Source organism: Notothenia rossii (genome assembly GCF_949606895.1).
Source record: "Notothenia rossii genome assembly, chromosome: 1".
In the NCBI taxonomy this organism is placed as follows: Eukaryota; Metazoa; Chordata; class Actinopteri; order Perciformes; family Nototheniidae; genus Notothenia; species Notothenia rossii.
Genome location: NC_136912.1, coordinates 83,089,633 through 83,377,990, shown reverse-complemented (window position 1 = coordinate 83,377,990; position 288,358 = coordinate 83,089,633). Strand labels below are relative to the sequence as shown.

The window sequence follows — 288,358 nt, the reverse complement described above, 5'->3', positions numbered from 1 at the left end:
CAGTGTCAGAAATGGCCACAGTTAACAATATGGATTTGCTTTGTTCTGTTGGTCAAGTAATGCTGCCACATTTCCTAATAATGGTGAATTGAGTCAGGCTAGACAATTATGACATAACCACAGGGTTCACACTTTCCTGTTGCATGCAGGCCTTTAGGGCCTTCTCATAATTTGCTCCAATCTGTCAGTAAAGATAACATATTTCAGCACTGGATGCTTATTGAATTATTCCTGGTTTTGCCTACCAGTTAATATTACAGAGGAAAACTGGGTGTGCAACACAGGAATTCCTGACAAAAAAATCATGATGTAAATCATCCTGCACATCAAGCGTGTTAAATATGCTGACAGGTTACATTGTATATCTTGACAGAATGAGGGAAGACTGCTCATTTTCAGAGACATCCTAGTGTGCAGGACAGAATTGTGAAACTATGCATATCCCCCTCAAACAACTATTTTTCATGGTTAGATATAGAGCTTCTCTGTATAACAATTAGGCCTTATTTACATTCAAGTCTGTGCCTTCTGTTTATCTTTTCTTCATTTACTCCATCAAAGGAGCATACAGCATGCTGACATAATTAGTTAATAAGAAGTGTGTACCATTAATTAATTTAGAAAAAAATAAAAAACACCTATTTAAATATATTTCACCAGCACACATTTTCTCTCCCTTTGCCACTTTACACAATAAACAATGACATACAATAGTTTAACACTGAACATAATAACATTCCTATTATGTACATGAAACCTGTGATACTGTTACTCATTTCTCACCATTCCTGCAAAGTCTGAACTCATGCAGTTCTTTTTAAAGCCGATATAATTGAACAAAAATACAAATTGTTATTGCAATAAATTGTAAATACCCTCAAACATTTTCAGCAATTTACTGATTAAAAAAGTTTATTAAATTAAAAATGTTCTATGATAATGGAACATGCATACCTTTATAGTGTACAATTATGTAACATCTTTCATTCACTTGTAAGAAAACCAGGCACAGAGTATTTCTAAAAATAAATGAACACCAAGTAACGAACAGACCATCCAATAGGCAAACCCATTCAGTAATGGCATAATTGTTTTTTCTTTTGCAGGGTCTCCTTGTCAAAGTCCAGGCCCATTTTAATTTCCTGTCAATCACCCATATTATTAATAAAATCTAAATTGCTTTTTCTATGTGTAGCCTCAAACCTTTGTGAACACACAAGGATTTATCTCCAAAGTCCTGTGGCTGCATTGAATGTCAAAATAGTTGATTTCTTTTTTAGAGCTGGATATCCTGCTTAATGTTCATTGAAGCAGGATTTATTTTAAAGACAAAGCCCACTGGTGGACACAATCATTTCCTAATCTTGGATACTGACCTGCTGGAAGGCCACAGATCAAAACATTCCATGTACAATATTATTGTATCATGCTAGTGATCATCATTTCCATTTCGACTGTGGGAGACAATGTTCTTTTTTATTACTAAGTCTAGTCTACAAAGGCTTTGGACTTTTGTGAAAAGTCTGTATTTTCCTGAGGCGGGATGAAGCTGGGAGTGCTGAAAGACTGTCCGGTAAAGCTGAGCTGCAGGAGGCAACATCTTCTCCACAGTCTCAGGCAAGCTGGATACATGTCGCCATTCTGAATGAATAATTTAATCCTCAAAGTGTACTTCAAAGCTGCTCACCAGGTGGTGAGTCTCCCAACAGCTGCCTCGCAGCCCAGCAGACAGTCAAAGATCGAGCAAAATGATTTTCTCCAAATGTTCAGCAAAACTGTGTCCGGATGATAACATTGTGTTGCACTACAATCATACCTGCCAGCAGACATTCCTTTTCCCAGTCTTTTTCAGCTTCTGTTCAAGGGGACAACGGTGAAACAGTAGTTATCCTGATGAAAGGGACATCTTAAATTGAAGGGGAAGCTACCCACCTGGAAGATGATTCCACCTCTATTTGGAAAAAAGCTGCTTCATGGCTTCTCAAGATCAGCAGCATATTGTGTTGCTCCAACCTGATATTTTTCTGATGCCATCACTGAGGATAAGGACACTTGATACAACTCCAGCGGTGGTTGTTTGCCATCCGGACATTATTTTGAATTACAAAATAAAGGAAAGCTGCTTTGATTTCATCTGTTTTAAATGCAAGCTTCTGAGATTTCTTTTCAGTAAAACACAATCCAAATTGGAAGTGTTCTTGCCTTGGAATTGGTCATTATTGGCATTAGACAGGCACAGTTGGCAAAAACCTACTCAATGTTGATCTCCCTGACATGACCAGAACCAAAAATCCTGCAGGAATGAATCATTTGTATTGAGAAGGTGTATTTGGAAAAAAATTACTTTCTTTTCTTTGACAGACTGTACTTGCATTCAAACCTTCGGTAAGGCTGTACACAGAAAAGAGCTAAATATAAACCTCATTATACTCCAAGCCATCGTAGCTTCATTGACACATGAGGCATAAAGTAATGGCAGAGGTGCAGAGATGGAGGTTGCAACGGAACAAAAATCTGTCATGAATGAATGTGATGGTATCAACAGCATGCTGTAAATCAAACTATTCGCTGTATTCCCGAAAGATGACATTCTGAGCCTGACAACTTTTCTTTTGCAGAACACAACGCAGTGCATTTACAGAAATTTGAAATTATTTTCACTGGCTGTATTAATTACAGCCAGTGAAAATGTTTTGTTTACACAGCAATAATATAGTTTTTATAGATGCTTTTGGGGTTACAATGGTTCATTTTTAATTGATATAGATAAAGTAATATGGAATATATATTTATTAAGGCAAAGTGATGCTTATGGAGGGTGAAAAGATGACTGCCCTGATGCAACACTTAACTAAGCTTATTTAAGACTTGGATATATAGAAAGCCCAGAGAAATAGCATTTGGCCACGAGGCGTGAGTACAAAAACGATGAATTGAATTAAAACTGAGTAAGGGTGATATGTAGAAACAAATTCATGATGCATTGAGCCATCTTTCAATTCCATTGACTTATTAAACAGAGTTACTCTGGGAGGCAAATGATGGAGCTCCCTTGGAACTCACTACATCTTCCCACTTAACAGGGAGGCAAGAGCACGCCAAACCCTGCAGGCTGACAACGCTCACCAAACAAATCATGGCAACACATCCACAGGCAGTCCAGAGTAAATTGTTGTATTAACCCCCAGGCAAGGGTCCCCTCTCAACAATTCAATAAGCAGAGAGGCATTCCTACACATCCTAACGGAAAGCAAAGGATTGGACAGCCCACGGAGCACGTCGGTGGCAAGCTGGGAAGGCTGTCAGTGTTGTGGGTCAGACAGTGTGTTAATTGTTTTCTGTTTCAGGACGTTTATCTTTCTATTGCTTCTTCAGCTGCAGCCATCTTGCTACACTTTTGTAAGAAAAAATTAATTGAACTAAATGACTGTCACTGGTCAGAACAAATCACATCATTTTGACCACATGCAAACAGAGGAGCTCCTCAAGCTGGAATAACATTGAACCTGACATTTTGGTTTCAATTTGTATTAATTGTAATTTTCTAATATTAAGACACATCTTTTATATAATAGTAATGTTAACATTATTTATTTTATAAATTCTGTCTGTATTAATATCCAATAAATGTTATTTCCATTGTAATAATCTTTTCAAAAGTTGTTCCAAATCAACTTGTCAGTTCACAACTTTTAAATCAAAAGCTACATAATCTTAAGTAAATGTTGCCCATTTAGGTCTGACTGCATGACTCATGTTTTCGGGAGAAATCTGATGGGTCAGGGGTGAAGGACACTGTAAGGAAGCGGGCGCCATTATTTTTGGCTTACTATAATCTCCAAATCAGATTAACTTCAATTCAAATTAATCTAAAGTCTTATGTGATCTTCAAGGCACGCCTCCCTGCCAACAGTATGTCTGAGCTATCTGATGCGGGGTACACGTTGTCTTCCTGTCTGCTCGTGTACAAATGTTTCCGAAGCAGGCTTTGTTAATTAGATGAAATGCATTTGTCCGTGTAACCTGGGCAGAGATCTGAATACAAATGAAGCTGAATGCCTCCATTTAAAATGAATTCAGCCAGATGTCACCACCACACCTATTTACTAATTCTGACAACAACCCAGAAAATATTTGGAAGATATTTGCATTTAATATAATACTCCTACTGACTAAAACTAACAATGTATTATGAGAAAAACCCCAGTTTTTAAAACTGGAGATGAAGCATCCAATTAGCAATGTATGGTAATGTTGACATTTTACTGTTGCATTAAGTAATGTTATTCTGCGATGAGGTAGCTTTCTAAACTCTGTCTTTGCTCCTTGCCTATAGAGAATACTTCAATTATCCAAAGATAAAAACTGAGAGTAACCACAGAAAACCAACATGTTTGCACACAATGAGTCCCGTAATTGATATTTGTGTGTTGCATCATTTACATAACAGGATGCAATTAAATATTTAGAAATCAGAAAAGCCCATCATAATGGGCTTAAGGTCAGTGTTGTCAGCATCTCTTGCTACCAAATGAGGGCATTTTGTAAACATGTCTTATTGCAGGAACCAGTGTAATAGGAAGAATAAACAAGCGAAAGACAATATTTGTTTTGATATGTGCAAATAAACAGATGCTCTATATGGAGAAGTGAAGCTTGGATATAGGCAGGGGGTAGACACTTCATTGGCCTAAAGACAGCCTGCTTCGATTGCTGCTCCCTGTGTGTGCGTCAGTTAAAAGCACCCTCTCATTGTGTTGATATTTTTAGACAGCAGTAAAATCTTTTTTAGGATGCATTGCCACATCTTCCAAATGACTAACAGCGTCTTTCATTTTTAAATTGCAAACACACTGTGTTTGTAAAATAACACAATAAAGAAATCATTCAAGCAGATAATCTTACATTATGATAATATGTTAATAAACCCAAACAACCTCTGTATAAGTATTTAGCACTCAACTTTAAACACGCACCATTTTGTGTAACTAAAGTTGAAAATAATTTTGACAAAATGAGGTTACTCACTTTTGTAAAGCAATGAACATTTCTCAGATTTATGACAGAATGCCTGCACTCAGTAACTGATTATAATTTCCATCCCATTTTGTGCCTAATGAAGATATGAAAGCTGTGGAAATTATTCTATTCAGATACATTTTATTCAACTTGTGCCAATGGCCAGAAGGTTAAACCCATCAACAGCTGCATCTTATCACGTTAATCCCAAATATCATAATGCTCTTGTAATTAATTGCTTTGACATCCTCAGCTTATCTGCCCTTTTGAATTTAAATGTGTCAAATATGAAGCACATGCGTCTTATCAAGCCAAACTTTAGAACTCCATTCAGGCTGCTCAATTCTCATGACAGCACACGGTTTTTCCAGGTGCGTTCTTTTTTCTCCTTCATCCTTTTTGCTCTCCTTGCTATTGAGAACCTCTTCCCCTCTTATAGACATGATCTGACAGGAAATCTTTGAGAAGCAGCGCTGTGCTAACTGCCCAGAGATTTCAACTGTCTGTTCTTGCTGGAGGAGAAACTGAACGCTGGCCTCCTATTAGTCTAAAACACATGGAGCCCCCCAATCCCCTCTATCTCCTTTCTCTCTCTCTCTATTCCTCTCTCTCTATCACTTCGTCACCCTCTCTCTCTCACTACTCATCCCCGTCCTGGCGAGGGGGCTGACAGCTCTCAGCGTCCCGGCCTGTCAAAAAGGGCCTGTTATTCAGCACCCTCCCTCTGGGACAGGAGGAAAACTCTCTCTCTCTCTCTCTCTCTCTCTCTCTCACTCTCTCTCTCACTCTCTCTCTCTCTCCTTCTCACACACACACACACACACACACACACACACACACACACACACACACACACACACACACACACACACACACACACACACACACACACACACACACACACACACACAGACACACACACACACACACTCACACACACACACACACACACACACACACACACACACACACACACACACACACACACACACACACACTCACACACATGCACACTCACACAACATGCTTTCACAAAGGCCTTGTACATAACACACACCCACGCTCTCTGTCTCCCTTACACACAAATATTTTTTCCTATGCCCACGAAATACTTGCACATACAAAAACTTTTGACTGCTCTTAGATGATGTTCTGCTTGTTGTCAGCATTTCTCAAAATATGCTGACATTTTGCATTCACTAATCAGGATCAAATGTATTATCCATACAGACACTAATTTAGTGAGCTTTCGCCTTTTCCACAGCAGCGCTGACACAAATTCCTCTCCTTATGAAGTTTTCTTGTCAATCCATGTGATTGGCTGAAATGTACCAATCATTAGCTACAATTTAATAATGTGTGAGGAATCGGAAGAGCTGACAGGTGTCCAATCAGGAGTTTGAAATGATTCCTCAGAGATTTTGAATGTTAGCTTGCAAATGAACCTGCAGGTGCCTCCACAGCTGTATTCCCAAGTCCATCACAATACCATGTGCATACTAAGGAGCAGAGATTGCTCATTGCTCAGCCTACTGTCTTTTCCTGACAATTTGTTGGATTTTTCAGATTTAAATAGTAGAGATATGAAATGAATATGAATATAATGACGAAGAAAAAAACTAAAATAACTAAACTAAACTTTACCCACAAAACAATCAAATACAGCACCGAATGATTAATACAATGTATTAAAGGAGAGGTACAGTTGTTAAATGCTGTTCATTTTTAGAATCAGTTATCAAGATTAATTAGGAAAATGTATGATGCATTAAAAAAACGTGTTAGTTATAAAGATATTGTTTCAAATTTTTTAACAAATGGCAACACAAGATCACCCATTTATTGTTGTATTTAACAATCCATTTTCAGTCATGTGGGTCTAATAAATAAAAATGTTTGTGTTTGTCACAGTATACATTATTATTTTCAAGGAGTAAGAAGTTAACAAATGATAATGGAATTTCTATTATTATTATTCTCCGGTAATTGGGAAAACAATTTTAGATAATTATCAAAGGAAATATAAGTGATTTATTGAAATGTATTTATTTATTTTGGTTGAGATTATCTATGGTATAACTGATATATTATTGGTTTTCTTCACGCTTCGTTTCCCATTCTTTGTGAATTCCACCTATCTCAGTCATGGTGTACTGTATTATAATTATGTACACACACACATTTCCAAGTGTCAACATCTAACCTCATTTGGGTAATCACATGTGCAGCATGCTGTTGCTGTGTACATTTCTCTTTTGATTTTTATTATTTAAACCCTCAGCCCTAGAGTTGCCGTGGGGTAATCCCAGTTCGACCCCAAGTAACAAGTAATGATTGCAGCTGATCGCGTGTGGTGCCACTGGAGAGCTGAATCTCCGTGCTCAAGAAGCTTTAAAAAAACTGAATCGGGGCTATTTATGACTTGATTAGCCTCACAAAGGTCTCTTGCCCATGTACGCAGAATGTTGGAAATAATAACAACAACAAAATGCCTTTTGTATTCAACCTTCACTAAATAAAACTTATCAAAGTGAGAACAAAACAAGGAAGAATAAACTTTTCTGAAATGCCAGCAAAGCATGAACATAGTTCCCATTCTTCCCATGTGGCCCCTTTGTGAATAATCTCCCTAAAATCTGAGTAATCACAGTGTTAGTGCCCTTTTTCAAAAGACTTCTCTATCTGCTAAATAAGGAGCTCTCTTAATTTCTCTTCTCGAAGCCGGCTTAATTGCGTTAAGAATTAATGGTGCGTTTTCACGGCCAAGCTTACCACCAGACAACGGTTACACTGCTCTTCCTGCTGGGCCCAATGCCACACAGCGGGCCCAGAAGTGCCTGTCGAGCGCTAACCCCGCTCTCACTCCTGCTCGGGGGTGAGAAACTTTGCGCTATACATATGCAGGAATATCCCTCATATCTCCCCAAAGGCAGCTATATCTCACCATTAGTCGCTCTCAAAAGTATTCTGCGGCGCACAGTATTGACTTCTGGAATAATTTCAGGCAATCTCAGACTTGATTTATGATGATGCACATTATCGATCACTTAAGGAGATATTTAGATATTCAGAATAAAAAGTTATGTTCTCATTATGGTGATGGCGTGAGGCGCCAGGCCAAGGGGAGAGGGGGGAAGTCACTGTACACTTTACCGGAGAGGTAATTAGCACGTCTGAGTAACAGCAGAGCCCCTCCTCTCTGCTCTCCTGCTGCTGGAGCTGGGCTGACTTGCCTTAGCGTTAGCACAAATTGTTACTGTCGCCCCACAGGTGGGAAACTAGCTCTCATCACCTCATCACCCCAGAGGATGTGAGACACAGCAACATATATTAAACCGCTATCCTCCCAGCATGCGGCCAGTGTCTTCATGAGATATTTTACTCTTTATGGAGCCCATGGGGGACACACAAATCCAATACAGCTCCCTTTTAGAGGGGCACAGGCGAAGACATGCATACAAACAACTAAGATTTAGAGTGGTTCCTCTGCCAGAGGCAAGAAAAGTGACAAGCCATTGGAGTGCTTTGGGCAAATGCATCAGTGGTGGCAATGCCACGGGCTCTGAGACAATAAGAGATGAAGGAATTTACCTAATGTGCGATCCTGCATGGATGAAGTCTTGCTGCAATTTTACGGCAGACATAGCAGAGAGGGGAAGATATTTAATGAACCACAAGGTTTATAAGACCTGCTGTTTGCTTTAATGCTTAAGATGACTGTGATTGTAACAGTTGCTGTAGTTTTTCAATATTACAAATCACAACTTTACACTTCAAAAAGTGTTTCGACAAATTATTTTCAAAGTGTTAAAAACTTCTTCTTTTTGTTTCGTATATCTTATTGCACCAGGCAATTGGCCTCAAACCAAGGATGCCATTACCCTCTTTGGGGCCTGCTGATAAGAGACACCAGACTTTGTTCGTGGCTGGGAAAAAAGAAACACGCGCAACACTTTTAAAGCTGTTAATGTTTTATCCCATAATTCACAGGCCCGGGACTTGGGAGTACGTCTTTGTGGGAAAGCCTTGGCTGGACATGGTGGAACCAGCATCATTAGTGCCTGTCTCCCTAGGGTGGCATGTGTGGAAATTACTGCCCCAATCAATAAGCAAAGTCCAAGTGTTGAAATATTTATCCAGACAGAGCTTCATCCTTGCGGTGGACTGTCTGAGCACTCTTCCTGCACCTTAAAGGGTTATTCAGAAAGCCATATATGGGCAAGAGTACACCTTGAAATCAATGGGGTGCCACTCACTGGCTGAGTGCTGAGTGCTACAGGAGTCCATTAATTTATTGTCGATACATGGGGCGGAAACAGCGTAGGAAGCGAAACTCCCCTTAAGGTGTACTCAAAATAGTGTTGTCACGATACTGGCATTTCTAACTTTGGAACAATAACTCAAAGAATATCAATATTTATTGGGTTCCATTAAAATCAAACTATTTTCAAGTAAAGCAAACTTGTATGTGTGTGTTAGCGTGAGAGCGAGAAGAGACTGCAGGCTATTTCTTAACACTGGAGATAGTTAAGGACCATGATGTTGTTTGCTGCTGTTGTTAAAAGTTTGACAAATCAGTACGCATTTGCTAAATGTATGTACTTGCCAAAAAATAATATTTATAGAAACAATAAATGTTTAAAAATAATTTACTAACACTAAAGAAATAGATGCGGCCATATGTTACTGAAAATATGCTGATATTTTAAAGGGCTTAGTCACTGCCTGTTTACATCATAAGCATTGCAGATTAGTTCTACAAGGGCCAACGCATACCCGACATCACAGTGTGATTCTCTCGGCAAGACTTCCTTTGAACTCCAACACTTAGCTTGTTATCTCACTTTATCTTCCCACAGAGCATGTTACGGACGATTAAAAGCTCTATGTGATACTTGGGCTAACATCTCATTATAAGAGAGAGCCCATTTGTATTGCTAACCTCCATAGTAAGAGTCCACAAAGGATGACAGCTGACTTCCCCTCCTCAGCTTGAAGTACTTTGCTGAAACATATGCTCATTATGGAACCATAAAAAATTGCTCTCATTCCTGAAAATAACATTGTCAGGACATGGCGATTGGCTCAGGACATTGTCTGGATGCACTATAATGTGGCCCTTTGAGATGAAGCAAATGTAAACAATTATTTTGTCTCCTTTTATGTTATTAATGTTTGTTTTCAAATGTTAACTTGGCAATTTCTCTACATAATTGTTGGGAGATAATTGCTCAGATCACTTCTCAACACCTCTCAATAACCCCTGATCCCTTTACCACCCTTGAATTTCATTAGACCCCTATAAATAAATTCTACAAAACACAATTCTTCCCTGTAGCAAAAAAGGAATCCCCAATTATCACTTTTAATTGGTCCATCCTTCTATGATGTAGAAAGTCATAGAAATATATATTCCCCATACAAACCCTAAAGAATGAGCTTTTCTGTTCTGCAGCGAGGCCTGCCGTGTAAAACTGCAGCAGTTGCACAACCACTGCATCATTCCCCTAATGATGATCGGATCATGTTGATAAGCTAGAGGGGAAACAGTAGACACTCTTGGCTACCATAAATCTCAATACTGGCATCAGTGTTAACAACCACCAAGGGGATATAAAATGCTGATGACAATGCTGGAGTGTTTCCGCAAATATCACTGACAAGTGATCAGAAGACTGCTTGTGTCTGTCCATTAATTTAAAGGCCTTCATTAGCCGGTGCATTGCCGTGGTCCTATAGACTGAATGTTTAATTAATTTATCAATGTACATAATTGTGGTTTGTTTGCCTTGTTGTTAATCCTTTTTTCTTTGTTTGTCTAAGAAACTGTCTCCATGTGCTTCTATTTATATGAGCTAAGATGTCTTTTGGATACCGAGGGTTCATCAAGGATGAAATCCACAGAAGGCCACATTGTTCATGCCGCTCTCATGACCCAGGTCACATTTTGAATGAAGATGCGACTGGCATGTGGAAAAGATTTCAGAGCATGACGTCCACCTATTATGCTCTGAATCGTAAAGAGAAGCAATGTTACTGAGAGCATGAATGGAAAAAGGGTTTCTGTGGGAGGCCAGAAAAATGTGCCGCACAGAATGCATGAAAGAGATATGGCATCTGCAACCAATTCTGTCCGCAGCATTGGACCCCCGACAGTAAATCTGCAGTGTATCACTGATTGTACATTCACACACACAGGTACACATGCACATGTGTGTCCATGTCAGATTATGTCGTTAGGCATGTGAGTTTGTAATTAAGTGTGTATATCTACATGCACATAATTGAATATGTGGTTTTGTGCATCAATGTTTATATTTTCATTAGTTCTGTGCTTGCAAGTGAGGTGTGTATTTGTGTGATCCAGTGTGTGTGGCCTGTTGCGGCGGGTATACTGTATGTGTCTGCGACCGTTCTACAATCTGTCTTTCATAGTTTAGTGTGGACGCAGTCCAAGGCGCCCAGCTGCTTTAGATCAACACTCAATCACGGTTCACCTCATCGTAGCTTAATTCTTTCTGATTCACATGGGCCTGATCTGACCACCTCATCGTGTCCCTGCTCACAGTAACTGGCACTGTCTGCTGGAATTGGTTCCACATCCCTCCTGTATTACAAACCTTGGAAATCCTGTACATAGTGTTTTAGCTGGGATGCAGATGGCAAATCAGGACTGACTGCAAAACCTAATGTCATATGATAAGGCATGATAATCTATTTTTATATTAATCTACACAGACACCTGGAGAAATTCATCTGGAAACACTAGATTATTTCTGAATAATCACAGATACAAATATGAAGACGAAAACAAATGTGAACTAAACTTGTTCTTAAAATATGATTGTGGTGCCTTTTTAGTCCAATGAAGCACATTGACTTAATAACACAACATAACAAATAACAAACAAGTCATTTAGAATCTACCTCCATTTAATCATGCAAAACTTCACACTCTACAGGTGCCAGGTTGCACCTGTCTCAGTGACAAAGATGTTTGATTTAGTGCATTTCACATTTGGCAAGAATTGGTTGAAACTCAAATGTGTGGCAGTGTGAGAAACATGAAAGCTGCACATAAATAAAATGGATCGTCTAAAGTGAGATCCAAAAGAGGCGTTTTTCTCCAAGATGAGACGCACTCAGTGTCACATAATACGCCGGGGCTATGAATATTGAAGCAAAATAGGCTGAAAGCATGCTTCTTGTAAAAGACTTGAAAATGAAAACAAAAGGCAACACTCTGTGTTTCTGTTACCATGGTGTGTTTCGCTGTGCATTTGGGACTTGCTTTTGCAATATGAGGTAGAACTACAAACTTTACTCTCTCTGTAATAAGCTGACAAAGTGAGCCCTTGCCAAGGTGGTGTTACCCCCAACCACCACCACCAATTCCAGATGCTGAAATCCCAGTGTGACAGTGTGAGAAATGGCAATAACCTGCATAAGATTTATTCACGGCTGAGATCCCTTTTTGGCATTACATCAAAAATATTTGTGTTCACCTTCTCCCATTGTTGAAACAAATACCATTTTTTACACCAGCACACCAATTCCCCACCTCCTCAAACCCAAAGAGATGCCTTTTTTCCACTGCTGTTTTTCGTAAGCTTTTTGGTGCATGAAAGGATGACATAAAACTAGAAAAAAAAATTCAAAGGGAAAGAGAGAGCCCGGTGAGCGTTCAGGCATTAGCTTAAATACTGCTGAATTGATTTCAAATTGTTTCCAGGGTATAAGCCAAGCCAGGCACAGCAATTTGATCTGAATGTGTGTAAAGCCAGTCTCCTGTGTGCACTAGTTCTCTTAATTTGAATGTTCATTATTGGTTCATTAGTGACTTCCTGACTTTATAGCACCAATTCTTTACAACATCACTCCTCTTCTGACAATAATTGGTAACATAACATAGACTCAGTTAGCTTTGCTCTGCATGACTTCATGCATCAGACATCGGTAGCCTGCCCATTAAGTCTTTCAAACTCAATGTGTAGCCACATTTGTGTGAACGCAAGAAGTTAACAACGCAGGCACTCAAACAAACAAAACGCACGAGCACAGACACACACAATAAAGCATGAATGTTTTCTTCTTTATATTCATACTTGCTTCTAAAATGAACAAATTAAATACGTGAATAAAAAGCCAGACCATCATATGCATAGTTAGCCCTAACTGTGCAAAACAGCAACTTCATTCATGACCGAACAATGGAGGGCAAATCCCAGGTTGTTTTTCTCACAAACTGCTTTGGTTTCCCGTCTGCCTCCGGGGTTAATTATGTCAGTTTCAAATATGTTGTGCCTGCTGAATATTCTCCTTAAAGTGGGGTCTACTGTGTTGAAATCCAACACCCACCACGATGTACACATGTGCGTCTGATTATCCCTCCAGTTTGGTAAGACAAGTGAAAAGGAAAAGTCAAGTCCAAATAGTACGTGTCCCATCCCAAAAATGCCTCATCTCATAACAGACCTCCACCACAGGAAATAGGGAGCAGTCAAAGGTCAGGAGAGAAAAAAGCAAAACAACTATTGCAGCAGGAATGTCTTTTTTTTTACCAATTTTGTACAATACGTATTCTTTCATGCTTTTTTCTTTTCACCCACTAGATTACTTCGATATTCTGTAATTACCAGTGTTGCACCATATAAAGAAAGCTAAACAATCCTATTAATGCCTAGAATAAAAAGGACAAATATACTGTACGTTATTTCGTAAAATACTGTAAAATAATACAATGGGGGTCTGTCAGTGAATATGGGCATTAGATTTAAACCATGTGAGATATTTTCTGAAGCCTAGATATGATCTTTAAATTGAGGCGGGTGTTATTGTTTTGTCTCTATCGGATATTCATTGACTTCACGTGTCAATCAAGAGGTTTTTTTCCCGCTCTTCTCTCTCTTTGAAGGCTAGAAAATCCAGCGATATAATCATGTTCGAGCACTATTTAAAATTACTTTGAGAACTTTAAAGCCAGTTCACAAAACAAAAGCTATTCACAGCCAGTGGTCTGTGGAGTGTGCACTCACAATACATACCAGATTACTCACCCTCCTTCAATGCAGACACAATATATTCACTCCGCCTTTTCCCTGCGTGCTCTGTTCGACAGATGCCCACACAGGGATAGAGAAAGCCATTGTATCTAATTGCAATGCTCAGGATTTTGATTACACTATTGCCTTGAAAGCACAACACTGTAAAAAAACAATTGCTCAGAGAGCACCAAGCAGCAGGAGGTGCAATTTCAGCCCCTTCTTAATGAGAGAACATATCAAAGGTAAAATGGAGGAATTTATACTTTAATTCCATTTCTGAAGTAATAAAAGGTGGGGCCCTTAATTTATTAGTTTATTAAAGATGAAGCTAAACCTAGGTCTATTTCTCTCCTCTTTGTGTTGTGTTTCAAGGATCCTTCCTCTGTTTTGCCCATATTTCTGAAATTATTAACCTCAAAGCGGACTCCCCGCAGGGTTCAGTGATGTAATGGATTAATAAGACGACTGTAATGTGCTGTAGCTTCTCTGTCGCTGAGACACACTTTTCAAATAAACTGGAACCAGTACTTGGAACCTCTATACATCTTACATGTTGAATGTATTTGCAACCACAGAACAGATGAACTGAAGCTGCTCATTAATGGTAGATGAAATTGTCCAAATGTTCTAATTTTGTTAACAATTGTCTCATGTTCAGGAGTGCAGAATAAATGGGTACATTTGATGAATACCTCTCTATTCAAAATGTTAAAATCCATCATTTACCAACCTAAAAGTCAGACTTTACATACAGCATTCAGAGAGGTACACAATGGTTACATTTCATATTGAAATTATAAGTACTTACATTTGTAGGCACACGTCCATACAATAACATTTTTAACGTAACAAATAACAGGTTATCCAACCCTCTAAAAATGAGGACTTTCAGTCCTTAGAGTAACAGACACAAATTCCAATATGAAAATGTAAAGAAATGCCACTTTGAGTTCAACTTTACTGGTAATTTCTTTTAATTATTCTTATTACATCTATAAATGTGTGTACATCTATCAGTGTGTGGCCATGTGTGGGAGGTGGGCCGTGGGGTTTATCTGGTTAAATCATCTCTCACATCGTTGATTCTACCTTCTCAATCTAGCAATTTTGCGCAGTTGACCTTGCTTGCTACAAAAGGAAGTGAAGTGCAGAACACTTGTATATAAGGCCTTGAACTTTGCCGAGTGCTTAGTGACAAATAACACGGCCCCTTCTGTCACAGGTAAACCTTGTGTACTCCAAACATCAGTATAACAGTCTGGTTAACAGATCGGTACATTTTAAAACTCTTACGTGTTTGGAATGGATTTCATTTAACCTAAACACACTGCACCTTTAAAGGAAAAATACATGTTTTTATAAAGAAAATAAAGGCAGATCAAGCGTCTAAAGGATTTGATTCAAGTGTGGTTTAATACTTACTGCGTCTGACTCTGCAGAGCTGAAACTACTCAGTGTGACACCGACGCTGTAACCTGTGTCGCTCTGCTTATTCTGTTAAAGAAATTAGAGGAGCAGGTGCTCTGTATAACCCATTACCATATGATTTGTATCTCATCTGCTAGAAAAGGAGCCACTAAATCATGTTTCTGATACTGCGTTCTCTCTGTGTGTAAATGCTTGATGAGCACAATGAAAGTTTTAACATTGCAAAAATGCAAAAGGCAAGGATGAGCTTAAACATGTGTTGAAGGAATAAAAACAGTTATATTTTTCTTTAAACAACAACAAACATTTCTGAAGACTAACTGCAATTGTTAACATTACATGACTAAAATGCATTGTCTTTTTTATTGTTTTATTTTTACTGTGTGTATATCACCAATAAATGGAGCTCAGTCTTTAAAAATGTCCTTGGAAATGAAAACAAATTGACCAGCGCAAAGCACAAATTATTTAAAAAACAGGATTCCAAGCTTTTACTTGAAATCCTCTGCGATTATCCGCACATTCATGTTTTAAAACATAATTACACCTAGTGTCAGTCAAGCAGCCTATTAGTAAGTAAATGTCGTACTAGCATGTTGATAGCTCACATAAATCACAGCCGGATGGATTTTTATTAATTCAAATGTTGTTATGCATATATCACTCAGGATAAAGGTTCATAATATATCAAATATAATAGACAAAGTAACCTTTTTATAAAAGGCCATAATACTCTCTCTGTTGTTAACGGGTAATTTCGCGGGAACATTAGTGTATAACCAGCTGAGACTGTTGATCCTCTAATTTAGGAATTATTAATACATTAATAATACATTGGTATATGAATATATTAAACATGTATTAATCCCGGCCCCAGCCTTCAGGGATCTTCCATAAAACTTAAAGAATATTTCACATCTATACAACACCAAAGCAGCCGGTGTGGGCTGTTAAGTTAAGTCATGTATTGTTATATGATTTATGCTGTTTGCCTCGAGTCAACAGGCTGGGAAAACAACAAACTTCGAAGGTAAACAACGCCGATGCACCGGGGCATACTCGTCTTGATTAATGAAAGGAAGTCAGATCTCATGCAGATTAGTGCAGCGTTGGACAGCATCCTCTGTGAATATTAATTTCCCTTGAAGAGGTGTTTTCGCCCTCTTTACTCAAACGCTGCTCAATATATTGGAACGAGGTCAGCGGAGAAGGTCACAGACAAAGTTCTCCAGCAGCTAAATGAAAGTGCTTCATTAATGGACTGAAAAGGTAGTGAATCCAATCAGTGTTTAGCTGTTATTCCTTCACTTGATCACCCGTCTCTGTGTCTTAATGGAAGCCATTATGTTGAAAGAGGCCTTATGAAATCAACCACAGTATTTCATCTATCATAAACCCATTTTCTTGATTTCACTTTCATGTTTGATTCCGGTTTTCTTTTATCTAATTCGTTCATACATATATTGTCTTAATTATTTATATCAACTTCCTTAATTGGTAGGTATTTGCCCCTCTTCTCTCTAGTTTCTTATGTAAGATAAATACAATTTAAGCAAAATGAAATAAGATTTTATCGTGAAAGTATCCCATAATTTGGGAAACATTTTACAAAAAGTTTTCTTACTTTTAGATTTATTTCTACACTCTAAAGTTTCAGTGAATTTAACATCTTATAACTTCTTACATCCCTACAGTATATAACCAGTGCTTATTTACAGGCGATGGCCTTGATTAAGTTTGGCTCTTTGTTAAGGGAGAAACGCCATCAGTGTTCATATTGAACAATAGTTAAAGTGACCTTGACAGACTAGGATACAGTAGCAGACACTCATGGTGCCAGATCTGACGAGATACCGGGATATAAGACTTATCCAGTTCTTTCACCTGTCAGTGTTCACGAGGGAGAAGCGGAAAAGAGGCGGCTGCTGCTTGAGGCTATCTGTGACAGAGTGAGTGTGTCTGAGGAGATCGGTTAAGATTAACAGTCAGTCCATCTCTGTCGCTGTCGCTGAACCTTGACACAGCTTAGAGGTTTTACAGGGTAACTGGAGTAAATGATATTGCAGCATCAGAGGAGGCGGGGCCAGGATGTATGCAGATAACTGGATGTATCGATTGTGCAGAAAGGCCTCAAGATATCCAGCACCAAACCGCATACAGTATGCTCAACACAATGCATCTCAGGAGAAAGGACGATCGACTCTCTGGCCAAAGGAGTCTTGAACATGTGCTTCTTTTTGTGCTTTTTTTTAGACATAATGTTGCTGGAATGCTTTAATGAAAGAAGAAAAATCAATATCTCATTCATGGGCCACAGAAAAACACATAACGTTATTCAAGTCTAGTTTAGGTTGCTCAAAAGTTCAGGCTTGTAACAAATATAGCCTTTAGTAGCCGCGTTATATCCCATGTGGCATAGCTGTATATGGAGTTACGGAATATTTTGAGTTAAACTTTGGATCTAGTTAAAGTTTTATTATGTGGGTTTTGCAGTGCATGCGCAGCTGTCTGGTTAATACTTTCATCAAACACTTTTTCTTCCAAAGACGGAACACACACCATGTCTGGTGCGAATCTCTTTGTCTGTTTTGACAGAATGTTGGAGAAGTAAAAGCTAACTATACTAACAAGCAGGTTTCTCAACAAACAGCACCCAATGTGTGTGTCTGTGTGTGTGTGTGTGTGTGTGTGTGTGTGTGTGTGTGTGTGTGTGTGTGTGTGTGTGTGTGTGTGTGTGTGTGTGTGTGTGTGTGTGTGTGTGTGTGTGTGTGCGCGCCTGTATGTGTTCATGCTTCTGAGCAGCAACAAGCAAACACCTGTGTTTAGGTGTGTATTCGTATTCGCCCCCCACATGGCATGTTCAGTGTTGGAGATGTTTCTGTGTACAAAAATGATTATGTTCTTCCTGTATCAAATCAATTTCAGTTGCTATTCAATTTGATTTCCCGCGGTTCCTGCTCAGCACAATTTTGGATAGATTACAAAAAACGCAGAAGGTGCGCAATATATCAAATGCAATGCAATGACTTATTAGCCCCTGCATGCACAATATAAAACATTTGAATGTGCTTGACAGCATTTGGTTCAACATGTAGAAAGATCAAAAGCAGGCAGGCAGGCGGGCACGCATGATGATCAAAATAACTCCATTTGACTTGTTAATTTAATACATTTAAGCACTTTATTTTATTTTATAGTCATTGAAGGGGTGGTAGGTGTAATGTGATTAAATATCCCGTTCGTAGGCAAATAAGGTTGTGGAAAGTCTGTCCATGGATAACAGGAACAAAAGAGATAAGAAAGTTGTGTGTTCATGCTTGATAGGAGTCTGAGTAGGTGTGTGTGGGTGTTAAACAATTATTAAATCTTTCTTTCTTAATTTATATTAGATGGAAAGAACATTCACTATGTATATTAACATCTTCTGAAATCAGGGAAATAAAGAGTCATAAATAAGTACTTAATGAAGAATTGGTGAACTTAATTGGCTCGGAAACTGTGTGGGTATGTGTTTCTGTCCGAGTAAGAACAATTGTGTGTGTGCTCTCGGTCGCACAGCGGGTGATGATAAGGAACCATGACAAATGCCCACACCATTTAGACTATGAAAAGTACTCGTATACTGTACATTTCAGCTACTCGTCGGGTGTTTACACTGGTATCCATCATTGACATAACAGGTGGCCTGGAGCTGACCAGGACAGAGTTGTGAATATCGAACTCAAATGTGTCACAAATGAGCATTGGATTTTACACTTCCCTCTGTCCAAAGTCAGCATCGGACTGCAGAGTTGTTGTGCTGCAAGGCTGAAACCAAAATTCAGATTGATTGCAATGTGAAACATCTCCTGGAATGACTGTTTTGCAATTCTAAGATGCCTACAAAATACTGTGAGCAGCTGTGGAAAATATCTGTTCTCCCTCCTTCACTATGTAGCAGTTGGATATATTACGACCAGACTCTCCGTCTGCACTCGGCCAGAAGATAACCGATGTTCCCCCCCGAGGAGAAAAACGTATTTCCTGCTAAAGGAGCTGCCATAAATATTGACTTGATTTACACTAAAATGTACACCTGTGCCATTCTGAAAGGCATTTAGTTAGACAGACTAACAGCCAAATGAAGTGAACATGAATCTCCTCATGGAAAGAAATTCATGGTAAACTTTATGTGGGCGCAGCAGCCATAGAGTGGCTGTATATCCAGAGCTGCCATATGACATTACACTTTCCCATATGTCTGGGTGCCGTTTCTTGTCTGGTGTCCCGCTGTGTGCTGTACTTTTGACCTCCCCCTCCATAAAGGCCGATGTTCATGAGGAGAGCTGAGTCTGTCACATGTATAGTGAATCCATCTGGAACTGGGCTTTAAGTGTGTGTGTGTGTGTGTGTGTGTGTGTGTGTGTGTGTGTGTGTGTGTGTGTGTGTGTGTGTGTGTGTGTGTGTGTGTGTGTGTGTGTTATACATTTAAATGTTATATGTACATGTTTTATTATTATTTCATTATGATTTGAATAATTTAATTACGACAAAGTAATACGTACATCTAAAAGTGATGGAGATATGACATATTTAAATAATATGTCATATGTGACAAGACAAACAGTAAACATACAATAAAGGTTTATAAGTGCCAAAAAGAATGATGCCTTTCCAAAAAGCAGAATCAAAACTGTGCGCTTATAAACAAAATCTATAACCCTGATGAATCATTCAGGTTGGGATTCAACCTGTTAGAAAGACTGAAGGATGATATTACTAAATGATTGTTTTGGTATATATGGTGTTGAAATATGCATGGAATGTAGTTTGCTTTGCGGCAAACAGGTATACATTTTGCAATAAAGTAGAGTGATTGTGAACAAGACTAAATTAAAAAGTATTTATCCACCAAGACAGTTCTCAGCAAACAATTCTGTTAGCATTGTATTTTCTTCCTTATGTGCTCCATTGGTTCACAAAGCAGCTGTCTTAAAAAGGTGTCATAAGTGATACTGAGTTTTACACTGTGCAGTGCTGTGCATCTCCCTGTCTATTTGTCTAGTGAATGTTTTGTTCTCTTCTCAGGATGCTCGGCAGACATTTGGTAGGCATATTCGCCATTAAAAAACAGGACCACGGGGGACACTAGCTAAAGATAGGTACCAGGAAACAGGCCCAGCAATCCAAAGCATATGTGGTTTGATATTCCATTTGATAAGTTCCTACATCCTGAGTTAAATTATTTCATATGCTAAGGGAACATTGAGAATTTTGTGTGTGTGGAACCAAAAGGAAGATATGTGTACTGGTCATAAGTAGCACCACATGATTTCTTTATTACATCCAGTATACTGTGGGCCAGATATAACATTATGATTATGTCAGTACAAAAATGTAATATTCATTGACATTATGAAAGCTGTTTTAGTTTTTATATTTTATTCTAGTTTCAGGCAACAACTGCAAATCATAATAGACAAGGGCCAAAGCAGAATCTGTTTAGAATTAGTTAAAAACTCAATTAATATACAGGAATTTGTCAGTCATGATAAACTGATGCTGACGCACTTGGCTCAAATTCAGCTAAAGCTCATTCACTCTCAGTTCATATTGTACTTGCATTCATGAATGTTTTTGTGAGCAGAATGTGAATATAATAAAAACAGATGTGGTCAATATGGCTGACCCCGTATGATCAGAGATCCACTGTTCGTCCACTATACTGAATCAACTTTATACCATTACAGTATACATTGTTTCTAGTTTAAAGATTCCAAAATGTGTTTGTAGATGTCTGACATTCAGCAGATCCTCTTTGGTTTTACATATGATTGTTTTGTTATGATTGTGAAAGGCATTAAAGGGACATCATGGGACCTGATTTCAGATTCAACCACTGTGCACAAAGATTGTCTCCTTAAACATTTTCTTAAAAGTATTTTTCTTTGCTAGATCAAACTTGAGCAACAAGTCCAAGTGTAACCCACCATATTATGTTCATTGTATGACCATCTAAAGTTGTTAGTTACCACCACAAATACTGTAAACACACATTAGTCTTCCAAACAAGTCCTAATTAAATTACAAAAAACCTCCCTTATCTTTACCCTCCAAGATGACACATGGGTGTCATGTGTTTTAAAAATATGACAGTTTTCTGATCTTCCTACCCGACAACCTAACTGGTAAGGGGTTGAAGAAAGTTCATGGTTTGGTTTAAAAGGACTACTTCAAAAGAGGAGGTTACTCTGTTGTTATGGTAGGAATAACCACCTCTTGGTCACGGTTAGAAAAAGCCACGGTCACACACAAATAAAAATAGGGAAATTAACAGCAATGTCCTGTGTGCGATGTTTGGTATTGTCCTCCTATGTTTTGTTGACCTGTCCATTCAACCTCACATCCTCTCCTCCCCCACTTCCTCTGGGTGAGTCATATTTACTACGACCTCCGGACACCTTAATCCCTTTGAACATACATGTTGTTTCGGGCCATTTACTGAAACAACGGATGCTCTTGTTGTTCTTCAGAAGAAATACTCAAAATACCTCTAATGGTGATGGAGATGTTGGTGTTCCTGAAGATGGCTGCTATTCACTTAATTAACTCACTGCAAAATGTTTGTGGAATAGTTTACTCGTTAAAGCACAAAAGGCTGTGTACTAATGTTAGATCCTCATGCACATCGAAAGATTCAACTAATTAACGAAGGTATACAGTACACGGTGTTTGACCCATGCATAATTAAGTGCAGCACATTCCTCAAATTAGAGACTGCAGATGGAACGCACATTTCATTCTTGCAGCTGTGGCTTAATGGCTTCAGGTATTTAATCAATGCAAAGAACCTTATTCATCTCAGACGCAGCTGTGGACATGATTTTCAAGAATGAGACGTTGCTCTAACCAGATCAGATTCTTTCTTAATTTTAACTAGTTCTACATAAACATTTGCGTGAAAATGTATCAATGGTGTAATTTTGGAGATGTTGGTTATTGTGCCCATACAAGCTTAAAAACTGGAAAATCACTTTTGGCAGTTTACACCAATTTCATGCCAAAACAAGCACTACAACTGCACTTCATTGTCAAATCTGCATTAACAGCTGCACCACTCCACCAACATCAGCTCAGGTGGGTTCATCTGCAGCCACAGCATTCCCAAACAGGTGTAAGCGCGCAAACATTCTAACAACACAGTTCCTCATTTATACTGTGTTTGCAGTAAATCCAGCTCTGCGTCAGCACTAAATTAAAGGCTTTGGGTTAGGAGGTTAACAACTTTTTCTCCCATCAGTCCAATGCACTTTTATGTCAGGAAATTAGCAGCATGCAGAGTAACAACTTCATCTCATTCTCTTTTGGATTCCTTATGACTTTATTAGCTTGTTAAATCAACTGTATTTTAAATCACCAGCTCTCAACAAGGGAAAAGAAAATGGATTTTGCAGTTTCTTTTTGCCGGGGTTAGCGTTTCAGCTTTCTGTTTGCAGAGGATGTCGATATAAATGTTAGAATTGACTTGTTTTCTGATTATGAGAAAGCACAGGTGTCTTTTCACTGAATTTTAACATTTGCATTTAAAAACAATTCTCTCTATCTCTCCCTCATGTACAAGCCAATTGTTGTCATGTTTTTTCAAGTGCTACCTAACTTTTGATAAATCCTTTGCACTACTTAATAAACAGCCATTTACACATATGTGTGATGTCTCAACAATTATCGAGCAAAGATCTTTGGATGCACTGTATAATTGACACTATATTCAGTGCAAAGTTCTGCAGATGTCAACACGTTATTGTGATTTACAGACACGCCTGCCAACACCAGGATAGTCTGTCAAGCTTTATGGCAATTGCCAAGTGTGTAGCAAAGACATGTGCGGCTGAGGCTGAGTTTCACCACACCGGCTGTCTGAGAAAACACTTCCAGAAAACATTGTGAGTGTCTCAGTGTGTACACCCTCCCTATACTGCTGCCATTTCACAGTAAATGGATATTTATCAGGGCAGGGAGGGATTTGACAGCCTCTACCTACTACTTGAAGTTTTTGCTGCATTCACATGCATTGCACAGGGGTGAATTACGCCCTCAATTCAGATTGAATCAGCCTCATATAAGTACAACTTTGGGGGGCAGATTGGCTTATAGGTAACAAGAATGTGTATTAACTTAAAGACTGTTGGCTCAATTTCGACTGGTGGGTGGATACTATAATACTCTACATCTTGAGACCTGCCAAGGCTGCTGCAATGCTTTCAAATCAGTGAGTAACAGGCACCTCAAAGTGTGGCTTTACAGCTGACCCTGAGCCTTTACCTTCTGTCTCTGTAAGCAGGCAGACAGAAGGTACAAACTCACACTTGAGTGTACATTAAACATTGATTGTGCAATAAAAAAGGACTCCAACAAATATTCCTTTGTATTTTACGAAACATATATTTTGCCTTTATTTTATTGATCATATTAACATCTACATAATGATTCACAGTAAGAATCAGTCAAACTTTTACTTTTACTCCATCATTCAGATTGGACTTGAAGGATTCCTGGACCTTTAGTTCAATCCAGGCTGCAGCTTAAGTTTCAAAGAAGTGTCCAGAGCCAAATCTAAAGAGACCAGCCAGCCAGCCATGGCGCTTCCAGCCACAGCTTTATTTGTCCTAGAGAACGGCTTTCCTTTTATTCTTTTCTTCCTCATTTCACATTCTTCTTCCCCTACTCGCATCGGGCTCATCCCCCAGACTTATTAGAATGGCTTTGACCTCATTATTCTGCATAGACCCAGCTGCTTTCTCCTTTTTAATATCAGCGAAAGCTACAAAGAATGAGAGGTGTGTGTATTTCTTTTTGTGTCTGCATGTGTGTGTCTGTGAGAGTAGGAGGTGGTATTGGTCATCAAAATGTGTCTGAATGCCACAAGCTGTGAGTCAGATAGAAATGAGATAGGAGGGAAGTAGAGGAGGCTCACTGGCCGTCAGGGAAGTGTGGGCAGACCTGGGGAGACAGGACGATGCAGGTGTTTGGCTGCTTTCTGTGGAGCAGGTGTTGTGTGTGTGCACACTGTGGCGTAAGGGTAATGCTAGCCAGCGAAATATTGAAATAAGCACTGACACCACTAAGATTGAGAGGAATAATTCTGACGAGGGACTGCAAATGATTTCCGCATTAGAGCCCTTCCTCAAAAAACAACACCTGCACACCTCCGGCTTTGCGAGCTGCATCACACACAGAGGAGACGGATGTGGAGGCCACACACACACACCCACATACACACAAACAAGCATACGACATACCGTACACAGGTGGGAAGGTTTTGTTGTACCATTTGCCTTCTATGCACTGGTTTTTTTCATTATTATTATTTGAATTTTTGTATGGATAGGTTATGATTATGCAACAGTTCAAAAGATTATAATCCGCAGTGAGTTGTTAGATGCAGAAAATGTAATGTGCATATAATAGGTTTCATTCTTAAACACTTTCTTTAGTCCTTTTTTGGCATCAGAGTTGATTGCCTTGGGTTAGGACTTCTAAACATTTATCATCAGTAGAAAATCAAACAAAATCACAACAGCCTTTATCTCTTATTGACAGGGAAGGAATTACTAGAAAAAGGTGCTGTTAAATATAGTTAGGAGCCCTGAGGTAATGTAGTTTAATATTCCCTAACAGAGATATAAGCTGCCCAGGTGTGTCATCTGCAAAGCAAAACAGTGAACACCTCCTTACAGCAGAGAGCTGCTAAGAACATTAATAAACAGCCCCTCAGTCTACCTTCAAGCAAGATCTAGAGTAAATACCGCTTTAGGTCAAAATTAAAATAAAAAACTGACTCACGAGTTAAGAGATTCTAAAATGGTGGAAAAATAACAAGAGAATCATTTATCAATTTCAAATGAGAACACACCGATTCAAGGATGAACATGCGATCCCTTCAGTGTCGGCCCTATAAATAGTCACTTCTCCTCTCTGTTGCAGCTGAGCCCATTCAAACCCCATGGATATACGTGGGTCCCCGGAGAGAGAAAGGTGTGACTGGATCACAACAGTAGAAACAGACAGTGGTTACCATGTAGCCTTCGCCGCGGTACCCAGCAGTAAACATCTGTGCCATTACGGTGTGAGCTCCCAAGGATGAGGCCTGGAAAGAATCCGAACAGGCAATTAGACAACCTCGGGCCAGCTGCTCTCCGTCCCTGCAGCAGCGGGGCCTTCTTCTCTTGGAGCTAATTACATAACAAAGACAGTCTTTAATCAGGTCTTGCCTATCCCCTCCCCTACCCGCACCCCCTAGCAGCTTCCTTCCTCCTCCTCCTCTTCTTCTCTCCTCTATCTCTCATTCTCATCCTCTTGCAATCTGCGAGATGAGCAAGAACATAATAGAAGGAGAAACAAAGCCAGTGGTTGCTTTTCTGCTCTTAGACTCCTGGTACTAGGATGGGTTAAAAGCAGAGAACAAATGTCACTGTGTGTGCTGTGTGCTCTGCATGTGTGACCATTAAAGAGGGTTTCATCCCTCCGATTCTATCTATCCGTCTATCTTCTTCGTGTTCAGCCACGCTGCTTTTCAACTGGCTAGATTGTTCACAACGACCCTGACATTTATAAATAAATTAATTAAAAGGGAATGAATCATGGAATCAATATATCTCTTTTCGACAGCAAAGGGTTTTGAAGCTATGAGATTATGTTTTACTCATGTTCAACCCTTATGCTGTAATTGTGTTGCTGGAGAAGTTTTTTTGAATCATCTTGCCACTTTTCTTCCCCCCAATTTTATTATTTAAAAACATTATTTTGAACTGAAAATGTTACATTATTTTTCAATCAATCAATCAACCAATAACATTTTATTTATATAGCCCAATATCACACATTACACATTTCTCTCAGGAGTCTTTAAAGTGTGTATAGCATTTGACAACCTCTGTCCTTAGAAATTATGAGGGTTTCATGGAGCCCAGCTGTGAAACTTAACAGGTGTTCACATTCTTCATTTTAGACATTTGTGACCTTTTACCGATCTTTACATAAGTTACACCAGTATGTAGTATACCATACTCGGTCTGTAAATGACTGTGGCAAACAAAAAGATAAACCGTATCTTTGTTCATTTGTAGTTTTGGGGATTAGATGTGTTTTTTTGCTGTAATATCAATGTGTTGTGCTGCTACTCATTGTTAATTGAAAGAGTTCATTTCTACATACTTAAGAAAACACATTAAAAAAACATTTGAAGTTAATTGTTGCAGTTATTTTGTTTTTACTGATACAGAATTAGGGGTTAAGGACCCCAGACAATAAGGTAGTGAAGCCAATATGAGCCATAATTGAGTAGGGTGGAAATACTGTCTGTACTTCTCGTTCTACCTTTTTCTCTGCAGCCCAGAAAACAAAGTGGCTCTGAACAGAAATGGTTGTGTTTAATAAAAATGTCCCAATGCGTCTCATTCATCACATACTTGTAAAAGTCATTTGTTTTACCACCTGCACAGATAAACGAGACAAAATGTGTTTGCACAATACTGTAGGTTTGAATTGGTAAAGTTACTGAAGAGAAGGTGATTAAACTGTAGTATAATACAAAACAAAAGATCTAACAAGCTATTGAAATGATTAGCCCTCCATCCATTCAATTATCCAACCTCTTTATCAGGTTCAGGGTTTGGGAGATAATAGAACCACTTCAGAAAGATGTTTAATTAATTTTAATTATTTTAAATACTTTTCTAGAGCACCCCTGGACTCTTCACCTGCTGTCAACCCTCAACCACGATTCAGTAAAAAACAATATTCTTTTTACACAATAACACGAGCGCCGCCTTTACGTCATACATTATTAAAATGCTGCTTAGTCTTAGTAATAATAATGTGATAATTGAAATCTGAGAGAATGACAGCGGGCATTTTGCTGCCTGGTGAGCATTACTACTTTAATACACTAAAGGTGGGGTAGGTAAGTTTGAGAAACCGGCTCGAGATATACTTTTTGTTATATTCCATAGAATGCTCTTAACATCCCGATAGCAATGAATATCTTAAGTGCTTTGACAAAAAAATCCATACAAACAATTCATCTGTGGAAGCCGTAGTACTGTAAAAAGCACGACCAATCATTTTAGCCGGCCTGGCTAAATAACTGGATGGCCTACCTGCCTGTCAGCCTTCCATCTGTGCACAAACTTATCTCCTGCCCTCATTGGTCATGTGTGCGTTCGTGTGTGTTGGAGGAGGGGCTCTGTAAGGAAGTGGCAGATTTTTCCCGGCTGTGTATTTTCAAATTCTAGCGCACTCGAGCTGGGTTCTCCAAAATTACCTATTAAAATATTTCCATTGGTTTTTCTACACTGTGATGCTTCTTCTTTTTCTCTTAAAGTCATGTTTCTTTATACTTCTTCACACAATGCTTATTGGCTATATCATGTACTATTACACTTAAATCCATGTCACAATATTATAAAGGCGGGCAAGACTATCTGATTAACTCAACATTAAGTCCTTCCCAAGGCCATCCCAACCCAAACCACATACATATTCAAACCGGAGAGATGTGATGTATGGAATACATATTTATTGTTACACGTCATATACAGTAAATGAAATGATTGCCATGATAATACAACAGGAGGATGGAATGGTGTTTGGCGATTAGGCCCCGGTTTGCAGGATAATCATTCAGGAGGGAAAGAACCGCTCCGATGAAAATCCCCGGGGTCTAGACACTGGTGGTGGTGATAAGTAGGTGGGACCGGTCTGAAGGAGGAAGGTTTAGCTTTGTCCTGGAGGGGACGGGAGGCGAGAGGGGTGGAGGAGGGTTGCGTGTGGTCACCTGAAATGACAACTGACAGGAAGGAAGAGCAGGCATTTTAAGGAATTTAACGTGTGCGGCAATTGGCTGCTGAGGGGTGACGCCCACGCATTTAATGAGGGGGGAGAGAGCAATAGAGTGACGTGTAAGTGACTCATTGTTAGGTCTTCCTTATTGAACTTGCGCTAAAGCTTTCATTTGTGCACATACATTATTTAGAATCCTGATCCCCACCAAATGGCATCATCTGCATCCGAGATTATTAAACAGATTTAGTCTTGATGCTCTCTCTCTCTTTCTGTCACAACGTATCCTCTTGTGTCGTCGAGGCACAGCTATTCTAAGTTGGGGATGAAACATCCATCCGTGTTAATGTTCTTAAGGAAACTCTGGCTTATCCTAATTATCGCAAACACAGACTAGCACAATTTACTCGTTTAATCAAATTGTGTGCTTTGTTTAATTAGCTCGATATGTGCACAGAGAGGGAGAAGGAAGAGAGAGAGTTTAGAGGGAGAGAGACACTAAGAGAGGCAGAGGGAGGAAGAGTGAGAAAGAAGGCTACGCACGTACAAACATTCATTGCCTGAGGACAGAGGGAATTAGAAAGAAAATTACCAAGCCATTGTAGAAGTTGCACTCAAAGCACAAAAATGAGAGACATTTTACGAAAACTCCTGCAAAGACCAATTCAAGGTGCAACTAAATGTGCTCAACAACCGGGAAACTGCACTTAGCACAAAATGGTTGACATGCTGATACAATTATTGGACTGCATTTGGTAGAGTATCTTTTATTAGTCTGCACTACCCAAATTATTTGACAAATTATTTAAAAACCGTTTGAGCTTGCATCTCGAATGTATTTACACACTTTCTCTTTTCTTTTGGCATCATTTGTTGGGCTGCCTGTCTAAAAAAGACCCTTGTCTTTCAACAAAGTGTTACGCTTATAATTTCCATAAAGTCAGGCTAATGTTGAATCCTAGGTTAATTGCATCTCAACTTTTTCATATGTAATCCACGTTGACTTTCCACTCTTATTTGCTTTGTTTGACAAATTGAGCTCAGCAAAAGACAAGATCATGGGCTCTTTTGAAGTCAAAGACAATGTTGTGAGGAGGTCCAAATTCGCATTAGTCTGCCATTACTCACTATCATAATTACTGTGTCCTCTCACAATCCAATATTTAACTCCTTGACCTTTGCTAATAAAACCACTGAGATGATTAAAACAAAGGACAAATTAAAGACAGTTGCTGAATCACAAACATCTATTCATAATCCAAAGTAATGCTGTAATGCACATTATATTAATATATGTATATATCATTTAAAAATGAATGCTTTACAATACATCTAGATATATTTGAAAAAAAAAATGTTTGAACTATTAATTGAAAATGAAATAACCCTTGTATTTTTAAATAAAAACCCACATCAGTGTACTAAGTAGACTAATATGTAAAACCTTGTCTTTCAATACATACAAAAGGCCTTTTAAATTGCATTTACTGTATTTCATCATGCTACATCATTATGAGTTGCTTACGTTTTGATAAAGCTGTATCTGAGCATCACTGTCATTACCTTGACAAGACAATTCAGATGTAATGCCACGTGTACTTAAGTGACACAAATCAATCTTGCAACACATTTAAATACAAAATAAAAACACAGGTAGAAATCTACAAAGGCCAGTTCCTGGGGTCTGTCCTTCACTCAGGAGGAAGGCTGTGTTTACTTCTCCGGGATTCAAGAGCATACATGATCCACGCCTCAACCTGCATCCAGCTCTCTGAATTGAACCCGCTTCAGCTTCAAATGAGACCAATTACGTTTCCCAACAATCAATCGTTCCCAGCAACTGAACCAACATCAAACTCATTGATTGAGAACAAGTCTCTGGTCGACGTAAGGTGATCAACCCTCACAATTGCTCTCAGCCACATTGATTTTTTGGCACTGCACTCTAGGCGGATATTGTTGGATAAAGTACAGTAGATAACACCTACCCAGGACTTTAGAGAGGATTGACCAAACTTTAGGAGAAGTTGCTGCAGAGAGAAATATAGTTCTGTTGTTTTAGGCGTTTACAAACTTTCGTGAATACTTAAACCCACATTGAATACCTAAAAGGTTTATTAATTCTGTGGTTGCTATGAGTGGCGTTTATATTACAAGATGGAATTTTGTCAGGAAAATAACTGTGGAAATTCAGCAAATTTCTTAGCATCAGCATGTTGTTACTTGGCAAATATGTTAATTCATGTTTTCCCATTATTCTGAAACATAATTCAGACAGAATGTTTCATTCTGAATGTGTGTGCTGATTGAAAATGAATGCAATTGTAGGATTTGCAAAACAACTCTCTGTCTATACCTGATTTCTTATTGTGTGGATGGTAGGAATTCAGAATCAATGAATCTGAATATTAGAATTCAAGACTAGACTATTATTATTATTTAAAAAAAAATAGTTGTGGTACTTTTACATTTATAACTGGGAAGTTCAAACTGAAAATCTACAACTACAATTTGACTTTCTGTATCTGATGCAAAATTAACAATACTGTTTTGTAAAATAATCTTCATTAATTAAAAACCTTCAAAACAAAATCATAATTATCCACCATAACAATAAGGACAGCTAGCGACAACAATAGAGAAGAAAAATAAAAGTAGCACTTAAGGTTTGTGTACACTGGAGAAGTGTATGATAATGAAATACTCGCCAGAGGAAAAGAAAAGAAAAGTGTTGAAGTTTCTTCTTAAAGCTAAGATGAGCTACAAGTAGTGGGCGAGAGGATGTGGGAGTATATGAAAAATGTTCTCTCATTTCAGAAGCTTAATAACTTTCAGACAATACATGTGCAGCACCGTTGTCATTTTCAGCGCGCTCCACTATGTGTTTTTGTTTTGTTGTTGAAGATTAATCCAATTTCTGATTGATAAGTGGATTACAGATACCGTAGGCATGCTCTTCTCCCTAAGCTGCTTACTTAGTGGATTCAGCAAGTCATCAGTTACAATGATAACAGGTCTAGTAGCAGATAGTGAAAGGGTTAACAAAGGAATTATTCTGTGCACACAAACACAATAAGTAGGCTACGATGCAGAAACTATTAAATATTATGCATGTGTATTCGAATTTCATATAGCCAATAACATTTCATTGAATTGTGTATGGTGGTATGAATCATTTCTCCTGCACGCAGAATGACAGCTGATTATATTGAAAACATCTATTGTTACCTTCATATATACTTCCTACCCCCTACTTCAACAAATGGCTTGTTCCATTGCTCTTTCACTTCCTTCAAAAGTAATATTTAATAATGCACTCTGAGAATTGTCAACCTTGTCATTCAAAACAATAGCGGTGACTTTCTGCTACCTGGATTCACAATTTTTTTCTTTCTCTGCGTCTGTATGGACCTCGAAAACAAATCTCTCGTCCTTGTTGTAGCTCAAGGACACACAATGCAGTGTGACCAGTATTATCAAATTGTTACAAAGACAAACCTTGAGAGCCTCAGGCTACAACTGCCTGGGAAAGTGTTTTGAATTTGTTATGAAGCGTACCTGATGCAGACCGCTGGACTCTGTGATAGTGTCACAATCACAGGTGGGTGCACAGTAACTACAGTGAGAAGTTTTTCTCAAGTACTTAGCCGACAGAACATTGTACATGATTTTAAATTGGAAGTTATCTGATTGTTTTGCTTGGTTACATTCCACAGCATGTCCTTTTTATATAATATCAATAATATAAATACCTGCAGAAATTGTATTTCTCCGGTGTAAATCTGTTCTAATACAGACTATGTGCAACTCTTATGATCAATTTAGGAGACAGACCTACAGTAATAAATAATGCTTTCCTGTTATCACCAAATATATTTGTCAAGGTGACAACATATGTCAACATATTTCAACAACACAAACTACAAACTTGCCTTAAAGTATTTAATTGTATTTCTTTCATATTAATCTTACTCGCTTACTCACTTAATGTCTTGTCAGCATGCCATTCAAATGTTTTACATACATTAAAACAACATTTGGAGGCCATATGGCTGAATTTATCTGAAATAGATAATGTATGTTTCATTTGGACACAGGATGTTGAATGTGCTTGAATGTGTGCTATTTATCAGAAACACTTTTTTGTTTCCATATATTTTTGTGGTAGGCACATGTTTTGCATTTTATCTTATCTGTTTGAAGATTTAAAAAGCAAAGGAGACACAGGACATCAAACAGCTGGAATCTGATCCGAGAATGGTTAGGGAGCACATGTTGCTCCAGAGGTGGTAGACTGAAACATCTCTTTCAGTACACAAGATGCCCGATATCACATCATACAGATGTGAACAATGAAGTAAACATCTGTAAGATATTCCTCCAACCCACATTTCCATGCTGCAAACAGTCTCTGCTCTGTTAGACCAAACAAAAACCTGAAGAACTTCCTGGCCTTAATTTTCCCATGAACCATTATCTGTTTAAGTGCACTTCCAATTGAGCCTGGAAGCTGAATAAACTGTCTATCTGGGTATCCTGGTACTGATAATAGAAACAGCAGTCAAGCTTTTTATGTAAAATCTGTAATTATTTGGACTATACATCATTCCTTTAATATCTGCTCTATGACACTTCTGTTGATCTGAGTTGATTTTGTTAAATTCCAACCCTTGAATTACAAATTCCACCCCCTAAATGACAACATCCCTCAGTGTATGAGTTTATGGGGTTTCAGTACGTTTTTGTGTCTTTGTATATAATAATTGAATGTCCAGCATCACATAGTCACAAAGATAATGAGATGCCTTTGTCTTAAATTCTAAAGACAAAACAGCATTATTTATGGTTGCAGCATTGCAACATGGTTACATTCAGGTAACAACGATCTCTAGTGGTTATTTTCTGACTCCTGTCCTTTGGGAGTAAATGAGGTGACGTTGTTAGAGATTGACACCACGTTGTATAACAGGTCCGCTGAGAGGGTGGGGGGCTGTGTTCACGGTGGATGTATGGGTCAATGGTAATGGAAAGAAGATATTATTTTTCCGCTTTCTACTGTTTCCTACCTTCTTCAAGCCATGACTATGACCCCTTCCCGAGCTAAGCCAAGTTGCAATAACTCAATAACAAGAAAGGTCCTTCAACCTTGCAACCTACAAGTTACACTGAACAAAAATATAAATGCAACACTTTTGTTTTTGCTCCCATTTTTCATGAGATGAACTCAAAGATCGAAAACATTTTCTACATACACAAAATAACCATTTCTCTCAAATATTGTTCACAAATCTGAAAAAATCTGTGATAGTGAGCACTTCTCCTTTACCGAGATTGTCCATCCCACCTCACAGGTGTGGCATATCAAGATGCTGATTAGACAGCATGATTATTGCACAGGTGTGCCTTAGGCTGGCCACAATAAAAGGCCACTCTGAAACGTGCAGTTTTGCTTTATTGGGGGGGTCCAAAAACCTTAGGGTTAAACCCTAACCCTAACCCTAACCCTAACATGTCACCCATTGAGCATGTTTGGGATGCTCTGGATCGTCGTATACGACAGCGTGTTCCAGCGTGTTCAACTTCGCACAGCCATTGAAGAGGAGTGGACCAACATTCCACAGGCCACAATCAACAACCTGATCAACTCTATGCGAAGGAGATGTGTTGCACTGCGTGAGGCAAATGGTGGTCACACCAGATACTGACTGGTTTTCGGACCCCCCCCAGAACCCCCCAGACCCTGAGGCTGTGCGAAGTTGCTGGATATTGGCAGGAACTGGAACACGCTGTCGTATACGCCGATCCAGAGCATCCCAAACATGCTCAATGGGTGACATGTTAGGGTTAGGGTTTAACCCTAGGGTTTTCGGACCCCCCTCAGACCCCCCCAATAAAGCAAACTGCACGTTTCAGAGTGGCCTTTTATTGTAGCCAGCCTAAATAACACCTGTGCAATAATCATGCTGTCTAATCAGCATCTTGATATGCCACACCTGTGAGGTGGGATGGATTATCTCGGCAAAGGAGAAGTGCTCACTATCAAAGATTTTTTCAGATTTGTGAACAATATTTGAGAGAAATGGTTATTTTGTGTATATAGAAAATGTTTTAGATCTTTGAGTTCATCTCATGAAAAATGGGAGCAAAAACAAAAGTGTTGCATTTATATTTTTGTTCAGTGTATTTTAGCCAGAACCATGTACCATGTACCATGTGCCTTTCCCTAACCAGGGTATTTTATGACAAACCTTATTATAAATATTTTAAGGCATTATAGAGATAGTTTGTATTGTTTAATTGTGGTTGTTATGTGTGATGCACACAAACTTTCCCTTTAAAGAAGGGTGATGAGCTGATTGGTTGCCCTATTTGGTTTCAGAAAATAGTTAATCGTGTTCGATTAAACAGTTTTCTGACAACACCGTTTCCTCTTTATTGGTTTGTTTCAAATATAGGAACTTACTAGAATTAGCCATGTTTTTGTTTTTTCTGGCACCTCTATTTGGGACAGAATTAATTGATTGGCAGGCGAGGGAGTGGTTTCATTTTGAAATATGAGAACCGTTTAATTGTAAGCTATGTGCCTGAGCAAATTGACATATCCCAGACTCAGTGGAAACAACATGCTGTGCCATGTCGTCAATGTTAGCCAGAGAGTTAAATGAATCACACTGAATGAATTTGAATAACTGTCTCAGGGCTAACAGTCACAATATTGAACTCTGAGAGACTGAAAGACCCAACTTCTCCATTTCAAATTATGGTAAACCTGATGAGGGACTTTTTGGGGGGGATTGTCAGTTCAAATGCTGCAAACAGGCCTAGATGGAAAGAATCTGGTAATTATATAAGTAGGGGGGGGGGGCCAATTGAGGCCAAATGTTGTAGTGACATGTTTATTTAACTCTGCCGGCAAGGGAGGGTTGCTAAAATGGCAATCACTTAACAAAAGCTGATTTTTGTCAAAGTACACTTTAAGTATTGTTAAAGAGAGACTAAATATCTCTGAGGAACTCACCGCAGATTTCCCCTTTAATGGTGCCTTAATAAAGTCTTGCCACATGTATATAAAATACATAGTTTCCATGGCCGGAAAATTATGAGTTAAATCGAAGGGAAATTCTTGGCCTAGTTGGTGGGCATCATCGATGTGAAAATGCACAGTGGCTGCTCACAATGGTATTATGCCCCTTTTTGTAGAAAATGAATTAAATAAATCATTGGCTAGAGAGATAAATGAATTTGGGTGAGAGGAACAATTTATCTTCAATGCTTCACTGCACTTATTTACCAAATATTTGCTTTTACAAAGGCCTGCAACGCTGGCTTAAACCAAGAAGGACATGTCACTGTGGCTTCTGTGGCAGCCCCGGTCATCAGTCATCTCAGCTGGATTTAAATACTCCTGAGAGACCCATACATCAGGAACGCTTCACAACAGAGGCTTACGGTGCCTTGCAACCTGTGCTATATACAGTGTGTGCAGCGGAGAAGTGAACATACAGTATGCATTTCCATTCGCACAGCATTTCTTGTACATTACCGTCGAGAATGTTGGAAAAACATTGCATACAAATTACAGTGAGCGACATACATTATATAATTGAACCTCAGATTACTGCTATCACTCTGAAGAAATGTAATTTTACAACAGAACTGGTCTTTAAAACTCTCCTTATTCGGTCATCTAATTTGTCCTGGCGTCAGGGTGGTGGACAATTTGACTAACTTAGGCAAATGATCAGAAACAGACACTGAAGCTGGCAGTGGAAATTATGCTGGCGTCATGATGCCGAAATACATCCAGATAAAACACAGAACAAATGTGGACTGACACAGTTAGTTTAAACTGTAAAACAATGTGAAATACAGCAAAGTGCTTTGTTTTGTTTCATGATATTATATGCTGCTGCACAATTCAAGTGTCCTTTGTAAAGCCTTAGAAAAAGTATTATCAGACCTTAAATAGATCTCTTTTTTATTAGCACTTCTCGTACTGTATATTTATGACTGAACAAGAACCTTTCAAAAGAAGTTTGGAATACCTTAACATTTTAAACTTAGATGATCTGATTTATCGGAAAATGGACAGTTAACTTAGGTTATCACTTTTTGAAAGATTATCAAATTCTGATTTGCTCACACTAAATTACTTTTAAATCACGTATTTGTGAACCATAGTGAGAAGCTGATAATCAATAATGAAGTATTCGTTGTGTACATTGTTTCATGGGTCTATTGTAAAGAGCTACAGTGCGCCGGTTGTTTTCACAGCAGGGTCAGCTCACTGGTGCAGTGATGCGTGCCCTTGCTGACACGAGTGCTTGGCCGATGCACAACTTGAAAGAACAACCACATGCCAGGGCGTGTTAGCCTTATCAAAGATCTATTGATCACTTTGTCTGAACATTTTTCAGCCAGGAACAGCAGCTTGCCAGTGCTTCACCTCCATCCTGCTGACAGCACAACTTTAGCGGCACCACCTCCTCAAATGCCTGAAACTCTGTCTTCTTTTATTTCCTTTCAGAGCAGTCGGCCAGGCTCCGTATGTTGTCCACCATAAATCCTCCCTGGCTTTTCTGCACCCATTGGTTCAGAGGTAGCAGCGCTGGCTGAGGGTTCGATAGAGACAGATGGCCCTCACACTGCAATGGCAAAAGATCTTCTCAGAGCCTCAAGCTTTCATCAACAAGGCCTTGACTGATGAAGACACTAATCATTCAAGTTAAACGACATTTGTCCATGTTCGTGTCATTTATCCCATTCTGTAAATGCCTGCATATATCAGATGACGTCCTGTGTTTCCATACTCTCTGTTTTTGGCAACAGCACATCATCTTGGAAGTGGATTGGAAGATCATTCACTCTTACGGGATGCGGCCAAATCATCTACCTTTTTATATGGGAAACCTTAAGCGGAAGTCTGTTTAACTGAAAACCCTTTCCAGTTTGAGCAGCTTTTGATCTGATTTCACCACATTTTGTTTTTTGCGCTGCAGCGAAGATCAAAACTGGCAGTCAATGCAAAAGCTTTTTCTGCCTTTAATGATAAAAGCTAAGGTGATTTACACAAATTCACAGAGTATACACTTGCAGCCATGTCTATTCATGATTTGTAACTTGCTGTTTTGTGATTGTGGCATTAATAAGAACACTGAATGATTTGCTTAACATTTAAGTTGCTCTGATCCAAACTCATGGACACCGCTGAGAAAGGATTGTACAATAAATCCTACAAAGACTAGTCACAGCCTCACTTCAATATGTCTTCTTTAAAAAATTGTAATATCAGTCACCTCGACCACTTCAACATGTTGAAAAGCTGGCAGACTATTTTTGTATTTCTGGCTTTTCTTTCTCAATTGAGTCCACTCTTATCTAGACAAAGCAGATTAGAGTGAAGCCCGGCATTAATCTTGAATGTCTGCAGGAGGAGTAGCCAACAACGTCAGGTCAAGAGGTGACATTAGTTGTTATTTTGCAGTGAAAGTAGTGAAGGATTCTGCTCAATTTTAATTAAAGTGCGGTTTGTGGTCATGTTCAGTCCTGACTCTTGAGTCATCTGACCTGCACATCATTCTAAACTAAATCATCATTCAACTCACTCTGTATCTGTAAGACACGCTAGGGATTTGGATACAACACCCGTCCTCTGTGATATAACATCAAGGTGGGTTTGCAGCCAAGAATTACAACACAGAATACATCACTCTGAATTCAAGGAATAAAGTCCCTGCGATCCCGTACAATGAACTACATACAAAATCAATAAGACGTTTGAGTTGTAACTCACACAACTACAACATAATTAACTGAGGTCTACAAAGCAGTCAAGAGTTGATCATCGGGGGGTTATGGGCTAATTTCAGTCATCGACTGATGATTATCTATCCAGAGAGAGAACGAAAAACAACATGCCTCTCTTGATCATTCTAAAACTTTTGGCAGAAGTTGAAAGTCTAGGAGAAAACGGCGGACTCCTCTTAATCACTGCGTGGTTTGCTTTGGGAAGCCAATGTTTACAGAGAGGAGTCTGATGAAAAACCTTTGATTACACGATGAGCATCCTGCACTCACTTTGTGGATGTTTTGGTGCTTCACACACTATAACTTTGACTTCATATCATAAAATGAATGTCCAAAGATAAACTCAAAATCATGAGGGATTCCAATTGTCCTGATTAGTGGTTGACAAACTGACGAGTTTAAACCAAACAGCACCTTTTGAAATATGAAAATCATTCTGAGCTGAGCTGGCAAGATGTGTATTTCCTTTTGTGCCATGACATCACTGGAAGAGATGAAACAAATGAAGTCTTTGTGCAAAAGCTGTAAACGTGTATTACAAAATCAGATATAAGCACAAGACAAAAGATTCCAATACTCTTAAGAATAACAAAAACAAAAAATTCCATATGATGCATAACATTCATTCTGTCCAATATACAGACAGTGAATGTGCTGCTCACAAATGTTTGAGTCAGATGTAAAATAAATAAATGCTCAGTCTCAGTACAAAGCACAGAAAGGTGGCTACAAATCTTATAAAGTTGCCGCACCCCAGGAAGTTTGAAAAGAATGGAGCCACTGCAGGGCTGCGGTGCTGAATCATGAAAAACTTTAAGGAAGTGGAAGTTTAGCATGACCTTTATGCATCAACATTTGAGTTATTGGCGAATAAAGACGAAATAGTGTGATTACTTCATTAGTTGGACCCTTCATTTGTTATCATAGGTTGCTTTTTCTGTGTTCTTGAAATCCAAACTCGTTATCAAGCAAACTTAAAGGGTGCTGCTATTTATTTAAATGTGATTGTATTGGTGCCCAGTGATTCTCAAAAACCCCTTTGTGTTTTGTTTAGTAAATGTGTTCTACCCTTAAACTGCAAACAAAGAGAGAAGAAAGAGCATGCCTTAATAACTTGACGACACTAATGGGTTGCATCGGTCCACCACACTTCTAAAGCATTTATTTTTATTTCCTCTTTATTGTGTACATTATGTACCATGCAACATTTTGTATGTGCAAATAAACAAATGGGATGCACAGTTCAATTCACCATTAACAAATGCTCAACAACAGGCCGACTTGTGACAGAGCTCTTGAGGGTAGCAGACCTTACAGATAAACCTCATATAAATGATAATAAATAATTAGCTGTTTCCCAAGAGAACTGCTTGCAGCACTGGAAAAAAACAAGAAAGTAAATGACATTTAATTTACCTAGCGTCTCTGTGTCAAGAGCAGAGATTTAAATAAATAAAATGTCAAACTGGAAAGTAAATGTGACACCAGTTATTAAGTTTGCCTCCTACAGTATAATTACTAATGACAACAAATCGAGTCAGTTGCCATAGCGCATTTTGTATTATATGGATATATATTTACATAACAAAAGACAAAGTTTATCTGGATATTAGATCTATTCTAAATAATTAATGTGACTAAAAGAGCAATGACAATGTCTTAAATCGTGTGAAATACTGTCTATTATTTTTAATTTTCAATTTGGACGGTTGCAATTCTCAGGAGACACCTCAAAAGCAACTGTAACGAGATGTTCTTTAATTCATGAGTGATCCTATTCTCCAAATGGAATATAAAGTGATTCAAATGCCTGAACACATTTGCTGATAGCCAAAGCAGACACTCCTCCCAATACCTGGACATTCACGGGTTACCGCCTGATTAGCCTCCGTCGTCATTAATGATCCCTTCATCTGAAATATAATTTCAAGACTTTGACAGTGCGGGCAGCAATTTTCAACACGTTATTAGGCTGCTGTCGAAACAGAAACGGGCGACTTTCACGGTTCTACCAAAGCAAATGGCACTGCAAAACATATTAGACTTGTGAGGCCCAAATGACTGGGTGAGTGAAGGAAGGACTGCTGGAGAGAGTCATTATTTTTAAGCCGCTGGATATGAGCCCAGATATTTTTTGAATTGGTGCCTAACAGGAGATTAGGACAGAACCTATGAAGGTCTTGTCATTTCACAGAACTTTTTATGAGGCATCGTAATGTTTGGTGAGTGATGAGCAACTTTTATCTGTGGGCTGGATGATAGAGCGGACCATACTGGGTCTTAGCTTGACAAGCACCTGCCAGCATACAGATGTTGCAACAGTTTAGGGTTACGATGTCAGCTCTTACTTGGATTTAGAAGATTACCAAATTTGACATCTGCACATTTCAAATGCCCTGTCCTGAACCACAAGTGTGACATGCCATCATTTTAACCGCACCTCACAGCATTTAGTGCTTTTCGAAAAGCCATATTTAAAGCTCTTTGCTTTCAGGCACATACATCTCTCCATATGTTTGGGGCCATGTGCTGCGATTGCCTGAGGGCTGTTAGAGAAATGCAGCAACGGCCAGAACTCTACTTACATTCAGGAAGAGAGAGGTCAAATCTGTTAATGATTGGCCCACTTCGCTGGACGAGGTGTGGATATGGCCCCCACTTCCCCCAAACTGCCCTGTTTTTCAAATACGCTGTCCATCTGGCTGAAACAGTAAAATACTTCCTACCAGACTGTGGCTGGAACTTCTGTGAGAAACAGAGTGCATCATTGTTCAGGTCTCTGCTCCGCAAACCTTATATATATTAGATGTGGTTATGTTAATCGCATTATAAGACACTTTAAAGTTAAATAAAACATGTTGGGTGACATTAGAGTTTTATGCTACTTCTGCAATAAATATGATCTATTAATCATTTAACCAGATAATCAAGCTCACAAAAGGTCTTGAAAGAGTAGCTCTGACCAAGACAGCAAAAGTGTTTTGTATAAAATCACAATGTACAATCCCAAGCAACGTACATGCGAACGTTAAATAACAAGCAACGTATAAAAGACACAGTCATTAAAAACATTTTTAAAAGGACCTTTCTCTCCCACACACTCCCCTGTGGTTTCATAATTGTATTTTGTGCCTCTACTGTGACATGTCTCTATGCTTTAATGTATGTGTGCTTCTATTTGCTAGCACGCCTCCATTCGACTCCTTTGTTTACTCCCGCAACATAGTGATATCACTATGTTACACTCATGCTTCTATTTGCTAGCGCTCCGAGATATTGTAAGGGATAGGCTAAGGGGCGGGACATTTCTAAGTGGTTGAGCAATCACAACAGAGCCGGCTAGCTAACCAATCAGAGCAGACTGGGCTCTGGTATCAGACAGAGGGGGAAAAGAGGTGCTGCAGCACAGGCAGTTTGAGACCTTACATTAAAGCATGGAGACATGCCACAGTAGAGGCACAAAATACAATTATGAAACCTAAAAAACAATATAATAGGGCCCCTTTAAGTCTAGCCTTTAATAGAAAAATGTCCATTGCAACATACCAATTCACAATTGTACTTAAGTGAAGGATTTGAGTTCTTCTTCCACCACTGCACGTTTCACCCCATATGATTCACAGGAAAAGAACAACAAAGAAAATCTTAGACAATAAAAGTCTGTCAAATCTGCGGTGTATGTAAAGTGGAAACTCGAGGCATACTGAAGCTGCACAAACAGTCCCCCCTTTGACGAAGAAAACACAGCTTTGAGTTTGAGATGAATTATAATCCCTAACGTACTCCGTCCCTATTTTCAAGACAGATTCACCAATATTCACACACATGGATGGATCCAACAGAGAACAAATGGGACACAACAAACCCCCCCCCCCCCCCCCCCATCACATTGAATTACATCTTTCATGCCTCCACTTCAGCTCCCAAATGTCTCCGATCCAAGATTCTCCCCATCAAAGTTGTACATCCATCGTCTTCACATGTGTGATGGACAATGTTTACCATGGCCATGATAAACTATTTCCTCATAAACGATTTTGTCACGGCCTTCTGCTGGCTGTCATGTGGTATTCCGCCTGCAGACTAAAACAACCATAATTCACTGGGTGTATTTACCTCCTCAGAGGACAGAAGCTTGACAGATGATAAATGGCCATGGCTGACAATCATCAACACATACCGCCCTGTGTTTGCCTTGAGTATAAGTGGCGCCAGGACATGGAAATAAGACTTTGACATATCACACATAGCATATAGAGTCGTGTAGAGAAGGAAAGAAAAAGAGAACAAGAAAGGAGAAGCTGGGAAGTCATGGCTCCATTAGCGACTGGTTGAAATCTCTGATATGCATAATGAGCATGTTTGTTTCTCTGTTTCCTTGTGTGTTGGCTGTGTAATTTTTCCCTACTGTGAATGGATTGATGCTGTACATGCAGACCCAGCAGGGGAGTATCGCAGCTGTAAATTGAAGATGTTTTTCTCTTCCTGCTGCTTCTTTGCGGTAAAGTCTTTCAGCATATAAGCGCATGACTCAAAAGATAACACAGTCAGGGTGATGGATGTGTGCCTTATAACAGCATATTTTTGTATAAAGATGTTTCCGTGTGGCCTAACGACATGTAGAAAAGTAACCTGCTGCACTGCTCTGAAATGTGTTTTCTCTGTATTTGTGCTTGTTGTCAGTGTGCACACAATGGCTATGTGTGTGTGTCAGGGTGAGCTGATGGTTAGAAATGCTCTCATGTAAGTGAAAGCTCTCAACAACAGTAATTGTGTCTATTAACTTCCATACATCCTTGAGGAAAAGCATCTACTCCTAATGACACCTCTCTCCTGGCTAAAGGTTATTTGAAATAAAAGCTTCAGTAAATGCGAACAAATCTAAACAACACACGGATTCTAAACAGGTTTGTGTAGTATATAGTCACTACAACACTAGGAAAAGACATTAGACACACCACAACAGTGACAAGCTCTGCATATTCAATCCAATACATTATTTAGTGTGCTGGTGATGCACACTGTGAAATCCATAAAACAAATAAAGTGGCAGGAAAAGCACAATTATTTGGTGAATCTTCAGTCAATTCTTTCAAAAGTTTGACTAATGTCCATCTTCACACATAAAAGGTCATTCTTGTAAGTAGAAAATTGCCAAATGTTTTGTATACCAACTTCAAAAAAATGGTATATTATACAGATAAATATGAGTAAGGACATAATCATAATGAGAAAGATAGCATGCTGATGTTTATGCTGGCCTATAGTGTTCAACATGTTTAACATATTCATTTAGCTTGTGATCATGGTCATTTGATAATTTGCAATACAAATAAAGGCTAGTGGCGGCTAATGGGAAGTTATTTAATCATAAACCATAAACATGAATATCTATTGCGATCTATAAACCCAGTAACATCTGCTACTGTATGGAACCCATCCCATGGTTATTGAGATCATTCAGTCTGTAAAGTGTTATCCTGAAGGCCAAACTGACTTGTTCATCCAGATACTGCAAGCTCGTCTCGTAGGTAAAAATAAAATTGTTTTATTTTATGTCGAATACTAAGTGCTTGAAAATGTGACTTTGAATACTTACTGTATTTCAAAATAAGCACTTCTCAGCCGCACTTACTGTAACTCCTGACAACAATCTCAAATCCAGTTTTACTTTTTATTCTCCTTACCTTCATGCGGCACCTTTTAAAAACACAAAAACTTGTTTTTTTTTCTACCAGTAAACCTGGCTGTGCTCCATGTGTTGAATGTACCTCCTCCACATGAGACAAGGATCATTCCTAATCATCAAGCCTTTCATCCAGGTAAAGTACACCACTGAACACAATATTAATAAGCACCAAGTCTTTGATCCTTGCCTAAGTGTGCAGTGTTGAGAGTCTTGAATAAAAAGTGGAGAAAACACCACTTGTTATGGATTCGGGTCTGCTATTTTCCCCAAATTAAGCAGTTTCGTCTCAATTGCAGCTTCCCCCCAAATGTTGCATGTTGAGTTGCATCTGTTGTCAATGGCAATTCTGGAAATCTTGTCCGGAAATGTTTTGCCACATCTTGGATAGACTAATATGGCCTTGCCCTTGGACATTGAGCGCTTTGTTACAGAAAAAAAGACAATTAATGTTTTCAACTATGCAACACTTAAAGAAACACTTCAGCTTTTGAAGTGCTACTGCAGTGCCTCAATACTCGATCCTCCTTACTGCTTTATGTGCCACACATTATCTATTTGTCAGAGAATTAGAAGATTAGTCATGTCAGACCTCGCTTCCTTTGTGGTCTCTCTGTGAATCGGGCTCTGTGAAGGACGTTTTTCAAGGATCCTTTGTGTTTGTATTTATTTCGCAGGAACATACTTTGCTTGTTGTTGGGCACACATGGTGAGTCTACAGCTGTTCCCCACCCTCAACCCTGCCAACTATTACGATGGATCTGAAACCTAACACTTGGTTGCATTAGGGTTTATGCAATAACATGTATTCCCTGTTTATTTAAGTCAAACAAATACAAAGCCATTAAAATGGCGTGATTTTAACTTCCAAACTTCAGAAGAAAACGTATTCCACCGACAAAATTGAACTTTTCCATCAAATGAAACTCAATTTATTCCTTTTAGACAGTTACAATCGGGTCAAAGTCAACAGCATGACATGTGGAGGCACTTCTGTTGAAAGTTAGTGATGCATCTCATATCCAAATAGTTTGAGAAGGGCTCTGAGGATTTAGATCACTGTCAAGATACAGTATACTTGATTTGTTCAATTTCAGCCCTCTGAAAATCCAAAGAACAGGCCGTTTTCAGAATGTCAATGTTGTGTATCAGCCATCATAATGCTCACATATCCTGCTTCAGGACTCTAAGGTCTCTTCAGAATCCCGTGCACACTGTGAAACGGATGATTCCCAGAGATATCCCGGGGATATTGGATTTCCCCGGCAGATTAAACTATTTGTAACCAATATGTCAATTTTTCCAGTCTGTTTGCAAGGGGCAGGGAAGGCGGTTTCTGACATCTCTCACACATGCGGACACATGTTCTGCTGACCAGCGAAAGCTTCACGTTTAGATATGGAGAGATTACTGCAGCAATATATGAAAATCCTGTCCAGGTGACAGGGTCAGCTTAAGAGCAGGCTCACATTCGGAGCCTATTGAAGCGTGGCAATGCTCCCTGACATCAGATTTGCTGCACAAATCCACTAAAGTATTTTAGATATTATGCTAGTTGTGATTAATATGCATTAGATAAAATATATTTTTTAAAATGACCAATGAACTGAAATGCACTATGCTATTCAGGTCAATGTTATATTTGCCTAAATTCAATTCAGTCAGGCAAGATATGAAAGATGTTCTAGATGTCATTAAGGTATTAGAATAATAATGGAAAAATGCAGACAAAAATAGCTGCCTTCAGATAAATCAGCCAAAGATAACATTGCCAGATCGATCAGAGCTGGCAGCAGCCCAGCGAGCGTATCTACTTTTCACAAGGCATTTCTGCTCAGACTGACGTATATTGGAGCAGGCAGGCAGTCATTGTCAGCTCCTCTGTCCTCTGCTCCTCCGTCTGAATTGAGAAAAGACAAGACTTATTGGCTCCTTAAATGAAATCACTTCCCTGTGACACAAGGATGTCTCCCAGAATTTGTTTATTGTGCCAGGTTTCATTAAACTTGTTTTAAAATAAAGGGATACTCACAGTCATCTCTGTTTTAGACACGTCACTTAAAATGGTTAATGCTGAAGGGTTACACCTGCCCTGCAGCGTGTCTGTGAGCAATTGTCATAGTCCAGCTCTGTAAGTGTTAATTTTCCACAAGTCTCTTATTTACTCAAAAATCTAGACAGATCATCACCATTTAAAATGAGTTCCTGAGCATGCTACTATTTAGCATAGTGACATAAACATGTTTTATTCAAATGAGTACCGATAAGAGCACGGGAGGAAGCCATATTCCCCTCAGTGCCAGCAGGCAGGCACGTAGACAGATCTAGCCTTGCTGACTGAATTGTGCTTTTTTCCCTGAAAATTGGCATGCTCTGGCTCACTAGAGGCACACTATGGTGTTGTCAATAACAATGACTGCCTGTGGCTTATTTATTTTCTTATCAGCCTTAATCAGTCTGTGTTGACAGTGACATCTGCGCTCAGCAATATCCAAATGCTACCCGTTAAGATCCATGTAGATATTTGTTTAGTTTTGTCTCATACAGCTGTAGTGTATAATTGGAAATGTGTGTTTGAAGATACAATTGACCATCTATTGTGGGGTATAGTTACATATGTTCTTATACAGCTTGATTCAGATGTCTATGGAGAGCACAATGTTTTTAGAGCCATTTTACTATTAAATCTTTTTGATTTCTATTTTCTTTATTGTTAAACTGATAAGTAATGATTTGAAAAACATTTTATATCAAAGAACCAAGTCATCTTGGGACGTCTTGGGACATCTTGGGACATCTTGGGACATCTTGGGACGTAATACAAAAAGTACTAACTTTTACAATGTTGCGTTGGAGGTCACTCTATTAGTATTTTTAAGAAAGCAGTCAAGTGTTTTAAAAGGAGCGAGGGACTTGCATGCACTAACTAACAAAGAGGTATTTTCTTTGGTACACGTTTTTTAAATCTCATATGTAGAACCTTTCAAATAAAACGATGAGGGACATTTCCGTCATTTTTCAATAAGACACTGTATGATAAAAGTTATTCACTTTGGAGTTCTTTGTAGACGAATGAGTGAAGTTGAATAAAAAGACTGAACTTTTGCCCTCTAGTCTGTAACTGAACAGATAGCTGCTGGTTTTGGACAGCTGTATGACTGACTGCATCTCCACTGAGGAGCACATTTTTCCACTTTTCTGCCCGGCTCAACTGCCGGGTATGCCGAGAGGCGTTTGCCTGTCTGGAGCAGTGACGCTGGACTTGTGTGCAAGTGTGTGTGTGTGTGTGTGTGTGTGTGTGTGTGTGTGTGTGTGTGTGTGTGTGTGTGTGTGTGTGTGTGTGTGTGTGTATGTGTGTGTGTGTGTGTGTGTGTGTGTGTGTGTGTGTGTGTGTGTGTGTGTGTGTGTGTGTGTGTGTGTGTGTGTGTGTGTGTGTCTCTGGCTGCGTAGTGAATGTGTACTGTCCATGTCTACCTCTCTCACTTGCTGAAACATATCCGTCCAAATTTGACAGTGCGGGGGCAGACAGCCATGTTGCAGAATTCTGATAATTTAAATGCTCAGAGGCGCTTGAAAAGCAGAGGTGTTAAAAAAAAAAGAGAAAGACACATGAAGAGAAAGATAGAGAGCAACCCTCTGCATGCCTCCATATCACATAAGGGACTGCCTGCCACTTTCTTGTGAAGAATAATGCTCACTTGTCAATCTTCCAAGAGCCAGTCAGATAGCCGCCAGTCCCACAGAGACCTATTGAGGTGTATGCTTTGTTTCATCTGGGGCACGCCTCAGAGGAGATCAGAACTGTTGTATGCGCGAATTGCCTCCAAAATATAGGGTAGCAAAAAATAGCACATTTGATACAACGCTTGAGCTGATGTGCTATCTTGATCCGTACAGTAAACAACATATTTACTAATTTGCTTAAACAGAAATATACAGAAATAAATGAAAGAGATGTGAAGCTGGGAGCTCTGTAAATGTAGAGATATACTCTAATGATGGCATTACCATCTAAAACTGAAAGAGACTAAAGATATACCACTTTGTGTAAAACACTTTTTGAACTGCTATTCAATAGTAAAATTGTCCCTGAACCTTGAAATAAAAATGAGATTTATCACTGCCCTAATTACTTAAATTGCTGCCTGATGATAAATCGACTAGCACGCGGTTATGTACACAAAGGTACTGCATTCCTCCAGAAAAAGCAATTCTCTGTAGTCCATAGCGCAAACTATAAAGGTGTCAAGTGATTTATCTATGCGGCAATGCAAATAAAGAAAAACATACCCAGCAGCTTGTGGACGAGGTCTGCATATCTGTCCACACAAACATTTCCTTGTCATTTTGAAATACACTTCCTATTATAGTTTCTTGATGCTTAGCACTGAAGCAAGCAAAAAACCTCGATTGTCTAACAGTTGGAAACATAACTTTACCACCAGAATGTCTTATTTTCCTAAATAAAGTTTACAGCTAATGACAATGCTCTAACAAGTCCAAAGCAGCAGACCGTGCCCTCAGCTTGCAGCGACTGTGTTGAACGAGATTCTGTCCTAAACATCCCACGGGTCGTTTTAAATGAGAAGGTTTATATCAGTGTATCTCGTGCACAGAGAGAGAGGGAAAGAGATTGAATGTTTTGCAAATTATTCACAGGGATTATAAATCACTGCGGTGTCAGTGTTTCCAATGATGGGAGAAGATGCTTCCTCATTTCTTAATCCAAATGACATGGAAAACAACAGCTGCAGCAATAAAAGTCTCTGCCATAAAAGAAGGATAAATAAATGTGCAAAAAATAAAAGCCTGGGCTCGTCATTAAACATGTCTGTGAGTATCTCAATGTCATCTCAATGACTTGATGCCCATTTTATTGTTGCACTTGCTTGTTTCGGTCTTGTGTATTCAATTGTCTAATTCATTTATCTCATTCATGTCTTCTTTATTTTTTATCTTATTGGATTTTAATTGTTATTGTTTCCATGTGTGTAATGCCCTTTCTAACACTCTTGAGAAGTGTTTTTATTTTGTGTTTTTCGTACCTTGCCTTTAGGGCATTTACACAAAAAATACCTGAGGAAGAATTCAACATCTTTATATTGGTCAACAAAATACACAACATTATGTGACAGCTTCATATTTCTCAAGAATCCAGGTGTCATAAAAATGACACATTTAATAATGATGGTATTTTTATAAACAGCATACTCCCAGATGCTCAGAAAGATACATCAGCTTGATATTTTACCACAAGCTGCTGGCAGATGGAAGACCATCTTTAGAGAGTGAATGCAGGGTTTAGAAAAGAGATGTTGGACCTCTGGGGTTGTCACTGCTCCATCCGCTCAAACTGCTTGTAGCCTATTCCTTTGTCATGTTGCACTGTGCTCTGCGAGTATACACCGTTCTCTGAACTTCTTCCTCCTCCTGACTGTACATTCTTCAGTACCCCCCCGTACCACCGGCCATGGTCGGGGCATAGTATCAGTGTTTAGAGCTAGCCTCCAATGCTGATTGCTTCACCCTGTAACTAGCTACGCTAGCTTTGAGTTTCAGCTTTTTGAACTGAACCCGGCCTTGCCTATACTCTGCGCAGTTGGTATCGTCCGCCATAGTGCAATAAGGATTTCATAAATAGAGCGAAGCCTGCGAGCTAGTCAACTCGAGCACCAATTATACATTAACACGTGACACACATTCTCCTAAACATGCCGCTCTATTTAAGCTGCCAGGTCTTCCTGCCTCTGCCTCGCTAGCTGTTGCTGCCACTGCTGTGTTCACTTGCTATTGCTACGTTCATGTTGCTGCTGCTTGCCTGCCCCACCACCACCCCAGCTCCACCCCAGCTTCCACCTGTAGGCCCGGGGGATAGTTATCTAATCATCACTCAATGTTCTTTGTAAATCTGTGGAGTGATGAGGCCCGAGCCTAGACGACAAACTCAAACTATATGCTGCTTATAATAAACATTAAGAAGTGAACACGTGAGTTGTCTGACTGAAATGACTTTTCTGACTTTCTGTCCGGGATCATGGTGAAAGATGATCGTGTTTTGATCTCCGGACACTTCAATGTCCATGTGTTTTGCGAGTCCAAAACTTCTGGTTAGGGACTTTTTAAAATTCCTTGATTCTTTTGGTCTCGTTCAGTCCGTGGTTGGCCCAACACACGAAAAAGGACACACTTTAGACTTAGTATTATCGTTTGGACTGTCTGTCTCTGTGGATGAAATCTGTGCAGCAACGCGTATCTCAGAACATGGCCGTTTCTCAATCTCGAGGATGCTGGCTTGGTAGTCACGTACTTCCAAGTCACTTCCTTCAGAAACGAAGCAAGTATACTTCCAAGCCACGGCTTTGTAAAATGAATAAGAATGGAACAGGCTGACAAGTGTGCCACTCTCTCTAACGGTTTCAACATAAACTGTACCGAAAATAAATACCTAACAATGTCTATCTAATTATGAACTTGCTTTACTTTCACGGTACACATTTTTGGTGATAACAAATGTAACAAAGTAACATATTTACCAACACATGTTCTACGCCACTCAGACCCGGTTCTACGGGGTGCATAAAGGTGCATTGCACCCTCAGTTGAGTCGTTAAGCACCCTCATTTGAAAATCAAATCACTTCCTTCAGAAGCTAGGCAAGAATCCTTCCTGGCATTCGGAAAACGAAGAGTGGAACAGGCTAGCAAGTGTGCAGGTGTGCGTCATATGAGAGGCCCCGCCTTACTTTTTCCGCCACAGATTTGAGGAAATTGGTCCGTGCGCAAAGCATTGTGGGGATTTGAAGGACGCAAAGTCTACCCATGCGCTGCCTCAAAATTAACCCCAAACCAAGGACACGACCTCGGTGGAATTCCAAGTATGCTGGAGATTGGAACAGTCCTTCGGCGGCACTCGATGACGTAGTATCCTTGAAATATTGGCTTGGAAGCCAGTTTCCACGAGATTGAGAAACGGCCAGAGTCTGCCCAGGTATATTTAAAAAAGTACCCAACTCGCCTGTACAGTGGAGTAAGGCGCTCATTTTGCAGCTCATGGTTTCAAAACAGAGATTGGCTGGAATATTCATGTAAAAAAGATGCCATCTTAATAAGAGGTGAGGACCCCCCTAGAGGGTGTTAGGTCCACTCCCCACTTATAAAAATAGCACTTTACCACTGCACCCTCTCTAATCTCCGATGCACCTCGAGTCATTTTGTTCTGGAACCAGGCCTGAAGCCACTACATACTTACATTTAAATGTGTGCTGGGTCGGTTCAGCCATTCTCCGCAAGGGTTTTTGAAATGTGTCTGTGCGAAAAGCATTGTGGGGATTTTAAGGACGCGAAGTCAACCCAAGTGCAGCCTCGAAATTTCCCCCAAACCAATGACGCGGCTTCTGTGGAATTCCAAGTATGCTGGACATTGGAACAGTACTTCGGCGGCACTCGATGACGTAGCATCCTTGAAATATTGGCTTGGAAGCCAGTATCCTCGAGATTGAGAAACGGCCCATTTACCGGTTCTGTTTACAACTTCGATCCTTTCAACAGGAGTCTAATCACGTGCCTCTGCGCGTCGTCTCCCTTCGATTAACCCCTTGACTGCCTCACAGTTTTCTGATGTTTTTAATGCTTCCCTGATCCATAAATTAGAGGTGAACTGTGCTTTTAGCGCTGATGGGCTTATCTCCATGTTTGACTCGACATGTACCCTATTACTGGATTCTGTTGCTCCTTTTACGCTTAGACGCACCAAAGTTCTCTTTGTGACCTTGTGACTGTACTCGTGATCTCAGACGCACCTGCAGGCGTGCAGAGAGAAAATGGAAAAAGGATAAACTTCGTGTCTCCTTAGAAATCCTTGGTGCTTGCCTTTTCGATTACCAGACGGCAGTCAAAGCAGCCAAAACAGAGCACCTTTCTCTGTTAATCTCCAAAAACAGCCATAAACCTCAGGTTCTTTTTAATGTCCTCAACTCTATTATTAATCCCTGTGATGTTTCTTCTATTGTGCCATCACCGACTCTCTGTGATAAGTTTCTTACATTTTTTATTGAAAAAGTATTAGCACTTAGGCTAGCCCACACTAATGCTACCCCAGATCCTGCTCCTTTTCTGTGCCCTGCTGTCCTCGACCACTTTGAGCCTGTATCCCTCTCTTCTCACTCGGATGTAGTCAAGCACCTGCGGCCGACAAACCGCACCTCAGACAGCATTCCCTCTCGCCTTCTCAAAGATGTTTTCGAATCATTTGGAGCAAGTATTTTATTACTAATAAACACCTCTCTTAGCTCAGGATGTGTCCCAGCTGCCTTCAAACATGCTGTGGTGCAGCCACTACTTAAAAAGAAAAATCTCGACCCCTCCATTCTCGCAAATGTTAGGCCCATCTCCCAGCTACCATTTTTATCAAAAGCCCTGGAGCGAGTAGTCTATGCCCAGCTGCAGTCTTTTTTAACCACGCATGGCATCCATGAAGAGTTTCAGTCTGGCTTCAAACCCATGCACAGTACTGAAACAGCCCTTTTAAGAGTTTTTAATGATCTGCTCCTAGACGCCGACTCAGGTAGCCCAGCTGTCCTGGTGCTGTTAGACCTGACAGCTGCCTTTGACACTGTGGACCATAGCATCCTGTTGTCACGGCTTGAACAGTCCGCAGGCATCACAGGCTCTGCCCTTGCATGGTTCAGGTCCTACCTGACAGACCGCAGCTTCTCAGTGCAGCTAGGTGCCTTCTCCTCTGCTAAAGCCCCTCTTACCTGTGAGGTTCCCCAAGGCTCGATTCTGGGCCCCATCCTCTTTTTACTGTACATACGGGCAGTATGTTCAATACTAGGTTCAATACTCACTAAACACAATATTCCCTTCCACTGCTACGCCAACGATGTACAGATCTATCTGCCTCTCAAAGCAAATGTCAAACACTCACTACAGCAGTTGATGGACTGCTTAACAGAGATAAAATCCTGGCTGAGACAAAATGTCCTTAACCTCAACGAGAGCAAGACAGAGGTCATCTTTTTTGGACCCCAACCTCCAGCCTCTCCGGTTGATATTCTGGGCTCTCTCAATTAAAACATCCTCCCCTCTGTCATGAACCTTGGAGTGACCTTCAGTAGCACTTTTAAATTCGACAAGCAGGTCAGCACCGTAGTAAAATCCTACTTATTTAAAATAAGATTATTGGCCAAAACCAAGTCGTATTTATCTTTTAAAGATTTGGAAAGGGTTATTAATGCCTTTGTAACCTCAAGCCTTCGCAGCAGCTGGCCCCAGGCTCTGGAACAGTCTGCCCCTCCATGTGAGGTCGGCCCAGACACTAGGGGTTTTGAAATCCTCGCTAAAAACACACTTCTTCTCCCTGGCCTTCTAGTCAGAGCGGAGCATGACACCTGACTGTTCCCTGTGTTTTTTTTTCTATATTTCTGTTGTAAACTATTGTCTTTTATTGTGATTGTAGTAATGTGTTTTTATTACATGTACAGCACTTTGGCTCGACCAAAAATCGCTTTTAAATGTGCTTTATAAATAAAACTTGATTTGATTTGATTTATGAATGACAAACTAACAGCAAATGTGACATACAGTTGTTGTTGTTGTTGTTGTTGTTGTTGTTGTTGTTGTTGTTGTTGTATTGCAGTTCAGTATACCATCAGTTGTTGAGGGCAACATGGCACATGGTGACAGTGCAGTTAATGAACATCCACTTCCAACATAATTACCCAACTTATATTTAATATTAGACATCTTTTAAAAAAGGTATTTTGCATTAAAGGGGCCCTGTGAGACTTTTTTCATGTAAATGGCCTTCAAAGGATAATATCACGTTCATGCTAGAGGGAGTTTCTATCACACACTCATTATCATTCAATTCACACATTGTCTCTACCTGCTTATGCCTGTTCAGGGTTGTACCCACTGCACATCTGTCTTAATCCAGTCGATGGACAGGAAAACACCTCAGCCCAGGACCTCATGTCTTTGACAGATGAGAGGACACTTTAACTGTACACACACACACACACACACACACACACACACACACACACACACACACACACACACACACACACACACACACACACACACACACACACACACACACACACACACACACACACACACACACACACACACACACACACACACACACACACACACACACACACACACACCGTAAAGATTAAAACCCTGGTTGACACTATATTTTGAAACTAAATGCAAACCAAAGAGCTCCTTCATTATCTTAACAAATATTTAACTGCAGTAAGTACACTGTGACCTCGAGTCTGAATCAGACAGACAAACTTTAAGAACTAAAGTTGCTGTAGTTTTTTCCCCTCTGACAGCAGTGATAAAACGGCTAATAAATGACTGATGAGGGACGATATTCTGCAACAGTCACTCCCTCCCAAGGCGAGTGTCACTCTGTGTCTCTCTCCATTTGTTGCACTTTGTCATTATGCACGGCGGCAGCTGAGATGGTTAACTACACTTAGGCCAGGTGAGAACGTGTGGTGACTCTGGCTAATGAAGGTGAATTACAATGACACTTCATTTCCACATTAGCCTCCCTCTTTCCTCTCCTCACTTTTCTCTGTGGGTTCACAGTGACCCGATACCCCCCGCTCAGCTGTGTCCTGTGACGGCTGCAGACACAAGCTCACACACACACACACACACACACACACACACACACACACAAACACACACACACACACACACACACACACACACACACACACACACACACACACACACACACACACACACACACACACACACACACACACACACACACACACACACACACACACACACACACACACACACTCATGTTTTTATTAATATACTTACGAGGACTGTCTATTCGCTATCCAGAATCATGCAGACATGTGCAGCTTAAATGCACTAAAACAACAAGTCACATTCTTTAACCCTTAATTTAAAAACAATATAACCTTTGGTTTCAGGCTGTGCTCCGGCTTGTGGCAGTGTCACAATGCAACACAGAAGAGACTCCCCCCCCAGCTATTTCTTTCCAGCAATGCAAATGAAAGCAGCAAAGCTTTGCAAGGCAAATTCTAATGAAAATCAATGCCTTCACTTGTGATTTGCTGTGTTTCCCTGCAAATGTGTGCAGGTTCTAACCTTGACCTTCACCTAATGCTAATTGTAACCTTAAAAAGGGGTAGTTTTGATTTTGTGACATTTTTGCTACTTACCATAATTTGCAGGTTATCTTTTTTTTGCATAGATTTTGAAGTAGTTTGATTAGCCTGGGTTTCTATTTAATTGAAGGGTAAGGCTGCTGATGATCTATATTTTTGGAGACTGATCAAACCTCCAAATGTAACTTCAACTATATCAGATGGTGAACATACAAATGTTTGTAGGCTGAACTCATTGTTGGTTTGAATTGTCATATGATTTGTTTAAAAGTCAAACACAGAATATCACCAGAAGTTATTTTCAATACAAATGACTCCTCATTTCAATACATTTCTGTATGAAAGCCACAAATGTTTCTATTAATGAAACAAATGTAATATTACCAATATCTCGCACACGTTTTTCAATCCTTGGCTTGTTCTTATTTTAGATTCTACTTCTATACCTTATGACGACAGTGGTAATTATTGTAAGCAGAACCTGCAGTATCCTGTGGTATCCACAGAGCCATTTGTCCGTGATAACATGAAGAGACAGTGATTGAAAGGCACCAAGCCAGAGAATCTGGAGGTTTTGGACATGCAGAGGGCACAGATGGACGCTGACTGACCCAGAGGAGCTACCTGGGGCAGAGAGTCAAATCTGAAGGAAACTGGGAAAGTCATTTGATGTTGACTAAATAAGTTGGGTTTTATTATTTGTTCAATGTTAATGCTTTGGTATAGGGTTTATTATTAGTAATAGGTAAAAAGGAACTAAAAGCTGAACTGAGCTAACATAAGAGTTACATTTATAATTTAGTTTAAAAAGAAAAGGAGATCACATACCACTTCTAAGGTGTTGCTGTACCTGAAGAGATGTCTCTGATGTTGTTTCTTTGGTTTTATATTACTTAGACTCAATCTACTCCACTTTCAGATCTAGCACTCTGACTGACCTACATAGTGTGTGACAGGTGAGTCAAATCAGGTTCAACGTAGAACCAGAACCCATAGAGTGGTTATTCATTTGACACCATTCAATGAGCCAACCGAATCTACTTAAAAACAAAATGCAATAAAGAAAATAAATACTCAGAATCTTACAGTAAATGTCTTCTTAATTTGAATTCAAGTTTAGAAATAAAGTTGGATAATCAAGCAAATATACTATTTGTTGGTCTTGAACTGATTTTTCCTGATTGAAATGAAGCAGGAAAACACATCAACACAAGTTTGATGTTTTTCAAATATATTAGCTATAATAATGTATTATTTGGATTTTCCATGTTATAATTCTCACATGTTGTTGAATGTATACACACAGCATATATTGCACGCCTGCAGTTCTGAGAGAGAGACCCCTCCTCAGAGATATTATTCTTCCCTAGCTAGCATCTGCGTTAATTGACAGGACAAGCTAACACCCTTCTCCAGTGCCAAGTGTTGATGACTTCCCACTTAACCATCATGTTGAATAAAAACAGTGATGGATATGTATTCACCAACATGTAAATATTTCCTTTTTTGTAAAAGGTTATGTGCACTGAAACACAAAAAGTCTAACTTTTCTTTTAATCATCTATCACCAGTTTACATATTCTAGGAATGAGTTGTGGGAGAGTCCTGTCACCATCCTGCTCTGTTACAAAATTAATTTCATAATCCCTGCTAATACTTTCATTTTCGATTTTTTTTTAGGTGGCTTGCTCACAGCATGGTTGTTATAATATTAATTGACTGCTTTCAACGTTTTCTAAATGATGTAATGGATTCTCCAGATTGTCTCCGAGCAGACTCATGATACTGTGTACATGATTTTATAAAGGCTGGGGAATTAAGCATGGAGTATATGACCCCAATTAGCGCTTATCTCCATTACTTCGAGCGCTGATGTCCCGTGGGGCGGATTTAAGACGATCATTGTCAGTCAGTATGAGAAGTCAAGGAACTTTGAGAATGACACTGTCTCAGTCCGTCAACTTTATCTTGAGAGATTTGGCTTACTCGTAATAAAAAGTCATTTTTGTATGCAGAGAAATGTGGTGTTACTATGAAAAGACAAGTCAGCAGTTTCTTCTCCTGGGTGGTGGCTTAATAACACTGAGTTGCTGCTGAGGGTGTTGATTAGATGCAAAGGTGAAAATCTAAGATGCTGAAAGAACTAACAAACCAATATATATTCATGAGGTTAATTACAGGATGTGTTAAAATTATACCTTTTCATTATCATGCCCACTGTCGAATAGCAAATGGCACTGGAAGGTGTCGGATTACAAATCAGTGCCAATTATATAGATATTACGAGTCAATGCTTTTTCTGAGGTTGGCAGATTTGTGCTGTTATTGAACCGAGGTGCTTTACAAGTACACTAAATTGTTCCGAGTCTGCTGTCAGACAGTGTTTTATTTACTGTTTGGTACTTTCACTGTGAATCAGCTTGCATTGGGTGTTAAAAGATAAAATGAGTTGTGGGGACAGCTGTTGGGTGAAGGTGAATACACAATAAATCATTGCATTGACTGTCAACTGAGGAACATTTTTCAGTGGCTACAAGGAAAGACAGAATAATATCAGTATTGTCAGGCACAAAATCATTTTTACAATGAGTGATTACGAAAATAGCACATTCCATAAATCATGCAATGATTATTATAGTTTGTGGGGCATGGTAATATTAATAAAACATTACATTTAAGATCCGAGATATCATTGATATTTCTTTTTTTTTAGACAAATGTAATGACACAGTAATTTGGCATATTGACGAAGTAAAAATTCTAAAAAAAACAATGATTCGAATACTAAAATGTTGTTTTCTAGCTTCATTCATTTCATCAATCTCTGATTTCTCGCAGATTCTAAATAAAGCCACTAATTATATCACGTTTTCATGAAGGGTACAACATTCAAGGTATATGAAACACACTGATTGCTCACTGATTTACAATTGTGTTTTACAATTGGTGTTGTTATATCACTTTCAACCAACAAGTGGCTTGTAAACCAGCTCATGCCAAGAATCACCGACTAGAGCGGCGTTTCAATGCTGCATAATCACCTTGCTTATTATTCAGAGTAGACTATCCACTGTTGATTAATGCCTTTGAGCAAATATGTACAAGAGGGTCTGGTTAATATGCAGTGCTGTTTCAATCAAGTGGACTTTTGTTTCGTCCAGCCGTCTAGTTTGCCCACCAGCCTTGCCCTTTCACATGGCCATTATGTATTGATCCCAGCAGAGAGGAGATTTGGTTAGACTTGACTGCTTTTACCTCCTGCCTCACTCATCAGTCTCTACATCTCTCCTTCCTTAGAGAGTCCTAAGTCCTCTGAGCATTTTATCATGCCGTGGTAACAGTGGGCACCCCTGTCAGCCGCCCTGACCCCAGTGGACCTCTGCCACTATCGACCAAGTGACCCAGTGTACTGCTGAGGGAAAACAACGTTTCCTGCAATCGCTACGAGGTCCCTGAGCAGAGAGGAGGAAGCCGGCGATGTGACTGACACAGGGTGACAAACACTTTGAACTCAACAGGAAATTAATGCAGGGAGTGCTGCTCAAGGCACAACACATTGCATGCGGCACACTTCAATTGACACGTCTACCCAGATGACACATGATGATACCTTGGCTGTGGCCTGGGTTCAACTTGTGATTCTCTGCATCTGGTTGTCCTCCAGTGCTGCTGGCACACTGGCCACATAAAGACGGACCCTGCAGATACAGCGGCTGCCCTGTGAATACCAATGTAAGTGGCTTAGCTTTCCATCCAAGAACAAATCTCAACATGGCATCAGCAACTTTACAAACTTAATGCAGAAGGTGCATTGGCAGTTATGCTATTAAATGCCTCCATTTAAAGCCCGGTTGTGGATCAGCCGTGAACAGTCTATGCCCATCAGTCACTGCTTTTATACCAAAACACTTTTTTCTGTGTGGGAATTGACAGCATCTGGTTTTTGGCCTCGGTGGTCCCTGGAATTTAGGCGCTTAACCTCACATGCCTACCGGGCTAAAAAGCTGTTTGTTAGTCTTGTTCCACACTTTGTTCCTGCCCTACCCTAATTAACCCTTTAACACGACCTGCAGATTTATACGAATGTTTGATTTCAAACATAGTTCCTCCCACAACAACAACAAAAGACCTGATGGTCCTTCGAAATATCAACGAAAGAGCTAATTTCACTGGTCTGCCAGCCACAGCTGTGAGCTATAACATCATCGCGAGTCGTAATGTGACTCCTACTTGATATCACCTTCAAGTTAAAAAGCCCCCGATGTACTCAAGACAAAACAGCCATTCAACATCTGTTGGGATCCCCCTGGCTCTGCTTTATTGCGTTTGAACAGTGCGTGTGCAGGGAGGAAATATCGTAGGTCCCCACAAGACAGACAGCACTATGTTCATTTAGCATAATGACTGCACTGCACCGTAGGCTCCTGCATCGAGTTGCAAAGTCAGGCCACAGCCCGTCATTAAAAAGCCATCCCAGGAAGGACATCTGCAGCGGCCGCCCGACTTGTGCTGTACATAAAGGGTGAAAGCAATCAATCAGGCGGCAGCGCCTCCATAATCCATTACACTCAACGTTATTGAAATACATTCAAATTAAAAGTCTATTTCCAGGGCCTCTGCTCGAACATGTAATGGGCACCATTCATAGCGCTGAGTGTCAATACTATGATTATCACAAATAAGCTCAAAGCAATTTACTTTTCAGTATTAGCAGAGAAATGTCTGGGAAGGCGGAAGCTTCCCTGACGTCAGACCACCTGATCATTTAGATCTATTTTTGATTGTTGGGGATATGAAACCCCAGCTCAGATATCATTAATTGCTTGTCCTCCCTTTTTCGTTCAACATAATGCTTTTCCCCTCTTCCTATCTGCAATGTGATCCATTGAATCTGAGATGTAATTTACATGATTGGCAAGACATCTTATTGTCAATTGTAAGACATCAGACACAAAGTTTAAACAGGAAGCTTTAAAGGTCATGCCAGTAATTTCATCAGCTCAGAAATGTACTGAGGATAGATTTCAGGGCTTGCCATTAACAATGAAACAAATGCAGATAGATTTTCAGGATCATTTGGCTTATGACACGTAAAGTATAATACTTATAACATCCTTGGATCAATCTCACATTTGCTTCAGAAAGCAAGAACTTAGTGTATGATCGGTATTAAATCTTTACTCAAAGCTGATTCTCAAATCTATATTTTCAAAATTGCTTTTTTTTCAAATTCGCATGACCTTCAATTAAATCTATACGCACAAATAGTCCGGCAGCAGAGCGGCCATGGGTGACATAAACTGTTAATATGAATCGAAAAAGTGTATTTGATTCATTGATGCATTCTCATTTTAATAAAATGAAATCAGATTAGATCTCACAACGCTTCACTCATGCTATATTGAAAGTGACCTGCAGCTCTCGGCGTTAAATTAAAATGCAAACCTACGGTGTTTTCTTCTCTTTGTTTTCTCCGATGGGTTTATCTCCTTCATTGCTTTAGGTTCAGCATGTGAACTAGATTATTATTCATTATATAAAAAAAGCTCTACCTAAATGATTTAATAACCAAGAGTCATTCTTAACACTTGTTGAATCCATGCTAATCCTCAAAAGAATACATGCTGGGAAAATGATTTCTCTCTTTAGGCTGAGAATAGAAGTGGAGCACGCTTTGCATTTTGGCATCTTAACAGAGACAAACTAAAGAAACAAACTACTACACAAATAGGACAATGACAACACAAAGGCGAAGGAGGCAATATGAGAAAGATCACATACAAAAAAAATGTTTCTTGGAGATGTATGCTCGCTCACAGTTGCGGGACCCTGTGGGACCACTTGGCCCGGATTAGCATGACAAGGTTCTTCCAGCAAAGGCCCTCCTGAATCTTAATGAGAAACAGTCCAACTGAGACATTCAGAATATATTTTATATCTTGTCTTAATAGTCTCCTTGCACCTTCGCCACCAGCAAGGAAACTCTGAATCAATATTCAGTTGCACTGCACACCTGTAGTCAAGGTCAACTGTTTTCCCTCTACTTATCAATTATAAACACCGTACCTCGGCCCCTCGCCGGATTGGTGGATCTCATTTGTGTCCCACTGCGAACGACTCGTAGGCGCGGGGCTTGATGAGACATGGCCATTCCAGTCAATAGATCCCGATGCCTTAATCATTGGAAAGAGAAAATATGATGCATATTTTCGCATTAGTAAGTACAATTCACAAATCCATGTTTTCATTAGACTTTTTATTAGCTTGCAGTTACAAGTATTACAATCTGTTTTAGCAAATAATTTATGATTATATTTTACTGGAGCATGGCCAGGTTTGTTGTATTATTGATTCTCCTTTATTTCTGCTTAAGTATAAACATATGCACTGTAGTGACCTTCACATTAAGGTTTGTCCATTCCTCAGGACGATTCAAATGGTGGGCGATGTTATTCAGAGCTCTGGAGTACAGTTGCTTCGTTCATGAATCTGTTAATACACATTTTAAGCAGTACCTGCTCTTATGAAGGCTTTCAGAGCACATAGAGAACAGACAGAGGCTCAGCATGTTGCTCAAAGTCTCTTTGATATGAAAGATACTCATTGGTTATTGAGTTACCATTTACATGACACTCCCGGTTACATTTAATCTAATCTTCAGCTGGAACAATCATATCTTCCCGTGAGGAAAGGTAACAAACTTCAGTTGCGTCTGTGATAGGCTTTGTTCAAATGTATATATCTGAGATTGCTGGCCCGCTTCAATTTGAAGTTGAAGTGTGTTTTCTTATGACTCCAAACTTGCTTATTACAACAACAGCAGCACTTTGAGTGTTAAGACGTAAGTGGGTACCCTGGCAAAACAAAAAGTGAAGGTAAGCGGCCATTGAGTTGTTACTTATTCCTTCTCTTCTTGCTGAATGATGAATGGAGATGTTGATGCTGTGTGATAAAGCAGCATAATGGATTAGTTTGCATGAGTCTGGGCATACAGGCGAGCAGTGTGGGAGTTATCTATATTGGCCTGCAGAAGGAGATCCCGTCGTTATTGCTTGAGGCTTCCCTCCAGCGAGTGCCAATGAGTTTATCAGACGATGGTTAGATTTACTGATAAGACAGACTCTCTCTCTGCTGCGGCGGAACTGAACACGAGTAAAGAATGCATCGTGCCTATTTACTGAGAAACAACGTGATAACTCATAACATTACGTGGGGAAATTGAGTTATACTCTATTGGTTGTTCCTGATGTGTAATGTGCTGCATACATTAGTACGATATGTTTCTGATAAATGAGTCTTTTTGAAATATTCTTTCAACATTATCTGTTTCTTTCCTGTCGGACGGACCAGTCAATGTAATCACTACACAAGGAGTTAAATTGTTTATTTTTGCAGGAAACCAGCACCTAAATTAATAGCAGAGTAATCAATGGCATTTGCTTTTGTGCTACAGTAGCTCAAGGTTTTTTATGTTTAGTGAGTTGAAACCATTGTAGCTCTTTGAAAAAAACAGAAGTATGGGCATTATTGAGGGGTAACCAAATGTGATGTGTCTTACGTTTTTTATAAACTGCCACAGTACACATGCATATAACTTGCTGGTCTATACATGAATCTAAATGGCTATTTCAAGATCCATCCTTCCTCTTCCTTTGTTAAGATATTTCTTATTCTGATTACAAGAGCTTCTGCAGGTCTCACCTTGAAACCCAGTCGTACAAATTAGCTGTTCCCCCTTGAGGTAGATTGGGACTCTGTGTACTGGCAGGGAATAGTTTATTTCATCTTTTTTTTCTGATCCACTCGCTCTCATCCTTTTTTCATTTGAAATCCTGCATCTGGTAATTTCATAATTATGGGAGGGAATTATAACGAAGGCAGCTGGAGCTGCAGGTTAATTGGATTTTTCACCTCGACGAAACCGGATCTAAGTCGCCCATGGGCCGCAAATCTGCACATTTGAAGTTGGGGACAGGACAAAAGAGGCTGAGGGAAGAAAAGAGTGAGCCGTTAAAGGGTCCCCTTTGACTTCAAGAGTTTGGGAAGTTACTTTTGCGCTGCCAGTTCGTGTTTGTGGTTTGAGAGGTTTTCCTTTGCATGTACACAATCACTTTTATCCACGTTGATGGCATCTATAATTGGCGCTGTGTTTTCTGTTCACAGGAGTTACTGCAGCGGCTACTGATAACCCCACAACAATCTTTGAGATGGAACTTCTTAAACTCCACTTTCAACTATGAATGCTGCACATTTTTGAATAAAATATTGGATAATTTGGAACAGCATACTTTTATAAAAATATTCAAAAAGTATGACACAGATGATTAGTTCATTTAATGTTTAGGAAGTTTCTGTGTGAACAAAATACCAAGTGGTTTAAAGAAAAGTCTCGTTCTGTCTCCCAGAGAACAAGCTGAAGACCATCAGTGCATTCTAGGATTAACAAAAAAAATCGTTCATCAAGCAGAACATCTTTCATGTAATTGCATCACATCCTACTGAAATTTCTCAGATGCTGAAAATTACTTCTGACTCGACAATCATAAATATCCATGTTTGGACACACATTAGTCTCATGCCTCTGTTTACTCAACAACACATCCATCTCTAGCTGCTCCAGCTCGATTCTGCTGACGAGACTCTCCTCCTCGGTGTCAAGGGGCCGACGCGCCCCTCTGTGGGAGCAGCCGGGCCCTCAGCCCCTCGGCTCCTGGCCTACTTCTGAATCAATGTTTGACAAAGGGCGAGTCGTTCCCTGAGCAAGAGACGGGGAATTAGAGAGGCTCATGCCTGGAGAGAAGGCCACACGCAAAGCTAGAGGGTGCCAAGTCCACATTCCCTGTCACAGACAAATAGCCAATCCGAGCTCATATTTCTCAGCCCTTAATAATGAAAATAAACCTGCTTACCAGCCGAGTGTATCCCCGTCTGAGGTCACGGTGTGAGGATAAACAAACTGCAGTTAGAGACAGGGGTGAGGAAAGGTCTGGCAATTATTTGTTTGTCTATATATATATGAGGAGACTGACTACCTAATACCTTGTGGTGTCGAAACGTTAGATTGTGTTTTAATGTGGATTTTATATTTGACTGTTTAAACTGAACCTCACACTGAATAGTTATCTTTTCTATTTCAGGTAAACAGAAAATGCTGGTGAAAATTGACTTCTGTGATTTGTGCTCTCAAAAACAATGAACAAAGATAAACTTTAAGGTTAGAATAACTTGTGACAAGGACACATTTATTTTTCTTGTTTACTGCAGAGAGGCTTTTAAAGTTTAACACAGCATGCTGCACACAAAAAAGTTGTTGTGTTGATAAGCCCCGCAGGTTAGTTGTTTATATTAATTGGATTTTTATAATTATTTTGTGTGACTGTCAAACTATATTTTTTAATATTTGTTAATATTAACAAAGGTTTCTGTTTCTGGATAAGGAAATCAAACTTTGTGGCTCTCATTCACGGATAAAACGCAGGATAGAAATCAATATGATTTTCTTTCTCATTATTATGCACGTCATTATGTCTGCCATTTCCAACAGTCAACAATCACCTCAACACTTGATTCCTAACTGACATTTAAGGGGTCTATACAAGAGATCACAAAAAAAGAACATAATTCTTCTCTGACAATTTGTAGCCTCCGATAATTGCACAAAATGTCACATAATTGTGGAAAAGTCAAAACAACATGCATCCCACACAGCATTATGTGCACTGGCTCTGACATAAAGTGCATTTTCGCTAAGTTCTGAGTCATTTCCTTCAATGCCAAATGGTAAACACTGCAATTTCCAGCTACCCTGCTGAGAGCTGTCACTCCGCCACAACTGGTGTTGTATTAAAATGCTTCGTAAATTAGCATTACCTGAGGCATAAACGGTACAGGAACTGACTGTGTTCTGGGCTTCAGCAGCAGCAGACATTAATTAGAGTAAATACGTGTCATACTCGGACATAATGTAATATATTTCTACAACCATAGCCATGTGTAACATTGACCCCTTATAAGGTCCGTGGACATTTTGTACTCCCACGCGGCATTAAAGCCAACATCTTACAAGATTTCTTACAGCCGGGCTTTTTTAATGGAGCCAGGACTATGCTGCTCATTCAAAAATATACTAAGTGGACAATGCTGTGAACCAGTGTCATTTTTGAACCTTTATTAGTGTTACAACCACACAGAGGAACATTTACAATGCAATTTTCCTACCTGAGTTTCTCATCTTTGAATCACATGGAAAGATTTGGCTTCTCTAACACAGACGGTGAAATGAGCTCTCTCTACTGCAGCGGTTGAGGAAAAAAGCAGAACAGAAAATAAATCGTTCAAGGTGCTTGGGACTTACTTATAACCTGAGTCAAAAGTGTATTTTGTCCATAGCTAAAATAATTAAAACCTGTTAACTCAAATAGTACCAAAAACACAAAACATTAAAAAGCAACTGGCATTTGACCAAAAATCTCACATTTATTTTATTTGTTATACAAGTGTTGAACTTTACATCAGTCTTAAGTGATGAGCCCCTTGGTAACATGTTTACATAAAAAAACATGAGCTACAGTACAGCATGTTTACCAGTGCTGGGAAATATTTACACATTTCCCATTCATTTTTTGGAAAGATTTTAATAAATAAAATGTCCAAACCCAGGCGGAACAACTACGTTTATGATAGAAACTTTATTGTCAAAAGTCGGTTTCAATTCAGTTGCGCTTGCCCATCAATCTACCACAAAAAAAGATCTATTTCATTCAGAATTACACCAAAATGTGCAATTAATAAATCACTTTACCTGGGTGTTTGCATCCCCATACTACTGAAGTAATGCCACTTTGGCAAAAATTAAATAGACATATTTTGATGGGCGATATCAATGGAACTCATTAAGCAAAAAACACTGTTCACAAGTGGGAAAAAGTGATAATGCATCTTTGTAATTTGTTGAATCTTCCTTTCTTTTTATAAGCCTTGACGTTCAAACATACTACCATGAATGAAGTGTTGGAACCATAAACACACTGTATATCATATGTGCAACTTCTACACAATAGTTTCTCAAACGTTAAAATTTGCAATTAAAAGTTTTCTTCATATTTACGCTTTCCCATGATTTTTTATTTTACACTAGCAATACAACAAAATATATATTTTAGCCATTTTCCTTGACAACAGTTCAATGTACAGTTGAGAAAATATAAGGCCAGGGGCTTGATTGCTAGTGGTTATACAATCCAACTTCATGGTGAAGGAGAGCGACGCAGGACCTTATATTCCTTTTCCAACAGTCTGATCAGGAACATTGAGTCCACGTCCTGGTCCAGGGTGTTGTATTGTTTACATAATAAAAAAAAAAACAGGCTTCAACGGGGATGTTGGGGAGTGTATGTACAACCTTTTGAACAGGAAATTGCTGATATGATGTAGCCAGTAATGCTTTTTTTTTTTTTTTTGTATTTTCGTACCTTAAATTTGTCTCAATTATTTAACAGCAGCAGCACATTTAAATACATAGTTGGCTTGTCTCTTAAAATTGATCTCTGCAATTTATGTACAGTCTCATTAAAACTTTGCACTGCCATCACTGTGCACCAAGTCTGTAGGTCTGCAGGGAGGGGGGCGGGCGGGAGTGGCGTGTTTGGGGAGGGGGGAGATGGCAATGCAGCTCGAGGAGTTTGTTTGTAAATGGAGAGTGTGTATGATGGGCCTTCTACGCTCTCTTCAAAAATAAAACAAACAATTCCCTTCACTTCATTAGAGAGGACAGGACTGCTAAAGGGCATGAAGAGATTTGGGGATGATTTAAATACATTTAAAGGCTTGTCACTAACTGCATCTGTCCTTCCCGTACATCGCCCTCAGGGATGCCCCCATCTTTAGTAATAGGAATAATGTAACCATCGCTGCCCCCTCGGCCTATCTGGTAATAGGCTTGGAGCTGGTGGCCGGACCCTAAGTTGGGCATGCTCTTGTAATAAACGTCCTCGTTCTCGCTCCCCTTGCAGGGGGACAGGTCCTCCAACACGTCAGGGCTGCTCTCGGCGTTCGGAGAGTCTCTCAGATTAGGCATACTAGTGTACAAGGAGTCTCTGTTGGGGGACTGTAGACTGTCGTCGGGGTCGGTGGGGGTCAGCTCGCTGACAAAGGTTTCCACTTCCCCATCCGTCCTCACTTTCTTCTGGGGAGCGTACAGAAGCGAGTGAGTCCGCTGGGGGATGAGCGGAGCCTCCAGCTGATGGTGTAGCTCGAGGCCCACCTCGCCCACGTGCACCAGAGACGAAGCGTCGGCCACGATGGCGTCGTCTTCGCTGCTGCTGCCGCCTACCACCGTCACCTTGGGCGGAGCCCGCTCCGTGTGGTGGTGATGGTGGTACTGCGGGGGCTGCTGGTGGTGGGGTGGGTGGTGTAAACTGTGGTGCTGCTGCTGTTGCTGATGGTGGATTTTGTTACAGGCACGCAGGTTGTTGTGTACTAGCTCAGAGATTATCATTTTCTCGAAGGCAGCATCGTCCAGACTAAGGCCGCAGTCCACTACCTGCACACTGTTGCCAAAGTCCCCATTGCGCAGCGAGTAGCTATTGTTAAAGTTACCATTTAGCGGTAGTGTATCCATTGCACTTGTATCCCTCACCACGTGGTTCAGTGAGTGCCCTGCAAAGAGAGGGAGATGTGAGGGGATTTTACATTAGTCAACACCAAAAACTATCAAACAAAGGAACAACTTTAATGCTGTTTAGGATGCAGTTTCACACAGAAAACTCAAGTCAAATCAAGCCATGCCATAAATCTGTTAGTTAGGCACAATCCTTAACGTATGCATGCAGAAATCATTTTACTCTCTCACAGGTACATTTTGGCTTTCCCTTTTAAAAATGGCTTTGTATTAAGCAGAGCATTGTGTGTTTTAGTCTGCCACAAAAGTGACACAGCAATGAAAAAGATCCCAAACAACATTAATAAACAGTAATGACCATCACAACACATCGGGCAAAAGTAGATGTCAACAGGTATGAAGCCACAAAGGGGCAGGCTACAACACTTACAGGTTTGTTCTAGCAACTAATAGGTTGGATGTGCCAAAGGGAAAGAAAGGACAGAGATGGGTAAAAAGATGACACAGACAGAGGGGAAGTAGTCATGTATCAACATAGGACAGCCATCTTTGTTCTCACTACAAGGGGAGCCCACAAGCAGCACTCCACCATCACCACACACAGCAGGTGAAAAGACTCACTTTATACAACTCACATCATGTCTGTCTGCTCAGGCTATCTGGTCTAAGAGCAGCTGATGTACAAAAGAAAGTAAAATGATTTATTGTAACATGAAAAAGAATCACTGAAAAGAACAAAAAACGAAAAGTCTTAACTGCAACTTAGCAAGAGCAAGGGTTCAGCAAATAAAACAAACAAGCGTTAAATAGCTTTTTACTTTGATGAATTTAGCCAACAGCTACTTTTTTGTAGTTGTTTTTTTTTCTTAGATATTTCTGCTGGTGTTGGTACACTTTCTATCCATAAGTTGGCAGCTTGTGCACCCAAAGCTGGCAGAGGTCAGAGCTCGCCTGCAGCCCAGCACTTGGCATCCGTCACAGTGACAGTTCCCAGGGAGACCCCGGTCACTAGCAGAACAGCTCAAGAATAACACAGCCGCTGCAGAGGTCACGCGCAGTCATGTTAGGAATTTCTCAAAGCATGGAGGTCATGGAAAACAGCCGAAAAAAAGATAAATATTAGCTATTCTATGATGGAGCGAGCGGATAAAGGAACATGTGCTCTGCTATGGATAACATGCCTCCTTGAAGAACAACAGACGTAACAAATTACAAAGAAGACTAATGGATATTTTACAGCGGTGTTTGTCTCTTCTAAAAAGAAACGGGGATTGATCGAGAGTGTAGGAGGCATGTGAAAATTGGAGTTTCTACTTTTTCTATTGAAAATTCGGGGAAAATGACAAGAAAGAAAAAAAGGGGAATAACGGAAAATTAAACAGCTGCTGCCATGACATCCAAGTGCTTGGGCCTGCTAGGAGGCAATTTAGTGTCCAGACAGGTACTCTCTGCAAAGGTGTGAGGTGAATACTACTGGACACTGAGACTCCAGAAAGCCACAGGACGACAGATAATTTGGGGGAAAAGAAAAGAAAGAAAAGAGAAACCTCTCTGATAAATGCTTGTTTGTGTCGGTAAAAGCAACACATTTTGGGTCTGTCAACATCACAAATTAGGCAGAGGAGAGAGAGAAGCAGAGTAATGGGCATTTCGATAAAGCTGTCAGATCTTGAAGATCACTTCAAATGGATGCATACATCTTTTATTAGTCGTCAGATCAGAGTCGAATTTGGGTGGATAAGTTTGTGAACCACTTGCTCACTGAGTGTGTGTTAATGGCCTAAAGTAAACCAAGTGATAGTGCCAGGGTTTCGGTTGTTTTTAAAAAGCATGCTGAAATAAATTTACATTTGATAGGCAAAGTTAAGTTTTACTCCCATACTTGTCTCTCTGTAGGTCACTAGAGGAAGCAAAGGGGAAAAGCACAACACATGACAAGAGATGCCATTTCAGTTTCAAAGTAGAATAGAAAACATGATTGCAGCAAAGTCTTTACAGTGTGAGAAATGCTTGAGTGCCATGTGTTATTGAGATGTGGTGATTTTTAAAAATGTTTATTAGCTATTACAAAATGTATCTATACACAGAAAACGTAATGCAAACGTTGCTTTACGTCAACTTGCATTAGGCAACATAGATTGTGCTTGCACTTGAACATGTTTTAGGGGGAAAGCTCCCTCTAAAACACACAACAAAACTAATCACCTGGCATATTCAGGAGCATAAATCTTAATAATCATGCAGTTTATACTACAGCTTCAGGTCTAAACCAATGTTTACATTATCTCAAGGCAGAACATGTAGTATCTCTTTCCCATCTCAATCATTATGTCCCGTTTAGAGTTTGGATAAGAGAAATACGAGAACACAGAGGGTGGGCCGAGGAGAGCCACAAAAATCTCTTTTCTACATGAAAACATGTGCGCGCACACTATGTACTGCATCAAGTATATAGGAGACAATGATTCAGAAGGAAAGGCGATACTGCAGAACATCCTGCTTTTAAATTTGGCCTGCTGTACACTCAAATAAAGAGACACAGAGGAAAGAAAAGAAAATAGTCAAAGGGAGAAGAAAAGCCTGAAAGCAGGTGAAAGTATTAGGTAAGCACACCTGGCGAGTTAAACACTGGAGCCGTGGGGGTGTTACATACGACTGTCTCAGCCAGTAAGGTGTTATAAGGGTTGTTAGTGCCTTGTGGTCGAAGAAGAGGATTTGTTAGTAGATAATTCCCGGTCATTCCTGGAGTGGCAAGACAGAAGAGCAGTTTAGTGTGGCGCAGTCAGTGGACAGTGATTGAACGTTTCATGGAGAAAAGAAATGAATTTTGTGCATGTGAGGAGTATGGTGTCACCCAGGATGTTTAGTTGGAAGTTGAGAAGGCAGATTAAGGTTTGAGAGGCAACCAGGGAGCAAAAAGAAACAACTATTCAACATTTTTGTTCAGATGATTAAGAACGTTTAGGTACCAATTTTCAAATTTCCAGGCAACTTCTAATTGTGTTGCAGGACTTTTATAACTATAAACACATTTTTCAACCATTACTAAAGCCCATCAATTCGTGTTCACTGGTTTATGTTTACTTATATTTTTTTAATAACATTTCAAAATCGAACTGACCTGGTACAAAGGTTAGACTATTTGAATCACGCCTACATTTAACATCTCGCTGAAGAGCAGAATCCTCCTCAGATTGCATATCAAAATCATTATTTAGACTTGACTATTCTTCCCAAACCTCATGTAACATTACGTTTTATTTTCCTCAGCTTGCGGTGTGTTTTAAGGATGTGAAGTATTTCCACTGCCATTTATCACCTGTGTTAAATGCCATCTGTCATGTTGGGAAGTCTCCAGGGATGTTTTTAATGACAGGGAAGTGCTTCCAGGAGATAGAGCACTCTTTTAGTGCACTGACTCTCCGGGGTAACTAGGCTAATACACCCTGGAGTGATCAATATCCAACCTTTACATTAACATCGCCAGGAAGTGTTACTGAAGGAGAGACAAACCCTGTTTCTTTATTTGTACAGTTGTGTTGGCAAGTCAAAAATGTGCTTTAAAACCCTAGGTGTAATGTGTTGCCTTGTGTGAGTGAAAGCAGAAAGCGAGGCGAAGGCAGAGAGCGTTGTAGCGACAGCAGTCAGAGGAGGGAGGAAGGGGTGGAAACCCTTTTTTCTCTAGCATGCTTGAAAAGCCATTTCAGAGGCAGCAGAAAGCCTAACAAAACACTAAGCACTCCAGGTCAGTCAGAGTTGAACATCATCTTCTCATCATCATATTTGTGCTCAAGCTAAATAATAAATGACAGTTTTTTTTCTCCCGCCCTCATAAATCCCTCTGTAAAGTAACAGAGGTCACCTTACATGCCAGGCAACAAATGGCCTCTCTGCGTGTTAAGATTTTCCTGAAATATAACTTACTTTTTTTTTTGTTGCCCTCCCTGTTTTTACTTGTGTTTATGTTTCCCCAGAGCCTGGGTATGGACTTTTTGACAGCCAGCACTTAAATAAAAACGCTTTTCTAGCCTTGCCCCAATTTGAGTCTGACGTTAGCAGCCAGAATGACATCGCACAGAGTATTTGAGGACGGATTTTTGTAATCCTCGGTTGGCAGCACAGGGAGCCTAGACTAAAGTCTACATCTTTTTTTAGAGATAAAAACATACAGCTCTCTCTTTTCAAGCTGAAGGCATTTATTACGATTAGGATCCTCTACGGCAGGTTGAGATCATTTGTACTTGAAGGAGGTATTTTTAGCTGGATGATGAAATGTGTGCATAGGTGTGCATGTGGAGAGAAATGAGGTGTGAACTGACCTTGGTTAAGGGTGGAGGTGCTGTTGATGTCACCTGAGATAAAGGAGGACTCAGATTGCTTTCTTACGGTGTCATTCCACATTCTCCTGATACGACTCTGTCAGGTCAACAAGGGACAGTCATTAGGACTTCAAACAAGCCCGCTCACCTTTCAGACCAACTCTCATTATTCTCTATGTACATACTACTGATTTACCACTGCTCCAGTGAAGCAAGGGCAGTGCTAATGTTCGCTTTCTATGTATGTCTGTTTTCAAACTAATCATTTTAAGTCAACTTTTGAACGACTTTGGGATGAATCTCTCTAAGCCCAATACATCTGGAGGTATTCATAATAATAATAATAATAATAATAATAATAATAATAATAATACATTGGATTTTTATAGCGCTTTTCCTAATGCTCAAAGACGTATTGTCTCATAAGGGCTATTCCTTAATAAGTAAGGCATAAAGCTAACGTTTTTTTTGGGGGGGGGAATTTCAGGCTTTTCCTGCAATGTGCTTGCAATGCTCTTTAAAGAGTGCAGTACTGTATCCCATGCACATGACGTTAGTGAGAAAAAGATAAAAGCAAGTGCTAAAGGGGGCAGAACAGAAGAAAGGTTCTCATGCAGTACAGAGGATGCTGCTTGTAAGACGTGGTATAATGTTTGTGTCACTTGATCTACCACTGAAGCTAAAATGCAGGATTTGCATTTTCTTTGGTCATGCTCATGATGAAAGTATTACAGTTTTAACACTGTGTTCCTCTGGTTTGGTGCTCAGGGAGTCTTTGAGTGAATGAAGCGGGGGTCTACCTGGGTACCAGAGGAGTAGCGAGCGCTGGTCCGGGTGGTGGAGGTCTTCGCAGAGCTGTGGGAGCTCTCAGTCGGAAGCCCTCCGCAGCAGTACGTGTGGCGGAAGCACTTGCTGTACTCTTTGCGGACCTGTGCGAGCAAACAGCCGAATGTTTACCTACAGCACATTGTTGACTTTACATATGACTTAACCAATATCTTGAAGCCAGCAGTGTTGGTTCTCCTTATCAGTGTGTGGTGCTCTGTGAATTCTGCATGAAGGAGCAAAGGTTTTTCCACGCCAGCGTTTCACCTTGGGAGAAAGATCACTTTGTCTTTGAACACTGCGGCTGACTTACTTTTTTCTGGAGAAGGCAGTGGAAAATAAAGATGAACATTCCTTGGAAGGTGTTGAATATGGTGAAGAGGTAAGCCATGACAATCGAGGCCTCGTTGATGAAGAAGAGGCCGAAGGACCACGTGAGTCCGAGCAGACACAGCAAAGCAAACGCTCCCATGACCCAGGATCTGAAGGACAGATAATAAAAAAACACAAAGAGAGGACACATCCAGCATGAGAGGCATTTAGTTATCAGAGAGGATGATGAGTGGGTTTATAAACACCATCACTATGAGAAACTAGGAAAAAAAGCTGTAAACCAGGCAAGAGGAAAACAATACAATGAGAAACAACACCTATGCCATCATCAACACATGTCCCACCCCTCCATCCACACACACTCTCAGCCCAGAGTCCAATGCAGCTCCTGTCGTCAAACAGACAGGAAGGAGGCAAAGCCTTGATCTGGTTTTCTGTAAATAACTTTTTACGTGTTAGAACATAGAGAACAGCATAATCAAAAAGCACAGCGTGATTCAAAGTAGGCTAAAAAGAAAAAGGCGTTTGATACTATCATACAGTAAATATTTATCTAGTGATTGTGTTATCAGAGCTGGAGAACTAAGCAGATGTGGAAAGAGTTCAAGGGAAAAGAAGGAGACTCCCCGCCTGGTGTGTGAAGGTCCTGTGGAGCCTTCAGACACCAGCAGCGGTCACAGTTCAGCGCTCAAACACACAACAACAACAACAACAACAGTGGATTTCAAGACGAAAGACACGGTGAAAGTGAACAATCACATGGACACTGGATGAGTGGCTTTGAAGCTGCAGTTTGGGAGAGGATGGACCGGCGATAGAAAGGAAGGCAAATAAAGGAGAGAAAGAATAAACGAGGAGAGAGGGTCAACTGCAAGCTGAAGAGGAGAATTCTGGGCGACATGTCCTTACTTGATAAACCGTTTATTATCTTCATAGCTAGAGAGCATGATAAGCAGGAAGAGAGAAACACAATTAGATCAGAGCGCATCACAGCGGGGTTAGACGGCAGTGGAGTATAGATGTCTTTGATCCAAGGGAAATCACTGGGGCAATGAAATTATTAAAGGTCTAACTGAGAGTTGTATGTGTTGCTGTTCATGATTCAATTAAAATGTCTGTGTACAGCATTTGGTCAGAACATATTGTCTGTGGTTGAATTTGCATGTATGCTATTGTATGCGTGGGTGGTGGTGTTGTGTGGGTGAAGTTATCTGAGGTATATAGGGGGAAGCTTACCCAGGCAAATCTGTATTATAGTAGCCGTCACAAACGCGATAATTACTGGTGCGCATCGCAGGACAGAGAGAGGAGGAGGATGGGAGGAGAGGAGAAAGGACAGGCTGTGCGTTAACTTTGCCTTTACATGCAACATGCAGTGACACAGGTGCTAAACTGACTTTCAGACCAAACGTTGGCACAAAAAACAAACACAAAAAGACCACAAAGAAAACAGCTATCAATACACAATGTATTTCTTCAGTATACACAAGCTTAAACATTTCTAACATCCAAGAACAAATAACCCCATGTTGAATGTCACCATGTTCGGTAAATGTGTTTGTTTGTGGTTTCCTTGAGGGAGTAGTCTATCACAAATAAACCCAGAAGTCTAAATAAGCTTTTTTTCTGACTGTTCTTCCTGATCGCAGTTTCACCGCAGTGCTGTTATGTTGCAAACATTCATTAAGGAAAAAGGAGAAATAACAAACACTGGTTGAAAATAGCTGCTCCAACACAACGTGGTGGAAGTCAAAATACCAAACATAATTGTACAAAATGACATGAGGCTGTGCTACTGCGAGCAACAAAACCATATAACCCCACATGTAAGAGAACAGCAATAAATATTGTATTCACAGAAGTGCAAAAAAACAACAAAACAATTAGTTCTTCAGAAAAACATAATTTCCCTTTTGCCAAAACCGAACACGTCATAAATGTTGAGGCGACTGAGGAAGCCTACACTTGATGGGGGTGGTGGTGCTGGGTGGTGGTCGTGTGGTGGCGGTTGTGTAGGGAAGGAATTTTTTCTTTTTTGGGATTAGACGCTGGGATCTATAAAAAAAGGTTCGACATGTTCCAGCGGCAAACACACATGGTAGCTGTTCCACTGTACCCCGCCCTAGCAGAGCTAACAGCGCATAGTTAAGCTGCAGCCGTAGAGTGATATGTGTGTGTGTGTGTGTGTGTGTGTCATGTCTGTGCAATTCTGCGGCTAGTGGCTGTGAGCAAAACAACAAAGGATATAAAGACGACTCACAAAGTCTGTGTAGTCATCATGACAGCTAAGTCATGCCAAATGTCTCATTAAAAAAAACTGCGTAACATTTGAAATCTCCAGAGTCAGAATAATGAATTCTTCTGAAAAAAAGTTCCATTTGAACTGGATAATTTCACACTGGGAACAAATTAATGTATTCTAACGTTACTTGCTAGTCCAAGCGTGTATCTTGGTTAGGAGGTGGGGGAGGTAATGCATTTTGCAATGAAACATTATAAGATAAAAAAAAATGAGTAACAGGTAAAATAGCCTTAGTTTTCCTGGGGGTTGTTCCAAAATAGCACCAGTGTTAAATTGCTGATAAGCAGGATAAAGCAGGATTCTGCGTTTATTCCTTTACTTACTTTATATTCTCCAGTCGGCTAGAGTCTGGTTTCAGGGTGGTGGAGTGCTTCACCATTTTGTACATTGTGATGACCAGGAAGATGAGATTGAGCTGTCAAAACAGAGTAATGGCAGTGTTAATACATGAAGATGTATGACGCAAGATAAAGCAGACAGAGAGAAAAAAACCTGTTAATTTGTCTATAAGTATTAAAAGAGGAGAGCCTTGAAATCTCTGCATGTCCACAGACTAATCCAATAAACATCTATCGTTCTAGCCGGCTCAGACGGGCAGACTGGCGCCAAATTTAGTGTCATTCTATATCAATAAGAGCATGGCAACGCATTAAAATCCATCACAGTGAAGAGAAAAAAAAGAAACAGCAGTCTGGCAGAAGTCAGAGGGGAATGAAAAGTAGCAGGAGAAATCAGAGACCATCTTGTTGTACAAAACAACTGCATATCATTTTATGCACATAGTGAAATATTATAAGGTGTAAGCAGCTACAAAGGCTTGAGGGAACATGGTATATGTCGTTCGATTCTTGTGTGGACAGATGGAAAGAGAGAAAGACAAAGAGGGGGAAGGAGATGGCGTTTCTTTCTGGTTTTAATGTATTAAATCTTAAGGGAGGCGGCGGCACATATCACGTTCAGACAAGGATACGATGTGCTTCGTTCCTGAGCGCATTTATTCGCTACCTTAAAAATCAATATTGTGATTTAGAGACACAAAGGCTGGGTGGACCAGCAAGGAGCCGCTACAAATAATTTAGGCTTACTTCGAAAACATTTATTCTGGGGCGAACTAGTCCCTAACACAGCATGTACATGCACTCACAGCAGAGAAACTGGACTGCGTTTGTACTGCAAGCCGGGCATGTATAAATAATGTCAAAGAATATCTAAAAAAAAACAGAATTTGAAACGTGTATCTCCAGTAGAGCATATCAAAGGATCAGAAACAAACCAAAACAACAGCAGATACTGTATAAGAGGGTGAGTAACACAACAAAAGAACCAAATAGCATTTGCTGTAACCTTAGCCTTTTCCAGGTGAGTCTTATAAGCAGAGCATTTGAGTGTTATCTTGTTACCTTAAAAACAGCAAAACGTTGGCAGGAGAAAGAGATGCCCAGAACAAGGGCATGAAATAAATGAGTGGCCTTTTGGAGCTGGACTCAGACTGTGGCCATGGCCATTCACTCTTGAACAGAAATTGTCCGTGTTCTGCTACACGCTGCTATCAAAAGACTGCCTGTGATCAATACATCACCCCTCCACATGCAATCAACTCATGGAGCCGCTCACAATAGCCCAGGCCCCGCAAGGAGAGGGGCAAATGGAGAAAAAAGAAAATCCTGAATCATGAACCTTCTTTTATATCACAGACGGCACTGAAACTATGTTTTGTTTCGCAGCTATCAGCCATTATTTCTATCAGCTGCCTGCATGAGTCAGACAGTGGGGGAGGGGTGGAGGGCGAGGACTTTGAAAAACCCTTTCACACAGCCTTGAGTGGTGACATGGATCCAATGAGACAGAGGAGAGGGACACAGTACTTTAAAGTTACCTAGCAGCACGGCACATGTCTCTTCCCCCCCCCCCCCCCCCCCCCCCCACACCGACATGCTTTCGCAGCCCTCCTCGGGGATCCCCTGTGCCTGAGCGAAGCTGCCTTACTTCTATCCTTCACTCTGTCTCTGAATCATCACTGCAAGCCATGCAGAAGCACCTCGCCACACTGGGACTAAGGAGAAAGCTTTTTTTTTTTTTTTCTGAAGTGGACTGTGTGTCTGAACTCCAGATGAACTGCACGTGATAAAATATTAAAGGTGCAGATGGAGCTGTCCGGGTGATAAGAACTGCTCGTGACGTGTCATGATCCAACAGGCCTTGTGTTGAAGCTATCTCAAGCATACTAATGGCTCCCCCCACCACTCATTACTTCCATGTTCCCCTTTCATGGAGCTAATACCCCCAGTGCCCAGAGACAGGGCAATCTCTGCCGGAGAGCAAGGATCTAAATACCCTCCACCGGCTTTTTTATTCCTTCAGTATTTAGGGCATTTTTTCAGACGGGAGCGAAAAAAAGAAAAGAAAAGGAAAGCAAGAAATAGGGAGGAGAAAGAAAAGGAAGAGAACAAAGCATTCCCAATCCTTCTTCGAAAACAATGTTATTTGGCACAAACATGGCCCGGGCGGCAGGTGGGGATCGAGACATGAGCCAAAGCAGTAGTTTTTCTCTGCTTCTCGCCTCCTTTCTCTCTCCCTCATTGACAAGGACAAAGCCAATTTGTAGAGAAACCAGGGTCACGGATGGTGTAGACAAACCTAGCTCCTGCATGCTCCCCTGAGATGCCCCTTTCCACAGTACTTTGTCTTTTTGAGTCAATTGTTGCACGGAATCAGAGGAGCAGTGTGCGATGCGCGAGCCACTGCTGCAAAAAGCTCATTCCTGTCACACATTAGCTCTGCTACAATACATTAGCTCCTCACAGGGTCATGATTCTATCTCTCCGGTCATCACCACCGGGATCCTGATCATCATTTCCACTGCAGATGCATTTTTCATGCAAATCATTATGAAGGCAATGCGAGATTGGAAAACAATGAGGGCCCAATTTAGGGAAAGGAAACATATTCCTGTGGGGCTGACAGAGCATTTGCTGAGACAGAGAGAAATGTGTGTTTGTTTTAATACAATGTTAGCTCCACCTCAATTATAAGCTCACACATTCAAAGCGGGTGCTGAGAGGAAAAAGGAAAATCAATGAAAACAAAAAAAAAGAGCCAGGCTTTTCACCATTAAATCAAAAAAGAATTCAATCAAACGCCGACAGTAGTCCTGCCTGTGGTTTTCCTCCGACATTTTTTAAAATGCTACATCAAGAGGCAATGTCTCTTTTTGAGAGAAACTGTGAAATGTAGTCCAGTGAGGAGATTCGCCTTTTATCCGTTCTATAAAAACACAGACAAAGAGCTGTACCATAGCTTTACTTTGAAAGCTGCCAGCGGTCTGCCAATGGTGTGCAAAGACTCGCTGGAAATTGACATGTGTGCCCCCTCGCTCTGGTATATTTTCAGGGTCAGTTTGATGTTCAACAGAGGTCACTGCATCTGTAGATACAGTAGCAGCCATTATGCTGGATAATGAACACAGTGCTGAACAAATACCGCCCGTCCTCCCTGCACAGCAGCAAGACAAGTTTGCAGGCCCTCCACATCCCACGGTATGCACGAGGGCAAAGCAACACATGGTGAGAGGACCTATCGGAGGAATGCTATTTCTTTTTTTGATCATGGCGGGAAGGATCCCCAAGGACTTGTTCTTCTGAGCCTCTCTGATGGAGCGGGAGATAATAATGTCATGACCGGTAAATAATTGCATGGCTCAATGGGACATATGTCATAATGATGCTATATGTCCTTCACCCCTGACGGTCCTTCACTAAACAGAAAGGTGTCTTTTCTCTTTCTTCCACTCCCCAACACTGTCATCTGCCATTTACTGTGGACGCACACACACACACACACACACACACACACACACACACACACACACACACACACACACACACACACACACACACACACACACACACACACACACACACACACACACACACACACACACACACACACACACACACACACACACACACACACACACACACACACACACACACACACACACACACACACACACACACACACACAGCGGCAGATGCAGAGGAGGGGGAAACAGGACCTATATAATCTCACATTGCCATCTAACAGTGTGTGCTGTAAAAATTACACCTTGAGGCAATTTTTAATCTATTTTCTTCCTTTATCATAAAAAGTGTAACTGGAAGGCCATTAGGTGATGCCTGTGATGTGAGACTTCATGGGAATCGTGCGAAAGTGGGGTGAAAGTACACTGACAAATCCTGATCCTTGTCAGGTGGTAAGAGGCAGGGAGAATTGTCGGATGCCTCCAAATCTGTCTTTGGCGCAAAATTAACCTGTCATCGCTGCGGAGCAAAAATCCTGCTGACTTTTGCTTCAGTTCAACTCTCTCACTTCCGTTATCTCCCTCCTTCATCTCAGCCTCTCAGTCCCTTCCTCATTCTGTCAGTTGCAGTATTCAAAGAAAAATAAAACCGCTTACCATGATGATAAAGGTGACAGGTCCTATAAAGCTCCATATGAAATGATTGTCCACACTTAGCCAGCACCTATGACAAAGAAACACACACTTCAGCACACAGTACAGAAACTAAATCAGCATTGTCTTCCTGCTTTAACGGCCAAAAACATATTCAAGGAAATTAATTTTTGGTTACTTTGGCTGTAGATATTGAGTGTGTAATTGCTAGCTTCAATTGGAGCTCTTTCAAAGGCTCTTTACACAGGTTGAACATTAATACAGTTGAACAAAACAAAGGGAAGACCCCGTGTAACCTCTCTTGATAGATGGGTTTTAGCCGAGATATGGCCATTAATCTACGTAAAAGGTTTTTCGGCACAGTGCTCTTCTCTTTAAGAGACCATTTACAAACAAGAGGTCACAGGAGGGTCTTTAAGCAGAAAGGCATTAATGTAGCCCGCCTCCCCCTGAAACCACAGTGTTGAGTCTGTCAGCCACTTTCAAATGACATAAAAAATTGAACAGCTCCCCATCTCCGGCAAAAAGAGCTCAAATGTTTTGGTGTAGTCTACAGGGATGCGCAAAAAAAAAGCCCTGGCAGGAATGATGAGTAGATTTTTTTTCAAAAGCTACCGCATACAGTCACAGCAGGTAGGCCCACACAGTTTGCATCCAGCGTGTCTGCTCTGCATTTCCAAGGATGTGTTCAGAAAGCTGCACTTACGCTTTCTTGGTCCCGTAGCTCCTGTAGTCGATCGCTGCGGAGACACCGACCACGATGGCAGGGAAGAGGTAACCAGACACGTAGTAATACTTCTTCCGAGAGTATTCACTTTCAAAGACTTCCACAAGCATGAGGTACAGCTGGACCCCTTCAAGACACATCCAGGAGAAGGAAGCCAGGAAGAAGAAGTGGAGGATTCCCGCGATGATGGCACATCCAATCTGAGAGAAAACAAGACAGATTTAGACGATCATATGAATATTTTTTTAAGAAATAAAATGCAATCCATTTAAAAAATAAAAGGTTTTTAAGTTAACCTGAAGTCGAACAATTATTATATATTACAAGAGGGATATTCAAAGCGGTTCCTTTATTGAAAATTGTATATCATAAACCTTATGTCTTCTATTAAAACCCGCTGAAAACACACCACTGCTGCCTCACCCATTCAGCGAAAATTGATGAAAAAAGTAATGAATATTCATTCACCACATGGACTCTCACTATGCACAGGCTTCGATTTCCATCAGTACGGCAGCAATTTAAAATACCATTTGGATGTAGGGTTACATTTAGTAGATTTAATCATGCAGCTCAGGATTTCAAGCTTAGATTTCCCAGCTTTATGCAAAAAAACTTTTTTTGTGCGTGAGAGACAGTGTAGGTAAAAAGAAAGGAAAATAGTATGAATGCAGGGTCAGCCATGGCAACGCTGGCTTTAAGTGAAAGAGGGAAAAAGAGCTGTCAAGTGGAAGACACGGCCCTTTAGTAATGTCTATACATTTTGCTGTCCCACTCATGTCATGTTGAGGACAGGCAGAGAAGGTTAGAAACAAACAATGCTTAACGACTCATCAATTTCCCCCTGAAAGGGTCTATTGTTTTGTTCGGGGGCGAAAGGAGATGAAGTGAGAGGGAATGAATCAAACTCAAATCAATGGGGTGAAATCGTTCCAACTTACCCTGGGTTCCGTCATATCGATACCGATTAGGAATATTAACTCTGCGATGAAGAGGTTGATGCACAAGTTCTTGTGGATTGTGTTGCGATCGCTCTGCAGGCCCCGGAAGAAGCAGAAGGTGAAGATGCTGATGGTGAGGCAGACGAGGGACACCACGATCCCAACGCGCGTGATGACCGTCAGAAGCAGCTCGTGCACTCTGTCGTGAATCTGGAAGAAACAAAAGGTAAACAGCAACACATTTAGAAATGAGTTTCTAAAAAGAAAGCTGACAATATGGTTTTCTTTCAGTGCTGCCATAAATACTTCATTTGTTGTTATTTATTGTTATGTTTGTCTTTAATCATTTGACCTTATCAGAAGCATTGCTAATACATCAAAATGATCAATTATGCAAAAAAAAAAAAAACGAAGCCAAAAAATTGCTTGGATTCATCAAAATTAAGTGATTTTGTTTTTTTACTTGAAAAGTCAATGTCCTTTCAATTTACAAAATAACAAGCATGTTTTAGGAATCAAAAAGGTAAGACATTTTACTTTGAGTTTTATGTTTGAATAAAGTGTAACCCACTGTATATTGGGATTCTTGTATGCCATATTTGTAACCGTAGGGTTGGTTTAAGTTTTGTACTTTTTAGGAAATGCATATTTCTTGCTAATGTAGGAAATGTGATGTGTGTTTTACAAAAAGATCTACGGGAATAGCATTGCAAAAACGGAAAATAGTCATGTTATTATAATGATTTATTCATTAATAAAAAAAGATTCCAGCTATTTATTATTGAAACATTTTTTTGTTTCCACTATTCTTTTCTGATCCTGCTAATCTAGAAATGGTTATGCTTGGGGTTTTAGCTTTGCTTAACAGAAAGGAAAACATGTTAGGAATATTAAACTTCAGTTTTAAAGAGTAATCAGTTAAAATATTGATTTAAAAAAAATGATGTGACATACCGAAGTTTCACGGTGCGCCATGAGGATTGCAAAGTTGGTGAGATGGCTGCAGGAGCAAGTGGTGTGGGTTTTATTGGAGTCCAGGAGTTTGCACCCTTGGGTGGACCAGTGGCCCATCATGCTCCTCTCAGAGTAATTCCAGAAGGAGCAATTGGAGTTGAAGTAGTGCTCAATCTGCACATAACAAGAGATATGGTTAAGTGTCCAAATAATTGACTGCCTGAAATTGAAGTACATGTAGAACACGGAGGACATTTACCCCCTACTCATACAAAATATGTCACGCACTGATATAGATGAGGATTTTTCACTTCACAGCTCTCATGGAGCAGTTCATATGTTGTATCTCATTTGGCACATGCTTGCCAAATCAACCGAAGCATAGTCTGGTATAGGAGGCCTTAATAACAGAGGAGCATAATTGTTTGACGGCATGTCTTTGGAATTGCAAAATGTCTCTGATAAAGAATGGAGTCACGCATGGCCCTCTGGGAACTCTAGTGACAACTTTAAAAGACGAAAGATAATTGGTGCTCCAGTAATTTCATCCTAGATCGCACGGCTAATCTAGGAGTTAATTTCCCGCACTATAAAATAAAATGGGTATCATTTATATCCCAATGTTGATTAAAGAATTAGTTTTCATTAAGAATTCACTTAGGTTCTAAAGACTCCTTTAATTTGATGTTCAATGACTTAAATAAACTGCAGACTGACCTAGCCCGACATTTACAATTCAAATTGCAGATCTCTGTCTACTCTCAATGTTCCCTCCTGGTGTTATTTAATATGACCTCCCCATTCACTCCAGCAGAGAGACTCACATCGATGTGCTCCAGGGTAAAAATCACCGGGTCGTTAATGAATACGCGGCTGGACTCTTTGTTGATGGAGGCAGCGATGATGTCAGAGTTGACAGCCACAGACACGTTGCTGCCGTAAGCCTCGTTGGCCATCTTGATGGTTGTGTTTTCAGCGCTGAGGAACTGGCCCAGATTTTTATAGAGCACAAAAACCAGCTTGGCAACTCCTGTAAAGAGTGAAAGACGAAGAAAGACATCAGAGGTTGAGAAACGACATTTATTCCAATGAAATTCCATTTAAAATATTCAACAAAGGAACGGCAGAAATGAGTGAAAGATGAGTGAGAGATAGAGACAGAACGCTTTTAAAAAGCCTGTCATTTTCAGCTCAATTCATAGGGCTTGGAGTCTTTGAGATAAACTCCATTGTTGTGCTTATACTGTACACTCAAACCAACTATTTAGCTTTTCACAAAAACAATGAGAGCCATAGTTAAACACACTTGAATAAGCAGTTTTCTCTGAGAGTGGGCAGAACATTTAGCACAAAGTTTCTTTTACTTTTTTTTTTTTTTTTGTTATGTCTTAGTGAGCTTACCATTCCGACTGTTGAGCTTCACGGTGTTTGCCGACAGCTGGATTGAGATACCGCCCTTGCTGGACTGTGGAAATTTAAAATCCTGGACCTGGCCATCTGTGCTGAGCACATACACATCCAGAACTGCAGAAAGACAGAGGATGGGTTAGAGGTGAAAGGACGAGAGAAAGGACCGGATATTGATGCCCACACATTTTTCCTGACATTTTCTTCACAAACTGAAATGTTGGCACAAAAGAAAAGATAGTATAAAAATGTCAAACAGAGTGATCATTTCATCACTGAGAGACTCTTACTAATATGAATAAAACAACTCTGCTGAGGAAAGAAAGAACTAAAAAAAGCCGTCCTTATGCGGTCTAACAGCAGAATAAACTAAAAAAGGAAGCTGTGGATAAACAATGTCTTTTTTCTGACTCCACAGCAGGCTAATGTTCACATTATTGTATAGAGTTTCAAGGTCTAGACTCATACATTTATAAACTAAGCGTGCGTAATCAGAGAATCCAGTCTATTTAATTGTCTGATATTCATCACTTTGTCAGTAAGCGACTCGTTAAACCTAATATGCGTTGCTTTCCTTTCCCCCCAAGGTTTAAATGCTTATTATGAAAACAAAGTCCCTTTTTATGTGGCGGCCTTGCTTTCCTATCACAACAAATACTCTCTCAATGAATTGGAAGTAATCAAATTAACTGAGCTTGCATCAATCAAGAGCTCTTGTCATTTGCTTACCACAAACTCTTGCTTTACTTACTTATGTTGTCTGCAGGAACTTTTACAATGGCAGGCTCCATGAGGTTGTCGGCGAGGACAAACGCCCCCTCCTCCAAAGTGTCCAGTAACATAGTGGCTGCGTGCGTCTGCTCCGTTCTGTTCATGTCGTGCCAGGACTTCAAGGCCTCCGGTCGCAGAAGGTTATCTACCGTGTCCACAATGGCCTGTGTCGAAGCAGACGAACAAACACACACACACAAAAAACAAAAGGTACTTGAGTAACTCTGAGAAAAGAACACAGTTTGTGCAAGCAGGAGCAGGAGCATGCAGACACTGAATAGATGAGATGCTGTGGAGAAGCATCACTTCTCTGAGGATTCAAATAAATCAATGTGATGGGAAAAAAAAGTCATAGAGGACACTGCTTGTTGGGTGTGTATACAGTGTGACATGATAGATTAATTAGAGCCATTTACAGAACAAGAAAAACATTTTGCAAGTGCGATGATCAAGAAGGATGAACTGCATGAAAGGAAAAACAGGAGCATCACGAGAGATGGTGCGGATTCAATTTCTTTTTCAAGGACGCGGCATCAGGGCAGACATTTAGGGTCACAGCCTATCAGCTCAGTCCAATAACAGGATAATAAGATATGGCACGCTTAAAGAGCCAAAAGCTGCAATTAAAATTCTCTAATTACAAATGAGTCTGTATGTAGATTTTGTTTTTTATTAACTTTTTCTTACACTTTATCTTTTAGTCGTCAATGCCGTATACTTAGCTGTATAAATGTCATTAAGACACCCGGCGAAAAGCACTTCAACAATAAATATGGTAAGAATTTCACTTGATGTGTATCCTTCACGCAAAAATGTTTCCAGCCTCTCACTCTCTGCCACCTGAACAGCTTAGGGCAAAAACACCAGATAAATTAGGCATAAGATCCAGGCTGAGTTTTCTCCGTAGAAATAATCAAATCAATGAGTCTAATCAGGAAATCAATGTCGGCACGGTTGGCGGAAAGGTTGGGGGGCAGCTGTTAGTGATGTTGCGTCAAGTATGGCAGATGTCAGATAATGCTGACTCAACGATGTCCGTCCTAAATCTTCGCATGCCACCATTAACATCGACACACCCCTCTAACAAGGCCGACTTCTCTCACCTCAAATCTACATGTTGTGACGTTAAATAAAAAATGATGATGAGTCATCTTTAGGGAGCTCGTGTGACTACGGACATGTATTTTCTTCCCTTTTCCTCTTTTCTTTTTATGAGCGCACTACCATTGACTGGTTAATTAGCCCGATCCATTTTAGTACCGTCCCGAAGGAGAGATTTGGATTGAGGGGGGTGACTTTGGTGGCAGGTGGAGGAGGACACTGATCTCCCTAATGGTGGAGGGATATATATGGCCAAAATACTTTTATGTAGGAACCTAGGCCGATAGCTTTCAAGAAGGAGGGGGAGAATATGGTTTAACCCGTCTAACCGTATTAACCAAATAGAGCTTAAGATTTGCAACTTTAATTTAAGAAACAATGATTTGTATGACCTAAAACTTGTGTCCTTGTGAAACAAGACATGCAGTGAAAGGTCAGGTAATGGTCCTTGATAAAAAAAGGAAAAGAGGATTTGAATAAATTACAAGTGAGCTGTGTTTGATGCAATATTCAAGAGGGTTTTATATTGAATGGAGCGGTGGTATAAAAGCAAAACATTTAACAGAGCAGCAAATCCTTCAGCAAATGAATAAGGAGAGGGGTGTAGGAACAGGATGTTTGTTGAGTTGCAATGTTATGCATCCAGACGTGCAATCTTGAGTCAACACTTAGAAAACATACAATAGGGAATAACAGAATGAAAAACAAAATACACCATTGCTGCCAACGCATAGAGGGGGAACAACACAGAGACACATCCATGTAAAGAAGCCATCTCTGTAGGAGATGACTTTTCTTTGACTTTAGAGAGCACTTAAGGTACGATTGTGTCTGTGTGTAAGGCAATTACTCAAAAAAGCAGGAAGCACAGGGAGGAGGGAGAACATCACAGTGCAGAGGGGACATGCTGCTGAACTGGGGCTGGGGCAGATACAGTAGTACAGGAAATAAAGGGGACGGCAGCAAGCAGAGTGGGCAGAGGCATTGCTTCAGTACCTTCATGTATGCCCTGCATGTCCTTTCTCGTTTTTGAAGCTTTTTTATTAGAAAAGAAAAAGAACACAAAAATAGAGACATGTAATTTGCACAATTTGAAGAGTATAGGCGTTGTAGCCCTGACTGAATCAGTCGATTTACAAAGTAACTACTGAATGATCCAGCCACTCCCCTTTTCATGTGCCGCAGACCTGCTTACCTGGAGCTCAAAGTGCTTAAGATCTCTGATAGATGCCAGAGTCTGAAATAATATAACAACCTTTTTTGCCTGTTTGTCTCATAATTTAGCTGAACTTGAAAAGATGAAATACAGAAAGGCATGTGACAAAAAAAACAGCTACTCTACATTAATGCATTACTTTTGGGAACACTAATATACCTTGTTGAAGCTCCGTCCGGCAGAGTCTTTCTCGCTGGGCCGGAGCTCCTGCAGCTGAGCGTCCAGGATGTCCACCAGCTGCTCCATCAGGCGCACCGAGGAGCTGACGTCCCCGGCAAAGATGGGCCCTTTGGTGTGCTTGGCTAACTCGTTGGCCAGGTTAGCGGCATTCTCACCACTGCGGATCTGCAGGGAGAGGGAGTGAATAATGTTCACAGGAATGCAAGAACACAGACTTTGAAAAAAGATTTCTTTACAGCCTTGTTTCAGGCATCAAATCAGACTTGAATGAGTCCGTGAAATGCCAGATTTGTCTTTCTTCACATAGGAGAAGTTGCCATGGTGGCAGTTTTAATTGTGTGGTAAGATAGAAAAACACACAGAGCCCTTTGTTACAACTAATATACACATTTACTGCTGTGACACCTCTGATATATTCTATATATATTTGTTTTCTGAAAACATAAACAACCTTCCAGACCTATTTCCTATCTGATAAATGCAACTGTTAAATCTCACCCAGCTTTGCAGCCATCTTAGCAACAAGGACATGCTTCTATTATTTGTCTACCCTTTGTATGTTTATAAGAAACACATTGCAGTGACATAGGGAAAACATCGAGGCAGAGCTTATACAAACCTTTTGGGCAACTTGGTTGACCCAGTGGGAGGTGCAGTTGCTGAGATCAGGGCCCTTCGGGTGCCAGGCCCCAGTGGAAAGGACACATGAATAAGAGGCTGTGCCTGAAAGGGAAAACAAGCACAGAAGACTCACGTTAAATCAAGTCATATCAGATCTATTTTCCCAGGAAGTCCTCGACAGGGCAAAACAGGACAAGGACACAGATCAGATAACTGCACACGAACAATAAATATACAAACATGCAAATTGATCAATCTCATATGAAAGTGAAGCCAGAGAAGGACTGCCTGTGGTTCACTCAGAAAGAAAGGCCTCAGAATGTAGTTTTCTTTTTTAAGACTCTAAAGGAAAAGAAAATAGCCGGACACAGGAAACTCACAGACAGGCAGATGAACATTCTGCAATTCATTCAGAAAATATTTTAAACGGCTCATTCCTATTTTTGCTTCAGAGTAACAACATTTTTTTCCTCATCCTAATTATCCCGTGCCTGACGAACTCTGAGCACTAACACGATTTCACACACAATCAAAGGAGGGAGGCACGTCTCCACGCAGGCTGCAGGAGGAACAGCTGAGCCTGCTCCGCAACACAGCCGTTACAGATTGCTAAATCATGTTCCGACCTGGAGTGACACAGCTAAAAACCTAACCGCATTATAATCTGCCGTCACCCGTTTTCCCTTAACACCGACTTCAACTGAGGCCTGTTATAGATACAAAAGTTGTATGCAAGATTATCTCACACATCTGAACAAACTCTGGGATGTTCTCCGGGACGCCTCGGGTCATATTGAAAGCAGCGAGCACACGGCCCTGAGAGGAACAGAAGTGCTGTTTACCTCGTGTTCCCTTGGGGCAAGGTCGCTCCACGATCATGCCCCTCTGGGTCTGAGGCCACATTATGTCTCTCTTCTCGATGGCCTCGCAGAAGCGCTCGGGTAAAGGGAAGGACTCGAGGGGCGGAGGGGAAGTAGTCTGCTGAATCACAGGAGGAGGCTTGGGCGCTCCCCTGCTGCCCTCCTTGAGCCCTGTTGTGGAGCTCGTGTTGGCCACACCCCAGTGCACTGTGGTTGTTGTGGTGGTGGTTGTCGTTTTCTGAGGCTGAGGGGTCGTGGTGACTTCTGAAAGTGGTGGAGCTGTGAAGAGAAAGAAGCAACATGTTGATGAGGATAACAGCTACGTGATGATATTATCGCCTCCACGATTTATGGAGCTTGATTCTCCCTAGGAGACATTTATTATGGATGCTAATGAACACATGATCCAGTGCTATGGAATAACATATACTGTTTACGAGGAATTCAAGTTGTAGTTAGTTGGACCTGTGGTTGTTGTATAAGGTTAGCTAATTAGCGTGGCATCCCTGGGGTGCATGATATGGATATATGAAGGGTTGAGCTGAGAAAACTGTGGCAGCTATTCAACCTGACCTTCTGGTGGGCAGATGCCCTCATATACCGCTAACGATGTCCCCTGTAACTAACATACCTCATTTCTTTTCTGACCATGTTTAAAGATGTAATGTTTAACATCACATGTATCCCGTTGTGTAAATTGCAGCTAAGTGCTTTGTGCAACAAGCGTATTTGCATTCCCGTTGACTATGTCTTATCCAAGGCACTCAGTCTGCAATGAACAAGACAATAATTACAGTAACATCCCCCTGCCTGGCAATCATTCCTGGCTGGGAGATTTTGTGGCATGGCTGATTAAGTTTCACTAGAGTAACACAGAATCTGTATGTGTAGCCATGGAGCCTGAACATTCATTTTGCAGTTGTTTCTTCCAACAACTCATACTCTGATAAAGCAGGTGTGCAGTAACTCATGCAATGCCCCAGGCTAAAACAATATGTTTCAGTCCCAGGAAAAGAGAAAATAGTGCACTCTTTACATTTAACATGAGCCACTAAGGAAACACTATGAAGACATTTTTCATGTGATACACCAGAGAAGTGAGAAGCACTGTAATTACATTTCACACAAGTCAAACTGAAGGGACTTTTATAGATGAAATGTTGATACACATAAAATATTTGATATAAATCTAGTCCACATCCACTGAGTACAAAAAGAAAACATGACCTCCCCTCTGTAAACAAAACATTGGTTGAATTTATCAAAAGCGCACCGATTGGAATGCAATGTGCAAACTGAATCTAATCGCATTTGAGTACTTTGATTTCCTCCATTAGGCTGCCTGTAGAGCATGCAGAGAATGTGAAGAGGTGCTGTTACACTGCTTGAGCTGAGCAGTCTTTTTCAGCAGTACGACCAGTAGTGAAAACATCGAAGAGGCTCAGCTACAGAAAGTAAAAGAGAATAGCAGGTCAGGGGCAGGAGGAGGAAGAATATAGAGAAAGGGGGGATGATTTTGGAAAACAAAAGGCACACACAACACAATAGCAAGAAGATTCCGAAACAATGGGGACAGACTGAAGAGGAGAGGTAGGAGAACGTTTGTATTCCATTGGAGAGGCAGCCAGACCCCCGGTAGCAACACCTCCATATCTATTTCTGCCATTGGATAATGGGTCTAGCTGATAGCACCCCCAAAACACACACACACACACACACACACACACACACACACACACACACACACACACACACACACACACACACACACACACACACACACACACACACACACACACACACACACACACACACACACACACACACACACACACACACACACACACACACACACACACACACACACACACACACACACACACACACGCGCGCGCCCCCCCGGTGTGGATGAGAGGCTTCGGCACAGTCGAGCTGAAGGGAAATCGGCTTTGAGGCTGGCTGCTACCTGTGGCGAATTAGGCTCTATTGACCAGAGGAGATGACTCTGTGCTCCCTCCTGTTGAGGGCTTTAGAACTCTATACACACACAAACACACACCCACACACACAAGCAGGTGGCATGGAGGTGTACACAGCTGACTGGCTGTTCTGACACTGAGCTGAAGACAGAATCGGCTGATTTCAACTCAGCCTTCTTCTTCTCCCGTCCCTCTCACCCTACCTGTATCCTTTTACTCAACACAGTGAAATTGTCGCGGCACGGCCTGTCACAGCGGTTGAGAGACAACCTGTGCTTAGTGGCCTTTTCAGCACTAGCATTTAGCTGGCCGGGAGAAATGCCAGACTCCATTCTGCACCAATACCTCTCTATTGCTACAACGCTTATTTTCTCATGACTCACTGGAGAAGACTAAGAGGTGAAAGTAATAACCATAAAGAAAGCGTTTGCAAATTTCCAGTTGAGTTTGAAAACGAAAGCATGTAATGTTGAAATCCAAAGAAAATGAATGTGTCGACATAATTTGTGAATTAATTATCATTGTTTCTATTTAAGCATCAGCGTCTGGGTTGCTTGGCAAACGTCCAGAAGATTCCTAAGAAACTGTGGGGCCCTTTATAGGTTTCTCATTTCCAAAGTATGAAAGATGATAAAGATAAGATAGCAGTCTCCGTCTATGGGGCGTTTAGAATGCAGACAGAAATAAAATGAAAATGAATCACCGCTCGACAGAATGATTTAAGATAAAAGGGCCGCTACTACAGCCAATAAATCAAAGACGCATCTGCTGTAATCCAAGCACATTCCTTTAGCATGTCAACTAACAACTGTATCTTGTCTTCACTCCTCACTCAACAGGGCTGCGTGTCATGGCTTGCAGGGATGTTGAGCTCCATGTTCTAGTTGCATGTACAATGAAATCTCTTTGAAGTTTGTATTTATGTTGTTGCTACCTACTATCAGCGGTGAAATTGTGGCAGTAATTCATTTCAGGCCTAGTTAATACCAGGCTACAAATAATGTGTTTGGCTCTCCTAAAGCATTCCATTGGAGAGGGATTAGGACAATTGTTGTGGGGTGGATTTGCTGAGGCGAAGTCTGGGCATTGCTTTGTTTTTCTCTGCAAGCACAGTCATAGAATATACACTAAAGAGCTTCATTAACATTAAGTAGTATGTAAAGGAGATAAGTAAAAGGCTATAATAATCCTGTTGGGATATTCATGTCATGTCTATGATGCGGACTAATCCTTTTTACTGTGCGCAAAAGAGGCTAATATGAATGTATGCTGTACTTCCCAGGGAGATTCGTGCATAAACAATGCAGCATCTCTGTCCACTGCTGTTCCAGTGTACATAGCGTGTCAGCCCCTAATCCTGCCAGCAACACAATAATCTCATTACCTTTATGCCATAGCTTGGTTTAATTTGATCCAATGAAAGCTGGGAGGAATTAACCCATAGGTATTACAATGGACACTCTTCTCAGGCACTTGTTCACAGAGATGTCTAAGTGGATAAGTTTATAAGCAGCCACAGTGAGGGATGGGTATTGATCTGTTGCTACAGTATAGTGCTGCAGCAGCCTTTTCCATACTTTCTGTGATTCAACGCATGAACTAAATATTTCAATTTTCCACGGTGGCAACACATGGCTGACACAACTGAATGCCTTCACTCTGCAATACTCCTTTGATTATGACAGAAGAAGCAAATCCCATATATGGCCTATATGGAAACCAGGACAGGTTCCTTGATTATTATGTCTCTGCTGCACTAAGCCCAAGGGAACCTTCAATTAGCTGTCACACAGTGTGAGCGCATGGAGTGATATTCTCCAAAGAGCTGCCAATAGTCTGGACAGACATATTCATAACCTCTTTGTATGATTCAACGCCTACACACTGTTGCACTTGAATGTATCACAGTGGTTCTGTTAGTACCGCTGGGGTTATAGGTCTGGGATTGATGACAGACAATGATAAAAGGAATCCAGGAGAGGAAAAGGTGAGGGGGGCTCGGCTTGCCGACTGTTGTCAGAGCATATGCATACACGTCGTGAGCACTAAGGAACACACACACACACAAAGATGCACACACACGGTACCCAGATGAGCCTCTTTACCAGGACTCGGTAGTAATGGCGTGCTGACAAATGAAAACCGACAGCATGTGTGTCTTTTATATTATGCTTAATGGCTTCACTTTCAGTAGGCACCGCATGGTTGTTCATCAGGGTAATGTTTCATACACATTACCAGGTGCTGTTTCTCTTGCGAAGGAGGGAAAGAAGGGGTAAGTGAACACCTATTTAGCACTTGTTTCAGCTAATTTACCAAGTAAAAAGTTAAAGGATTTATTAGATCTTACTTGTCCTCTGCTCTATCCCCTACTCTGTCATGGCATAATCTCATAATGATGTGGAGCAAGGAGGTTTAGCTCTTTGTTCCCATATTGTAGGAGATGTACACCTTGCCAAGGTAAAATCATCATGTCTTTAGTACAGTGAGACATTTGGGTCCTAGGTGGCAATCATCTCCTAATGGAAGAGGAATAGACAGTCAGTCTAACCTCAGTCTGTTTGAGGCCATCAGAACAGGATGAATCTAGAGGATGGAAAATAAATGAATAACCCATCAGCTTTCAAGTCATTTGGAACAAAGTATAGGTTAATTGAAATAAGGTGTCAGACTGCGAAAAAACTAAGTGTAAATTATTTCCTTTGCAAATGCTGTCTCAGTCACAAACATGCATTTCACTCAGTCCTCTCTGGGTGCAGCCTTCCTTCTGAGTTCATATGGAAATGGAGCTGTTCTTGAGTATGAAATAGTGTGATGATTTACAATACGTTTGTGATGCATTTTGATATCTACCAATAATAACAATAATACACAAAGGAAATTGGATTACACGTCTTTCACCGTGCACTGCATTTGTAGCTGTGGGGGGGGGGAACACGGCGAATGATTGCTTGGGTATCAGCAGTAAATATGAAGAAAGCTGAGTGAAAATTCGGATAATTTCCCATGTGTCACGTCCTTGTGAGGGTGTGTACAGTATACGTCCATGTCTTGGGGAACAAAACCTAATAGCTGGATTATGTTATTTACTGCTGTTTGCAATATTTCTTTTTCAAACAATACAAATTCATTGATTCTTATGGACAACGGCAGGCCCACACACACACGAAAGCAAGATTATAAACACATGTACACATTCATATACACCCTCAAACACAGAATGACACCAAAGTATAGAGAACAGACACAGCAGCTGCCAGACTAGAGCCTGCTTTTTTCCCTCCTCGCAGCTTTCTCTGTACTGTACGTGCCTCAAATTTCAAGCATTAACTCCAAGTGTGCCGAGCAGACTGATATTTAATGCTGTGCTCACAGGAGGATGTCTGTTTCAGGGGTGTCCGCACACACACATATACACTCCATAAGCACGCTCACAGCTGTGTAACGGTGCATATACACAGATTAGAGAAACACACAGACACAATAATCAGGCCTGTGCGAAATAAATCTCCTTAAAGGCGTGTGTCAGGGAGTGATGGGGGACCATTGTGATGTCTGAGTAATAATTCTTTTAATACGCCTTGTTCCACAGTCAGACTGTAATCAAACAAGAGACTATGGATCCCCTTGGCTACATAGGGCTCAGTGTAAGCATAATCACCCCTCCTCTCTCTTTTATGTAAAACATCTCAGTGACATTCTAAATCATAACCCCGGGTTTTGTTGCCCACATAATTGTACACTGTCAGCGGATACCATTCGGGTGTGTACAATAGTTTAACATCAGGAGAAAAGGTAACTATCAGCTTGGGAATACAAGATGTGTTTGTGGATAAGGGGTGAAATGTACCTCCTTGTTTTGCAACGCACGGCTATCGCGTTTTAAGACGAGCGGCAGAGATCGGGTGAAAGAAACCGGTGACCTCGTGACATCATGAGCTGGATGGCCTTTAACGCTACCAGACGCTGGGTTGTTAGGTGTTATCCCACGATGAAATATCAGACGTTGTGAACAAGACTGTAAATTCCCCCTCGTGGGATTTCACCCCTTTTTATCGCCCCAGGTTAAATGTACCCTTATATCATAAACAAGAATGAGACCATTGGGTTATGATGTAGACGGAATAACGTCACAGTCTGTCATAAAACCGTGGTTAAAAAACCTTTATTGGAAGAATACAAATGGAAGCAAGGCATATAGGGAGATACTGTAGTCCAGCAGTAAAGAAGGAGGCCTTTAAATAAAGCAACACTCCCAGTAGTGCACTAACAGCTCAGAAGAAATGATTCCAAGCTTACCGAGTTCAAAACATTATCACTAAGACGGACACAATTTGGGGATCTAGGGACACCTTTAAGTGCTATAAGAGCATAAGGGATAAGTGGAATTAAACCATAACATGGACAACGCACAGATTTTAGGCTATATGTGCCTTGTGGGGATTTTTACAAAGCTGTTTTCTGCAGATTGGTGTGTACAGTGAGGTGTTTGATTTGGTCTGGCAGGGATTGTTTTGTCGGTCAACACTAGTGTGATCGAGACAACAGCCAACAGGAGTTTAAGTCAACAGGAATAAACGTGCGAAAGAACCACAGATCAGTTGCTTTTAACAACAGCCTAAATCAAAAAGCTGGTTTACATCAGCAGCTAAATGTGGATCAATCCAACATGTATATAAGCACAGCTAAAATACAGTAAGCTTCGTAAAACATTTTGTTCAAATAATAATTATGGTTACATCTAAAACCTGATACAAACTGTTCCTCTGGTGAACAAATATTTCTCACAAAACTGGGTAGTCTGTGATCCCTGATCTTCATGTGCGCGATGGCCGTCTTTGTCCTGCTGTTATGTGTGTACAGTTTACCAGAAGGCACGGATGAGGATTTACTCAAATCCTGTCATTTAGTGTGCACTGCTCTCTTTGGGAATGATGATGTCTTTAGCCTGTTTTCAGGAGAGAAGCCAAACAGAGGCCTATATGTGTAGACATGCACGCACACAAATGCAAATATCTGGATTTAAGACACAGTTCACGGATCCTCATGGATGGAGGGTACTACAAAAACAGTGAGAGACTACTGGCAGCAAGAGTAAAATGAACCAAAAAGTAATGGGGCTGGCAAAAAGATACAGAAAGAAACAGATTGATCCAATAGAGAAATACAAAAAAGAGATACGCTAAAATGGCAGCAGCAGAAAAAGAAACAACGAGAATATGACAGGAGGACAGGAAAACAAAAAGGGTGATTTTCCACGTCAACACAGTCTCCGATCAAACCGCTGTGTCCACTTGGGCAGCTGACAGGGGGCTGGGGAGAGGGAGGGGGGGGGGGTTGTTGTCTAGGCAAACAAACAAATTGGCCGTTTTTAACACATCCCGATCCCTGCGCCACTGCTGAGCATGTAGGAACAAGACGTCTCTGCCATTTTACCTGAGCACCTCAGTTGGCTGTGAAAGCTCGATGCTGACGTTTAAAGTATCCATCCTTCTCTTTCTCTCCCCACTTTCTCTGCTGTCTCTCTAAATGTTGCCACGCACGAGTTGACCTCTATGTAAGCACTGCAGAAGACAGGAATGAATCATAGGGGAGCTTTATAGTGAGGCGTATATTCATCAGACTATAAGAGGTAGGCTCTCTGGGGTGACTGCTAATGCACATGACTCACGAGCATCTGTAACAGCTGAGCATTTTTGCATTGCAAAGCACTTTCACGAAACACAAACTACATTGTTTTGACCACATGCAGCGTTTTGTTGGCTAATTGGCAAGTTGTGTCAGTGAGGCCTACCTTATAATTTCAAACAAATTGGGTCATTCCCTTCCTTATGATCCCCACTTGCAAATGTATAATTTGAGGGGGCAGCAATGATTGAAATTGTATGCAAATGTATTGACATTTCAACAATTAAACAGCAGGCCTTGATTTGTGTGGGTGTAAACTGCAGCACCGGGGGCTTTTATATGGAAGCGATGCAGGATCTAATTTTGCAACTGGGGATAAATAAAAAGGTTTGTGAGTCTCACCTGTGCCCCATTGAGGCAGTGAATAAAGTCTGTTTGTGCATACTTCTGCTAAGAAACAGATTTCGAGATGCTTACTCAGTGGTTTGAGGCCAAATATCAGAGCTTGGCATAAATAAAAGGTCCATAGAAATGAGGCATAATGAGTTTTCTCTGGGAATACCTCATTTAAATCAATTTAATCATCTAACTTACAAGATGCGACAAAGGAATATGTACTTAATGAGCTCTTGAATGCAAAAAGAAAAACAGGCATGGAGCCACGGTGAAATGAGTGGATTATGGCTCTGCTGGTCAAAGCCAAGAGTGGGACTTACTGACCCATTTAATGTCCACTTCCAGTGGAGCCGCATGTTGGATGTGACCCCATCCACTGCCCCATAATCCTACAAGAGATGATCTTGCCCCGACATGAGCAATGTTATTGGACTCGACAAGAACCCAGCTGTCTGCCACACAGGGTCTAAACATCACTTTGATGTGATTGCGTTCCATGACGGAGCGAATCGTGTGACAAGAGTTGTTTGTGCACTTTTTTCAAAAAAGGGAGTATGATTGCGGTGGACTGCGTACAAGCTTTGAAAAACTGTGTTAAATGAAAAACCTGCAGATCCTTTTGTTTTCTTTTGAAAAAAGTCAAACAATTAACACAGCTCTAGCATCTACATGAATAATTAACCGTGCTCTGTTGTACAAACACAAATTCCTGCATGTGTTAAGCTTTCACATGTGCTTGCGATGACTTGAGCAAAATTGAAATGTTCTTTTGATTTTTCTATTCTTTTTTAGACTACTGCTGTTCAAAACATGTGCCTTCAACTTTGTAAATTACAAAAGCATTCTGATAGCTTGTTTCAGTGTCCAGTGAAGCAGGCTCTGAAACGAACATCAAGATATCACAGAGAGGGCATCCAGTGACAGCCAGAGCAAAAGTGCCATCATTTATGTGTCAACATCTGCCATGTGGGAGGACAAGTTTATTGACATCTTGATGATCATCATGGACCATTCTCCCTTGCGCTCATCGACTGAAACTCAACATACATTAGTCAGAAGCGCCGGGCAGGCTCACGTGTCATTTGTCAAGAAGAGAGAACAGAGTCCTTGTTGAGGTTCAAATAAAGATGTGTGAGTACAGAAGCTCCAAGAAGCAAATGCAGTATGTCAGTCAGTGTCTGTGTCCAAACAGTATCTACAGGAAGGGAATCCATAGGCTGCTTGGGAGCTTGACTGTCTGAATAAGCAAACACATACACACTAGGGCTGCTCGATTATGGCAAAAATCATAATCTCGATTATTTGTGTCAATAATTGATATCACGATTATTAAAAACGATTTACTTTGAAAACATCCATTTATTGAAAAAAAAAATGTTAACAGTATGTTTTTAACAGTTGATTGCCCTGAACTTTAAGTATAATTCAACTGAAAAACCAATAATAAATAAATAAAAAATACAAATAAAATAAATAATCGTTTTATTTCGATTATGTTGTTTTCCTAATTATTGCAAGCCAAAATCGTAATTGCGATTAAAATATGATACACAGCCCTAATACACAAAAACACTCAATAACTACATTTGACTCTTATTTCAGGGCGGATCCTGTTAAAGCCTCTGATTTCTCTATCACTAATCAGTGTTCATTCAGCAAATGAATAAATCAATTGAGCATGCAGCCTGTCTCTCCGCTGCTTATTCCAAGAATCCATAACAGCTAAACTGAAAATAAAGGATGTTGCGGAGGCTGTAGCTTGACTGCCTTATAATCAGTTTAGCGTTTATTATATAAACACATGATGGCATGTAAAGACATGCTCCAATTTATTTGTACTAGATAGCAGAAAAGGTGATATCATGACCACTTTTACAGCAGCTGTCTGCAAGGTGCTGCTTGGAAACAGCTCATTTGAATTTGCTCTGTGTGACATTATGTTTTGGGCATGACTAAAATAAGCAAACACCTTTTGGCTGCAGCATATTCCACAATTGCTCTAAATGTGCTTGTGATATGCAAATATTTAATTAAAAAATCTGGCTACTATCTGTCTTATTGGCAGTGGAGAAACTTCAAATATGTTATTCAGAGTTGGGAAAATAAAATAAAATGTTTTTATCTTGTTCCCGATGATTGTTGCAGTATAACTCTCAATGCGCCCTCGGCATATTCATTTCGCTTTCCAAACTGCACTACAGTAAGTTACTTGTCACAGTTAAGCCTGTCTTGGCCGGATTGATGCTGCTCCACTGGCTGAACCCTATTTAGCAGCCATAGCCCACGTCTTATCAATACAAAAGTGGACGAGCAAACACATTAATAAATATTGAGCTCTGGGATAATCTGTGGAAAAGTTGCTTGACCTCTGCGGCTCATCACTGACTGCGTTGAGCATTACGTGGACTTAGGACTCTGGGTGTAGAGGGGATTAGGATAATTACTGTGTTTATATTCTCAGGGTATGGACTATCAGAGGCCTAGGCTAGCTTCCCCTCAGTTCTTGACAGCTAAATTAAAAACATACACTGCTGATGTGACCCCGGATGATTGATCCTTCTCCCTTGTGTCTACCATCTCTTTCTCTGTTAGACCGAACCTTGAATCCTCACACTCTGCAGACAGAGAGTGAAATACTTTTTTTAATGGCCGATGGAGATTTGGAGTTCAGCTGCACTTGGGGAATGATCTAACCTTGCCCCAGGCAAGACTTTGCACCTGTCCGGGCATGTATGTTTCCAGAGGTGAAAGTATATATCTCTTTCCCTGTCATACTCTCTTTAAAACACGAGATATGCTAGCAGGGTTCCCTTGAGCCTTAGCACCAGAGACTCAGGGAATGCCCGGATGGTAAACCTCCCCAAATCCCCAAGATACTGATCCCTTATGATATGGTAACTGGCTGCGAGGTGTTGTTTACCACAGAGTCTGACTCACTCCACCCCCTGAGATGCTTTCCTACACTCCAAAGCTTCCGTAACATATCTAGCACATATAAGATTCTAAATTAAAAACCTGTCAGCTCTGACACCTCATACACAGATGGGAAATACCAAAGGAATATCAAAGCGCCCTCGACAGCAACTAAAATCGCGATTTCAGGGAATGCAATTTAAAAAATTTGTCAAAAAAATAAATGATTGGGGGGCTAGGTTCTTACCATGTGCTGGATCAGGTGGGCCAAACTCCAGAGTGTATCTCAGGATGTAAAAATTATTCCACACATAGAGCTGGTTATCTCGCGGATTGTAATCCACAGCTGCAATGTACTGGTACTGGTTGGGAAAGTGGATATCGACGTATTCCCCACGGTTCTGTTTGGTGTTGTAAACGTAATCGATCATGCTCTTGCTGACTTCACTTTCGTTGTCTTCATAGGTGGAGCGGACCACGTACAGTACTCCACAAACCATGAAGGCATTGGAGGCTGAGCGCTTATCATAGGTCGTGTCCCAGGTAGCCTCAAATCGCAGCGTGTAGGGGTTCAACTGGCTGATTACGATCATGCCGTTGTTCTGCTCGGTGGCGTAGATCACCCACAGCCCATTCTCATCTACGGCCAGGTCAATGTCTGTTTTGCCACCCCACTTGTAGGGCGATGTGTCGTGGTAGTTGGCATTATTGATGATCGCCTCACCACTTTTGATTCGAGTCCGCAGGTCAAACTTCACAATGTTGCGGGTACGCTCCTTGTTGAAAAACACGGCCCCATCGTAGACCACAAATCCGGTCCCATCCACCCGGTGAGGCAGCTTGTAGGTGATGGTTAGCCGGGCATTTTGGAAGTCATCAAAAGAGGAATACTCAATGAGAGTGTCTGTCCTATAAGGAGTCCAAGGCATAACGTAGATTTTGTCGCCAGCTTGCAGCGGGTCTCTGCACCAGGCGCCGGCTTGTTGCTCCGCTTCAAATAGAAAGGAAGGATCACCGACAGCTTTCAGAGTCCCAGGACAAAGAAAAACTAGTAATGGGAGAAGGGTAGAATAAAAAAAACGGACACAGGTTAACATGTGAAAAATAAAAACCACACAAAAATATATGTAATATCCATATCATCTCTAATGTCTTCATTTTGTTTTACAGGTTGTCCATGAAGAGTGGGGACAGACAAACATTAAAGAGTGGCCAAAACACAACTAACAGCTACAGCCAATATTCACAAGCAGAATAAGGATTTTGGTTTTGTGCATAGAAAGAAAAAAAGGAATAGGAAAGTTATTAAGCATAATGTTTAAATATATAAAGTAGTCAGAAACAAAAAGAAGCTGGGCCTCATAGTCATTAACTGTTGGGAGTAGAACACAAATAGAACACAAAATAGAACAGAAACAAAACTTAACGAAACAATTGGTCCTGTAAACAAAAAAAATGCAGCCAACTAAAGTCACTTGGCAACAGACGGGTTATGAGAGAGCAGGAGTCAACACAGTCTGCAAAATGTTTGTGTGTACTTAGACGTGTCTGGGTTACACCACCTATTCTACGGTATATACCCGAGTGGCTTGTCATTACGATGTGGTACAAATGTCACAGCCATTAACATTTAAAAAACTTTCAGTAAGGGTCTCTTGAGGTGTTATGGTTGGTGCTCTGAGGCATAGGAGGCATAAGAATCAACAGAGAAAAGAGCAGCAAGTGGTCAGGTGAGAATAATGGGGAGAATCGTGAAAAGAAAGGAGGGGGGTCTTGAGAGAAAAGGGACAGTAGAAAGCAATAGCTTGGAAAAAAGGGCCGAGATACACTGTAACCATGGCATGCTATGGAAAAGGGTTTGGAAGCCAGGCAATATGAGAATCTGCCGAGTAGCTTAAGCACCCAGGGAGAATGAGGAGAGAGAGCCCCTGTGGACTGCAGCCAATACAGCCCATTTACATCTTATGGCAGCTCATGTGCTGTCTTTTTTTTTATGGCCAATATCAGGGCTTCCATTGTTCCACTAGACTGGCCGTTAACATTACAGTTGGGGGGGGGGGATGCTGAAGATAACGTTTGCGATGTGTTTGTAGGGGCCACCATGGGAAAATAGGTAGTTTACAACCAGATGCCACAAAACAAGGAGCTAGGGTTTGGATCGTGTCTTTTATTTACCTTTTTGCTCCACTTCTATTTTAAGCGTTGGAAGAGAGAATGAAAGGGGTGCAAGGGGAAAAAAAAGAGATTAATATGAATTAACTGTCATCGCTACGATTACACATGCAGAAACACGTTATGAGACACGGACAAAGGCGGGAAGACCTATTCAGAGAAAGCAGGAAAAACGTGAGAACGGTGACATAGAGCCGCTTAGGTCCTGTTTTAGAAAAAGGATTAGATTAGTACCAAATGATCAATTGTCACAACAAGTTAATGGCACAGTGGTGGGTGGATTTGATCTTTCACTGCCAACTGCCTGCATTTATGTGCTGGCGTAACTTTTTGACATTTACAAGTAAAACATCTTTAGATTGTTTTACTGGAAGGCAATTCTGTGATTCACACACAAGAATGATCTTCCTTTTAGTTCAACTATTTTCTTAGATTTAAAGCCAGCCGGTGAAAACTACTGTCAAATGCAAATTATTACAGCATTTTATTGAGTTATGACTCTGGTTTTGTTTTGTTTTTAAACTCTGGCCTGTTTTAATCCACCCACCACCAAACACAATCAATAATGAAGAGAGTGTAATTTGTCTTTTTGTTTTATACTTTTTTTTTTTTAAATAAAGCTAAATAAAGCAGTATGATCACTTTTTTATTTCTACTGACAAACATGCCGATTTTATTACAATTACGGTGCCATTTCATCATTCGACATCTGAATAATATCTTTAAAAAGTCTTGGCCTGAAACTCTCATTTAACTTTACTTCTTTCACAATTTTGAAGCCACAAGCGTACAAATAAATGAACTAACTTTGGCTTTATGCAGGAAGCGGGTAATCAGTGTAAGTCACTGGAGCAAAATACATTATGTGCACTCACTGTCGGAGCGTGTATTACATTTCACAATACAGGACTGCACTTCATTTGTTATTTGGTGCTTTCCGATCTATGGCAGAAGTCTGCAATAAATAAGCCAACAAGTTTAAATTCATTGAAACAAGGCACCGAGAAGCATTCATCTGATGTTAATGTCTGATTATAAAACATATGATGATTACAAATTAGAAAAGAATGCCATATGCATCAACAACAAGATGGAATATTTCTAGAAATCTTTTTATAACAAATTTACTCAAATTAATCAGAAAAAGTTGTTATTTTAAAAGCCTAGGTCAGACTGCAAGAATGCTCACAAGTATTGTCTTTCCAATCTGCAAAAGTTGAGTTTGCTCGCTGTTACATTTGAAATCTGGTTGATTTGATTTCCATACTCTAATGTTAAAATAAATTATTAAAAAAAAAAAAAAAGGGCAATTAAGCTTAAAATGTAATAAATATAAAGGTATTTGAGTTAAAAAAAAAAAGAAAAAAAAAGAAATGTGAGCTGATTCAGGCACATTGCACTGTGCATTAAATATGTAGGTATTTACATTTTCTGTCTCCACTTACATTATTATATGAATAGTCTAAAAGTATGAAACTGAAATTAAAAGGGAGATTTATGTAATGACTGAATCGGTACAGGCAGAAGCATAATGCATAACATTTAATTAAAAATGCATTCATTCAAAACAGGGCAACTTTGTACTCGTAGTGTTTTTAATCTCCCAAATACAGCATCAGTTCTCTTGCCCTTGGTTTACACTTCTATTGGTTTTGAATGTCTTTCTTAGATTTCAGTCTCAAGGGGCTTCACTACACAAAGGATCCGCTACAGCGAGCCTGCAAGGGTCAATGTTGAAATACCTCATGTATATATTTTGACTCAGCTTTTATAGCTTGGGATGATGTGAGCAACCATAAGCTAGCTTTCCTTTGAATGCTGAAACCCTCCAGCTGTAATTAGTGTAGATTCATATCAAAGTTTGGATCATTTTTAATTGCTGAGTCTGACCTAGGCTTCAAAAGACAGTTGAAACTAGAGAATCTGAAAGACCCGTAAATTAATTCACGGCATTCTGCGTCTGTTGCATCTTACTAAGAGATCAAACACAATAGGAGGTAAACAAGTTAACAACAGTTGAGTTCTCAGAAGTCACCAACGCCGAATAAAACATAGGAGGAAAGAAGAGGACATAAAAGACGATGTGAAGGAAACCTGGAAGGAAAAGGAAAACACGAAGACTTGATGATGTTAGTAGAAATGTAAGAAATTGAAAATAGCAATCAGTGTGATCAGAAATCAGTCAGTGGATGAAGAGAATGAGTCAGGTCGCCAAGGAGGTTTCCTGCAGATTGCACAGGGGAAGGGAAGAGAGTCAGTCACTTTTAGTATAGCAACATTGAAACAAACAAACATGAGACACATCCCACACTAAACCCTAAGACCCTAAACTTTCTCCACTACATAGTACAGCATTTCTAAGGATGTTCTGCTTCCTATAACTGTTACAAATCAAATTATATTAACTTGTAATAATCACTGTAGATAATCAAATGTTACATCTTCACTTGAACCAATGTTTGCTGTCACCTGCCGACTCGGCGTGTTTCATTTAAATTAACGCCTTTTGCGAGCTACACTGAATTAATAAGGGAGAACATCTGAACACAAAAGCGAAGACACCTAAAGATCATGCTGCTACAGCTTAACTTCAATTTTCATAATCCTTCCAGCACTGTCACATGGAGCGAGGGGTTTCCCTGCATTACAATGTGATGAAAGGAAAGGAAAGGAAAGGAAAACTTTAGCATAGAGGACTGTGGCTGCCCTCTGGCAGCAAGTGAGAATAGGGAGAGCAACTTTTTTCCAAGCATTTTTCCAGAGCAGTCTTAATAAAAAATGGTCTCTACTTTTATGTTGCCTGATTCAAGCAATTACTAAAGCCAATTCAAAGGGTGACTCAGTGCCAGGTGAAGGCGAAATGTACACCCTTGGCTGGAACATGAATATAATGTTGCTAATGAGGGCAGTCCATGAAAAGAACCAAATTATGAAGCCAAGAGGATGAAGCGTGGAAATGTTGTTGCAAAGGCCACTTGCACAGAAGAGAACAATTCCAAATTTGCCTGTGTAATTATGCATAGGCTGAGACAATAGAGCAAAAATAATTAAGTAGCACATTATGTTCAGTCAGTGACAGAGACGGAAAACAGCTGTTTATCATATCGTGTTATTAAGCTGCTGGTTATATTTCATGGCACAAATAGACTTTGAGGGGCAGCGGCTACGAGTCAAAATGAGGACACTGTCCCGTCGTTGATCAGCTTAATGGGGATTTAATATGTTGTCTTGCAAAACAACTTCTAAAGTCTTGTAACCCAGCAAATCCAGGGGATCCTAAGCTCCTGAACCACTGCAATGTTTTTAATCACAAATCTAGTAATTTGGCATATGATCTATTCTAACTGTAGGAAGGGTCTATGCTTTCCCATCTAAAGAAAGGGTTAGCTCTGGTGTAGAAAAGCTCAGTAAATCCACTAAAATGTTCCTTTCTCTGGAGTACTCTGACGCTGAAATGTATATTGATTTTATTTTGGGGGAAGAGGAGACAAAGGATTGGCCAGAGGGGAAAAAACATGACACGAAATTGCCTACGAATCACAATCTATCACAGTTTACATGAGGGCTGAGTGGGAAAGGCTGGGCTGTGTGGACTGGATCAGACTGGGAGAACACTAAGCACTTACCAGGGCAGTCGCGATAGGATACATTCTGTGTTCTTGGTCCTATTCTGCTTGGGCATGGACCTTGAGAAGCAAAAAGATGGGGCTACAGATATGCATTTTTGAAATGGCTGAGAGTGAAGTGACGACCTGTTGGGATATTTCGTTTGATAGACATCGCCAGGACTGAGAGTCCTTGGGCAGAAGTTTATTTTTCACCACAATGCGTCGTTGTTGACTGTTTCCTTGGTGCAAGAAGGAGGTAAAAGACAATCATAACAGTGGGCGGAAAAGAGTGCACCTTGAGGCTAATCCTCCTATTGAGGTTTGAGGTAACACAGCAAGACATAGGATCAATACTTCACTTAACTATGAGGTGAAGGGAAAAAACAAGCTGGTGTTTAGGGTAAAACCTACAGGATTTGTCTTTGTTCAATAAGGTGGACTCAACGACTCATTATTGCTTATTCCATTTTTAATTACAGGTCCTTAAAGCCTTGACGAGGTTAACCTTTAAGTTGTAATGGGATTCACCATTTAATGATCCTCGCTAATGCATTCAGATTCAACACTGAGGGGACGCCTTGGACAGGTATACTGTACCGCTAATTAGCAATGTAGATGAAATGTGTTGAATATAAAATATGTGGTATGTAGATTAACTTTGCATTATTTAAATGTGGGCTATATTTGGGAAATGTGTTTTTAGAGTATAAACACATCTAAAGACATTTGAATCTACAGGACAGCTGCAAAAATACTATCTTCAATGATCCGCAATCTCATTATTTTATGTACATCTGATTAGTGATTCTGGCAATTCATCTTAATCTTTGTTATTAATTAGGTTGTAAAGTTTAAATGGGGGGATTTCCCCTCGCAGATTGCAAATGAACATGGCAGCTTAAAGGACAAAGGGGAATTTTAATTCAAAGGGCAATCCAAAGATTGTTTGGGAGCTATGAATATTTAAGCATCCAAGGAGCAGAACGATGTTAACACTATCTCTTTAGGTGAAATATTACCTTGTTGACTTACGAGTAGAGCCATTCTGTTCTGTTACATAATGAAACATCTGTTAACATATTTCAACACCTGTTGTACGGATGTGTATTAAGCCATCAAGGTGAGCTGTTTAGCGCCTGATAGACTTCTCCGTGCGAGACTGGAGTGTTGAAACATCATTGAGAGTCAGCTTGTCTTCTTCTACCCTTCCTCTTCTATTCTGCTACCTCATAACAAGATACCACGGTCGGCTGGAAACACGGTGAGCACATCAATAATAAAGGCAGTACAGAAAGAGGACCAAAGGGTTTTACAGGTCATATTTCATGAAAAGTTCATGGTGTGACACAGATGGAAGAAGAGATAGAGGAAAAATGGTGCTGGAAGGTGTTAGAGCGGACTGTCTGGACAAGGCAAGAGGAAGAAATGAGACAGGATATGGTGTGATACTAATGAAAGAGAGAGGGCAAAGAAGAGGATGGGAGTGTGGGGGAAGGGAGGAGGGAGAGTTTCAATTTGTGACACAAGGGTCAGACTTACTGTAGGGCACGCACTCATACTGGACCTCCAGGTATTTGTAGGTTCCTGGGCAGGGGTCAGGGAAGACATCTGAACCAGTGATCACAATGCACTGTGTCCGATTGTTGCATCTGAGAAACAAAAAAACACAAATGAGCAACATGAACACATAATAAATCCCTTATTTCAAAGAGCGTAAATGCAGGATGAGAGAAGAGCATGTGTTCTTAACTCTTGCTTTCAAACAATAACATTTCCCAACAAACAAACAAACAATACTGCTATTACGATGCTGTTCAGTCTGTTAGCTAAAAGGGTAGCTCACTATTCACTCAGTGCCTTCTGTAAGGTCTTCTCTGCTTTGTGTGTTATGAGATCCTTTTCGCGCTGTGCTAGTCCGTGTGTACCAGGGTAATTTGTCTGAATGTATATAGGCCAATGAAAATATCAAAAAGGCTTTGCAATATTACCTGTCAAGTCAATAACTTTTTTATTACATTTCTTGTTCAGACTTTTTCATTGAATCTTGCAATTACACACAGTTTGTGCTCTGTGTGTTCTGTAACTTCACCCTTTATAGTTGTGATTTACTACAAAGCAGACCTGGTGTGTGTTGTTTACACATCACCTTCTTGCAATTGAACAACTATAAATAAAATAAGACATTGAACTAACTACAATTCATGGGGACCTCATGTGATTTTTTTATTTGACACCCCAAATTTGTGTTTTATGAGGCGCATTTGAACGGGATGAACAAAGTCTGTGTTTCACTGAAATGTCCTGTCTTATTGATTTGAGCTCCTTTTCTGAATGGTTCTACATGCTGAGCGGCTAGATGAGGCTCTTGAATGCGCACCCAAAATGCCATCAAAGGTCTCATTAATGATTTCTACTGCAGCCTCCGTAATTCTCGATCCGAAAGAGCAGAAATACCCAAAGATAGCAGCTTGAAAAAAAAGAATACACGTTTTAATTTAAATAATCATAACCAGCTCTCGGTTTAGTAAAAATATGTGTAATTTATGGTACTTTCGTGCCGAAAGGTTGCACCTAAGGTTTTATTAGATATCACGTTTATACATTTTATTCTTCATTTCGGCAGCCATGCGAAGCGATGTCAAAAGTTAATTTCGTAGACTGCCTTTAACATCTGGAGAGCAGACAGTCTAATTGAGCCTGTGGTGTGCTCTGAAGCCCGGGGAATTGCAGGTGACCGCCCTTTCGCTGTACTGAAATCATGATAATGACATCTATACCCCCAGCAAGCCTTCTCTCTGCTACAAAGGGGACTTAAAATTCTATTGGCAACGTGAGGAGCCAGATCAATAAGTCTGTTCTGCTGATTTAGCAGGGACCAGAGATAATATTTTTCTTCTCATCACGGACCAGTGCGCCCACTTCCAGCAGATCATTGGAAAATGTATTACTGGCTGCATTGTATTGTGCTTTGGGTTTTGCCTTTGTTTTGGGCCGCTGTGTGTCCAAATGTTATTAAAATAATATTAGGTAGCATGGGGGGGGGGGAGCAGTAGACTGTCGCTTACTGTTGAGATAGCATTGAACAGGCGTATTGGGGGGTGGGGGAATTGTTTAGGTCCCAGATTAAAAACAACCTCAACCACAAATTATTTAGCAAGTAAGACTAACAGCTCCTGTGTTCTAATAATAAAGAAAGAGAAAACATAAAATCGCAACAACAGGATTGGAATAAGAATTGGAATTATGTTTTTCTGTTTTCTTTCACACACACAGAAACAATTCATCTCCCTCTTCTTCCTATTCTATTTTCACCCAATCCTCCTGTGTGCCAATTCAAAAGATTTTTTTTGCTTTGGTAATATTATAGCCGTGTATTATACTACAGAGCCATAATGACACATATTTGTGTCTATATCTTTGTTTAGTGAGGGTCCCAAGGGGCGTTCCACTTTATTAACGACCTTCACGTGTGATAACAGATGAGAAAATCAGCATATTGTATTTGTTTTTATGGAAATGAATTACTGTTTTGGAATTAAAACAGGCACCTCATGCTGGGCGCATAATATGCTGCTTGTTTTTCTAGGTAATATTTCATGACTCTGCAGCACTTTCCATATATTATATGGTCACTTTGATGGTTCTGTCCCCTTGCTCATGCATAAGCATGTCATGCAGGAGCAATATAATTTACAGTGCTTTTTCTAACAGATCCCAATGAGACCAGGAATCAACTGCCTGGTTTATATTAGGCATATGAAACAGAATGATATCAAAAATAAAATTCATGACACTAATGAGACATAAGCCTGCCATCGTTTCTCAGGCAAACATATTAAACAACAGGATATAAGCACTAGGGAAAAAACGCTCATATATCTTTTGAAACCATGTTGACATAAGTGTTGATGGCTCTTTCTGATATATCGCCCTAATTTTACCGCTGTGGAGCAGGAGCGCCCTGATCTACGGGATTGTGTTACTCTGATTTCTTCTCATCTGTGAAACCTTGAGCATCTCCTGAGACCAATTGAAAAAGCCCTAATGACTTCTGCTATAGTCCTAGCCCTCCATTTGAGAGAGAGAGAGCATGTAATTGAAATTCCTCCAATAAAAAGTTCAGCATTTGGGCCTGCAAGGGCACAGGTCTCAAAGTGCACACTAATTAAATACATGTAAAATATCCTATCCCTGACTATCTTTTGATAGTCTGAGGCTATATAGTAATTAATCATGTACATAATGAATATTAAGTCAAAGGAATTGTCTCCACTTCCCTCCAGAGTGAAACATTCTAGTTCTATAAATACATTGACTGCTCAACATGATTCGACGGAAGGAAATGTGGAAATAGTCACAATATCATGTATCTTACAATCCAAGAGAAAGAATAATTAGCCAGTTAGAAAATGAGATTCATGAAAAAGTAAAGAGGCAAGTTGCCTTTAAAGCAATGACATAACCCAATTGTTTGGAAAGAAAAAATGTACGCCAATTGTATCAAGGAAATATACAGCGCCATGTTATCATTATTTTTGACAAATTGGTTTTGTGTTAAAAGCACCAGCAGTAACATTAGCTATAATCCTAAAGCTGTATTGATCAATAATAGCTTTATGGTATATTTAGGTAATAAATGGACGGTAGTCAGACTCTTTAGTGACAAAAATAGTCCTAACATTTTCTTTTTGAAATAAAACAAAGAAAAAGTGCAGTATGGAACTACTTTCTGCTTTGATTGCCTCCATTTCCCTAGCAGCCTGTTAATCACACTGAAGTATTCTAAATGTAATCCCATCACATCTCTGACCTTTTGGGAGAGGCAGACATCAGTACAATTAGAGTGTCACAGAAAATTCTGCTTGGATTTGATGCAAATCTCCTTTAAAAATGAGCACTCCCTGCTGACAGCGAGAAGGGCTCCGATAAGATGCCAACAAGGTGTAACAGAGAGCTCTCCTGAAACCGTGTAGCCATATGCAATTTAACCTTTTCCACTGCCATCATAAAGCATGTCAGAGGAATAATTGGACATGAAGATAATGTGCTAAGTGAATAATTAATTGACTTGAGTATAACAGATTCTACTAACTCTATTCCACTAACATACGTAGCTAAAGGTGTAAGCCTGCCTAAACCATAAAAGACTAATCTACATCTGGTTCTCACTAATCCACCTCGAAGTACAGATAAGTCATTTTAATCATTGCTGCTCCGTACAGTAGATCAGCTTAGCTGCAACTCTGCTTTGCTGAAATGTGACTCTAACCTATTGACATTTAAGCTTGAAGTATATTTCATTTAAGATGTATTTTGATGCATTCCCTTCTTCAAATTAAATGCTACTTTATATGAAATGTACGCAATAAGGGATGTATTCTATTCAGCGAAGCAAACACACTGCTTACAGTAAGTGCTGTAAGCTGAACATAAAGACATATCTTCCTTTTTTTATGTAAAATGCTCAGTACACATCTTGGTCACGATTTTATAACAATATAAACATGTTACCATTTCAAATGTCGCTATAATATAATTAAACTATTTTTTGTAAGCAAAAGGCTTACTTACTTAATCACACACACATATGTATGTCCGAAGGAAAAAAACATTGAATAGTGTTGTCTTTTAAATAGAACCTGTGCAGACAGTCATTCAGGTCTCTCATGATGTTAAACGGCATCTGTTGCTCATGTGACACGGCCAGTTTAGACTAAGGGCAAGAAATGTAATTGTCATATCCTAGATAGTTTTGGCCACACTGCTCAATTTTCTATCCCTCAACACAATAGCTTTCAGGAAGCCTAAGCAGCCACTTGTAATTCAGAATATAAAAAAAGAATAAGCAGCGAAGACAATTGCTGTGTAACTAGAGGAGAAAAGTGACATGAGTGAAGGGAGCACATTACAGAAAAAGGCACAATCTACTTCCTGGTGCTCCCAGTTTGAATTTCAATCAAATTAGCGTCTCTTAAACTCAAAGTGACCCGTCTAGCTCCATTTCATCTGAAATGCTGATGAGGTTCATGCCACAATTATCAAGGCAGACATCTCTCTCAAGAGGCAAGCCTGTTGATAGCAGACAGGCCATTGAAAAATTAAATCATTTCCAGACACACACACACACACACACACACACACACACACACACACACACACACACACACACACACACACACACACACACACACACACACACACACACACACACACACACACACACACACACACACACACACACACACACACACACACACACACACACACACACACACACACACACACACACACACACACACACACACACACACACACACACACACACACACACACAAATAACAGTTTATTTAGACCATTTACTATCTAACGGGGTGGCCCCATAATGTTTCAGGAAACGGGTCTTTAGAAATGATCCATTATTATCCTGCTTTTAACTTAAGGTCTGACCCAATATCCGGGTAAGACATCCCAGCATCTTGTAATTACTGTCATATGTCTGTGTTTATGCTATATTTACTGGAGCTGACAACAGGGCTCAACAGGGGGATTCAGACCTCTTACAGACTCAGGAGGATGGCTGTCTGACTCACATCCGTCCATCTCACCTATTGATTTTCAGTCCAGCAAAGGTATATTGCTATGCCACTAAAGTCAATGGAAATACTATTGTGACATTTTGCAGGTCCAAATGTGACCTTTACAAGACGCTGCTAGCACTCCCACGCATAAAGCCAAAGCTACAGAAGAATGGCTTAAAAACAACAATGATCATGTCCTGGAGCGGCCGAGTCACAGCCCAGATCAAGACTTTGTGGCTGGACTCGAAAAGGGCTGTTCACTCATGAATCCCCCCCGCTATAACCCGACAGTCCTGTAGCAGTTTAACTGAGAAGAATGACAAAGAAATGTCTAGATGAGCAAAGCTGATTGAGACATGAGACTGAAATTGTTGCTTAAGTCTATTGTAACGGATATGAAAAAAGGTGAATACTTGTATACAAATATTAAATTCATAAATGATAAAAACGTGTAGAGGGATACATACTTTATACTGGCACTGTATGTAATCTTTTTAAACACACTGAAATACCAAAATGTCGATGTATGTAGGCAATTTAAAAACATTGCAACCATAGATATTATCTATACTTTAATTGTTGTCAAATAGGGGTTGGTCAGGTTACACAATACTTTATATTATGATAATGGTAGATATAAAACTTAGTTTATTGATAAAATACCCAGGCATGTATGTTTTATTGGGGGAAATATGGGCCAGGTATGATTGTTAACATTATAAACGGGAATATTTATTAACAATATTGGCATGTAAATACGATACAACATGTTTGTAAGTAAGCCTACCTTAATAAATGTCTCTTTATTTAATTAATTTTTTTACATTTCATTAATTAATTCCAAGTGTTATTTTGGTGTAAGCAGTAGTTTGGCTAATGAGGATCAGTGATGAGGGTGTATACACTTTTTAAATTACGCACATCATCACCAATTTAATCTAGAGCAGAGAGCCGTTTCATGGCTCATGAATTTGTGTACACCCCTAACTTAATCTGGATCTTTATGAAATCTTAATCTACTGCGCTTTAAATACACACTCACACAGTGTGTAAGGAGGGGAAGAACAAGGCGACGTGCTGTCAGGCGGCAGCGATGGAGCTCCTCGGAGAGCCTCGCCAGCAGTCCTGTCACTGATATAAATAGTGCGAGCAGCATCACTTAGTCTCCAGAACCGCCGCACATCTATTGACAATTACATGTTAATATTACTGGATAATTTCAAAAGTCAGTTGTTAACAACCCTATTAACTTAACAATGTTTGTAAAGATCTGTCACATTGAAGCTGATGACATCATTAAAAAATACACACTTCCAAATAGCCAATGTTGAATGGTAATGATCGTTTTAATGATAATTATTAACCAACTAGCTCTCCTCTAATACCACTAATGAATTTCACATCGTGTGTTTGAGAGCTTTCTGCTTTGATCATTCTTGTCAATGATACGCTCCTCTGAAACCCGTGATCCACAGGCACGGCAGGACCCAGCCATGTTATGTTACAGCAATCAATGTCCTTGTTATCGAATACTGACAAGTAAGCTCATTACTCAAGGAGAAATCCATAGATGAAAGCCACTTATTCATACTCCATTTCATCCTATGTTCTTTTTATGACACTGATTTGCCAAGATGTGTCATTGTCATCTTTTCTACATCAAGTTTCTCTGATAAAAACTGGCCGGATTTTAATAACAAGTAAGCACCAGATGCTCACTGCAAGTAAAACATAATGTGTCACTAAATAATGTTCAGATACATTTAAATTCCAATCTAGAAGATGTTGTCTGTGTGGCAAGAATGTGTTGTGGTGGCTATCATTATCATTATCTTCAGCGCAGATGATTAAATGTAATAATTAAAAAACTGAAATCTTGAAAAGAAGACAACATTAAGAAATCACCACGCTGATTATTATTATCAATGAATTAATTATTTCAAACTGTACTGCCATGCAGTTTCACATCTGCCGGGGAGGTGTCCACGTGAAAAATTCCTGTACAGATTATCACCCACTTGAGTCGACTAATTGCTTGCAGCTGAACGTTCTAATTGAGCCACAACTGTCCTACGGCTATTTTCATAAAATCATTGTGCTCATGAATATAATATGCCAGCAAGATATAAAAACAACTTGGAGTGCCAACGGGATCTATCAAACTCAGTGAAGCCTCCATCCAATTCTCCACACTTCAGGACCACATACATTTTGGATGTTTAAAAGTGAACACAGTTTAAGTGCTAATGCGATTTTTCCCACACACTTAAACTAGTAGGCCAGGGTGATTACGGCAACAAATAATTTGATCTCTTCTTTCCTTTCTTTATAGAGAATGTACAGTACAAAATGTTTTCTCCATACAGAGTGTGTGTGGTATGTTGCTCCATATATGGAACATTTCAGCAGGATTACCTCAGCAGAATCAAGGGCGAACAGGGAAAGGGCCTTGAAACAAACATTACGATCCAAATAGGGAAATAAATCACCACTTTCTCATTTGAGGATCATTCTTTTTGACAGCAAAGGTATTACATTTCCTTCCTTTTTTAGTCTATTCCTGTAAATAAATTAAGAGATGGAAAATCAAATCAGTAATTAGTCCCACATGCAATCTCGGGCGTTTGTCAAGCTGTCCCTGAATCTATTTCCATGACAATAAACTGTTTCTGATTACCCAAACACTGTTTTTTAAACACCTACATATGAATGTAGGTCTTCTACTGTGTTTCCCCAGTTATACGGTCTATCTTAGCAGTGTACAGTTTCAAGAAGGGTCAATCGATGGGTGTCAAGATATGATTGGTTAAAATTGTGGGGAACTATTTTAGATGAGAACGTGTTATATTTTGTTTTACAAAAGTATTATTTTAGAACATTTAATTGAAGAATTTTGATAAATGATTATGATATTTTTTTAATATGGTGGACAATAACACCGGGTGTGTGAGCTAAAGGGGGAAAAAAAGCATTTTTAATTGCACTTTAATTTGAAAATGTATGGCTTGATTTCAGTTAAATAAAAACATACACGGTCCATGTTGACATCCCTCAGAATAACTTTCAAACTGACAAAGAAGTTATCTATGTATACCACTCTATGTAAATATAAACCTGCCACTTTTTAGCATTTGATGGCCTTTTTTGTGTCACACGAGAACTCATGAGGTTTGTTTTGCGTGATTTTTGAACCCACACACCTGACAGGGACCCTCTGTATCACAGGACTTTTTCTTCAAACACATATTTCTATTTTTTCTCCAAGTACAATAGCTCAGCAGTGGCATTGAAATGCTAAAATCACATTTAGAAAAACATCTGATGTACGGCCTCTGGCACACTCAGGATATGCATATGAGGAATGAGCCGGAGTATGAACAGCCGTCCTCTGCGGGCGCTGGTGGAGAGCGTTTCTACGAGCCTGTTGTCAGGTGGCTCCTGCTGGATCTCTATTTGTGCTTCAGTGGGCTGTTTCTGTATGAGCGAGGCTGAGGGCAGCTTAATACACAGGGCCACAAGCGGAGAGCAGGAGGGCTGCAGCCTTTCAAGACAGACAATGTGAGTCAGCTATCTGACTTTATCAAATAGGGCTTGACAACAAACCCCCTGAATACAAGGGGCTTTACTGTTTTATTTCATTATTTCTTTTTATTTCCCAAGGCGGCTTGCCAGAGTTGCTGACGGTCTCATACCGACCAATTTCTCTCTCTGTGGAACTCGTATGTCATTCCATCCCGTGCACTTTGGCTCAGATGTCATCCTTATGTGACAACTGTTCTCGTGTTTAAGGTCTCATGTATACGGTGTGACCAGTGGAACCCTACTGAGTTGCAGGCATGCGCGCAAATCCATGCACCACCGTGGGTTTGTTTTCCAATTCCACCATCAATCATCCGTCTTTGCAAACGAGTGCTAGCTACAGAGACAGCAGCTTTAAAATATGGGCCATTTCTGTGGTCAGTGATCAATCCTTAAATCTGGGCTGCCAAGAGCCTGCCCTTAATCTGACCAACAGGATTTACCAAAGTAGAAAATAAGTATCCTTAAAGTCAAGGAAAGCCAGTAGTGAAAACAGTATTCAAATAATTTACCGTACTTAAATGAAGGAGCAATAAACACTTATTAAAGTTTGTTATCGCTTGCAAAACTCTAGAAATCAGTCTGCCAATTTATATTCATAGTTATTCAATTCAATTATGATTTTTGTATATGCATCTAAGAAGTCCTTTAATGTTGTAGTTGGTTGAGCTGGAGCAAGCTTTGAATATTTTACATTTGTAACGGTTACAAAAAACCGTGTCATGCTTTAAAAAGTAAAATCTAGTATCTATTTAGTGGAGTAAAAGTATAACTACTTAAGATGGTACCTAAGCATTTCATTTAAATTGCTTTCTTATTTTTACCACACATTCCCCGAATAATAATAAATCACATTCGGCTCTAAAAAAGGCAGATTTAGGTAAATACTGTCATTGCATTTGATGTTCGATAAATTGTTTTTAGTTTTTGATGTGATGAATTAAACAAGACAATGCCTACAATGTATTCCTGAGCTTTTGACCATCGAATCTATAAAAGCTATAGCAGTTGCCAACTATCCTTTCAACATCACCACGATAGGTAAACTTTCTATAAATGGTGCCAGAGGGTTTGTTTGTGCAGCTGGACAACAGCCATCCGTTTTTTTGGTGGCCAAAGTTGAGAGGATGCCTGCTGTGTTATAAACATTTTTATGATTGAATTTATAACTAAAACAATTGTTAACATATTTCACGTAACATAAACTATTTTTTCGGTTTCTATCTCTTTTGGGTTACAGATACACAAAGCACACACACTGTTACTCTAACACACCACATGCACGTAAATGGATTCTGCTAAGAGCAAGTGGCCCAGCTTCAGTAGTAAGTCAAACAGTGATAGACTAATGTTAGCATACTCCATCTAGATTGGACTTTTGTCAGGTAATGTATTCAACAGAGTAAATTACAGTGGGCAGAATAATTACCTCCAGCAAGTTGGATCCGATCTGCAGTCATGTCAAATAGTGAAATATTGAAAATAGCTTTTAGTTGTAGTGAATGTTGTTGAAAGGTTAATTTGTTATGTTCATATTTTGAAATGTGAATTTAATGTCCATTGTCAGTTTAGTGCTTTGGTCTTTGACTCTGATTTCTTTAAAAAAAAAAAAAAAATGCTCTACTCAAAAACAGTAGCTAATTCTCTCATGTTGAGCTATCTCAGTGCGTACTAACATTAATGTCTTCTAGGTTATGGATGCTGACAGTCTACTGTTGCCGTTTCCTTTTTTTCCCCTTCACACTAACATTCCCTTTTGCTATATTCGGTGGAGTAAATCAATCCAGCTGCAGCCGTGTTACTCTCCTTGGCAGGAAGATTTGACTCCAAAGGCAAGAAATGTGGAGGATTTTTTAAGAGAATGAAAGATAGATGGGCAACAGGGGCAACCAGACAAAATGAAATGGTTGACAGCAGTCCGTATACGGTTGCTCAGGGCAACTAGGAAACTGTAAGTGTTTAGCCCCGTCAATTATTTTCTCAGATTCCTGTAAGTTTGGCAGATGCCTTATTTTGTGATAATTTGTTTTGGTACAGCACTGAGATGTCAGCAGTTTTACCTTTGTGACATGATCTTGAAGGCATCTGGAAGATAGCAGTTGATGTTCTCCATCTGGAAAGGGTCAGCGTCGCAGATCTTGTCGTCCGTTCGGCCATAGTTTGCACTTTCGATCATTATGACATCACTTCCTGGACACCGCAGATCGATGGGGTAACCCTCACAAGACAGCTCTCTCCGTACTAAGCCAAATGGCAGGGCGGCTCGGCTAAACCCTGAGGGAGAAGAGAGAGAAAGAGCTCTATCAGGGCAAATCAAAGGGAGCTGTGTGGTTGAGCTGACACAGAGAAAGACGGCATGAAAGAGAGAAGACACAGGATATCACAGCTGGATTTGCCAGATATATCTAAAAAGCAGCATTTTGTGCATGTGCCACCCTTTTTATTTAAAAGGCTGCAACTTGCAAGATGACTAATGCTGATATGAGGATAGTGAACCTTGGATTGGACCACCAGCTTGACATACATCAGTATATTGAGTGAACATTTCAGATCTCAACCGCACCAGTGAGCTAATGGTGTTAGTATGTCATCCCTGCGCCCAACTGGTCCGGGAAAAAATCGATAATTGTCATTAAAGTCTAGTTTGTCGGCTAAAATGTCTGGAGCATTGTAACCCCTTACGACCGTTTATGTACAGTAAGCACATTGACACAACACGAATAAGAAAACCCAACAGCTTCTGTGATGGGGAGAAAAATATATAGCTTCATTAAGAATTCTTTTTGTGTCTATTTTTTTAATTTTTTAAAACAATCTAACACCTCAGTTGTGTAATTTGTCCTGTGTTTCATATCAGTAAGGGACCACACAGCACATCACTAGAGACTTGTGGTTATCTTGAAAAGCTCATTTTTCCACCATAAATGAAAAAGTACAGCAAGCATCTGTTCAACATGAATACAATTCAATCCACTTAGCTTGCAGTTCTGACAATCGAAGTGTGTCAACTACATACATGAAATACAGCTTTATAAACATGCTCAAAAGCCTATGTCCAGAATGAGGTTTAGTTTTAGGTTCTAGTTAGGACAACAAAGAACATAAAAGATTTACCCTACTTCTTGTGCACTCATTTGTTTGGCACCTGGACAAGTCAAACTGATCAATTTATGCAGTTTTTCCAATTACAAAGCTTTTTTTTAATTATATTTGCCATGTTGTGAGACACTCTCAGTGTGACAACAGTTTACTTAAAGCTTCTGACTCCAGCTCTGATAAATCGACCTAACAAGGCCAGGTTTATTTTCCCCTGTTGGACGCTTCATCAATTAACTACCAATATAATTATCTTAGTCTGATTAAATGTTATGCTATAATGGCACTAGATTAGCATTCTGTATTGTATCCCTCGTCAGGAAATACTACTGTGGCCTTTTATAAAGGAAGATAAATGTCAGTTTGTATTGCATGAGCCTCCGTTTGTGCACCAACCAGGCAAACATTTGACTCTCAGGGTGAACAAAGGATATATCTGCATAGAGGAGGGCAGCTTGCCTATTTAACCTCAATAAGACTTCATTTGTCTGAGAGCTTACAACACTCTAAAACGTTTTTATTTTTTCTCTATTTGTTCTTGTTGACAGGAAACTTGTGACCAATAGGCATGAAAAGATAAAGGCTTTCACATATGATAGGTTTCATTTTTTCAGCAACTTTTCCCTTTAGAGTCAAAAAGAAACGCTTAAGGTGATACACAATGTATCAAAGATGTTGTCTCGAGAGAACAAAACCCAGGAGGAGAAATATAAAAACACCACATGTTTGGAACAAGACTTGACAGCCAACCTTGAGTTGATGTCAATGCACATCAAAAGCGAGCAATATGTTGTTTAGGAAGTAACTATAGCAACCTATGTAAAACATTAATCCATGGCACAGCAACATTTGTAATACTCATATCATTGTATAGTGAAAAAATACAATTTTAATAATTGAAATAGCTATCAAATGCACAAGTGAAATACATACACATAATACATTCCACCAATGAATGTACATTTAAATATATCTATTTTCTTAAACAAACCGTGCATTTATTTCTATTAAATTGACTGACTCCTTTGTTGTACTGCTATAGAGGTCAAATACACTACATGGATCAATTGTGCAGCAGTTACGTATGACTGGGTGGGATACATTACCCTGCACTGGCCTATTTTGAGGCTGGAAGTCAACTGGTTCTTTGCCCATATGCAAGACCTCCGAGTTTGATCTCCAAATCCGCAGCCGAACCCCACTGATGCTCTGCGTCCCAGGAACACTGTTATAACACTTAAATTCCTCGGCAGAGCCTTCACAATCTCAGCTTCTGGTTTAAAGATTTAGAATGAATGCGGTCTCTCTGCTTGAGTAGGAAAACAGCCTGGTGCAATGAGGAGATAAATGTGTACTGAAGGATACTGAAATGCACTAAGCAACTTTTCAACCATGCCCGTGACAGGCCCTGTAATAACGGTGCATTTCTGTGTTCAAATCTCTGGAAATCAAACTAAATTGCTGTCATCTAAGCACACTTTATTAGCCAGCTGGGTGGGTGCATCATGGACCAAAGCACACTCGTAAACAACCTCAAAAAGCCTCTCCCCGTTGATTAGACCCGAGGCTGGACTACTTTTCACTCTGGTGTCGGATGGTATTTTTGGTCCATGGTAAATGAGTGACAAGGACAAATCTATACAGGACACCCAATATTTCAGTTAATGTTTACAATTAAGTCAGCAATGTTTTGGTGTTTTCACCATGTTTTGTACAATTATTTATTTAATTTTGGAGATTCCTCAGAAAATATCTTCTCCAGACTGTGGTTTCCACCATAGCATTTATATTCAGAAATATCCATTGGTTAAACAGGCAAAAGGCAAACATAGTTGATACTGCTACACTGACAAATCTAAATCAGCTCCTGCTATAATGATTGTATATACGTTTTTCTGTGTTATATAATGGAGGGTTAATGTGACAACTTCATATAAATCCTCTTCCTCAGTTTTCATACAGACATTATGAAGACACAAAAACACCATTGATCAATTTTTGGCACGACAAGGCATTGCAATTACAAGAGAATAATGTGATCACAGTAAATCCCACACAAACAAAATACAATACTTACTGTCTCACTTAACACAATTAATTAATTATTCAAATGAGCCAGAAAAGTAATCATTATTTGCTCATGGGGTCATTAGCATAATTAATCAATGAATGCATGATATGAAAATTATTTACTTTCAATACGGTAAAAGTCAACCATGCCAAGAGTATCAATATGAGATGGATATTAAAATATGGAACATCACTTTTCCTTTCGTTCTGATGATCACTTGTTGCTATAGCGTGTTTTAAGAGGCTTCTGAGCAAACAAAATGGCGCGCACCACTGGGTGCAAAAACAGAGCGGCATGACTGAGAGGAATCTTTACTTGTGTTTGTCACACACAGACTCAAAGGGAAACTCGGCACCCTCCTCTCCTCGGTAGCACACATTTCAGACCTCCTTGAAATATGAGATGTTATTTCTCTAGCTTTGATATACCTCTACTCTTTGATTGTGCATCCGAACCAATGACAAGGGCTTAAAGGAGCGATGCTTATCAATCGAACACCTGAAAAGGAGGAGTTTTACATTCTCTACACTAATTAAACGCCAGGGAGCAAAAGGATCAAGGCATCGTCAATACAATATTATGTGGGAAGCTCATTGTGTGACCATGGCAACATCGTGCACCAGAGACATTTCTGGTTGGATCCTTATCATGGCCAAGCCAATACTAATTACGCATTCTGGTCACCCATCCCACCCACCACCACTAAAATAGCATTTAAATTCCTCTTCATCTTCTATGTAGCGAGCATTTACCGGAGCAATGGACAGTGCCATTGCACAATCCTAACTATTCTTTCTTTCCACACACATACAGAAATTACATTTTAACAACACGTTGAAATTAGAATTAGAGACACTTTTCTCTGCGTTAGGAAGCAGCTGCTTAGTGTCTCAAAAGCACATGATCACTCAACCTTTTGACACATGCTTATTGTACATGATAGTAATTGACATTGATTGGTGCACAGGACCTCTATTTTCATGGGTTATAGCACTTTATTACACCAATGAGGATCCTCAATTTAAAGCTTCCCAGAATGGCATTTACTACCATGTGTAACCTTTGCGATTACATTAAACCCATACAGAATCTGCGGCTGAAGAACCGCATGAAACTCCAGTATGTAAAGTGGATCCATTATACTCCGTCTCTTTGGTGCTGTAATGTTTTAATTCATTTTTTTCTCCGCAGATGAGCCAAATCAATTGGAAAGTGACCATCTGGTAGGATATGAGTGTCACTGAAGCAGAGTTAATGAACAAAATGTCTTCCTATTTCACACAAACGAGGTGTCATTAGGATTTTCATCAGCCATGCAGAGACCTTCTCCCATGTAGTCCCTTGAAACTAGACATTACCATGATCAAACCCAAAGGGACATACATGGAGAACATGTCGAGTACACACTGATAAAATGCAGCCATATGTTTAATGAGGGCAACAAACTTGAATCTTTCTCAACAAGACGCATCCCACTTTTTCCTATTGCTGTTTATGCGGCATGAATAAAAATAAACTTTTCAGTTTTTCATCAGGACTATCTTGCCTCCAGTACATTTTTTTTTTAATCAAAATGACCCTTTGAAACTTGAATTACACATGCTTCAAGAGTGAGTCCAGGGGCATAGCAGAGGCTGATCAAAAGGCCCATTCAGCCACTCACGCTGCCATCATTGTGGCTGGTGTACAAAAGAGGTCTCCAGATTATTTTGATGTGAAACCAGATAATTTTTCTGTCGGAGAGCCAATGAGAAATGTGACGGGGACGCTCCGGATGGTTGTCGCCTAACGTTAACGCGGCCCCTTTCATTTTCCTTTGCTGATGAGAACTAAACAGCTGCTTGTAAATGAGCAAGCATTTCTGCCTGGCACGCCATTATTCTGCAGTCCTGAGCCGACAAGGTCGCTTGCTGGGGGGATTTGGGGTGAAAGAAAAGTGTGGCCTATAGCATTAGCTAGGAGCCACAGGAAACGCAGCTTGAGTCCTCCAGGTTCTGCCACCCCACCCCTTACCCCCTCCTCTCTATGGTAAAAGCAAAGGAAGTGTCTGAAGGAAAAGAAACCTTTAAGTCAAGACTCTTGCAACAGGGCTGATTCTATAATCCAGAGACATCCTTTACAACAGCATGTATTCTTAAAAAGTCAGGTCCACACAGAGGAGGAGAAGAAAGAAAATATTGCATATATCCTGCAAACAGCAGGGTATGAGGTAGACTGCTGACTTTGCGTGGCCGTTCTGCAAAAGAATTACACTATGGTTTCGACATATATTATTCTTTTGAATGTTCTAACATTAACTTTAACTCTAAACTGTGTTTCTATTTTTTCCACTGTGTGATGAAAGCTGATGTCATTTTTTGGGCATGGCTAACAGCAATCGACAGTCACTTATGTAGAGGTTTTTTCTCCTCTGTAATTCAGACCATAACATCTGTAGAGTATTAAACGCTTGGACAACTGATGTTAAAACTATGACCACTGCGGAACAGATTACACTGAAGTGACATATTAGCTCATGTTGTATCAGAGATGATCAGTGAGAACCCACAGTTGTGCTGTAGGGGGAACAAATATAGTTTTTACTGTTTCTTGTATTGCATCAATATCCATCAGCACAATAAATGCTACCAGACTGAAAATGTGTACAAAGCCATAGTGGTCTTGTTTAATATAATACAACTTTTAAGGAAATTCTAGCCATTTGAACAAATTATAATAATATAAAAAGAAGATCTACCCATCCATCATAAAAGTTCAGTCTCCTAAAAATGTTTCATAAACTGAAACTGCATTGTCAATTACGTTTGAAAATAAATGTAATTATCCTGGAATATTTTGGGATGTTTTGAAAATGGGATGATAATCGGATGAAGCCAATCTTTGAGCCAAACCCAAAAACATAATTATCTTAACACAAACCATGAGCTTTTACTAGACCTAAGAAATAAGTTGGTGATGTTGTTTTTTTATCATGATAATTCCATGCATACATCATTGAGAATGCAGTTTATTGCCTTTTTTGATATTATTTTTGTAGGAAACAGGGCTGCGAGCTATGTAGTGTCAAAATATGTGGAATACTCAGAAATGTTTGGTCTTTGAAACCTACTCGCACAGAGAGAGGGAGATAGGAAAAGAGAGATATTGGGAGAAGAGGAGGCAAAGAGCAGCAGGGGAACGAGCATTCCAGCCTCATTTGTATTCTCCACCATCCAATTCACTCCAGTTCATTTACATCTCCGCTACTTCCATAGCAACAGCAGGGGGGCTATCAGGAGCATCTTTGATATAGGTACATGACTCTGAAAAATATCTTGTCATTTCTCTCTGAAAAGACGCAATGAAAAAAGACTCCCCAGCACACAGACAAGCATCGCTCCTTTGGTGTTAAAGTGGGCTTCTTTAAGCAGAAATGTCCTCTCTAAAAGGGACTGTTTCTTAGATTAACGCTATTCCTCATCTACCACTGTCACTTGTAGACACATAAGCCTGCACAGATAAAAGACTTTTTTTTTTGTTGCTGTTATCATTTTACTGTGTTTAGAGAAACAACATGGACACCAGCAAAGGCTGGCAGTCAAAAAGGAAAGAAAGGTTTCTAATTTGCCTTTTCTAATCCGGAAGACTTTGAACAAATATAAGCATCAAGTGTTGCCGAGAGACAAAATGAAAATGCGCTGCACCAGCATGAAAACAAAGCCTCATCAAATTCCATGTACACTTGTATGTAAATCAACCTTAAGGCCTAATTAAGCTCTATGGGGATCATCAAGGTCATAAATCCGTTTTTTTTCCATAATGCATTATTGACTTCACATCATCTGCACATGTCGGCTGACTGCACTCACGCAAGCACACAATGTCATCTCACTGTCTAATATCGGATAGTCCTGGGGCCAGGCGGTGTGTTGTGTGTGTGTGTGTGTGTGTGTGTGTGTGTGTGTGTGTGTGTGTGTGTGTGTGTGTGTGTGTGTGTGTGTGTGTGTGTGTGTGTGTGTGTGTGTGTGTGTGTGTGTGTGTGTGTGAGAGCGAGGGAGGGAGAAGTGGGGAGTGCTTTTTAGGTCACACAAAAAAAGCAAGGACACCCTTCTGGTAATGAAATGGCTGCGATGACCATCAAACAGTAAATTGAGTAACAGTAAACACATGATCACTTTCATATTTGAGCCTTAAATTACAAAACATTTTAAAATGATGAACGATAGGTCAAGGTTTTGTGCCCATTGGTTTAGGGTACATTTGGTTCTATGATAGATAATTTAACCCTTACATTTAAAGTTGTGCTTCCTGCACTTTCAGTGTGTTAGCAGAGGACTAATCCTATGAGTCATTGCTCGGGAGAACTGATATAGTGCAGTCCCAGTCTCTGCCTTTTAGCAACAGCAAGCCCTTTGACCCTCATTACTCAGCCTTATCATTGACACAATTCCCGAAGATATCAAGAGATCTAGAGTTTAAACATTATGTGAGTCATATTTTGTTCTAAAGCATGTTCATAATGGAATGGCTATGCGCCTATCATCTCTTCCTTTGGTCTTTTTTATTTCAACATTTTCCATTTCAAGTAATGAAAAAAAATGGTCAAACATTCATTGGGTAGCGCAGACTTACTTCTCTGCTCCAATGAAGCGTTTGATGCTCCTCGATTCAATAAGGAAGCATTTCCCAATGGGTCACCAGTGGCAGAACACACAAATGGGAAGGCTCCATCTGCTTGGTTTGCATTCCCAAAGTGCACTTCCTCAAGCAGACCACAGCAGTGGTTCCTCTTACCGACACTCGGCCCTCATGTGTATGCATTTGTGCCACATTATTCAGCTAGTGCTTCTACTGACCCCCACCTGGCATTTAAATTCCCTGACCAACTGGGTAGTCATGGCCTGATGACACGACTGCTGCTCCAACTGAATTCTTTATGCAGCTCTTATTCCAACTAGACTGCAGACCTGCCTGCTCCTAGGTTAGGTTGATTTCTATGTGACTATTGTACTCTGATACGGTGGCCAGAAAAAATAAATAATAGTATTTATTTATTGATTGAGTTTTTTTTCCACCCCTTAATACTTTGAGAAGAATCTGGCAAGCAAAGTGAAATTATATTACTTTATTTCATCAAGGATTGATTGGGAGCTATTCATTCCAGAGGCTGAAAATTATATAAAAAAAGGTCTATCTCATGTATTTTTCTTAGAGGTGAATGGATTATTATGACATGTAAAATAAGGTTCCCCATTTATTTATTTTTACTAGGAATGTTCAAATGTGGATTAACCTCGCTTGAATCTGGTCCAATCCATATACAATGCCAGCCCTCACATGTCACAGCAGGGGTACTTTGCATTTAAAGACTTGTCAGATGTCCCTCATGCTTATCGCCCTTAATTATTGCTTGTAAGCCATTAAAAAAATAATTTGGGGAATTGTGTGTTTGTTGGGAAATGGGAGGAGGGGTAGTGGAAATAACAAGAGCAACAATTAAGCAAGAGGCAATAGTCAATCTGAGAAATCCTTATATAGTAAAATGGGCTGATTCAAAATGACGGATATCCAGAATCAGAATCAGCTTAATGGCCAAGTAAGTGTGGACACATTGATTTATAACATCTCCCACCAAGTAAACATGCCTTTAAAGACTATTTTTCTTTCAGCCCCATCATTTATTGAGAGGTGGGCTTAAGAGCAGAGGCCCAAGCCCTTGACATATGGCTGCACTCAGGGGTCATTATGACTCAGAAGGTCAAAAGCCGAGTCACTCACGGTCAAGTCGGGGTGATTTAGCAGGCCCTAAAGGGCTGGACCTGACGTGTATTATGTGTGTCAGCAAGTAAACCCACACTTCATAACTTAATGATGGCCGACAAAAATGGAGCAATGAGCTGTAACATCTTATTATTGAAGTATTAGCAGCCTTGCTTAAAGGTGGGTTATGTAATTTATTTCAGAAACACTTTTTGTTATATTCCATGGAATGCTCTTAACATCCCGATAGCAATGAATATATTAAATGCTTTGACAATAAATACATAAAAAAAATTCATCTGTGGACGCCGTGGCACTGTAAAAAGCACAACCAATCATCTGAGCCGGCCCGGCTAAAATAACTGGATGGCCTACCTGCCTGTCGACCTTTCATCTGTGCACAAACTTATCTCGTGCCCTCATTGGTCATGTGCGCGTTTGTTTGTGTTGGAGGAGGGGCTCTGTAAGGAAGTCTGAAGGAAGAGGCAGATTTGTTTCCGGTTGTGTACTTTCAAATCCTAGCGCACTCGAGCTGGTTTCTCCAAAATTACATACACCATCTTTAACTTAAGCTGGGGGAATCTTTACTGCAAAGAAAAGGATGTAGGAAGTTTCAACAAAAGTGGAAAATACTGAATGTACCAGTGGAGCTCTTTAAGTTAACAAGCTTCATAAATGGGCACTCAGAGTTCCTTCAAAAGGCCTTGGTTCTAAATCCTTTATATTTATGGGCGTATATTCACCAACCCTCGTTTACAGGAGCCTCTTCAGGATTTACTGCTGCTCTAAATCAGGACTGAAGCACGAGGACAAAGAAGATTCCACTAAGGGCAAGCCAGGGATATCTTGCATCTGACTCTCTAGAGTGAACTGTAAAATCTTAAGCCTTTGGATATATTTTGCCTTCCTGAATCTTTCATTACGAGTTCCGCAATCGGTTTTCATTGCATGACGTCTCAACCAAAACCACTCTTTCCTGAGCTTCAGAGAACATGCCTTTCAACAGCACCCTCACAATGAAAACGTGATTACATACCCCTTGAACACCTGCAGATTGTTGCTGTTTACATTAGATATTTCAGCAGATATGGGATGGAAAACCCACTGGCATGATTCAATGGTTTCATAAATAGCAGTTCTCCACTCCACTTCAATGCATTCATCCCTCTGTTGCGCTTGTTGCTCAAATCAGACGGAGCAGAGGGACTGAATTGCTCACATTGATAAAAACATGTTATTCACAGTATGACACAGCATGCACAATAACAGTTAATTCATAACAGTTTACAATCTTGGCATCCGTCTCCATTTCAGAGAAGAAGCTGAGGCCTATGTATGTAGAAATTGAAATATTGCACTCCGTGTGACCTGAACACTGCAGTCTAATCACCTTAAAATTCAAAAGTATTACAGAAGCAAACCAGCTGAGCCTGCTCATTTGTCTGGCATAGGGGTACACACTGCTTCCTGGTTTAAAAAAAACATCTAGACTGGATAATCAAAAACATTCTCCTCATCTGCCCCCTCCAGACTTTATCAGCGGTCCTTGCGTGAGGTCTGTCTGGAGTCCTTGATGTCAACTACACAGGCTCTAGCAACATGAAGATATATCAGAACTAAAGAGCCTTTGCTTGTTCTATAATCATACTGGTAGTTTCTCAATACACATGCCTTTCATGGTACATATACCAGCCCCTTTCAAATCTGATCATGCAGCAAGTTAACGGCACTGTTTTTTCATTCTGCTTCAGCAAGTTACAAATATAGAACATAAGAGAAAACTAAAAGTTTAAAACTTGAGGCACATCTCTGACAAATTGAAGCCTACTTACAAAAAGATGCCCACATACTGTTAGTCACATCTGCCATGGCTCGATCAGAGACAAGTGAACAACACTATGAATGAATAGTTGTTTGGTTATAGACCAGTGCACTGGAGATTGATAAGTCATGTTTGTTTTTTATCTGTATTTTGGATTCAGAGGAGACTCAATGGGTTATAAGAACATATTTGAAGGATTGTTTGGGATATACTTGTTAGGGACCCACATGTTTCTACCTGAGCAAAAACAAAGTGAGACAAAGCATGACGGTAAAATACCACGCAAATTGGGACATGTGGGTAGACGACTTATCTAGGGTGCGTGAGATCCCACCCAGCGAGGGCCTCGTGAGACCCGTGTGAATGCCCATTATCCACAAAGATCAGCACCGAGAATGATGGGAGAAGGTAGGTTTCACACTAAGTCTTAGGCTCTGTCACGCTGAAACACGCTCCTAGACAAGTCTGAAACCCAATTAGGGAGCATGTTAGAGGTTGAGCGCCATGTCAAGCACCACAGTCCTGTTGTTTTGTGTGAGAAGTCTGCAAGACTTAATTAAACAAATGGCCACATCCTTGCAAGAGTAAAAAATAAACAGCAGAGGAAACTTCCATTAAGTAAGAGGTTAAGGGATAAAAAGCCTCATAAAATACTATATACAGTATCCCTTATATAACCAGCAAGTGGAGGAGTGCAACTGGAGTTGCAACAAGGCACCGTGCCTCCTGTCTGAATAGTCGTATCTGTGTCACGGCCGAGATGCCAGCATGAGTTATGGACGGCGACAGACCACAACAAACTAATGATTCTTTCCAAGGTTATCTCTGCATAAATAACCATTAAGAAGAATGCTGATGCAGCAACCCACAGACACAAAACATAGGCCTCTAGGATGGCATTAAAAAACATTTGCCAAGGGCACTGAGTCAATAATTATGAGATTCATACATTGTGGGTTAGTGGAACATATTTTAACTGCCTCAGTAGCCGGGTGAAGGGAGGGTCTGTGTTTGGGTGGGAGGGTGGCATGATGTCAAGAGCTCCGCCATGCTCTTGCATGACAAACACCAACCTGGAGCCACGAGTGACAAAGCCCTAATCCTGAAAATCCCTCCTTCCTTTGCTGAAAATCCTAATGAGGATTTGAAGTGCTCAGCAGGGAGGAGACCCAGGGGCTGTGGTTACACCTTGCCACGGCTTGCTCTCCCTGTCATTGTCTCCTTGTTGGCCAAGCCTGGCTGGCGACAAAAGAGACATGACAGCATGGTGGGCCTACGTACACACGCTCCACGCCTGCCTGGCTCCACGGGAAGCCAGATTCCTAAGTCTGCCGCAAACAACCAGGATGACATCAAGCGGAAGGTTGAAATACAAAACCGACAGAAGTTGTTTACTAAAGACACATGAGACAAAGGAAAGATTCACCCCTTTAGCCTTAACTGTTTTAGTGCCCTTTCCAAAATAAAATACATTGGAAGCTGTAGAAAAACTAGCTGAATTGGCAAATAACCATAATGTAAAATAATGACCAAATAAATGATTTGTTTGTATTAACAAATGAGCTATGGGCCAGCGTTTTCAAAGAGGTCAGGGAAGTGGCGTGTGGTGCCGCAGTGGGGTGCTTTCATTTGATTTTTTTACAGACACAACTCTGGCACAAATTAGTACTTCAAAAGAACAGGCCTACTGCCCGTGGTTTCACATTGACACTTGACAGATAGTATTTTGATTTTCTTTCTTTTAAAGATAACATGTTCAAGCCAAATTGCTGAGAAAAAGGCCCCTCGTGGAGAAAATGAAAAGTACATCACCTATAAGCATAGATACTGCTTTGCCTCAGAAGAGAAGGCTTGTGATATCTGGATGTTGAACTGATTGGATTTACCTGCTGGGTATTAACCCTTTAACAGTTCATTTTGAAAAAAGCACAGGTCTTTTTTTGAGTGTAAAAAATTGAGGGATTGGCCATTTTCAGAAAATTATATAAATATGCTTACATGGTTAAAGGAAAAGGCTAACCGGAGCAAATAGGTGTTGGCGCGGCACTGGGAAGTGCCGGTCCTGTCCTTGTAGGTTCTGTCTCACAATAAGCCCTGGGCTTTTACTTCCAGTAATTACATTTTCAGAACACCTTGATTGTCTATTTCTCTCCATTCACTTTGAGATGAAGGCTTTAAGTCTCTTCTCTTTCCCTTTCACACGGTACAAAAAGAGGACTTTTAAAGGTGCCCTTCCCTGTTGCCCTTGAGAAATCTCAAGTACTTCAAACATTTCAAGCTTTGAGGAGAAACAATAGTGTGGTTTTAGGGTGTACAGACGGAACAGACATTCTCAGTGTCAGACTTGTTCAAACAAGTCCTGCCACTGAAACGCAGCTTTTATATCATGGCCAACTCCTTACAGTATGTACCCCCCAAACCTTACAGATACAACCACCCCAGGCTCCGTTGTAATAGAATGACAATATGCAATCTAGGGAAAACAATTTCCGTTGAATCATTGTTTCATTAAGTCTCCATTACCTACTTAACATTGCCTCGCTTTTATTGTAGAGACTGATTTTATAATAACTGTAAAGCTTCCATACTGTAAAGGCCATGCAGCAATGACACTGATTTCAAAACAGTAAAGAACATCCCAGTAAAATCGGGTGCATCAACACATAAACAATGTAACACACACATTTTCTCCTTTTTTTTGAAGCATGTCCAGCTAGCTGCACACTTTGCCCTCCTTACCTCTTGACAAAGAATCTTGCTCTGCTCTCTAAATCTGTCCCTGTAATCCTTTGAACAGAGCGTGTGCCTGAGCTTGGTGAGAATTGTTATTCTGTTGCTGATACAGACAAATCCCTCCAACCCAACCAGACTTCACGTAATTATTTTTGGAAGACATGTGAGCCAATCTAACCATGTGTTGCAAGGGGGCAATGACCACAGTTTTTACATTTTTGCAAAAAAGCAAAATTACACCTTCATCTCATTTCTGGTGGGTTGCTATGGTGACATCCGTAGAGGACACTAGTAGGACAAAAGGAAATAAACCTGCAGCATCAAAGAAGATCACTCTGAATGCCAGAGGGCAAACAATATCAAAGCTGGTTGGAGTAAAACATACTGATTAAAGTGATACTCTCTTTCTCAACCAAAATAACCGTGTACCGTGTATATGATTTTTTTACGCAGGGAAATCTTTGACTATTGCCTGTGATACTTCAGAGTGATTTGTCCCAGGAATGAATGCCAATAGAGTCCTTTCCCATTTAAGACAAAAACAGGATGTTAGTAGATTGTTTGTCCACTTGTCTGGTACTTCCTCATCTAAAAATGTGTGTTAAAAACTGCTCAATAGAGGAAAGTAGTGCATTGAGAAAGAGGCCTCCCAAACATTAAATATTTCATAAGAAGCTTTACCGATAGGTAAACATTTAAAAAGAAAAATCAATGGAGCAGAGTCCAAGATATCTTGTATTTAAGTCTATATTATGGGTCAAGCTTCGGCAAAACTGGTTTTTGCCCCTTGACTAATGCAACAAATAATATATTCGCTAAGACTCTCCCTGTTTGCTAAATACCTATGTCTCTTGAACTTCCTGCCCCCAGTTTCTACTAAAAACCTAACTCTGTGAGAAAAACGAAGAATAAAGTCTCAAGTCCAAGCCAAGATAACCTCGGATGGCATCATTAGACTTTGGAAATCTCCCTCCAGAGCCACAGAAGACATGATGCAACTGTTTTAACAGCCTGGGTTTACTACTATTAATAATGAGCAAACTGAACTTCATGTTTCCATTAACAACATTTCTTCTTGAATTTTAGACTTTAAATGTGACAACCCCTTAGAACTGGAAATATGTTGAGTTCCATGTCATACCCGGAATCCCATATAGTGTTTCTTCTCAAATCATTATGTCCATACTGATATTGATTTTGATTACAGTATCTATGTCACAACAAGGCCCTCTTGGGATTTTGCAGTTTCACGGACATACTGCGAGAGCACTGGCTCAAATGTATGTTCCCAGATCCAATCACAGGGTATAAAACAGGCCTGTATTTGAAATAGTTGTTATAATATTTGCTGTTTTACCATGACTGTAGACAATGTCGTACTTAAGGAGAAGCTGTTCACATAAGGGACAGAAACATAGAATGATATCTCCAGTATAGCATGGTTAATTCTATATTATATGGTTCAGAGACCCAGGGCTTCTTTGATATGTATAACATCGTGAAATATATGCAGTTCATCTATATATAGCATAATTAGAATAATAAGTCCAAATCAATTTTAGAAACTAATGTCACTGACTAGGCTGCCTCCATTGTGGATACATACAAGCCTTTCTGTTCCCAGATGTGAATAAAATAAGTAAAATGGGAGATGAAACGCCTGGAATGGCAGTGAGTAGGCTGAACAAATACAGATCAGAGTCATGTAAAGTTGTCGGGCTGATGCAGTAAAATGTACTGGATGAGGCATGATTTGAATAGAAGGAGAACAGAGAGAAACACAATCCCCCACAGCTACAGTTTCAATCTTGGCTGTGTATATCTTCCTTCAAACGCAAAGAAAGCGAAGGGAGAAAAAAGGACCAAACTTATGACTATTTACTGCATTCTACTAACCCATTTAATTCAATTATAGAAATGCATTAAAAAGATATTAGGGGTAGACGCAGTTTAATGAAGCATAGTAACTTGGGGATATTGTTTGTAATGAACTGTTTCTGGGCTGATCTCTGTGGCTGGGATGGGGAATGGGAGGGAGGTGAGGGCGGAGCGGAACCAACAAGAGGAACAGGTGAATGATAAATGTCGTCAATAACCTGGTTTATTACTTTGTTGCGTTTTCTCCTTCCCAATGATTTGGAATAAACGTTTCTTCTTGTGCGACAGTGATTGCTAACTCCCTCCGTTTACCAGAGGAGTGTCCCCTGTGAGTCACATGTAACCTGTCAGCAAACAGTCTCATACCATACAGAGATTAACCTTATCTCATCCACTTTGGCAGTATGCGCCCTGACCAATCACTGGGAGTTAGACATGTACCATATAGATCCCAAACGGGCTTTCCATCTTTAAAAACACTGAGTTTTATGGTATGTGGGGTGAAACCAGGAGCACTGCAATGCACAGAAACTCTCTAGGGTGGGGACTATCTTTCCTGCCCCCTGAATACGCTTACATATAGATACCTAGGCTTTGAAATGGCAAACTCTTATCTTTGCGTGAGGTAACTAAAATGATATGTCAGGGTGCAGACATACTGTATAATGTGTATTACTGAAGCCCATAGAAACCACGTGCTAAAAAAAAATTCTTATATGAAAGATCCAAGCCAGATGATAGAAGAGAACATATGGTAAAACACATCATAGCAGTGGGACTTGCTGCAGTGTAAATTAAGCATCTTGATGAATCACTACCTTTTCAAACTTCAATCAATAATCCTACATTATTGAGTGTTTTAAAAATCAGTAAAACAGGTATAGTGAACATTTGGCACCAACCACCTTAATCATGCTTTTGATGTATTGCATTGCAAAGATGCCAACTCTAGTTTTTCTAAATCAAATCTTCAAACATCACCTCTATTCTCGTGATTAAACACTAACATGTACAGGATACACTTTATAAGATATGGATTGGCTGCATACATCTTGTTATTATGAGACAGCTGAGAGTGATTTCATCAAAGTTAAATGCACTATGATTAAAACACATTCAAGCTTTATATTTTTCGAAGTGTGAAATCTGTGTGTGTCTGCCATGAGACATTCCAGAGAGGAATTCACAAATGGATCCAGCTCTGATGCCACTGGGAACAACTGACGCTATCAAGCAGAAAATCTCAGACAAATCACAATTTACCAACTAATGAAACCACTCAAGATGATCCCCCATCCGCCTGTGCCCACTGTCTTTAGAGCTGCATTACTTACACAAGCACCGCCTGCACTCAGAGGAGCAGCTCTGGCTTCAGTCACAATTTCACTGCTCATTATATATTTCTAAATAAGACAATAACAAATAATATGCCGGCAAAGGCTTTTGTCAAGCCTGAAAAGACGCTCATTGAAAAGATGCTTTTAGAACAGTGGCATGTGAGAACAAAAAAATCTGTTTTACAAAGGAAAAAGTTTCATGAGTACTTACCCTCTGTGGAGTGCACTTGTGCTAGTGTGATGAGAAACCAGCAGAAGGTCTGTAGTTTCAACAGGGAGCATGCCATGGCGCCCGGGGTTGATGGTTTGTGGCAGGATTGTGTTGCGAATAAAAAGGTTCTGATTAGAAAAGTCCAAGCCAACCGGTCTCAGAGATGCTCATCATTGATCCTGTCACCTGTGGAGCAGAACAAGAGAGACGTTCAGTTCAGGGGTGAAATGTATTCCACGTGGTGAGCTCTGCCCCTATGCAATTTCACACAGGAAACCATCCTGTCACACTTGATGCTGCATTTGCATTCCACTGCAGAAATGTGACAAACCTTAAGCTGTGAAATGCTACAAACCAATGCAAAGCCACCTAAATAAGCCCATAAGGTCAATAATCCTGAGAAGGGAAATCCCTTAATGGCTGCTGCTGAATGCTAACCATTTCACTGGCAGGGAGGGGCGGGATCAGCGCTGTCATCAAACAGATAAGGCCCTGTCCGTCTCCTCGTGATGCTAACTTTATCAGTGCTGTGTCAAATTACATTTTCTGTACCTTATACAAGGAGGTATCTTGATTAGAACTTCTAAAACATGTAGGAATTGTCTAACCAGTAAAAAAAATTGACATATGAGTAAGGATTTTAAAGTGATCTTGATTGGAGATCTCCATCTACTAATACTTCTCACCAAAAGTCCCTCCATTGTAGAACAAAGCTTCCAACAGATTGGAATCAGCCCTACAGAAAAAGTTTTGTCAACTAGCCAGAAGAGTTGCTTCAGGAACTGAACAACTGTAAATTGACACGGCATCAAAACTCTCCAACCACATGGCGGAAATGTTAAATTAACTGACAGCAACATTAAATGCAAAAAGTATCGATGGTAATAGCTTGGTGAACATTAGCTAAAAAGCTTTTCATCCTGCATTGGTCTGCATTAGCTTTGTTGATGTCTGAGTAATAAAAGGAAAAACTTTTTAATAAGAGCGGAGGATGTATACTTTGTCTTGTCTGGTCAAATACTGATGTCATTTTTGTAGTTTAGTTATTTTTAGACATGGTCAATCAAACAACAACATTTTTAATTAGCTACATGATACTGTTTATTTAAGTAGACTTTCCAACTACCTTTCCCTCAGCAGAGGTTTAAATGTAACACTCCTTCTATTTGACTGATGTATTGTGATTCTTTCCACCCCCGCGCCCTAGCCAAACAAACAAACAAACAAATAGAGAGACACTGCAGAGCAAATGGTCATTTTCTCTGTTGTGACTGACCACAAACCACCTTATCTCCCCGGCCCCTTCCCTCCTCAATCCCCTCCCGTACAACTCTACTCCCCAGAATTCCTCTCTCCCCACCTCATCCATACCTGTCCCTTTAGTACTCGTCTGTTTGAGTGTTTGTTTTTGCTTTCTTTTGCTACAAAAGCAAATGGCCTCCTCCCAGTCACGGATACAGTGCTCTGGCTGTGTAGGGTGAAACCTAATGCCTACCTGCTCGCCCAGGCATGCGTTTCACACGACTAACGGCTCCCTTTTGTCTGCATGTTTACACTGCTGGGCTTAGCTCAGTTCTCTCACTCCCATGAACCATTAGCACATTCACCATGGGATTTGGCATCACTCTGGCAACAAGGCACATAGGACCCCATTAGAAAATGTTTTTTAAATAATTTTTAGTCGATCAAAAACAACATGCCATTTTTTCTTTTGTGCATTCAGCTTGGAAATGTTTGTTAGAAAGCAAGGGACAGAGTGTACTCCATCACACTAGGAGTTAAAAGGAGAACTCAACTGAAAAGACGGAGAGGAATTATGTTTTTCATGTCATGTACAGCCAGACCTGCACAAATTATCTTCGGCTTGTTCCTCAACTCTAGAGACGATCCACGGCCTGAAGAGTCTTTGATCTATTTTGTCTGAGTTCTCAGACAGCATGATAATTCATCGCCGAGAAATGCAGGCCGAACACATCAGCCAACAAAGTTATAATTAGGCCTGCCATAATCAGCTCATCTAGTATGACATTGGGCCTCACCTGAGACCTTTAATTTTAGAACCATTTAAAAAAGGTTAACAGGAGCACAGCACACACAGCCACAATGTATTTAGCCTAAATGGAATAATATGCAGTCATGAGACTCGACAAATCAAAGTTGATCACGGAGACCAAACAAAACCCTAAGCCTAGTCTTTTGGCTGATCAGCGCACAGGTCACAAGTTAAGTTCATCAAGCAAGTGGCTACAAATAATCAGCCTACAGCTTACACAGGTCCATACAGTATAACAAGGATCTAAGCAGATTGTCTCCACAAATAAGCTGTATAGTGCACATATAGGCTTAAGTAGCTTCATCCGTGCGCACAAAGTCTTAGCTCTTACTCTTTTGTCCACTAAGACAGACAATACATAGATCACCCATACGTTTAAATGTTAATGACAAAATGTGCTCTTTATATTGTCATGGACAAAATAATATACTACCTTAGAGTAACAGTTTGTTTACTTGGTTCACAATAACCCCATTTCCAAAGGCATAGCTAAATTACTTAAACTAAATTCACTAGCAGGCGAACATTAAAAAGCAATGTAATAAAAGAATGAAGAGATATACTCTGTAATCATTGTTTTAACATGTTTACAGGCACCTTAGGTGTTAGCAGCATACCATTTATATCACTGTCACTCAAAAATATTACTTCCATTTTCCCACCAACCCTAGCCTTGTCACTCTTTTATCGAATATAGTCTCACTTTGCATCAGGTTCACTCTGTGACCTCTGTGGAGCGTGCAGAGAATCAAAACACAGGCACTTCCAGATATACCTGCCAAGTGCAATTTCAAAGACTGATGCTACGCCTGCTCGGCTTACGACCTTGACACCGGGTAAGATAACCTGGTTAAGGTCTATAATGGTAGTTGCATTAATTAGTGTGTTGCCTTGCTCTGGTTGTAATCTAATGATTATAGTGCACAGACACACACTGATAGTCCCAATACAGATGCATGCTGTGCCCATCACTTGTTTAACAATTAAAAGTCTTCCATCAAAACACATGACCTCTTTAACCTCCAAACCATTAGAAGAGGTGGTATTTTCATTCTTATTTTTCAAATGAAATACCTTATACCTACAATATTAATTATATTAGGAGCAGGTGAAAAAGTGTGCATTTGATGTGTGTCTCTCGGTGGCTGCAGGGGCTTGGGTTTACAAATGTAAACAAACTATTATAAGTCTTATCCCGAGATAATAGTGTTAAATCATTATGATTATTCTTGCTTGCCTGTCATCATAGTGTAAAAAAAGAGGCAACGTGCTCTGCGGACCTCCGGTGTCAGAATGTAGAGACAAAGATGAAATGCGTTTACACAGCTTTGCCTCCCAGGCAGTCGAGACCCCCTGCTACGAAGAAGAAATGCAGAATGTAGATCCCTAGTACGTGGGGACGGCTGTTCTGTAAATCGATGATAACAGTCCTAAACTTTAATATATTTTGTATCATGCTGTGAGTGTTTAACATGCTGAGACACCAAAGGCGCAGACTGAAGGAAGACTGCCGTTCTCATTAAACGTGCCGAGGTCTCCACTCTCAGCTGGGGGTTTCTTTTCTCTCTCCGCCTTGAAACAGAAACCGACGGCGATCATGTCTCGACTGTTTTCTTACATCGCCCTCGACTTGGGTGTGATCTTAGAACAGGTTTTAGCATCTGCAGAAATGTGTTGTTGTGCTGGGATTGGGAGTTTATAAGAGAGGGAGAGTGGGTGGACAGATGATGAAGCGCATCATGTTCAACATGGCTGCTTCTAATGCACCAGACAGATAATGAAGGCAATTTTCCGTGATTGTTAAGCACAGATTGCTAAAATGTATCGCACTGCTTTGGCTAAATATGAAGTCATTGCAGACATGTGTTTAAGTACTCTAAAAATGGAGAAGCCACAGGGGCTTGGGCCCAGAGGCGGGAAACATATGTGTGGGTTAAATATTCGCAAAACAACAGAATGCTTTATAATCGACAAGTGAGTGGCAGAAGTTTTGAATTGCAGGAGCCCAGTTGGACTTCTTAAGGAAAAAAAAGAAAAGGCTGGGTAACTGGGAGGAAGGGGGTTATTAGAGGGAAGGGGAGGGGGGCTGATTGAAAAGGACAGTTTGAAATTTGAATGCAGCGGGGGTCTGAAAACAAGAGGCAGATGTCAAAGAATGCCAGGCTCCTTAGACAAAGCTCCTGGTTGTCCCTCTCTAGCTGCTAGAGGGCCACAGGAGAATAGAAGAAGAGTCGGGCCATTCTATAAAACGAAGTCTGGGAGAATAGAGGGGGGGGCTAAGAATAAAGAACCTGGGAGGGGGAGTTGAGTTACAATGAGAGATTGACAGCTTGCAAGTCTTGCTTGACCCTTGAATTAGCCCCTGAGCTTTCAACAAACCTCAAGAAAGAGTTGGGATGTTAATTGTCACGGAACATCACAGGGATGCAAAGGAAGGGAAATATGGGGCCGGAGATTCACTGAAATGTAAATCAGAACCAACAGACCACCACATGTTGAATGGAAGCAAGACATTCAGTTTCTGTTGGGTTTCCCAACAGCATACTCATACATGAATTCATACATACTATAAGACTCCTCTTATCTCTGTTTCACTTATATCTATATCCATCACTTTGAGGGAAAAGCTGAAATACCTGGGGACACTGGGCTCAGTCACAGAACATTCAGCCTCAGCTGTGGAGGAAATATATTCCCAAAAGAGATTGTGTTCCTACTTTGACACTGCTGAAGACGTACAATTTGCAAGCGTAAATCTGAAAATGTGCACTCCAGAGGGGAGAGATTGGGCTGGTGATGGGATGAGTCCGGAGCCCCACTGAGTCAGATGTGGGGCGGGGAGGAATCACAGGATGACCCCTCGGCTGAGGGAATGATTGAGAGCAGCACCGGGCCAGAGGAGCTGAATGACACCCAACCTAACCCTGTGTGACTGCTGGTGCCCCCGACGCAGACCATGACCCTGACGGGGGCTCAGTCAGAGAAATACCAGGTCAAATATGCATGCTGCGCAGCAGGGCAGTTGGGCGAGTTTAGAGGGGGGGGGGGCTGAGGGTGGGGTGGTGTAGGAGGTAAAGGGGGGAGAATGGGGAAAAAAAGTGTTTTCCTAATTGTCAAACATACTTTAATTTTCACATTGCTTCACAAAACAATTGGTAGTTTTAACCCTTTTTTCTGTTTCTATATATTAATGTTTATTTTTACACATTTCTTGATTTCATAATAGATTGTTTAATATTTGCTTTTATTTGACAGTTTAATGTAACTGTGTTCATGTTTGCACCATTTTACACCAAAGCAAATTCCTTGTATATAAAAACCTCCTTGGTAATAAACCGTATTGTGAGATGTCTGATTAGGACAAATATGCCTTGTTTGACTATATTCCCATTTCAACATTTGAGAGTACATAAAAACAAGTGTTTTTGAATCTGTGGATCATAATGTTTGGATCTAATAAATCATTACCTAGTCTAGCTCTTAGGCAAGCCACATTTTCAAAGAAAATACGAAGCAAGCAAAAGAGAGCGGCAGTGTGACATAAGCGCGGGGCTGTCATGCTCATTGCTCTTAGGGTTTGCACCATTGATCATATTTATGAGCCACTCAATTAATCGATTAGAGTACTACCCCTCAGGACATAAGGCTACTAAATAAAGCAATCACAAGCCAAACGCTGGAACACTCACACTCGTCAATACATTTATGGAAACAAAAATGGAAGCAGTGTCAAAAACGATATCATGAAATATATAATTATTTCAGGTCTAATTTTAAATCAGAGAATCCCATGTTTATGTGGATATTTCCTAATTTAAAAACGCCAATAATGTGTTTTTTGAGTCTCACATGTTGTTTATCAACTGTAACCCCAGGCACTGAGTGCTACATTGCCCTCTGCCTGAATATATATTTAATCTTTAGGATCATAATCACTTTAGCAATGCAACACAAATCCTATTAGCGCTGAAAGATACCTACACCTGTCTGTCCACATGGATTATAGCCAGATGATTTGCCACGGTAACAAAGTTTTAATACAGGTTCCATACATTTTTAGTTGTAATTTTGATGTTTTACTGGGAAGTGAAGTGGATTATCTCAAATGAAATTTCAAAATGTCATTTCCACTTGCCGATAGCACAAAACTATTCCTTTCAGGTCTGTTGAGATAAGAATGATTCAGCCAGGGCCGTTAAACGGTGTCTTTGCCAAATGTTCCTCCGCTTAGGAATTAATAGGCTGACATTAATACAGCTAGATAAATAGGAAGGTCAGGAATGGGAGCCCTGCCATTATATGGGCATCTCATGGTGATAGCAACTGCCAATCAAGTGCAATAACTCCTTGACACGATATAGATTCACCTTGGAATACTCAGAGAGCATTCAATATGTAGCGTATACTCCCCAGTCCAGAAACCCAATCCAATTAGTACGTGCACATAAATACTTTGCAGGGTTGTTTGTCTGAGAGAACATTAGGACACCAGAAAAGGAAATATTTGTTGTGTGATCCAGTTTGCCATGACTAAATAAGTAAAAAAAAAAAATCAGGGATTATACAAACTGAGCTCGGCAGTCGGCCCAGATATTCTCCCAAACTCATCTTCTCTATTTCAGCATGAGTACGATCATTGTTGCGTTCATGCAAAAATAATACAATGTGGCCAAGTAAAGTCAAGCAGTGGGGGCAATGAGCCACTGCACATTCACATCAACACACAGCCAACGTGTGTGGTAAAAGTGTCCGAGCCATTCATGGTGTTTACATGCTTGAAACTGTACTATGGCGAACAAATAAACAGTTGAGGTCAGAGATTTGCTCTGCGAGGTCACAATCACTGAAAAACTGTTATTGAGTTCAGCAGCTTGTGTCACTTATTTATTTTGAGTGTTGCCATTCATCTAAAACAACAATGTGTGTTTGCAGAAAAGGCACCGAGCCCTTTTGGATGCACTGTGGTTTTACTCTACGATAATAATGTGCTGTATTTACTCGGATACGCACCAGTAGGCAGTTTCTGTGACCCTACTCCCTCCCCCCTTTTAAAATGAGCAGCCGAATGGTTAAAAACCCGGCTCTATCCTTCTATTAATGACCTCACCATCAATAATGCACTGTGATCGTGAGGCGTTAATAAACAGGATGATTAATTTTTAAGGTAGTGGGCAACAACACAAAACATGACGAAAGTAACGGAGACGATGACTTGGAAGAGATGCATTTAAAGCGGCAACGGAGCAAAATCGTTAAGAAATAGCCATTTATCCATGTCATGTGGTGTTGGCTATGAGAACACAAAAAACAAAACTGAGCAATTATCTGTTGGAACAAGAAATCGAGGTAATGTTCTAACGCCACATTGAATAAAAGACGTGTCCTGAAGTGAATCCTCGGCTTGCGCTGAATGTACACTTCTGATATTGAGCTTGTTTTGCACAATCCACATCTCAATTTCTAAAAGCTCCAAAATCCTTTTTATTCTTTGTTTGCTTTGCTCGTTCAGTTATATCTCCTCCTTTGTGACTGGTATATTTAACAATGGCTTAGTACTCGCTGTAAACAGGATTCACCTCATCAATGCACCATTTTATATTTTTTCTCAGTACACATTTATTCAAGCATCGAGAAAGATGCTCTTTAAATGTTTCTTAAATCACCCGGAATAATGCTTAAGATGCACAAGCTTGGAAAACAGTGGTTGTTGTTTCTAAAGTGGTGTATATTTTAATTTTTAAAGCGGGCTAATTCCTTGAGATTAGAGGCATTGTGCATAATGTGGCCAACCTTGGCTCAGTGTCTAATTGAGGCTTTTAACCTTTCTGTGGCTCGGAGGAAGGACAAACAAAGCCAAAATAAGGGACACAATCTCAGTCCTCACTAAAATAGAAAACAGCACAAGGACCTTACCCTTACAGCAGAAGCAACCCTACACAAATTATTCCCGCAGTAGAGTGGATCTGTAGCCTACTTCACCGTAGCACATTTCTACCCATGCGCTGTCGTATCTATTTTCAATCTAACAGATAGCTTGAATGCCTTTGTGAGACAGGGGAAGCGGCGTATGTCAACTTAAAACAAGGTATACTAGCACTGTGTCTCGTTCAAGAAACTCAGACAAAAGAAGTGGGTGTAGTCCGTTCCTGAAAGCAATCACTTGTCAGCCCTAAATCTTCAATCATTACTGCCGTGACAGGTAATGGTGCTTGTTCAACCTGATGACGGCATATTGGCAATGGTTTTAGTGTTTTTCAAAGACAGAGAAAATGTCTAAAAGGCATTTAACCGCTGCTCAGAGAATGAAGGCTTTACACGCTAGGCTGCACAATAACATGAAACTTATTCTGAACGAAAAGTGATTTTAAAAAAAAGAAAGAAGAAAGCCAAGCATATAATACTACATTCATACACAGCTACATTACAAAATAGTGTCATTTGAGCTGCTTTGAATTTTCAAGGCTACATCATTAGACTTTCGGTGTCACTACTCCTGCCCTCTCCCCACTTTCAGCTGTGAAAGAGAGAGGACAGTTTTGGGGCTGATTCTTCTCCATAGTGTTCATTAGCATAACATCAGAACAGTGTGGGGGATTGTGATGCAAACTAACCCAGATTGGCTCATTCCAACCCCCTCTTTTAATAACTAAGGTGCCACTGGATCTTACTGTACACTAGATCAGACTCTTTGGGACTGAGAGAGAGAGAGAGAGAGATAGAGAACATTTCCTAAAATAAGTCTTAACTTCAATTTTGATGTCAGATATGTCATCAAGCAAACACTTGGCTTACATTCAATAGATGAGAGCGAAAGCTGCTTTAGTTTAGGTTTGCACAAATATAAGCATATGGCTTGCCACAGGAGAAATATGATCAAAACGGTAGGTTACAAAATATAATTATGTGTCATAGTCAAAATATCTATTTTTAAGAATATGCCCGCTTCCAACTGACCATGATTCAGGCTTGACATAATTGAAAAAAAATATGGAAATGGCTCTGTGGCTTATGTTATCGTCCCCTGCCACCCACAGTGGGACAGCAGATACAGCAATCACTGCTTCTGCACCTTGTGTATGTTTAATATGTGTTTGCTCTTTTGTGATAACAAAAGGGGGGGGGGGGGGGGGGAACAAACAGGGTTTTCTTTTTTTGTTCCTTTTTTTCCCTCTCTTTCTCTGAATAGCTGGACCAAAGTCAGGGAATCTAAAGACACCAGGAGAGCGAGCATACGGATACAGGAGACTGTCAAGCAGACTGCGATAAAACATTCACTAGGAAATTATCTCCCTGTCATAAGGCCCTCCTGTTTTGAATACCAAAGGGATTCAAATCCCCAAACAAACTCTGAAAGGTTGACCAATTTCGTGCTCTGCTAAACGATAGCGCATTGCAGTACGGGTCGTACCTTTGAACCGTCGCACTGGAGGTAGTATGAAGCAGAGATTTAATCCCTGTATCTCTGCATACTGTAGGTAATCCACTGAAGTGTAATTGCTACAGCTCTAAGTTACACAAAATAATGACAGGAGAAGAAGGCTCACTATGAATATGAAGTGAGTGTGATAACAAAGTCCCATGTTGAAAGAGAAGGTAATACTTGGACAAGGGCTCTTGCTGGGAAGGGACATTCTCCTCTGAACAACAAGCGTCTCTGTGAGGAGGTTTCTTAACACTATGCTGCATTCAAAGCCGCGTCGATAAAAAGGAGAACCTCATGCCCAAAGAGTTTAACAAAATATGAACATTGTCTTGTTATACAAAGACACTTTGATTCATACATAGTCAGAGTTAAAGCTTTTGCCGCCCTTTTTGAAAAGCAATCGTGAAAAATATGAAAACGCACTTGTGTGTTAAGACTGTGTGTTATACAAAGTAAACATTTTATATTTTAGGCTCAAAATGTGTGAAAAAGTGGATGTACAATTCCCAATACGGGGAGCACCAAATGTGTTTTTCTGCTTGGTGTAAAACGGTCAAAATTAATTATTTACTGGGTTTAAAAAATGAAGAAATCAGCTTTAAAAGCAAAAATAAGCCTTCCGTTAGTCACATGTTCACATTCAAGATAACTTTAACTAAAATGTGACTCAACAAAAAAAAGCCATGAATAACAACCATAGGTTAAACGAAGTGATTCACTGGAACTTCAAAGGAGATATTCTTATCTAGCTTATAAATATTTAGCTCTGTCCTGTGAATATTTCCCATCTCTGTCATCGTTCTATGTTTTATACACCGTAATACCCTCAGCGTCAATTAGCACTTTTTTTGGGGCGATCACTGCATGCTCCAGTTGGAAGAATCGTGTTAGGAAAGCTTCATTAAACATTTCTGTCCTGGCACAAAATGTTTGACTTCTTTTAAAGTTTAAAAACCAACTCTACAGCAGAGAGTATCCTGTGGCAGAGAATACAGAATATCGCTCCAGAGTGAAGTCTTCACACTCTTCCCTCAGCTACACTGCTTCCATTATGCACAGAAGCCTACGAGCCTATTCAGGTGAGAGAATAAAAGATCTCTTTTTTGGGCCGTCTCAGTAATGCGAGTAGGCGTTGCGGTGTCTGCAACATTCACCGTCCCTGGCTGATTGTTAGACTCAGTTTCTGCTAGCTACATTTCAACAGCACCATTTACAGTGCATCGGTTCCTAGGGTTCATCATCGGCAGATCTTTTAGAGCCAATATCTCATGTACTACCTCACCTTTATAGATGGACGTTTTCAGGCAAGATATGGCAAACTTTCTGTATCCTTTAGGCGGGTCTCGGCCTCTTCGAGCTGCAGCTCCTCGTCTACCTCCGGGCCTGCTGGACCTATTTCTGATGGTAATGGCTGCCGGAGCCGCTTCCTGTCCACTCACTTCAGACTCTGTGTAATCAGCCCGGGCTGATGAGTGACGGAAATGCAACTAGTTCCACTCTTTACAACGACAAAAAACCCTCCTTTTTTGACTGTCCTCTTTACGCTGTTTTTTCTCCTATTTCCATGAACTACTAGAGAAGAGCACTTATCACATTGGTTCAGCTGCTGATGCTGAAGCTAAAAATGAAACGTGTTGCCGGGCTCAGATGCAGTACTTGAGAATTTGTGCAGCTTGCTCAGAGCTTCCTGTCCTGTCATCTAGAGCTGCTCAATTAATCGTATTTTAATCGCAATTACGGCTTGCAACGATTACAAAAACAACGTAATCGAAATAAAACGATAATTATTTTATTTTTATTTTTTTTCCAATTATTTTGGGGTTTTTCAGTTGAATTATACTTAAAGTTCAGGGTAATCAACTTTTAAAAACATACTGTTCACATTTTTTTTCAATGTGAATGGATAATCGTTTTAAATAATCGTGATATCAATTATCGACCCAAATAATCGAGATTGGGATTTTTGCCATAATCGAGCAGCCCCGCTGTCATCACTTAACCCAGCTTCAATGGGACTATTTGTTGTTTTTTACGAGAGCGTAAACAGGTATATTGCAGATGAAGTTTAAAATGTCATAGCTGTGTGCCGAGATTGGCTTTTCGATGTTTCATTTGTTAGACGATGTTCTTGAAGAACGAAGGTTCTTCAAAAACTAATTTGTTTTTATGGACTGTTTTTAGGCAGTTGCAGTCAGCTACATAAAACAGTCTGTTAAACCTGAAACCTGACTTTATTTTAAAGCAGTACGAGTAAAGAACCTCGTTTTATTGCTCATTATAAGGGTCACTACGCAACGTTACCGATCACACATAATTATTTAAAAAATAGTTTGACAAACAATGAAGTGATACATTATTTGCTATCCTAAGAAAACTATGTATTGCAACATTTGGGGATATTTACTTTTCCAGATAAACAGTTTTCTTTATTGTATTGGGGAAAACAATCCCTTTTCTCCAGCTAAATAAAACATGAAAAAAGCCAACATTGTGGAGTTACCTCGTCTTCAAAGGAGAGTTACTAAATAAAGAATATCTTTGAAATTCAAACTATCACTGTCATGAAATAAAGGTGACCAGCAAGTCAAGACTTGTAATAAATGACCTTCCTCTAAGACTGATTTGCTAGAATCTATAATTAAGTTTATACTCAACGGAATTGTCATTTTGTGGCTAATTTCATTTTTTCTTCCTTCTTCACATCAATGTGTCAAACCAGGTGTGAAGTAGAAGCTGCAGTTCTAACACTCGTCTTAATTATTAAAACCAGTTCCTGGAGAGTAGCTGAATAAGACAAACAGGTCGGTCTAATGGATAAAGCAGTCAGGGTATGTGTGATTTATGGCAGAATTCACACCAGCAGAGCCACCTCACACCTCATTTAGAAGGAGGCATGATGAATTACTAAGGCAGCCTGTATACGCTATTTTTCCTGTTCAAATGCCAAAAAGATCAAATCTTACAGACACACCGAGGTGTCAATATTCAGCATTCCAATCTTCATTATAAATACATGAATAATTTGACACACACACACACACACACACACACACACACACACACACACACACACACACACACACACACACACACACACACACACACACACACACACACACACACACACACACACACACACACACACACACACACACACACACACACACACACACACACACACACACACACACACACACACACACACACACACACACACACACACACACACACACACACACACACACACACACACACAAAACTTATCTGCAGTATTTAAGATGTTCATTACTAACCGCCCCAGCAGTGGAGGAGGAGTTGGATCCAAAAGGCAGCAGCGAATGCCAGGCCTGGCACAGCTGTACAAGCAAAGCTGTAAAGAGACGTCACCGGCCACTGTCGCTCAATCTTCCCTTGTGTTAATCCCACACTTATTCACGTCAGCCCTACTCCTCATGTCCTTGCATTGCTTTTCACACTCCTAAGTTCAATTTGGCAGGAGAGTGGGCATGTTGCATCACTTCTGTTTGCTGAAGAATCCTCTCGGCATTGTTCCCCTCCTCTAATCTTTTTCTGAGATGAGCATGATGATCTAATAATCATTTCTTTCTGCAATATATTTAATTTCTCTTGTTTTTCTTCTTTCAGGTATTTACTGGAACAAATTAAATGTATGCAAAAATAGAGGTTTAACCATGCTAATACCAAACCTTAGCTATGTGACTTATCAGCAGTGTAGCACATATGAGTACATATGAAATTTAAAATCCTTTAATGCTCCGGAATCTCTTCTTAGCTGATCAGATCATGTTCTCAATGGCCTTGATACACAAGCAGGGTTGTGTCTGTACAGAAGAGTCAGCTCCATTTATCTCTATTCATCATTTATAAAATTTAGGGAGAGACAACTCGCCGTCATATCAAACCTGACTCTTTCTTTAGCTCGACAAATTCACTGAAGAATGAACACTCAAGTGGCGGTCAGTTTTACTAAGCCAGCGCTCTTAAAACCATCACTTCATAGACAAGATTTTTATACCCAAGCTCCAACTAAGCCAAATCCCGGCCCTCAGGGCAGAAATGTTACTTTAACATCTCTTTTCGGGACTGACATTTTGTCCCTTGTTTTCAAGTGTTTTCCCAAGAAGCTTCTCTCCAGTTGACCCAAGCAGAGACCATTGCCTCTGGCTTGTCACGGAGAGGAGAGTGATACGGTTCTATGGGCAACAGAGAGGGGATCTCTGTACTGAGACAGCAGCAGGTGCAGCTGTGACAGTTGCCGTGTTGTTGCTAGCCCCTCACTGTAGTCAAGATGAGGTTCACAGATGTAGCCACTCAGTGCAGTGGTTTATTGGCTGCCTGAAACAATGTATCTCTGTCAAGAACAACTCCTCCTAAGGCCATTTCAGTCTAAGAGTGCTCTGTATGAAACAAGGCGTAGAGAAACCTCATTCTGAGACACAAGGTCAATCCTGCTCCACAGCAACACAATCAAAGCGCCCCTTGCTCGGCCAAAAAACTAAACAAATTCTAACCTGGATAAATCATGCTGAAATATGTTGGTTAGAGCCATATTCTCATTTAAAAAGGTTTGTCTTACCATTTATTTTTATTTTTTATAAATAGTCAAATAAAAAATAATTGCGCGTACATTCTACAAAAATGTAAATGTGCTGATTTAAAAAGGACTGAATAATTTCAATAATACATATTTATCACACATTTTGTTCATAATTATTGCAACAACATCTGCCTCTGTTTCCTGATTAATTATTACCAAGCATCACGTGCGCGCATGCTTCTCAAGTCATCCAAGTACCACCCAATGCTGCACTCTGCCCCCAGGTGCCTCTCGCAAGACATGCATTCCAATCATGCGACACTTTCAAAATATCCCGCCTACACAAAATGAATGGCATCCTATTTATTTATTTATCCATTGATTTTGCAGAGAGAAAGCAAACCTGATTTCTTTCTTCCATTGAGACCCTCCATGTAGTCTGCGCAGTCAAATCCAAGGTGGTGTAGTGGAGATCTAAGATAATATGACTATTGTTTTCCTGTAAAGCACCCAGTCTCTGCTTGTTCAATTACTGGAAGGAGCCTCAACGAGGGCGGTTAAATCATTTGCAGAGACATTATCTACGCACAGAGAGAAAGACAGAGAAAGAGAGAGAGGGGGGGGGAGATGGGGAGGGAGGGATAGAGTGAGTGGGAGAGAGAGAGAGAGCAGACATAGGGGCCAAACTTAAGTCTGTAGAGGAAACAGAAACATTTTTTTTGGACCACACATGGAGGGTAGTGCGAGGAAAAAAGCAGCAGGAATCATGATTCTCTGCAGGAAATTAATAGACTAATACAGTTCTCTCTGTTTCAATGCCAAAAACCACATAATAAGATAAAATTGTTTTCATTACAGGTGATGATGGATATCTATGCAGATTATGAAAATGTACACAGAATTTATGAGCGAGCAACCACAAAGTGCATTCTTCCCCACATATGTCTCCTACAAACAAACCCAACACACAAGCGCTCATCTGTCAGCGTGAGCAATCATTAAGAGATAATTTGATTGTTTTTTCAACCTCGGCTGTGTTTGATGTCTCTGGCATGGTAGCAATTGAACAGACAATTATTTTGTTGATTAGCTTAGTTTTTAGCAAGTTACCATGCCTGTGATATTCCTCTGAAACTCCCAGGCCAGACGCTCAACTCCATCTGACTTGGCAACTACTTTGCAAGAACAAAGCTTCCACACTTCCCAACTAAATCGAGTACAATAAAATATCATTTTCCAAAGCCTCAGACTTTCAAACCAACCGCATGACCGAATAAGCATATATAATAAAGTATGTGGCGATGCAAATAGTAACATTAGATGTATATGCCTCTGGCAGGATTTCAGCTGCAAAGTAACCAGTAAACAGTGCATTTATTTAGCATGTTGCTTATTTATTTAATTACAGTTTGACTTTACTGTTTTTGATCATTCAAAAATCAATGTTGCTTTGAAAACTACATTCATATATGGACCTGAATATAAATGAGCAGTTACTGTAGCTTTCTGAATCAAAGAGCTGAGTATTTGAATATGCACACACGTAAGAAGAACTAGCGAATCACAACGCACTCTCAGTTCCAATGTCACCCATTGGAAGACATACTATTGGTGGATTAAAAAAATGGATGTATTTTAGTTGGTGGTTGCTACTTCCTTCTTTTGCATTCAGTATTCTGAAAGAGTGCCGTAGCCCGCTTGATGGCCATATAGTAAGCAACTCAACAAAGGTACGTACATCAATTTATAGCCTACAGTTCCTTTTAAACACTGCCATTTGAACAAAATACAATTATACTGTAATGTTGAAAAACGGCTTACCATTTTTGCACCTCACTGGAACAATTTCTGAATATACTGAAGAACATCCACAGCCCAACATGAAATTATCTTTGGAAAAAAAAAAGCCACGAGGAGTAAAGCCTGTCTTACTTGCATTCAGTCCCAATTGTCAAGGACAGCAGCAGCCTGTATAGAGGAAATATATTGCTCTGGTGTGTTTACCCTCCCCATCCCTAAATAACAGCCCTGTCTTGTTGGAAAAGGGGCTTTTAAGTGTGGAAGTGCTTCGCTCTCCTATAATCCAGCCGAGACATCACTCCTTCCCCTGGCAGACGTCCGCAGATCCCCCCTCTCTCCCAGCCAGGCCTTGCTCTCGGCTGCTATAGCAGAGCCGCAATAACTGCTGTTTGCTTAGAGACTTGCCTCCTAGGTTCTCTCTGTCACACAGAAATTGAATATTTTTCCAAATAGGGTTGCAGCTGCGCACAGATAAGGAAAAGTCCTGTTCACATAGCACAAAGAATAAGACGGGGTCATTGTGTATGCATGTACATGAGTTTGTACGTCTGTGTGTGTCATATGTATTGTTCAATTTAGTTATAAAAATAATGAATGAAAAAATTAAAGGAGAGCAAAAAACGATCATGAGAAAAATGTAATAATCATATTTTTTTTTAGGTTTCAATGATTACAAATGTATTTGTAATTTCTCAATCAGTTTAAAAATTATCCAACTGACAAATACACATTTTAGCAGATTCTATTTTTAATTTGTAAGATAAATATGTTTTTTTGCACAACACCTTATTGAAATATGTATTGGGCGGAGTGCCCGAAACACTGCTAAGAACACACAGCATATCTTATGATAAACTCAGGTGGTGTTTTCAACACGAAGCAAGATACAGAGTTACGACCAGGCCAATAGGCTACACCCAATTGTTGTATGACCGTTTTACGACATAGTTTTGCACTTTGCACTTCCTTTTCTTCTAAACACTTCTCAGAGAAGCATAAAATGAGTGACGCACAAAAAAAAGAAGAGATGAAAGATAGGCTCAGGGACACTGCCACTTAACCAGCACAGAGAGCAGTGAGAGCCATCGGCTCATATCCCTGTTGTTCTTGTCACCAGAGTTTGAATTGACCCTTACGTTCCGCTGCCTATGTCCTTGCTGTGTAATGTTCTGCTACGAAATTATTTAGGCAAGCAGAAAGTTTCACCTGCCATTTCAGGGGCACCAAATCCCCTGCCGCACCAGAGGCCTTTGGCAAGTGGAAACAAATGTTTCACAAAATGGCAGGGAGGGAAACACACTGGCGCACAGTTTTACTGATTGCCAATCGTAAAATAAAATCAGTCATGAAAGGGGAGGTTTTTTGGCCCACCAAAGGCCTGCCCATTATATCAAATTTGCCATAGCTTTCTTTTACTGCCTTGTTTTTTCCCCTTAATGGCGAGTAGTTATCCGCACAGTACGACTCCATGTAGGTGGTTTAGCAACAGAATAGATTGCATCTGAAAACACAAACCCACAATTTACACGCCAAATAAGAAATGGGATGTAAATCTAAATGATTTAACTCCATGCAATCCTCTACTTCTGACGCATTCACAACCTCCATCATTTGCTTGATTTTGCTAGGGAGCAGCTATGGTGATGTTCACCATGAATAAAGGCACGACACAAACAATCCACTCTGCAACAGTGCCATCTTTAAATCAGTCATATTGACAATCGCTGCTCAGACAAAGACAACAGCAAGGAATCCACGCTGGAGAGAGAGAGAGTGCGACACTAAAACAAAGTGAGCAAATGTGGCCAACGGTCACTGCGCGCATTCTTACTGAATTATTTCAGTAACAAATGACCTTAATAAAGCCAGAGTGGAAGTGCCTGGCTTGTTGTTATAATTTCAAAATACAAAAGTTGTGTTATGATCTGTTTAATGCATCAGTCAAATATTTGTAGATTGCACAAAACCTCAGCTGCTGATCTGAGGGTGGGGGATATAGCAGCGAGAAATTAAACACGCAATGTCACACATTTTCAGATGTGATCATCCTTACTCACCCAATCACACTGACTGAGCCTTTAGAGTGCTGTGTACTGCGAGAGTGTCTAATAAAGAGTTGAGAATACAGTGAAATGTATCACTTTGTCCCCCCCAGACCCATATAGAAGTGTGCTGGGCTGTATTGATCTACGAGTAGAGATGAACGCACAAGCAAAGAGGAGCAATCTGGTGCTCTGGCAGATCAAGAGCAGCTGCAGTTCTTTGAAACCGGACGCACTACAACTGAAACGAGGCTATAGACTGAAAAAGGTACTCTCTCTCACATGGGACTCATAATGGCATGCTCGAGCTGAAGAAATCAAACACCAAGACATCCGAGCAGATAGTTTCATTCTTTATTCGCTATCTATTTTTGTTCATTTTCCAATGAGCACCTGTTTTTTACAGGCGCTGATAAAGAAATACGATTGCTACTATATTAATAATGAAAAATGTATTCAAAGATGTTTAAGAATTTATAATTTGGTGTTATTTTTTATTCAAACGGTTTTTCAACCCCCCACTATTTACTGTTTGTGAGTCACCATACAATTACCCTGTTGTGTGAACGCTTTGACATATTCTCTCACACCAACGCACAAACAAATACAAGCGAGATTATGTTATACACAAGATGTCACACGGACGTACTTACAAGAAAGGGGGGAGATACACAAGTCTTTCAGTTTTACCATCTCACACTCATTCTCAAGCCTTTCAGGCTCAGTCAAAAACCCGTCCTTCTATTGTGTAAGGGCTCTGACCACTTTGATATGTTAATGTGTTCCTTCCAAACAGCTGGAATTTGCACTTGCATTAATTTAAACATTTTTTTTGCACAGAGTTCCCAATGAAAAGGCTTGAAAAGGAAGTTCAGCTCCTGGAGACTGATTAAAGTGTGTATTAGCTTATTTTTGACACATTCCTGAAAACTCAACACAAATAGCCTTTGTATTTAGCTGTAATGCATGGAGAGACAGATAAAGACACTTCATCCTCCAACCACTGTTGTTAGAAAATACTCAAAGGTTGTGCCTATTCAATCAGGACTTTAAATGCTAATTTGAATTACAATTACATTTAAAAAAGCTCAACAAATATCACATTTTAGTGTAAGTGTAAATTCCTCTGGTGAACACCTATGATGAATGTGTTGTACGAGGATATTAGAGACCAAACAGAGACGTGAGACACATTCATGGACTCTAATCCAGGCAGGAATTCGTAGCTCGCTCTCTCTTAAAATCAAACATACAACAAAAAAATGAGCATGTGAAGACTGGGACTACATTTTTCGCAATCCGCTGATCGATCTCTGTGTATTGCTGCTGAGCTCCGGGCTGCCATGCACCAGCGGCTGTCTGCGCTGTGTTTCCCGGGCCAGAGGAGCCTCTCACACCGCATGTGCGCTCCTGCCGCCCGGGCTACTCTTTAACACATGGTTGACAAGACGCGTTCGGAATCGGTGGGCCTAAATTATACATGTGCAGTAAAAGGATCTAATTTTACCGCTAGTCTGCGACGGCTTGATTCGAGTTAAGTCAAACAGCCACATATTACGCATTTGTGACACGTTCTAATTTTTGTGATTGATTTCCATAACATATACGCTTGTTGCATCACGAGTTCTGTTTGGTAAAAAAAAGTAATTATAACATTGCTAGGCGAGCCTTGACTGGTTTTCTTTCTTTGGACAAATAGCTCGGTCCCAATTATAATGGATTAGCCTGCGAATGCTCTTTAAAATCACACCGACATCGCTTCTAAGGTCAAAGCTTCCAGCATAAATCCCTATTCAGACCAACAAGACCATCAGTGGATTAAAAAAAAAAGCCTCGGTGACCAGCACCACCAACAACTACACTTCATCTCTGGGGGCATACATACCAATTAAATGGTGCTTTACATGTTCTGGGTCACAAAAATGCGCAGCTCTCCACTTTTTATAATAGTTTCTATTCAGCCAAACTCGGCGGCCGAACATATCAATCCACATCTGGTTATGTTTGATTAACCATTTTTCAATATCACGTTATCTCTTGGACCATTTAAATTACTACAATATACTGAGGTGTCCAGTTTTGAAGCTGTGTCCATTGATCAAACCAACTGAGTTTCAACCTAATAAAAAATGACACTTTTTTCTTTTACTTTTCAAAAGTAGTCCTAGTTAAAACACACTGCGAGACTTGCATGATGTCTAGAGAGGCCTATTATTTAAATGAGTGCTGGAAACAAATGCAAGACGTAAGAAAAGTTGTTACACACGCCACCAACAACTTGATGGCCGTGTCCAATTGAGTGTCGATGAGAGTAAGGTGCAAACGAAGAACGTACCTTTCTTGAAAAAGCAGCGACGCTGAAATGAAGTCAGAAGGGATGTGAAAAGTAAAAATGTCAGATAGTGGAAAGACAGTCTGATGGGAACTCCTCTGCAGCGAAGAGACTGAGTCTGCAGCTCTGATGCATGCTCTCCTTATCTGGGACAGAGGCTGGCAGGTCCCCTTCTCAGCCCGTACATCCCCCTGCTCCGGACACACACTTCCATGGCCAGAAAGGTGCGCTTCAGTCCTGACTCATCCGCGCCTCTGAGCGGCTCGGCTATTCTCGGTTGTCTCGTGCCTCCCGAAGCGGCGACAACAAACAAGTAGCAGAGCTCGGGGACCCACTAGGTGAAAAAAAGAGTGGCTGAGAGGGACAGTGTGGGGATTTCAGTGTCTGTTGGGGGGAAAACACCGCTCTCCGCTACTTTAACCGCCGACGCTGCTCTCTTGCTCTCCTCTGAGTGTGTAGACAAGTTTCAGCGGCTCGCCTGTGGAAGAGATCCCGCTCAGTGTTCACTTGGTGGAAGCGGCGCCGAGCGGGCTTCCAGTAAACAGCGCCAGTGCAGAGCAGGCTGCCGTCTGCAGAGCAGTCTGAGCGGAGGACTCCACCAAAACCTGACATGGAATCCAAATCCGCACTGACTCGGAGTCTAGTTCTGAGCAAGGAGACTAATCACATCGACTTATTATCATGCCCGATAGAATTCAGTTCAGGTATTTTTCTTAAACTCAAGAGAATATTTAGCCACGTCATACAGAGAGGTTATCAATAATTTCCTCTCCTATTTGCTCCTTTTTTCTGCTTAGAAATGCATCACTGCTTCCCTTTTGGGCATGAGAGGCCCATGCTCTGTCACAGTAGGCAGTCCGGCCCATTCAACCAATGACGGAGGACTTATTCTACTGTAATACTACCAAGCTTCAAAAGAAACATGGAAGTACAGGGAGAGGTTTTTTTTCGCCACCCCCCCTGCTCACTTCAACTGGCCCCACAGGATAACACACTGGCCCGGGCAGCGGTGGTCAAGCTGCTGCTGGTGCGTGGAGCCAATTGTGTGTGTGTAGTGCCAAGCAGTTTTTCTAACCAAGTCTCTCCTCAATTGTGGGTGTGTTTTTTTTCTCCCTGCACTTTCCTTCTACATGATTCATGATATTATTCGACAGTCAAGCAGATTTTTGTCAGGCTGCTGTGGCTTTGACCCTTTGACTCATTACTGTAGCTGCATGTTACGTTGGTGGTCCACCATTCATATTCACTTTACAATGCAGGTGATTACAATTCAGTCTGTGCAATATAAGTATGGGATACACATTTTTATTAAAACACTCCAAACTCAAATATTCTTCTCAAAGTAAGAAAATCCAAATTTCAAGCAGCTGCTGTTTTTTAAAGAAATGTTTTCATTAGGGCCTCTATCTTTAAATCAGAATATCTAGACATAAACAAAACGTGCAGTTTTCTTTTTGCATTTGGGGAAGACTCAGGGCATGTTATGATCTGGCTGAGGAATTCTGTCCAGAAACATTATCAGGCAGGACGTGGGTACACACCTGGCTTCAATAAAATCTGTCTTTCACCCACAATGTGGAAATGTGAAGTTGAGTCATGCTTGCCAGGTGAAGGTGAACGCAGCAGAGGGGCAGATTTATGTTTTCATAAGCATAATTTTACATAATAATACAGCCATCTCTTTTGCGGGACAGAAAAAGAGAAAACAGATGTAATAAAACGTGGAGAAAATGTTTATTTATAAGCCCAGACTAAAAACACACGTGGTGTATATGGCTGCAGTGTTGAACAGCTTAAACAGCCATTTTGCATGAATTCATTTGAATCTGCTTCCTCAGATTGTCAACAGAGGGCATTAGACTTGTGTTGCTGTTCTCTGAATGAACATAAATCATTGAACTGTAAAATTCACATGCAGATTCAATATATGCAGGTGAAGACATAGATACCCGTTTGATTCACAGGGTAATTACAACTATTTTGTAAATTATAGGCCACCTTGTGTGCAAAACCCAGGCTTTTGCAGTCTTTTCTTTGACGAGTCACAGCGGTTACACATAAATTGTTAATGTGCAAGCATTTATGATAAACCGTGATATAATCATGTCTTGCATAGGCGGCACAATATTGCACGTAATCGCTCACCAAATGGTGCTAGATAAATCCTGGCTCTTTTGCGAAGTCCAGAAAACATTCAAAAACGGGAAAAAAATAACTAAATTATGGCATAATTTTAAATATATATACTTTCCCCAAAAAAATAAAATTGCAACAGTGTGTTTGCAGGATAGAAAAAATTGACCTCAGTGTTTTTCAGTTTTTATATCAGTTGAAAAAGATGGCAGATGCTTTAGACAGACCTCAGTCATCCATGGTGAGAGCAAACATGTCTCCCCATTTCCCATGTGGCTCTGAGCCTGCTTCTTAACCTTCAATTGTTCACCAAACAATGCTTATTGGTTCCTTCCAAAAATATTTGCACATGATTGACATTTCAGGCACACATGACCAGTCACAGGACCGCTGCTGACCCCCAACAAATCAGAATCCTTTAGCCTGATGACGGGCACAGATTTGGCCAGGTTCTATGCTTCAGAGCACAATTTACAAAGCCACGTCTAACCTTGATCACTCAATCATTTGTTCATTAAGAGTTGTTGACCTTTTATTAAAGCTCTATTGAATTTTACTCGGCTTGACCTATATACACCTACAGAGTTTGCCTGCGCCATTTACTTATTGACATGACCAAAATAAACAAAATGTGTTGAACTGCTCCTGTAATTGAGACATAATTTAAACATCAAGTTGACTTAATGTTGTTGTGAGCGCGCAGAGACTCATCTTAAGGACTCTGAAAGAGGGTTTCATTTTTCTATTTTCTCTTTCTCACATCTCTACCAGCCACATAAGTTCAAAGTGAAGCTTCAAGTATGCAAACTGCAGACTAGTGATGTTTCGTTCCCTGCCTCGTTTGCATGAAATCCAGCAGCTTGATCTGCTCCTTACCAAGTGAAAGTCCGCCACATCGCTACTAAACCGACTTCTCCGTATTCTCTCATCAATTTACTCAAGCTGGCTCTGGCGGTCTCCTTGGATATCAAACCCTGGGAGTAGACTCATAATCAAAGAAGGCCGTGGAGGCTTGGTTAATATTTATGTAGCCATGGGCAACCGTGCAGTGTGAAGTTTGACCTCACTTCAGCAGCACCTCTCGCAGCGGCCATGTTTCTGCACTGGTTGAACTGGTTGAGCTTATTTAGGGAAGCCACAGGGCTTGCATAGACTTATAAAAAAAAACGTAGCCTCATTGTGTAAAACATTACATTTTTTATAAGTTTAAGAATATTTAAAAAAGTTTTTGTGCAAGTTCTGCATGAAGCTAAATAATAAATAATATTCCATTTTAAGCTCTGGACTGAAATTCAGTTCTTAGTCTTGCTTGTAAATATGGATTTTGACAGGAGAGGACAGCTGAATATTAGCATTTTCCAAAAGGATTTATTCATAAATAATTGTATTAATATATTGACATTCATATGTTATCCATTGAATAACAATGGTTCGGTGGACTAAGGATTGCAACACTGCTTTTTGCAGATGATGTGGTTCTAATGGCTTCATCGGTCTGCGACCTTCAGCACTCACTGGATCGGTTCGCAACCGAGTGCGAAGCGGCTGGGATGAGGAGCACCTCCAAATCTGTGGCCATGGTTCTCAGCAGGAAACCGATGGACTGTCCATTTCAAGTAGGGAATGAGTCCTTACCCCAAGTGAAGGAGTTCAAGTATCTCGGGGTCTTGTTCTCGAGTGAGGGAACAATGGAGCGTGAGATGGGCCGGAGAATCGGAGCAGCGGGAGCGGTACTGCAGTCGCTTTACCGCACCGTTGTGACGAAAAGGGAGCTGAGCCAGAAGGCAAAGCTCTCTGACTACCGGGCCATTTTTGTTCCTACCCTCACCTATGGTCAGGAAGGATGGCTCATGACCAAAGAACGAGATCGCGGATACAAGCGGCCGAGATGGGTCTTCTCCGCAGGGTGGCTGGTGTCTCCCTTAGGGATAAGGTGAGAAGTTCGGTCATCCGGGAAGGACTCTGAGTTGAACCGCTCCTCCTTCGCGTCGAAAGGAGCCAGTTGAGGTGGTTCGGGCACCTAGTTAGGATGCCACCTGGGCGCCTCCCTAGGGAGGTGTTCCAGGCACGTCCAGCTGGGAAGAGACCAAGGGGTAGACCTAGGACCAGGTGGAGGGATTATATCTCTTCGCTGGCCTGGGAGCGCCTTGGGATCCCCCAGTCAGAGCTGGTTGATGTGGCCAGGGAAAAGAAAGTTTGGGGCTCTCTGCTTGAACTGCTACCCCCGCGACCCGACCACGGATAAGCGGGAGAAGATGGATGGATGGATGGATGAATAACAACGTTTGTAATATCTGAAGATTGCATATTAAAGTATTTTTAAAACTATCATCAACCGTCACTGTTTTCACAAGTGAAACTAGAGACTAGGTTGACACGGACATTGTGTTGCTTTTACTTTGTTTAGCTAAGTAGAAAGGAATGGATTACTGTATGTAAATAAAAATAGTTGTATGCGTTTTTAATTTGCTTGCTGATTACTGGTGATTCTTTTGAGCTTGTCTCAAATCCCATATTTTGATGTAGATAAAAATATCAATGGGTATTTACACACGTATGAACCTGATTCAAAATCAATAATGGATAAAAGAGTAATATTGTGTGTTTTTTTCTCTGTTATTTTCCTCACTAAACAAAAAGAAAGGTATGCCCATTCCATCAACTTTTGTCTAACCGTATATCAGCATATGTATGCTGCGACATGCACACCAAGTACAATATTATCAAATCAAGTCCCAATGAGTGATCTCATCATTCTGCTCAAATTTCAGTTATTTAAATCACTCCGTCTGTCCAAAAATGCTGCCATAGTCGGTCCCCCCTAAAAAAGCCCAGGACTTATAATTGACCCAGCAGACAGGAAACAATTAAAAAGAAGTCAAACACATGAGGGGCTTTAAGATCAAATTTGAAAAAAGCAAGGTCCAGTGTGGGCATGTTGGGCTCTGGCTTGCACAACTGTCAAATAAGTTGAGTGTTAAAAGACTACACTACATAAACATATCCTTTAAAAATAAATGGTATCATGGAGTAAACACTAAAGAATTTTCTGAAGTGTGTTGTGTAATCAAACCTTTTTCAGAAATACACTCTCTGGTATATAACCTTTGCTCTTTCTGAGGTTTGATGTATGAGACACATGTTGGTTTAAACAAGCATAGTGGAGCAGCGGATATAGGTGAAGAATCTCTATTCAAATGTTTTGTATGGAAACTTAGCCAAGTGGAAACAGATGTGCCTCACTTGTGACCTATAAAAAAATGATCTATGGTCACAAGTAATACGGTTCAGCAGAGGCCAACGGTTCCAATTTGCTTCACTTTGCCGTGTTGTGCTCTGTGTTGTGTAAATGCAGACACATTTTTCAAGCAAAAGATGTGGCATTCAGTGTAAACCAAGTGAATGCTCAGAATACTCTGAAATGACTGGGTTGAAAGAAGGATCCATTTATTCAGGGTCGCAACACATTTTAAACTACAGGTTTTCTCTCAAGCACAATGTTATCACAATTATAATCCATCAAGTTGATGGATTATAATACGAGTTGTGCGGCAGCAGAGAACATCTGTGATCATTTTTTCAAGGAAGTCTGAAATAATAAGCCAACCGTTTTTTTTCCATCATTGTTATTTTACAATTGTCTTACACAGATTTAAAATTAATATATCATCATTGTATTCCCAAAGAGCTGAGAGAGTGTAAGACTTTAGTCATTTTAGGTCAGATGCAATATAGTATCCATCAGATGCATGACAAATGAAAATAAAAGATTGGTTCTGTAGTTCAGATTCATAACATGACCCAATTTTGAATATGTTCAATAGTCCTATAAATAAAGTAATGGATATATAATCAGAGTCGTACTTTAACTCAATAGAGCCCTACATAATGACCTTCCGTCAGCAACAACCCCATAGCAACCAAAACAAAAATGCCTTTCCTTTGGCAAAGAAAAAGAAAGTCTGAAAGCACTGATGAAAAGGAGGAGCAGGTCAGTGTGGAGAGGACAATGCTTCAAAATTGGCCTTTACCTGGACAGACAATAGAAATCAACTTTATTAGTGAAGTGTGCAGAGGATAATCTGTCTGCGTTAATACCCTCTAGTACGAGAGGAAAACGCCTTCAATTGTTCTCTCTAATGAAGATGAATATTATCCTGCGAAGACAGAGGGAAATATGTGACCTCACCAGTCCCTTTAGAGGTCAATAATCTTTTATAATAATTGCCTGACATTTTAATTGAACCAAAATCTCACTTAAGCATTCATCATTGTGGACAGACATTCCTCCCTTCAATTTCGCATTCCGATTAATTCCACTAATTTAAAAGTAACTGCTTTGTGCTAGTATAAAAGAACACAATTATAAGTTTTAAATACATATAGCTTATTTCCATACAACATGACTGTTCTAAATACAGAGGCTGCTCACCAAGGCATTACAAATGGCCTGGCTAGTCCTGTAGATGCTTATTACAGAGTCAACAACAATCTCTGAATGTCTTTCAATTCGTCAAAACTTGTTCATATGACTAAACAACTTGTTCCTTGAGTGCTGATTACTTTTTTCTTTTAAAATGTGTGTTTCTAGTGACATGCCTCAAGAAGCACAAGCTTTTAGAAAATCTGCAAGGTCGTATGTAAATACTGCCAATATGAAAATCACATCCTTTAATACACACCCTTTAATAGGACTGGAATTGCACTCGTCCAAATCATTTGATGACTGTTTATTAAGCCAAATTAGTCAGAATGAAATCGTTCCAAGCCAATCAAATAGTTTGCCTGATTAGTGGTGTGTTTTTCCTAGCACACTGAAGAACAGATGAATCCAATAGGGGGAAAAGAGACAGGGAAAGGAAGGGCAACTTCATTTTCTGAGGACGATGAACTAAATTGTTCTGTCCCAATTTCTCAAGAGATACTTTGTAATCACAGCTAATTATTGTTGCATGGTAAAGTGGGAAAGGAACAATAGTCGTTGCTCAAACTTTACTCATGCTTGCAAAATTAAGGAGTAGTTTGAATATTGACAAATGTTCTATTACAGAACACCTGAGAGTGAGCGAAAAGTAAAAACACATCTTCATTGAATTGTTCATTTTTAACTGTTGATATTCAAAACAACACGATAAGTACAATTGCACTTCGGGAATTTGCCAGACAGTCAATTATTGGTAAACATTCAATATATTAATGTGCAGTAGGAAGTATTCATGCTAAAAGTAAATTAAGGACTGCTGTGTATTTCTATTTCTGGATTATTATTATTATCAATTCATCAGAGTGTAGGTGACATTTATGATTTATTGTCCAAAAATACTATTTTCTGTACCATTCAATTAAACTGTATCTATATCTATAACAGTGACTCATGTTTTTAAGTTCCTATTTTGTGTAAAAAGAATGCTTGTAAGAAAGAAGATGTGAAATAGATGGCGAGGAATTCAAACACTACGTTAAAGTACAACTACCTCAAATGTGTACTTTGGTACTGTACTCGATTGTATGGTATATGTTTTTAACCACTGCCGGTTTGAAACAGTGATAACCCAGCTAGAAATGTTTGGTTCTAAAACAAATCTGAGAATGTTACCATTCACCGTTCTCGTAATGTCTTCAGCGGGAAGTTTTCTTTTGGTTCCCATAATGTTGTTCTGAAAGGTAGGATAACGTTCTCTAAAAACATTCTTAAAATGTTTGGTGATAACTTTCTTTAGATGTTTTTGATAACATTGTTCGAACATTATCTTAGAGAGAGACACACAGTAGAAAGAAACACATACAAACACGAACAGGGGTTTCAGGGACGGGCAGTGAGAGTACAGTGGGGCAAAAAAGTATTTGGTCAGCCACCAATTGTGCAAGTTCTCCCAATTTCAAAAGATGAGAGAGGCCTGTAATTTAGGTATACCTCAACTATGAGAGACAAAATGAGAAAAAAAAATCCAGAAAATCACAAAAGATTTTTAAAGAATTTATTTGCAAATTATGGTGTAAAATAAGTATTTGGTCAATAACAAAAGTTAATCTCAATAATTTGTTATATACCCTTTGTTGGCAATGACAGAGGTCAAACGTTTTCTGTAAGTCTTCACAAGGTTTTCACACACTGTTGCTGGTATTTTGGCCCATTCCTCCATGCAGATCTCCTCTAGAGCAGTGATGTTTTGGGGCTGTCGCTGGGCAACACAGACTTTCAACTCCTTACAAAGATTTTCTATGGGGTTGAGATCTGGAGACTGGCTAGGCCACTCCAGGACCTTGAATTGCTTCTTACGAAGCCACTCCTTCGTTGCCCAGGCGGTGTGTTTGGGATCATTGTCATGCTGAAAGACCCAGCCACGTTTCATCTTCAATGCCCTTGCTGATGGAAGGAGGTTGTCACTCAAAATCTCACGATACATGGCCCCATTCATTCTTTCCTTTACACGGATCAGTCGTCCTGGTCCCTTTGCAGAAAAACAGCCCCAAAGCATGATGTTTCCAGCCCCATGTTTCACAGCAGGTATGGTGTTCTTTGGATGCAACTCAGCATTCTTTCTCCTCCAAACACGTCTAGTTGAGTTTTTACCAAAAAGTTCTATTTTGGTTTCATCTGACCATATGACATTCTCCCAATCCTCTTCTGGATCATCTAAATGCTCTCTAGCAAACTTCAGACGGGCCTGGACATGTACTAGCTTAAGCAGGGGGACACGTCTGGCACTGCAGGATTTGAGTCCCTGGCGGCGTAGTGTGTTACTGATGGTAGCCTTTGTTACTTTGGTCCCAGCTCTCTGCAAGTCATTGACTAGGTCCCCCCGTGTGGTTCTGGGATTTATTGTGATCATTTTGACCCCACGGGGTGAGATCTTGCGTGGAGCCCCAGATCGAGGGAGATTATCAGTGGTCTTGTATGTCTTCCATTGTGTAATAATTGCTCCCACAGTTGATTTCTTCACACCAAGCTGCTTACCTATTGCAGATTCAGTCTTCCCAGCCTGGTGCAGGTCTACAATTTTGTTTCTGGTGTCCTTTGACAGCTCTTTGGTCTTGGCCATAGTGGAGTTTGGAGTGTGACTGTTTGAGGTTGTGGACAGGTGTCTTTTATACTGATAACGAGTTCAAACAGGTGCCCTTAATACAGTTAACAAGTGGAGGACAGAGGAGGCTCTTAAAGAAGAAGTTACAGGTCTGTGAGAGCCAGAAATCGTGTTTGTTTGTAGGTGACCAAATACTTATTTTCCACCATAATTTGCAAATAAATTCTTTAAAAATCAGGCAATGTGATTTTCTGGATTTTTTTCTCATTTTGTCTCTCATAGTTGAGGTATACCTAAGATGAAAATTACAGGCGTCTCTCATCTTTTTAAGTGGGAGAACTTGCACAGTTGGTGGCTGACTAAATACTTTTTTGCCCCACTGTATATCTGTCGGTCTCAAATCTAAAGAGTGCAATAACGATTTTGATCCAATATGCATAAACAGCAGACACTGTTTATACGCAGCCCTCAGAAACCACACACGGCCAGATAGCTTATCCAACAGTTAGAACCTACATACAAGACACAACCTTTATAGTCAGAAAAAAGTGTGATTATTTTCTGATATTTTACACATATGATATTATGAATACTGTGGGCCTCCATACCTTAGTGTGATTATAAGTGCATGTGAGTGAATATTGGCATGCAAAATTCGTTTTTATACGTCCTATTCATTGTCTCAATGTGCTCTTAAGAAAGTTATCACCAAAAATGTTAAGAATGTTTTTAGAGAACGTTATCCTACCTTTCAGAAGAACATTCTGGGAACCAAAATAAAACGTCCCGCTGAAAACGTTTTAAGAACAGTAGGGCATAATGTTCTAACAATATTATCAAAAACATCTTAAGAAGGTTATCAAAAACATCTTAAGAAGGTTATCACCAAACATTTCAAGAATGTTTTTAAAGAACGTTATCCTACCTTTCAGAAGAACATTCTGGGAACCAAAATAAAACGTCCCGCTGAAAACATTCCTAGAACAATGAATGGTAACATTCTCCACATTTTTTGAGAACCAAAAATGTCTAGCTGGGAACTCACACATGCCACCACAAACATGCAATATCTGCTTACAACTTATCATGAATTACGTGCTTGTCTGTTTTTTTCCAAAAGGAAAATATGGTGACATCAGATTTTTTAAAACATCCTTTTCAAACAAATGGGATAAGTTTGTTTTTTAAAGCGCTCTACAAATAAATCTGACGTTGACCATGACCGTGTTAATATTTGGCATCACAGGAACGTTTTATAAAAAAAGAATAACATCCTGAAAATATTTTCAGAAAGTTGCTTGGAGAATTTTCTTCATTTGTTATCATGTAACATTGAGGGAACGTTTTATAAAGAACATCTTTAATGTGTTACCCCAACAACGTCCAAAATACATCCTTAGAATGTTGCAGGCAAAACGTTCCACCTTTGTTAACATATCACATTAAAGGAACGTTTTATAAAAAAAACGTTCTGTCATCTCAGGCCTCAATAACATCCTCAAGACATCCTCTGAATGTTGCAGTTAAAACTTTATGTCTTAGTTAACCTTAAACCTTATAGGAACATTATTTGAAATAATAAACATCCTAAAAAGGTTCTTTGAACATCAGATTAAAAAGTTTCTTTAAAACATTATTAGAACCTATATGTAACGTTAGCCAAAGTTGTGAGAACGTTCCCCGCTAGCTGGGAAGATACCTAGGTCTTGATAGTTTTAATTTGCAGTCAATTATGAATGAAAGACAAATGTCTCATATAGAAGAGCTAGTGTTATAAACTGTGGGTGGTTTTTCACAAAAGTTTCTCAACAGTCACAATATCTTAGAATCAAACAACCTTTACAGGAGTACCACTCGGATTAGACGGTATTTTTCCTTTTCTTCAAAGCTCGCTTCCTCACATTCTTCTGCATTAGAGTTCCCCAAAGAGAGGAAATTAGTCAGAGATGTCAGGACTAACATAAATACCTTCATGAGAGACGCAGAATAAATAGGGGTCAACATAATAAATGCAATAACTGTTCCTCAGGCAAAAGGAAATGGAAAAATGGAAATGGAACCCATCCCTTTTTTCCCTGATGATGGGATAGGCTTGCCATGTTTAACCTAACGCTGGGATGTTTGATTAACTGTGTTAATCATTTCCCATCTGCACTGAGCCCCTGTCTCTGCCTTTTGATTAAATTCTGACTAGTCTTGCATTGTTCATTATGTGTACTTGTCAAATAATTGACTGCTCGAAGGCAAAAAAATAATGTACGCCTTTCAATCTTGATGAGTGAGTGCTTTAATATCATGTCATTCCCTTTGCATGGCATGTCCAGGAGATGAAGGGCGGGGGGGACAGGGAGAAGTACCTCACAGGAACAACCTCGAGGGGGGAAAGGTTATCTTGAGTTTGGCCTGTCTGGTTTTCAACAAGCTTTTTCTCCCTGAGGTTCGTGTCGAGGGTCAAACACCCTGACTTTTGCCCCTGCTAATTCTAAGTATGCATGGAGAACACATGACTGGAATATAATCCACAGCATGATCTTACATTACGATGGCGATCGAAAACCGGCCTGGTTCATTAATATATCTTTAAAATGTTAGGTAAGTGTAACAGAAAAGATTCCTGTAAGGGATTTCAATGAATTCATTGTCATGACATCCATTTACAGCACAGATCATAACACGGACATGCACTAATACCTCTTCAGTCGTTTACTTTTCATGTTCAAGTTTTTCCGAGGCTTCCACTCCTTTTTAATTACTTGATAGCACAAGTGAAGCAAATCATAAAGCTGTCAGCCTTTAATAAGAAGTCAGACCTGCCGCGATAATGATACCTGACTCGAATGACAGCTCCATGCTGTGTTGTTCCTGGGGTTAAGGGCGTGTAGCTCCAGGCTCTTCAACACAATCTTTGCTCATGGCTCTTAATACAGTCGTGTTTGTATAGTCCTTAATAAAGAAGCACACCACTTTGTATGCATATAAGACGGGCTGACAGGCGCTACTTTCCGTCCAAAAGGATAAATGGGAACCAAACACTCAGCACGATTAGCATTGTAACACAACTATAACTCAGCTGAAGGGTTTATGGTCATGTTAGACTCTGTTTTTAAACCTCCGCTATGAGCTAAAAACAAAACATCTGTGTGAATAATTCATTCACGAAAAGCTTGTTTCCAGTCCCAGTTAAATCGCCTCAGTGTGGAAGTAAAATGCATTGACTCGCATGGTTCCACAAAAATGTGTCTAATGATGGAGTTTCAACCTTATTGATGCTTCATCTCAATTGCTATGGCAACATCCCAACTTCCCCTGTCTGGTTGCATGTTTGTACTCCATCACATGTCTTGCTCCTTTTCAGCTTGACACAAACTGCAGCCGCCAAGATCACAGAGGACCCAGTTTCTGTTTGAGTGCGTTTTTATAGACCTGCAGAGAGAGGGGGAGAGAGAGAGATTGGTGATGTCTGTGTTGGTGTGTGTGGGAGGTTCTCCCCAAATTACTATAGTGAACCCATAGGTCAGTGGTTTGTCATGGTAAACATAAGCCGTTGGAATTGAGTTCAGGAGCTTTCCCACCATCGCTTCGAGGTGGCAAAGGCTCAGCCATCGCTGCATTCTTGTGTGTCTTACCATTAAGACCCAGTGAATACCTTGGTGACAATAGTCATGTGGTCAATGAGGAGGCAGCAGTGAAGCAGCTCAGACTTGGGCAAAGGGTGAGCACTCTGAAATGGACTCATTAAGTCACAGCTGTTGTGTTCAGAACAATGAGGCAGGGACTCTTCTCAAACCTCTCCAGCACCCAAACATTAAACTCAGCTGAGGATGTGCTGTAGAAAGAGGGGGGGACAATAGGTGGAGGTATGGCAACAAGTAATTGTATCTTATCTTTGTCTCTAAAGACTTCATAAATATTTATGAGTTTTTTTCAAGCAACAACCACCAGTGCTGGAAATGAAGCCAACACGGAAGTGCCAAAAACAACCGTTCCTCAAATGGCCACATGAGGCTGGCTCCAAAAGTGATTTTCCATAGAGGCCAGTGTTAAAATTCCCAACTTTACAGCATGTATAAAAAGGTTTACGGTCTCATAAAAAGGGTTTGGTCTCAATAGCTAATTTCCTTGTACATGACAACTGGGAATTCTTATATAACCCAGATTACATCATAATAAGGCCTAAAGTTGTGTATTGAAATCTGCTCTGATTCAACACTGGGCTTGCCTTTGCACTGAAAAGATGGCGACAGCTTGAGCCTCCCACTTTAAGCATCACGATAGCTCTGAGAAACATATGGGAGACATCCATTGTATGATTTCCAGATTTTTTAAAAGTCTATCTTCGAGTTTCACAAATGTTAGAAACAGGAAGGTTTCCACCTGTCCAATAGACAAGTACAGAATCAATGGACAAAACATTACTTGTTACTCCATAGTTTCTCTTGGAATTAAATCACACTACATTTTACATTTATATATTCTATAACACATAGGTTTGAGCAAGCTCTCTGATTGGTCAATAGGCGTGTTTGATTCCACGATCAAACAACGATCAAATAGAACGTACCTAATCACAAAGTATCTAGTGGCCTACACACGCCACTAGCCTACCGAAACTACTTCCATAAGCCTACATCGTGTGGTTTCCATAGCGACGTTTAGCGACACACAGCCGTTACACTGTTATACATTGTCTCTCGTTGGAAATCGGTAGCTACAAAATGTCAGATTTTAAAGTTAATTTTGATTTGTTGGGGGGCCTCAGTATTGATGAATGGTTGGACATGGACACAGACCACAAAACCAACGAAAGATTTGCGGCTGTTTCAACTGACGAGTTGAGTGCGTTGGAAAAAAGTCGCAACGAAAAGAGTACATTGGCGTCAACTACCTGGGCTGTCAAATGTCTCAAAGCGTTCTTAAAAACCCAGGAGAAAATGGTGGATTTCGGAACAGTGTCCAAACCGTTACCATGGGAACTACTTTCTAGGAACTAATTTCTGACGGAGATTAACTCAAGCAGAAAGCGTAGGTTTGGGAGCAAATTAGCCCACATTATGAAATTATTTTTACGATATTGTTGATTACATTGAGAGTTTGTGTAATAGAATCGCAATCATACACTTGAGGCCTTTCTTGAACATCATTATTGGTATTCCAGTACAGGCGTACGGACCTCGGCGCTTCAAGAACGGCCTCTCGTGTATGATTGCTTAATTCAGTTTAATATTTAATATTCCATCTGTCACATACTTATGTATATATATAATACCATGCTTTATATCTTGTTATTGTTCATTTGTAAATTCAACATGTATATTTTCTACTTTCTTGCTAATTTCTTGTCTTTAAATTGTTATTGTACAATGCCATGTCTTTTTATGCTGCTGCAACACAAACATCTCCCAAATTGGGATCAATAAAGTACTATCTTATTTCATCTTATTATGTACCTGTTTTTATTCTGTATAATTTCCTGTATGCATATCTTAAGTAATTCAAAGCTAACCCCGCCTTTCAATTCAAAATCCCACTTGATTCCACGCCTCATGTCGACACAGTAAGAGGAAGCCAGCAAAGCAAAGCCATTGACCTCTACGGGTTTGGGGGTCTCAAAATTATAACCCCCTTTGGTTCTTCACAAAGCAGACCCCTGCTGCTGCCGCCTTGGTACTGCAAGGCCAACACCATTGCACTAGATTGGATTAGAGACACAACTAACTGAGATGGAGCCCAGGCTCACCACCAGTCCCATTTCTCATGTAAATGCCACAACAGTTGCCATGTGGTGCCCTGGATAATAGCATGGATACAACACAGCGAAGGATTCTTTGTCTGCAAAATTACAGACGGTGACATCAGTTGGTGTGATATTTTCCTTTTTTGTAAAATACTCAGAGTGTCTGGGAAATAACCATAGGAGTGCGTCCCTGTCTCATGTCAGTATGTTACTCTTCTGGAGGTTTTCTTGGAGCGGATTTGTTCTCAGTTTCCTTTTTCCTTTCCGTCCTGGATTCGGCGGTGTTTGCTTTGGAGCTGACATTTGACGTTTGAGAATTCCGGAAATCAGCCCACCAGCAGCCATGAAATCTTAACCTGTAACAACAAAGTCGCTATGATCAGCATTTTCACTAATGGCAGCAATGACAACCGGGCCCATGGAAGCTAAAAACATGTTGGTATGTTAAAAGTTTAAACGTCTTTATTTCTAATCAGGATAAAGCGTTTTGCAGCTGGATTTCTCCAATGCATGGCTTTAAAAACAGACGTGGAATGCAAATAGCGCAAAAACGCTGAATAAACAGAAAGAATAAGTGCAGAAAGAGCCAAAGAGGCTCAAGCACAGGTCATAAAATCCAAGAATTCACACCTCATCACTTCAGAAGCCATAAGTCAAGAAACTAAGTCTCCAGCTGACAGAGGAGTTAACTTCCACTTAAATATTTATTTGTGTTTAGGTGTCTGCATAAACCTGCTGTTCCTTTCCGGACGAGGTTTGTGTAAGATAACGGCGGCACATCTTCACATGACCCCTCGTCACTCAAGACCTTTCTCGCATTTTCATAACAAGGTCCACCTGGATCCCATCACCACAAGTCACCAGAGCGCTTTGTCAGGGAAAAATGTAATTAAAGTTTGTGGTTTCACGTGTAATTATCACAACAAAGTCTTGGCCTTGTGTGCCCTGAGTACTTTGTTGAAAAAATAAACCAATGTTTGTGTTTATCTTTTCGAATTAGCTTGAACCAACTTTAAAATGAGCTTGGATCTCTGAGTCTTTTTTTCTTTTTAAATCATCACAAATCCTCTCACATGCCTTCATGCTTCGTCACATGACTGTGGTGAAGCCTTTCTAAATCCTCAAAAACTTGTAGATTGTTTTAAGTGAGGAGCAATATAATAAGACGTCTCCTGAGAGACGGGAGTGAGCTGCATGGTCCCGTTTCAGTTAAGTGCAATGGTGTGTATTGGTTAAGCTGGTTTTGGACCATCTCAAATTTGCCCCTTGGTGTCAGATAAGCATACGCCATGCCCCCCCGCCCCTCAACACACACACCCACACACACTGCTAACCGCTCTCCAAACAGCACCCCCGCACAGCTGTCTCCCTCCTCTGGGAGACTGTGAAGGCCAACTGTGCAGCCACTGAAATGAGCTGCTAATCCCTGTACAGGCTCCCAAGCATATTACAATGCACAGAGCCGCCGGTCCAGCAGCCACTGTGTGAGTGTGTGTGTGTGAGTGAGTGTGTGTGAGTGTTTGAGCTGCCAGTCTATGTGCATGGCTGTGTATGTTTAGGCATGTGTCAATCTGTTTGAGTGTCAGCCGCATAAAGCAGTGTGTGTACATGAGAAGGTGAAAATGATTGTTGTTCAAGTCCTGCATGACCTCAGTAATAGCTATATATCCACTTGCAGTGTTTTCTAAGAGCACAACCAATTGCCTTTGCAGCAAGAAGATCCCACTTCTCCCTAACTAGTGTCTCGGCCTCGTCTCTGTCCCTTTCGAAGTCATTACTGCTGCTTATGAAAGTGAAATGAATGAGAGCGTAAGGGTATGGATGGGGGGTCATGGCCCTGGGGCCTCAGGGGAGTGAGGACACATAAACTCATCACCTGGTACTGATGGAGGACCACTCACCTAGACCGTCATCTCCATCTGCCTGCCCTCATCACCTCCACCAGTTCTACCCTTACTGCACAAGCATACACCAAAGGTTTGAGGAAGGAGCCATTTTTCTACTCAAGTAAAGTTCACAAATAACACGTATAAAGGGCAACTCAGTGGGAACACCTGAAATCAACGTGATAAAGGAAGTGAGATGTTGCCTGAATACATCAGCCAGAGCCAGCATGCCCTCGCTTTGATATCCCTCCTGATTGGTGTAATTGCAAATGTGAGCCTTTGTTTGAATGGGTTAATATTGTTATCACAGAGTTGTTATAAAATCATGCATTTTTAACAAGGAGAGCTGATTTTAGTCCCCAAATACAAATTGAAATGTTAATCAGAGTGACTGCGGCTGAGTTTTTTTTGTTTTTTCAACTGATCAAACTGATGTTTTGGACGGAGAGTGTAAGCAGCTGCTGCTTCAATTCACGCAAACCTATTCTGCATCAAAAGAGATCTCCCTCGATAGAAACTTGTCCTGTTACAGGAAGGTAACATGTTCAATACCCAAAACAAAACTTTGTTCTTTCAAAGTTTCCTTTAGAAAGGCAACGAATATATGTTTGCTTATTAACTGTTAGTCTCAACGAGGTTGATTTATGATTGGACAGTTGGCTTTTCTCTCAAATAAATAGACTTTGGACAACCGAGGGAAAAAAAACAAGCAACACCTAGCAGACCTAATATAAACCATTGTTACCTCCACTAAGGAGGACATACTGTCAAAAAAGCCTGCAAGGACTTTTACCGCTTTGAATTCCACAGATACCTTGACTGTCTCCTGGCATAACAAGGGCAATTTTTCACAGTACCTGTCTGTGACACATTGTCCACTTATCCATCAGCAGACCTCAAAACGAGGCATTTGCGGTGAGTGTTCATCTTGTGCCTGCGACGTTTTGCAGGTCATATCTCCTTGGCTGCTCAGTCTGTTCGAGACGGAGGGGTGTAAATATCTCACTAAACGGGTCAGAGCCAAACAAATTATGCCATAAAAAGAAAAAGGACACAATTTGCTGGAGAAATAAGAAGTCAACAGCCTGAGCAATCTTCTTTCAGGCCATTCATTCTGAATGTAAGACGACCTAGTTGTGGATTGACGGACGTCTGGAAGAGTTGGGTGAGACAATTGTGCGCGTAATCAGCAATTACGCTAATGACTGTGCTGACATACATTGTGGTGTAGGGTTCGAGCGTGTGTGTCAGGGGGCTGGTGTGGGGAGAAGGGCCGGGGAGGACGGGGGTCTGCTGAAAGCACTGTCGGGGTCTCTGAGTGATGGCTTGTCAACGAAGCACTCCTGTTTCAGACGGAGTCAAGGCTCAGGTGGCTCCAGCGGGCCCTCCTGCCTCCACATGGTGTTCCTCAGGTCACGCCCGTCCAGAGCACTGGCACGTTTCCACATTCCCCTCCATCTGCAGCACATTTGGTCTCCTCTTTCCCTGCATATAGTAGCCTTAATATGCTCATTTGCCCTCCAAAACTCCTGAGTTGTGCAACATAAATCTGGAATATGAATGCTCAAGGCTTTCATTTAGCTTGTTGGTCACACCCAAAAATACTGTTTCCCTCTATTGCTTCAGCTGTGCTGTATGCTAGTCAGGTAATACGGAACCTGCTTTTTATATGTTGCAGTATGTGCAGTGGTAGAATAAGTATTTGGAGAATATTCTAACAGTAAGAATGCTACAAAGTGAAAATATTATGACAATTGCATTTGATATTGTAGTTAATTAAACTTCACTATTATAAACATGAACATAAAGAATAACAACTCAAATCAGTTGTGTGAATACAAAATGCTCCTGTTGATCAATTACTTTATATTATGTTATTTGATTTTTGTCTGGTGCATGATGACATGTCCGGGGGGAAATGAGCTCATTTATTTGGTAGGAAATCAAAATGATTTCTGAAAGAATGGAATAATATACTTCTCCGTGCCTAAAACATCTAAATGGACCAATGCAAGATGTTTTTCTAGTGACAACGTCTCGTTGGTAGATCTGAAAACAACGTATAGACAGGGCTAGATTCAATGTGGGGAATTCATCTAGTCAACATTTAACTTGTATTTCCTAAGCTGAATATTATAATTTTTTAACTAAAAACGAAGAGCTACAAGTGGCTAATAGACAAAGGTAGTGGAGTAAAAAGTAGAATATTAACACTGATTGATGTAGTGGAATAGAATCTTTTTTGATTCAGCCTTTATTATGAAAATAGTAAGCACCTTCAAATTGTACTTGAGTAAATGTATTTAGTTCAACATTGGATTTGTACAGACACACACACTATGCAACAAGGTCTCTAAGAAATGATGTATACTACTAACTACTTTTGATTTTGTAATGAATACAAACATAATTGCTGCCCAGCTTAGGTTTGCAGTCAGTGTTTTTGTTCAAGGGAAGAATTTGGGTGGATGGGGTCAAACTTGATTTGTGTTCTGTGTATGCACTTTGGTAGGATATACAGTACATTTTATTAAAACATATATATATTTGATTAAGACTGCAATCTTTCACTAATATTAAGGATAGACTGTATAAACCTTATCCAAGTGCTACAACAAGACCAAAAACATATGTAATCATGTTTTAGCTGCTCAGGTTTGAACTGCATTTTCAGTGAACATCTTGCTAATACATTTAGTATTTACAGATCAAATATACTATTTAACATTTCCTTTTTGTGCTGACAGTAGATGTAATCAGTCAATTCTGTCAAAACGTATTTGCTATTGCAAATAAGTTTTATATGAACGCAATTTCTAGCATAACGGGCACATGGGAAAACTGGAGGTTGTTATCTGTTCATTGTGCAATTCTTGCTTTGTATTGGTTATAACAGGTTTTAGCTCAAATTAAAACATTACAATATGGATATACACCCATTCATTGTTAGAGTAGTCGTTAGGCTGAATTTACACATGGTGAACTACTCTAGTAGACTGTATGTAACTATTTTGAACCAAAAAACTGGTAGATATTGATAAGAAATACTAATTGGTGGCTCATATCAGCAGTGTGCTGTTTGCTGATCAAACATCACATGGTTAAACACATACATGACAAAGTATGAGAGATCTATTGGCCTTAAAAAGCTCTTGACAGCTAAAGCATAACTATTATCATACAGACATGTGTGCAGCAGTACTTCCAATTAGTACATGTAAATGAAAGGGCCTAATAACGGCTGCTGAATTATTCAGATGTGACACCAGTTTCACATTGATTTGTTCATACCAAGAGTTGTGATAAAGCAGCCTCTTCATAATAAATGACCACTGGAATACTCATTTGCGTCACATGCCTGAAGAGTGATGCGGGCTTCAGCATAGTAAGTACTCATCAAGTTACATCCGACCTTCAAATTGTATGCAACAGACACAAGTTTATTTACTGAGTCGCAAGGAAAGTATTTGAATATCAACAAAAGAAATCCTTGAGTCCATCTTCCCAGGTAGCTGCGATGTGTTTTGTTAAACATACAAGCAGTCTTTTGAGCTGTGTGTTCTCGTAAGCCTGTCCCTGCCGTGCATGCATTCATGATAGCTTTGGGAAAGTTAGGATACAATTGCGGTTGTTTACCATGCTTTATGCCGATAGCTTTTTCATATTGAATTTAGCCCGCTGAGTCGGAGCCCATTCGAAAGTGCAGTGTGCTGCAACAAGAAATGAGGGGATACTGAACCGAGCTAATGTGCATTTCTATTGGCCAACGCAGTGTAGCAGTCTTTGACTTGATAACATCATTCTTCTGCCTGTGCTTCACAAAAGAAGTCTGCATGCCCCAAGGTACCCAATCCAAGGAGATCATTGTGTGGAGGAAGAATCCGAGTGCGAAAAACACAATGAGTTGTTTTAATAAAAATGATGTCGTCACTAAAATATAACCTCACCTTGAAAAGAAATAACAAGATTCTGCTGCTGATTCTGATGTCTCACTAGGAGTGTGTGTGGGAGGGAAGTTGTCAAGCTTTGACTGTGACAGAATTTAAATAACAGATTGTTTCTGACCTAATTATGGTACTTCTGCATTAGTGTGTAATGTGCCTGAACCGGCGGAATGATAAATTAGCAGTTTGCGTGCTGACTGATGAGGCTGCCTGAAAGCCAGTCGATTAAAGAAAAAAACACACATGGATAGTCACTTCGTCTGGAGCAGAAATAGCTTTGTTAGCCAGTGAGTCCTCACAGCTCACAACAGGGGAGGCGTGTCATAAGGGTTCATAGGGCTGTATATGTCAGATAAGACGAAAGTGCTTACTGGATCATGTAGTGTATTACACGCTACGAAGCCACGAAAACACCACCGAAGACAGGATGCTTGGCTGGGCAATTCTTAAACCTGGTAAAAGTGGAGGAAGAAGCAGAAGAGATATAAAGCATGGACCATTGGTAAGCAGAAAGAAGTGCTGGAGGTGAGGACTGAAGAGAGAGACAATTAGAGAGAGAGAGAGCAAGAGCAAAACCTTCCAGCATGAAAGACCCTCACCACTATATCTCCTCCCTGATAAGACTTCAGAAGCTTATCAGCCAATGGGTAATTTCAATTAAAAGGGGTTTTGCAAGACAAGTGGTTAAATACCTCAGAGGAAACCTGTCACCACAGGAGAGATGTCAAGCTGCCTCCACAAGTCAGGGGGAGAGAGGAGAGGAAGAGGAGCAGAGTGCTGCTTGAATGGCTGGCCTTGGCCCCGGTAGCGGCACGTGATGAGCGTTATTGCATTAGCTCCTCGCCAATCACATAATGAACTCTCTGTCAGACGAGACAAAAGTCCGGCCACACCCCTGCAGCACGGCAAAAAGCTAGAAGAATGCGATCGGTAGGATTAACAATGAAGGAGCCCTGAAGGGAGGCAGAGAGAGGCCTTTTGCCAGGGAGAGATAGGAAGATTCAGGAGCTTAGCGTTGTCAAATGTTTTATTCAGCCATGACCGTGAGTGCTGCCAAACAGATTAGCCTGTTTACCACAGGTTCTCATTTAAGAGATAAATCTTTAAATGTTGGATTTGGCAGGGGGAGGTGGCGAGGGGCAGCATCTATGTTATACTAAGTTGAAGGGGGAGGGGGGGAGCATCTAATGCCACTGAGTAACAAAGAAGAGGCCGGAATAAAACTTCTCATTAAGCTCTGACTTGTCTGATTTAATGACAGCTGTGAGCAGACTATGATCAATATGCCTCAGTATATCTCTCTCCCAGGGTGAGATGAGGATCGAGCTATCTTCACGGCAAGCATGTTGAACGGCTGCCGTAGTCGGTGTGAGGGGGGTGAAGATTTGACTGTGTTCTTTGTTGTGGCTTAGTGGAATTCTTGCCTTTCTCCTCTCCTTCGCTCTCCACTCCTTTTGTTCTTGTCTATTACAGCGGGGGTGATGAGGCTCCCCTGGGTGTGTTCAGCTACAGAAGCCCGATCGTAGTGGATAATCATCTTCAAGATACATCAACAGGGCAGTTGTAATTTTGAACGATTTGAGAGAAACAAACAATCTGAAAACGGAAAACAGCAAAGATAGAGAAAAAAAAAATCCAACAAGGCAGTATATTCCAGACGGCTGCATGTACAACTACCCTATCAAACTAAAATGATTTCCCTTTTTCATCAAACATTGCACATTCCCCTCACATTTGCTTTCCTCCCTACTGTGTCTGTGCTTAACGCACCCACAGTTTGGCTGTGAAGCCTCAGTTCTCAGTCAACTTGTTAGAAAAGGACCATGCCAAGCATTCCACACCATTTCCAATTAATGATGCTGCTCCTGGCAGCAAAGTAGTAAATGACTACCAAGAGGGTTGCTTTATTTCCCAAGATGAAGCATACACAGCTTCCGTTCCACACTCAAGAATTGATAACTACAGGATCCTCTACGACCCACTTTCTTACTAATGAGAGGTCATCATCACACACTGGGTGTAAATGTCAGGGGGAAATGCTGTCATTTCTGTCGGGCAATTCTTTAGTGTTTTATTGACCTTAAGGGACGGACAAGGTATTCCTGGCAAGTGTCAGGTGTGTGAGTTAGGGACCGAAAAGGACAAACTACTTTAGGGCAACTTTTAATGGAACCAATGGGACCCATGAGTGTTTCGTGTGCACGTGTTAATGCTCTGTCCCAGCATGTGCACGTACACACACTATAATAGAGACGGCAACTGGCTGATGATAACAACGGACAATGATTGACAGATGTATTGTGATGTTGATGAGCTGTGGATGTTGCTGACCCTTCTTGATTCAGAATATTAATGTCTCCACTGTCATTTCTCCAGTGACACATGAGAACTGGAGCACAATATATCCATGTGCAAAACAACAGCATTCTCTGGAAATCCCATTGGCCACCTGGATATCTTGTTCAAATCAATAACATCTCAAGCTATCACAGCTGTATCCTGAGTGACCCTTCAGTATGGCAGCCATATGTCCGCTGAAGCAAATAAATAACTTGGTAAATCCACACTCTGGATGTTTGGTATATTAGATGAGCCTTGCAACTAAATATTTTCATTTCGGCATGGCTAAGGTTGTCAAACTGGCTCTCAAGAGTACTCAACATTTGAGGTAGTGAAGTTAAAGAGTTTCAAGCAGGCTCAAATGTGCAAATCTTAGAATTAACATAGGTCTTGACATGGAATAGCAGGGAGTTGTCATAGAGGATCATGAATATTCAAGCCTGTGACCTAGTTTGATACGCTAGAGCAGGACAGTGGGGTGCAGGGTAAAAAAAAAATCCATCTGAACTCAAATGTACTACAGCAATGTGGTAATAAGAATCAATGTGGGAGGCGTTCCATTTTAATTACTCAATCAACTGTTGAGCTACCTTCTGCTTTGAAAAAAAGGCTGCCTATCTCCGTTTCACATCTTTGCAATTCGACAATCTTGAGCGGTGAAGTAACAAACAGTAAAATACATTTTGGAATTAGGACACAAAACGCTGCGCCTCTCAACCCGGTCCACCACGAAGAGAGATAAGTCCCTCTAAGACAAAGTGTGAACACCCTTCCTCTGAATCATGAAGCAACATACTGAAGTACACAAATGAAAAGTGTTTCATTCTTCCCAGACCATAAGTTAATAAAAAATCCACTCTGTTGGCACCAGACTGTCTGACACAAACTCAAATTGATTCATAATTGAGTTTGTATAGATTTTTATCCAGCTTTTGCTGGTTACATTAGGGCTTGACTAGTCTCATTTTGCAGTGGAGTGTACAGCAAAATGCAACCTATGCTCCAGGCTCGCTGTGCACCGTACATCGCAATTGCTTGCTCAAATAATAACAGGCTCTGAAGGACAAGTTTGCTTCCTTCCACTCATCAGCGTGCAGACACTGAAGGATGTATTTAGGGTCACCTTTTTCCACTGACACAAGCCTTTTCTGACGATTAGGATTTCCATTTCGCAATTCAGTGTTAAACGGGACTCCGAATAAAATATCATTTTCGAATCAAGTACTGTAAAGCATTTTTTTCGAAAACACATTGCAACTCTGGGGTAAAAAAATTAAACATATAACAATAATTTTACATTATAAAAAAAACTCAAACATTATAATTGTAAACGGCAAGACTGATTTTGATCATTTTTTATGTCTACCAATACTTTTCTATAAGCCAATTCATTGCTTTTTAATTTGGTCTATTCAAAATACTGAAACAGCTAATCACTGTATATTTTAGCAAACAATTTCCAGTCAGGAATAAAACATACATTTGTCAAGGACACTTTTCCAGCTTGGCATTAAAAAAAAGGCCTTGCAGCAGTTAGTATGTGCAGCAGCGGGAGAGTGTATGGGACTGACACTAACGTTCTAGTAAACACTATAGCAACAAAATAAATGTGTTTTTCGGAAAACATGGCGCAGAGGAAATCAGATTGACAGTTATTGTTATTACAATTAATCCACTGTTGGATTTATTTTGTTCATGGGTTATATGGAATAAAAATATCTGAACATCACCAGCTTTATCCAGTAAATGATTTTTTTATATGGGTACGAAATGAAAAAAACTCAAATAGGAACGTGGAGTTTTTAAACTGACTGAAGGGGACTGGTCATTAAAAACTGTGTTCATGAAGCACAAAAAGTCAGTGTCACCAAAGGGATAATTAGAACATTGTACTTGCCTCATGCTGCCACGCCGCTGGTGTTTGCTGGTGTCTCACTCGGTGCGAGTGCTTTCTGATTAAGGAGGAGGCGGGTCATTCATCAGACACCGCTGTCCATTCAGTCCTCTGTGGGGCCTGTCATATAGCTCTGTATCCAGCCCTGAGCCATGGTCAATCTTCAGCCAGACACCAACATCCCTTTGTGATAAAAAGAAAAAAAAGAAAAACCAAGTTTAGGATTTATGGTCGATCTGCAACAGGCCTTAACACCTCCTAAGGGAGCACATAAAACACTGAGGAAAACAGAGTGTGAGCAGTAACACACACATTTGTCTTTTATGGCTCGATGTACTGATAATGATGTTTGATTTTCCATTATGTTCCAATGAAAGGTGAGAGAAACCAGGGCCGGTACTTTGATGTCCTGAGCCATGCTGTAAATGCCCATGTTCACAATGTAAACTTTTCCCATTAGTTCCAACAGGATCAGACACCCTGAAAAAAGATAGCCAAGTCATACCAGGTAGGTGCTCATTAAATCCACCTAGTGAACAATATCACAATAATCAAAAGGATGTGGGCATCTTATCTGTATGCAATGCTGTTGTTTTTCTTATGAGAAAGGACCCAAGGCGCTTGAAAGCAGCTCTTGGGTTGTAAAAGGCAAGTCAGCTACCATCACTTACCCATCCTTTGGATAATATGTCTTTGAAGGATCTTGTGCATATTTAAATAAGGGCATATGTGGTTCACATTGACAGTGCTTCATTAAAAGGCTGAAATATTCCCATTTCATTTGGTGGATTCCCCCGTGCCGTATTTATTGGTTGTCCTTGGCAATACCGGGGAACATTAATAAAACACACCAATATCATTCAGCTCGTGGGATAATTAGGCAGCCTGTCCCCGAGAAGACGGTATATGGCACATAAATTCTATTAATAAGCTATATATTAGTTTAAGATCTAGAGGTCCCGGATCTAAACTTGTCATGAGAGTAGAAGAACATTATAGCACCTTTGGTTCTGTGGAGACAAGAATTAATGGATTATGTCCTTAATTAAAGTTGAAATAGGTAAACATTCCCCTCCTTACTGTTTCATTTTACTGCTCAAACATATTTAAATCATCCGAAAATATGGAGTCATTCTTTAATATTATGTTACCTTTAAATTGATTAGTCTGGTTTTGTACAATTGGCTATGTAAATAAGTCCTGTGACTGCTCCGCTATAACAAAGCGTAATTTCCATTCAATGTTTAATATATCTGCTATGAACAGCTTGTTGCAGCAATCATTACCGTACGATTTTGTTTATTGCTATTATTGTATTGTTTGTGTCTACTACTTTCCATGCCCTTCTACCATCTTTGCATATACAAATGCTGATAACATATTGTTCAAAGGCTATCATTAGTCATAGCACTACAAGGTTTATGGAAAATTATTAACACCCACAATGGTGTGAGTGGTAAGGCAAAAAAACAATCACTGAGATATTTTCATATAACTAAATTTAGCTACGGTCTATCAGGCAATTATACAACATATTAGTAATTCCACCTACATAAATCCAGTTAATGAAATATTGCATGTGCAGTTTTAAACAACAAAGTTGGTCTATCTTGGGAAAACAGCACAATGAGGAATTGAACTTAACTGATATTAAAAGTTCATAGGAGAAAAGTACACAAATGACTCGAGCCAAGTCCAGCATTGAAATATATTAAATGTACTGCTGTTGACAAAGGTGGACTTATTTAGTGGCACTTTTGGCTCACTTTTGGCTTGGTCCATTGTTTCTGAAAGACCAGGAGCAGGGTCATTTACAAAGCTCAGGAGACGGAGAAGGTGGTGTGGCTCAAAGGTTCGAGGCTAGCCCTCCGGCACTGACTCTCTCTCTCACCGCTCTGGTCATAATAACCTCGCTGACAGAAGAGGTAAGAGGCAGGATGCAGGATGGCACTGCAGCTGCAGCACAGAGGCAGGGAGCAGCAGAGAGGTGGCTAAGTGGAGCCAGGAGACATTCAGAGGTAGCCTGAATCTCATAAATCTCCAGTTTCTATTCCCCCTCCTAATTGTTATTAAGTCCTTTTAAATAGTCTGCCATTTGTATGTTGTGATTATCAGACAAGTACATTGGTCTATGAGACAGCTTTTCTAAACGTCATTGTGGTTTGGACCAGGAACACTGCATCCTTAGTCAAAACTGATCCCGGCCATCACAGTAGCAAATGGCTGCCTTACTCACACACACTGCATATAAACAAAGGCTGCCCACAAATTGTTAAGCAAACAAAGTGCTGATTTTCTAAATGCCTCAACTGCATCCTCAAAGGAAACTGCTGCCACTCCCATGAAAAATGGCAAAACTCGGTTGATTAGTGGTCATCAGTTGGAAATAAACGGAAATTAAAATGAGATGTACTTTGGTGGATTGGGGCTTTGAACCAGCAAAGGGGTTTTGGATCTAAACAGACCTAAACTCTTAGCGAGAAGCCACATCGTTACGTTTGTAAGTTGGTTTAGTCTGTATCTATCTTTGTCTCGCCCACACACCCGTGCAGACACAATTATTCAAACCAAGCTATAAATAAGGATTCCCTATTCCCTTACCTGCCTGGATTGAGCCTTTCCCAGCATGCATTAAGCAGATGTTTCATGGAAACGAACATGACCTGGGTTAAAAGAAAACGAGACAATTATAAATATCTACCTAGATAAAACAGATATCACTTATCTTTTCTTTTACATTTGCACACGCACATGAGGGTGGTCGAGAAATGTAAATCGATTAACAATGAGTGCCGTGCCATGCATACTCATGGGCTCGTCAGAGAGTGAATAATATGCTTTCTGTGTGACCCACTTCATCTCACAGAACACTTGCAGAAATACTTTTTCTTTTAGTGAATGACTATTGATCACTCGTTAGCTTTCTAGCTACAATTGCAAATATATAAATGTCAGTGTTTTGAAAAAGATCATCTCGCCTAACTTCTTATTTTAAAATTGTCTAAACATTTTCCACCAATTGTTTTTTATTTTGTACCTTTACCACGGGTAACACTATAATATGATCAGTATTTCTTCAAATGAAAGCTTAAACGATTAGTCATTGATTAATGAAGCAACAGAGAATTATTAGGCATTTGTATTAACTTGATAAATCCAATAACAACATTTTTTATTTTCTTCAATATTTTAATTGTGAGGATTTTCTGCTATTCTTTGACTGATTAATCATCTCTGGGTTGATGGAGAACACTTTCATGAAATGTTGTAATCTAAATGATGGCTTAATGATTAGTCAATTAGTGTAACAATAAATATGAATATTAATTGAAATCAGTGCATCAACATCCACGAAACATTATAATTTGGCCTTTAAAGTATCTGCACTCAATAGGCAAAATTATATATATTTGATAGTAATAAAATATAAGTGAAAATAAGTCCAGTAGTGATAAACATTTTTAAATCCTATGTTATAACGATGCCTCTAAGCCTAAGTATAAGGCATGACTACAACATTACAACATTTAAAACCAAAGCTTGGGAAAACCAACAACTTGCATTTCCCTTAAATTCTAACACTATTTCCATTACGTTGTTAAATTCACTGTTGGGGGAGGACATTTTTTTAAATGTCATTGTATTTATCTCTGTACTTTAACAATTAGAAACAAATACATATAATGTAAAAAAAATAGTAATGTATCACATATATTATACTTCAAATTGCAGTTTCCTAGTCAGTGAGATCTTCAGAAGGGAAGCTCCTAGATTTGAGTTAAAAATAGCGAAACGACACGAGGCTTTGCCATGATTTGGCTCTCCCTCTATAACTGGGCCGTGACAGCTCCCTGCTGAAGAAGAAGTGTCCTGTCACAGTGTCCCCAGCTAACACGCTGAAGCCCCTCTTACTACAGGTGTGCAGGTTTCTGGATGACCATACCTTCTGATCCCTCAGGAGAAAAACACAGCTCGAGGTTAGAGAGACATCATAATCTCTCAGAGCGATGTGAAGACAGAAACCCTGAGAAACCATGTGAGTAATGTGGTAAATGGAGTGCTTTCAAAACATTCATAAAATGACTGCAGAGAAGTTTACAGTGACGGGGTTTGCTTATTGCCTTCACATCAGCCTTGACGCAGGCAGCAGAGTCACGTCTGGCTGCCAAATGGGTTACTATCAGCAACAGTGAAGTGGCAGAGGACCCACTTAAACACAGGCAGAGCCAAGAAACTGATCTCCTGTGTGAAGAATGTCTGGCTGTCTTCCCATGTCATGCAGTGGTGCTGATGGGCTGATAAAGGTATTGCCAAGTGGATTCTTCCTCTTCCTGTGACACTCCTGATTGGCCCAAAGCAGAGAGCGAGCTCCAGGAGACACAAGTTATTTTTTTTCTCTCTCTCCAATCTGGAAGTTAAAGGACCTCAAGGATAATTGTGACAAGCTGCTGACCCCCGTGCCCAGGTCAAATTACCCTAGGACGGGGGCCACTTCCTGTCCAAAAACAAACTACCCAATAAGGATTCAAGCCCACTCCTCCATTTCCAGACGACTCGCTCCCCTGAGACTTATTTACTTATCAGTTTCCTCAGTAAGATAAACGTTACACATAAACTGTGAAGACACCGACTGACAAGGCAGTGATACAGCAGGATGGGCTCCTACAAAGTTGTTTGTCATTCGAATACCTGATGAGATGTTTGTTAGTCGAAGCTACTGCTTGCTGACTAACTGTGTCAAAACACACACTCAAAATATAAGAGAACTACCGTTTTATGGCAATATCAAGCTCAAATGGTTCCTAACAAATCAGAAAATGCAGATGTAAATACAGGATTGTTTAAAAGAAAACTATTCTCTATGAAAAATGTGATTTTAAAAAATGCGTAGTGGTTTATGGGCGATATATACGTATCTGGCAAGGACAAATAGCTTTCCATTATAGCATAGTTAAGAATAATGATGGTCACCAATTGATTTAACAGCGGGGCACCATCTGACAACGAAAACCCAGGCAGATTTAGCCAAAAGCATGACGTTAACAAATGATTTGCCAGGGAATGGTTTGTTTAAGGGCCTAATGTATCTGAGCTATGTCAACAGCTAGTTTCACATGTCGGCGGTGTTGTATATTTAAACCTTTTTACACGTTTGATTGATGATGCTAATGAGTGATATACAAGGCTTTCATTTGTGTAGTCTTTATGTCACATGTCAAAACAAGGGAGATACACAGACCATAACACATCTGGAAAATTAGACTGACCGACATAAATAATGTAATACAAACTGTTCTTTTGTGTTATATGATACACCTTTGTTTAAGTCACAGCAAACAGTGATAGCTGTGTTAAACAGCTATAGGTGGATACAATTAGACTGCATCCACCTAGTGTAGGCCTTTTGGTTGCCTTCACCTTAACTTCAATTTGATTTGGCAAAATCTGGACTCTTCAAAGAAATGCAACCTTCAAACTCTCATTTGGTAATTTCAACAGTTTTGTAGTTGATTTGATGCGACAATAAAAACGTTCACAAAGGAATAACATTACAGACCTGGCCTGCCAGGAACACAGATGGTGAAAGCAATTTTACACTTATCCCACAGAGACTGTAATTCTAATTTGAATAGCTGTTTGTCTAATTTATTTGCTTCGGCCATTTATTAAAAAGAAAAGGATCATTGGGGCTTGGTGAATGTTAAGACAAGGAGAATAGAAAATAATACCAATATAAATAATAGTGCAACTTGTTTTTTATTGTAATTTAAAATAAAATGTCCCTTTCCATTTGATGAATTTATTTGAGAAGTGTGTGGATGAAAGCGGAGAATGAAGGGGATTATTCAAAGGTTACTTAGGATTCTAAAATAAGTGATAAAACATCAGATATATTAAAAGGTCCTTCGCAGGCATCGTTAAATTAAGAGAACGGGTTGAGAAAAACAAATACATTAGAGGACAATTACCATCTTCTGCAGATGTAAACAAAAGTTTTTGCAAACAAAGAGCGTCCCTAACAATTTCTACAACCCACCGCCTGAGAGTAAAGTCCGTTTTGTTATGCCGGGTTGTTTCAGTTAGTTGCCCCAAATTTGATTAGATGTATTTATATATATATATAGACACCTGAGTTTAAGAGTAGTGATACAAACATTTAAAAAAGGTTCAGAACAGAAATATGTTTGTTTTTTCCAATAAGTTTTTCTCACCCGTCTTTAAATGAATACACACAATGTGTATTAACATTACAGTTAGTTAAGTGTCACAGAATTCTCACAACCATGCCAAATGCAGTAATGTTGCAAGCTTCTACAGTATGTAAAGGCTTCATTATGTTTAACTTTCTTAAAGGTGCATCATTCATTCCTTTTAGGTAGTTGGTGGAGACCAAAACGGAGCTAAAAGGAGAGTTGTTGAAATTCCTAATTTGAATTACTATGATTCTCTCCCAGCATTATTCTGAGTCACAACTATAGTAAACGTTTTAAATGTGTGTTCATACAGTATAGGAACAATGAACATATCAAGCAAAAGGGCAAAGCAGCTTTCTTACAGCTAGCATTCTTGAAAGTACTGCTGCTACAGCCAGCACTGAAGAGAACATCTTTTAATATGGTTTGTCTGTGATGGATGTTTTCTAAACCTCCAGTCGCTGCAAGTAGAAAGCACGACTTCGCTCTTATGTAAACATTTGAGGCACAACAGATGGGTCTGAATCCAAAGGTCATGTTTTCATATCACAAACGGACTTGCTATGCAGACATATGCGGCTCTTCAGAGCTTATTAGTCATGTTTTCTGGGGTAGCAGCTAAACGTTAGCCTTGCGTATAATCCACGGCGCTCAGCCTCTTTTAGGAGGAACTACAAAGTACCTTGTCGGAGCACATAAGCACTAACCCCAGCCACACAGGAAGTCTGTTAACTGTACTCTTAAGGAGGGATGATTCTGGCTACAGTAGCTGATTTAGAGAGGAAATCTATGCTAAACTAAGTCTAATCTCATGCTCAGCCACAATTTAGTGCTTTACTGCAATTCATTGAGTAAATCCGTCCACACCTTTAATATTGTAAAATAGTAAATAACAGAGTCGGTGGATTATAATGGGTTTTCTATGCTTGGTTGTCATGTTCGATCAACATTTACTCAATTCTAACCTTTTTTCCTCAAGACGCGAGTTTAAAAATGTTCTATGAAAAGTATTCATAAAACTATTGAGGTCTAATAATCCAAGGACTCAGAACATTTTCATGGTAAAAAAACAAGTCTGATGATCCTCAGCGTGGCCCTTTAACTCTGCAACCAATATAAGAAACTCCAATCACCAGAATGTTCTTCCAAATCTCTTGCTATGTATTGAAATTCAGGATGTAATCCTAGTCTACAAATATTATCCTAAATCCTTTTTCACAAGATCATTAAATAATCTGAAAATGATGCAAAAACCTACTTTAAGACAAATCCCGTGGTAATCCCATCATATTGTCATGTATGGTTTTATATTAAAAGTGGAAAAATATCTGATACCCTTCTTGTAGTTGAAGATTGAAGATAATATTCCTTCATATAAATCATTGACTACAACTTGTGAAATTAAAATTATTTTTATATTTACAGTTTGAAAAATGTTAACAGTAAAGGAAAGAATAATTCATTTTAACAAATGAATACTCAAAACACCTGTTACATTTTTTTAAATGCTCATATAATTACTAATTCATGTTTGGTTTGAAAACGAAATGAATAAAGCATGTGTGAGGCTTCCTCGAGGGATGTTTTAAAATATATTAACAACACATTAACCCCCGTGCCAACTCTATTCACTGATGAAGACCATGAAATGCAATTGAAAGATAAAACAAAAAAACTATGGCCATTATATCATCACACAAGACATTTTCCATCTCGTCTCAATGTAAGCGTGGCTTCAAAATGACTGATTGAGCCTCAATGGTTGAGTAAAAGCTCTTTTTTTTTTTCTGGTGAGGGAATTAATATATCCCATAATTTGCTCCTCCACTGAAGAGACATCACTACGCCTTATGGAGCTGCTGCCATTAAAGAATTGCATTAGTATTGCCCGGCGGCGGCTCAATGGCACTGTCAATTTATAGAGAAGTTCACGAGTCTGTCCATGTTGCTTTCTATTTCCTGCAGGTGCTCCAGTTTCCACACAGTCCACAGACATGCAGCTCAGGTTGACTGCATAGCCTAACTTGCCTAAAGGTGTCAATGTGAATCTGTGTGTGTGTGTGTGTGTGTGTGTGTGTGTGTGTGTGTGCATGCGTGTGCATGCGTGCGTGCGTGTGTGTTGGCCTTGTGATAGACTGGCAGGTGTTTTCCTGTCACCCAGTGCGTGCTGGGAAGGATTCAGCCTTGCGTGTAGGATGTTATAATAGATATTCTTAATGTCCCATGATGGATTTAGTCATGTTTCAAGGGTTTGACTTGAATATTTGATATCAAAATTCCTCCAAAGTATTAAATAGAAAAGAAAACTAGGTTCATATCGTATTTCAGATTTAGCGTCCTTCACCAGAAGTATGTGCTTATAGGATTTTAATCTTTACACAGTTATTTGACCTTCAAAGTTGAAAAAAGTTACTATTTTCTGCAGTACGTGTCAGCAAGCTTTCTACCACATCACCATAGAAACGTAACATGGTCTTTAATAGTAATGAGTATCATATGTGGTGATGCCGGGTAGCTATAAATGCTGTAATGTTACTTGTAGGACTCAAGGGCTTAGTAAAAGCTATCCTAAAAAGTTGTCAAAGTATGTGATGCCCCTTCTTACCAAGAAGACAGCAATATTATAATAAGTGTACTGTATATAACAGACTGATTATTAATGTTTTTTTACTTTTATCTCGCAAGAAAAATGTTGAAGAAATACTTTTGAAGCAAATTGGAGCACCATGGATTCTTGTTTTTTTATTATAAATGATAATATGTTTATTCCTCAAGTACAAATTTGAAACAATTTTGTTTTGTTAATTTATGCTGATTAATTGATTCCCCGGTAATTGTTCTCAAGTAATTACTACATTAATCTCTAGTGTGTCAATTTCTCGCACAAACCTCTCAACTAAATACAGATTCAGTGACACGAAGGTATTAAAAAGGAGAAAAATGTTTTTAAATTGAAGGAAATACATCTTAATGTGTAATGTTGCTGTGGGAAACTAGAATTACTGAAAAGTGATGGGGTGAAATGAGGGCTCACCCTCTCCTAAACCACCTATGATCAAGAGCTCAGACGGCTATCTTTAGAAAAAGGATAAAAAGGTCCCGTTGGGGGTCTCTGTGTGCAAGAAACCATCTGCGGGTCTAGAAAAAAAAAAAAACAAGAGGTCTGAGGTGAGCTCATCTACATTCCCCTGACACCTCGGGACCCCTGGGGGAACGGACAGGACATAAGGAGCCGAAAATGATTTTCTTAGCACCGCAGGTCTTTACTGTGTTCAAGGAAATGACCAGTGTCCGAGATAAAAGCTAACTTGCTTCAGAGCCCCAAGAGTCGGTTTGACGTGAATGACAATATAGAGGTTTTAAGCTGAAGGAGGGGAGGGAAAACAATGAGGAGGGGGAACAGAAGCCACTGTGGTTTCATACAACTATTTGTGTATATGTATTGATGCCTAGGTTTAAGAATATTTTGAGAAAAAGTTTTAATTGATGAATACCTTCTTGACTGACATTTTACAAAAAGTAATTTCTCTATTTATTATTAAAACAAGTTATAGACATATGACTTCCCGAGGTATTGACATCCGCCCCGCTTCTCCCCTCCCCCCCCTCTAACTCAACAAACCTAAATTGGAGAATCGTTGAACAAACTTTTGCATGTAATCATACACATATTTTATTCATGTAATGATATGCAATAATACCTCGATCCTATTGCGTCAGCAGTTCCTGCGTGCATCCTGTAGCTGAATAGATAAACAGTGTGTGCCAATACATACCAGAACCAGACTCGAAATGTAGGACACTTAGGAGGGCATATTTCTCTTTAGTTAAACTCACTGCACATTTTGTCCAATTTAATTACACAGAAAGTTGTGCCCTACTTCTATCTGCACACTCCAGTTTGTGTAGTAGGGGACCGAACGGGCAGTTATAATACATTTCAAACTCTCCTCCTTGACAGACGACTTATCTAACTTTGAAGGCAGTAGCTCCAAGATGGCTAAGCTGCTCCGAAAAAGTGGAAACTGTCAAGTATGACTTGTGTGTGGTGAGGAACGAGGTGGAAACTGAATCGCACTGCAAGAAAAATATTTCACATCCACTGTATCGGATTCTAATAAAGCACATTCCCCACCAGTGGGGGGATTATGACTGTCCATTTGTCTTGGCTTGGCCACCACTGATAGGGAGACACTCCCTCTGCGTGTCTACACCATTCAAAGTTAAAAGCGACGCTGGCGACTGCTGCTAGTCATTTGTCTCTTACATTGGTTCGTAGGAAGCTGGGACCTCAGCTCTAGTGGATGATCCATTATTGCCTTTGCTTGCCCCTTGTTTAATTACATCCATGTATGGGGTCTGGTATCATATCCTTCAGAGTTAATCCATCATGGGAAACTTAGACCAAAGTCTGCATAATTCTGTGATGGACAGAATACGATAACAAATATGTAAGCAATAACTTAAGAAACAGCCTATCCATAGATACAGTTTATCACATCCATAGAATACACAATTAATTATTTAGCCTTTAACATATTGATCTTTCTTTTAACAGCTTTTTAGTTTTCTTTGACTGACGCTGATTGTAATGAAAGCCCAGTGTTTATTATCAAGCCATTTAATATCTTCACACTGCCTTCATGTTAAAATTTAACACTAAATCCAATAATTTCATATGGTACATATAGATGAAAGAGAATGTGTTAGAAATGCTCTTGGCCTTAAATCTGAGAACATGTCAGATGATATCAAATCGATATGCAGCACACCATTATGTATGTGTTACCTCTGTATGTTTCATATTTCTCGGTATCTTTTTTGAGGTGTGGGCTTTGAAAAGACCTAAAGGTGTATTGATACAAATAAAAGAAGTAATCCAACTTCAAAATATATATAAAGGAACTGGATTTAATTGAATTTGGTTATACATGCTTTTGCAAACCTTGTGAAAAGAAGTAGGGAAATATTTTCCATTCACCCCCAAATAATGCAGACGGTGGGGATTGTCCATTGTGTCCGTATTCAATTTCTATTCAAGCATCGGCTCTTCATTCTGTTGAATTTGGTTTATTTTTTGTATTACTTGTTGGCCTGGTAAGAATTATTTATGTTGTATTGCCTTGGACGAAATAAACATACATTTAAGGTTATACCATATATATCAGTATTTGTTTGACAGTTTGTTAGTTTATATAGCATGAAATATACCCCCCCGTAGCCCATCAAAAAACATACACAAACAAACTAAAGTGAGCTCTGCATGAAGGCTGATACATCTTGCTTTATACCGCTGCTGATGGCCGATTGATAGTGCTTAAGAGACTCAAAACATTTCTAGTTCATGGTAGCTTTAGCATTAGGCTCACTATCATGAACAAAAGTGACTCAAAGTAAGCCACATATTTGTCTGACATGGCAACGCTCTAGGGAACACTTGGTGTGCGACAGGGAGCTTCTTTGTGGTTTACATAATCTGAAACTAAACAATCCGAGATATTCTCTCTCTGTTAACAACAGAGATATATTTGGAGAGTTAGGCTCTTTCCCTACAACTGTTTCATTTTATTCACATTGCCCATTTTACATTTGTAAACATTAACCATGCAACAATATCCTTCTGTATTCATACAAGAATGTACTCTACATTCAGCAGCTGCAATCTTAAATCTGGGCTCTTTTCTTTCTTTCCCCTGTTGATGGATTGAATAAGAATATCCCTCCTCCTTTCCCCGCCGAAGATATTTTTTCGAGTAGCAAAATGCAACGAATCCACAAAGAAGGATGTATGAAATCAATCTCAACTGATACTCTTCCCTAATATCTGCTTGAGAGAGTGAGATAGATCTACATGTTTTTGTTTGCCACCAAACTCGATGGCTCCCTGGATGACTAATGTGTTGCTGCGACAGACGCTTTGCAATGTGTGCTGGGATCTCCCAGGGGCCTTTGTGGCTCTCACATGCTGGACATCCCCATTGAGACAGTAAAGAATAGGTGGTCACTAGGTAAGGACACAATGAAACAGAACTCAGGGACTGGAACAATTGCTTGAGCTGTCAGAGGGTGACAGAAACTGTAATTAATGGTATTTTCTATTTTCACGGAACAGAATGAGCATCTGACAGAAGCATTATTAATGAGCACAGCCTTGTTGGAGGGAATAATGGCAGTTTATTAGCAGCAAGACAGATTTAACAGATCTGTCTCGAACAAAGAGTTTAGACACTTTGAAAAATGGAGACAATCTGCCCTTAAGATCCAATGGGAGAAACTGTTCAATACAACTCAAATGTTGGTATTGTTATCATATTCTTTTTTCCTCTCGAAACCATCTGTTGGCTGAGATGAAAATAAAAGAAGACTTTTTTCCCACATGCTTATCTCTTAGAAATCAAAGATACTGAATGCAAAAGAGTATCGAGCTCAATATTTATCTTACTACTCACACTGTTGTAATTTATCTGCACAGACTATTGTTTGACGGGTACATCGATAGATATTCTTTGCTTTCGATAGAAAAACATACATGACTTTGGAGTGAAAGGATGATTTATTTGTCCGAATTTTAACAATTGCTTTATTGGTTCCACCCCTAGCTAAGGTTTAAGATGATGACCATATATTATAAAATGGTATTACCGGTAAATAAAATATGCGTCCTTTTGGTTTCCTTCACCAATTAAACATCGATTGTATGGTTAGTTACTTCAAAACATGTGGTATTTCAGTTTGATAATTAGTCCAACCTTAAAAAATATATTGAATACACAGAATTGATTGAATTAACTAGGGCTGCACGATTTGGGGAAATAATGTAATTGTGATTTTTCGAACAAATATTGCGATCGCGATTTGATTTGCGGTATTTGTTTTTAAGCGACCCAACGGATGTTTATTGTAAAATGCGGCCATATCTCCGGCTAGGAAGGTCGTATCAACGTGCTCCCGTCTCTAGCGCCCCTGCAGCCCGAGCTACGAGTGAAAGAACTAAAGTTACATGAAACTTCCGTTGGGTTGCCTTAAAGTCAAGCTTCAGTTTAAGATTCACCCTGTAATAGATGTAAAACATGTGATGGAGCATTACTAACCTGACTCAGATGGTTTGTTTCACCAAACCATCGAGGAAAGCTCCATTGGAAGCCATTTGGAAAAGTATTTCAAAAATACTTGGCAGGTGATTCGATCAATCTGTCTATCACCTTCTATCATGGTCCACTTCTGATTGGTTAACAATGACTGGTACATGTGGAGGACAACACTCCTGATTGGTGTGGATGACTGACACACAAGAAGACAAAAAAATAATAATCAAAGGCTTTGCGATTTGCATAATTTCAAATCCTGATTTGCATAATTTCAAAACGCGATTTGCATAATTTCAGATCGCGATTTCGATTTAAAATCTATTAATCGTTCAGCCCTAGAATAAACCAATACAATCAATACAATCACTACCAATCAAAAAAACCCTAGTGAGAAACTACAACAATTACACTGAAATGATCCCATAATTCCCTACAATATAATATGGATTTTGGCAGGGAATAACTATTTTCGAAGTAATGCTGATAATAGCAAGATCACCACAGGGTGAAAAAGATTTGTGAAACACATTCCGCAGTATTTCAACAGAAACTCTGCATCGTTCATCTCTCTGGACTGAAATATGGCTTCAATGTGACACTACAGGCATATGCCAGTGAATAGATGTACTAGATGATTTCCAGAAATGAAATGATATCCCCCCCCGAACCTATTTTCAGTTCATGTAATTGATTCTCATCCAGCAAGTTTGACGGTATTATGTTTGTTTGAAAAGTTAAAAGAATTCGGCTAATTTTTCCCCAACCAGGCAATACTTAACCAGATTAGAGTGGCCACTTCAAGCTTTGTTGATGCATCCAAGTGAGGGAGGCCAGCCCAGCTGCAAAAGCTGATCAAAAGAGAGAGGGGGAATGTGATATTAGCATCAAGTGCTCCAGTGAGTGAGTCAGACAAAAACATTGAAAAAAACATCATTATTAGACACTTCCTTTACCCATGTTTGGAAGTGAATATATCTGTTGGTGGAGCAGCTGTGTGCATCCATACATGGCATTGATTCATATTTTAACCAGCATTATAAGGCAATTCCTTTTTTCCCTTTCACATCCCGTTATTGGTAGTATGCTAATGACATCCGCTGTGATTAGCGATTTTCTTCTAATCTTTATTCCACGGTGGCCTGAGCAATCACAGAGGTAGAGCTTCTAGATTTACAGCAGAGAGCTTCTTCTGACAGCTCTTCCCGTCTGCCCTGACTTGATTTAATTTGAATAATAACTAGACATTTTTTATTCAAAGGCCACTTTGGTGCACCACTGAGCATTTGTAGATTCAGGAAACACACCCACGGTTACAGAGGAAAGCCTTTTTATGTCATGACCTAACCTGTTTTGCGTAAAAGGTGTTTGAAGAAGGAAGATCCTGCTTCATCACTAATACTTCAAATGCTAATATCTTCAATATAAATATAGAGAATCTGGATTCATATTTTCTTCTCCCTTCTGCAACATTTATAGCATTTCCCTTTGCTTTAACACAAAATGAACTGCAATTAATTATGCAACTGACAATGAAAAGGAAATTAACACAGATTATAGTATATGTCCATCATTCCAAATCTATTAACATTTAAAACTAACACATTTGTCTGTGGCTTTGGTCCTGCAGCACTTGTAGAGACAATATCAAATGTGTTGTATCCCCTGGGGAGTGTGGGGGCTGTCCAAATAACTGTGTGGGCTCACATTGTTCCAAGTATTTTAACTGAAGTCCGTCCAGATCCCAAGCAAATTGATTATTTAAGTTTTCCAGTTAACTTTCAGCAATGTAGGGGGGGGGGAAAAGAGCTTACACAAACTGTATCAGCGGCAAGTCAATTTAACTTCCTGCTTCGAACATTTAGTAAGATATCATTAAAAAGATCAACCCTCTCCCCTCCTGTGCCAAGTATTGAAAAGAGCTCTGTCATTTATTCTGGTAATTGAAATACTTTCATAAGTTTCTCATGAAGTCTGCCCGTTATAAAAGTGTCTTTGAATGAAGACACTACAGGGTGCAGTAACTGGTGCGAGTTTGCATTGAAATGCACCTGGAAGCCCTCCCTAATTGGCAGCCATCTCATTTGGCTTTGATACCGCACCACATCATCTGCATGAGCAGAACAGGCCATTGTCTAGGGAGGAAGTGCAGGTGAGTAACGGGCTAATCGCCAAAGACAACTCAGACGGTGCTCAGGAGGAAGCAGAAGTTCAACATGAAGTCATAAAACAGCTCTAAAATAGTGTCAATTACAGCATGTATTCATAATACACTGTACGCCCGTGAAATGTTTTACCGTGGTTTGCGAGGAACTGTATTATATAAATTGGTAATGTGGGCAGTAAAACCTGAGTTCAGACAGCAAGATCCGAGGACCTTCTAATTAAAAGGCGCCATCTCAGGGATAGCATGGGGAGTGATCTAATGGTGAGTGGCGATGCATGTTTTTACCTACAGCGTACTTTATCTAGCAACGCCACGCAGCGGGACCTTAGACCGACCTGTCTCCTGCTTTACTGCTGAGATATAGACTGAAACGTGCAGGCAGTAGGAGCTAGTCAAGCTCCATTACGACTTGAGTGAAACAAATTGGCAAAGTGTTTATGCTAGGTTGTACAAACAGTCTCAATGGTTTGAGGTATCATCAGAGTGTCTTGGCTTTGGATACAGGCATGCTGCTCCAAAAGGTTAGGCAACAGCGTTCCCACCACCTGCAGAAGTGAGAAAGACCTCCCGTGTCTTCCTATGATGGGGTGAAAAGAAGCTTCACTGTAGTGCTGGCTTCATACTTTCCTTAGCACTCAACTATAGCCTATTTCAGAAATGAGGATGCGAATTACAAAAGGAGGAACTTAGGAAGTTGGGCGGTAAAAAAGAAAAAAAATTCACACAGGGTCCTCATTTAACTTTTTTATATATTTGTCCTTGAGAAGGACTTATTGGACGTACATTTGAAATTCTGGCTTTCCTACTAACTGCACATCATGTTTAAATCAATCCATACAATTCAGTGTGGACCTGTAGCTGTAGGCAATCATTAATTATCTGAGGTGTCCGAGTGTATGAAAAATAAAAGCCTAAGCATTGAAAATAACCCAAAGAGAAGGGAATGGGACTGTTGACTTCTGATATGTGCAAGACACATGGATAACTGAAAAAGGGAGAATCCAAAGAGATAGAATATTCCAGCATGGTCCTTTTCAATATTTAGTCCACTAAAGAATAAATGAGGAAGAACAGGGAGTCAAAGCCCCTTGACCAAGAATTGTCAGTTCTCTCTTCTTCTTTAATATCTTTGATAACAATTGTAGTTATTTGAACACAAAAACTGCTGTTTGGTATGTTTTTCCACCAGTTTTAACTTTGTCAGACATTTCTAAAATAATGTATTGGTGTGTCATAACTCTTCTGAGGGTTGAAAAATTGATTTAGTTAAGTGCAGGAAGTATTATGTTTAGCTCAGGGCAAAGTGTTCTGTTGAGTTATAGCAGCCGATTACCCACAGCTCTGGTCCGGGGACTACATGGGGTATGTGTTTACACCAAAGGAAATGAAACTATTTCTATTTAACTGCCTACTTATTGGCCCCCTTTGCTTCATTCTTCAATACATGTAATATGTTTCCTACTGTTACAATGAGTATCTCTGCTTTGACCGCAGAAGATGAAAAAAAAACATTAAGATCCTGAGAGTGAGGAAATAAAAAAGTTGTGCATTTCATGAAGCATTGCAGAGGAATCCTGTTTCCCATTATGTCTTCATAACCGACTGGGTTTTTATGCAGAGGTGCTGATGCAATTAGCCACTCTCCTAAATGTGAGCCAGATCGTGCTTGGGTTTCAAAGAGTCACAGAAACAGTATATTGCTTCAATTTCAGGGGACCTGTGCTTCATTTGGCCTCCTTTATCTAATAACGTTTTCCTTTCTAAAACACCATGTGGCTTGCTGTTGGTTGAATCTAAATAAAATACCACAACGGTGAGCCACAAGAGATAAGAAACTGATGTTTTATCTTTGATAGAAACACGTTTTATTTGAAAGTATGTGCTTTACAAATCCCAATGCTGCTGGCACCATATTCTATGTTTCACTATAAAGAAGCAGCCTTGCTGGAAATGGTAAGACACATATACAAATAGAAATGTGGTTTTAAGGCCGAGCTTCATAAATGAACATTGATACACACATTTCACCCACATTTATCTCCATCACTTGACAATGACACCGACAAAAGCACCATAACTTGATTTCCAACGTGCATATATTCCTCCCACTACAGTGTCAGCATAATCCCTGCCAGGAGTGCTGCACTGCGAGAAAGGCAGAGATGGGGGGGGGAGATGAGGGGCTGCAGCACACTACGATGAGGTTGATCCCTAGTAAGCTGGCCCATGGCCCCAACCCACTGGCATTTATCTGAGCAGCAATGCTGGTGAATCCGTCACCAAATTGTACTGATGAAGAGACACCCTGGCTGGTGCTGATACTACTGCCCCCTAGGGGAAACATCATGACAGGAAAATGTAATAAATGCATCTGAATGCATCATTAGATTCGGCGTTCCAAGGACGTTGTAGATATCAGTCATTGGTACGAGTCTCCTTTAAAGCAAATCTTGTTTAACTAAAAGTGAAATGCTCCTCTCTACTTTGCTTCTCAGACTCAACAACATGGTGCACAACACAAATCAATATGCAGGTCAGGAGTAGGCTATTCAGGCTAAATGGACTGTGTGCATCTGATTTACACACATAGGAAAAACAGGGTAAAGACAGGAAGATTGGCCAAAAAGGTAATCTGCTCTGTATAAGTGTGGTCTCTGATCCTGTGTTACAGCTTAGGAACATATCTGTAGATCAAATGTACAATCTACTGTCTCCACAGTATTAAATTGTTACCCACCCATTACGCTAAGCACAGATGCCCTATCCAATCGGCAGCTGGCGTGCTGTATATTTCCGTTAATATTTCACATTAGCCTGTGGCGCGACATAATACCAGATGATTGCTTGTCTGTTATGGTATACGATGAGGAGTGTTCAGGGCTGCTAATGTGAGACGTCTCTGTTTACCACTTTGATGGATGGCCTCCCTGATAGGACCTGAGTTACGTTCAGGGGTGTCACAGGAAAAAGATGACAGATGGGCCCAGCTGTTGAAGATATCGACACTTTGACCAGACCATGAAGACATTAATCACAGCACGGCTAAGCAGCACTGAGGGAGAACGGGTGACTTCTCTTATTAAGACACAAGTTGCGTGGAGAAACATTGTATAATGGAGCGTTCAGCGATCAGAAGTTATGAATATCCTGGCGCAACAAAAACAAAAGACAGTGCTGAAAATGTTACAGAATCTAAGCGACCCACATAACTTGTAACATGATTAACTGTCACAAGAGATTAGGGGTCAGTAATAAAGATAAACAGAGGGTTCTTAGTGTTGTAATATAATATTAAGTGATGGCAGATATCCAGAAGTCTGTGTCAAAATGAAAGGGAGCACACTAATGGATCTGTGGGATCTTCAGTCTCAGTCGTACCATCTTGTCATACTGATAAGAAACAACTGGTGCTCACCAACTCGCAGAGAATAGACTGTTGCTGTGATGTGGTGCTTAGTGATTAGATATTCATCCAATAACGTTATCATATAATAATCTAATTAATGTTATTGTATACAAAGACATGTATTAGCAGTTGGGTGATAAATAGCTTTTATTTAATTGTGTCAATTATTTTAATTTCATCGATTTGTTTTATATTCTGATATATTGTGGGAGTACATGCTCATTATTGGAAAAATAAGCGTGTCCATCTTAAGAAATGAATACGACACGGCTACCACAGTTGCTGCAACTCTCTCAGCTTCCAGCAGACCAGCTGCCTGGTACTTGGAGTACAGCTCGCACGTAGAAAATAATATTCATGGGAGATGGAGGAAGTGGAAGATGATGTATGTGCTGTGTGAGGGGCTGATTGAAGGGAGATTAAACACCAATCAATCAACAGAAAGTGATGCTGTCAGTGAATGAGAGACGCTGACAACAGTTTAGGTTCACCACAGTCTGAACTACAAAGGTCCAACATTGACCGACCTATTATTGTTTCAAAGATAAATCCACACTTACAATAAAGAAGAACACTAGAAGAAGAATGCATGCACATGTTTCTAATAGTGTATCGAAATGAGAATAATCCCGCAATAAAGAATAAAGACAGGAGCGGTTTTCAACCGTCAGTCTAAAAGCACTACAATGAAAGCTCTTTTTATTATCAAAGTTATTATTATAGCCCCTTAATACGCTCAGAAAACTGATGGAACAGACAACAAAAGTTAAGCTGACAAATTAGACTTGAAACCATTCATTAACATAATGTCTGGAAGTTCATTAAAACACTGTTTTTAATTATTCATGCCATGGTCTTATTTCACTTCAGCAGTTTTTCTCCTGCTGAGTTACATATCTCAATTGGCTAAGAATGTAAAACATATATAAAATGGCAGACAGATAGAAAGAGGGAAAGACAAAATGAGAGGGATGGAAAGAGAGGCATCAGCACACACACAAAGAAGGGTCATTATTTCAGCACTGCAGGGGAGACAGTTAAACACTACTTTGTTCTGTTCAATTTGACTCAGTGCAACATAACATGCAACCATCTGGGTGTAAACCGGCTTATACCTTATTTCAAGCTATTTTATGCATCTCATAAGTACAACTGTTTGACTTCCCACCGAGCTGTGTATTCTCCGCACAGCTTGGTATTCTATGGAAATCCCTCTATTATTATTATTATCAAACAGTCAATGTGGACAACATTCAGAAACACATGTTTTTTACATGAACCATATAACAATCTTGAAGGTTACACGTATAGAAAACACTGTTTCTTTTAAATGGTCACTTTTCTATAAAAAGATAACTGCATTTTCTTTAAGCTGGATGTTATTGCATTTTTCATCGCATATTTTTTAACGATTGTTACATTGAGCCAATTCACAAGAAAAAATACAAAAACAAAAATGAATATTATATTTCCCATTAAAAAAAAAACCTACATACTGTAGCCCAACTAATTCAGCAGTGCCTCCAATGAAATGCCACACTCTAATAACAACAAAACAACCTTTAACCAATGCCTTGTAAAGGTCAGCAAATCGCAAAAAGGAAAAAATCCTAGCTTTTTTCTTTTCACTCAGAATTTCATTGAATACCAGATGAGAAATTATGCAAGAGATGTATTTTTGTTTATTGCAAATACTAATGCCTCTGGTAAATATATGCCTTCAACAATAATCTTATCAGAGATGTCTACCCATGGCACAGAAACATCCTGGGGTTTGGTGATTGACCACTGCGGCATACCTGCACATATGAAACTCATCCTATATTCGAAATGCTAAGTGGTTTCATCCAGCAGGGAGGAAAGGAATACATATGTGGATGAAATATACTCTCAAACATGGCTGCTTGCCCCGGTGCTTAGCAACATCGGAGCGGAGCAGATAAAAAGGAATGACAGAGAAAGGGCGACAGAGAGAGAAATCCTTGCTGACAGCTGCTTTCTCCATGTTGTAAAGATGTTACCCTCAGAACTGTTTTCAAACAACTGACCCATTGTTCCTGTCGTAATTAAAGAGACCACAGCTGAAGACACCGGGCCACATGGCCGGAGGGGGCTTTCCTCACTTCTCCAGCACACGGTACACAAGCAGCTATAAACAGTTAGCTGTAGAAGCCTATCATATCGGCATTTATTAGGATTAACGACTTTATTTGACTCGTTATCTTCTCATTGGTCGACTGAATGATTAATTATGAATTTGTTTCGAGCTAAAGCATTTGTTCGTTGTTGCCAAAAACATATATATTTTTATTTTATTAAATAACCGTTCAATATTGCCACTTGAAATCCTTAAGACTTTCTTTTAATCCCAAGCGCTTCATAAGAGGTAACAAGATGTTATTTTCTGATTACTTGTTTTTTTTGGATTGCTTTTACTGCTATCAAACATTTTACATTTAAAGCACACATTTTCTCAATGATTTCCCTTCCTTAAGATCAACGATGTTCTCAGCTTTTAAAATGTTGATGAACAAATAACACCACTAACAGCTTAGAACTGTACAATCATGAGTGCTAATTTCCAATGACATTTTGATTTGCACTTATTATAGGAAACACTTTAGTCAGTGATGTATCTGATAATTTGAACTACTGGAACCGTTGCTGGTGTTGCACACATTTTAGAATCTGCAATCACATTCCCCTTTACTTGTCCATGAGCCCGCGCCTGAAGCAGCTGTTAATCGAGTAATTTCACAGTAGCATGAAACGTTGGGGAAAGGCTTAGCAACAATGTCATGCGAGACATGGAATCACATTCATCTATATGTGTGACTATTTGATACATATCTACTTAAGCTTTGAAAGCAGAGTCTGTGTATATTCCCTCTACACTCAGAATGAGGACATTTTTCAGCCAGATAATGACCAGTCTGACTTCAAAACAGTCGTTCCTAATTAAAGTCCAGGTCCACATTCCACCGGCAGCAATCTGATGGAGTGGACGGATTCACATGAAACAGGCTGCATTACTGCACACTTTGATTACTGAGCTATTCATTGCACGTCAATCATTCGGCATACCTGGTTGGGTACTCGGTGCAGATTTGATATTTGATATTTCTGATGTTTCACAGTATCAATTAGCAGCGCACAGTATTGCACAGAATAAAAAATGTGACATTTGGGGATAATATGAGTTGGCTTTAATGTTGATGTCTGTACTTCGGGAAAATACAGGAAAGCATTCAATCATTTTGATTTACTAAAGGTTTTTGGATAAGGAACTTTCTAATGAAATATTTCTCAACAAGGACTTTTTAATATGCTCGGAAAGACTTTGAGCAGCGTGGTTTTATAAATAGTTCGCAAACATGCAATGTGGTTATTAAACGTTAATCCTACCTACAAGTTAAAGGCAGAAAAAAAACAGATGATTGGTCACTGAGTGGGAAGGGGATGACCTTTGAAATTCAGTTGAGTTTTAGGCATAGAAAATAGACTTAATACATTTCACTACATTTCAAATATTAATAAATGCGCATGTATTACTGCCTACAGAGTCAACTTTGTCTCTCTGTCGGCTATAAGGTTATGAGAATATGTATAAGAATATTTTGCATATTTAAATGACAAGTTGGTTGTAAGCCAAAGATAAATTAGCCAATAAATGATAAGTATTTGGTAAGGATTTGTATTGAAAAAACCCTCCAATGTGGCCATTAATGAAGTCTTTCGAAACACCATAAACTTCCAAAAATGGCCAAACCAAATGTTCAACTGTCTGCGTTCTTTGAAATGTGGCACAACTCATCCTTGTTGTCAAGTTTTCTCAAAAAAAGTTTATTTTGAGATATAGATCTGGGCCAGGTGCCTTTTAAATTGCAAAAAAATGTTTTTTGTATTTAAAGAACACAGGACAGAGGGGCTTTCTGAGTTCTTAGACTTCCAAGTGTCATCAAAGACTTTACCTTCAGCTTTAGTATAAGCAAGGTAGTGCTGCTTAAAACTCATTACTGTGGTCTGTACTGCTACCGCAGTCTCTATCTCCAGACAGTGGTAACGTTTTCTTTGTAAAGTGCTTACACACTCAAGCCCATCATCCACTGCTTCAGGGCAGGGCCATCAAAACAGCTTTAGAAATGAGCAGTTAAGGCTCTTAACAGCTTCACAGTACACGTTAAGATGTTTGCAACATAATTACATACTGTGGTGATTTGGAAATAAAAGTATACAACAAAATTATCATTTTTAGTGGTTGTCCCCAGTGCGTGCCAAGTTGAAAGAAATAATATGAAATCCCCAAAAAAAGAAAAGCAACCTGCTGTGGGTGATCAACTAAATGTGGTGCCAGAATTGCTCTGACCAGCACATAAATACTGAAACTTCATCCTCACATCTGCATTCACACACACTAACACATACCACCATCACATATAAATTATGCTCAGCAAACTGAAAACTATACTGCTGAACTACATACAATTTACTGAAATACATAAAGAAAATGTAGGTTTCTGCAAATATAGCAAAGTTTAAGTGCTCTACTATTATATTTTGGGAGTTTGGTAGCATTTGAAATCCATAGAGTATAGCAAATCTTCAATAAATCAGCCAGCTGTGCCTTTGCTGCAAACTCTCCCAGATGCCAGAAACAGTTAAATCTGGGAAATACTTTAGCGGTCTGCGATTAACCCATATATCAACGTATATAACTCACCATACTGTTGTACATGATGGAGAGAGATTTGAAAACTGGCCAAAGCACAACCACAATGTGGAACTTATTAGCTCTGCATACCTGCTTCCTTTAAATCTGGAGTGTGGCAAGGTTAAGGCTCCTAAAACCCTTTGGGTGAGGTTAGCCAAAGGTAGTGTTTTTTGGCTGAAAATTGTCTTAAAAGCTAAGTATCCTTTCTGTCAAACTTAAAAGCTTGTCTTAATGGACCGTGTGAATTCATTGAAATACAAACATAATGGTTGTAATTATTATAACTTAGATACCTCAAGTATTAGTATGTAGTTAGTAGAAAGCTTTCATGTAAGTCACCACTTTCTTTTGCAGTTATCTTTTCCATGGTACACTTAATAAATTACTTAATTACCAATACAGTATCTCTGAGTTAAGTATTTTTGCGTTGAGCGACGCCTCGCAAATTTGAGATTATTATTAGGATTCTGAGTTTATTGCTGATATATCACTGTGTGCCTGTAGACCCTTTCTCTTTAGTTCTTTCCCATTGTTTACAAAGTGCTGGACTGAGTGCAGTGGGTCGTTAGATTTAATTGTATGTTCAGTATCAACATTTGCCATACGTTTATGTTTAGCTACAAGACCTCCTCAATATGGGATTAGACAATGTTTCGAGCCACCAGTCACTTTCTTCGGATCAACATTTGCTGTTACAAATTAGTTGTATATCAATGTCATTTCTAGAAGACATAGTTGGAATTAAAACAGATATGAACATGATGGAAATGTGTTAGCTAACAATGTATTTACCAAAGAATGCACCTTGTAACTATGACAACCTCCTGTAACAATTATCCACCACACAATTTTCCTTTTTCCATAGACTAATTACTAGAGGTGTGGACTCGAGTCACATGACTTGGACTCGAGTCAGACTCGAGTCACCAATTTGATGACTTGAGACTCGACTTGACAAAATCACAAAACACTTGCGACTCGACTTAGACTTGAAAACCAATGACTCGGAACTTGACTTGGACTTGAGCCTTCTGACTTGAGATGCCATTAGAAGAGCAGACTCCCGTCGGGGAGAGCAGAATCTTAAGCTGTTCCTACTTTTGCTGAGAATCCTTGCAGGCAGGGGCGGGTCTTTATTTAGCTGGGCCACCATGCGGCCAATCATATGTGAGGACACGCTAGGACCATACCATTATGTGAAAGAAGGGTGGGGGGCACAGCAGGTGTAGTGGTACAGGCCAGCTGCACAGAGCGAAGGGGAGACGGATTTAAATGCAAGCGCGTCGGAAAAAGTCAAGAAATTAGCGAAAACCGAAAAAAGGAGCAGCATCTGGCTGCATTTCAATGATATTGTAGAAAGCAAAGCTGAGTGCAGGATTTGTAAAATGAAAATAACCTTCAGAGCAGGGTTTTCATTTTGGTAACCACTCAGGATTTATTGCCAGAGGTGGGAGAAGTTCAGATCTTGTACTTGAGTAAAAGTACCAGAGTGTAGGAATACTCGGTTACAATAAAAAGTCCTGCATTCAAAATGTTACTCAAGTAAAAGTAGAAAAGTATTAGCATCAAAATATACTTAAAGTACCACCTGCAGAGGGATCAAGATTCAGGTGTTCTTTTCCCCATAGAGACCGCCTTGCTGCACATTATCCCTTGCATAAAGATAGATTGTGGGTCCCTTATAACATGTTGTACACAGTGGAAATAAACATTCTGGTTACCTCAACATCAGGGATCTTATACATTAAACTCCTTCTGAATCAAACCGTCACGGTAGCCTTACCTTACTTATCCCTCTTAAAATAGAAGATAAACACTTTACTTTACCAGCAGAGAGAAATTGATTATTACATTATTAATGTGACTAATAAAGAGCAGTTTGATTATTAAGTATTATTCTGTGGATTGATGTCATTACATTTGGTGAAAAGCACACAATGACTTGTGTAAGACTCGTTTTGTCAAAGTTTATGACTTGGACTTGACTTGAACTTGCCCATCCTGACTTGAGACTTGACTTGAGCGCAAAGACTTGAGACTTAATTCGGACTTACTGTAAAAAACAATGACTTGGTCCCACCTCTGCTAATTACCCTTTGGACCAAATCAGTCCAGATCTCTTCTCTCCATGTAATTATCCACATCATCCCAACTGTTCATTGGACCTTACAATCAACTTTTGCCTAACTTTCAAAACTAATATAAGAGCAATCATGGAATACACTTTTTCTAAGGGGAAACATATTGTCACCTTCTCCTGTGTTGAATTAAATAAAGTTTACCCAACATAAACGATGGTATACTTGTTTTGGCATTTATTTTAAAAGCCTGCCTATTACATGCATTTGTATCAGCCAAAACACAACGTTTAAGATGTGTTAGCGAGCTTAGTGTGAAAGCCATTGCTGCTGTGTTGCTTTTAATTGTAACTCATGAAAATAGAGGCTAGGTGCTTCCAGCACATTCTACATGTTAAAAAAGACTTATTGGCACCGTCAAATAGTGCCACCTGACAAGTTAAAGCACATGTATGTTTGGCATTGTGCAGACAGCCTCTCCAACCCCAGTAAATGTGCCCTACAGATGGACGTATCTTATTAATAAAAAGAATTAAGGACACCAGTTTTATAAAGTATCTCTCTCACTGGACAGATGTTTGAGAGTGTAAAGTTGTGCAGTTGGCCAATAACAACTCAGTGCAGTGTTTTGTCTTTCACAAAGGTGCTAATGAAATCTGACGTTACTGCCAGGACTCCAAACACCCTGCCTATCTGAAATAATAACGTTATATGTAATGTTGCTGGAAAGGTTCGTAATATCAGCAGGTAATAGACTATAGTTACAGCAACCCAGAGACTTAATTATGTTTGATTAGCCCCACCTTTTTAGTCCAGTAGCACCAGCTGTACTAATATGTGTTGAACTTGCAAAATAACCTTTTTTTGGTTGCTGATTAATATCCGCTCACTGTACATTTTGTTTTTTCTGCTATTTATAATTCAGGCATATTAAGGCTTCAGCCATCTCTCATCATGGCATACTAGATGGGTTGCTATTACATATAGGATAAACTAATAGAGACAAGGTATTGAGCAATTTACAGTCTCAACTTCACCAGACTCTTTGCGATTTGGAAGGACAGGTGCAACACTGAATGTGAAAGCAATCATTATGGACACCAATAAGGCCACGAAACCCAAGAGGCATGCGCTAGGAATGTCCTGAATCATTTATTTTAGGAGAAACTTGCTGCCACTTCAGGAATATTGCAGAGTCAAAAACACGTAAGGAAATCCGAAACAGACAGAAACCCCCTGAAAGTGAAAAAAAATTGCTGAAGAAAGTGAAAAAAAGAACGCAAACAGGCTGCAAATACAAAAATGAAGGATTTTAAATTTTTTCAAAACACACCAAGCCAGAAATAATAAGCCTATTCCTTGATCTTTTGTGTCCAAGGTTGATATACATTTTTATAATTTATTGAAAAAGCACCTATGAATTGAAATAAACATAAGTTGAAAAGCTCTATCAAATTGACCGCCATTTTAGTCCCAGTGTAAAGACTTTGAATCCTTTCAGTGCTGTGCTTTGGCTTTCTGCAGCACATTCTTTCATTAGGCAGCTTGTTTCCGTTGTTGGATTTGTTTTGGATTTGTGTATGTCTATGAACTGGCAGCATTTCCGAAGTTTTAGCAGTTTCTTCAAATGGAAGTATTTTGCGTCGTTGTAGCACATTTGCCCTGGTCAGCCACAATAAACAAATACCGTAATTTTCGGACTATAAGCCGCGCCTTTTTTCCCATTTTTCGACGCTGCGGTTTATATAACGGTGCGGCTAATCTATGGATTTTTACAGCTAACGGCCACCACCTTTAACTCTATGGGCTCTATGGCCGGTCCGCGGACCCCCAACTTTAAGTGGCGGATTCCAGCAGGAAAAGCTGGAGGCCGGAAAAGAGTGAGACAGGTATCGCGCAAAAGTAAAAGTGGAACCGAGAGTGGTATGAGAGACAGAACGAGAGCAAGACAGACAGACATTACGAGAGCGAGACAGTTTGTCCCCGTACCACTGGTTGAAAACCGCTGCTGTAGATCACTGCCGGTACGTGCACTGGGAGCGCACCGTTTAAGTTTGAAAGTTGAAAAGTTTGTGTGTCTGAAACGCAATGTGATACAGTACAGTTTACACAGCACAGTACATGTTCTGTAGCTACTATTGCACTAAATGGTAACACTTGAATACGTTATGCAAATATGCAACTTGTTTGTTGAAATGTTAATAAATGGGAGCTCCCTCAAACAGCCATCTCTTTCCCTTCAATCCCCTCTGTGCACGAACCCTTACATATGGTAATTAAACATTAAAACACCTGCGGCTTATAGTCCAGTGCGGTTTATATATGTAAACATCATTCAATTTAGCTGCTGCGGCTTATATTCAGGTGCGCCTTATAGTCCGAAAATTACGGTTAATACACATCGTCAGAAGCTTTTACATGGTTTACGAGCTACAAAAGAAAGTTTTAACAATATTGACAAACATTTCCTATTTCCATATGCTTTCTGCACTGCATTGTGTATTGCAATATTGGTAAGACAATTATTTAAAGTGGACCTATCATGCTATATTTGAATAATATAGTGTAGGACCATACCTATATAAGGCATATTTATACTTTTTATTTTTCAAAATACCAAACAGATCATGCATTTTAGCCATTCCTCATTTCGCTCAATTTAACACTGTCTTTGCATGGGCTGATTCTGTGAGAACAGCACCATCTACAGGCCTGGCATATATACTACAGCGTCTCCAGCCCTTTCGAACGGCAATGTCCGTGGCTGTCTCCTCCTGATTGGTGGAGTTGGCCCAATAGCCGTAGAGTCACTTCTGTGAATCTGGATCAGTCTGTATCAGATCCATTGCAACCCCTTTTTAAGAGATTTGGGTATGGAGGAAAATAGAGAGGGTTGTGTTTTCTGACACTTGGTGAGTTCCCTGGAACACCGGGGGACACATATTCATGTATAAAAGACGTACAAAAGTGCCTTTTTGCATGATAGGTCACCTTTAAAGAATAACTAACTTTACTGTTTGACCCAGTGAAGTTAAGTAGCTTCGTTCTTGCGTTTATTAGACCCTCCAGAAAAACGCGATTCTGCAATCGCAGAATTTACCGCATAATCAGCAAAATGGCGCAGATTTTTAAAAGGCCGCATATTTATCAAAAGGCTGCATAATCCCCCCATTTTTCCACACAAAGTTGAGGGGGAAAAAAGTTGACTAGTCTTGACGTGACGTCATCAGCTCGCGCATCACAGAATGTAAACAACACTGTATAGAGTGAACGTGTGGAGCTCACACGATAGAGAAAACACCAAGGTGAAAAAATCTAATCCATCTCATTTACCGATGAACATTTCTACTAAAGACCGGGCAAAAAATGGGGGGAAACTATTCTGCACCCCGTGCAACTGTGTGTTGGAGCATAAGAGAAAATCGACGGGGACGACCCACTTTGATTCATTCAAACATTCGAAAATGCTTTCTGCTGCTGCGGACAAGAAAGCCAAACAACTCACGTTCAGCGAGGCATCAACCTCCAAAACCCTTTCGAGGGCTACAAGAAACGAAGTGAGTAGCCTACAAGATTGAAGCTGGTCACAGTACGAACGAGTAAATGAAAACGGAATGAGGCGGAGACGTGTGTGTGTGTGTGTGTGTGTGTGTGTGTGTGTGTGTGTGTGTGTGTGTGTGTGCGTGTGTGTGTGTGGGGGTGTGTGTGTGTGTGTGTGTGTGTGTGTGAGATTAAAAAAGCCCAATTGCTTTTACAGTAAATAAACATTGAATGTGTTTAATTGAATAGTAAAGGGGTTTAACGTTAGTGGCAGGTTGTGTGTGAGACAGAATAAATGAGACAGCCCAATATTTAAAAAAATTGTTATTCTTTTTCCCCGCATATTTCGCAACTTTCCGCATATTTCGCAACTTCCCGCAATTTCACCGCATAAAATCACATAAAAACCCTGCATATTTAATCGCATAATAAAGGATTTTTGCCCGCGTTTTTCTGGAGGGTCTAGTTAATAGGTCAAACCCTTTGTCTTTGAAATAGAAAACCCAGGGAAACTACTCCGTTATTTACGTCTTTTGAATATGAAAACAATTTTTGCACACAGGCCTGATTATTCAAACTTAAATGTGTTCGTCAAATGGGAGATAACATGAACCCGCATCATATCCTGAATATGTATTTTTTTTTGTTTGGATGATGAATAGGAAAACATGTTGTTCATACCTGGCCAACTGAGGCTCATCCTTCTTCCTGTTACCTTGGGCCTAATTTAATAACCTAAAACTCACTCAACCAACTGTGATCCTACTGTGCACCCTGATGGCAGAAATATGTGTAAACACCTGCACTAATTACCTTCTCAGGCAGATTATTTATGAAACGCATTAAAGCATGTGTTAAACGATTCATTGGTCAGAATTCAGGGCAATCTTTCACTCGACCATCCAAACACTTTCCAGCCCAGGGGAGGCAGAGCACGTTCCCTGGGAAACTTAACGGTATTATCTCTCCGTGACTGTTCATTTTCAGGACTGTTTGTTGAAAGGAGACTAAACAAGATTATCAAATAGATAGAAATGAGCATTGCTTTGTTCTCTTATTCATACCACATTGATTGTTTGTTCGATTTAAACTGCTTAATGTGTTTATTTTCCTGTGGACGTTCCGGTTTTCATGAATTTTTCTTCGATATTGACAATATGTGTTCCTCATATTTTATCTCTCTTGAATTACCTATGCCGAGATATGCCTCATAAATGTTTTCTTATTACAAAGTTTTTGAGAGTGTATTGACTGCACTGCAGGTGCTGAGTTGAGGACCAAATTAGCACGGCACTCCGCCTCGAGTGTTCACGAGGACTAATTGAGCCAAAACTTCTAAGATAGGCATCTCTGATTACATTACATCAGAGGAATATTCGTCTTCTGTCTCACAAGTGTGCTGACACTGGAACGACAATGAACAAGACAAACTTTTACCATGATTAACAGTGGGTAATGATTGTTCATATCTTAATTATCCATGTTTGGTTATCTTATACCAGAAGTCACTGGGAGGGAGCCAAAATGATCAGGAAAATAATTTTTTAACCATAATGATGAATTAATCTAATTTGAATAGTCAAGTCAAATCCATTACTATCTCATCAGTGAAAATGACAACAGATAAAAAGATGTTCAGACCTCACCGTTCCATTGCTGAACCATTTAATATAGTAGATATGAATTTCATTGATGGCCTTTTATAGATACAGAACAGCTCCAAAGCCTTGCATCATACGCACTAAAGAATTCAAGAGCTTACCCAAGTGTTTCACTTAAGTAACTGCAGGCTTCACCGTGCTGCAATGTAGATCACAGAATGGGCCTAATGACATGTGCATTTTTAACAAAGGGATTTTGAAATAGACAAGTCTCAAGACATTTGTGAAACCCGCATAGAGTACATGATAAAAAGCAGTATGTACTGAAAAGCCGTCTATGGGCCTCTTTTACATTTCTAATTGATATATTTATTTGAAGGATATCGAGCTTTTGAAGCAGACGGTGTTGCATGTAGGTATAAAGGTCAAGGGGTGGTTATATTCATTGCTTTCCACTCTTCAGTTGAATCTTTTTTTCACCACGATAAAACCTCACCTGAACCAAGGTTTCAGCATGTTATTAATGACATGTCTAAAAAACACGGCAGTAAATGGCTTCACTTATTTTTATGTTGGCCTGCTTTTTTGCCAAGCTTGCACTGCACTATGTAGGAAAAAGTAGTGGATTGGACTCTGATCGGGATTGGGGCATAACAAACCGTTTCAGTGCATCATTAAAACAACATTTCAAACTCAAAATAAGTCCATTCATATCTGCGTGCTCCAACTATTTACTATCTGAAGATTGGAGAATCTGAAAGTCTCATTTCCTGCATAGGGCAGCAGTTACTGTTCTGCAAATCATGAAAATGTGCTTGCTTTGACTCTGCATTCATTAGCTGGATGTAGCCATGCTCCAGCAGGTGACAGCTAGTCAGATGTGACACAGTGCAATATTATCCCTCAGACACAGCCCCCCAATTTCAGACAGCTACATCATGAGAGGATGATGTGTTTGAATTATTGATACATTCTCAAGGTTGAGTGCATCATGCTTTTTAAAGGGCTCTGAATGCTAAGAAAAGGATTTTAAAGAAAGGAGTGCATTCAAGTCTGAAATCTTACAATTAGAGACATACAAGTACACTCGAGCTATAAAATTATATCCCCATCTGAGCAGAGGAAGACTAAGAGACTCAGCTCTCGATGACCACATAGTAGGGCTTATTCTTTCTGAAGACATAGACTTGTGACAGATGCTTCTATCTTTCTATTTCAGTTGGAACATTTGATCCATGCACACTACGGATCAAGGAGGTGGAATTTGTTATAATTAACTTTGAGGAGTGAATGCAGCCTACGCAGATTATACTAATTACTCGAGCTATCTTGAGGTTCACTATAGGATCAGAGCTCTTTGTGTGTATTTCTGTGTCATACAGGTCTCTGAGAGTAACAAACACCCTTGTTTGTTTTCTGTGAATTTGATTGGTTAAAACTCAGTGACAGAAACTGCCTTCTGTCAAGAATAGCGCACATTTCAATGAATCATTTTCTTAAATATATAGTTTTTGAGGGTAAAGTTCATTGTATTAAAACATTCTATAATCAGGGCCCTGTTCTTCAAATGCAACTAATTTAGAACAACAAGCTGATATCGGGCTGAATGTATCAGGTTTATTCTTACCCAGCTAATTCTTTCATTTGAAAGCAGTTTGAGGATTTATAAGTAAATCCTGAATGAGTTTATCCTGGGTCATGGTTCACTCTTAATTTGAAATAAATAAAGGAAAAAATAAAATAAATATGTATATATACAGCAAAGTGAAGGTTACATTTCATAGATTTTAGTTTTAGGACTATATTCCTATGTCAATGTCAAGTTCATTCTCACATGTTCTGGCTGCATTTGTATTCTAAAATGTTTTTCATTGAGTGTATGCCTTTTTAAACTCTCTTTCATTTTGAATCTAAGGATACAAGCCATACAGTAACTTCACATGTATGTGGTTCAAAGTAAATTGGCAGGCTCATGAATCAGAATCTATCCAATGTCATTAAGGTCAGTCCAGACATGAATTAAGCCAGCTTCAGGGAACAACATACTCATGGATAAATCAGTTATCCGGAATGTGGCCCTGGGCTCAGGGTAGCCATCATTCTAAATATCAGTTTTGAATCTACAATTTATAATTTTGCATCACTCAGTCGATTTTTTATTTACTACAGATTCTCCCTCCCCCTGTATATTCAGCTTTTTTTTACCCAACCATTACTCCCTATACACCTAGAGTAAACTAGCCCTCAGGCAAGAAAACATTCAAAACATGATTGGAAAATGTGTGAATGTATCCTTGAAAGTGACTCTTAATATTGAACTTACAACAACTCAAAGTTGCAAGCATAATGTGTCTGTGTTGTCAGCCATATTAACAAATTGAACACACCATTAAACAATGTCATTAACCACAGACTCATGCTAATGTCTTCCTTTAACTATCAATGACGCTTAGCTTACTGGTCTGAAAGGGAAATCTGTTTTCTGGATTATTAGTCCAAAATAGAAAGTCACTGAGCACTTTGAATGTTGTTGTGGTGCTTGAGAGGGTGGGACACTGCAGTTAAATTGAATTGAAATAATTCAAATGGCAAGGATGGGCAGTGTAGGACTACTGGAAGTGTTTTTATTGATGTATTTGTGAGTGGTTAGCACCGAGTCAATGAATTGGGTGTTGCTTTTATATTGTGTCCTGTGCAATACCCCATTTAACATGCCCATCTAAATGCTAATACGATTAAAGTGGTTTTAATATTGCTCAGTAGAACTGATGTAGTGATTCACTGATTGCTAAATAACTGTAACTTTGTTGCAACTTAAATTTGACATGACGCCTTAGATTATGTACTGAGATACTTCTACTATAATGTGTATAAGAATAAATCACTCCTACAATCCTGTCCTGGATCAGTTTTACCTCTCTTTTTTTTCTCCATTATGCAAATCAATTCGGTACATTCGGTTTTGTCATTTGCCGATTTATAGATCAACCCACATGTGTCTTGCCTCGGTGCACATGTTGAAAACGCCATCCTAGCGACCGCAGCCTACCTGACAATTAAATGTTGATTTTCCTTTTTGCCACTCTGTAACGAGGCAGTTTGACCCGCAGCCACACCTTTCTTCTATGTTGTTTAAGGCTATTGGAAAAGGAGTGACTTCAGAATGGTTAGAGTGAGGCTTTAAATCCTTCAATTAGTTAGAGAAATATTGTAGTCGGCTCCTGTGACTTTAGGTCCTTTGTGACATTCTCATTCCATGGCTATATTAATCAGCCCAGACCCTTAGGCCCAAACAGATGGCTTTGATAACTTGAAGCAGTCCAAAACGCCACCGATAGCACTACAGTCCACTAGACATTTATCTTTGGCTCCATTTGGTCCATTCACCATGCAAACAGAGTCCTTCCACTTGGCTTTGGGGAGGAATCCCCTGTCGCAGCACCGACCATATCCTCTTGAGGATTTGTATTTTTGTCATCTGTATTTCTTAACCCAGCCGGTAGACAGTAATATCAAGTGAGCGGAACTGGTTCCAGCCAACTTGAACAATCGTCACCCATTCATTTTGTACTCATATCATGACATTTACATTCAATAAGTAAACTCATCTTTACAAGGAGGCCTCATATCATATCAAGCCGAACTCTAGCACTGCACCCTGTTCAAAAATAAAGATATAGAGGAACCGCTCCTTTTACAAAAACACTGCATTGGCGAGTTTTAGAGTCACCTTTATGAGAATGATTTTAATGTGAGCCTCATTTGTTGAGAAGTGAAATAGAGGATGTTGTTTGGTTCCTTCCAACATCGGTCCTACGATGAATTAGTCAGTTTTAACCGCAAACGATTATGTGGCATATGTAGTGAGATCCTTTTCTTACATATCAGGATTTACAATGAACTCCAATTTCATTTGGAAAGTGAATCTTTGGCCATGTCTTCTTATTTCTTTAGATATCTAGTGATGTATTAGCATATAGTCAGAGATTCAGCTTAATGTAATGCCATGTTCATATGTTCATCTGAATCAATATTTAATTATTTAATATAGCTTCACAAATGACAAATCCCTACAAATCATGCCAAGACTTAAGAAAGGCTTCAACCTTTATAGTCAATATGAAGTATCTCATTTCCAGGTTGCCCTATACTCAAGGATAATATTGACCTATTTGCATTTCAATGAGCACAAAGCTGTGCATTATGTTCTGCTTGATACAATCAAGAGTGATAGAGAACTTTTGAAACTTAAAGTTAACAACCCGGGATATCAAACTAGCGCCAAACCACAAAGTAGCATATTTTAAGACAGGTATCACTCAGAGAGGGATTCTCATAGGCACTCATTAGACCGGTTAGACTTGTGTCAGCCTTAAGGCTTCCATACGTTTCAATGTGTTATACTTCTACTGGCATGTCACATCTTTGAAATTTCATAAATAAAATGCAGTCATTACAAGCAGATAATCAGAGTTCAATCTTAAATCAGACATATCAGAGCTGTGGGTTATTCAGCAGTATTAGACGTATGTACCTAGCACTACCTGCAGGGGCACTCACAACTATCTTGTTTTTTTATTTTTTGCGTCCTGTAAAGCACTTCGCAACAACCCCATTAGCCAGAAACACCCCGTAAATATGTCTGGCTGTACTTGAATTGACCTCAAAAAAGTGTGGAAACAAATATAGGATGTATTGTGAAAAATCCAATTAATAAAATTAGATAAGGGACTCTTAACAGATAAACATATGGTGGAAAGTGTGTACAGTATTGAATCTAACATATACAAAAAAAATATTATGTATGTGTTGATTTCAGGTAGCAAAAGTATGCATGCACTGTATCGCATAGCACAGCATAGCAGTTATGTATAAATAATTGTACACGCCAATTTCATAGATTTCGTTTATACCGTTTTCCGTGATTGGTTTACTGTCACACTATTTATGTGAAAGGGCCATTTCAAAAGCATGCTCTTTATGTTTGATGGTTCAGGTGCAATTAGGAGAACAATATATGAAAATGAATACCAAATAACCAAAATCACTAACTAATCAGTCTCTGATTTATAAATTAACCTGGAAAAATACAACCAAATATTCATTTAAAAAAACACAAACAGTGGTTTCATTCATAAATTGACTGGTTGTGACCTCACCAGTGATGTACTGAAGCCAAACACCGGTGCCACCTTGACGACTGGCAGCGGCCTACCGGCAAATATAATGATATTTGCAGGTGGCAGTGGCTATGTTTATCTGCTGTGTGACATCATTTTTGTGCCAGTTCAATTATGTTTTCATTTGCTGTGGTCAGGGCGTACCAAACTGCTGATTTAGTGATAAGCCGGTGGCTGTACACTACTCTGGAATGAAGTACAGGTGCAAAGGGAAGCACTGGCTCGTCTTGCACATTTATGGTGTGTTTATCAAAAATAAAAAAGGAAGCAAATTACGGCCTTGTGGGAGAATAACACCATCTCTGAGAAAGATCAGTGACATGCAGTTTGAAACACTTTTCTTTCCAGAATTGTAACTGCACTCTACAATCACCTCTGTATTCTGGCACTATGAGCTCCATGCGCCGCACCAACAGCGAGCGGCGGTTCAGCTCTGCGCCTCACATCTCGTAGGAGAAGAGAAAAAGCCTGAGCTGCAACAAGGCAGACATGCTCACAGTATCTTTAGAAGCAAATAAAAGGTATAGGTAGTTGTAAAGCAGGCTAAAAAGGCTTAAAGCAGCTCTTTATAAATATATAAATACACTTTCAGTTTTAAAGAAGACTATATTAAAAAGGTCGTATAGCTTGGAATTTGAATTTTTTGCTCATTCAAAAAATGCAATTTGGCTGAATGACCATAAAACAGCGTCATTTTTTTAATATTCTTTTTAATTATTTATTTATTTTCTTTGGAAAAAATCTGATTTTGTTATCAGCATTGGCCAATTGTTATTTTCATATATGGATAAAAATCACCAATTGTACAATCTGTGCATCACTAGACCTCAATGATTTATAGCAATACCGCACTTTCATAAAATGAGACCTGTATTATTATCTGACCGCTACTTGAGCACTTTAGGGAAACATACTTTTTATTATGTACTCTCTGCCATTAATATAAAACAGAGCTACAAAAGCATGATCCTTTAAACAAACACGGCTACGATGATAGGATGCCAGCGGAATCACAGGGAGATTTTTAGAGAGCCAAAAGCCATAAGAGTGACTTTTCAAAGATGTTCTTGGTTTAACTTCTTTGATTACAAGTCAAACATTCAAGATTTGGCTCCATTCCTCCGAAAGGAAATCGCTCTTCTCTGTTAAATGTTAGACTTACGACCAAATATACCCCCATATAATACAACTGCAGTTACACCCACATATTAAAATATTTGTATGACTGCAATTTATTTTTCATGGCAAACACTTTGGCTATTGGGCCAGTATTCAAATGAGGCATTTGGCAAAAAGAATATTTCTGTTTTATTTTTTTCCTCCCAGACTTTGCTGTATACAACTATTACAAGCACAAATGGGAAATAGCTTCATGGAATCCTGAAAACTGGGCAGAGTGACGGGTGGGCAGATGGGCAGTGGATAAAGTCTTTTATTTCCACCATTGAGTCGCTCCACACCTTGGATAATAGGAGCCAATTCAGTTCAGCCCATAAAGAGGTTTATCAGTTCCTGTCAGCATGCCCTGCAGGGGTGAGGAGACAAATAACAAGGTAGAGAAAAAGGAAAGTGGTAGGAGACCAGCTCCCCAACCTGTTTCCCCCCCTGCCAATGGCATCTGCATTTTCAAAAAACACTCATTTCCACGTATGACTCGAGATAGGATAATACAGAGTTGAAAGTCATGTTTGAGCAGCATTAGAAGGAGATATCGAAGTCACGTGATTCGGAGAAGCTGCATCTCAGAAACGTCACAAAATGTCAAGCGCTGCATAGGCTGCCTAGTGAGGAATAAATACCATACCCTCCGTAATATTCAAAGCATAGTGTCCTTTTCTTTTTAATATGGATCCTTTTCTGCTAGATCTAATTATTTCAATAGTTTGCAACAAGGTTAATTCATCCTTAATATTTATATTGCAGATTTAAAATGACTTTACATTAAAAAGATCATGTGAAGGTTATTTTAGGTCAGTGAGTGAGGCTTCTGGGTTTGTATTTCTGTGAAAACACCCTATTTTAGTGCTAGGGGATGAACAAACCATGTCAAATTACAGCCATCAGTTTGATTTGACAGGCCTGTTAGATCCAAACTACATTTCCGTCTCCTACCTGGCTATATTTTAGAAAAGTGACGGTATACCTCCCTGAATGAAACCCCTGGAGTTGCTGTCAAAATAATAAGCTGTATTGTTGGAAATGTTTCCACTATTCTGCATCTGCTGGTCCACATATGAGCAATGACTTTATGTGTAAAAAACAGGCAGATTTGTTTTTCTCACCTAATACACCGCCTTTTTTGAATTGGCTTCAGCAATATTTGATAAAGAGGAGGAGCAAGGAAACGCAAGAAACAGGCTCACTTCATTTGAGAGCGTATACTCCAAGTCCTACACACACACCTCATTTAAATTAGTAACCTGAATCACAGTGGCTAATGTCATTTTCCATGCATGCAAAAAAAGAAAATGGATGCGAAAACATGCCAATAATAATAATGATAATAATGGGAATGGATTTAAACCGTTTGTCCAGAGCAATTACTCATGGCCTTCTGCTAAGCCTGCATCTCCACAATAAATTACTCTTCAATATTAAAAACAACAATGCAGAGATAACAATCAGCATACCCCGAACCATTTTACAAATATGTCTGGGTATCTGTTTTTGTTAATGTTCTCACTATATACAAAAGAAAAATAATATATATGTTTTTTCTTCCTTTGGAGGCACAGGCGTGAGAGCTCCTCCACTGAGTTTGCCTTATGCTTGCCGGAATAAATTGGTACCATATGGTGTGATGACAGGATCACTCAATCTTCTGTGTACCTGAACACCACATTAATCATTTTTTGGGGGATATTCTTTCCCTTTCATCACACAGGAATTTCCAAATAGCCCCTGCCTTTATTTCTCTCACACATGTAGTGAATTTACATACACAGGCTACACTCGGCCCTTGTTAGGAGCCAGACCGTTTGACCAAGTTCAGGCTGGAGCAAAACAAAATGTTAAGGTTAGGTGTCAGGTGAGACTTCCTTCCTGTTCAACATGTTGACTTACTTTCATTGTAATGTGGTTACGAACCAGGGGCATGTTTCAAATTAACCTCCCTAACAGTGAAATCAAAAAAGAGATTGATTTAAAATCTTCTGGAGAACGCCATTATGTCTTACATTGAAAACGGATTTACATCCGATAGAAAAGTTTACAGAATGGTTAGATTTTTTCCTTACGCATATTCAGTGTTTTAAAAATGAAGAAATAGCAAGTAAGAACACAAAAGAAAAGCTACTTAAAATGCCTGATAAATATATTTGTACATACCTTTAATTCAATAGCTATGCTGCAGTTCCAAAAGGTAAATGTACAGGGATAAAGATCCTTCCACTAATTCAAGCTTACAGTTTTTAGACAGAGAAAGGTGAACGGAGTAAAAAAGGGTGAAGTGGCCCAGAGGTGAGTGAGAGAGAGGGGGAGAGAGAGTAAGAGAGAAAGAGAAATGGGACAAAGGAGAAAGAGTGGTCTTTAAAGCAATGTCCGCTTGATGAATCAGACATGTCTTATTTGTTGGCTGCACTGCCAGGGAATTTGCATTGATTCTTTTCTCCTCAACAGATACATTTAAATCAATGTGGCACAGCGCAGCCGGAAAAGTGTGAGAAAATGTGCGAGGCACACAGTGAACCCCGGAGCTGTAACCTTGGTCAGACAGGAGGAGCCACAGCTCCCCCTTCATGCCAAACAGATGAGATCAGGACTAAAAGCAGCTCTGAGGACAGCACCATCTCTGATCTCCCGGTGAAAAAGCGATCCCCTCCCGACACCAGTAATAACATTTCTATGGGCTAATATGTCTTCATTACACTGCAATCTTTCATATGCAGATGTGCCAAGGAGTGTTTCCCCCCTGGTTTTATAAAAAGCAGTTTATTGCTTTGTGTGTCAGTGACGCTTTTGTTCTTTTTGTTTTCCTACTGTGTTCGTAGAGGTTTCTTCTGAAATAGTTTTTACTGTTGTCTCAGCTATGGCTATATAGTTTTATGGGATGCATGACTACTTTTTTTAAGAGTCTTAAGTAGGTCAATCAAAACCTTTAGAAGTCGTTCCTACTACTGAATTAGACACCGAAACAACAATTGTATATATTTATGATAGTTTAAGTATACAAATGTGTACTACTACTACTACTACACTAATGATGGAGGTTGTTTTTCAATATTTATTTTACTCCTTACCAGCTTCTTCTGGAGCCTCCATTTTCTATTATTTCCAAGGATAACTATATAACTATATTTGTCCATGTTACATTTGATTGGTTCTGTTCCTTTTAATTCAGTTCTAACAAGATAGCTTCCGAAATGTGCAAATCTTCATAAGAGAAAGCACGGTATGTCAAGATTGCTTGAAAAACATTGTCAAAAATATACTTTAATTTGTATAAATGGCCTGCCAACAAAACGGGCCTGTTTTTTTTAATAAAAACGAATAGATAAACAAGGGTTGCGTCATCCTTCCACCATTCTGTAACGACATGTATCCCTAAAATACACTGTTGCTCTGTAAAAAGTCATTTGGTAGTCTAATGTCTGCCAGTGAAAAGTAGGTTAGGTTATTATGTATTCTAAGACAGAATCCACTGCCTTTTTGCAAAGAGAATGTGGTGATGGTTCACTGCTAATGCTTCATCACAGGGTTTGCTTCAATGTAGCTTTCATGGAAGTAGAGGCGTTAGAGGTGTCTCCTCTAAGAAGTCCTGCACTGCCCCCTTGTATACACCCAGCTAGATGGTTTTGCAAGGAGCATGGCTTTTGAGAAATAAGTTGCCAAAACGCAACTTCTTTTGTATGTTTATAATTGAACGGCACTAATTAGAATATTAACTTTATAAATGTTGTGACACTTTTTTTTCATTTTTCATAACCCGCAGGCTCTAAATAATAAATATCACTTTCTAATTGGATGGGATATTTTCACACCCCCAACACACCGCAGCATCATGCACAGCACACACCTCCTCTCTTTTCCTGTCTCTCTCTCGTTCCCCATCTCATTGATAATTTTTCCTGGAGCCTCAGCCTCTCACATTGAGATCAAAGTGGCTGTCACACACACTGCCAGTGGACGGTGGTTCAGGAGCATCTCCCTACAATATATTATTCCTCTATGGATGATGAAAGCGTGTATACTGGGAGAAGAGATGACGCTGTTACGAGGCAAATGCAGTAGAGGGCGTTACACCAGGCCTCCGTCAGAGGGGATTGGTTTGCAGGGCGGCAGGGGTAACACATGGTTTGGGTTTAGGCTGTCCTGCAAACCAATCAAACACAGGGCGGGCTCTATAGTCAAATTAAACTTTTGTCAAGGGTGTGTTAGCGAGTAAGCTGACATTACATTTTTTTTCCAAAAGCACACACACCGCAATTTTACGGAGAAGTCCTTCTTAGGCATATATCAATTTCAGGTCACAATTGTTCTGACCAAAATATTTGGTAGATTAGTTTTTAATTGTTGTTTTAATTTGTATTATTATTATTATTTTGGAAAGTAAATATTGGTAATTTTAGTCTAAAAATCATCAGAATATGCTTTAAACTCTTAAACTGGTTCTAAACCCGACCGGAAACTCTTCCCCTTACATTTAGTTTTGTATTTGTATTTTTTTAAATACATCACAAGTTTTAATGTAGTTCCCTCTACATTCATAAAGTACAGGCCTGATTAAAAACAAAATGACAATTCATGGTCTACCATGATAGCAAACTAGCGGCCTTTTTTCTCCTGTGAGGATATCTAACAGTTTTATTGTGTGAGTGTTTTTATTGCGACTTGGAATAAAATCCTTTATTGTCCTATCCCTATCCCCTCTGTTGTAAATAGAATAAAGAAAGAGCAAAGAATTATGCAAAGTTTGCTCTACGTTTCTCTCAGTTGTGTTTTCTTCGCAGAGAGAATAGAAAAGAGGCTTTCCAATATCTCCTGACTGTCTCTCTTTGCTCTGAAAGGCACATTTGCGTCTGACTAAAGCGTACACTCGTCTCTACCCTAGGGTGCAGTGGCAGTGGTGCAGAAAAAGTGAACTGCAGAGGACCCCACTGTTTAGCAAACACTCCTACTGAGGGGAGGAATTAATTATTCAGAGCCAAGGACCAAGGCAGCCCCATTTGATTGCACCACAAAAGAAAGGTCAGAGCTTTTCATATGAGGAACCTCCTGGTTCTGCACCCTGTCAGCTGTGGGGACGTGTACAGTATATACGTCTGAATGGCAGGCTGGCTAACAGCTCAATTAAAAGCACGACGATGTTTAGGTGAGGATGTGTTCAGCAGACAGGCAGCTTGAGCTGGTCTCAGTGAAAGAGGCGTGACAGGTCTGGAGGGGATGATTAGCAGCTGGGGAGAATTTTATCGGTGGTGGACATGATTTTGCCAACTCTACAGGAAGCTGGAAATGTGTTATAATGGGAAACTCGGAGAGGTCTAACCAACGATTAAAATAATCAAGATTCTGCTGGTGAAAAAGATTAAACACTTATCTTTACAGAGCATTTTTCAAATCTGACCAAACCGTTGAATTTCCTTTCTTCGCAAGTTAGTAAATCATCTATTACTCTGTTTAAATAGTTAATAGGCAATAATGGAATTTATCATATTAATAACATTATTCAATCTTAGGCAAAATAGCCTTCTACGGTCTAAATTGATAGGTTTAAATTCTGCAAATACAGTATGGACTCTTGTGGCAATTAATAGAGTTAGAGAAAGTTTGGTGTGTTCCATATCCATAGTGTAATCATCTGCATAAGCCTATCAAATTTCACTCTGAAAGGCCAAAGCTTTATTCCAGCCATGGTGCAAATGCCCGATTTTCATCAAGTCCTTTCTCACAACCCTGAGCTCACAATGCCTTCTTCACAGAACAGCTCATGAACATACAGTAGCAGTGCAACAAAATCCTGCTACAGGATCCTCGGGGTTTATGGAGAAAATCTGCAGTTAAAGTAGAATACTGCTGAGGCCTCGTGGCATTGTGATCTGTTTCTGTAGGTTATAATCTGTAGAAACTGTGGACTATCGAGCCCCAGTCGGGCTACGGATGGAGCCAGGAGGGTAAATCCTACAACCGTGCAACAGGGGGTGCTTCTTCATTTACTATTGGTGTGAGTCAGCTCAACAGATATAGCAAAGCGGTCCTATTGGCTCTTTCCAAAGCCCTGTCAGCCAATCACAGATGGCCCAGCTCTACCATTGCATAGAAACCAGGCCTGTACCAGTAATGAACTACAAATGAATTGAGCTACAGTCTTCTTTAAAAAAAAAAAAAAAGGGTACCCAGACAACAGCATACTGCAGATTTTTAAAAGGTTAAAGTGTTATTACTGAAGGAAGAAAAACACATATACCCCTTTAACAAAAGAAACTGATATATTTTGTAACATATTTCTAATATAAATGAGTAATGTCATTTCTAAATTACAAATAGCAAACATCAACAGCCTCGTAAAGAAAATCTCTTACTTAACCTGTTCAACTTTCATTTCAGGTGATCAATCATAAGGTTGTGCGTGCTAACTGTGGAGTCTTCTCCTTAACAGTTAGAATTAGCTCGCTGATTTATGTTGCTGGAGCATTATGGCTGAATAGACAGATATGGATAGCAAAGTGAATAGAAAGTGGATCCTCTCTAAGATGATTTCTTGCAGATGCTTCAGCCATTACATCTTAGTCTCTCAGATCATTAATTTTCCAGGTAATAAAGCCCTGTGTTGTTAGCAGCCCCCACCTCCCCCCTTATACCCTGTGCCGTAGGATGCAGCTGGGTGTAGCTCGGAGTAGCCGAATAGAGATGACAGTTTGCTCCGCTGTTCATCAGTGAAACTACGGAGCCATGCTGAGTCTATAGCACATAGATGAAAAATTAAACTCAATACCAAAACCTTAATGTGTTGTATTACAGTCTGTTATTTGTCCCCACAGAGAATTCTATCACTGCTTCAGATCTGCTTCAGTGTATCCATTAGGGTTTGACAGATATGAGTTTGTGCAGACCTATTTAGATCAAAGTTACAGATAGACAATGCTTTCAACATGTGTCAGGGTGAAAACACACCAGAAAAAGCAATTCCAATGTTCCTTCATTATAAAAATCCCAGTGAAAGCCATGTACTCAAATTAAAATAGATGTGTTATACTAAGCTAAATATCTGCCAATTAATACTGTGAGACGCAGTGGAAGCTCCAGGAAAAAACTAGTAGGTGGATGTGTTAAGATTTGTATTATACCTTAGAGAACATCAGCAAACTGATCATTTTAATTGCAGGCAGATTGGGGAACAATAAGCCATACACTTTTAAATAATAGTTGTTATAGGGGACAGAAAAAAATTGGCAAGACACAAATGTAATTCTAGGCCTTCTATATTTTGTTTATATTATTGTAAATTAGGAGGAATGTGCATTCAAATTGCACTATTGGCCAAATGAAATATGCTGGGCGGTGGTGGCGAAGTCGATAGGGAGTTGGCTTGGCAACTGGAACGTCACCAGTTCAAGTCCCGGCAAGACCAAGTGATACCGAGGTGTCCCTGAGCAAGGCACCTTTCCCTTCACTGCTCCCCGGGTGCCATTCAAAATGGCAGCACACTGCTCCTAACACTAGGATGGGTCAAATGCAGAGAAACAATTTCCCCACGAGGGATAAATAAAAGTCCATCTTATCTTATTGCAAAAATATTGCCAAAAGAAAATGTGAATTGTGGACATTTGAGTGTTTATCAAGTCAGAAGGCTGGTGGCATTAAATGCAGAAAAACGCAGCGTAAAAGATACATGATTCTAAGAGACCTAGACAAACCTCAAATGAACAACATTTAGAAAGAAATTGTGATGAAAGAAATTGCGTTTTTACATGTATCAATTTGAAGTTACAAACATCACTTCACAAATATCTGATGTTTTTGTGTGACCATTTTTTCATAGATTAGTATCTTTGAAGGACTTCTGCATTATCAATACCTGTACATTTCAACTAAGCCGTGAATCTTTTTTTTTTATTTATAAATTACTGGGTTTCAACTGTGTTTTTTTTATACACATGTGTATAAAACATGTGGATAAAAAAAAAAATGTAAAACTAGATTTTCCATTGTTTTGGGCTCACTAACTTCTCTATGCATTGCATTCTCTTAAGACTTCACAAACAGCTCTGAGTCTCAACATAAGTACCACAGAACCCAGAGGTAATGCGATGCATTATATTCCTCACTGAAGCAGAACTGATACACTTCATGTTCTTTTCAGACAGATATAGTGCAGCAGGGGCAGAAGTAGAAATTCATCCAAGATGGTCCAGGTATTCTCTGCAATAGTGAGTGCAGCCCTTATCAACTTTGAAGTCAGGCAAAATGCATGAGTCTGTGGATTATGAAAGCTTCTATTCCTGATAGCAAAAGGATTTCATAACATTTCACAGCAGAATATACTGTACCGTTGCCTACTCTCAGCTCTCTGTTTTTTTGCAGATCAGATAGCCTTTGGATTCCCAAACAAAAAAAAACAATCTAACCTTGATTGTCAACCACTTCAGTGCTGCGCCAGCCTCATGAACTTCTAGGAGGCAAAACAGCAACAGAATCTTCCCACTCATAACACATGCGAAGATCTCTGGAGCAATAAACTGATTCTGAGAGCTCTCATCAATCTTTAATCCTTCCTCAGGCTCAGTGGGGCCGCGGTGAGTAAAAACCTCCCTGCAAAACCAGAAGGAGGCCGGAATCCAGCACATTCAAGGTTCAAGCAAAGGCCTAGAAGAATTGTTGACAGCTGATGGGGCCAAAGCAACTGAGGAGACCTTTTAACTCTTTGTACCTAGTGGAAACATGTGCCAATACCCATCTTCTGTCTGGACCAAAGGTTTTTGGCAAGGCTCTTTGGAGCTTTGTGGCTGATATTAGAAATAATACATTATATCGTTTTCACAAGAAACACTGCATTTAGCCTTGGAAATGTTTTGAAATTCAAAGGCAATAAAATATTTGAAAGATAATGCTGTATTCAGCACATCTCACAAGGGTTGATGAAATGCAACCATAAACCGCATTGATGAAGTGCTGAAAAAATAATGAATTATTCCATTTTACAGTTAAACATTAAAAGCAAAACACGTATCCAGTAAAATGTAATGGGATTTAGTATTGGCAGCAAAGAGTTAAGAATGAGTTGGAAGGAGTATTAAAAGTGAAGCAGCCTGGTGTTGTGTGGGCTTTGGCTCTTTCTCCCAGCATCCAAAAGTCAAGGACAAAGTCTAAGCTGGGACGACAGAGGACAATCTAAATAACTATCTGTATCACTGTACCAAAGCCACAAGCATAGCAGCTGGGTGTAGCCTGTGAGTTGTTGCCAAATGGATATGACAGTTCACTCCACTGTAGATCAGTGAAACCATGGAGCCTCGCTGAGTCTAGAGCACAATGATGAAAAATTAATTCAGACACCAAAAAAAATTAAGTGCCTCCGGAAGAGTGTGTAGTCTGTCCCCAGAGGTTGTTCTCTTGGCATTGAGGTCTGCTTTAAATGTGTCTATTCTGAGTGGAACCCAGCAGCTTGTAATGCGACCTAAGTAACTGTCTGCTGAATGAGAGTCTGAGCTTTAGTCCCACCATATGTTTTCTCACCGGAATATCAAAGCCGGTAAATTTAAGTAAATTATTACATTGCAAACAAAGGGTAACAAGATGACCTACAAGATGTGTTTTAAATGGTGTGGTCAAATGTGTGCTTGTCAGATGGCCTCAGAAGAAAACACAAAGAAAAAACGCTCCTGTTAACTATGGTGAAAAAAAGGGTTGTTGTTGGACACCGTTTTTAAAGTAAGGCTACTCAGTGTGTGGGCTTTGGCACTACCACTCAGAATCCCTACGTCAAGGACACAACCTAAGAGGATATGGCAGGGGCCAATCCAACCATCTGTATCATCCCACTCAAGCCACAAACAAACATATCTGTTTACTTTTAATATCAGAAGAAACTACTGAACTCGCTGGAGTAAAGCCAGACTACTTCCTTTGGCCTCTGCAGCTAATTTGTATCTAAATTGGACTTGCCCCTGAATAGTTTGGGTTCCTGTTAAAGCTTGTTTTATAAAGATATAACAAGTTGGGCTGCGGAGGCGGCGGGGGGGGTCTGCACTAGTTTACCCACCGCAGAAGCAAAGCAGGTGGCCAGGTTGATGACAATGAACAGACAGCATTGGTGGCCTAATTTCTTCATGTCAGACAACACCATATGGCTCCCCTTCTCCCCTCTACCTATTTAGAAACTGCGTCCACATAAGTATGCAAGTATCGTAGTCTTCACAATTAATTAAAAAGGGGATAAAACAGGATGCACTTCATTCTATACACTGTAAAAAAAAAAAAATGAACTATTAAGGGAAAAAACATATCCCCCAGGTATTTATGTGTTGTGTATGGCATGTCCTTGAAAGCAGCAAGGTTTCAATAGACAGCGTACTTTTTTTTCCCTCGACACATCTTCAAATTTTGCATAAAATGGAGACAAGGCCTTTCACTGTAGTGGAGCACTCATATGGAAAAGCGGAATACATTTAATTAATCTTTCTGACCTTTAGTGAACGTTTCACTAAATGAAAAGAAAGCCTTGCTTACCTCTCCACCACCATCCAACTTGTTTTCAGGGCAGAAAAAAAAAGGTTTGATAAACAATTTGAAACCTCTACATTTTGAAAATGTATTGCCGTAGACCATAATAACAGTTATGTACTTTCAAGGGCAAGCCAAACCTTTTCAACTTTAGAGTGTTTGTATTGATAATGAATAACAACACCACAACACCACTGCTTTGGCTGTCTGCAGCTACGTATATTATAATAATGATATGAAAAATCTTACAAGGAAAGCCTCAAAAATCTCAGCCAATGATTCTTTCCAAAAAAGGAAACTTAAAAGGGCTTTGTGACAGCGTCGCCTGCACACCACCACGAGAAGTGAGAGGCTCAAAGCTAGGATTTATTCATAACCATGTGACTGGTGACAGTGATCGCTGACACGGAGTCTCTCAAAGCTGAGGTGGTGACAGGTAACAGGGTAAACTATGTGCGCCATGGAGACAGGCCAATCCCTTATGTGGCAACAGAATATGGCACCATATGGCTCATACGTTGCACACTGCATTGGAAAGTAGAACACATGATTTATTTCTGTTTGTATTCAACATTTATTGTTTTAATTCAATAGGAGCTTTTGCTGATGTTTATTTGGGTCACATCAATTACAATAAGTTTGCAAATGTAGAATAATTAATTTAAAAGCAAGTAGTCAAACTTGCATATGGTATGTTGTTATTTCATTGAAGGGCAATTTGATACAATCCAAGATATTCATTTCCAGCTTTAGCCTAAAATGTTCCATTGTTCAGAGCTGAGTGTAAAAAAAAAAAATGACGGACGTGATCAAAACATATCCAAAGTTGTAATAGATATTATGCCTGTTATGATTATAGCATTTAATCCATTTAATTTGAATTCCATTTACGTCAAAACCCCAGGGATCATTCCCAGGTGTCATCTTAACACAGAAATAAGACCGTAGAAAGCAGAAAGTTTTCAGCGAGAAAGTGGTGAAGGGCTCTTGACACCCCCCCCCATGGGTTCCCAGCAACATCATGCAGCGGGGGACAAATAAAGCAGAAAATGGGTTTGTGCAGCACACAATAGCACGTAGATAACAAAAAGAACAAGTATTGAAAATGTCCTATGGGGACAAGTTTACCGAAATGCCTTGTCTGTGAGACTGTGGAATGCCTAGCTCTTAATGGCGCACTAGTGGGGGTCACCATTAAGTGACAAAACAATATCAGCGGGGAAACATTTGCATCGCGGTGTACAAATATGCAAGTTGTCAGGCATAGCAAGCCTGGCCTTTTCAGCGTGACAGCAATCCCTTTAGGTGTGAGGCTAGTGCAGCTCAGTGGCGCAGGGGACGGCAAGAGATTTGGTGGTGGAGGGACCGGGGGGGCTGCGGAAGTTGCATGCAGTGAGGTGTGTGTCAGGGCACCAGAGACAAAGCAATGATTACACACAATGAGGAGAGCAGAGCGCACGCTGACACTAATGCAGTCCGAGGGGAGACACGAGACAGAGCACTTGTGACAACTGTGAGAGGGCGTCACTCCTCTGACAGACGGCATTATGGGTACCAAATAGAGCAAATTGTTTTTTTTCCTGCACTGGTGATATTTTAAGTTATTAACAAATAACCCTGAAAGAATTTAAAAAGTTCAAAATAATAATACAAAAATCTGTTATATACATAAATAATGTTTAATCCTGAAAGTTTTAAAAGTCAAACAAACTATGTCAATATTTAATTTTAAATATTGCAATAGACTGTTTATCCATTGGTGCAACAAAACCATTGGATTTAAGTTTCCATAAGCAGTGACAAAAAACCTTTTCAATAAAAATAATAACTGGGGAGTTAGCATAATGAGCAAAAGACCCTGCCTGAGTTCACGACCAACACTGGGAAGCAAACAACAACCAAAGAACATTTAAAAAGTATCATTTAAAAAAAGTTTGAAAGCGTTTAATTTTAATTCTCGTTTGATTTTGTTTTAAATAAATGGCGCCAGAAACATAATATTTGTTGGATGAAAACATTAGGGATACATTTAAGCTCCTATTGCTATGAAAGGAATTCAGATCCATTGCAAGACCGCTTCTTAAGATGGTACTGTTGTCCACATACTACTGGCTCTGTATTTCTTACAAATCCCAAAAAGCTGTATAGCAAGGGTCGGCAACCTTTCTGATATGAAGTGCCATTTAAAAAAAAGTGTGTATCAGCGTGCCAACGATCGAGAATTATCAACGAGGGGGGGGGGGGGGGGGTTGAGGAGCTTGACGCTTGTGAACTATCAGCAGGAGGGTGGGGGAGCCTCGCTGTGGGGAAGCAGTGTGTGGACCTGTCAGCGCAACTCACATGATGCCGAATTTAACAAACACATTTAAATAATTGGTTTGAACTGCATAATAATAAGGACGATCGTCCGTTCTGTGATTCTCCAGAGCACACATGTTATGATATTAGGGTCATGCAGAGTGAGATGAGATCGCTGTCCCTTTAAGAGAGAGAGAGAGAAAGAGAGAGAGAGAGAGAGAGAGACAGAGAGAGAGAGAGAGAGAGAGAGAGAGAGAGAGAGAGAGAGCGAGAGAGAGAGAGCGAGAGAGAGAGCGAGAGGGGTGTGGCTTGTGCATGTGTGTTTGTGGCTGGTAGAGCGACAGTGAGGGAACGTGTATGTTTCTGGAAGTGAAACGAGGCAGCAGAAAAACAGAGGTCTGTGATGTATTTTGTGAAACAGAAGAACAGCTAAATAAATGCAACGGCCTTCCAAGAAGAGCTCGCCTCTCTCCAGTCATTTAAGCTAAAGTGGGTTATTGAACCTGAAGCTTGTTGCTTCTGCCCTCCTCGACTACGGTCTGGGAGCCGACAGGAAAGTTCAACACACAGTTGGCCAGTCCGCCCTTTGTAGCATATTATTTCGATGAGAGATGAGCAGATCGCCACTGGGCTTTCAACTAAATACACAGCCACGCAAAAACTGCGTCATTTGTACAGCTCCTTATGGGTTCTGCAATTAGTGAAGTGCTTTCCTCCGTGGTGAAACGATCAGCACTGCACTACGGAGGAAAGCGGCAGAAAGTCACCTGGAGATAAAGAGAGCGGGGCTGCGTTGCGTGCATGGCTTCCTTCTGCAGGTAACGGGGAGAAGCGCTCTGGCGGCGGTCTCGTTCAGGATCCGAAAATACAATTTAAATATTTTGCACACTTATTCCACTTATTCCTAGTGTGCCACTGGTTACGGTGCCGCGTGCCAATGCTGGCACGCGTGCCAGGGGTTGCCGACCCCTGCTGTATAGCATAACGTTTATGTTTCTCAGAGTGTAAATGCAGTTATTGTTGCTTTAAACAGCTCTTGTAGTTAAATGGGACACTGTATCAAAGAGGGAATAGTAGCCTGATAAGAAAAGACTGACCTTTAATAATGACCTTAATCTTTAGAGAATCTGGCTTAGATATACAGACGAGAAGTTATATTCACAACATGAGGCAGGTTTCTAATAACATTTTTTGATTTAATGTTCCGGAAATGTACTTTTGAATTAGTTTACTTATTCTGTCGTGACATCCATCTCAGAACAGAATGAGGGATCCTTCATTGTTTCTTTAACAAATACAGTACCAAATATAAACTGCAATAAAAACATACACTATAGCCAGAGGGTATTGTACATGAAGACTACAGCTCTGAACAGCTTGCTCAAAGGAGGTGTGTCACAAAGCTTTTACAAGTTTTAATTAAATGTGATTGGGAACAAATGAGGATGTCGCAGCGTGATGAAGTTTGACAGCACATTACACATGCACATAGAGCGCTTTTATTGATTTTACTACCTGTGTGAGTTCCACTGCGCCAGCCTCCATCTCCGTACACCAGAAGGAATCCTGATGTGTTGCTGACTGCATATCACTAAGGGATGTGCTTAAGCGCAGGCTGTTTGTTAAAACAACACCTATCTAGATCTCTCTGTGTGTGAAATATTTAAGTACTTCTGCATAAACATCTATCACCATATGCAACACTAAGGCCACAGAAATGCTGTCATTTTAGTCACTTCAAGTGTGATTACATTCTGAATCAAACAGCGATAAGCTGGGCTTTTTTATTCTAACATATGTAACATACAGCAGATTGAATATATATATATATATGTGTGTCATAAAGGCTTTAATTCTGAATAAAAAAAGTGTGAAAACAAAATTCAGATTATAGACATAGCACCTTGATCCTAATAATTAGCTTACACCTTCTTAATCACACTTCAAATCAGTATACAACTGTCATCAGACCTATCAACACATGGCCATGATGATACTTTTACTAACATCTATGACACAAGGAAGAACATTAGAGACTATTACAGATGTATAACCTGCAGCATCAAGGAAGGTTACTTAAACCGAAAGTGTCCAGGGAAGAGTTTATAGAGCCTAACTTCTCCAGGCTCATTGGTACACCATAATATACCTTGGAAAACTCAAACATGAAATGTCTTTTGGCCAATTTCCTCTGTGTGAAACACAAACAAACGCCATGGGCAATGGGAATGATGCCTCAGCTCGGCAAACGCCTTATTACATTCAAACACATTAAGAGGTATTTCTTAAATAACCATGTCATTCTACACTAGATGTTTGTCCTTTGAAATAAAAATCTGAACGATGGCATGTAACTTTCAAAAAACACAACGTTATTCTCATATGATTGATCATGACGACTGTTTAGATAACGATCAGAAAAAGCTGAACCTCTGGGTTAAAGCTCCAGACATCAATCTGTCTCAACGTTTCAAACTGCAGGCAGCACAAACACCTTGCATCCTTGTTTCCAAATAAGGAGCTACTGTCTATGTAACAGCATGCCTCTCGCATTCCTTAAGGAAAGTTTAATCTATTTACAAATACTGTCACACAGTAGGCCCAAAGGCAACCCTGTCACCAGAGCAGAGGAATTACCTCTGCATATGACAGAGAATCCCCATCAAAACATAATGATATTCTTTATTTTAAACACACACAAAGCTTCAAGAATGGACTACCTCTCCTCCATTGCCAGTCAAGGTGTCACTGTAAGCTCAGCTCTCTTATGACTCCTGTCTGGGAGATACTTGTGGGAAAATCAACAAAGGAGAACTCTTCATCATCTTGGCAGGTAGGTCTCTTCACAAATTACCTTTTCCCCTCCATCCATCACATAGGGGAGTTCACCTGCATCTGTAGCACAATGCTCTGCCGCTCGCTTCTCTCACATCCCACTTCTCTAGAGCTCATCTCATAAAATATTGCTTCATTATGTCTTGAATTTTTTTTTGACAAATGCTGCAAATTTTAAATAATGCACAAAAACGTTAGCTGACATGCCCTTAAAACCACCACTGCGGAGAACACTTGATTGGCTTGCTTTCTTGCGTATTTATATAATAGATGTCAAGTAATAGCCTTACAGTACTTTTTTTTTTTGGTAACGGTTTCCTAAGTATTTTTCCAAACCAGTGGCCTATTAAATTGTATTAAGACTGGTTCTGATAAGCACTCAAAGCAGCTGCTGGAGTTACCACAGGTTATATCATCATTTGGTTTGATTCGCTCTTAAGAGGAGGCGTGTGTCAGTCCTCTGCCAGGTTGCTTTGCACCTCATTCACGTACTGCGTCCAATGATTAAGCCAATGTGAAACACTAATAAGCAGCGAGCATCACCCGGTGGACTCGCCTAATTGGGTCAATCAAAGATGATCTACAGAGAACCACAGCAGGGAGAGAGCGAGAGCTTTCGGCATACCAGCAGTTTCACAACTTTCTGCACAGACCACTGCAAAGGAAGAGGCTTGTGGACATTATGATGAGGGCCTTTGATTAAAAAGAGTCTCCTGATAGCCTAGCGGTGACATTGCATATCTCCATGCCTTTCTTCAGATGTGACATCTCTTAATGTGATTCCCTTTTTCTCCGTGCGGGGAGGAATGGTTTAGTTAAATGTGAGAAAGGTACTTGCATGTCCTCAACCCGACTGTGGTGGGTCCCACAAGGCTTGTGATTCTAGAGCCGCTTGCCAAATGCTCTGCATACTGATGGACTAAGTGTGGAGGCGTGCAGCTGCACAGTGTACAGTGATACATTCGCTTTTCATTAGGCTTTATCTGGTCTCTGCAAGATGAAATATTGCATCAGGATTTCACTCATACTTTTTTTTTAAACCCCTCCTGCCAGTAACAATTGACCTCCATCAATTTCAATCAAAGCACCCAAAGCAAGCGCAATGGTGTCATGCCATGATGAATATAAGATGACAGAAACCCCTGTTTGGTGATTTAAATATCTGAGCCTTGCCTTTATTAAGTCTAATTTGCACCTACTGCGGCAAGCAAGCAACATTATAGATTAAAACTCAATGATGTTACATGAAGGCCACGTACACATGATCACATACAAGTTCCTATGAAAGTGGTAATCCCGCTGTGCATCATGTATTGTTTTTTTCTATGAATCACAGATCAAATATAGGGGCTTTTTTTGAGACATTAATGCCTCATTTCCACTGCATGTTTTGGCTGGACTTACTCAACTCACTGTTGCTTTTAGGCCCTATTTATTTGCTTTTTACTACTACTTCTACCAAAGGAGAGCGAGTTTAGTAGAGCTGTTCAGTGAAAACGCTGCATAATGTTTATGTTCTTCCTCATCTTTGTCATATGTGACCTGCTCCATCGAAACCAGTCGCATTGACCCGAAGATATATTTTGAGTTGTATAACCTGTTGGAAAGAGGAGATTCCTAGCTTTCTAATGATATCAGGATTGTTTTAGTACTCCAAATATTAAGCAAAATATCTCACATTATATAACGACTGTCACCGAGTCATCGTTTTGAGAAAAAGGCCTTCAAAGTTTTTTCATTCTGGAATCCATCGATCTGATTGATTATCAGCAAATGATCAAAATACTACAGAGGGAAGATATTTTCGTTTGGATTACTGGACTGGGGGAAGCTTGCTTGCTTTTGTGTGTGTGTGTGTGTGTGTGTGTGTGTGTGTGTGTGTGTGTGTGTGTGTGTGTGTGTGTGTGTGTGTGTGTGTGTGTGTGTGTGTGTGTGTGTGTGTGTGTGTGTGTGTGTGTGTGTGTGTGTGTGTGTGTGTGTGTGTGTGTGTGTGTGTGTGTGTGTGTGTGTGTGTGTGTGTGTGTGTGTGTGTGTGTGTGTGTGTGTGCGTGCGTGCGTGTATTTTTACGTTTGTGTGTATTGTGTTTGTTTCCCGGGGAAAACCCTCACGAGAAACACCGGCTGTTGTTCTGCCTGCTGTGACGTCAAGTTACTCCGTTCTCCTCTTGTAATTATGCCGTTACAAGCTTCAAAGTTGTATTTATCATCTGAATTTGCCGAAACAAGTTTAATATTCTGAAAGCCGAGACTTTGTTTAATTGAAATCAGATGAAAACAAACTGTAACGGACCCTGCCGTGTTATCTATGATTACTATACGCCTTACATTCATAATTTCAGCCGGAGGGAGGGGAAGCAGTGAGTGGCGAGTGAGAGCTGTCATCTTCCCTTTACAAGCTTCAAAAATGTATCTATCGTGTGATTTTGGAAATAAAAGTTTCATATTCTGAAAGCCAAGACTTTGTTTGTTTAAAATCAAACAAAACACCCGAACCCCGAAAACAATTTTTTACGCAAATCCGCGTTTATTTTTTGAATAGGAGCCGTTGCGACTTCCGACTGATTTCGATAGAGCGGGTCACATATTGTCAGCAAATCCATTGTCTCAATTTGCAAATTCAAGTTTGGTTTTCCTCCAGGATTTTTCTTCTGTTGCATTCATGTTTTTCTCTTTTCTTCAGAACATTTTGGGGCCTGCATCAGATGAGCATCCATCAGCAGCATCCACCATAGCATGGTCTTCACACCACTATGCCACTGTGCAAAATGCTGGAAAATAGACAGGAAAACATCCGACTAATGTGAGGTACCACGAGTGCTCATCTCTGAGAAGAAGGTCTTGTGAAAAGAGAACAGACAAGCTAAGCAATTGCATCCAACTTGGGAAATAAAATGTGCAACTGAAGCACTGGTGTCGTCTGTATAAAATATGACAACACAGATGGTCCTACTGTCCACAGGGGAAACATTATACTGTACTTGGTTTAAATATAGCACAAGTGATTATATCGGAAAAGTAGGAAAGGATTAATTACTCCTGCGCTGTATGAGGGAAATACTTTTCAGTTGATACACCGCAGTATAGTAAATGACGTTTATAGACGTTTTTTTGGAAAGGAGATACTCATGAGACCATTCCCTACTACCAAAAGAAAACAACTTCTTTAAAACAATAGATTCAAAAATGTCACACCACTGAAATCCTGACAAGGTTTGAAAAAGGGGGTCCACTTTAGAAACGATAGCTAGCTAGATAGTATGATACTAGTGACACAATTATTCACCAATCACTTTCACTCACTGATTAAAATGTAACGAGGTTAATCTAATTCCAATCAATAAGAGGATGTTTTTACTTCACTTACTTTTGTCAATTAAAGCTTTATGAAATCTCAATCGTAAGCTTTTTAAATGTTTAATGGGTGTTTAAAAGGGAAAGCATTCACAAGAATTTAATAAGGCCAACTGGTTTACTCAGTGTTTGTAAATGTACAAGTTATTAATCCAAGAGATGTTATTCAACTTCAAATCTGCAATTAATATGTATTAGCAGTGCACACACCAACAAGGATCACCTTCTATTTTATTTTTTAATCGTTTATTTGCCAGGTACAATGCACAGTAATGAACTGATAACTATGTTCGTTATTCTCGCGTCCAAGAGAGAAGCTTCAAAAGGAGCCTAAATGGATTTTCTGAGAAGGTTCAAATGGGTACTTTAATTTTTGTTTAAAGGCGCGGGTATGTTACAAGCAGAATATTGTTCAGTCAGAAAAACAGCTGTGTTCTGGCTCTCGTGAGCGAAGGAAAGAAAGCCCCCTCCACCTTTCCAGCTGTAATGTATATCCTCTGCTGGCTCCTCCCTGTGGGCCGGTTGGCGCTGCCCTCAGGGCCGGCCCTAGGCAAGATTTTAGTTGGCGCCCCCCCCCCCCCAAAATGCAGACGCTCACTATGATTCGCGTATGCATGCACGGTTGTGGCATCACCAAAACAGAAATATATGGACACAAGATGTGTGCAAATGTATTTAGTAAACTATCCATTTGAGCATGATTTAAGTGGGGGGTGGACCTCACCTCCTCTAGGGGGGTCAGGGGGCATGCGCCCCCGGGAAGATTTTTTCTTTTTAAATATTGAAGTTAAAAGCATCAATCTGCTGGACTTTGAGAGCAACATTAGGAGATCTATGGATACATCTCTCAACATCCGTATGAAACAGAACTGGAAGCAGATTTTCTTTTTCTTTATGGATATTTTACAAATCATTCCCCTTTTAAACTGTATTCTTGTTTATTAACAACTTTTTTTTACTGTCATATGGTATTTTATACTATAAGAGAATAGATGAAAATCAATTCTCTTATTTTTGTATAACTATAATGATCATATAAAGGTGTGCCTTTACCTCACTGAGCTGAGGTTATCAGAGCCGCTCAGTCTTTCAGGAGAGAGCTCTCTAAAGCTCTCCCCCCGCGGCCGCTTACACAGTAAATTCAAATGTTTATAAAAGCTGTATACGTTTTTTGGGAGTTCGGTGTTCTTTTCACCATAATGACCGCGTTGCTGCACATTATCCCGCTTATTACCTGGCCACATTCTCAACAAAGTAACGACATGACTCCCAATATTAATTGAAATGCTTTTATGGATTTAGAAAATGATTTTATTGATTTAAAAAATAGTTGTATGTATTGATTTAAATTGAGATGCATCCGCAAAGAAAAATAGTCCGTTGTTACCGTTTGAACTAACGTAGCAATGGCAGGAACTGCTTCGATAGTGTTTTTGAGGAGCTTTTTGATTACAGATTTGAAAACATCGTTGCTTGCTTTAAAAGTAGCCCAATTCATTATGTCAAACCTGGAAAAGTATCTAGATATCCCTGCCCTAATGCCAAAGTAACTGCCAACTCCCCTCTCCTGCAGGGGGGTGTGGTCAGTTGCAGCTCACAGAATCAGCCCCCTGCAAAAACAGGGCTGGAAAGAGCAAATAGAGCGAAATGAGGCCAGGCTAAAATGCAGGATCTGTTTGGTATTTTGAAAAAATATATATATTTATTTATATACTTTATATAGGTATGGCCCTACAATATATGTTTCAAATATAGCATGATAGGTCCACTAATGTGAATGCTAAAAAGTGCAAGTGGGATTGGTAATACATCAAACATGCATATCTTAATCTGTGCAAAAGTGGCATATCATGTGCTGTCTGACCGAAAAATAACACGATAAAAGGAACTACAACCTACCAAAACAAACGAAGAAACGGCTTTAACTTTAGAACGTAATAGCATTTGTTGTTTTACATTCTATTGTAGATGTAAATGAAACACAATGTTCTCACCCCATGTGGAGCAACAGCACACACACAACCTGCATAGAAGTGATTGAACTGTCTCGACACCTGACTGCTACAAGGCCTTTCAATATTTAACCAAACCTTTTGTACTCCAAACCAGTTAAAAATTAATCACTACTCAACATGAAAGTTACTCCGTGTGTTGGTGTTTTCTTGGTTGGCTATGGCCATTAATAGCGCATTCACTGCTGCTCGGACAGCGTGTAATTCTTTGTGACTTGCCTTCCATTTGCCTCGAGCATAGAGCCGTTTAAAATCACTTCTGCACACGGGAGCATGGCTAACAGGTAATCTGCCTAATGATGGCAAGGGAGGGGTTAACATCTAAAATATTTAAGGGCTTCAACAACCTTTGTTTCACACTCCCTGTGTACAAGCTTTGAAATAGACGCGATCAGTGCCTGGTAGCTCTTAGTGTGATGCTTTTAGGTGCAGAAGATGCACGCTAGTGGCAGCAGTGTCTTTTCGCCAGTGTCATTGATCTTAATAGAAAAACTATAATTTCCCAACATTCCCGAAATACAAAATAATGATAAGAATAAGATACGATAGATTATTAACACGATTTGTTTCGTTTTTTATCAAAAAGACTACCATTCAATCAGACATTTGTGTATTCATTATATGAAAAGAAAGTAATGAAACTGAAAGCTCACAGCTTCATGATTAAATGACTTGCTGCCAATTAATCTGCCTTGTTCCTTACAAAGGAACCACTTGGGGAGAGGACTTGCTAATTTTTGACAAGCTCTGGGTTAGATATGGAGAACAGGTTCAGAAAGAGAACAGTTCATTTAATTTGTGCTCATTGTTTCCTAAAACATATACTGTACTGGCCATGCAGGTCTGGGGCCTCATGTATAACGCCGTGCGTAGGATTGACGTGGGAAGGTTGCTTACGTAGTAGAAATCCAAAAAATAGGTCCATAAATGTTCCGCCACTTTCCGATTCACCAAACATTGTGTACCGTCGAGGAAAGTGCGTATGGCACTTCCTACGCCTGTTTCCCTTTATAAATCACAACCGACTCGAAATGCGTTGCAGCTTTTGTGGGCTTCACGTAACGCCCATGTTTGCCTATAAATAATCAAAGAAACACCCTTTCATTCATTCATTTTGACTGACTGCATGGAGAAGATAGCAGGAAATGACGACAGAACAGCTAAAAAAAACATCTCACACCGTGTCAGATTTTGGTTATTTTGGGGAGGTCGAGATAAATCATATTGTTTGGTGGATGCAGTTAGAACCAGAGTAGCAGCATGGAGGTCGGATCGTCACCAAAATAAATAAATAAGTGGTCCGAAAAAGGTTAATGACAAAATAAATAAACATAGCCTTCCTCAGGCAGTGTGTTTGTACCGGGGACAGGAGACCCCCCCTTGATGAGAAACTATAAGAAATGATCGGGGAATCCCTCCGCAGTGGAGTCATGACGACTGGATCTGTCGATCAGGTGTGCGCAGCGTCTCCACTGCAGCCTGTGCATCTCAACCCCCCCCCCCCCCCCCCCTCCGCAGCAACTCTATATCCACCAGTTAAAGGAAATATAACTAATGTGTTGTGTTATATTAGCTGTACAATTTACCACATATGGTATTCCTAGTTTCCACACCTCCTGTGTTTCACGAGCGACTTATCTAGTCTTGGCAAACGGCATAAAACACGATTAAACATAATGTAAAACCATGCTCGTATACAACCTATAGAAAAGCAAAACGGCGTCAGTTTAGACGTAATTCTGTCCTCCTGCTTACCGCATCATTTATGAGAAAACATTTCATAACATTAACACAACATATTCGAGGTGGTTTTAAATAACATATCCGTATTTATTTATTTCTCCCAGTTATGTTTGTGTGTGCACTGAGGAGTCGCAAACAGGCGTTTGTTTAATCATTTTAAGATTGGCTTTAATCAATGTTTGAAAATGAATTCTTCATATATGATAAATGAGAGGTAACATTTTATTTATGGTATTATTTCCACATATTTCTCTCAATTCTTCCTTTTGCCAACGGTGTCGCAGTTTCTCGTCTCTCCCGTTGTTGTGCTTAGTGCGTACGCATGGGTTAGAGTTTGCGTGGAGGACCGCACGTTTTCCCGTCAAGTTAGTATTTTATAAATCGCAAACATTGCGTAGAAACTGCCGTACGCCATTTTTTGAGCGTATATCCCTTTATAAATGAGGCCCCTGGTCTTCTCTGCTCAGTCATGCCTTTCTCTAGCTTCCAGACAAAATACACACACAAATTCCTGGTATGAGTAATAAATAACGGATCAATGAGATGATCTAATTTTTTGAAATCTACTATCCCTGTTTTTCCAGAACCTCTGGTTTGTGCCATCAGCTAGACTGCACTATGCTCTCATGCTCTGACACCAAGCAAGTGTGTAGTATTTAGTGGCATCTAGTGGTTACATTGCAACCAAATGGATACCTCTCCACTCACTTCCTCAACAAGCACGTCAGACAACCTTCTGACGGCAGATGTTGCCAAGACTACGTTCATATTGTGGTACTTCTGGCCCTAATTCCAGCAATGTAAAATCAGACATCTAGAACTCCCTATATGTGTACTATTAAAACAAAAAGACTTTGCACATAAGAAGCATTTTTCACCAGACCTACAGTGTACCACAGATATTTCTCCTTATTTGGGCGGAGGATCAGAAAAGGGAGGAAGTGGGGGGTGTTGTTGGGGTTCAGAGGGATCAGGTGTGAGTATTTGACCGTGCACAAGGGGAGTCTTCCTTTCCGAGATAAATGAAGAAACCTGGTATCAGCAGGTCATGTGTAATAAGCATGCATGATTAATGTACTTAAAGAAGAATCACCTAAGGGACACTTTAAGCTGATCAGGAAACCAAGCTGTGCTATGATGAATGCTCTCTTGAGTTCAAATACACACTCCTTTGGCACATGGGACACCTTTTTGCTTGCCTAATTGCCTTGGCATCGAAAGATGATTCATTTGATCTTGCTGATTTATTTTCCTAACTGGAGCACATCTACAACTTTACATTTCAAATAAACTTTTAGCTTTATTTTTAATGATGTTTGACCGATATTGATATCTTACACTGATGACGTTTTTTTTTTTATGTGCTCGAATAAGAAGCAGTCAAAATACTGCAATTACCTCCGGCAATCTGGTGTTTTTTTTTTGTCTTTATGTAAACCACAACGGCTCATTCATTCGTGTTCCAAGTCATTCCTCAGGCTCAGTGTGGCATGATGTAAACACATACATCATCCACAGGGCTAAGCTACTCTAAATAACTCTTTGGTGGGGGACCTTTGATAATGAGCTAAACTCAAGTTCCCAATGCAATGTACAGTGATAGTCAAATGAGATGAAATAGAAAGATCATCTTAAATGCAATATCCACTCTTTTGGAGAGTGATCATCTATATAATATGCACCAGGACGCAGGGAAGTCTCAGTGAAGTTGAAATTGATTGCTGTCTGATATAGTGTACCAAAACTAAAATATTGCTTGTCTTATTTGCAGTAGCGAAACCACGTTGGTAAAAATATAAGGGAAGATTCCAAACATTAATATTACATTTGAAGAGAATACCAGTGCATTCTGGGTGGTTTGTAGCCTTAATATTGTGGGACAAGTCAGTTTATAATGTGTCAGTAAGAGTTAGTCAGTGTTGAGAGTGTTTACATAGCTAAGTATATCTGATTGCTCATGCAACGTGATTTCGAGGCAATACATATCTGTGTAAATATAAATATATTTTTCTGTTGTCTTTCCTGGAGACACATACACGGACAAGGCAATCTGTCAAACTGCCAAGAATTGCTGGTGTCACAGTCACAGATGATGAGGAGCTCAATAACTTAAGGTAGGAAAAAGCTCACAGAAAAAATGATTCTGACCGCTTTCAAGAGTCTGACAGGAGAGCGAGAGCATGTGAAAGACTGACTACAAAAACAATGTGGTTGATTTTCTGGAAAAGTACTTCATTTTCTATTTAACCAAAGTTCCAATAACATTTGAGATACGCAACATTGGAAAATGTTTTCAATGAACATATCTGAAAAGTCGCAAAAATGTTCATACTTGAAAACCATATGTGACAATTTATTTTCTTCGTTCTTGGCATGGTTCTCTAGGATAACAATACAATGTGTATTTTTTTGTCTTTTTAAAACTTTATTTAACCAGGTGAAAGCCCCTTGAGATCAAAATATCTCTTTTTCAATGGTGACCTGCAGCACATTGATAACAACTACAGACACCCCTAGCTGCTGGTAAACAAGGCTTCAGATTAACTGTTTAAAACCTGTTATGAATACCAGCAGATAAAGATTGCTGGCCCCGTCGTCCCTGAGAGCAATTGTACTCAAGTGAGAATGATGTCTTAAAAACTGAAATCAAGATCAAATGAATGCTGACATGAAGCACCGGACAGGACATGTTTTTAAGTGTTCTAAACTGTTATTGGCCTAAACCTAACCTCCTGCATATGTACAACCAAATGGAAACCTGAAGGAGAGACTGAGGAGGGGTCCCTCTCCCAGGACAGACATTCATGAAATCTGGGAGACACAGCCTGTGTTGACGTATGTGCTATAAAAATGAATTTACAGACTGGATACCTCGTAAAAAAAGACCAAATGCAAATTTCACAATCTATGGCAATGTAGAATTATTATTACTGCCGGTCTTACGTGCATAAATTGAGCAAAGTCTTTCATATCTATTCCATTTTATTGGAATCTCTTTTAGTTTCATTTTCCCAAAAAGTAAAGAAAGGAAAAAAAGAACAAGATTTATGGTCGCTCATCCATTCCTATTTCTCAAAATGCCCGGCCTCCTGTTGGTTTCAAGGCTGGGGTTCTTTGACCACCGCCATGCCTGCAATTCCTCCCACACAGGAGAGAATGGCATGACATTTACCAGAGCTGCAAGGCGGTAATACATTTTTTTGAAATGGCACGGCTGGAATATACAAAGCTGAAAGGACCCACGCTGGGCCCCACTGGGACTCCTTCACACCAGCCTGCTAAGCCATTCAGATGGGGGCAGTAATTACAGGTATAGAGGCAAAGCTGAACTAATTCATACAAGGTGTAAAGCATTCGCAGAGCAAATGTCGGTCAGTTTACTGTTGGAAAACCCCGTTGAATTTAACCATAACCATTATGACAGATATTTGTGACAGCTCCACTGATTTGCAGTGACCACACTTTTTAAAATGATCAATCTCCTAATGACTTTAAACCCAAGAATTTAATTTGAGGTGATTTATTATACACACATACTCACAGCTAAGGCCACGAAACTTGAGAAGGAAGTTAATCAGAGACCACACTTATGTATCCGTTATTTTTTTAAACATTTATGCTCATTGGTCACAGTTTTATTACTACAGCGTTTTATCAACTCATCTCATTGGACCACAAAACGGACAAGATTTCCACCTCCAATTAGGAACTGGCGATTCATCAAAGTATTGTGTTGCTTGCTACCATACCAAACTGTACAACCACAACCACACTAGAAAATACAAAGTAGCAATGAGGTCTGCCATTACTTTGAGTCACACACACAAAGATATTCAATTTACCTAACACTGTGAAGGTTATTTATACCCATCGACAGCCATTTGTCCATTAATTGATTGTTTGTAGAACACCATTGGGAGCAGTAACCTCCAGCTCTGAGGCCATATTTCAGATTTTAATTGGATGTCTTCACAGTAGCATTGAGAGGTCTCTGTTGCAATACAAGGTAGGAAACTAAGAATACCACTGCCCTTTCATTATCCCTATAAACACTACCGTTGCTTTACGGTGACATCAGAAATTTAGTAAACTTTGAATACCATACAAGCACTTATCAACTGAAGTTACGATTGAAAGGCATGTATTTAAGAAATTGATTGTAGACCTTTATCTGCTCTCTTGAATGTGTGCATGTCTGTCTTGTGTGTTTGCCAGTTCATTTTGTTGTTTAAACAATTTCAAATGTCTGAGACAGCAAACAAAAACATCATCTCAGTAGGGTGGCACTGAAGCAGTCATAATCAAAATCACATCTCAGCGTCTTTGATATGAGAGCTGACCCCCCTGTGAACATGGAAATCAATCTCTTTGACTGGCACTGAGCTGTTTATTTTTTCATTACATGAGTAAAAATAATACAGTGCGGTATTTTCACAAGGACCTTCTTTCATTCAATTTTTTTTCTATGAAATAATAGAGCTGTTAAAATGTGTTTGTATCTGTGAAAAGCTACAGTTGGTAACCTGTTCCTTTTCAGATAAAGGCCTCTGTGGACTTTCTTTGATACAATACGTTAGCTAGAATCCATTGAGGAAGAGGGCACGTATGTGTGTAAAAGTATGTATGGGGAAATGAAAGGCATCAGGTGATCAATTGAAAGTCTAAAAACATCGGTATGATAGAGAGAAAAGAGATCTTCTAACCCACGTATATCTTCAAGTACTTTCGAGACAGATACAATCTTGTAATAGCAAGAGAATGGAACTTTTGTATCATGCAGAGAAGCGCAAAATAAGTAAGTTAAACGTCACCTATTATGCAAAATACACTTTTTCATTTATTTTATACATAAACATGTGTCCCCTCTGTGTAAAGACATTCTCAAAGTTTCAGGAAAAAGGTTTCGCTCACTTTTTCGCCTGATCCATTTATATAAAAACCTGTCTGAAAATGAGCCGATCAGATTTTGGCCACTTTATGATGTCGTAACGATTTTTTGGCTTTTGTAACCATTAGCCAATAACCAGCCAAGGTAACCCCCCCCCACCTTATCACCTGAGTCTCCTCCTAGAGCACCATTGTGTTCTTTTCAACCAAATATCTCTCAGAGGGGCGTGGGGAGTGGCTCCTTATTTTCATCTAAAGTAACAGACACAGAATCAGCAAGGGCTGAAACAGAGGGGATTATGGGATGCTACAATGCATGATCTGTTTGGTGTTTCGAGCCAAACACTTCAGAGACATGTTTTGTATATATCTGAGACCTATAATATATTGATGAAAACGGTATAAAAGGGGACCTTTAAAGTAGCAATGACAAATGTTATAACTTATTAGTACTATGTTACAAGAAAAAGGTTTACATCAACTATATGTATAGAATGAATTTGTTATAAGGAAACTTTTAACAGTTGGCTAACCTCAAACTTTAACAGTTTTTCTGGAAAAATAACGTAAACTATAAAACCACTCAATGCTGGAAATAAGACCCAAGTATAACCCTAACACTGATCCTCTGCTGACAAATATAATCCTATCAAGTTCATTCATTGGAGGTATTGTTTACCCTAAGTTATGCACTTAATGGATATGGTATAGAGTTTCAGGTTCCTGTTGTTGCGGAGGTTGGAGGCCTTTAAAAGCCACCATGAGCAAGTTATTCAGCACTGATCTCCTTCCTGGCTGTAATGAATCTTACCATGGGGTTTCACTGGAAAGCTTCAGAAGGCAAAGGGGAAATCATTTTCTTTGTCATATAGAATCAATGGGTGCAAAGAAGTTAAAAAGTTACTTATGGGATGGTAAAGATTATTTGGCACATAGTATCACGAATGCATACACCTTAAACGGATTGCACTGGTTAAATATTTTTACTTAAAGCTGCAAATGCTAGTCTATTAATCTAGTTGACCAATACAAAAATAAAATGGCATTAATTATTGATGAATGAAGTACATTTTTCAAGCAATATGCCAAACATGTTCTGGTGCCAGCATCTCAAATGTGAGGATAATTCACCTTTCTTCATTTCGTATCATTGCCAATTTAATATCTTTGGGTTTTGGACTGATTGTCAGACAAAACATGACATTTAGAAACTCCTCCCTTCGACCGTTTTTATTTGATTTTCTGGCATTTAATTGTCAAAACATTTCATGGAGACAAAAAGCTGTTTAACTGATGATTATTTGTAATTAGTAGCAGTTGTTACTTGCTTGGATTTAAATGAATGGGATTTGCCCTTGTATTAGTCTCAGAGTGCCTAAATACATATATGGAAAGTAGCTAAACAATGTGGTTTATAGTATTAGACAGTGTTGGACATACGTATGAGGCAATGCTTTGAGATGTATTACTGCATCCAGTAATGTCATAAGTTTGATAAAAAATACTTTCCTCCAATATCTACAAAAAGAAGAAAATATATATATTTATTTGTAATCATACATTCTTAAAGTTTCATTAGGGCTGCATATTATAAAATACATGATATTGCTATTAATACGATTTGGAGAAAGTGTATACGTATGGGCCCATTTGGATGTTGCCTGATATAGTGACATACAGAATCAAATATAATGAGTAGTAAAACTTTTATTTTGTTAAAAAAAAAATCTTCAAGAATAAAAACCAGAAAAACTGCAGCGTATGATAATCCTTAAAGATAATATGAAATGTGAATAGGTTTTAATGATTGATGAAGAGATAATTGGAATGTCAAAAATGAAGTATAGATGAACAAAAGTGTTTAGGAATAAAATAGTTGAGATGGTGGGATTCAATCAAATTATAGACATTGCAAACTTGATATAAAAAATGACTACTCTTGAAAACACAAAATAATAAAAACCTGAAAAATCAAACTGCAATTGAATTGTGTTCTTTTTCATTCTTTACCCCGAAGCAATGACATAAAAATGATTTAAGATAGAAAATAAGGGATACTGTATCTCACTGTGTTGTAAATGCCACATGGAATAATTGTTAGCCACTCTCACTAACTCTATAACTAACTCAAAACTTCTAAGAGCACAGCCTCTAACTGAAATACAAAAAGTATATAGTTAATTAGAGCTCTAGAAACAAGGTTATGACTTATTTCTAAAGCAAATGTTTAAAAATAAAACTACTGTTATGCTGAAATGTCAAATAATGTATGAAAAGGGGTGTTAAACCGTACAGTACCCTGTATTAAGACTGGGGTGTAGATGTTGCAATAGGAGCCTTGTAATGCTACCATTTCCTTGACAACAAAGAGCCACTGCTACAGAGGATGAATAATTTAAGGACCACTCAATAGCCAAGAGTAAAACAAAAATCAACTGTCCATTATTTAAATTATCTTCACTCCCAAGTCATTTGAATAAAATAAATAGGTCAGGTGAAACTAAATTGATTGAGGAAATCCCATGGGTTGTGAGGCTTTATGTGTACGGTAGCTTTGGTTAGTAGCTTTAAGTTGGACCAAGTGATCCTCCAACGTTCTTCACAAAGAAACTCTTAGGAAATTCACTTTCTAATTACATTTGTTCTTAATTTAATGGGGATCCTATAAAACTAAATGTATTATTTGATGCAGCTTTCAGCAGACTTAATGCAGGGCACAGGTTTGAAAGCTGTTTTTTTAACAGGACTGAACTGTGAGGGAAATTTAATTGGCAAACAAGCACCTTCCCTCCTGCGCCATTCCAACCTTTAAATGCCTTCTGCTTCTTTCTATGAGTGATGTACAAATACACACAAAAATGTTGGTTAATTCATACGAGAGATTTCTGTATTTATGATTTTTCTCATTGGTTTGAAACGGAAGAGGATCCGTTGGAAATAGATGACACATACTGCCATGCACCAATCAAGATTTAGCTAAATATGTGTACAAATCTGACAGTCGTGGGGTTGTTTGTGTGTGCTTATGTCAATTATATCTGATGAAACCACACCCACACATCACATTATCTGAGCGTTGCATGTTAAACTATTCATAAATAATAATTAAGGATTTTTTTCCTGAGTTTGAACAATGATTGATAGCTAGAGAGCAATCAACATGTCATGCTTCATGAAAATGTTTTAAGATTGAAATCCACGTTTACAAGGGATCAGTGTCTTTGGACATATCTAGTAAAGTGGTTCACAAAATGGTGTGTTGTTCTTCACTTTGCCTTGGTACATATTTGTGAGGGGGCCAAATTATTAACACGAGAACAATGGATGACAAAACCTGACCTGAAGGAGTTTCCCCTGAAAGACTAGATAGATGTCCTACAAACAGCATTCACACGCATGAGGCAATATACCTAATAAGCAGTTACTGTCAATCCAAGAGCAAAATGCCTTTTTCAACAAATTGCTATTCTTGTCACGTCACGCCTCTTGTACTGTGCAATAACACTGTAGAGCGGAGCGGCAGTATGAGCAGGGGTGTCCTACTTTAATAAACGAGCTGGAGCTCATATGCTTGCAAAGAAATCACTTGCCCCAGAACATCAGAACTGCAAATGTCCTCTTGTAACTGTAGAAAGTCAATTTAGGACACATTCAGGTTACTGCTTTTATGAAGCATCATTTCTTAATTTCAATCATCTTTACAGCATATATACTGATGGGTAACTGAAAAATATCTTCCGGTTCACACACACAAATTACTACATTTTTAAAGTACACATTAAGATGAACCACTGCTTAAGTGAGACGTGGCTCCCACTGCCATTAATATTATTGACTCATGCTTCTCTATATCTAAATAGAGTTAATTACTTTTACATGGTCCCATAATGTGTAACGGGCAGCAAGCAGATGGCCCGATGGAAATTGATGACAGGTTTAGGAGTCATTAGTAATGATACTGTCTAGCAGCAGAAGTGCTGAAGAGAAGGCCTGAGCAGACGATCTGCTGTATTGGCTGACTCTGAACTTTCCAGAAAGAGAGCATGGAGCAGGGACCTACTGTGAAACTACGCATCAGCCATCAATGTACAGTAATTGCCTGCGCTGCATGTTCAAAAGCTCAGATAGTATGATCAGTGCTGGTTGCTGAGCAGTATTTTCACAACACCAGAACTATTAGAGTCATTAGTGGCCCTGCTGCGGTGGAGTCTTTAGTCTATCTGGAGGGTGACCATTTGGGAATTGCAAGAAGACAACTAAGCTGTAAAATTACATTCCATACATTTGCTTAAACCTCGTCTTGATTCAAAGCCGAAATTGCTGTGTAGAAGTGTTTTCAACAAACAATAACAATTCGTTTTTACAGTTGAGCTGTTCAGAGATTTGTTGTTATGTTTCCTTGACGGTTTTAAAGACTTCATTTGATGTTATGGCTCCATTCTAGACACATTTTGTTGAGGGACTTTATGGCCCTCTAAGCAAACAATCGTTTAAATTCAATTAACACAATGAAATGGTGCAGTTCAAAACAATCCTTTTAAAGCTTTGTTTTTGTGCAGTCTTGACCTATGTGCAGTGACTATATCCAGCAAAGTGTATACATATAAGTTGCACATGACAGTAGGTAAACTGTTCAGTGTATGTGCTGTGAATAAAAGGGTATCATTAGCACAAAGCTCAACATAATGAGAAATAAACAATAATGGGACCAACCCATTGCGCTTCTGCCCATCAGAGAATTTCATAATTAGCAATTAGTGGTCATTGTATTATAGTAAGTGCAGCTCAAATCTGGTTGAAGTGTCTACACTCACTTACCTATCCTGAGGCATAGCAAATAAAATATCCCAGTGCATGCAGACGTGATTAATGTCTGTCGCAAAAAGGGCTGCAATGGCAGATTAGGCACGATTATGACTGGGCTCATTTATTTTCAACATGTCATTATCTTTTACAACATTGACTAAGCAATTGGCTAGTTAGCTGTGTGTTCCTGATCATTAGTTGTTCTCATAAAAGTTAAAGAGAAGTGAAACACGAAAGAAGATGTTGGAAATGTATTAATCTACTTACAGAGTACAAGTTTAAATTAACAATTTGCAAATGTGAATGAAGTAAACCTTTATATTAAATATTTGAAACGTACAAATTAGGCCGGTCGTAATGAGCAATGAATTGACTTATCGCACAATAAATAAAAATGAACTCGATAACTTTTCTGACCTCGATAAATTGCTGTTTACATGCGCGTTTGTTTACATAAAGATGTGACCGGCCACTCTACCGGCCCGGCGCGCTGTGTCTATCGGCCAGGCGCGCTGTGAGGGGCGGGGCTCACACACAGCCAGGTCAGGACACTCTGCGTGCAACATCGTAGCAGCCAAATGAATAATATAGAGACAAGCAGGAGACACCGTGTGGCTTACTTGAGGGGAATTTGAAGTTAAATGGAATTGGTTGTGAAACCCAACTCCATCTCCGGTGTGGGAATATTTTGGATTTAAAAGGTCCCATGTCATGCTCTTCTGGTTATTACCCGTCCCCTTGTGTGTTATGAAGGTTTTTATGCATGTAAACGGTCTGCAGAGTCACAAACCCTCAAAATACAACCTGTAGCGAGTAAAACTCTTGACACAGAAAAGACCTGTCAATGCTGCCCCAGAACGCCTCGTTGGAGATTTCTCTTTTTCTTCCTGGGTACAGTGACGTGACCATACCCAAATGGATCAATTGGTCCAAATGGACCAATCCGTGGAGCTCCTCACACACACACACACACAACGGTGAAACTGTGATGCGCTGGGGGGTGCTAGTGGAGCCTCGCAGCGGCGAAACTGTGGCGCGCTTACACTGTACAGTAGGTGCGCCACGTTTGGGGGTGCTAGTGGAGCCTCGCAGATGGCTGTCCATGCAACACACTCTCACTCCATAATCGTCCAGGAGCGACGTTTGGTCAGGGTCCTGTGGCGTGCAGTTGTGACGCTCCTTCAGCTTCATAAAGGGATGCAAATAGCTTTCAACTGATTGCAATGTATTCCCATCTGCTGCGGGATATGACGCTCATGGAAGCACGGTATTCGTTTGTGTCGGCTGCCCTTAAAGGCAATGTGAGCGTCCATTCCCATTGGATAACGGAGAATTGTACACCCGGAAGTAAGTATTCCCCTTACTGTCGATTGATTTTACAGTGATATCTGCACTACTCATCGACTAAAAAACACCAGATTATCCTTGTTAATTACACAACAGTGATTGGTTTAAATTGTGTGCAATGCTTTTGTATTTTTCCCCTTCGATTCGGAGAAACAAATATGTTTTCGGAGTAAAGGATGGCAGAAGACACTACACTACCCAGAATCCCCAGCTATCGTTTAGGACTACACCATCTGCTCTGTTTGACAAACCCCGTGATTAGTTCTCAAGCTCTGTGATTGGTTGACCTCCAACTGCATTCCATATAAAAAAATATATTTCGTAAAAGATAAAATCATACTTTATTCAGCAGTGCTTGCTTTACTCTTTGAAAGTCATCACATGAATGCATTGTAATAAATGGTTTGGCTGCATTAAATATATTACACATCTGTCGTAGTTCTTTATTTTTATTTATCTACAGAGATCGGGCTCAGAATAGACCGGAAACTATTCTTTTACCGTTCAGTTTGAATTTCACAATAAAGTTAGTAGTAATATTTTGTTTTGATATTATTGTTTTTTATTAACTACTAGACCGCTGGGTCATGTTAAGACCATCTTTTCTGTGTTGCTGTGGGTTTTTTCCATCGCTTTTGTGTTAAAAATATCAAAACAATAACTAAATATATCCGTCGTAAACTAAATGAGAAACAGCAGTATATTTTATTTTGTTAACACTGTAAACTTGACAGCTTTTTAACCCAAACCACCTACTGGTTAAAGCACGTTATTACACGTTTAGAGTAATGCAATGCAGGTAGATTGTGCTACCTGCTTGAAATGGGATGGAACCACGGCAGACTGTCCAAAACTGGATTTGAACGGGTCCACCGCGTCCCCCCCTCCCCCACCCCGTCCCCAGAACTACACATGCTGGCTATTGTGTTTTGCAACATGTTCTCTATCTATGGCACTTCTCTATTGGGAGTTGTAGTTTTAAAAGACGTTTTCGTATTTCCCATAATAATAAGTTGCCAATATACTGTGTACATCCCTGGAGGTTTAGGGGATAGGAAACACTCAAATGTAAAACATATAATTAATAAATGGGGGAAAATAGCTTGTGCCCATAATGGGCAGCATTAATATATACCCACATGCCAGCTATGTCAGAAGAGCTTTATTTAACAGCTGGTCTTATGTTTGTGACCCCTCCTGTTGTTAATTGATAACATTACATTACATTACATTAATTGATAAGTCTGAAACATGTAATTGTCAAGGTTCAGAGGCAAATTTAGCAAATATGGCAGTAGCCATCGATCATCTTAAGATAAGATATACTTTATTGATCCCAAGTTGGAAATATTTGCGTTACATCAGCATGTGTAACAGTTGTAAATATGCAGTGGTGTTTATTTGTAAATCATTTAGTATAATCACACAAATTCTGTGTTTTATATTTAATAATTCTGTGTTCTTTATTTATTGATTGTTCAATACCTGACAAGGCCGGAGATGAAATATCTATATACATCCTATAAGAGTATAATACATTATGTATAATATCAGTTAAAATAAGTGCTTCAACATAGTTAACATTGCTGGAGGTATGCACAAATATTGATAAATGCCTTGTAATGCACTATTGAGGAACCTGCGACCCAAGTTTTTCATTCATTGCATAACTACACCGTTTGTGTATATATGTCACTAAACCTTAGAAAATCTTGAAATCTTGAAAGGGATGTGCAAAATAGTCATTATATACAGTCTTTAATTAACTATTAGTAGAGAATAACGAGTAATTAATATACTTTATAGGGATCCTATTAATATCTAATAATAAAAATAATGAAATTCAATAACATGCTTTAACCACCAGGTGTCCCTTTCTATCAGCTGTGCACCTTTATGGTGTAAATACAGCCTATCTACCAATTGGATCAAATATAAAAGTCAGCCGAATTAGTGTTGATCCTGCAAGGAAACGTGTTGTGTGAAAAGAAATGTAAGATGTTGTTTAATTGCGGATATATTTATGATCCACGTCACGTTTTCAGTGTTGGCGGCAGTTCCTCATGTTTGTCTTCTCATCAGGGCTCTATAAATAGAGAACTACGTCAGATATGTAATATTTAATGCAGCCGAACCGTGTATTACAATGCCGTTATGTGATGACTTTCAAAGAGAAAAGCAAGCACACTCGGAATAAAGTATTATTTTATTTTTTAAAAATGTTTTCGCTCTGTTTCCGGTATTTGTTAATGACGATGTGATGTGAGATGTGAGACTGGAATTGCAGAGGGGAAAATAACGTATCTTTAGATGCAGATTTTGTTAAACTAATACGTTTGCGCTGTGGACCAACACTATACATTGACGGGGAAAGGGGTAGCAATAAAGATAACACCATTAAACAGTTACACAACATAACAGAAATAATATCGATAGCAGCGTCCCTAGCAACCACCTTGGTAACAATGAAAACGTTCTATGGACGCAATTTCCTGAAGTAATCTTCGTAATAACGAGCAAACTAAAGATCATGTACATCCACTGCACACATAATCTGAAATAACAACTCATATTTCTCGCATCAAATGACATCAAAACGCATTTTAATGGCCAAACTAACTTTAAAATAGGCATTTTCCACAGAGAATAAAACTAAGTTCGGCCATGTTTTTTTTTTCGTCAGGGAGAAATTTGAAGATCACGTGACATAGACGCCAGCCATTAGGCGCATTCACACCCAGTGTTTCCCCTAGGATGGAGTCATAGCAGCGGTGCTAAGGCACGCGGGCCCAGCAAAATGTGAGCGCGGCGCGCGTGGACATTTTAAGTGTGTGCGCGTGCGAAGTGCTTCCCGCCATTATGTTTCTATTTGTCTGCCAGCACAAGAAAGACACATACATCATTAAAGGCTTCAAATGTATTCAGTATTGTATGAACATAATTGGTGGTTGGACATCACATCCTCTAGGGGGGTCCGGGGGTATGCCCCCCCGGGAAGATTTGTTTTTACATTTTAATATAAAATGCTTCAATCTGGTGCACTTTGAGCACACAATGACTAGAGACTAGATCTAACTCTAAACACCCATATGAAAAAGATCGTTTTACATTTTAATAATCAAATAATTGAACATACCAATAAACTACCATAGCCAATAACACATATGTAACTTATTTTATTTTTGTTGTTCATTTACATCACTTTCATCAGGCAATTTTTTAGTTTAATATCAGGTGTCAAAAGAGCATGGCACCTAGTAATGAATGTGCCAAATGTCTCCACTTCGTTCCACTGCCCCAGTGACTTGAATATCTTGGGTTCTGCCACCCTTCATGCAGATCTAGATCCCTCCGCTTCGCGTCGGGATCCTGATCAGCCTGTCGGGTGTTCTTTTCCCCATAATGACCGCGTCGCTGCACATTATCCCTTACAAACTAGCTAAGTTAGCTAGATGTAATTCATTCTTAACTGTAGGCTTTTATCAAAGTATTAATTTACTTAATCTAAATGTAACAACATTTTAAATTATAATAACTTACATTTATGGCGTTATGACCTTCTTCTTGAGGTGATTGTGTCCAAATAAAGTTATGTCTGCTTCAACTTGCTGTTGTCTGTCTTGTCAGGCAGTTTTCCTTCAGCTCTGAAAATGACAGCTTTCCCGCGTATCGGTGGCTCGAAGTTGCCGCGAGCGCTAGGGGGCAGCACTTATAATTATTTTAATAAAAAAAAAAAAGTAATTTTTTTTTTTTTTTTTTATCTGCTTGGGGGCTTGCGCCCCCTAGCAGCGGCGCAGCGCCGCTGCTGAAAACATATAGGGGAAACACTGACACCGCAGTACTTTTCCTACAAAGGTTCATGTGAACTTAGTTCATCAGAACTCTTTAGTTCTGATGAACTAAGTACAGATCGCGTTCACACCGGAATAAGTCCCTGGGGGTGGATTAGGCAAATGAAGCCGCTGACGTCACTTCTTCTTCTGCTTTGGGTTTACTGGCAGGCCGCAAACAACTTCACGGTGTATACTGCCGCCCAAAATCCCCGGCCGGAAGTCCCCGGAGTTGGGGACTGGCTTCAGTAGAAGCTGCTGGGACTCCCAGCAGCTTCTACTGAAGCCTTCCGAGTAAATCGCCAGAACGCCGACACCTCCTCATCTCCACCACTCCAATGTTTTATTTTGTGTTGCCATAAGTTAGTCTCTCTGCGTTTCTGCGCTGGGCTAATGCTAATGCTAATAATGCTAATGCGAGGATAATAAAAAGGTGGCTTCACAACACTTTTTTTGAGTTTTACGGGGCGTGGTTTGCCCAGCCAATCAGAAATATAGCTCTTTTCTCACAAGAGATCCGCATGAGAGTCACTGCTCTCTAGCAGGGACGGAAAAGGGGGTAAAAAGGTTCTCATGAAGTAATTTTAGTTCCGGCTCTTTTTGGTGTGAACGCGGCATTTCGGAACTATATCGGAACTAAAGTGGGAAAAGTACTCCGGTGTGAACGCGGCTATAGGAATGAATGGTGAAAAAAAAACGGGGTTTGTCAAACAGAGCAGATGGTGTAGTCCTAAACGATAGCTAGGGATTCTGGGTAGTGTAGTGTCTTCTGCCCTCCTTTACTCCGAAAAAATGGCTTTCTCCCCCTTGTGTCCCCCTTGATGGAAAGCAGGTGTGTAGTCGGGGAGGGTGCACAGCTGATTGCAGCAGGTGAGTGGAGGTTGAGCCGGGAGCCGGGAGCCAGGAGTGACAGCCACCATGCACACACAAACAACACAGACAGAGGGAAACAAACAAACACAAAGGAGATGGCTGGAGCAGTACAGCCACCACAGCGTTACTTAATGGAACTCCACACTATGTCTTACGGTGCCGTGTACCAGAGGGGAGAGAGAGAGAGCAGCGAAGTGGGGGGAGAGAGAAGTAATACGGTTTCCTGATAAAGCTGTGGAGAGTATGTGCTGCAGGGAGGTGGATGCACAACGCACCCAGGAACGAACGCTAGCTCCGGTCCTTTTTACTGTGGACTCGATGTCCTGACAGGCTGGTATTTGTGCAACCTGCACAAACACAATACTGCACCATGATTACAAATGGTGAAATACAATGTAAAACTACCGAAAAATACCAGCTCACTAAAACACAACCGCTCAACTCAACGCAACTATTAACTATACCCGCGGTCAGAGAGCGGAGATGTGTCCCCTGTGTGATGTAATATGACGGGTTTGACGTATGACCTTAAAAAAAAGCTGTTTTTAAGAGCAGAGCTCAAAATTGCTCCTTTCCCTCTGAATTCCTGCCCTTATGTCTCGTAAAACATATCAAATCCTACCTTAAGGGCAGCCGACACAAACGAATGCCGTGCTTCCATGAGCGTCAAATCCCGCAGCAGATGGGAATACATTGCAATCATTTGAAAGCTATTTGCGTCCCTTTATGAAGCTGAAGGAGCCTAGGACAGGGTATATGCAGGAATCCTGAGGTCAAATTTAATACCTTTTAAGACCTTTTTTAAGACCCTTTCCATACATTTTAAGACCTCATCGCAACTTTGAGTTCTAACTGGTTACATTGGCTACACACTTTACCTCACATTTACTATATTGATTGTAAGATAGCACAACTAAACAGAGTGCAGACAGACTACTGAAGCCTCCTCTCCACATGAACTTCAACCTCTCTGTGAAGGTCAGGTTTAATGCAGTATGCTGCTTTGTTGCTTCTGTACTCTGTGCTCTTTCATTCCAGTAAAACTCCTCAGAAACCATTAGAAACCAGTATTTGACCAATAAAAAAAACTATTGACAAAACTTTGAACTATGAAATATGTTAAACTTTGGTGAGCTTCAGCGGGGTAATGCCATATAGGAGCTCCCTCACAAATACCCAGGGGTTAAATTGGGCTGGGGCTGTCCGGGGCTAAGCCCTGGCACATAAAACGATGCTCTGATGTCATCACCCTCACATATTTTTCATAAGTTTACAAAAAATGATATATTTTAAGACTTTTCTCGTTCTTAATATAGACTATATTAGGGTCGATATGTGTTGACTTTACTTTAAAATAGCAGATCTCTGTGATCGGATATAGTTTGGATTAGACCCCGGCCCGACGAGGACGCATACCGTAAAACGCATACGCAAACGCAAAAAAGTCTTCCGTTCACACGCATTCGATTCATTAATGTGTCCGTTCACACTAGACCGCTGGAAATGCTGGAAACGCTGTAATACATACGTCAGGCCTGTACGTGGCGCTGCTGCCGCCACAAAATACACCAGAAGCAGCGAAGAAGACCCCGGAGCATGGTTGCCATGGTTGCCCTTCTGTTTATTCTCCGCGGTGGACGGCATGTTCTCCTGCTGTATATCTCACTGGTAGTCCACCAGCAGATGAAAAACACCCACCTCTCCGCCTCTTCCAAGGAACGAGGGGACCGTGCGGCAGAGTTTCCATAAAAAAAAATTTCCGCCGGTCAACATGTCCGTTAGAGTTTAAATCTTCCGTACAAAATTAGAAAAGTGCCGGTCAGAGGTCTTCTTTGTTATTTATTGAGCTTTAAAACAAATTGATAACGACTCTGTTCTCTGTATAATAATATTTAATAAACGGTGACTGCCTCTCTTTTCCTCCCCCTCTTCTGACAGCCCAGCAGCAGCAGGAGACGTGGGGAGAGGGAGGCGGGCTATTTCATCGTTATCAGAAAATGATCATACGGAGCCGTTGGACCCCAAGAGCGTTCCGTAGCCGGTCTACCCACCTCGGGACCCGTTACCGTAGTAGTTTAGTCCCCCCCACACACAGAGCGGAGCAAGGCAACGAAACTTAAAATAATAAGCAACATTTTACGGCGCGCTATGCATGGGGCCGCCTTGGGGGGTTTCCCGACATGTCGTTTCAGTAAATTAAAGGGTGTTTCATGTTGTCGTTGCTGTGGACCTTCTTAATACCTTGGAAAATGCCGTTTAATACTTTTTAATAGCCTTAATTTTCGCTAAATTGATTTATCAACTTTTAATACTTTTTAAGACCCCGCGGACACCCTGCTAGGAGCGTCACAACTGCACGCCACGAGACCCTGACCAAACGTCGCTCCTGGACGATTATGGAGTGAGAGTGTGTTGGTCCATGCGTCCATTCGCAATGTCTCACACTGTCCGCTCCTCGCAGCAGAGAGTGAATACACATACTATACAGAGACGCTGTATGAGAAACCAATGTGAGTTTGGAACATTGCAAAATGTAAATCTATTATAGTATACCTCAACAATGGAATTATGATCAGTAGAAATGGCCATGACATGGGAACTTTAAGCCAAATCAACGAGGCGAACCTACGGACTTGAATGAGCCGGGCGGTGTGTTTGTTTTAAAAAGGTAGCAACAAAAGCTAGAAACACGACCAACCTTAAACTGCACCTGAAACACATCCACCCCATTCCGTTTTCCAGCTGGGAGCAAACACGGCAGATGGAGATGGAGAGCCCCCACCTTCCCGACAGTTTGCAATCAAATATGTATTTGCCAAACAATGCAAACATGTTGGTGTTCCTTGCTCGAGATCTTTGAATTACAGATTTGGATATGGCCTGTTGAAGCATCTGGGTCTTTGTATGGACACTTGACTGTTGTTTTAAAAAGAATTTTTTTTTGCTTGTGAGACAATGTGTGCTCATATTTGTATGGATGGATAGATGGATAGATGGATAGATGGATAGATGGATAGATGGATAGATGGATAGATGGATAGATGGATAGATGGATAGATAGATAGATAGAGCTCCGTTTTCCAGCCCGAGTCTATTTAATTTATTGTTTTGGTTGTGTGTGATATAATTAGTTTTCTAATTTAATTTATTTGTTTTATTTATTGTATATAATTTATATATTTGAATATTATTTCACATTTCATTTGCAATGTTGAATGTTCAATACAAAGTTCTGTTTAAAAGGATGTACTTGAATTATTATTATATATTATCATAATGTCAGTGGTCTAAAATTGTCTTACAACGGTGCCGACAATATTATCGTTTATCGCAATAATTTCCGGGAAAATGTATCGTCCAACAAAATTAATTATCTTGACAGGCCTAGTACAAATACCAAGTCATATGTAGTATTATTATGCTTTTCAAAAATTGGGATTTTTACTGCCCAGAATAATAGGTGGAGTCATAATGTTTCAGATGTAAAAAATGTAAAAAGAAAATGTACTATTTATGCTACAAAGTTAACCACCAATGAGTCAGATCTTCTCCTTGAACACTTCACTCTTACAATACCTTCCACTCATTGCGCCCCTGATCCAATATCATCAAACATCTTGTATCTTATCGTCATTAATTATGTTTTCATGTCATCAAAAACATAATTATGAAAACAAAACTGTTCAACACCTTTTTTCCTGTATTAGCGGGGGTCTTTTCATTTGACCATTATTATAACTTTTGATGAGCCTGTCGAGCAAATGTAAATAATGGATGAATGTTTTCAAATGGCTTGATTGTCACAAACCAAGACAAATATAGTGGAATAGAGTCATAAAATATTCACTTGAGTGTTGGCCTGAAAATGATTAATCTCAAAGTCATTTTTACAAGGATGCAGGTGTCCTGGTTAGAGACAATATCATTTGACAGTGAACTTTAAAACATGGACAATAAATATAATGCGTCACCTTGTCTTTCCCCTTGCTTAACCCATGCATCACAGCCAAAGAATGTCCACCAGATACCATCAAGCAATTTAGGCCTCTTAAAGTTCAGCAGGGAACAGTAGCCAGTAGCCCGCAGGTCAAAGTTTCAAAGGGTTATCTCCAGAAAAAGATAACCTTCACTCTGCCCCTGACATTTCTTCTAGCATAGTATTGTACAGCAATTGTATTTTTGTGTAGTTGTAAACACCCCTGCAACCGTTCTAGTGAGCATTTCAGTCGACAAGTGTAGCCACACAAACAACAAGCTTTCATCTCCAATAAACGTTACCTGCATGATGACAATAGCAGCACGGTGGCTCCCAAACTGTATCAGACTGATCGGATTACAGAGAGGTTGTTTTTTTTTAACTCCAAATGAGCTATAAACTACATTGATATGTCACGTCTTAATTTCTAAATATGGAAGTGTAAAACCAAAGAATGTATCCACTCCATGGATTATGGTTGGCCAGGTGTATTTTATTTCCCTTTTCCCCAAGAAGTCAAATAGTAAGGGAGTTATATATCACCCTTTACATCATGATGAGTTGGTGCCATCTACTGTTAATAAAGATATCATATTGCTTGGGGAGTGTACTGTGTGAGTTAAAAAAAAAGCTTTAAAGAGAGCTCAGATTCGAACCTTTATCCGACCAAATGGGGTCACTGCGGAACCCAGAGGTATAATTTCTCAAATCTCAGTCGTTTCATTTTCAATCATTTCAAATGTCTGTTATATTTTTAATCAATTGGTTATTAATGAATTCATTCTATTGTTTTTGTTTATTTTGTGTGCTTTTTTTACCCCAGTCAAAAGTACCAAAATCAACATATGCAATTAATAGATATGAAACTATTTATTAGGTTATTATTATCCAAAGTATCAAACTCGTTTTTTTTTTATTATTATTATCATTATTATTATCTCTATTATTATTATTATTATTATTATTATTATTATTATTATTATCATCATCATCATTATTGGAAGTAGTGGGGTTCTGTCAGTCATTTTGACTTTCGTTTTCGTTTTGTTTTGCACAGTATGCAAATTAAATATTAAAGTATTTAATAATAATACTTTCGTTTTTGTTTTGTTTTGCACAGTATTCAAATTAAATATTAGAGTATTTAATAATAATAGTTTTGTTTTTTCCAACAGTCATTAATATTTTAGAGATAAGTTAAGATGTTGCTATGATAGTTATTGTTTGGGTCTCTAAAGGACCCAGTTAGTTAAATGTTTGTAGGATAAGGGTTAAATATCAGTTTTAAACTACTACATTCTATATTTTCTTCAGCATGTCAAAACCAATCTACATTTTCTTCATCAGCATATTAATAACAAAGAAAAGAACAGAAATGTTGCTTATGTATGATAACATTTAAGCAAACAAAGAAACAAAGTTTGAATTGATCTTACATGTACTCATTTCACATGAATACACATTTGTGTCATCATTGTTTGGTGCATTTCCATTTTCTCATATTTTAGAAATGCTGGACAATATTCCAGGCAAGCCTCATGTTTGCCACAAACAAGTTACAAAGCAGCACAGGCCTGCTGTATAAATACAATTTGAACAGAGGATCCTTCCTCAAAATGTCCTCTCTCAACGAGTGTGTGTTGCCACCAAGTTGGATTGTGGGAGTTAGGTATTCATTAGCATATCGGTGACACAGATTAACATACATTAACATACATTACGGCTGAATTAATCATGGCATGTGGTAGAACTTGGAGAGGCATCTGAAAACAGTCTGCTCTGAAGTCGATTCAAGGAAGAAAGCTCACTGTTCTTGCATAGTAATCTCATGCAGCTCAAATAAAAGCACCCGCATACAGCCGCAGCCTATGATATCTGGGCTCGTGTATGCAGCTTTTCATTGATTCCTCACATCAGCATCTTCCCTTTCCTTGTTGCGGCTGCTCGTCTCATTAGTGAAGGCTTCGGTTGTAACCTAGATGTACTATTTTTTTCATGGTGTTATATTACATTGATAAATGATGTTATTATAAATGACAGCATGGCTAATTTATGTTTGCTTTTTAGAGAAATGGATTTGAATGTATCTGTTATGGGTGGTTGATAGTCTGCGACCTATGCTGCAACATCAGTAATAATAATCATTTGAATTTCTAACTCATTTAGAGTTTTCTGTTAACCAATGATAATTGTCCCTCACAAATGGAATCATTGTAATCACTGTTGGTAAGTTGCTCATGATTTTATGGGGAGCAGAAAATAGGGTCAAATAGGGCAGAATAGTTATTAAACACCGCATCAGGAAAATTACATATCAATAAAACGAAAGTCCTCCTGCAGCCACAAATCCAAACCCTTCTCAGCCAAGGTGTAGCAAATCCACCAAATGGATTGATAAATAAAATGGAGTCTCAAAGTGTGGGGATTAAAGTAACACATCAAATGTCACTGATTCCATTATCATCATTTCGGTCATGGCTACTTTTGTGCTTTGCTATCTCGTAGGAACACACAGCTGGGGTCCTATCTAGGTACCAACACTGATTCTGCCCTGGGCCTGGAAGCACATTATGGAGCGGCGCTCTTGGAGATGAACACTAAGCAGATAGTGCCATTCCTTCCAATACTCATCATTAACTACCAACTGCCAGTCATTTTCTTAAAGCCTATATTCAGGCAAGGCCCTGTTATTGGAGGTATGACCTAGGTACTGACCGTCTGTTCCACTCAGTTAAGAATAATATGAATAATTGCCTTTTAAACACTACTTAAACAGCCCTCAGTGCTCCTAAAATGTTGATATAATGAAAGCACCATGCATGAAACTGGAATGCAAGTGCCCGAGTGGCTAGTATCCGTTGAAAAGGGACATTTAAAGGCAAGCTGCAGCACTTGATGGACAGCTCCTTCAGGTAGCAACATGGAAAGGGGCTGACAACTCGAATGATATGGTTATTAGAAGAGTCCAGTCTGCCACTATGGACCTTCAGAAACGTGCACAATAAGCATGACCCATCACACAGCAACCTTTTGGCCTGTTGGGAGCATGGGCATAATGAAAAGAAACTCTATTTACTATAGGTGAAGCATGCTCTCAAGCCTGTCCTTTTTTCCACAATCTGAATCCGTTTGATTATTTTCTAATTAGTATTATATATGGAAACTAGCACACAAACACTGTTTCATGCGAGTGGGATCCACAATCTCTTTAGCTGTAAATATGTAAACATTGTTTCATGAAATAACCTGGACAACCAAAGCAGATGCAAAATAAACTTAGCTACAAAGTGACTTTACTAGTTCTTAAAATAATTCACATTTATTATAATGTATTATTTATTGTATTAATATATAAAATAAACCAACGTAATTTGAGCAAAAAAGGTTGGGTATATTTTCTATCAGTGTGCTTGCATTGCCATAAAGGAGAATGACAGAAAGGAAATACAAGCTTCCAAGTAAACCACTCTGCTTGAAAACAATTTCCAAAGAGTGGACAATGTCCCTCTTATCCTCCGTGAGCTTACTAAATAATTCACTACCCATGGGGTAATTGCCGTTTCACAATTATAGTAAATAATGACCAGAAGGGGCACAAATTCAACACCTTTGCTACCTTTGCGTATTGCATCATGGGCCACATTTAACTTGTCCCGGGAAATAATAACGTACTGCTCTCTAAGCAGCAAGCAGTGAGGAACTGTGTATGTACTGCAGAAGAGAAGTGCTAAAACTCAACACGTTACTTACGAAAATTCCTTATAACCTCAAATTCACCTCTGAAACTGAAGTATTTGTAATCCAGAGTCATAAATTGCCAATTACTCTTTGAAACATAATATTATACAATCTATTAGTCTTCAGAAATAGAGTAACTCTTGCTGCTAATAACAACATACAGTGTAGTGAAGGGAGCTGCAACGTATTGCATGAGATGACCTGAGGTTATGACTTTTATTTATTATTAAACATACATACAGAACTTTTAGAGTACTACATTTTACTATTCAGATCTAGATCAAGATAAAGGGAAAGAACAACTTATCAGATGCATACAGATACAAATCATAACGAATGTATGCTGATGTTTAAAATGTGGATAAACTCCAAAAATGCTGGAGGAAAGGGGATTTCCTGTTTCTTATTGAAGCACTTGCCTCTTCCCTGTCCCTGCATGTCCCTACTGAGATGGGTTATTGAGTTTGGCTTGAGCCAAGCATGTGGCTGCCAAAGCATTCCTAATGCAAAACAAATACAACTTTCATTCAACAAACAGACACAACAATATAGAAACAGAATCAAAGAATAACCAATGCTGTACTTCTAGTCTCTCCAAGTAGACTGAATGACTTCACTGGAGTCATTTGAAGGGGGTGATATTAAGAAAATATGTGACTTTCTTCTGCTCTACATTTTGTTTGTTAGACTAATTTCATGTGTGTTACTTTAGAACTGTTTACCATCTGAATAGAGAATGTGTAACTGTTTAGATAATGCTTTAACCATACCAATACCCACCTCAATACATCTCAGCACATTGATTTTTATAAAACACTGTACACTATCCTCACGGTATAGCCGGACACTTTCTTTGTCTAACATGGTGGATGGAATCAGGGGTGTTTTGAAAAACTCCACTTCCTTAGGGGAACGATTTAAACATCACACAACGCCTGAACCAGGAGAAAGCCTGACAGCCTCAGAAATGGGAATGTCAGATATCTGAGATTTGTATGCCAGCTTTCTGGTTGTGTTGAGTGTGGTTTGGGTGAGGGAATACTGAGGCCTTTGAGAGATTCAATACAGACATTTTGTTGATGCTTCAAAGATGGTCCGCTTGACATTTTGACACTAGTTCTATTAGCTTTGTCCATTTCCAACACTAGCTTGTCACTCAAAGTGAGAGGAACGCTGAAATCTGAGGTTTAATAACGGTTGACTAATCATGCGCGTAGGTCTGTTAAATCATTTTCAGAATATGGACCTTCATCCAATAACCAATTATGCTTTTAAAAAAAAGAGCCAAATGAATGATTTTTAAACAATGGACATGTTCTATCCAATTAGAATTGACATTTATGTTGGTAAGAAATAAAAGGTCAGTAAAATGCATGCAAGTCGCTTCTTTGTGTAAGCTTTGGAAATTATTGTAAAAAGGAGAAAGATGTGAGGTTAAATTACATTTTTAAGAGAAAGAGTTGCGAACACTGAACATCAAGCTCTAGAGAGAGGAGAAAAGACATATTACCATACTGGTAGATCCCAAACTAATATATTTCCCAATCACAGAATCTAAAATGATAGAAACTATCTCCCAAATTAGATGACTCAGCAGAACAAAATAGTTATATCTGAAAAAGCCAGTTCAGGCGATGGGGGGGGGGGGGGGGTGTTGCGTACTGCCTGAATTACATGCAAGGCCACCATTCTCAGGCATTTAACAAAAGGGTCATTGAATGGCGTAGCATGGAATTGAAATGGCAGTCTTGCCCTTGCATTGTGTGACACGTCACAAGATGGCAAAGCAGTATCTCTTTAGCTCCTAGAGGTCACGCAGGATGGATACACCACTAAGCTCTGACACTCACTCTGGGATTGGGAGGGGGGAGAGAAATCGACGCAAACTAGGGCTTTAGATAATTTTGCTATCCACCAGTGACCTCAAATGCAGAGACATCTCTGGGCTCTCTGTGCTCTGTCAACCAAATCCTTCTTACTGCTCTGTGACTTCAGACTTCATACGTTTTACGCCCCACAAGGATAAATCCCGGCCAAGAACAGACTATATATTAATCTGATATTGTCTTTCTATTGTTTGGGGAATAATGCAGTGGAAAGAAAAAGATTGATCTGGCAGCTTGAGAGACTTTTATATTGTCAAATTGGTCCATTTACAGATCTGTGGATGTTTCTCTGGGGGGCATGATCTCACAATCCCAAGAACAAATGTGTCATCATGTACGAGTGTTCCTGAGTGTTTCCTCTCACTAAGAGAAATAAAGAGAACCTGCTAACTCACCATTAATGTATATTGGATTGTCAATCCGAACAATAAAACATTTATTTATAACCGTATTATAAAATGCTTTTTCTTAATAACATTATACATGCCGCTAATTTGAGTTTAACAGTTCTGGTTAACACGCAAATGTATCCATTATTTCATTAAATACAGTTCACAAACTGAACCCACAGACGTCTCCAGTACAGAGTCCCGTGGACGGATAAATGGGGCACGACTGTAACTGCTACCAGACCCCAAGAGGGAATATTATCAGGAAGGTTTGTGGTTTCATTGATTTCAAGACTGCAATCATCCCCATCTGATGTAGTGGGCTGAGGGAGGATAAGAGAGCTCTGCAGTCAGCGGACCAGCTCTGTTTGACAGCGGGAAAAGTTTGAGATAAATTTAGCAATACCATTTTTAAAGTACGTTTAAAGAATTATTTCCTGCAACCACCGGATGTCAAATAATTCCAATGTTGTTCTTAACAATTGTGTAAAACTGTGTCTAGTCACGTGTGTGTACACAAACACACCTAAAATGCAAAATTTGTGCATTTACAAAATGTAGAGTACTTTGCTTAAAATGTGCTCTTTTATTAAAGTGGTTTATAATGCATGTTCTCTTCTACTTTTGTCCAACAAAGCACATTTATATGGTGACCCCATTGCAATGCTTTTGAGCACAAAATAAACGCATAAAGAACAAAAACATTTTAATGGCTCTCACTGGAAATGATCTCTGAACAAGTCTCTAACGGTGCTGTCAGTAGTGAGATTCAAACCATTAAGCAATTTGTGGTGAATCAGAACACAGAAATCATTTTAATGCACACTTGCTGTGGTTGAAACTTTTCAAAGCAGAAGGATAAGAATATCCTGATACTGTATTTCCGACAGAGAGGATCCGACGAACCAAAGCACCACTATTCTTGGTTTTACAAAAGGCTCAATACATGATGATGTTAATGCCCTTTCCTCCTCTAACCTGCCAGGACAACATCTCCATCAACACGGCAGATACGGAAAAGGGGGGGAGAATCATCCTTCATTCATCAAGTGCATATTTAGGTTTTAGGTCAAATGTAATACTAAAAATATGCCACAGAAGCCCTCTTGGCACCTTGACATCTGTATGATTTCAGAGTGCTTATTTCTAGGCTTCATAACATCCACAATGAAAATAAACATGTTAATTAATCACTTGAGCTTTAATGGGTATGTATTTATGGAACTTCATGTCGAAGCTTACTATGCCTGCGTGTCATACCAGATCTCAATCACAAGCCTCTGGGTTAACAACGAGGATCCCCATTGGTGTCCTCTGGCATTGTTCATCAGTATTCTTGCTGTACGTCAGTGGCACAAAGAGAAAAAAGCTTTTTCTGCATAGCAACCCAATTTTCATCCAGTAAAATAACTACTTTAAATTTTTCAAGGCTTTCACACGTAATACTTATTTTATCAACATTTAAGAGATACGTTTAATTTCCTGATGCAGGTTTCTCCTACATTTCCCCTCGAGCTGAGGTATGCTATCAGCATTATTATTTTCTGCTATCAGTATTGAACCACATTTTCAGATGTCAAATCAAATGTTTTTCACCAGAACGTATTAATAATATATTTTAATTACATTTCGACCATTGATAGATTTAATATCTCACATTAAAAAGATATTTTTTCCTTTTTAACAAAAATACATGTTTAGTTAAGAATATCTAGTGACTATACATGCATTTGCATCAATTGTTTTTATATTTACAAGAAAATAGCTAATGGAAATTAAATACAATAAATAGAAAATGTCCAACAAAAGAAACATAAATGCCACATATGCTAGCTATTAAGCAAAACACATTGTGATGTCAAAATCTGCCAAAATCCCGCACACAGCTCCACAGCTCACGGTTTAACAACTAGCTCCCCATCAAAGCTCTGCCAGCAGCTCTTCACTAGTAATGAACTTCCCAAACTAACAGCAATCACTCAGCTTGGTGAAAATATCACCAGTCAACACTTACATCACACACAATCAATCGCCTCTGCTGCAATAACATTGAAAGGAAGTGCCTCCAATTTATCTTTATTAAATCAATATGGATTTGATAGCCTTACCTGCAGTGGGGTTCTTTGGCCAGTGTTGGAGCTGTAAGTGTCTAGTGCATTGGGACAGGGGGAGATCTCTGGTTCACTTGTTGTTTGTCGGGGACCAGGGTAGTTTGCTGTGTGGCTGGAAGCGACACTCCTAAGGGCCCACTGTGAATAGAGGTCAGGATAATAGACACAGTCACACAACAAAGACTGATAATCCTGTCTCGCCCCACAGCTCCCGTGTTGCAATCAGACATTTTAAGGGCAGTTAAGCTGCAGCAAGGGGCGGCTGAATGAACCGCGGTTAGGAAAGACTCCCAAGCTCCCATTATGGACAGTAACCGGTGTCAATTTGCAGCAATTAGACCACTCAGATGTGTCAGTAGACAGGCCTCAAATTAATAAATAAATAACTTCGACCACAAGTGCTCGCTGATATAGCCTTTTGAGTCATTTGAGTCTCCCCATGGTCTCTTTCAGTGCAGAACACTTAGTCCTTCAAAAAGTGACGAGGTGTACCTTCTCCTCCCCACTTATCTAGTATGACCTTTGAGTGGAAAGAGTCCTTAGTGAGCAAGTTGCTTAAATGTGCTTTCACTGGCCGTCAGAAAAACATTTGTTTAAAGCGGTGAAGATCCTTTAATGATGGTTTATTATGAGTTGGATCTGCTGAGATAAACAAAATAGTAAGCAAAACCACTTGTACTATTTCCTGCACTACAGGATTTAAACCTGACTTGAGAGTTAGTAATAACTTGAATATCTTGTGGTGTAGCAGTAAAAATAATCAATAAATGAAGGCATGGGATACTTGTATCTCTAGTCTGATACTGAAAGCTGTTGAAATGTACGGACCAAGGTTGTTGCCTTAGGCCTTGGAGTAAAGAGGAGCAAAAGAGTAGCCTGGGGCTGTCCACTGTTTTGTCTCTATATTTTTATGCGAATCATCACAGTCTTGAGGATGTAACCTCGAAGTTAGAACTGTGTTTTTTTTGCCACTTTCCCATTATTGGCTGAAATCATCACAGTAGGTAACAAGTACTTCTCCAAGTAGGTTTGACTTTTGGGATAAAATATGTATCACAAAAGTCACCTTCTCATTAACAATTGTGTTAGCTAAGTAAATATTGATAACTTTGAAGATTACATTTTTTGAGGAAAGACACAGAGGAGAGATAATTTATATTTAATGACCCACTAAAACAGATGTTAGTTGTGGCGGTTTTGAAAGATAATGTACTTTATTTCATGATTTCAAGTCCTATATGATGGCCTTTTACAGAGAACAAAGCAAAAGGACAGAAAGCAGTGGCTCTGGATTTGACTTGGAGCACTCAATCAAGAGAAAGTCATTACTTCAGAATAAGGGGTAGCTATGCTTTGCTGCTCGGCTTCAACTGAATACCTCACCTTTCACCAATGCATAAATAATGTGCCAACTGTCTTTGATCTGTTGGAGGCGATAGCTTCACAGGCATGTGGACACCTAACTCTGAAAGAAGAGTCTGTGCTTTGTGCAAAGATGTGTCAACAAGCATCACCCTCACAGAAATGTACTGAAGAGGAAACCGGGAACAAAGGGAGAGCTTGGGATGGACAAGGGCTTTTATATTGCCAGTGGAAATAACACATGAGAATGTATTTCTATTTTTACTATGGTTGGAACCAATGATTATTTTCATTATCTATTAATATTCAGATCATCTTCTTAATTTATTGTACAAATACTGTCTCTAATCCGTCAGAAAACATTGAAACATTTCGCATTTTCCCAAAGCCGAACCTTCAAAATCCCAAGAGTATATATTAATACTTCATGAAATATTTAATGAAAATGTATCACTTTCATACAACGTTTTTCACAAAATGTACTTTTCCTGAAAACAGTATCAAGGTGACAGGTTCAGAAGAGTTTAATAATTTGAAAGTAAGGCCCAGACTAATATGTTTGAATAAAATCTGTGGTTAAGGCCAAAAAACATTCTTTCAGCAGAATAAAAGTTAAATTACAACGACAGCTGCCAAGGCTTCATCAGTATCCATAGTGGACACGTCAGATTGAGACAGCCCCCCCAGAACAAAAAATAAATTCAGAGAAAGCCCTCATCTGTGTCAGAAGGTCAGATTGGGTGACTGTTCCTGGACAGACGCCGTGAAACGGCTAAAAAAGGGGAAAAAACATTGTGAGCACACAAAGCCATCCTCTGAGAGGTCGGAGCAAAAAGAAGTGCTCCTTTCAGACGGAAAGAAAAACAGAAGTCTGGGTGACTTTCAACACGACTGCTTTAACCAAAGTGCCCAATCAGTGGGAAATGAAGGGTCACTGTGTAATAATGGCGATATTAAAAGCTGTTATAATTGCCTCTCATTTCTATTTCAGATTTAAGCTGTGAAAATATGAACAGAAATGGCCCAGCCCTCACTGAGGCAATTTATTTAATCCTTATTCACCGCTGTGAGGTGGTGAGGAAAGTGAACGGAGGCCGCACGAGGCATTTTGCTACAGACTCTCTTTTTTATATTTCATGATACAAATACTTCATTATTAAAGCCCAAAACTATGCAGCAGAATATTTTGTTCAACCGTTAAGACATCTAGTGAAATGTCTACAAGAGCAAATACACCTTTAGTTCTCTCTACATTGCAGTGATTGAGGGTGAAAACAGGTTGAGTTTAGCCAAGGGAACTTATTAGCAGAGCTTCCCTTGTGGCTGAACTTCCAGGGAAAAGTAGGAAAGGCTCTTCTTCTTCAGAGTTGGCAGTAATGCCGTAAGCATCCTCTATTGATAAAAAAACAACTTCAAAAGCCCAGTCCCTAATGAAACGCACCAGAGAGGCACTATCCTAATTAATACACAACCTGCATGAATAACCCATATGTGTATACTAGTGTTCAATCTTACATTATAATCATAACTTGCATTGCACAATATTCTATCTACACATACATGAACTCAGGGGAATAGTGGATTCCACTGTACTCGATACCATGATGAATGGAGATGCCGGTGTGTAAAACATCTGGGTATGTTTATGGAGCTTTCGTTTGTCTCAACAGAAGGGTTGATCTGTAGAGGCATGGGAAATAAAGCCAGGCATTATGTATGAGCCCTTCAGTGTAGATGCACTAACACAGTAAATAAAGTAAGTGATGAAGACTACATCACAGTGTTAACCTTGTAACTTGGTTCCTTTAGAAATGCAATTCAAGTTTAAAACAATATTTTTACAGCTTTAATTGACAACTAAATTAGATTTATTATAGTCTCAAATGTTTTACCGTTATATATTTTTAAAATGTTGTGTTATTTTACCATTACCACAAAACCCAAAAACATTTAGTTTACTATCATATAAATCACAGAAAAGCGCACATTCCTTATATTTGATAAACGATGAGCTTTTTGCTTGAAGAATGACTGAATTATTATTAAACTGTTAAACTGAGGTTTTGTGTAATTTTGCATCAGTTTGTAATCGGCATCTTGTTGATAGAAAAATAATAGCAGATCATCACTTGAATAAAAGCCCAACCAATGATTAGGCAACACAAAAAAGTGCAGATGTGTCCCACAAGTAAGTTAAAACAACAAGTATACAACAAAAATGCTAAAGTTATATTTGAGATAATTTTGAAATGATCTTCCATTATGAAGACTTTTCCAGAGAGCATGAACACATTCTACATTTAAATGTAAACAAACGAATGTATGTGGCACAAATAATGCAACAGTGCCAGGCAATAAGCAGTTCACTTTCCTCCAAAACCAAATATTCATTTAGGGCCCAAAATGTAGGTCAAAAGACGTGACCAAACCTGCTTTATTTTAAGTTACAAAATATTTATATTATAAAATTGTATTTGATTTATTTAACTATGTGCCCCAAGGTAAAAAGTTATAAATGAATGCTGTAGTGTTAGGGCAAACAATGGGAAATAGACAATATTTAGCAAAAACAAGAACCACTTTAAGCCGTTCAGCCGTTGCGAAACTACTGTATTCCCAAGCAACAGCAGCTTGAACCTTAAAACAGATTGCTGGGCCAACTAAAAACCACCATGTGGGTACAATAATAACTCATTGTCCACAGATACATGGGCTGTGGCAGTAATCTTCAGATCACCTCAGTGAGGAAATACAGATATTTGTAAAAGCACTGAGGGGATTAGGCAGGGTTTTCTACCTCCTGCGGCACTGAGCCAGAGTCATGCTGCGAGCACCAGGAGCTCTGTGGAAGTCTGCGGAGGAACGAGAGGATCTGACCTTGCGGCTGCATTATTCTGATATGACCCAAACAAAGCCATCAGCATGGGACCAGCGTAGGGGGTGACATCTCTGTCCGTCTCTTATTCTCCCTCTTACAATGGAGATTCTCATAGACAGAATTTGCAAGAAAATCTCAGTAATGTTACGAGCTGTACATTCAGAATCAGAATGAAATTATACTACACTTAGAAACAATAAACAGATTGTAAAAGTATGTATATGCTACGACAAGACGGTTTCATTATTTCTATACATGGCGACTGCACCTTCTTTAAAAAGACATATTAAGTGAGAGCATTATTTTAAAAATGTACAGCAGTGTTCTTAACAGGATATTCCCCAACCTATTAGCTCTCACTGCTGATGTACACATACAGCTATTAACCCTCACAGTAATTCTCCAGAGTTCATTTCTAATGAAAAATAAATTGAGTTGCTCCCTACACTTTCATAACATTTCCTCCTCAAAATAAATGGGCTCCTTTATGAGAAAAGACACACTGTTGTTAATGATTTTATAAGCAGGGAGCCCACCTGACATCCTGTTTTCTATTACTGTTCTTTATTCAATTTGCAGGGCGCGCTGCAGGTGACCTAACCTATAAAAGGGCACTTCAAATTAAATTATCAGAGCTCCTTGAAATTTTATAAATTCAGAATCGGCCTCACAGAGGGATCTCATACCAGAAACTAATGGCTTCACCTTTAGCTTTACATAAATCAATTGCACCAAAGGTTAGAACACATCATGCCAGGATGTATCAATGCAGTTTCCAACATCATAACATGTAGTACATTTGGAAGTGCCAATGGCAGGTGTATGAGGTCATACGTTACAAAGTTGGTGTCCCTTGCATGTAGGCACACACCTATGATCACTGAATTTGTCTTAAAAACGAACACACATTGTTTAAGTCAATCGAACAATAAAAATGTCATGTCAAAGTAAATATATTTCATTCAAAGCGTTACAAGGGATATTGGCTTTGAGGTTAGGGTTGATGCATGTACACGTTACATGGTTACATTATTTATATAATACAATAAACCTATAGGTATGTTAAAAGATGAGTGAATTAAAAAGAAATAGGCAAATAATGTGCATCATTTATTCTTTAAAAAGTCATAAAACCATATAATTGGTTAACATCCTTTGCCTCAAGCATCTGAAACGTGAATGTAACTGCTGTTTTAGTGCTATGCCATTGTAAATTGACTTTCTCTTGGAGTTAATGAAGCAAACAAGCCATTTGAAGAACATACTGCGGTCTTTTAAAAATGTTGATGTTTTTTTTTAAGTAGTACAACGTTTTCATTAAAAGTAAAACAAATAATCAACAGAATAATGAACAGTGGAAATAAGTGTTAGTTATTTACTTTATATAATAAATAAACTAAATTACATTTAAGTATACATAAAAGGTAAACGGTTTAGTTCTACTGGTTGGATTGCAATTATTTTTAAAGTGTAAATGCTTTTGTCACAAATGGCTTGAATATATATATATTTATATACAGGACTTGTATGTGATATTTCCTTATCAATTCAGTTGGAAAAACTGAATATAAAAGCAATATTGATTATCTTATTGGTGTAGTTGTTACAAGGGAAAGTGTAAAGCTTTGTCACCTCAATAGGGCCCCCTTTATACTTGAAAGAGCACAAGCTCTTTCCAGTGTCATTTTGTTCCAGTCGCTGACCTAACAAGGGGTTGGTGGCAGAAAAAAAAATGCCCAATCAGTAACACTTGTTGCACCTGAGAACATGGAAATGTTAAGACTTCTGTGTTTGAGAAGATGGAAAACATTGTCTCCTAAAGAAGTCAGGAATATGGATAGGATCATTCAACTGTGTTCAATCTGAGTCAGGACAAGTTCCTTTATGAAGCAGTCGCCCGTGAAAGAAATTCATTTGTAAATTGCACCCGATCTTTGGAGAAACTGTTCCCTTTTCAAATTTCTAGATGTCTAGATGCAGGATTGACACAGAGCAAAGTCTATTTCCCATAAACAAGGGATTTCATCTGAGTTCAGTTTAATTCCGTATTTGCCAATCGTGCAACAAGCACAAAACTAAACTGTTACGGCCCCTACACACGACGGCGTGCGTTGCCGCTTCGACGCTTCTGCCCATTCACTTTGAATGGGGTGACGTCACGATTTGCTGAACTGCATTGTGGGAGCAAAGCGTAGCTTCTCTCGCGATGCTCGCTGCAAAAGTAGAGCAATGTTCTACTTTTGACGCCTCGGCGGAGGCGTCAGCCAATCGAATCATATGCCAGTCCAAGCTCTAGCCAATCAAACCGCGTGCTTGTGTATCTCGGGCGGGAGATTCATTTGATTGGTTGTTGGTCGAGTTTCAGCACCCCCCGCCGGCAAGCGACAACGCACGCCGCCGTGTGTAGGGGCCGTGAGACAGTTACTTTTCACAACAGTATTTTTTGCCTGTTTTTAGACTCGCACTCGCAGTGATTAACATTTCATGTATTCCCTTCACCCACTCGCCTTGTTGACTTGCTTGACCTTCTACACCCTTAGGAGCTCCGATCGAGTATTTTGGGGCCGATCACCGGAATCAGTATCGGCCGATACCGATCGCCGATCCGATCGAGTGGGTGGGGGCTATGGGGATCTTCCATTTGAAGTGATGTTTAAAACTCAGTTAATGGGGCTCATTTTTATATTGCTTCAGTTTATAATCGTAACGGGTCGAAAAGTTCAGATTAATCTTTCAATACATGATTCGCTTTCACAAACAACAACCACCATAATTATTACATTCAAATGAAGTACATTATTCAAGTTTACATTAACTTTGGATAATATGCTCTGTGCTCATCTTTGTACTTGCAAAGCCAAATAGCGCTTTCACCTCAAACCGACTTGATTATGAGCCTGTCAAACAAACAAGATATGTCAAGAAAGATATACAAAAGAAAATGTATCGTTTTTTTGTAAATCAACTGGAATCCTCCCCTTATAATGGAAATAAAATGGTCTCAAATGTTTTATTAAAACATGTGCGATATTGTATAGGGACAGACCCTTTGACCCTCGAAACAGTTTAACAAATTGAAGCTGTATTGGCCTTTAACACACCAGTGTAACACATGTAACTCAGCTGAGAAATTACTGCTTTTAAACCAGCAGGTTGGCAGTCATATGAGTCAGTAAAGCATGCAGGCTTTTGGCCACTTGTCTATAAAAATCTGCATGAAAAATCTGTGTAATTAAATGTTAAAGGCCAACCCTATGACTATACAACATTCCCCAAATACTACTGGATTACATTTCAGGACTGTTGACAATTAAAAAAAATTAAGAATGTGTTTTGCTTACTTAAAATATATTTGAATTTACCTGTGCTATCTGACATTAAAATCAAGTGTTTATCTAGGTTAAATTTGTCAAGCAGAGTCAAAGTCCCTTACTATTTATAAAAAGGTTATATAACAATGAGGCCCTTCACACTACACATGATGACCATGTGGCACACTCACAGGCTGAAGGGGGAAATGCTGTACGCCGCTCCGCTCATATTGTCCGGATGTGAGAGGAAGCAGTCCATAACCTGTCTCCTGTCCAGCAGGCAGCTGCTTGAACCTAGAGCACCCCCCTGATTTCCACTCCATCTCTAAATCTACGTGAGCAATACATTGTGTAGGTGGCTAACACACACTTATTGCAAACAAATTATCAAAATGAGTTCCGGTTCGCCTTCACATGTACAGTAGTGACAGTCAAGCAGCAAATTACTTTAGGTCCAACTAAAAAGGTGTAATATCAGTCTTGTTAGAATGAATACTTCATGTTAGTAGATGACAATATTAAAGGTCCCATGTCATGGCCATTTCCACTGATCATAATTCCATTGTTGAGGTCTACGAGAATAGATTTATATTGTGCAATTTTCCAAAATCACTTTGGTTTCTCATACAGCATCTCTGTAAACTACGTGTATTCAATGAATTTCACTCTCTGCCTTTAACGGCTCGTTGTAGCTCCAATAGCTCCAGCCCCCACCCTCCCTGTGAGCACAGTGTGCTCTGATTGGTCGGGACGTTGTGAATCGCGCTGAGCTCCGTGGAGGTGTGGTTTCCTTGTTTAGCGACAGCGAAACACAGCCAAACTCACCCTGAGCGCACACAAAGTCACAGCCGAAGTAAAAACAATAAGTGTGGCTTGATATTGAGTAAGAAAAAGGTTGATAAACGCTGTGAGAATGGGTCTGCAGAGAGAATTTTGCCGCGATCCCAACTGTCTGTTATCGGCCTGCAGCCAGGGAGGAGAGATCAGCAGAGCTGCCTGCACTGAGTGTGTGTGTGTGAGGAAGTCCGTGGATTGGTCAATTTGGACCAATCAGCGGGGGCTTAACCAAACGGCTCCGCGGGCGTAACGTAACGGCTCCACGGATTGGTCCATTTGGTTCCGGGTAACGCACGACATCATGCGGTACCCGGAAGAATCAATGGACAGTGACGTATCTCCAACGAGGCGTTTTGGGGAGGTATTTTCTGTGTTAGAATTTTTACTCTCTACAGGGTGTACTCTGAGGGTTTTGACTCTGCAGACCGTTCACATGCATAAAAACCTTCATAACACACAATTTCAGACACTTATGTACACATTTAATAATCAAGAAAAGGTGTGCTTTTGCATTTCTGTAAATATGTTAAATATGTGTGCATCTTTATTAGTGACACATTGCATTTTGGGACCATGGATGGATGGATACCACGTTTTTTTCATTCCATAGGCCTTTTCCAATGCATACAAAGCATCTTTTGCGAGAGGTCAAATGTAGGAATTTTTAGAGGGCTATATAAGGCATACATTTCACAGTTCACAAGGCTTAGCTACAGCTCTGTTTTATGTTTTTGTATGTTGCATTGCAATGTACTTTTGCCCTGCAGCTATCCTGCGCACCCCCCAGGCTATGAGCTTCGCAGTAGCTAACGTATGCCTACAGTCCCCTTCCTCTTCGCATCCTTAGTTAAAATGGACAGATTCACACAAATGCCAAACGCATTTAATATTTTCCTTGCTAAAGCTATAGTTGCTGGCTGCTCTTGGTTAGACATATTCAAGTGCTTTAACTAAGCCTCTGTATTTCTGTCCTTGCAAAAAGTTTTATAATGTGGCACAATTATTTTAGTGTCAGACAAACAGATATATGTTGGATCCATAGACTGTATATGGTTGGATCGTGTAGTTGCACTGACAGGTTACTAGGACCACATACCAAAAAAAAAGGATCAAGGCAGATAATGCAATTGCATCCTTATACTTAGATAAATTACACGTGTAGTCAACCAAAAAGTACTTTATTGTAAAGGTGTCAACACAAATATGTCCCCCCTTGTAAATCTGTTTTAACTTACCACCATGATGTTGTTCTCTTGGGAATAATCATGTCCGTTCCACTTCTGTTGATAAAAGTCTACCGATGCTTCCATCTTCTTATTTACTCTGCCAGTAGAAAAATAATAGACAGCAGAAATCTATGATAAGTGTATTTGTATTGGAATAACTCTATACTAAACGGACTAGTAACTAGACAGCAAGTTAAACTCGCAAGAATATTTACAGTAAAGGCAACACACATTTCAAAACACGTTTTTTTTTTAAATAATCCTGTTCCGGTTATTAAAGCCCGGTTACCAGCACACGTTGCCTTGTGTAATGAGCTAGCTAGCATGAACCTTACTTTAGCTGGCAAGCTAATGGCTAACATGCTAGCGAGCCGAACATGCTAGCACTTTACGGTTATATTAACAGTTAACGGTTATAATATTTTTGTTTTACTCTCTTCTGGACCGTTACTTGTACATACATACATTAAATAGGTCTGTACATAAATCATGATATAAATACATTAAATAAAGAGCTAACGTATATAAATTATAAGAAAAAAACTATCCAAGCTAGCTAATTAAAACAAAAAAAATAATAGGATGTATGTTAATCTTACGTCTAATAGTTTCTCAAAACTGTCTGCAAAACAAACCATTCCCCCGTTTGAGTTTGTATTTGTGGAGTGGAAGGCCAAATGAAGTGGATGGAGAAATGCAGCTTACATGCTATGATAGCTTCCTCCATTGTGGTTTATCTCAAAGGTCATCGCCATTTCCCTGACGGCTTGCTATTGGTTGACGGCACACATTTGGTGTCAAAGTTCAAGAACTTCAACTAACCTGATAAATGATCTGATTTAAATAAACAATTTTGCCGGGTACATTCGGAACTGTGAATGCAACAACAAGAGGCCATAATGTATAAGTTTGAAATAGACAAATACATAATCAAGTAAACAAGGCTACTCTGGATTTTTGCATTAAGAAGTAGGCTACAAACAGTGGCGGCCGGCCCATAGGGGCGCTAGGGGCGCCGCCCCCCCTCTTCCCACATGTTTGATTGTCATTAAAAATGTAATTAAAAAAATATTTTAAAAAATATACTGTATATTTTTATTTTAAATTTTTAATGAACAAGGTAAATATTATATAGTTGGTATCAAAAATGTATAATCTAAAATAAAATCTTGTTTAAAATTGTGTTACGATGTCTAAAGTTACTGATAAGTCACATGTTTCCTGCCTGGCCGCAGCGTGTATCATTACCCTCTCTCGTCTGGGCGGTAAGAAAGGAGCCCTCAGCCAGAGCAGCAGCAGCCAACACATTGCTGACTGTTGCTATCTGTAAACTACGCCGCTGAAACCTAATTTCAGCCAATCAGCGTCCTCAGATATGATGCTCAAAGGGCGGCAATTTCAGCGCCCGAGAGTTGGTTATGGCTAGAAAGGATCCGTCTTGTGTAAAACTCTCGCGAGAGTTTGCGATTCACGTGGCTGAATGTTTACGTTTGACAGGCAGCCTTTCAGTTACGATCGTTAACATCAGTGGGCCACAGCAAATGATGGTGACAAGCTAAACTATCTGTTAATTATGTAAATTACAGGTAGTGTGATTGTATGTGTGACTAGCTGGATGCAAACAGGTAAAGGTCTTTTGTTTCCCATGCTTGCTCTTCAAACAGCCGGGGACAGATACTATGTGCCCGTGATAAATAAACACACACACACACACACATATTGTATATAGTTGAATTTTGACAGCATCCATCAAACTAGATTTTTTGCCTTAATGGTCTGTTTTCTAATACTTCTGTGTTTCTGAACCACGTCTGTGTCTGCATATAATGTTCGTATTTAGTCTCCTGATTTTAAATGGGAATTAAATCATTTGAGTGTTCCCAAAGAACCGGTGTTCTGCAGTTTGTGTGGGCCTACTGTACTGTTGCCAGTGTTGGTACTAACGCGTTACAAAGTAACTTTTTGCGGTAACTAATTAAGTAACGCCGTTATAGTTACTGGGATTTAAATGGGTGCGTTACTGCGTTACATTATGTGATGGAACTGAACCGAATCTCCCTGTGGATGTAACTTACAGGCGAATACAGCGATGTCCTCTCACAGCACCATGGAAAAGTGAAAGTAACCAGAGAGGAGTGATGATTGGTTAACGCGGGGTAACATTTTAGGGTAAGCCAATCAGAGACAGAGTTGGGCGAGTCTTGCCTTATGGGGAAATACACACACGAACACTTGCTAACGTTCCGGTCACCCTGCCCAGGCAGCATCCTAAATGCATCATTATGTTTAGGAACATTAAGACTGTGAGTGCACCGGCCCTATCCGACCTGATAGCTACCCACATGGCCTCGGTTGCCTCCGACTCCACCGTGGACGGCCTGGTAGCTCACTACAACACTGCCCTATCCCTCAGTCTTAACTCTCTCGCCCCCATTAAAACCTGGACTGTTTCCTTCCCACGCCCTGCCCCCTGGTTCACCATCGAACTCAGCCATTTGAAGGCCTCTGGTCGCCAGCTGGAGAGGCTCTCCAAAAAAACTGGCCTCACAGTCCACCTCCTGGCCTTTCGTGACCATGTCAAAACGTATAAGGAAGCTCTCTCCCATGCCAAGACTCACTACTACTCCCGTCTCATTGGTGCCCAGCAAAGCAACCCCAAAACACTGTTCTCCACCATCAACCGCCTACTACGGCCCCCTGACACACCCCAGTCCTCAGGGGCTCCCGATCTGTGCTCCAAATTCCTCGACTTCTTCCAGGCAAAAGTCGAGGCCATCAATCAGCAGCTCCTGGTGACTGGCCCTCCCCCCTTATCTGCACCTCAGCCACCTGGTAACGCACCCCAAGCACCGCGCCTCTCCCACTCCAACCTCTCCTCCTTCTCCCCTGTGGATACTCTCCAAGTGGCCAAACTGGTCAGCTCGGCCAAGACCTCCACCTGCTCCCTGGACCCCATGCCCACAGCCCTGGTCAAGGACTGCCTACCCACACTCTGTCCCTACATGGTGGTCATCATCAATGCTTCTCTGGCTCCTGGTATAGTCCCCACCAGCTTCAAAATGGCCTCAGTCACCCCCATACTCCAAAAACCTGGCCTGGACCCCGACGACCTCCAGAACCACCGGCCGATCTCCAACCTTCCCTTCCTCAGCAAAACTCTAGAAAGAGTGGTCGCCGGCCAACTCCATCTGTACGTGTCCAACCATGAGCTCTATGAGCCCTTCCAATCCGGCTTCAGACAGCAACCCAGCACTGAGACCGCCCTCATCAAGATCACCAACGATCTCCTGATTGCTGCTGACTCTGGCCGCCTCAGCATCCTCATCCTCCTGGACCTCTCTGCAGCGTTTGACACCATCTCTCACAACATCCTCCTCACCCGCCTCTCAGACCTCCTAGGTGTCAATGGCACAGCGCTGTCCTGGTTGAAATCCTATCTCCACAACAGGAAACAGTTTGTCTCCATCAGTGGCCCAAACTCACCCCCGGCCCCAGTCCACCACGGTGTACCCCAGGGCTCTGTGCTTGGCCCCCTCCTGTTCACCATTTACATGCTCCCCCTCGGCCAGATCATCCGACATCATGGACTCAATTTCCACTGTTACGCTAATGATACCCAACTGTATCTCAGCACCACTCCATCCTCCCAGCTCCCCCTCAGTCTCTCATCAACTGCCTGCATGACATCAAAACATGGATGTCTTCCAACTACCTTAAGCTGAACAGCAATAAAACAGAGCTCATGGTTGTGGTACCCAAGGCCCTGCTCCAGAAGGTTGGTGACTTCATCCTCGAGGTCGACGGCTGCTCCATCTCCCCATCTCCTGAAGCCCGCAACATGGGTGTCATCCTCGACTCCACCCTTTCCTTCCATTCCTGCGTCAAATCTGTGAGCAAATGGGCCTTTTACCATCTAAGGAACATTGCCAGTCTCCGACCGTCACTCTCGGAGTCGGTTGCCGAAACCCTAGTGTATGCGTTTGTCACCACCCGCCTGGACTACTGCAATGGTGTCCTGTTTGGGGTTCCCAACAAAACCCTGGACAGGCTCCAGTATGTCCAAAACTGTGCTGCTAGGGTTCTCACACACACAAAGCCGTGGCAGCACATCACTCCCACCCTCATCCACCTACACTGGTTGCCGGTAAAGTCCTGCATATCCGACAAAGTCCTCCTCCTTACCTACAAGTCCCTCCATGCCCTTGCCCCCCAGTACCTATCGGACATCCTTCACCCACATGCCCCACCCCGGAACCTGCGGTCCTCAGACTCTGACCTGCTTACCACCCCCGCACCAAACTTCAAACCTTCGGGGACAGAGCCTTCAGTGTGGAAGCCCCCACCCTCTGGAACGCTCTCCCTGCGGAGATTCGCAACATCCCCACACTCGACGCCTTCAAAAGGGCCCTCAAGTCCCATCTGTTTGCCAAAGCTTTTGGCCCCTAATCGATCTGTTGTTTTGTCCTTCTGACTTTTGTTTTGTTATGTTTGTTTTTGCCCTATTACTTGTAAAGCGACCTTGGGTCCCTTGAAAGGCGCTATATAAGTCCAAGCTATTATTATTATTAACACACACACGGCAACACTCATCACCAGCAAACACAATGGCAGATGCAAGTATCAGCGAGAGCAGCAGCGCATTTGCAACTTGGAAATATAACCACTGTTTTCAATTTGTGGGGATAAAGGATGCAAAAAATCATACGGTAAAATGTAAACTGTGTGCAGGACAGAAAGCATTGTCCACATCGAAAAACAGGAATGCCAATCTCCTGAAGCACCTAAGTAATGTACATGGGGCTTGTTACGGCTGCTGTTTCTGTCTGCTCGTTAATCTGTCTGGGATTGTTTGCAGCTGTGTGCATGTGTGTGATATGTAGATGAGCTGTGGGGTTGCCCCGACGTTATTGGCTGTCATCTCCTGGTCCCGCCCTCGCTGCGTCCGAAGAGGTGATTGAATGAGACGTCATCCAATCGAAGTGCACAGCCGGCGCACACCTGCTGGGGAGGAGTACAAAGGCTGGGGACAACTGACACTCTGGAGGCTCTGTTGAGGAACAGACGCCTCTCGCCATTTGCTTGTCGTTCTGTGTTTAACTTGTGTGGTCTTATTGATTGTGATACATTCTGTTAACAGGGGTTAACTCGTATGTGCTTAGTGTCGTGTTGATTTATGTGTTTAGAGTGGTGTGTTCAGTTACCCTATTTAGCTGTGTTTTCTTGCAGCCTCCTTTCGTTAAGTGTTCAGTGATTTCAGGTGTGTAAATAGGCTCACTTTTTAGAGTCCTCCCTTAGTTTGGTTGCCTATTTATACTTGCGCCCTTGTGGCCTCTTTGTTTGTTATGTAAACCGGTGTTTGTGGCAATTTGTTTGTTTCAGGCTGCTTGCCTGCCATTTTGTTTACCGCTGCTATTTAAAATAAACCACTTATAATTATACCAATTCCACTCTGGTCGTGTTATTTCCCTCTGATTCCCCTAGCTCAGAAGGGAACGTAACACATGGGGGCTCGTCCGGGATAAATAACTAATTCCTGGGGTTATAAGTGGTTTGTATAGCTAAAAACAATTTGGTAAGGTTGTGTGCAGTTTAGCTGAGTATGGGAACTTTTTATTTGGAGTCGTTTTTGGTCTGTCCTTTGCATGAGCAGGTAGTTCAGTGTCGTAGAGACGACTTATATGAGATAGCGCAACATTTCGGTCTCCCAGTGGCAAAACAATTATTAAAAAAAGAGTTAAAGGCTCTGGTGGTGGATGAGTTGGTGGAAAGGGGTTTTCTGGGGCTGCCTGCACAAGCTGGGCTCACTGTTCCTAATGTCCTTGCTAAAGGAGAGGGTAGTGACAGCGAGGGGAGTGAGCGGTGTAAATCACCGTCCGCGCCGCCTCGCTATAGTCCACCGTCTCCTCGTAGTCTAGAAGGGAGTAGACTCAAAGTCCGTCTTGCACGGCTTCAGTTAGAGGCAAAATACAAGGAGCAAGACAGGCAGTATCAGTTTCAGTTGGAGGTAAAGAAAATCGAGGCAGATAAGGAAGTCCAGATCCGGATTCGTCAGCTGGAGCTAGACTCCCAACTGCGTGCATCCGGTGCTTTTGACTCTGCCGGAAGAAACTTGCCATCTCCACCTCCTCCACCTGCCTTTGACGTGAGTAACAATATTTTGTTAGTGCCAACATTCCGTGAGACTGAGGTGGATGCCTATTTTAGCGCATTCGAGCGCATTGCTACAGCGCTGCAGTGGCCGGCTGAAGTTTGGGCGTTGATGGTAACGTGCAAATTATTTGGAAAAGCTCAGGGAGCAGTTGCAGCTCTTACGTTGGAGGACAGTCTAGATTACGCCTTGGTGAAGATTGCCATCCTCAGAGTATACGAACTCGTTCCTGAAGCTTACAGACAAAAGTTTAGAGACCTTAGGAAGGATCCTAACCAAACTCATGTGGAGTTTGCCAGAGTAAAAGGGATGTGGGTTGACAAGTGGATTGCCTCAGGTAAAGCTACGGAGTATTCTTCTCTGAGGGAATTAATCATGTTGGAGGAGTTTAAGAAGTGTTTGCCTGATCGCATTGATGGGTACGTGAACGAACAAAGGGTAAACTCTCTCTGCTGCCGTCTGCTGTGTTAGCTGATGAGTACGTGCTGACGCATAAAACTGTGTTTTCCGCTGTCTCTACTGAGAGATCCCGCCGTGTGTCAGCCGGACCATTTACTCAGCCAGCAAATGTGTATAACGTAAGCAGAGAAAAGAGAGAGTGTTTTTACTGTCATAAACCTGGACATGTCATTGCCAACTGTGCAGCTCTGAAACGTAAGGAACAGCGGCAGAATATATCCCCGCCTAAAGGCATTGGCCTGGCTAAACGCGCACGCGCATAGGCAAGTAAACGTGACCCTGATGTTTCATTATCTGATCCTGTGATTGTGCCTGTGCCTTCAGATGAAGCTGTGTCCGGGGAGAAGCCAGGAACTGTGGCTCCCCCTCCTCCTCGTGAGGTTGTCGCGAGACCGGCGCAACACGCCGGCTCAGACAAGCCTCTAGACTTCTCGACACTCCCGGTAACCCGAGAGCGTCAGCTCGTGTATCGGATCTTAGTGTTAGTGTTGGCTCTACAACATGTTAAGATTGATGTTGGACCCAGCCTTTGGCCAATTGTGATGTGTACATGTTACGATCCATTCATATTCTGCCCCAGCGTGTCCAAGCACAACCAGCGTCTCCTGCAATGGGCTCTGATTGTGCGGGACTACAACAGTAGACACCCGTCATTAAAGGGCTCAGAGAATGTGTTGGCCGATGCTCTGTCCAGGTTGGGTTTGTCATGTTAGTGTGTTAGGTTGAGGTTGTGATGTTAGTGTGTGTTATTAGTTAGGTTTGTTTAGTGATGTTGGAATGTGTGTTCTTAGGAGTTCGTTAGTGTGTTTAGTTCACAAAACCTGTGGGTTTGTGTTTTAAGGGGGGGAGTGTTACGGCTGCTGTTTCTGTCTGCTCGTTAATCTGTCTGGGATTGTTTGCAGCTGTGTGCATGTGTGTGATATGTAGATGAGCTGTGGGGTTGCCCCGACGTTATTGGCTGTCATCTCCTGGTCCCGCCCTCGCTGCGTCCGAAGAGGTGATTGGATGAAACGTCATCCAATCAAAGTGCACAGCCGGCGCACACCTGCTGGGGAGGAGTACAAAGGCTGGGGACAACTGACACTCTGGAGGCTCTGTTAAGGAACAGACGCCTCTCGCCATTTGCTTGTCGTTCTGTGTTTAACTTGTGTGGTCTTATTGATTGTGATACATTCTGTTAACAGGGGTTAACTCGTATGTGCTTAGTGTCGTGTTGATTTATGTGTTTAGAGTGGTGTGTTCAGTTACCCTATTTAGCTGTGTTTTCTTGCAGCCTCCTTTCGTTAAGTTTTCAGTGATTTCAGGTGTGTAAATAGGCTCACTTTTTAGAGTCCTCCCTTAGTTTGGTTGCCTATTTAAACTTGTGCCCTTGTGGCCTCTTTGTTTGTTATGTAAACCGGTGTTTGTGGCAATTTGTTTGTTTCAGGCTGCTTGCCTGCCATTTTGTTTACCGCTGCTATTTAAAATAAACCACTGATAATTATACCAATTCCACTCTGGTCGTGTTATTTCCCTCTGATTCCCCTAGCTCAGAAGGGAACGTAACAGGGCTATAAAACTAGTCGCCAAAGACCCCACCGTCTCAACCCCCGGCAGTGACCCAGATGGAGCAACACCATCTAAACATTCAAAAAACGATTTTTTTAAATCGCCACATGTCACCCAGAGTCAACTAAACTGATTGATTACCAGGTATGTTGTTGAGGACATGCTGCCCATCGCAACGGTCAAGTCTGTTGCCATCAGAGAACTAGTCAGCAAAAAACAACACAAAAACTTGTATTTTTATTGTTATTATTTTTAAAGTAAAGTAACTTGTCACGGAGGTGATCTCTAGGCTCATAGATCTCGGCCTCCATTACGGATTGTTTAGATTTATTGTTGTTGAAAAGTGTTCCCCTTCCCCCATGTCTGTCGTTGATTGTGTGCACCTGGTGCCCTGTGTTGTCTCCTCCCCCCTCACCTGTGTCCTGTTGGGTTGATTGGGTTGGGCATTTAGGCTCTCGGGTTTTGCTGTTAGGGAGGGAGTGTGTGTGAGATCCTTCTGGCTGCAGGCTGTGGTCACTTGAACAGCAGATTGGGGCTGTGTCATATGTGTGTGAGTAATAAATGCCCACACTGGGTTATATTTGGGACGTTCTGCCTCTGTCTCCTTACTTGGTCGGGCCGCTCAATTGTCAGCTTCACATAACTTGTTACTAGTTACTTTTATAATTTAGTAACTAATAAAGTAACTTTGTTTTTTGAGAGCCGTAACTATTACTAGTTACTTTTTAAAAGTAACTTGCCCAACACTGACTGTTGCACAGTTTACTGTAGAAACTATATCCATGACAAGGTATTTGGAAGTTTTGGAAGATTCATAGCTAACCAGACTGAAGATTATGGAGGAGTTGATCAGTCTGTATCATATCTCTAACATCACCCGAAGTCATTAAGGGATCATTTCTCAAAATGTTCCCCGTGTGGTTTATTCACCATTACAATAGCCCCACCTAAAATAATTTCCACCAGCCGCCACTGAGTACAAATATCATATTTTAAAGTCTGCCAATGGGTTGAAATTTAATTTAAATTCACATAAACCTTTTAAGATATTGCCAAGTTTGTCGATAAAAAAATGAAGTGTTTTTAGCAACGCAAATTGTTTTTTGTTTATTAACAATGACATATTTCCCAGTGGTGAAAACCCTGCTTTGCTAAACCCTTCTAGCTTACTATTCACCCAGTTTGGTAAGCTTATGATTTATAATGCAGTCGGCCTGTATGTGTATTTCACGGTGAATCTTTGGTCTCCAAAAGTAAAGTTTAAAATGCGTAAGCTAACAAAGTTTCTTCGAAGGTTTCTTTTGTATTGTACAAATACCTTGTAAAATAGCCTATTTCTGAAATTGTGGTGATTTGTTGACTTTATAAGAGGATATTCTTGATCCTCTTATCTTCCTCTGACAAACGCTGACAAAGTGACTAAATCTCATTTTCAACCAAAATTGAAGTGACTGACTTTTGCTCTTGTGTTGCCTGTCAGGTGTTATTTCAGTTTAGGGTGGATATTTCCCCTGAATGAACTGCAGTCTGTTTTGTGAAAGCAGCTCGGTCTTTACCTACAGTGAGTGTAATGTAAATGTTGAAGGCTTCTCTACTCACACAGCAGCTGGCAACTCTGAACCCAGGCAGAGGGCGTACTTTGTCTCTACAACCTTGTGTACTGAAATATTCAAAAGCTCCAAGTTTATGAGTCAGTTGCTGCCATCTGTGCCCCAGCGTTCAGTCCTCCCATCATGGCTGAACATAAGGCCAACATCAGAACAGATATGTGTGAGAAGTGTCAAAATAGATCCTCCAGTGTGCTCTGTATTGCAAATCTCAATATCGCCTGAATAGCGTAAACAACACTCTTCTTTTGCTCTCACAGACACACACACAGACACACACACACACTCAAACCCACGCAAATTTCTGCTGCTGCAGAGTCAACATTTCCATATTCATGAGAGAGGAAAGGAAAAGAGGAAACATTTACACAAAACTGCCTCCACACAGTTGAAGAGGTCTTTTCTCTTAGGTGTCTTTTTTTTTTACAATGTCATTTGTGGAGAAAGCAAGCTCCTGTGAGCTTTACACATTTATCATGAAATGAGAGATTTCCTGAGACCAAAAAGCTGAAGGAGTGGTGCAATCAGTCCAGGTTTGTTCTAGAAAACATCACTTCCTTCCTTAGCATTAAGAGAGTGTCAGAGCGAGACATTCAGATGTGGTTTCACCAAGCACTTTCCCAGGACAGTAATGCTGCGCAATTCTAATAGTTTCATTCAAAGCAGCTGCCTTTCTCAGCAATAAACTGAACGCCTTGCCTAAGCAATTCAAACCGCCTCCACAGATTGCAATACAGTCAACAAAGAACTTATCTCCGAAGTGAAACTATTCATCAATCAATGTGTTTGTGTGCCAAAAAGTAGAAAGTAGTATGAAAAGACCTCGGTCACACCTGAATGCCTACTTTTTTGTCTTTTGTAACTGTTTCACATTTGAATTCACCTTTCCCGAACAGCCTTTGCCAGTAAAAATCTCCCCTGATACAACGATTTGAGTATTGAAATTCATGGATGTTGTGGATTAGCAACATTATAAATTACGCACTTGAGATGGATTGCTTTGAAGATTTCAAGACATGTGCCAAAAAGTAACCTAACACAACTTTGTTTTGTGTGGGTCAGTAACCCATCAGAAAAAACTAAATAGCACCCAGCCCTGCTCGTTTCCTGCACAGAGAATGGGGTTATTAATCCATGACAGGTCTCAAAGAAACAAAACTAAAATGTGTTGTTTTTATCGCTTATCTTCAAAGCCACACTCATAGGTCTATATAACTGCAGCACAAAGGGCCCTAAAATGCTGTTTATATAAGCATATATTACACCACTGTTACTTCAGCCAGTCTTTTGGGCACTGTGCAAGTGAACAATGACAAACTGCTCAATGTTTCAACAACTTTATAAAAGGCATACAGTATGGTATCTTCAATAGAGCACGGTTTACGATCACACAGTTTAAAATGCATTTAAAAAAAGACTGAATCTAAAAAATATTTGTGCTATTGTTCAGACCAGACATTAGTTTCCAGTGTTAGTTTCACTTTCTTTTCCTTTCATTTATCTGAAAAAAATCAAGTCAACATTTCTGCATATGCAACAATAAGGCAATCATCTAGTTGTTTATAATATTAATAACAGCAGTGAGACACACACATTCCCAATATATTTCAGCCTGTAAGACTTGAAGATATTTGATCTCTGTCTGAAGAACATTGAAATGGTCACTGGAAGACACACAGCGCAGGAATGTGTGTGTGAATTTGTGTACAGTTCTTTGCGGAAGGGAGGGGGTCGTCCTTCCGTGGAGTTAGTCCGTGTTGTTTTGGCCTGTGTTTAC

At 40.0% G+C, this 288,358-nt stretch overlaps 1 protein-coding gene across 24 annotated transcripts; it reads right to left on the bottom strand.

Moving 5' to 3' along the window:
• Positions 1-66,372: 66,372 nt before the first annotated feature.
• On the bottom strand, positions 66,373-277,600 carry adgrl2a (adhesion G protein-coupled receptor L2a). Of its 24 annotated transcripts, none has more exons than XM_079678623.1 (29): positions 277,419-277,598; positions 276,829-276,916; positions 267,203-267,343; positions 193,565-193,633; positions 182,105-182,166; positions 179,507-179,686; positions 134,340-134,525; positions 117,513-117,726; positions 106,835-106,944; positions 105,314-105,373; positions 99,763-100,563; positions 88,582-88,878; positions 87,738-87,841; positions 87,098-87,283; positions 86,719-86,757; positions 84,602-84,785; positions 83,845-83,967; positions 83,268-83,473; positions 82,444-82,617; positions 81,490-81,699; positions 80,528-80,748; positions 79,825-79,891; positions 75,692-75,783; positions 73,047-73,215; positions 72,709-72,837; positions 71,909-72,005; positions 70,203-70,331; positions 69,472-69,489; positions 66,373-67,627 (listed from the first exon to the last, which is right to left on the bottom strand). In XM_079678623.1, the coding sequence occupies exons 7-29, from the start codon at positions 134,413-134,415 to the stop codon at positions 66,789-66,791; spliced, it is 4,545 nt and encodes a 1,514-aa protein (XP_079534749.1). In that variant the 5' UTR covers positions 134,416-134,525; positions 179,507-179,686; positions 182,105-182,166; positions 193,565-193,633; positions 267,203-267,343; positions 276,829-276,916; positions 277,419-277,598; the 3' UTR covers positions 66,373-66,788. The 24 variants fall into 24 exon arrangements, with proteins under 24 accessions (XP_079534749.1, XP_079534767.1, XP_079534752.1 ...); XM_079678641.1 differs by having other exon boundaries at positions 277,525-277,592; XM_079678636.1 differs by lacking the exon at positions 70,203-70,331 and adding an exon at positions 68,225-68,263 and having other exon boundaries at positions 67,494-67,627; positions 277,419-277,600.
• Between the last annotated feature and the right edge of the window lie 10,758 nt (positions 277,601-288,358).

Excerpts from the sequence above, each read along its gene's own strand:
- adgrl2a (XM_079678623.1), bottom strand. The coding sequence starts at position 134,415 with ATGGCATGCTCCCTGTTGAAACTACAGACCTTCTGCTGGTTTCTCATC. Across the intron at positions 88,879-99,762 it reads CCCACCTGATCCAGCACATG|CTCCACCACTTTCAGAAGTC; the intron begins GTAAGAACCTAG and ends TTCTCTTCACAG. Across the intron at positions 75,784-79,824 it reads CTGTCACCTTTATCATCATG|CTCAATCTCATCTTCCTGGT; the intron begins GTAAGCGGTTTT and ends CTGTTTTGACAG.